General features: G+C 40.3%; 4 protein-coding genes and 1 pseudogene across 12 annotated transcripts; 3 read left to right on the top strand and 2 right to left on the bottom strand.

Moving 5' to 3' along the window:
• The first annotated feature begins 3655 nt into the window (after nt 1–3655).
• Nucleotides 3656–77032, top strand: C1QTNF7 (C1q and TNF related 7). 3 transcript variants are annotated; one of them, XM_072737760.1, is made up of 4 exons: nt 47895–48051; nt 50791–50853; nt 67550–67795; nt 73902–77032. In XM_072737760.1, the coding sequence occupies exons 3-4, from the start codon at nt 67558–67560 to the stop codon at nt 74531–74533; spliced, it is 870 nt and encodes a 289-aa protein (XP_072593861.1). In that variant the 5' UTR covers nt 47895–48051; nt 50791–50853; nt 67550–67557; the 3' UTR covers nt 74534–77032. The 3 variants fall into 3 exon arrangements, with proteins under 3 accessions (XP_025854226.1, XP_072593861.1, XP_025854235.1); XM_025998441.2 differs by lacking the exons at nt 47895–48051; nt 50791–50853 and adding an exon at nt 3656–3932; XM_025998450.2 differs by lacking the exons at nt 47895–48051; nt 50791–50853 and adding an exon at nt 58851–59447.
• A 13857-nt stretch (nt 77033–90889) lies between these two features.
• On the top strand, nt 90890–91324 carry LOC112923277 (large ribosomal subunit protein eL32-like). Its single transcript, XM_072735233.1, has one exon. It carries the CDS (start codon nt 90917–90919, stop codon nt 91322–91324), a length of 408 nt encoding a protein of 135 aa, XP_072591334.1. The 5' UTR covers nt 90890–90916.
• Nucleotides 91325–97966: 6642 nt separating this feature from the next.
• On the top strand, nt 97967–234355 carry CC2D2A (coiled-coil and C2 domain containing 2A). 6 transcript variants are annotated; one of them, XM_025998462.2, is made up of 37 exons: nt 97967–98400; nt 104591–104649; nt 106809–106892; nt 108599–108722; nt 127089–127177; nt 127508–127609; nt 136607–136708; nt 137436–137609; nt 142353–142524; nt 146185–146321; nt 146936–147067; nt 153125–153334; nt 154278–154384; nt 159514–159654; nt 162616–162772; nt 163385–163623; nt 166489–166666; nt 180744–180900; nt 183104–183251; nt 184294–184432; nt 186427–186630; nt 188570–188662; nt 189998–190089; nt 193340–193507; nt 197322–197427; nt 197857–197966; nt 199418–199514; nt 199964–200062; nt 202942–203118; nt 207843–208046; nt 213799–213888; nt 215674–215787; nt 217415–217549; nt 228902–229024; nt 230744–230802; nt 232262–232439; nt 234046–234355. In XM_025998462.2, the coding sequence occupies exons 2-37, from the start codon at nt 104611–104613 to the stop codon at nt 234232–234234; spliced, it is 4869 nt and encodes a 1622-aa protein (XP_025854247.2). In that variant the 5' UTR covers nt 97967–98400; nt 104591–104610; the 3' UTR covers nt 234235–234355. The 6 variants fall into 6 exon arrangements, with proteins under 6 accessions (XP_025854247.2, XP_025854257.2, XP_025854264.2 ...); XM_025998472.2 differs by having other exon boundaries at nt 98087–98217; XM_072737754.1 differs by having other exon boundaries at nt 98107–98293.
• LOC112919955 (V-type proton ATPase subunit E 1 pseudogene) lies at nt 194879–195560 on the bottom strand (annotated as a pseudogene).
• A 3939-nt stretch (nt 234356–238294) lies between the features above and the next one.
• Nucleotides 238295–283611, bottom strand: FBXL5 (F-box and leucine rich repeat protein 5). 2 transcript variants are annotated; one of them, XM_072737758.1, is made up of 12 exons: nt 283552–283611; nt 277325–277488; nt 274581–274796; nt 271140–271235; nt 269358–269544; nt 266775–266957; nt 264442–264567; nt 260696–260844; nt 259996–260078; nt 258213–258938; nt 245320–245468; nt 238295–239091 (listed from the first exon to the last, which is right to left on the bottom strand). In XM_072737758.1, the coding sequence occupies exons 3-12, from the start codon at nt 274713–274715 to the stop codon at nt 239015–239017; spliced, it is 1911 nt and encodes a 636-aa protein (XP_072593859.1). In that variant the 5' UTR covers nt 274716–274796; nt 277325–277488; nt 283552–283611; the 3' UTR covers nt 238295–239014. The 2 variants fall into 2 exon arrangements, with proteins under 2 accessions (XP_072593859.1, XP_072593860.1); XM_072737759.1 differs by lacking the exons at nt 277325–277488; nt 283552–283611 and adding an exon at nt 283232–283415.
• Nucleotides 283612–288358: the final 4747 nt, after the last annotated feature.

Below are 288358 nucleotides of genomic sequence, written 5' to 3'. Positions count from 1 at the left end.
TTGAAAAGGAGATTAGAAGAAGAAAAGTGGTCAAACTTTCAGTTTGCAAGTAAAGAAAATTCATAAATAATTTAATTTCCCAGCATAGTTTCTCAGTCTCTCTGCTGAGCTATCTTCATCCAAAAGAACTTGTAATAAGCAAATTTTTATAAGCTTTTTCCAACTTCTAGAACAATTTCACACAAATTCTTTCATTCGCCTACCAAATAAAGCCGAGCAACAGATAGTAATGAAAACAGAAAATAATGAAAAAGATAATACTTACCTAGAACTTACCTTATCACATTTCCTTGCAACCCACCAACAAAAGTGCATTCCTTGCAGTCCCCTATATGCAACACGTTGTCTTTCCATGTCTTTGCACATGTGGCTTCTTTAGCTGAGAATGCCTTTCCTGGTACAAATTCCTCCTGGCAAGCCCTATACCTCCTCACACCCTGTTCATCAGGGTCTTTTTTTTTTTTTTTTTATCTCTTTCCTGAAAGAGACTGAGGCTAATGGAATATGAACAGGCAGTCCCACTGTGCAGAGGGCCAAGCCATGCTACCCTTGCAGGAGTCCAGGGGTTGACCAGCAGGCCAACAAGTATGACCCAAGATCTGTTCTTCAGTTACCTCTCTTTACTCCAAGAACCTCACTCTTGATAAGCTAACTCTAGTTTCCCCGTGCAAAATATCAAGGACAAAAATTAATTTGGTAGTATACAGAGGGCTTAGTAAGAGTTTACCCTTAGACTGTGGTCTCAGGCATGTGTTTGCCAGTCATTCTATTATTGCAAATGAGTCCTGTAGCTCTTCCTTACTACTATTTGTTTTCTCTGATTCGCCGATTCCTACTCCTCCCTTCCTTCCCTGTAGGTTCTCATATTAGTGGTCTAATGGCTGGAGATACTTCAGTGAGCCAAACACCCCTGTCCGCAGTGAGCTTACACACCAGTGAGAAAGACAAACATGCAGCTATCTTAGAAATAATATAACTACTTAAACAACTACTACAGCTGTCACCTACAAAGTTTTACAAAAGGCAAAAAATTTTAAAGGGGAAGGTTAAGATAAGTCTAAGGGAGAGCTAGGGGAGGTGAGGGGCAGGTCAAAGAAATCTTTCCAGAGGTAAGAATCCCACTTGAGTTCAAACTGATGAGAGGGATCTACCCACATAGAGGAGGCTAGGGGGAAAGCATAGAGAGAACAAGAACATTCTGGGCAGAATCCCCACAGGTGTCAGTCTGAACTTGGAGTGGGGCCCCTGGGGGAAACCACAGAGCTCCCCTCCACTTCCTCCCCTCTTATGGTGTGCTAAGTAACACCACCCTGACACAAGGCAACAGAGGTCAACATTAGCAGGAAGGAAACAGAAGTCTGGCTCAGAATCCAGCAGAGAAGAGAAGGAGGTGGAGGCAGACTGTGCCATGGAAAGAACATGGTGCTGGTCATCACAGTTTACATGTGGACACTACCACTTAGTAATTTTGTAACCTTGGAAAAGTCACCACCAGCCTCTTAGAGTTGTTGTGAGGATTCAGTGAAAAAGGAAAGGAGTAGGGCCTTTGACCCAATGAGTGCTCAGCAAGATTAGCTTAATGTGTTCACTTTCTCCAGGTTTGCTCTGAACTGAGTTGTATCCCCTCATAGGTCATAAGCTGAAGTCTTGACTTACAGGGCAATGTGACTGCAGGTAGAGTCTTTGGGGGGGGGAGTAATTAAGGTTTAGTGAGGTTATAGGGATGGGACTCTGCTCCACATGGACTTATAATAAGAGGGAGAGGGAAACTTGGGTGGCTCAGTAAGTGAAGCAACTGACTCTTGGTTTTGGCTCAGGTCATAATCTGATGGGTCATGGGATGGAGCCCTGCATTGGGCTCTATGCTCAGCAGGGAGTCTGCTTGAACCTTCTCTCCCTCTATCCCTCCCCCTGCTCACTCACTTTCTCTTTCAAATAAATAAATAAATAAATCTTTAAAAAAATAGAAGAAGTAGAAGAGGGGGAGAGAGAGAGGGAGATCTTTCCCACTGTCCATCGTGTGGGGACATTGTGAGAAGTAGCTACCCACAAGCCAGGGAAAAGGCTCTCACCAGAACCCAACCATGGTGGCACCCCAGTCTCAGACTTCTAGCCTTCAGAACTGAGAAAATTAATTTCTGTTGCTTAAACCTCCAGTCCATAATAGTTTGTTATGGTGGCCCAAGCCAGCCACAGTAAAGCCCAGTCAGAAAATTCCTCTTACAGATGATGTAGTGCAAATCTTAACTGCAATGACATCCAAGAATGAATTTATGAAAAGGCAAAGGAAGGTAATGGAATAACTGATTAGGATCAGGGGCTTGAGCATTTTCATAAGTGAGGCTGATCTCGATCCATCGCTGTCTGGCTGTGACTACTCCCGAGATGCACACAGCCTCGCATGTGTCAAAACTCTATGGAGAATTTTCTGTGTGCTTGAGTAAAGTGTTTTCTCCTTGTTTTCATTGTTACTGTTGCATGAGAGATGGAAGAAAGACCAGTAATGGCCAGCACCAAGAGACAGCATGACAAAGGAAGAAAGGCAAAATACACTCCTTAACAGGAGAAGGGAAAAAAAGTCCAAAAACCCGGGATCCCTGGCACCAAGGGGTGTGAGCCAATACCACAGATGAAATGGAAAGAGGTGGTGGCACCATTCCATCAACACTGCTTTTTGCATGAAATGCTATGCTGAATGCTGGAAAATACTACCTCACAATTTCAAAGCCTGCAAAGGTTGATAAGCACTATAGCCATCAAGATTCCATTTGATCTCACCTCAGCAAAATTAGGCAAGCCCAGCAGGACAGGGCTTATGCCCCCAGAGAGGAAACTGTGGTTTGGACTGCTTCAATGGCGTTCCTTGGCTGGCAAGTGTTAGAGGCAGTAGCCAAGCCTCGATTTTCTGATTTCAGACCCAGTGTCCTTTCTGTGGCGAATGTCAAGACATGCTCTACCTTTGCATCTGATCTTGACCTGGTTTTCCTAAGCCAAAGGCTTTCTTCCTGTCCTATCTTATTCCCTGACCAACATTCTCCTCCCCCAAAACTTCACATTATGGCTTCTTCTAGAACATGAAGTAACACTGAATGGACTGTGAGAATAGAAGAAGGGAGAAGAGGAGCATGTAGATCAAGTCCTCCTTACAAAATCCAGTATGTGGTATAGTGGCTTTCCCCCTTGACAAGTCTCTCCCATAGCCATCCCCATACTGTGATGCCATGCAAGGATGACTGCTATTCTGATTCCCACTTTGCACCTGTGAGAAACAGGCTCAGAAATATCAAGGACCTTGCCCATGACATGCGTTCTAAAGATCAAGAGCCAGATGTCAAACCTTTGTGTCCACCTCCACCTCCCTATAGGGGACAGAGCTCTGACATGCTGGCCAGGAGGCTCTTGGGTGCCACTTCTTTCACTCACTTTCCATGTGCCCCTGACCGAGCCTTGGAAACCGCAGGCTTCCTTTCCTTCCACGGTAAACCAAAGGGGCCGGACTGCATGGTCTCTAAGAACGTTCTCTAAAGTGGCTGGTAAGAAAGCAATCACAAATATTGGAACAAATATTGTCCGGACTCTTTGTGCTATTTCCTAAATATGATTCAGGGAGTGAGCCAACAGATAGAGGAAGATATTTGTTTTTGCTGGTGAGGCCGACAGATCCTTCTTTCAAGCCCGATCAAACAAGAGGTCTGTGCAGGCCACAGCGTCATTGCACGTCATGGGCCTTGCGTGTTCCCTCTCTCCCTGCTACTGCTCGAAGCCTGGGAGAACGCTTTTGAAACCAATCAGGAAATTACTTATCAATCTGAAGCCCCACAGAGTTATGAATGCTCCCCGCTGCCAAAGGGAAGGGGATTTCGAGTGAAAGCTCCACATCTGTGCGCAGTAGAATTCAAAGACTCCAGCTGTTGGAAGGTCTTGCGAGCAATGTAAGTAAACAGCCCTCTCTCCCGATCGAAGTGAGCTTCTTCAGGCTTTTTTTCTCCCACAGATGAGTCTTTTGGCTCACGTCGGTGTTGAGCTGTCCTCTCTCTGTTCATCTATGAGGTTTGGGGGTGTTTACTGACTGGGGCTTACTCAGTGAACCATCTCCTCTGGGGGATGCTTCTGCTAAAGAGAGAGAAAGTGAAAGTCGTCAGAATCGGCTTTGCTTTGGAAGGGTTAGTTTTTAAAAGAGCCCTTGACTTGGCAGTTCTGCTCCTTAATGGTTATAGATCCATAGTCAAGAGGAGCATGAGGCTGACATGGACACTTGTGTAGGCTTCACCCTGAAAAGCAGAAGAGTCATCGGGTCTGGCCTACCTAATTCAAATTTAAGGTGTTCCCTTCGTTTGGATATACTGCAGGATTTTAATCGAGGAAAAAGGGAAACAGTAAAGCTAACACTGTCCGGTGAGATTTCCTTGCACAAGTATAAATCTTGTGTTCAGTTCAGTTTGGGTTGGGGTGCTATACTTTTCGTTTTATTAAACAAGTGGTCTCGACATTTTACATTGCTGTGGGGAGGATAATGCATTCATTGCAACACATGACCGTAAGCATCTAAGCTGTGTTGGTAAAACTGTGGTTGGTAAAACTTGTATTAATAGTGATTATGTGATGGGATTGCTTCGTTTCATACATAATGCATAGTACTGGAATGTATTTCTTTTAAAGATATCTTAAATCAGATTGTGGTTAAGGATTGGGAAGTAATTACAGGGATAGAGCTAATGTGAAGGAAATAGCTCTGTTTTAATCAACCTTTGTTCCCTGAGACCCGACAGCTTCAACGGGAACTTAAGTATCCTTTTCCAAGGGTCCCTTATCAAGAACCCTATGGTTGCAGGGAACTCATGTCCCAAGATCTCAGACTCTGCCCCACCGTCAGACTATGTAACCTGCACTATGGCTTGATTCCAGTTTGAATAATAAAGGCTCACTCTCATCTTGGTTCTTCTACTCCCTGGAAAGCTCCCCTGAGCACAAGAACAACTGCCCTTAACGCCGATTGATATCAGGCTTCCTTTCTTGCCTTTGAACAATCTTGATTCATGGTTTGATGCCCTGTGATGGTGAGACTGGTCTTGTTCGCAGTATGTTAGTTACTTAACTCCTCTGTGCCTTGGCGCCAGCACATGCATAAAGCACATCAGAGGGTCAGGGAAAAGGGATTTTTAGCTACTAAGAATTTATAACAGCCTGTTTCCTATGTGGACGCTGCCCTCACCCCTACCCCAGAGCAACTTTAAGTCTGAGGAGATCTCTAATTTCTCGCCTTTACTATGTGTTATATACCTAATCTGCTGAAAGCAATGAAAACAAAAGGTGAGATGATGTTCCCCTTCTAGAATTAACATGTTTGTAGTCTGTGCAGCCCAAGCCAACTTTCATTTTTGTGACAATAATTAAATAAGTCTGGGCGCTGGCTGTAGGCCATGTGGGGTGCAATAGAACATAAAATGGAGAGATACATATTTGGAATGTGAAAGGAAATTATCCAAATATGGGGACACATTTACTGAGCATTCACCACGCAGTTGTCTTTCTGCTCACCCTACCTCATGTGGTCTTAGGAGCGGGCAACTCACTGGTTAGGAGTATTGACTCTGCAACCACAGCACCTGGGGCACATCCCAGAGTGGCCCATGCATGGTCACTTAATGCCTCTGTGCCCCGGTTTCCTTACTATGAAATATGGGTAAAAACCATGGGACTGGTGTGAAGGTTGAGAGTTAGTTAATATAAGCAAAGTATTGTTTTTGTCACTCTTGTAGGAGAAACTGAGGTTAGGGATAGGTAAGGAACTCGCCCACAGACACACAGGTGATGACTGGCAGGGCTGGGATTTAGGAGTAAGAATCTGGCTGCATCATGGTGGAGAAAGGCCATGTTTTTAACTACTACCAGCTTCCCTTGTGCCAGTGTCCTTTTGTGTGCATACTTTTCCAGCTGTCACAGTGTCTTCTGGGTAAAAGTGACTGACCATTGCCCATGAAGATTTCAGACAGGGAAACAAGCTCAAGACCTAAAGCTCACACACTTAGAAATCAGCAGCACTGGGAAGTAAGTGCAGACTTTGGAATTCCCAGGCCTGTGGTCTTTTCAGGACCCCATGCTCTTGATGGGGGTCAGGCCCATACTGCCCCTTGCAGGCAAGATGACCATACTAAGCATCAGTTAGACCCTTGCCTGTGCCTGGCAGGATGTCTCATTAATTAAAGCAGGCTCGGGGCCCCTTTGTTAGTAATTCTTAGAGGATCAGATGTGCATCAAAGTTTGACAATCACTCTCCTCAGCCTGTTCTGTAATCTGGAAAACCATGAAGATTGCCATATCCACCTGAAGAAGGTAAAAAGTTCCGCCAAGTATAAGAGACAGGGCATTTTCCTCATTCAAATTTTTGGATTACCCTGTGGTCAGAATCAACCTCATTTCAGAGTTATTTACTGTATTGTTTATATCTCAGTGCTTTCTTCATCTTTCGGCACGCATCACCTTCCAAGTCCTGTGACCATCTGAGCTTTGTGTTGTCAACCCCTTTGATTGCACGAGCAGATTTCCTTCTCTTTGTCGACTTTTTATTCTAAATCAGTACAGCTCAGTAGAATTCATCACCATATTAGAATAAAGTGAGCTATATGTGTAATATGAGAAATTTACTCAATAAACTTTGCACAGAGAAACCAGAAACTTGGAGCATTTATGGTGCTGAATAAAATATAATGAGATTGATTTCTCTGCAGACTACTGCTGCACAGATAGAGGCAAGCCAAACGTGTTCTCAAAACATGTGCTGGGAACTTCAGCTGCCTCGGAAAGAGGTTACAGAGGGTGTGGGGGAACAGGAACCACTGAACGCTGGAAATAATTTCCAGTGGTGGCAAATATCAGCATTTGAAGGGATATAGCCATGGTTTTGAATTCTGGCTTGATCACTTTCTGACCACAAGACTCCAAGTGCATCACTTACCTCTCAAGTGTATGTAACAGATATAAACAACCCAGCATGGTGCCCAACCAACAGGGATTCCTTTTCTCTTTAGCTCTGGTCTGTTCAATCCACAAATATTTATTGAGCACCTATTACATGCCATGCATTATTCTAGATATAGCTATGAACAAAAGCCCAAGTCTCTCTCTTCATACCTCTAGAAGAAATAGAGAAAATAAAGTATGGTGATGAGATACAGTGACCCATGACAAATCCACAGGACTCCTTTTAGACCTGAAAATCTGTTCTGTCATCTCAGCATCATATGCTAGGAGTTATTGTATGTAAAGAAGGAGAGAAAAATCTCTGAACCAAAGTATACTACAGTTAATTCTTTCATCCCATCTCCTGGATGTTTTTCAAAATGTTCTTTCTCATCAAAGATAAATCAGTAGGCCCTAAGTGCATGAAGATTAATTAATAATTCTTAAAAAGTTCAAATCATCACAATTCCTAGGGATTACATTGTTGGAGAGGAGAAGAACCACCGCATGGCAGATTTTTAGCGATGAATTGTGCAGCTTCACAATGACTTCATGTGTGGCTTTGAGTCTGAAACTGTACATATGTTAGTGCAGCCAACACTCAAAGCTGCCAGAAGTCGACTGATCCAACACTCTATTAGCCAAGAGTCATGTGTACAGCTTTGAAAAACAATCCATGGTCTGAAATGTTTCCTTTCTTAAAATGGTACAGCAAACCTCACTTGGGTCTGAGACAACATCTCTCCATAGCGAAGGTCACAGTGCAGATAACTTGTACCAGAGGAGTCTTTGTCTTTCAATCAGCCAACTATTTGTAGCCAGGATATTATTGGCTGTAACAATACAGATGATTGTCTCATTACTCCATTATGCCTTTATCACCATAATATAAATGGCCTCATGGACCCACGACTTAGAATGAAAATGTTGTGTACACGGCAACACAAAATACACAGGTCAATGTTCTCAATTTCCAAATACAGCTCTGATATTTTTCTGTTTAATGTATAAAAACGTTGTTTCTCCAAAATGCAAACACGTTTCTCGAAATTGTTTTGAAAACAAAGCCCAAAGCTAAAATGCAAGGATGGAAAAATAAGAGCAAAGAGGATGAGATTAAGACATTGAAGTTAATTAGCTGATGACAGAGCGGGTTGTGGGTTGATTCGGTGATGCTCCTTTGGGTTCAAAGCAATCTCACTCAGAGGATGGTGGTGAGCTGCCATCCTGAGGGGAGAGAAGGGGAAGGGTGCTACTGTTGTGCATGCACTTTTATGACAGTTACTACTCTTAGCATTTTACATATATGAGGTCCTCATCATGACCCTTGTGTGGCTGTTATTTGCTTGTATACAGATGAGGAACTGAAGCTTGGTGCAGTTGAGTAACAAGGAAGTTCAGCACCAGCTAGGAAGTGGCAGGACAACCTGAATCCAGGACTGCCCTGCTGCACAACCCACTCTAGCACTATGCTGGAGAAAAATAAGGGTTTCTCCACCCCTACCCCCACCCCCCACTCACACATGCAATATACATTCTATTTAAGTAAGAGAAGAATGTTCTGTAAGTTTTTTAATGTTGAAATGGCCTCCTGAGGCAAGAGGCTGAGGAACTGTCTTTTTTGGAGGTCTATTAAACCCAGATTGGTTATCGTATATGTCTGGTACAACTTCAGTGTGGTCCTTCCCCAAGGTGAAGAGAAAGACAAAATGATTTCTCAAGGTCCTTTCTAGTTTCTCCAACCAAAGGCCAACTCTATATCCATACAGGGCAAAATGGTGGTGACATGTCAAGTCTAGTCATCCTACTCTTCCTCCCTGACTCCATGCTGAGTGCTTTGGCTGGAGTGATGGATATCCAGACTTTCTGGAAGTACCACAGCCATCCAGATCACAGGTTCTGCTGCTCTCTTCCCAACAATCAGGGAGGGAACCCAACTCTGTTCTGGTTTGTGCCCAACCAAAGGAATACCATTCCAGTGAATCTACTACCTAATTTAATGGCTATATTTCTAATGTTTCTAAACTACAAATCAGGATCAAACTGGCATAAAAATGGAACATAGTTAGAAAATAGGAATGTCTTCTAAAATTCTGGCTACCATGTGTATCAGTTAGGATTGCATTTATCTGTAAGCATCAGAAAATCTAGTTCCTTTCACATATAAGGGGTTTATTTTTCCCACACAAGAAGCCGAGAGATAGATGATCCAAGGATGATGTAACTATTTCAAGATGTCACCAGGAAACCAGGCTCCTTCCATCTTTTTGCTTCACTTGTGTTGGTTAGCATGTGGCATTCGTGCCCATGGTCGCAAAACATCTGCTGCCCCTACAGGTGTTAAGTTCGTATTCCAGGCAGGAAGGCAAAAACCTTCTTGCCAAACTTTGCTTTTTTATTTGGAAAAGGAAGCCCTTTTCCAGGACTTCCCATGTATATGGGCACCCCTCAGTACAAGGAGATCTGGACGTTTGTGTATTCTGCCTTTAATATGGAAAAAAAGCATAGGGAAGGTGGATGGGGGATAGGTTTTGAGAGAGTCAAACCTACAGTACTTGTCAAAATATTCCACAGTTTCCTATTTCTGGAAGCAATGAATTTGGAACTTGATACATAAATAAATCTTACATAAACATTTGCTAGTTGTGTCTATTTTGGTACTTAAATTTGAGGATGAAATTATTTTTAAAGTGGTAAAGGGCAGGTAGGGGCAGGATTCTACCCAAAGGACCAGAAAGCAGGGAGAAGAAATGGTTCTGAGTGTCAGATCAAGGTCTGAATTCCAGTTCATACCCTAATTAGGTGTGGGATGTCTATAGGCCTTCATTAATTTATATTTAAAACAGGGATAATTGGAGTGCCTGGGTGGCTCAGTCTGTTGAGTGTCTCAGTCTTGATTTCCACTCAGGTTATGACTCAGAGTTATGAGGTGAAGCCCTGCATAGGACTCCGTGCCCAGCAGGGAGTCTGCTTGAGATTCTTTCCCTCTACCCCTTCCCCGGCTTGCTCACTCTCTCTCTCACTCCCTCTCTCTCAAAATAAATAAGGCCAATAATTTTTTTGAAAAGTAGGGGTAGTAATAGCAACCCATTATTTTACCTGAGAGTTAAATAAGATATGTAAACTATATATCATATAAAGAGTCTGACATTAGGCATTCAAAAATGATAGTTCTCTCTTGCTTTGCACCTTTTCTTCAGCAATTGCATAAACTTCATGAGCTAACAGTTGAAAAAATCAGTTCTTTGATTGCAAGAGATTAGAACAAATCCACTGAATGGTGTGTAGCCTTGCTCTATCAATGCACGCCAAGATTCTTTCATTTTGGGCTTCATCACATTATCTTAGCAAACCAGACAAAAATGTCCAAGTGATTTTGTTTTCCAAACTGCATCATACACTTCAAAGTGCCATCTGCTTGTGACTTGTTACAAAACAGTCAACAGAGCCATTTGGTGACATTTTAAAAAGTGACCAGTGTTTGTTACCAAGGGACATAATTCCTAGAATTTGTGCAATTTGTTCTGTGTTGTTGAGATGTGAAGTAAAGCCTGCACAGAAACTCTCAGCTGTTTCAATACATTATCCTCATCTTAATCCCCGAAGCCAGGTCTTAAAATGCACTTCTTTCCATTTTAATTATCTTCCCATGTCACTCCAACCTTTCCAGTCAAAGGTGGATATTTAAGGCTTATCGCCTCATAGTCACCACTGCAAAATTAAAAAGAGAAAATGAAACAAACCAAAAAAGAGTCCACTGCTTTGCCAAGTCAAAATCCATCCATCAACCAAAATCTCATTTCTGCACTATGGTCAGGTAGAAAAAAATGATAGAATGCAACTCAAAGTCATTGGCTCTTGTTCACATATGAGTGAACCTTGTAAAGTCACCTTTAGCAAGCCATTTAACTTTATTGTCCCCAACTTAACCTGGAAAAATTAATGAACATCCCAGCCCCTCCCATATCACTTGGTTGATATAAAGACCATTGAGATAATGTGCTAGATGTGCCACTCAAAATAACACATGATATACCCAAGCTTGTTTTAGCATTTCCTGTCCATTGTAGTCAGTTTGTACTATACCGTAATGCATAATGAATTGTATGACCTTCTCAGATTCCCCTCTGATTTTTCCCCTCATTTTCACTTTTCTTGACAAGAGGCCATTGCTCTTCCATACCTCAGCCTGAATGTAGCCAATTCTTCCTGGATTCTCACTGTTCAAACTAAATATCCAGCTCACCACCTCTTTTCCTGGCCAGAATGAAGCCAAATTCATTTTATCTTCATTGAATGTATACTTATTTGTTGGATCAGAAATGATCCAAAGAGACAAAAATCCTTGCCCTCCTTGAGATTACATTTGAGTCCTCTGGCCTCACCAGTGTAGGCATACTGATGCAGACACCCCAAAGTCAACAAACCAATGTTGCACTCTCTTCTGTCGTTGAGATCCTTCCCCCAAGTGTTTCTATGCTGTACTCACATGTGCTCATGAATTCCTACACAACAGTCACCTTGTAAATCATGGTCCAAATCATAGTCCTCTATGCAAATCATAAACCATTAAGGTCCAACTTGAGAATGGTAACATTCGAATAATGGATGCAATCTCTTGTTTTCCCAAAGTTGATTGTCTTCATGCAGCCAGAGTGTTGCTAAGTTCTGGGCAGAAATGAAGAGAAATCCACTTTCCCGTGGTGAGTCACCTGGCTCCAAAGTAGTTGTGCTTGTACCCAGAGATTAAAATCTTTACTGGTAATATCTTCCTGAAAAGTTTTCCTGGAAACATTTCTTTCAACATCTGATATTAACAACCCTCTCCGTAAAGGCTTAAAACCAGTCACTGGGCAGGAAATTGAAACCATCTATAACCTCTACTATCTGTATATAGCCCCCTCCTCATTCAGATATGTGTGCATACACATCTCCACACCTCCTCACCTCTCCCTGATGGTCAATATCCAGCTTCTAGTTGTCCTTAGCCAGAACACTCTAGATACCAGTGAAATCTGGGCAATCTATTTAAACTGTTGTCCCTTCAAATTAGTAGAGTTTGGAAATAGTTATTCCCATCTACTCCTAAGCACAGATGCCTTCAGGTAGCAGTTTCTGAGGTACCCTTAGAAAAAGTTGGTTTTCTTCCTGCACCCTTTATTGGTCCTGCAAGTTGCCTTTGACCTCACTGGTCCAGTCTCCTTGGAAGAACAGAGAGGTATGGTAGTTAGAGGTGGGTCAAGGAAGCCAAGTGAAGGTTATCTCAGAGTGGAAAAGACTTCAACGTAGAAACAGACTGAAAGTAATCAGCCAAGGGTAGAAGTTGAAGATAGTAGAGAATAAGAGAAGGTATCAGAACCAGGTAACCTAAGAGAAACAAGCAGTAGGTTGAAACAACCCCCAGGGGTGGGCTTTGTTTTGAACAAGCATGGGTGCTGCCTCACATCAGTGTCAACTGATACTGGTGGGAAGCAAGTGAGAATGGATAGGAATTTAGATAAATTAGGAATGGTAGAAAAATTTAAGGGATCTTGATCATGCTCTGTTTTTCTCTAGGAGGTTGGAAATGGGATTATTGCTTGAGATAAGGACAGTGAGCTGCTTAAATGTGTACTGCAAGTACCCAGCCCAGTTCTCATCATGGAGAAAGCACTAGGAAAAAAATTATATTTACTTCGCTTTCCTTTGACAGATTGAAATCTATAGCAAATGTTTATCTCTAAAAGACATCACATAAAAATAGCCACCATGACACCAGCCATATATTTTGCATTTTAAGTGAAATACATGAGCCTTCCCAAAACTTTTATTTTAAACTCTAAACTATAACGACCTCTCTACACTCATCTCAGTTTTGAAAATAACTTGGCTCAAGTGCAGACTGTCAGAGAAGTGCAGACTCTGACCACACATATTCTCTTTCTGTGACCCACAAGCCTGGAGAATGTTCTGGAATCTTGCCAGCAAAGAGGTGTGTGGAGGAAGAAAGCTGAACTCTTAGAGCTTTTGATTTCAGTGCTGTAAAAATGATTCCAGACATGACAAATGAGAGGGAGATAATCTAAAACATGGATCGTTTCCATGTTTGCCCTTTGAAGATTTTAATAAGCATCAGCTTTCTTGGGCCAAATCAGGTTCTTAGCTTCCAAATGTTTCAGATTTAGACTGTCTTCCTTTGATTATTTGAAATCATAAGGGTCAGTTTGGGAAGGTTTCATGCTCAAACTTGAGGGCAGATGGCTGACAGACCACAGCAGGTAGTGGCCTCTGAGGGGATCAGAGGTTCTCCTTCTGCTTGCCCTACTACCCTTTGCCCACAACATGATGGGAAGAATCATGGGTGTGGATAGACCAGGTCCAGATTCAACCAGGTTCAAAGGTTCCCAAGAGGAAATTTCTCTCTTACGAACAAGGGTTAGGAGTTTGAGATTTCTTGAACAATTTTTTTTTCAATCTCTCTCTCTTGTAAGTAAGTATTGGTCTCTTTGGCTTGTCTTTTAAGAATTCTGGTCACCCATAAGATCAGTATAGTCATGGGGAGCCAGTATTAAATAGTCACAAAGTGACTGGCAGTATTCTAGGCACTCGGGACAAAGCTGATATCAAAACAGACCAACTTCCTCCTCTATATCCTACAGTCCACTTGAGGATTAGAGAGACAAAGACAACAAAAGATGTGCCTGTCAGGAGGTAAGGAAGACAATGAAGAGGGAAGTGGGTAAGAGGGAGGCAGGTGTGCTATTTTAGAAAGGTGGGTCAGGGAAGGCAGGGGCCACAGAAAGTCAACACTAGAGCAGAGACCAGTAAGGTAAAGAGGAATGAGTCACACCAGCATCTGGGCAAAGAGCATTTTGGGCTGAAGAGTAACAAGCTGGAGGGAAGGCATGACTGATGGCCCTTGGTTCATTCCAGAAGTAGGAGGATGCCAGGTGGCTGGAATAAAGTGCATGCTGGATGTGAGGTCAGAAGGGAGTGGAGATCAAGCTCATCTAAGGCCTTGCAAAGGACTTGAGCTTTATCCCAAGGGATGCAGGAAGCTATTGCAGGGTTTTAAGCATGAGAGTGACTGACATGCTCTGACTTAAATTCTAAGACCTGTCTAAGACTCTGTTTGGGAAATGGATTGTTGGGTGAATGACATCATCCCTGTTCGAGCTCTCAGCAGACTTGTCAAACTTATTATTATTTCAACAACAATAGTAGGCTCGGTTGATAAAGAATTCACAGACCAAAATGAAATGGACATGCATAAAAATTCTGAAAACAATCTACTACCTCACAGCTTATATTTTACATTCCATTGCTCTGCTTGAGGGCAGACTAACCCCATCACAGCACAGTAATAAAATGTAATTAATTTTATTAAGGACATTTCTATTTGTGGCATTTTATTTCACCAGCCAGAAAGCTGAAATACCAGACTGCTTTGTTCAAAACTAGACCTGAAAGCCAATGGAAAAGTTGTCTGTTGCATTTGTTTTCCCTGGACCTGCCTTTCCCGGTAATCAGAGTGATACCCCCAGAATGTGGGAAGGATGTTTGCATCCCAGCCCAGCTCATCAGGGTTATGGGGTCCTACTTTGGCATTTGTGACCAAAGCTCTAGCTGTAACAAGATGTTCTTTTTCCTGGCCTTGTCCCTTATGCATGGGACTCTTTGGGAACTGGGGGTGGGAGGAGAGAGGCAGGCTAATACAAAAACAAGCTAATTGAAGACTTAGATGTGAGAAATCATGGATCCCAACCAAATACTGTTTATCATCATTGGTAGCTTTTATTTATTTACTTCAACAAAAACATGTCCTTACTATGAGCCAGATGCTATTCTATACCCTCAGGACTCAGCAACCAAAAGCACAAAAAAAAAATACCTGCCCTCACAGAGCTTTCATTTCATGAGGGAAAACAGATGATACCAAAATAAATAAAAAGCATAGTATGTCATATAAAAAAACTGGTAATGGGTTAAAAAAAAAGGCAAAGAAGGGAATATGGAATGGTTGGATTTGTAATTTTGGGAAGAGTTGTCAGAGAGGCTTCATTGGGAAAGTGAAATCTGAGTATAAAGCAAGATGATGGTCAATACAGACAGTGTAGTTACAGATGTAAATATAGATACAGATGCAAATGTAGGTGTAGATATACGTGAACACATGCAGACACACATTACCTACACATATACATATAGGTAATGATGTTATAGCTATAGGTATGTATGTATGTATGTATGTATATGTATATATATATATAGGCATACATCTGAGAGAAAGCTTTCTAGGCAAGAAGAACAGTGTATGCAAATATCCTGCAGCAGGAATACTCTTGAGGAACAGCACAGAGACAATGTGGCTGGAGTAGACTATGAGGTCACATGGTAGGGAGGGGCAGCCCATCCAAGGTTTGTGACTCATTCTAAGCCTTTACTTTGTAGTCTGCATAAAAAGAGACACCATCAGACAGTGGTACAGGAGTGCTCTGCCTGCTGAATGCACTCTCCAAGCCAGGAGCAAGAAGACCAGGTAGATATGGTTGCAATAACTTAGGCAAGAACTAACATGTAAAGGGACAAGGGTGGCAGCAGTAGAGATGGTGAAGAAGAAGGGTGAGATGCTTGAGACAGTGTTTAAGGAGAGTCACAAAGAGTTGGTGCTAAGGTATGATTCATGAGAATGAGGAGCATCAAGTCCAACTCTGAGGTGTTTGGTCTGAGCATCGGAAAAAAATTGTTACCAAATACATGAGGAAGAACCTGGCAGCAGGTTAGGAGGAAGACATCAGGAGCTCAATGCCAGCTGTATTAAGTTCATGATGCCTATGAGATATACACATGTAGATGTCTAGTCAGTAAGTCTGGAGTTCACAAGGAAGGTGTAAGCTGCAAAAAGACCTTGCAAGCCATGTGATGGTTGGGAGCGAAAAGAAGAGATCTGAAGATTGAGCCTCGGCTTCCAACATTTACAGATTAGGAAGAGGATAGAGATCCTGGAAAGGAGGCAATGAAAAAGACAAAGGGGCAAGAGGAAGACCAAGACACAGTGGTTTCTCATGGATGAATGAAAGAAGGATGAGGAACAGATCAGGTACCAGAAAGACAAAGCCGTGACCACTGACTGAGACTGTTGGTTGATGGCCTTGAAAGGCTGTTTCCATTGGAGCAGTGGGATGGAAGCTGGATGGGGTAGGTTTGAGAGAGAACAAGAAGAATGAAACTGTAGAGAGTCATTAGAGACTTTATTTAAGGAGTGTACTATAAAAAGGAGGAGCAAAATGAGGCAGTGACTAGAGAGAGAAGTGTTTGGAAAAGGTAACATTTTAGTAATGTAGTACTATTATATATAGCATATGTAGTAATACATATTAGTACACACAAAATTTACTTTATATGTAGTGCTCCTATACATTATTTTATTACTATTTATATATATAACTACATATATAATTTCTATATTTACATGTATAATATGTATATATATATTTAATCCCTCTACATTATTATACTGCTATAGAGAGAGGCAGTGATGGAAAGAAATGACCTTTAGAGAGCAGGTTATGTATGCAGAACAGAGAGGAGGATTGCTGGAGTGATGGCATTGAAAAGGGAAGAGGGGGAAATAGGAGAGGGGATAGGATCCTGTATATAGATATTAGGTTGGCCTGGGATAGAGGCACAAACAGTTCATTCTAACAAGAGAATGGCAGAGCATACCCACATATCACACAAAAGGGGGTATCACTGTAGGGGTGGGAGCTTATATACCTTCTGATTACTTCTATTTTCTAAATAAAATGGGAAATAAGGTCATTCACTGAGGATGACCACGGAAGAAGAGCTGTTAGAGATTTAAAATAGAAGACAAGGTATGACATAGTTATAAAGGAGAGTGGGATGGCTAAAGAAATAAGAAAATACAGTATAATTGATGGGCAGCATTAATCAAGGACCCTTCTGAGGTAAACAATCATATTTGGAGAGGGCAGTCAGCCTGGTTGTGTGTTTTTCTCTAGAGCATCTAGCCAAAGTGGTGGTTTAGTTAAATAAGATTCAACAAAGCAAAAGAGAGGCCAGTGAGTCACTGGTATATTCCAGAAAGTCATTATCATAGAATCTAAACAGGGTAAGGAAAGAGGTGAAGACTTGAATAAGGTATAGAATGAAAATGGTAGTGTCCAAGTAAAATCGAACAGTTGTTGGATTTGGGATACTGGATGGAGTGCCAGAAAAGAAGTGGTGGTGGGAAGCAGAACCTGAGTTTATGAAGATACCATAGTTATAGGTAATAAGTTCTCTGTATGGTCATGTGAGTAAGAGACTGAGGTGGAGTGGGAGACAAGACCATTGAAAGAAAGAATGGTCAAGGGGCTGTCAGGCCAGGGTATGTGACAGGTTTTCTAAGGAGATACTGAACCACCCAGAATTATGGCAGTGATGTTAGAGAGAGTAACAGAGGTCAGGAACTGAAATCTCCAAGATATGAGGGTAGTGAAGTAAATAAGTAGATGATGTCAACAGGAGGACTGGTGGGTGTCATGGACAGATGACAGGAGTGAGACTCGACCCTGGAAGGGCAGAAGGAGGCGGGGGATGAACGGTCTAGAAATGGCAAGAAGGTCTTACTGCACATCCAGGCTCAGTGGAATGAGGACTGGGGGTTTGAAAACAGCCACCACGTGAGTGTGCTATGGGGACAGAGGTGTCCTCAGGGCACAGCCAAACTGCAGTCAGAACAAGAAGATACGATGACATTCAGAAAGGACAGTGAGGATACAGGGCATTTTGTTGATGAGTGACCTTGTATTCTAAGAGGCACCAGCAAAGAAAGGTGTGGGAGATCAGAGAAAAGGGATCAGAGTGATAAGAGCCCACAAGATGAGTGATGGCCTGGAAGTCTGGAAGGACATGAAGTGGCATAAAGGATGTGACAAGACTCCCCTGATGTCTCAAGGTAGAGAATGGAGGTGAGTCTGTAAGTGGGAGGGAGGATTGAGGTGGGGTCTACAGGAACCATGACAGGTTTATGGAGGCTTGAAGGTTGGGGAGTGAGGAGCTTTGTCTGGAGCACCCAGAAAGTTCTGGGGTGTTTTCCTTGCTCCCCATAGAAATTTTCATGAACTGTCTTATGGGGCCCAGGCACTTTGATAATCCTGGATTATAAAAAGTGAGAAAGTGAGAGGCAAGAAATGAAGCTGAGGTGGTCAGTAGGGACCGGTTATGGAGAACTGCACATCATTTTAAAGACTTGGGCCTTTATCCAGAAGATAAGGGTTCTTAGTCTTATGATGTGACAGGAGCTTTTTGGAACTCTAAAGATTGTGGTCTCACCTCCACTCTCACATGACCCCTGCATGTCCATTCTGTCTACCATTTCAGGGAGCATTTGTCATTTGTCTATGTCAGTGCTAAACTAGAGAACCAGAACCAGTAGAAGAAAATATATATTAATCGATATAAATGGAGTGATGGCATTGAAAAGGGAAGAGGGGGAGATAGGAGAGGGGATAGGATTCTGTATATAGATATTAGGTTGGCCTGGGATAGAGGCACAAACAGTTCATTCTAACAAGAGAATGGCAGAGCATACCCACATATCACACAAAAGGGGGTATCACTGTAGGGGTGGGAGCTTATAAAATAAAATATGACTTTCTCCAGTGCAAATCCATGTATGGTAAGCAATTGTACTATGTGTGAAGATTGTCTAGAAATTCCAAAATCTATAGGGCAGCCTCCAGAAAGAACATACTAGGACCTTTAGACATGAGGAAATTCTGCAGTACTTAGATGGAATTTCTTCTTTGTTAGAGAAGCCTCAGCTCTGCTCTTAAGACCTTTTAATTGACTAAATTATACCCACAAAGATAACCTAGAAAAAACTTCCCTTACTTAAAGTCAACTTGTTATAGATTTTAACCACCTCTGCAAAATTCCTTCATGCCAAAACCCAGATGAAAGTTTGATGAAAATCTGGGGACTGAACCCTAGCCAAGAGGATACATAAAACTGACCATGACATTAGTATCCTCCCTAAAATCTATATATTCATGGCAGGGGGCTCCTTTTGTGAATGAGCAGGAGTCCATGAAGGGAGAGGGGTAAGATGGTCCACCTTGCAGTCCAGGAAGATCAGATCTTCATACTTAAGTGGTAAAATTCTTAGTAAAGAATTTGAGTAAACAGTACTAAAAATAAAATATGACTTTCTCCAGTGCAAATCCATGTGAACTACAGTTGGTCTCAGTGGGAAATCAAGCAAGTTGGAAAGAACCCCAAAGAAAAGTTATTCCAAATTTCCCTGGATATCACAAGAAAGGGAGTATTCATCTAGTATGCAAGGATTTTTAAATAATAGTTCAAACTTCTCAATAACTATCCCATCTTCCACTGAATTCATGATTAATGAGTTAACAAATCTTTATGGGCACCTAATCAGTGCCCAATATTCCAGTAAAAAAGGAAAAAAATAATTAGCCACAGTGTCCCCTTACCACTTGCCAAGAAGCAATCTCTTTGGCGGGGGGGCAGGGGATCCATCAGTTCACACTCTTTCAACCGAAAGTGACAAAATACCCAACTCAAGGGACTTCAAAGCAAAAAAAAGGGGGAGGAGATTTCTTAATGCATAGAACTAAAATCTCTGGTAGATCTTCTGGCTTCAGCCTCTATTGGATCCAGTTACCCTAAGGGTATGAATTCTGTCTTTCCACATTTCTTGATTCTGCTTTTCTTTGAGTTGACTTCACTGTTGGTTAAGTCTCTCCTTGCAATGGTAGATAGGGTTACCAACAGTCACAGGCCTACATCCTTGTAGCTCAGCAATCCCAGCAGAAAATTCCCATGGTTGAGTTTCTCTGAACTCATTTAAGTCACTAACTCTCCCTTGAATGAATCATTGTGATCAGAGCAACGTAACACCCTGGAAAGGCTAGCACATGGGTAGACCTCACCTGAACCAGAAGTTCTGAAGGGAGGAGAGAAAAAAGGTCCCCAAGGGAAAATCAAGAGGCTATTCCAGAAGAGGGAATGGATGCTTGCTAAACAACAAAAGTCAAAGCCTCAGCAAGAACATCCCAACTCAAGATCCAGAAACCAGCCCAAGTCAGAAGAGAACTGAGAATCCCATGGAGCTCCCTGCCCTAAACAACGAGGCTGTTTCCGTATCTCTAAGGGCAGCTAAGAGCAATACTTACTGTATCTCATAACTGTAAGCATTATTAAAAGTCAAATGAGGTATATGCAAATATACCTTATAAATAATAAACATCATATATTTAAAAGGAGAGGATGATAGCTTTACCAACAAGGTGAGGCTGGATTTCTTCGAGGAAGTCAGAAACAAGGAAGCAGGAAGAAGTACCACTACTTGGGTGAAGTTACTGACAGGTAAAGAAATCTGTTCTGGTTTAGCATAGTTAGTCAACATAGTTAACACAGTTAGCCTTTGTAAGTTTGTATTCAGAATTCCATGTGCAAGAATAAATTAAAATAATAGGAGTTTAGTCTGTTGAGCATAAGACTCTTGGTTTCAGCTCAGGTCACAATCTTAGGGTCCTGGGATCGAGCCCCACTTCAGGCTCAGGTCACCATCTCAGGGTCCTGGGATCGAGCCCCACTGCAGGCTGGGTGCTCAGCATGAAGTCTGCTTGTCCTTTCCCCTCTGCCTTCCCCCAGCAACCCCCACTCACTTTCTCGTAAATAAATAAATAAATAAATAAATAAATAAATAAATAAATAAAATCTTTTTTTAATGAAAATAATAGTAGTGAGAGTTATAGATTTGTTCCCTGCTAGCTGTGTCACTTTTGAAAAGTTATTTTAACTTCTCACTGCCTGTTTCATCATTTGTGGCATAATAGTAGTGTTTACCTTATAGGATAATTGCAAGGATTAAATGTGTTAATGGAGGTAAAGTGCTGAGCATAGACTAAGTATTCTATGAGTATTTACTATTGCTATTGGTCCTCAAAACCCAGTGGTAGGTATTCTTATCCCCATTTTTCTACATTAAAACACTGACACATAAAAGAATCAAGTAGATAAGGTAAGATTTGAACCCAGGTCTGACTGACTGAATTTCATGCTCTCTCTGTAGCAACAAAGACTTTGTGAATACAGGCAGGCAGGCAGGCATGGGGGAGAGGGGAGGAAGGAGGGACAGAAAAGTATTCGTGAGTATCCAGATCCTTACCCTGGATTTACTTTAAGAACAGTTAACCAGAGATTCTAGAATATTCCTTCAGTGATATTAATTTAACTGGTTTTGTTAGAGAAAGTTTTGGCTGGCGCAAAAAGAAGTGAAAATTTGACCAATGTGTTGGAGACACCAAGCTGAATTTAAGTGCTCTTCTCTGGAAATTCCCAAACTCTCCGTTTTTCCAGACATGAAGAAACTCAACTTCATTCTCCTGCCAGGAGACTGAGATGGCACATCCATCCACCTCAAGGTCCACACCTGTGTCTATCTAGAAGCGCTCACCTGACATCCCTCATTCGCTCCTCATCACAGCCCCAGAGTAGAGACAGCCACCATCATAGCCCCAAGGAGAGAGTGGCAGAGCCATTTGTGAATCAAGCCTCAACCCAAGTCCCCCACTCATTCAGCTCTGTGCTCTCATCTGACTGGGAAAGCAGCCTCAGCTCCAGGGCCTGGGCCACACTGCACCCTGCAACAGCCACCTGCCACCCTGCCACAGCCCCTAAAGGACATCCACGTCCTTCCCGTAGCCTCTCCAGGGACGCCCAGTGGCAGGGGCTCAGGGTGGAGTGCTGACAGAAAGTTCCCAGGTATCTGCAGACAGAGCACAGGGTGTCAGGAAAGAGGCTTCAGAGCCAAGAACTTCTGGGAGTCCCACTTTGTTCTCTGGGGCCTGTTTCCTTTCTCCAGCACCGAACAGTAAACAATAATTAGTATATAAAAAGAGCACCAGCAGGTTTTTCAAGAGGGATTTGAATGAAATGATCAATGTGGGTGTGAGAATAACCAGGAAAATAGATGCATACCAAGACCTGGGAGTTTGTTATCCCCCCCACCCCACCCCCCACCCCATCTCCCTGACAAGGAAATAATCCTAACAATTGCTTAAAAGCCCAGAAATGGATGGTGAGCTTGCTGGGAAGGCTCAGTTCCCCCACTGAAAATCAGGAGCATCTGACACTCATCCCTCAGAGCGTTCTGCGGGACCCTCTCCTGTGGCCAGAACCCACGGAGCCTGGGCTGTTGGAGCTTCGAAGAAGGGTAGGAGCAGACGTTCTGGGCAAGCTGAAACACACAGGGTTCCAAGCCCTGGCCTTCCTCAGAATCCCCTGGGAGCAGGCAAAGAGGCAAACTCCCAGTCCTTACACCTAAAGATCTTAACTCTGAATGTGTAGTGTGGGGCCTGCACATGTAGATTTAAGAGGATCCCCTGGAAATTCTGAGTTTGAAAACCACCATTCCACTGAATGTCCTCATTGTGTGGCCTGGGACACCAGAGGTCACCTCTCTGAGCCTGTTTCCTCAACATTTAAAATGAGGCAAACCCATCTATTCCGTAGGATGGTTATGAACAACTAGACGATGTGAGAGCCCCAGCACCAAGCAGGGCTGTTCACAGTAAACACACACTTGTTGAGGGCCTGCCATGTGCCAAGCTCTGTTCTAAACATGGGGGGACACGGTAAATAAGACCTGGACCTTCCAGGTCCAGAAAAGATGAACCAATAACCATTCCCTATCTCAGAGGATGACACAGCACTCAGGAGAAAAACAGAGCTGGGAAGGGGGCACAGGGCCAAAGCAGGGGGAGTTCTATTTCATATTGGGGGCAGGATGGGCTCAGATGTGTGATGTTTGAGCAGGACCCTGAAGGAGGTGAGGACATGAGCCTGTGAAAGTCTAAAATACATGCATTTCAGGCAGAGACAAAGTCCCTGGGGTCAGAATATATTTGGAATATTTGAGGAACAGTAAGGTAAGATAGTGTGACTGAGGCAGAGGGAGACATCCAAGGACAGACTGGAGGGCCTCGCCAGCCACTGTAGCTGTACAGTGACCTCTCCAGAAATAGCAGCTGAAGTGACACAAAATTAAAGACAACCTAAACGTGCATCAAGAGAAGAAGGCCTATATAAGTCATAGTCTACTCAGACCACAGAGCTCTGGCCAGAGATGGACATTCAGCAAAGATTGTTGAGTGAAGAAACATGTTGCAGAAAAGAGATCTGTTCAGATCCCTTTTCTTGAAAGAAATGTATCTCGATATGTGTGCATATCTGTGCAGAATAAAACAAGTGTGGAAGGATGTGCATACAATATGGTTGGTTGGAGTCTTTGAGGGTTGGGACTCAAAGGAAGAGATTTATGAAGAGGGACTCACATTTAACTCTATATCCTTTCAGAGCATGTTCTTTTTTTTTTTTTTTTAAGAAATAGATTTATTTTATAGTTTTCAAAAAATACAAAATAGGTGCTGGATCCAAACAGAATTGGAATCTACCCTTCACATCCAAGGATCACAGGTGAGATCATGAGAACAGGTCGTGAGCCATAAGATTTGGCTCTGGCACTCTCTTAGCCAAGGCATTGAAAGTGTCTTAGGAAGAAATCTATACCCAAGGGGATTCTAATCACTAATAACAATCTGTGCACTTCATTTGTTTCCCAAAAGGATTTGAGCAGGACTGTCTCAAAATGTACCTGTGGGAAGTGACCGGCTGATAACCAGCTGAGCACTCACAGGTCTTTATTACTTATATTTCCTGAGAGGAGGGATGAATGTGACATCCAGGGCCATTTGGGGAAGCACATGGTTGCCTCTATAAGATAGAGGGAGAGAGGAAAAAGAAGCCAGAACCTTTGTTGTGTTTTCCACAAGAAAGGGAAGGCAGAAAAGGAAAGAAAGAAAGAGAGAAAAAAAGACAGAAAGAAAGAAAGAAAGAAAGAAAGAAAGAAAGAAAGAAAGAAAGAAAGAAAGAAGAAAGAAAGAAAGGGAAGGCAAGTCCACATGCACAGGACTGGCTAGTTTGAATAATTCCAGCAGGCTTTGGGGCATAGGGATTGTCCCCAGTTGTCAGGTCACTGGTGCTGGGGTGATTTAGGGCACGAGGAATATAGATCTGGAGAGTTTGATAAAGGATTTGTTTTGGGGGTCTGAGCTCTGGATTGGACTTTACACATAAAAGTCATGCTCCCTGGAGTACCTGCGTGACTTAGTCGGTTACGTTAAGTGGTTAAATATCTGCCTTCAGCTCAGGTCATTGATCCCAGGGTCCTGGGATGCGCCCTGCATTGAGGAGCCTGCTTCTCCCTCTTCCTTTGCCCCTGCCTCCCGCCCCTGCTTGTGCTCTCTCTCTCTCTCTCTCTTTCTCAAATAAATAAAATCTTTTAAAAAAAAGTGTCATGCTTCCAGGTGAGCCCTTTTGCCATCTCTAAAAATTGGCTAGCCTTAGGAGGAGCAGTCCCTCCCTGGTCTGTGAGGCCATAAATGCCAGAGCATCAAGAATACAAAATATAAGACAACTGGTGGATTTAATTGGCTCTGTTATGAATTAATGTCAAATAGATTTAGAATCTAAGAAAATGCAATTAGAACAATGACCCATTTAAAAGATGCCTGTGTCCTGAGTCATAACTCAGACATTCTCTGCCAGGAGGCATAACTAGCTGTGGGTTGAGGGGGGAAAGAAAAAACAGAAAATCTTAGAACCTCCTATGTGCTAAGCAAAAATGGAGCACCCTAAATATATTACCTGTAATAACCCTTTGAAACATGTATTACTATCACCATTATACAGATGAGAAAACCAAGGCTCAGAGAGACCATGTGTCTTGTGCAGCAGAGCCATCCAGCCAGTAAATGATAGAAGTGGATTTGTGGGCGGGGGGGGGGGCGGTTTAAGATTTTATTTATTTATTCATGAGGGACACAGAGACACAGGCAGAGGGAGAAGCAGGCTCCCTCAGGGAACCCAGTGTGGGACTCCATCCCAGCACCCGAGGATCAGAACCTGAGCCAAAGGCAGATGCTCAACCGTTGAGCCATGCTGGTGCCCCAGAAGTGGGGCTTAATCCTCAGTCCATATGATTCCAAATTTAAAGCCCGATTCTTCATAAATTTGGGCCTAAACCTGGGTAGATGCAGATCATTAAGCAGATTGATTCTGGTGGGTCGAGGGAGGAAGAAGCAATGATAGCTGTCAGCAACGGTGTCCCCCGGTCAGGGTGTTGCTGCAAGCCTCATCCAAGCAGAGCAGCCAAGCAAGAAATTTAGCATAACTGAGACTCTCATGAGGATCCCAGGGCAGATGTCATTCCCAGCCCAACCAAGCATCAGAAATAGGTGAGGGCGACAGCTTGAGGGCACCCGATTGTGAAGACTTGGCCACCTGTCCTGCATCCTGGGCCCCCATAGTCCAGATCCCCATGCAGCTGGCCTGAGTCAGCCTCTGGGATTTGACTAGACTGGACAGAGAGAGAAGCTGGCTGTGGATGGGAGGAGAGCACCACCGCCTCCAAATGACAGGACCAGGGAGCAGAGAGGGACTTGCACAGAGGACCATGAACAGCATGTAGCAGAACAGTGAAGGCCCCATCAGGAGGTCAAGTGAATCAACACAGGTGGACACTAACATTTCTGTGTGCTTCTAGTGATAATCATTTTCTGGGGGGATGGGGATCGATAAGTATTTATTGAGCACCAACCATGTGCATGACACAGGGGAATCATACTTTGGTTTTCCCAAAAGCGAACCCTAAGACAAAGACTTGGGAATGGATTGTTTTTGTGCACAAAGCAAAAAGTGTGCATAAAGAAAAAGAGAGGGTTGTTATTGAATGGTGAGCTCTGTGGGCAGCCGAGGCTTCATCCCTCTGTGGACTCTGAAGATCCACGGAAAACCCACTGCAGAGTGGCCTCATCAAAGATAGGGAGGCTGAGGTGTTTATCCACCAACCCATGTCCCTCACAGGTTGAGGATCACCCCTGGGTTTTCTCATCCCCAGCACTTCCCCACAGCCCACAGGCTCCAGAGAAATCACCCAGGCAGGGAGGCATGGGCCACGGGCAACTCAGGAGGCTGTTGTCATTGTGGATGGGGACTTCCTCCTGCAGATGCAAGTGGACTCTGAGGTGGGCTGAAGGCCACACAGCAGGTCAACAACATTTTCTGATCCACGGAGAGCCCTCACACAGCCTGTCCTTCCATACCGAACTATTTGCAGTCACCCACCCTCTGGCTCTGCAACAATCTGGGCCCCTGCTCAAGACTCCTCCATCTGATTGGGAACCCCCTACCCAAACTCTTGGGCTGAACTCCCTTTCTCCAAAAGGCCTTTTGTGACCATCCCTCCTTAGGCGACAGTCTGCTTCTGGCAGCTGAGTATCACAGGAGGGCCCATAGACAGTGGCTAAGCTCACACTCCAAATGACACTGGGCTTGAAGACAGTAGCAAGTCCCGGCTCTTATCAACAAGGGGCTTACAATCTGAAGCAGGAGAAGATCCCAACACCTTCTAGGCTGTGAACACTCCCACGAGCTTTGAGGCTTCACTTAGAAATGTGCTTTCTGAGAAATGAAAACAAGCAACATTCTTTGGAATTGGCTTCACACTAGATGCTAAATTAGTCATAGGACACCTAATAGCCCACCAAAGACAGCCCCACCCACAGCCAGGGAAACCCCCCACTTAGTAACTGGTAACCACCGAGTTCTACTTCCAAGAATTCCCAAATCATCCAAACTACTTTTGAAGGTGTCACGGTGTGGGGTAGCCAAACCATCCCCACCTCGCACTCCCAAGCCTGGTGCATCCTCAACCAACACAGGAGCTCTCCCACAAATCTGGTCTTTATTACTTTTTTCCCCACCTTGGCTACTGTCATTAATCTACTTATTCATTCATTTATTCACTCACTCAGCCAACAATTTCCTGAGTGCTAGTCATGGGTCAGATGCAGTATTTGATTGCAAATATGAATGAGGTATAGCCCTCATGTAAAAAGGAGCCCATAGGCCATAGGGAGGATAGCTATTTCATTCTTCCACCCCCAGCTGAAAATTTTAAGACACTTAGGGTTACCCAGAGTTTTAATGAACCTCAGCTAGAATCCATTTCCCCAAGCTAACAGCAAAGCCAGTCATATTGGACTCATGCTTACCATCCAGTACTGGTGTCTCACCAGGCGCCCGGCTTCAGGTTTCCTCTGAGTGGGCACCCCTTGCTCAAACTTCAGGGCTAAGCTCAGGCACTCTTTTCTCCAAAAGCCTTTCGTGACCATCCATCCTGAGGAACCTGTCTGCTTCCAGTGCCAATGGGTACCCCTAGAGGTGTTGGAGATGATGGTCAAACAGGTGCACTGGGGTCAGGCTGCCTGCAGTGTCTACTCCAATTCTGTTGCTTGGTCATCTGGGCCAGTTCCTTCTTACCCCTTTGCCTTAGTTTCCCTATCTTGAGAGTGGGAATAGTGACAGCAATATATGTAGAGATGATTCTACAGATTAAATGAGATGGCCCATATACAGATGTAGCCATGCCTGAGCACATCATAAGCACTCAGATGCTAGCTACTGTAATCTTAGAATATGTACAACATCTGATTTCAATTGTCACCTTAATTTCACTGTCACCTCCTTATGTATGTCTTGCACAATGGTAAGTAACTATATATATGGTAAGTACATGAATAAATGAACCAAAATTAGCAAAGTGCTTTCAACTAATATGTACGGAGTGCTCCTTTGGGACCAGGCACTGCTCCAGGGGCTTTCCCACATATTAGCTCATCAGCTCTTCCCAGTATTCCTGTGGGATTAAAAAGTCCACTGTTATTATAGCATTTTTGCAGATGAGAAAATAAGCTCAGAAAACTTACTCAATTTTTCTGGGACCATGCCATTAAAGAATGGCCAGGCAGGGATGGAAGCCTGGATGGTCTGGTTCTGGGGAAGAGATGTCACCATGGAGCTAATATGCAGGCTACAGACAGGACCAGACCTAAGACATTTTCAATTGTCTCTTGGCCAGGTGGTAATTCAAAGATGCAAGGTCTTATTTTTATGAAATATCTAGGATTGTACACACATTATTTATTTACAGAGAGAACAAATAACTTGATTAAGGAAAAGAGAAACCTTTGCAGACTATAAATTGCCAAAAGACCTGAAGGCAGCAGCACCTCTGGCTCTTTAAGGGGGACACATGATCAGTGTGACTGATCAGAAATGAACTGAGTTTGTTCAGAGGTAGTAATTGAGGCTGTCAACAGCAATACCTTTAGGGAAAAGAAGATGTAGGAAAGGATGCAGAGAGAAAAATGATCTGAAACCTTTGCAACAAGAGGCCTTAACTTTGCAAATTCTACAAAAATTTTCCCTCCAACGTACAAGGAAACCATTGAGGTTAGCCAATGTCCTGGATGGGTGATGGGTGGTCTGCTCTGATGCGTACCTTCCAGCCAGCCCTCCTTACCTCCTCAATGTCCAGGCTTCCTAATGATTGATACAGAAACCGTTGACTTTCCTTGCCTTATGTTGGTCAAAGACTATATAGGACAAATCTCAAATTTCAGTGACTTAAAACAGCAACTTTAGCCAACTTTACCATCTTCTTCATAGACCACTGTCATGACACAAGGCTTCATAGTTCAACATGGAAAGGGAAGAAATATAGTTACTTCTACTCACATTTTGCTGCCTAAGCAACTCATCTGGCCATAGCATTGAGGGGTGATGTAGGCTGTGTTTCAAAAGAGAGTAGGACCAGAAAGACTGGTGGGCGTCAATGCAGTGTACCTCACATAGGAAAAGGTGGACTATCCCTACAAAAATCTACCTTCACATTGCTGATAGCTAGGAGGAAGGGAGTGGAAAACAAATGAGGAGGAGCCACAATTATATGCCATGTTTGTTGTTTAGGAAGTGTCTGGTTGGGCGAGCCTGCCTGGTATGAAAAGGGATGAACTGGACTGGGAGGGACAACTCTGAAGTCACAACTTTACGTGCTTCCTAAGCCACTTTGACCCCCTGGAGACAAAACTCCGAGGGAGACATTTCACCAGGGCAGACTGAATAGGAGGGCAGAGACTACAAACTAATATGGTTAACCACAAACCCCCATGTCCCTTCTGCACTATTGTTGATCAACAGTTAGATGCTTCTACTCGTATTTGAGTAATACCAAGAAAGCATGGACCCCAGTAAGAGTATTGCAAGAAGGGGAAAACAGGAAAAATAAATACTGAAGACAGATTTTAAAAATACACAGCATAAACGATCTATTCCAGAGAACAAAGACATTAGTTCTCTTCAGTATTAAATCATTGACAGCATAGTTTTTCAGGGAAAAAAAAAAGTTCAGAGAGGGAATAAAAGTGATCCAAAAGAAATAAGAAGAAAACCGGTTGTAAAGTGAACTGGCAGTGCTCAGGAAATAAATGGAAGCTAAAAATAAAGCAATTACAGAGATGAAAGTCAACTTAGAAGCAAATCGAAAATAGATAAATACCATGGAAAGCACAAGCCACGCTTAAGAAATCGCACGAAATGAAAGAGAAAGGAACAATGAGATCAAAATGATTATAAACGAGACAATTCAAAGTGAAGAAAGATGCAGGCTGACATCCTCAAACTGGTATTCTGAACAGAAAAACACAGGGGAATGGGAAAACACAGAGAAAATTCAAAAAAATTTCTTGAAGTAAGGAAAGGTAGGGGTTTTTCCTCCCTTTTTCACATTTTTTTAAAGATTTTATTTATTCATTCATGAGAAACACAGACAGAGAGAGAGGCAGAGATACAGACAGAGAGAGAAGCAGGCTCCATGCAGGGAGCCCAATGTGGGATTCGAACCCAGGCCTTCAGGATCATGCCCTGAGCCGAAGGTGGCGCTAAACCACTGAGCCACCCGTGCTGCCCCCTTTTTCACATTTTTAAAAAATTCTAGTTAGTTAACATACAATGTAATACTGGCTTCAGGAGTAGATTTAGTGATTCATAACTTACATACAACACCCAATGCACATCACAGCAAGGGCCTTCCTTAACCCCTATCACCTGTTTAGCCTTTCCCCCTAGGTATCTCAAGATTTAAAGGACACACTGTGTCTCAAGAAAAATAAGCAAAATTAGAAGCATCAGGACAAATACTGTGAAGATACTGAAATTCAAAGGGATATATCCTGGGATGCCTGGGTGGCTCAATGGTTTAGCGCCTGCCTTCGGCCCAGGGCATGATCCTAGAGTCCCAGGGTTCCCTGCAGTGAGTCTGCTTCTCCCTCTGCCTGTGTCCCTGCCTCTCTCTCTGTGTCTCTCATGAATAAATAAGTAAAATCTTTAAAAAAAAAAAAAAAAAAAGAAAAGAAAAGAAAGGGACACGTCCTGAGTCACAAGAATCACATGATTCCTCTCAACCGCCACTACCAACACTCAACATGAAAACATCAACCAAGTTCTAAGGGGCAAAAGGGGTACCTGAGAGTCTTCTACTCAAAGTGTACTGCTACTATAAAAGAAACCAATGTTCTTGAACATGCAAGAATTCAAGGACTACAGTTACAATGCACTTTCTGAAAAATACGTGATGACGCAATCCAGCATTATAAGGTATGAATCAAAATTAAACACTCAGCAAAGGAGAAACCACCATAAAAGGACAACCATGAGCACCAGATCCATTTAAACACAAACCAAAGCTGGGAAACAGTAGGAATGAGTTGACGGAACAGAATATGAATGTTATACTTCCAGAAAATCTAAAAATAATAATGTAACTAACAAAAATTGGGAGGCCGGGGTAGAAAGGAAAAGAAAGTGCATAAAATCTTCATTTCACAGCATAAATACCTATCATGTACAGTTGAAACATTCCGTTTTTAAAAAGTGAAATCATGTCAAATTCTTAATACTTCTTCATAATTGTCTCTTCACCTGAGAAATATCTTTTAAGAGCTAGCATCTCTTGTTACGAACAAATATTTATGTGTATCACAACAATTCCTTCAGTTTGATTCTACTTTCTTTTTCTTCTGATAAATACAAGTAGACTTGGGTTTAAGCATGTTTCTAAAAATAGCATGGATAGTGTGAATCTATTTTTGTAAAGCTCTATCTACCAAGGTTGCTGGCTAAATACGTGCCTAGAGAGAAGTTCAGGATGATGTTCATCAGTGTTGGCAAAATGGTTTCTGAGAGGTAGAAATTCTGCTTTTTTTATATGTTCTGTTCTGAAATTCTTAGATTTTTGTAACAAACAGCTACATTTCCATGAATAGTACCAGAGTCTCAATGCAAGAAAGCGCTCTTGCACCTACCTAGCCAGTCGCTGAGCTCAGTGCTGCCCCCAAGCCTTGCACAAACCCAGCCCAGCCAAACGCTCTGCTCAGGGAGAGTATGTCCCACTTGCATAGCTCATCAGACTCATCACTCCAAACTCTGCTTCTTCTCCCCTCCTCTTCTCTTCTAAGGACACATTGGATTTTGGGCCTACCCTAATCAAGGACAATCTTATCCCCTCAAAATCCTTAACCTCATTACATCTGCAAAATCCGTCTTGCCAAGTAAGGTCACATTTGCAGGTTTGGGGTGAACCTGTCTTTTGGGAGCTAATATTCAATCCACTCTAAATGCTTTCTGAATGGTGTAAAGGCCTAAAGTCTGTGCTTACACATCTATGTGGTTCACGGAACCAGCAACCATTCCTCTAGATGGGACCCAAGGATCCCTAAAGATCACAAGTTTTAGACCCAGGTAAATATCCAAGAACGAGTTCTTTTTTTGTCCCCCTACTGAGCTGCATGAATTTGGGAAAAATGACTTAACTTTTCTCGGTCTTGATTTTCATCAGGAAAATCATATCTAGTCAGCAAATCTTGAGGAAGGGTAAGTGAGGATTAGAAATAATTTGTATAAAGTCCTGCAGAAAATGCCTAAGATAGAGCAGGTGCTTATCAGCTTGCTGTTATAAATTATATTTTTGGGGATCCCTGGGTGGCGCAGTGGTTTGGCGCCTGCCTTTGGCCCAGGGCGCGATCCTGGAGACCCGGGATCGAATCCCACGTCGGGCTCCCAGTGCATGGAGCCTGCTTCTCCCTCTGCCTGTGTCTCTGCCTCTCTCTCTCTCTCTCTCTCTCTCTCTTTCTCTGTGACTATCATAAATAAATAAAATTTTAAAAAATATATTTAAAAAAATTATATTTTCAAGGGATTGTGTCAGGGAGACCACCAGCCCTCAGTAATTTCACCGTGGGAGAGGGATTATCCCAAACTCAGAGGCATCTGCATGAATCAGTGACCAGAATCACTTAAATAGTGTGTTCTCTGACCTCAGCTGTGCCCTTGGGACTTTAAAATGGCAGAGCCAGGGCAGGCTGGCTGGAATAACGGGTGCTGTGTGATCTTCAGTGAGAACTGAGCAGGCAGAGAACAAGAAAACCAACCATCTTTGCATCAAAGCCTTTGGCATGACTCCCCTCTCAGGTAAAGGATGTCTGCACAGCACTGTAGAAAGCGTTTCTGTATCACAATAGCACATCCATAGCTTCGAGATCATGAGCCCCAATCTGCAATACACAAGCTTCCCAAGTTAGGGTCAGTAACCGTTTCAATTTTAATACACATTAAGTTATTCAGAATTTTAACGATTTGCATAATATTCTGTCAAGTTATTAATGAAGTCAGTTCTCACTTTTCCAAGGTGATAAATGTATTAGTTAGGAAGACTTCGGCTACAATCAACAAAAGTGTTGGAACAGCACCTTAAACTAAGTAGGGCTTTTATTTTGCCCTGTAACAAGGATTCGGGGGTTGCTGGCATTAATGAGGTTCAGCTGCTCATTCAAGCCATCAGAAACCCAGGCTGTTTCTCCTCCCGCCCCCCACCCCGTCATCCTTAGCATATTGTCTTTTATCTTCATGCTTGTCGTTGAATGATAGCAAGATGGCTCTGTGCTTGAGACATAACCTCTGTTCTAGTCAAAAGCAGAGGAGCCAGGTGTGTCCTTTTACGGGGAAACCAAAAGCTTTTCTAGAATTCTCCAGACAATGTTTCTTACACATGATTGGCCAGAATGGTATCACATGCTTCCCAAGGCCACTGCACTATAAAGGATGCTGGGAAGGAGGCATATATTGGCACCTGACAAAATCAGAATCCTGGTTGCACACATGCAGGGTTGGGGGGGAATGGATATCGATTTTTAAATTATGATTATTAAAGTAGAGCTGCCATGCAATCTTAAATTATTTTCAGGTGTACAACATAATGATCCCACACTTCCTGGATATCTATTTAATAACAGTATCTGCCACAGAAAGAAACCTGGAAGTCTCAGGAAACCACAACTCAGAAAATCCTGTCCCTTCCTCCTGGCCAATATCTGTTGAGGAGTTATCACTCTCCCTGCCGAGCATCTATCATCTGGATAATTTGGGTTTAGGGTAAAATCTGAGCAGAGTGATTTTTTTGAAAGATTTTATTTATTCATGAGCGACAGAGAGAGAGAGAGAGAGAGAAGCAGAGGCAGAGAGAGAAGCAGGCTCCATGCAGGGAGCCAGATGTGGGACTCCATCCCGAGTCTCCAGGATCACGCCCTGGGCTGAAGGTGGCGCTAAACCACTGAGCCACCCGGGCTGCCCCAGAGTGATCTTTTAAAAATGAAAACCAGATCATGTTTTTTTTTTTCCCCACTGTCTTCAAAAAAACTGAACTTCAAATAAAGTTTGAACTTCTCCCCATGGCCTCTGAGACCCAGCGTGGACTAGCCTCTGTCCAGCCCCAGGGGTCCGTGTCACACGCCCTTGTCCCCAGTCTCTCCTGCGGTCCTGGGAACAGCCTGATGGTTCCTTCTACAGAGTCCTTGCAGTGGCTACTCCTCTGCAAGGGACCGGTCATCCCCTCCCAGTCACTTGCCACATCTTTGCACCTCCCAAATCTCTGCCCAAAGGTCACTTCCCCAGAGAAAACTCTGAAACCCTCTCCAGGGCTCCTCATCCTCTTATCTGCTCTCTGGTCCTCCTCTACCATTTATTGTGATTTGCAATCATCCCTGCGTATGTTGCCTTGTTCCATGTCTGCCTACCACTCTACATTGCCCCTCCTCCAGGGCAAGACCCTCTCTGTCTCCTTTGCCCTATTTCTCCCAGATCCATGCTTTGCACATCAAAAGTTCTCAACAAATCTCTGTTGAATGAGTGAGGATATGGACCAGAGTTAAGAACACAAGTGTCAAGTATCCAAGTAGAACAATGGGGAAGCAAGTTCAGGATAATGGGCCCCAACAGTAGAAATGCATGGAGGGTTGCATGAAGATGAAGAGAGCAGCATGTGCTCACTGCCCTCAAAGCACACAGTCCCCCACGGAAAGTAAGAGGAAAAGAGGGTGTGGGCGCAGTATGACAGTTGCCAGCTTCAAACTTCCAAATTGGAGAATGGTGCACAGAAGATTTTGCTAGAGGGATACATATTGCAACGTTATTGGCAAAAGCGAAAATTGAAACCATCAAACCATCCAACAATAGAGAATTAGTTGAGACAATTTTAATACATCCTTATAATTTAGTTTAAAAATAACATTCCAAAAAAAAAATAACATTCCAGGATTATATTTTATTATATGGAAATATGAGTAAATACAGAGTAAATGACAATAGGATTCTGAAAAAAAGTGATGCATAAAATAGCATAATTTAAAAAAGAAGAGAGAAAGAGAATATGCATCTTTCCAGATGTAGATCCCAAAATGATAACAAGGTTATTTCTGGGTGGTCTGATGATTACAGCTGATTTCTATTTTCTTCCTTTTGTTTATCCATATAACCTAATTTTTCTATGATTAACATGTATTAATTATGTAATCTTTTTCCACTTTGGAACAGCTGAGTTAGGAATCATGTTTTAAATCCCATCTCGAGAGTATGATCAAAACATTAGATATCAGAGGGCTTTTTTCTTGGAGCAGGAGAGCAGGCTGCTGCTATATTTCACTCCAGGCAAATGACAATGTTTAAGAGGTTCAGCAGGGCATGGGGACAAGCCCCTGGATGGCTGCACCAATGATACAGGACCAGGGGCACCATATGATTCCGCAGAACAGCTATCATAGATGGAATGCCTCTTATAGTTGTACCTTGTGCCAAACTCACTCTATCTTCAAAGCATGCAAATTAGGTATTACTTTCCCATTTTTATAGATAAGAATCTTGAAGTTTAGGGAGGCTCAGTGTATCATCCAATATCCTCCAAAGTTAGATCGACTCAGCCTGGCTCCAAAGACCTTGTTTGTTCCCCTATGTCACAGCTAATCCTCATATATGATGTCAGCCTCAGCCATACAAGTAGAAGACAACTAGCCAGCAGTTAGTCCAGTGGATATCAAACATTTCTTTCTATTGTTATTCTGGAACCACTGATTTGAATAAAATCTTAATCAGAGGCAAAATCAAATAAGTTACTAAATGCAACGTGATATCCTGGTCCTGGAAAAGACAAAGAGCATTAGTGGAAAAGCTGATGCAATCTGAACAGTCTGGAGTTTATTCCTAAAAAGATGATAGATGATAGATGTTAGATAAGATGGAGTTGCTCTTGTTGAATGATGAGTTGGGAGTGGGAGGAGGGAGGTTGGCCTACTGACATAGAAACCTGCCTACTCAGTCATCAACACTTCCCTCCATCTCAGCCCCAAAGAGCACTTGAGGTTCCCCAAGAGAGCACTTTGAATACCCTTTAGCAAATTCAATCAGCTCATCTTATAGATGAGGAAACTAAATCCCAGCGATCAAAGTAACTTGACAAGAACTCTCGGCTAGACATGGCAGATTGGACTAGAAGCCCTGGGTTATGGACTAAATGTTGTGTCCCCACCAAAACCCATCTGTTGAAGCCTTTACCCACAATGTGATGGTATTTAGAGGTGGGCCTTTAGAAGGTAATTAAGTTTAGATGAGGTCACGAGAGTGGGCCCCTCATGAAGGGATTAGTGTCATTATAAGAAGAGGAAGAGAGACTGGAGCTTTCTCCCCACACCATAACCATGTGAAGTTATGACAAGAAGTGTCTGGAAAGAGGGTTCTCACCAGGAACTGAACTGGCTGCACTTTGATCTTAGACTTTCCTGCCTCCAGAGCTTGAAAAATAAATATGGGTAAAACCAAGAAAAGTTGGGACACCTGGGTTGCTCAGTGGTTGAGCATCTGCCCTTGGCTCAGGTCGTGATCCTGGGGTCCTGGGATCAAGTCCTACATCAGGCTCCACAGGGAGCCTGCTTCTCCCTCTGCCTATGCCTCTCCCTCTCTGTGCCTCTCATAAAAAATAAATACAATAAAAAAAACAAGAAAAGTCGAACCCGTTGTATCCTGAGATCACCTATCACCTATATCCTGAGAGGCTGTATGAACTGAAATATTATTGACATATACAGAGTGAATTTGTTATTTTTTTGTTGAATTGGGTATAATGGTATCATTGGAGCAGTGGGCCTCAGCCCCTGACCCACTTTCAAATATCTGGAAGGGTCTTGGGCAAACTTAGGAGATTCTAAATCATTACAACTTGAGAATGGGTCTCCAAGGCCTGTATTTATTAGTGCTCTCCATTTATAGTGGTTTTCTCAGGGAAGACAAACTGGAGAATTGAGAGATTGATCTGGAAGGAAGACTTATTTTCACCATGTATGCTTTTTATTATATGAATTTTTCAAACACTGTTGTGTACTGCCTATTCAAAACTAAATTACACGTGGGGCGCCTGGGTGGCTCAGTCAGTTAAAGTGTTTGTCTTTAGCTCAGGCCATGATCTCAGGCCATGTCTTGGCATCAAGCCCAGTGTCAGGCTCCCAGCTCAGCAGAGAGTCTACTTCTCCCTCTGTGCTCGCCTTATCTCTCTCAAATAAATAAATAAATACAATCTTTTTAAAAATAAATAAGTAAAATTAAATAAAACTAAATTATATCTAACTCCCCATACACAGCCATGGTAGAGAGCAACAAATCTAGGGAGACCCTATCAGGTCCCTGAAAACCAGAGCATTATACAGATGAAGCTGGAGGGTCTCTGGGCAGCCTCACAAGCTGGAGTCCTGGCTGAGACAATGAGCTGTGGAGTCCAACAACCCAGGCTCTGAACCTACCTCTGCCCCCACCAACTAGAATTCACCTTTCTGAGCATCTGGTCTGTCAAACCTGTATAATAGCACCTAACAGATCCATGAGGCTGACCAGAGACAGCAAACTTAAATCACTCAGTACAGGGCCTGGTACATAGCAGGCCCTCTGTGAAGAAAAAATTTTCTATTTTTCTCCTGAGCCCCTGAGCTGGAATAGAGGTTACTGATATAATCAGAACTGAATTATTTTTGGAGAGCAAAACTTTTCTTTGTTTCATGAAACCAAACCAGCTCTCTTCAAGCAAGAAAGCATGTGTTAGAATGGTCTCCACATGCCTTGGTAGGTGCTAATAGTCAAGATTTCTCACCATGGAGTTCCTGCAATCAGCACCAATCTGGAAAATTAGAACTCCTTATGCATTTTCACTTGAGCTGTAAATGTATGAGTTCATGATTTTCTCGGACATACTCCACACTATTGTGAAGCTTTGGCTTATTGTTGTATGTTTTTAACTAATTTTTTTCCTTAAATATGTAAATAACTGTATTACAAAAAATTTGGAAAATAGAGAGGAGAAAAAAATTCGCAATTCCATGATGTGAACACAATGGATATTGGTATTTTGTAATATTCTCTGCTAGGCTGTTAACATGTGAGTTATAATCATCATATGCATTATATTCACACTAAACACCATTTTGTCTTGATTTTTCTATCAGTATATTGCAAATATTTTCCTTATTATGACAGTCATTATGACCACACTTTCAACTAGCTGCATAATATTCCACCAAGTGACCATACCACAATATATTTAACAACCCCCTTATTTTCTAACGTTTCCATTTATTCCAATTTTTTTGCTATTTTTAATAATGCTGCAATGAACATTTTTGTATGTAGATATTTCTACTGAATTAAAAATTATTTCCTTAGGCTAAATTCACACAAATGGCAAGTCTTCTGTTTCTCAAATATGAAATTACATTAGAGAACAGCATTACCCTAACTAGATAAACTTAGAAAAATAACAATTTCATGTGAATGTGCTCTTTCTCTGGTTTTCAGAATTATCAAGGGAATTACTTTTTTGCATTGCAGAAACAAGCAGTATGATCTATCAGAGACAAAAAGGAATTGCAAAAAGTTCACAGGGCAACATTTTATTTGGCTGTTACACTTCAACATCAATTTTGAATTACAAGCAAAAGACAATGCAGAGCTTTGAGGAGCGTCAACGCTGGTCACCCTGTTCACATCCCATTGTCCATATGTGGGCAGAAAGGGAAAGAAATTGCCCTTGGCACCACTGAAAAAACCTCTCCATGGAAATGAACGTGTACACTAACTAAAATAATCCTTTGACACTATTCAACCTATCTTTGAGCTTCTACCAACACCTTGATGCCAACAATTTATTCATTTTCCATTATTCCAGAAAGACAGTAATTTGTTTCGGTAAGAATGTGTTTATATTAATAACAGCTTATATTTACTGAGCACTTGCCACACGCCAATGTTCTGATATATATCCTAAATGTAGGTTAGTTTTCATTCCATTTTATAGGCTCAGGCAGGATTTCCTCATTTCACCTGTATTCATTTCCTGTTGCTACAAATTACCACAAACTTGGTGGCTTAAATCAGCTTGGTTCTTAATCCAGAGTTGAGAAATCCAAAACAGATTCACAGGACTGGGTTCCTCTTGGAGGCTCTAGGGCAGAAGCTGTCCCCTTGCCTTTTCTTTCCTAGAGGCTGCCTACATTCCTTGCCTCTGAAGGTTCCTCCACCTTCAAAGCACCTCCTTCTCTGATTCTGTTTCCCTCTGCTTCCATCCTCACATTACCTTCCCTCTATAACACCAACCCTCTTGCTTCCTCTGGTAAGGACCCTTGTTTTTTTTATTAGGAAACAGATCTGGATAACCCAGGATAATCTCCCTCTCTTAAGACTCATAACTTCATCACATCTGCAAAGCTCCTTTGCCAAGTAAGGTAGCATAGTAACAGGCGCCAGGGGTTAGGATGTAGACATCTTTGGGTGGCTTGTACTCTGTTTACCACACCTGGGAAGTAAGTAAAGCTAAAAGACAATGCAGAAGGCCACAAGTATACCTGCAGAGCTATTTTCTCAGAGATGATGCAAGTAGGAAAAGCTGTCATGCTTAGAGCCCCAGCAATCCCAACACAACCAGTACTAGGGAGGGAAACAGCATCAAAAGGACATTGTGTCAACCCCTCCATTTCTGAGCAGCTAACATGGTGCACATCCTTCACCTAACTCATTTAGTGATCACAATGACCCTCACAGGGAGCATCCTTGTCCCCAAAACAGAGATGAGAGGCTCAGATTAGTGACATAACTCTCCTGCGGTCACATAGCTAGTAACACTGGTGGGTACCAGGCCCGTGATTAGGACCTAGGTGACTCTGACCCCAAAGTATAGGCGTAGTTCTCTCTGCCCAGGCCACTGATAACAAAAAATAATGAAAATGAGCCATACCAGCAGTGTGTGCACGACCCCTCCACAACCATCCCCTGCAGAGTATTTATCACCAATTTCCTTATCCATTTGTTTGTCTACATGTTTGTTACCTATCTCTCCCTGAAAATAAGGATCTTGTCTGTTGCTGACTGCTGTCACCCCAACTCTGAGAACAGGCTAGGCACATAGTAGACACCAAATAGCTGCTTGTATAACAAATAAATAACACTTCTTTGACCAAGAGATAACTAGTGTGAGCAAACTCAACCACTTACAACATGGCTGGGATGCTTAAAAGTAACAAACACCCCAAAAACTCTTCCCAACCAGCCAAAGCAAACATCTCTTAGTCCAAGTTAATGTACTATCTCTTTAGAAAACCCCTTGAGACACAACCCAGAGCCTGTGTTCTCTTTCTGGAAAGTAAATTCTAACTAATTTGTTGAGCTCTTTATCACTCTACTTCCTGCTAAAAGGGATATCCTTCAGTGACTGAAATTAAAGAGAAAGATTATCCATCTGAAACACATGATCCAAGTGAGCAAGGTAACTGTGCATGAATGTGAGAGAGTTCAGAGATGCAACAGTGAATTACAGCCTCTGTAGATGGAGACAAGAATTCAGAGAAACTGAGTCATGACATTTCTCAAATTGACAAGTTGTAAAGCCCCAACCCCAACACTTGTGTGCACCTCCCTCAGCCCCTACAGAATGGATCATCTCAGATTAAGGATCTCATCCTCCGAAACGCACGTAACTAGATAGAACAAACTGGAGCTGATATTCTTTCATGCATACAGGACCCTGTCATTATGGTCACACACAATTATTTTTAAATTTTGACTCTACACATAAATATTATACCATTGCTTTTTTAATTCACACTGTGACCTCACATATTCCTCCCTCGTGACAACTGTTCACTTCTCTGTCTCTCCCCTCAAGAGTGCTATAAACTTCTTTGTGGCAGATAAGTGGCTACATAATTTTTGTATCTCTAACCCTCGTGATTGGCACCTGCATGTATGATGGATGAATGAGTCCTTTATTATAAAAATAATGCATGATTATTATGAGTGTCAGAAAACAAAGGTAGAGAACGACAAACGTAGTTCCATGATCATGAAGATAAACAAGAAACATTTTGTTATATTTCTCTCTCTCTCTCTCTCTCTCTCTCTCTCTCTCTCCCCCTTAATGTGAGTGTTTTTTCTTTCTTTTAATTTTTCTTTTTACAAAATCCTATGCACACATTTCCATGTTGGGACTTTTTCACTGAATCTTATAATATAAGCATATCCCATGCTATCTCAAAGGTCTAAAGATTGATTAAACTATAGGATGTTCTAACACGGCTCTTGAGGGCACCATTGGGTACATTATTAACTTCACTGTGGTGTTCTCCAAGGAGAATTCTGCCTATGGCCCAGCTACTAGCAAATCAGGCTTCATTTCCTCAACTCAGCTAAAAAATCCTTTTGTTTTTCCTCTTTTACCTTTTATAATCCATGGCCTAAATGGAGCTGCCCCTATGTCTTCTCAGCTTGATAAACAGCTACAGCCATCTGAATCTATCCCTTAAACTGTCCGGCAGGAGTCTTTTGGCAAAATATGGTATAGGGCATTCTGGTTCTAGTGCTGTTCAATTGGGGTTTTTTTCTATTAAAATAAATGTTTTCATGAACTCACAAATGTGTTAGTCATAACCATCACAGAGTTCCAGTTGATGATTAAAAAACAAACTAGGTTTGGGAAAAAATTCAAGATGCCTTCCATACTCCAAATTTGTTCCCAGTCAACAGAGAACAGGGGCCAATGCCTTGAAACCAAACATATTTTTATGAAACCAAACATCATAAAACATGAGTGAGCGTACCCTTACATCACTCAGACCACTAAGATTAATAGACACGCTGAAAGCATTTGCTTCACACTTGCTCAACTGAACAAATACATCTTTTCACAAAACCAATCCAAAATCTTGGCCATTCCCAGATGTCTAAAATCCAAGACTCTTTGCTCTCAAATTCCTCAATGAGAAAGTGTAGAGGAAGAGAATTTGGGACTTTAACCAAATGTTTAAATCTGGCGCCAGGAAGAAATTGGAGCTAAATTGTACATTGAAGAAGCAAGTAAGAAAGAAAGAAAGAAAGGAAGAAGGAAGGAGGGAAGGAAAGATAGAAAAACAGGAGGAAGAGAAAATACACTGAAATGAATATCCACAGATCTCTTGTATTATCAATGTTTTATTTCTTTGAGAAAAAGGACCATCTACACATAATACTATCCATTGGATAGGTAGAGTGAGTTTGTTTTAATGTAGCATTTATTGACTTTTTACTTATTTTTTTAAAGATTTTATTTATTTATTCATGAGAGATGCACAGAGAGAGGCAGAGACACAGGGAGAGGGAGAAGCAGGCTCCTCACAGGGAGCCCAATGTGGGATTCGATCCTGGGACCAGGATCAACCGTGAGCCAAAGGCAGATGCTCAACTGCTGAGCCACCCAGGTGTCCCTTTATTGACTTTTTAAAAACCAAAAGGAATATGCTTATTGTTACTCATGGAAATTTGGAAACCAAAATGGAAATGAAAGTAAAAAATGTAAATCAGCAGTAACACCTCCATACAGCAGTAGAGCCACATTGATATTTTGATATTGAGGCTTCTCATCTTTGTGATACATTTATTATTTCTTAAAGCCAAAATGGATGCTCCAACACTAGAGACACTATTTGGCAGCCTATATTTTCCCTTCATTAATATATATAAACATTTGGCTCTGTCATTAAATGTTCTTGTAGAACATAGATTTTACTGGCTGCAAAATAGTCCTTTTGTTGATGTGCCATTGACTTAACCAATCAATAACTGCAAAAGAAATAATTTATAATAACCAAAAAAGAATATGTTAAGCTGTGATCAATATCATTGTATATATAGCATTGTCTATATTTTTAAAATTTTCTTCAAATTAAATTGTAAAAGTAGAAATGTTGAGACAGAGTTAAACAAATTTCAGACTCGTCATATATGTTTGTCAATATAAATTTTCCATTCCTAAAAGATTATACCACTTTGTAATTGCATGATCTATGGACATGTCTGCCCCCTAGCTGATTTGAATTTTGTGAATCTTTACCAAACTACTTGGCCATTAAAACTGCTTTGTTGGGATCCCTGGGTGGCGCAGCGGTTTGGCGCCTGCCTTTGGCCCAGGGCGCGATCCTGGAGACCCGGGATCCAATCCCACGTCCGGCTCCCGGTGCATGGAGCCTGCTTCTCCCTCTGCCTGTGTCTCTGCCTCTCTCTCTCTCACTGTGTGCCTATCATAAATTAAAAAAAAAAAATTTTTTTTTAAATAAAACTGCTTTTACTACCATTCATTTATTTATTAAACAAGTGCCTATCCACAAATTGAATTTAAATAAAATTTTAGAAAATAATAAGTCCCTATCCAGAAACTTCTATGTGCAGGTTCTGTTCTTAGTCTGGAGGCACTGCAACAAACACAGGCTCTGGCACAGACAGACTGGGTTGGACTCACAGCTCCGTCTTGCTCCCTCTGTGACCTTGGGCATATTCTTCACCTGAGCCTCCATTTCCTCAGCTACAACATGGAGGCAAACACAATCCACCCAAGAGGCGATTCTGGAAGTTAGCCACATTGACATGTGCACAGTGCTGGCCCTGTCAAGATCCTGGGGCCTCTCAGAAGTGTTGGTACCTGAGCTCCACTTCCCTACAAACGTGGGCAGCTACTCTGTTGAGACACCAACTCTTTCCATGACATTTGATGGAGCCTCAGTTGGGAAGACTTAACCCTCTACCTGATGTACTCTGGTGTCTCAGACAATTCCTTCTCCATCTGAGGGAAGAGAGACCAATTTATGGGAAGCCAAAATTTGTAGTTTGTTCGATCTCACATTGACATTGAATTCATTCTAAGATGGGAATTGTGGCCACACACACACACACACACACACACACAGAGCATCTGAGTCACATGACCTTAAAGTCCCTCCTTTTACATTCAAGTCAGAGGCTGTAGTGTATAGAGAATTTGACTAAAATTTGGCCAACTTTGCCTTCATGCTCAGTTCTGGAAGTCAGTTTTGCCTTAGCTCCCTTTCTCTATATGGAAGAATTTCCAGCAATAATGCCAATAATGCTAGTTTTTTATTATTATTTCAGATCTTTTACAAAGAAATTTTTTTAAAGTTTCTATATAAAAAAATTAAAAATTACCAGTTAAGCTAAGGCTCCATTTTGATTATCTTTCCTTGTTCCTGGGCTAACCACTAGCCTGGAGCTAGTGCATTTCATTCCCATGCATTACTTTTTATAGAGGTGAAACTTATGTGTTATAAAAATTTACAATCTTAAAGTAAACAATTCAGTAGCGTTTGGTGTATTACCATGTACAGCCACCAGCTCTCTCGAGCTTCAAAACATTTTCTTCATGCTGAAAGAAAGCTCCCATAACCTTTAAGCACTCACTTCTCATTTCTCACTCATATTTCCAACCCTTGGCAACTACCACCTTGCTTTCCATCTCTACAGATTTACCTATTTTGGATACCATTTCATACAAATGGACACATACTATTGTCTTTTGTGTCTGGCTTCCTTCACTTAGAATAATGTTTTCAAGATTCCTCCATGTTTGACATGTATCAGTTACTTCCTTCATTTTTCATAGCTGAACAATATTCTATTGTATGCCTACACTAAGTTGGATAGAGTTCCATGCACACCTTCTTACTGCCCACTGCATTGTGCCAGGGTTTCCTACTCAGTGATAGTCCAAGCAAGAGCTTGTTTCCCTAATGTGCAAACCTGGTGGATGGTGTAAATAGGAAGGTGGCTGGGTGTTCTTGCACATGGTGTTTGCCACCAACAAACCTGGTTTCGAGCCATTGCTCTCATACTTCATAGTTACATGGGTGTGATAAAGGTGATTGGCCCTTTATGCCTTTATTTCCTCTTCTGTAAAATGAGCATGAAATATTAACCACTTCATTTGGGGTTGCTGAGTGTCACACATAAGACAATGCACAATAACTTTGTGCAGGGATTGGCACACAGTCAAGCCCTGAGGTGATTTGACCTCATCTATTTCCCTGACTGCCTCTGTGACAGGCCTCCTTGCCCTGTAAGCCCCAACCCACTGTCCTTTCATTTGCTAGAATTCCCAAAGCCGTCTCCTGCCATGAGACCTTCGTGCAGGCTCTTCTCTCTTCCTGGAGGACTCCTTTCCTGTCTTCACCCAGCCAAGTCATCCTCAGGAATTTCCTTAAATGTCCCCTTCTTAGAGTGGTTTTCCCTGACCCCTAGAACTAAAATAGTCCCCTACTTTTTTTATTTCTGTCACCAACTCGCCTTGTTTTTCTTTGTAGCATTTACTATCTTTGGTGTGTAGTTACTTACAGAAAATAGGTAGTAAAATATAGTAGTGAAGAGTCTAAGCTTGCACGGTCTCAGGCAAGATACATAATGTCTCATGCCTCCTCGGTTTTTCCACATGTGAAGTGAAAAGAGTAATAATAGTAACTACCTTCTCTTGTTGGAAGAAGATGGAGTGGGTATGTGTGAAGCCTTGGGCACAGTGCTGAGCCCAGCACAGCACTCACTGAGGGTCCTTACAGCTGTTCAGCCCCCTAACTGCAGATTCAAAGGCCTTGTTGAGTCTGTTCAACAATAATGACCAATGCCTGGGCACATAGTTAAATGGTCAGGAAGGTTGTTTTTTTTTTAATAAGTGTGGGCTGGAACCAGATGAAGAAACAGAGAGAGAGAGAGATTGCAAGTTGAAAGAGAGCAACAACATTTAAAGTTGTAGAGCCCCACAAGAATGAATTGTAAATAAGGACTAGAACAGGCTTGTCTAACTCTACACCTCAGCGTACAGCCAGTAGCTGCTATAGGGGAATAGAATAAATCTCAGCGACGTTAATGAACGGCCTGGAGTTAGCAAACCCAGCTTTCAGCTGGATCTGGAAGAGTGGTAAATTCTAAACAGCCTGAAGGGCAAAGGAAAAGCAAATGAAGGCCAGCAATGAGCAAAGCAAAGGCCACTGGTAGGTCAAGATCAATAAGAGCCTTAAAGGGATAACCGGGAGGGCTTGTCATCTTGGGTGCAGAAGAAATAGGAATACATTCTACCTGCCTAGCCACATGACTGATTTTTGAGCAAGGGCTCCTGGAAACCTTTTTAAAAGTGGCTCATACCTCAAAGAGTCCATAGAAGAGGAACCTCCTGGGGCTGAGGGCTCCTGATGCCCTTAAGATCTGACCATACCAGAAAGCTACTCTGGTGTCCTGTCAGAGCTGTCCACCCAGGGAGACAATGAGATGACTTCAACCCAGGCCATGTGTCTCATCACCTATATCCATCTGCCAAGGTCAGCTGAGCACCCACTATGCACCCAGCATGATTTTCGTTCAGCAAAATTACACATGACCAGGGCTTAACCCCTGGCTGGGGCTGTGTAGGTAATCTGGGGTCACCCAAACCAGAGATGGTACAATTGTCAGTACTACTATGGAACAAGCTTCAGTGTCCTCTCCACAAAATATACTGCTATGATCAAGCATCGGTAGAGGTCAGCTTTGCTGACCCTTAAAGTTACTTCCAAATCAAATATTCTGTGGCTCTGTCTGTTGTTCCAGAGATTAAGGGTGCCTGACTGTTGGAAAGCTTACATTCCCCTGGATTTTGTTTTCATACAGGGACAGGGTACTGTAAATTCACACAACCTTTTGGAAAGCAGTTTCGCAGCATGTACCAAGAGAGACATAAAACATCCAAATCTTTTGACCCAGTAATTCCATTTCTGGGAATCTATCCTAAGGAAATAATCCTAAATAGGGATAAAGGCTTATGGACAAAAGTTTTCAATGTAATCTCATTTATAACAGAAAAAAATGGAAATAGCTTAATTGTCAAATCATTAGGGGGGAAGGAGATTAAATAAATTATGGTATAACTACTTGATGAATATTGTTTGGCCATTAATGTTTCCAAAGAATAATAGAGGAGAAATACTTATTATATAATAATATTAGGTTAAAGAGAAAGCAAGCAGATGACCCAGCAATCCCACTTCTGGGTACATATCCAGAGGAAAAGAAAACAGGATATAGAAGAGGTATTTGCCCTCCCATGTTTATTGTGACATTATTCACAATACCCAAGATATGGAAACCACCTAAGTGCCTATTAGCCACTGAATGGATAAAGGTGTGGTATATATAATAGAGTATTATTCATCCATGAGAAAGAAGGAAATCTTGCCATTTGTAGCAATATAGATGGACCTTAAAGTCGTTATGGTAAGAGATAAGTCAGACAAAGACAAATACTATATGATCTCACTTATATGTGGATTCTAAAAAAGCTGACTATGGCTACAATGGCAATTGTATTACAATACATATATGTTTCAAACCAACGTGTTTTTACACCTCAAATTTACACAATCTTGTGTGTCAAATATATTTCAATTATAAAAAAAAAAGAAAAAGCAAGCAGCGCAGTGATAGATGATATTACAAATGTTTGTACAGAAGATCTATATGCACACACACAGAGACATAGAACAAAAAGTAATGGGAAAAAGATAAACCAGAATAGTAACAGTGGTTATCTGAGATAGAACTATAATTTTTGTTACTTTTATTTTTCCACCTTTTCCTCTTCTACAGGCTTTCTTTTATGAGTACATATTTAAAATAAAATATGAATAATTCTATATGACAATAATACTCAGCATATAGAGCATAGACAATACATTTTAAGGTTAAAAAAGAACATGTATTTTGATGAAAATTTTGTAAACTATGAATAGGAAAACATATTAGAGGGAAATCTCACACATACACACACACACACACACACACACACACACACAGTCACACAGCCACACAAAAAAATGAACAAACCAAACCTGTCACTGGTTCCATGAGAAACATGACCAGTGGTTGGATGGTTTTCTTACCTGTCTTTACCCAAGGGTGCTATCTACCCTAGCCCTTCATTCTTGCCTTTCTCCAATCCTTCTTGGCATGGCAGTCTAAAAGACCTTTTTAAATTGTATATATGGTCCTGTCACTCCCAATCCTATTATTTACTTGCTTCTTATTACTGTTCAGATAAAGTCCAAGATCCACAATGTCCTTTCCATTCCTGCAATCAACCTCTGCCTCAGCCTCCCCCTGCATTTCTCATTGTGCTTCTCACACTATTCTGCTCCTCACCAGCTTTCTCCTAATTTCTTCAAAGTATCCTGTGCTCTCTCAGTGCCACAGTATCTCTCGAGTTCTTAGCTCTGCCTAGACAGCCTACTCTTTACCCCACCTCAAACCTATTTTCCCAGATACCTGATGTCGCCCTTCAAGTCTCAAGAAATTGCTTAGAAGTTATCCCTTCAGGGAGTTTCTCTAACCACATAGATGAGATTATTCTGAAAACACAGATCTAGAGTCCAGAAGGAGTGCCACCAAAGACATGCATTTCCTAGCACCAGCAAGAAAGTAAATTCTAAATACTGCTATTAAAAAGGGGGGGGGGGGGAATGTCTCTAACTTAGAATTGCTTCTCCTTTCACCAACAGAAACCAAAATTTCTTGAGTAGCACAAATGCCAGTTAATGAGATGCATTACTTCATTAATCTTAACAATCATACCTTGTTTGAGCAGTTTTAGATTTTTAATTTATGGAAGAGAAAAGTAAGATTTAAAGAGCTTTTGTAAATTGCCCAAGGGCGCATGGCTGGGCAATGAAGACTTTGGCCTTCAAAGCCAGTGGTCTTACTCTGCCAGCTGCCACAAAGAAATGTCAGTGGGAAGAGAGAAGATGTGGAGAGTCCTGCTAATTTAAACTGTGGTAACATTCCATTGCTTTCGTCCTTTTTTGCCAAAACCACTATACTCAGCTTGCTTCCCAAGCACACTATGAGTCACTGTTGGGTTTCCAGCTTTCTCTCCACTGGGATGGAGTCAGTGAGAACGTTGTTTTGGCTGGCAGGGGATATGTGTGCAAATGGTACCACCTGCTGCTAAATCTTTGTCTTTGTTAGGTCTATTGTCACTCTTGACTCTGAGACTGGCTCATGTCCATGGGTCTCCTCCCAGAATGCCTCAAATGTTTTCAGCACGAAGCAAAGCAGAGAACAAGAGTCTTCTATCATCCGGGTAGACATTTAGAAACGCCAGGCAGTTGGAATAGAGCTGAGATGCCCACAAAGAAGTCAGTTTAGGGATTTTCAATAAATGTAAGCTATTATTATTATCATCACCACCATCAGACTATTTTTCTGCCTAGATAATGTCACACAGACACTCTCAAAATCCTCAGGATAGAAAGGTTTCATTACTAAATGCCCATGTTACCTCTGGCCTCCCTGCAACCAAAGACAGGCCTCTGGGTGGTCTTCAGATGCAACAAAGTGGGCATAGAGAACACAGGACAGACAATTCATCAGAGAACAGGAACCAAAGCTGCAGAAGTCAGAGCAGCAAAGGCAACACCAGCAGTATTAATTCACCTAGTAGTTACTGAGTGCCTACTATACTCTAGGCAACCTGGGACTCATTCTCTGTGGATTATTTCAGTTAATCTTTACAAGAAGAGCTAAGTGGTATTCCTGTCCTCATATTAAGCTAAAGGTTCGATTTGGGGGTCAGAAAAATCTGAATTTGAATGCCAAATCCATCACTTAGTAGCTGTATGACCTTTGTAAATTCTTTCATTTTGGGATCCTGACTTTCCACATCCATAATAAGCAGATAATAATACCTTCTTCACTAAGTAATCAGGATTCACTACAGCTAGCCTATAGTAAGTACTTCATAAATGAATGCTATTATTTCCTGCCTTCAAATTAGGAGTTCCCATAAATGGTATTGATTATTAGCCCCTTGAAGGACCTCCTCTGGGCTGCCAGCTGCAATCCTTTGGATAGATCCCTTGCCCTAGCACACTGGATAATGTTCTGGGAGGCCAGATATGTGCTTCTCAGTGACCATGAGAGAAAGAGCAGTCATATGTAGCCAACTGGAAGGGAGAGCAGATGTTTTGGCTTCCAAGGTGTTCTGGGAATCCAAGAACAAGGTGAATCTCACCATTCCAACCAGTGCCACCCCACACACTAGCAAATAATTCCTCTTCCTATTGGTGTCTTCTGTGACTTTTTCCTTGCATTTGCCCTGTGGCAAAGTTCTACCTAATTAGGATATTTTGGGTCAAAAAAACGACAAAGCAGATTTAACTATTGGAATGAATTTAAATAGGAAAGTGATATTATTCATTCATTTAGCAAATATTCATTTATGAAGTGCCCATTGTTTGGGTTCATTTTAGTAGCATGCAAGAACCTGGACTTGAAGGCAGAAAACTGCAGAACCAGAGACAGCAGGTCAAAGGCTGTTGCAAGAGGTTGGGAGAGAGACAGGGAAGTATGGAGCTACTCATGAGGCTGTTGAACCATACTGGTCTGTGGTTGCCTCCAGAACCCAATCAGCATTGAAGACTAACTTTCTTGCTCTTATTCTGGTATCTAATTAGAATTAGTCATTAATCCACCAGTATATGCTGAGCATCTTTAGATCCTAGCCCTTCGGTGTATGTGGTGGTATAGGTGAATAAGACAGGGTTCTTGCCCCAAAGGAGCATACTGTAAGGAGTGCATTCTCGTACCTGAGTCTTTATCAGGTGTAACTCATGTATAGAAGCCTAGATTCTCTGTAGAGACAGCAAACCACTTAAAAGTAGGAGCTGGCTTACCCACACTTTTGGGAGCCCCAGTGAATAATACACCTCTTCCCTTCTAGAACTCTAGACAAATTGAAAGGATTGTGGGCATCCACATTATGGAAATAAGTGAAGACTAATCAGATTAGAACAAGAAAAGGCTATTTATTCTGAACTTACTATAGCAAGGGAATCAGCCACCATCACTTGGTTTTGGCAGAGACTCAAAGACAGGCAGAGAGGTGGGGAAACTTTCTAGTAGAAGAAACCAGGAGGCTGATTGGAGGCTGTTGGTCTGGGGAGGAGGAGGGCTTTGAAGTCCAGCTCTGCCTCTTACCAGCAGTGCCAATCTTCCTCTAACCCCAGCCACCTTATCCATCATGAGGAAGTCCTAGCAGCTACCTCATGGGCTCATGGTAAAGAATAAACAACAAATACATATAAAGTACTTAGGAGAGTGCCTTGCCACAATAAACACTTGATAAATGGTAACTATTTTTTTATTTTTCATCATTCAAAGATGCGGCATCTCAGAAACAGCCTTAAGTGTCCATCGATGGATGAATGGATTAGAGAAAATGTGGTATGTATATACAGTGGAATATTATTCAGCCATGAAAAAGAAGGAACTCCTGTCATTTGCCACAGCATGGATGGGCATTACGCTAAGTGAAATAAGACAGAGAAAGATAAATGCCATATGATCTCATGTGAATGTGGAATCTAAAAGCAAAACCAAAAACCAAATTCATCCAACAGAAAGCAGATTGGTAGTTTCAGAGGCTAGGGGTGGGGAGGGAGGGCAACATGGGGAAGGGAACCAAAGTGTACAAACTTCCAGTCATAAAATGAATAAGTCCTGGGAATGCCATGTACAGTATGGTGACTATAGTTAACACTGCATTGTACATCTAAAAGTTGCTAAGAGAGTAAATCTTAAAAGTACTCCTGGCAAGAAAAAAAAACAATTTGTAACTATGTGTGGTGATGGATTTAATTAGACTGTGTGACCATGTCACAATATACATATATAATCACTATGCTGTACACCTGAAATGGATATAATGTATAATTTGATCATATCTCAATGTTTAAAAAAAAACCTACACACACACATGAAGACACAGCATCTCTCACATGCCCCATATTTCTCAGGAAAGTGTGCAAATTGTAGTCAGCACAACCTGAAGGCATAGGGGTTGTGAAGTAGACACAGAGAGGTTTGCTCTGGTGGTCTGTCCACCTGGTTGTTACTGTCGAAGTTCTCCTCTTGCCTATCTTGCCTGATGGCACCATAGCCGAGATGGAAGCGGCAGGAACCAGCCTTGCAGGTTCGAGACCAACCAGCCCCATTCTGTGTCGATGGACTGTTAAACTCCCAAGGCAACTCCAATCACCTGGATAGCCCTCACATTCCAACTCCAGGATTACCTGACATTTTGAAACCACCTCTGGCTCTCCAGTGTTTCCTAAACAATCTCAGGACAGTTTGACAGGTTTTGATGGTAAAAGCCACACGGTGCTATACCGGGCATCAGCAAAGGCCCCGTCCTGGACGTGTGGTGATGTGGAAGACCAGCTCTGTGGCTCTTGCCTCCCAGAGCACATGGCCCTCAGGCTGGCTTTTACTGAACTTCTTGGAATTTCTCTAATGGGTCAGCAGAGAGCTCCCATTGCACTCTGAAAACTTCCCTGAAAAAGCTTGACAGCCTCATAAAACTACATTTCAGAACTTTTAGTGCACAATATGGCAGTCTGTGAGTAAAGTGCTTTTAAGACATTTTTGACTTATCTAAAGTATGCTCTTTTTTGGTTAAGAAGTCTCAAGGGCCAATGGAGACATAGGGTGTCAATTGCTCTGTTATTTGTTATTCAAGATGATAAAAATTCCTAGGTTTTCTGAAATAGTTACAGAATAAATGATATGGTGTGTGGAATTTGCTTCAAAACATACCAAGTGCAAGGGTTGAGGAGAAGGGAGCATAAGAACGGGGCACCAGAGAAACAATATTCTCCTTGGGTAACTTGCAGCTGGGTATCTAGGGCATCAGTATGTATCACTTTCATGTATGTTTGAAATTTTCTGCAATTTTTAAAAAAGTTTCTTATGATTTAAAATATGAGAAGTGACATTGTGGACATAAGGGCAAGGCTCAAGTATTATGGTCAGGGATAATGCTGTTTGTTAATTCTCAGTTATCCCCAATAATGGATATTTCTATAAAAAAAGAATACTGCAATGTCTTAGGAATGAAAGCTTGATGAGAGGCTATGCTTTGCAAGGAGTGACTCTTGGCAATGATACAGGGACCTGAGTTCTAATTCTAACATCATATGTAATTGTGGCCTTTGGGCAAGTCACTTCTTCTCACTGCATCTGTTTTTTAGTCTATAAAATGGGAAAATCAGGCTGATGCCCTCTGAGGGTCCTTCCTTCCCTGATGGCATGAAATTCCTACTGGAATGTGAGCTCTGTTTCACATCGAAATCCCATCTGCCTCTTCCAACTCCCATCTGCAGGGCCTGGGACAGAGCCTAGCACCCAGCGGGGTCCAATAACACTTGTTCATTCAATGAGTGAGTGAATTGCCTTATTGTTAAACATGCAAACTTTTCATACAAGAAGTCACTTCTTTCCCTACAGTGAAAGGATACTGGGTTCAGAAACCACCCTGGGTCTTTATGGCCTGTTGAATTCACCTTGAAAAGCCAGGGAAGTGGCAAATAGGCCTTCCCTCAATGTATATCATCCTCATTGTGGTAACCTATCAGAGTTGAGTCAACCTATCAGTTGACAGCCTGACTCATATAATCCTGCTCACAGTCCTTCAGGGGCTCCTACCACCCCAGGAAAAAGATCAGAACCTTCCATGGCCAGGAGAGCCATCCTCCCTCCAGGATCATCCTCTACTTTGCCCCTTTCTCAATAGCCTTTTTTCAAAATTACCCTCTTCTACCTCAGGACCTTTGCATATGGCAATCCCTCAGCCCAAAAGTGTTTTCTCACAACCTCTTACTGGTTAATGCTTGCTTCTGTTTCATATTTCAGATCAGATGCCATATCCCTAGACAGGCCCTCCCTGATCCAGAGTCTTGGTTATGTCATCCTGCTAAATACTCCCAAAAACACTATTCACCTTTCCTTCAGAATACTTTCTAGAGTTTATTGAATTATCAAATGACCTTAGCTGTTCTTGACATGATATAAGTAAGAAACAACTTTATTCTTCTCCCATCACTTCTTCTAGTCAAATTCTTTTGGATCTTTCTTCCCTGTCCTTTCATGACATCTCAAGCAAATTCCTTAACTTTCTGGTCATTTTCAGTTACATGACCCAGTTTCATTATTTAATTGTGACTCATTTCCAGATATTAAAAAGACATATCTAAATCATAACTTTCATTTCATGTCCAAAACACAGCCTGTTCCCTTTCCATGCCTTCAGCTCAGGATCTGCTAGGATTTTTCACTCTTCCCCCATCTCCTCTCCCTCCTTCCACTTTGAACATGTCTAGATCAGATCAGAGTATAAAAGAATTAGATAAGCATGATCAAAGTATTTTTGCTCAATATGTGCTATTTGTATGGTTATCTCCTGCCACATACAGGTGCTCCAAGTCTTTAAATGCCAGCTATCTCTAATTAAACATATTCCCAGGATCATTGGAAGTTTTTTGAGAGACCTCCATATATACAGTCCCCTGAATGGGTGATCTGCTCTTTGTTTGGTACTTTGCATTGGCCCACACCAGCCTGAGCTTCTGTACTCGTGATATACTCAGTGGCTTCTTACTGTCTTCCTTGATCTAAGAGGACTTTGTCCTAGTATAGAGTCCCATCTAGATGGCCCAACTCCAGCTGGATCCTTAGTACCATCTGTTTCTTAGGAAACTCATGAACCCTTGCCTCTCTAATAATGGCTACCCCTACACTGGCTCCCTTCTCTGACAGCCTTCTGCCTTTATAGAACTATAATTCTCTCATTTCTATGATTCCATAGGACATCAACCTCCAGGGGTGGGTCAAGCTCCCCTAGAACCTGTTTATCACATTTCTCTGATCCCATGAAAGCTGCAAGGCTTACAGATTTATGGTTTAGTTAAATATCTAACTGAGAATTATTAGCTTCTTTCTTGCAAGCAACTTTCACACTATCAGTGATCTCTTGGGGTCCTTGCCATTTGGCCACAGAGTGAGTATCATTCTTCCCTTACCTTCCTCACAGGAAAGGAGGGAAGAGCTCCTCAGCACTCTCTTATCAGCTAATAGGTCTCTACTCTGAAAGTTTTCTTCAGCCATGAATCATTTTGGAACTTCTAGCTTTCTCTTACATGGATGGGAAGTGGATGCTGGACAGTATCAGATCCAGCTGTTTTTAGCAAGTCTTAAATGGATGTGTGGATATTGATTGCCCATTATAATTTGTTTTGAATCCTAAATTGAAACTCCAAGATGATGGGAAGTCCAAACTAACATCTTACTAAATATAGTTCTGTGATTATTTGATGAGTGTCTGTCTTCTTCACTAGACTTTTCCCCTATAAGGGCTTTATGTTTACTCACCCTTGAATACCAATCCAAGAATTCAATAGCTACCATGTAGTAACAGCTCAATAAATATTTGATGAGGTAATGAATAGGAGAACAAGATGAAAGAGGGAGAAAACCGGATTTGTATCCCTGGAACTTTGTTGTTTGGAAGGATTAAAAAGTAGGCCATCATTTCAACAAGAGAAGATTAGATCATTCCCCAAACCTGGCTGTCCATCAGAATTACGCATAGAAATTTTGAAAAATATAAATACTTTGACCTGATCTGCTTATATGCTGAATTAATAGACCTAATTGAGAATGCATGAGCCAAGGAGCATAAGAAAGGTCCAAATAATGTGTCAGGAGGGCTCAAGGGAAGATAAGGCTGTACCTGATGGGGAGCATCAGGGAGACTTTCTGAACTATCAAGGAGACTTTCTGGACAAAGCAATGATTAAGGATTAAAAATGTGAGCAGATGAAGAAAGGGACATAGGAAAGACATGGTTAGCAGGAACTTGCAAGCCAGAGGACATAAAATAAGTAAGGCACAGGAGCAAAAAAGAGATTAGATTCCAGACAGAATCCAGTGCTCCAGGGAGGGGGAGGAGTCAGGTGTGCATTCCACCTAGCTTTCAGGCAGGAACCTGATCTTGTAAAGTTAGCCACACCTTAGGGAGGTATATGGTATGGTGGCTGGTGAGCCAACTATGAATCAGACTACTTATAGTCTTCATCTATAAAAAGGAAATGATAAAGTTACTCACCTCAAGAGGTTATAGTGAAGATTAAGGAAAGTAATGATATAATGTCCTAGCATATAATTGCTTATTGTATATCAGCTAGAACCTTTTTAAAAAAATAATTCTAGTACCCAGCAAAATGGCCAGTTCTGCACACATCTTCCCAACTTTGCATTTGGTCAAGGTCAGGTGGCTTGAAACCGGCCATGATGGGAGGTGTTTTGGTTTAGTTTTTTTTTTAATCATTCATCATCAGGGAAATGAGGGAAATGCAAATCAAAACTACAATGAGACATCACCTTACACCTATCAGAATGGCTAAAATAAAAAAGACAAGAAATAACAAATGCTGGCAAGGATGTGGAGAAAAAACCATTGTGAACTGTTGGTGAGAATAGTAAATTGGTGCAGCCACTGCAGAATACAGGATGGAGGTTCCTCAAAATATTAAAAATATCACATGATCTCATAATTTCACCACTCAGTATATACCCAAAGAAAACGAAAATATTAAATAAAAAAAAAATACATGCACCCCCATTGTGGGAATATTTACACCAAGAAAATTGGCAAAACTACAAACTTGAACCCTTTTCTTGAGAGCTGAACCAGCACATTGTTAGATGCTTTGTGGACATTGCTTGGATTGGCCTAGATTGAACTGATTTCAGTTGAAAAGTGAGTTAAGGCTACAGGAAAACAAAAGCACAAGATGAGAGAAAAAACTTCTCTGCATAGGAAAAATAGAGGAAGACCTTGGCCTTGGCATGACTGGAAGGTAAAAATAGAATCTGATTTTTTTTTTTTACTCTAAGCTAATACTGACTTCAACATATTATTTTACCCATCACTTTCACCATTGTCTCTAAAAAAAAGGCATCAAAAATGCTGAGTGAAATAGTCACTAACAAGCTTTAGCTCCATCAGAGCTCCGACTGCTCTAGGAGACAATTTCAAAGGCTAGTTCTCTTTGTGAAGAATATGTCTGAGAAGATACAGATTATAATGAGTTATCTCAGATGAAAAATTATTTTTAAAATCTAATATTGCAGAACAGAAAAAATAGTGTGATACCTTAACAATACAAGAAACTTTATCATCAAACATTAAAGGGAAATTAAGGAAGCTGCAAATGACACAAGAAAGCAGATATAAATACCCGTAAATTGTATCAATAGTTGGCCATGATAAGCCAGTAACATAAGAATACCTCTGTCTCTTTTGGAAGTCAAGAAACTATTTCTAAGTTCTTTGACAAAGATTGTGCTATTTCAAAGAGTGAATGAGAAAAAACCATTAAGAAGTCACAACTTTATATAAATTAACACATCCAAAGGCTGAAATACCTGAAATTAAGCTTATAAAGACTGGTTTTCTAGTTTAGCCAGTTCAAACCCTTCAGTATAGGGAGTGGGAAGATTCCTTTAAGACAGAGAGTCAAAGCTGTCTTACACATGACAAAGGGTTATTGTGTGATGTTCTCCTGGCACTGAACTAACTGAAGCATTTTACCCCAATGACCTGCTTTGCCTGTTGAAGTTCATTATGGTCATGCCTTTCTTTGCTTTCAATGAATTGCTAGGACCCCATTTGCTTTCATTAGCACATAGATTACCCAAGACCTAAATCCTTCCTTCCATGAACAATCTAAGAATTATAGGGGCTTGCTTGGCTCAGAGAGGCCATTCCTACTCCCAACTTAGGTAAAACATACAAAACAAAAATCTTTGATTGTCCACCCTTCCCATTGATTTAGCCACCAAATGGTGACACTGTTGAACACTAGTAATGCACATTCCAGTAGAGGCTTTTGTAGGGTATGCTCTTGTTGACCCCAGTAATTCCCCCTTACTAAGTTTCAATATAATAATCCTTTTAGTTCACCACAGTGTGTTTCACCACAGTCCCCCAAAGGATATCTGCCCCGACAGAATGACCAAAAGTAGACAAGCTTGCAATCTCACTTATATACTATACCAAAGCCACCACCCCCAAATCCTTTAGATTTTTTTGCCCAGATTCCCACTTACCTCCTGGTCAATTCCTTCTGTGAACTACCATGTCCTTTGTTGATGATAGGCTTTCAACCAGGCCAACCCTATAGTTCATGACTAATTTCTCTAAATTTGCATCATGGAAGAGAATTGGACCCCTGGTTCCTTCCTTCTAGAAGACGATGGGTGCTTTAAGCAAATAATCCCAACACCTCTCCAGCTAAAAATCCCTGAGAGGAGAAATCATTGAGCTACTACCAAGTGCCTCCTTGTATGCATGGCACTTGAGTGACTTCTCTCAATAAATATCTCCTTCAAAGTGACTTGTATCTCTATCCATATGTATAGATGTGGCATTTTTTATAAATTCCGTCTCATCACGTACAAGCACTTTGTTGGAGAACATAAAGAACTGTGAGAAAACTTAGAAATAATGGAAGATATTTCATTTTGAAGATGAGAAGACAAGCTCAGGGACTCCATCTGATTAAGATCATACTCTATAAAATGGTGGTTATCAGAGGAGGAGGGGGAGAAAACAGATGATGTTTAAGGGTACTAACTTATAACGAGTATTCAGTAAGTCTTAAAGATCTAAAGCACAATATAATGAATATAGGCAATATTATTGTACTATAATGATGTAATATAACAACAATCATATTACAATATATAAATATATCAAGTAACACACTTTACACCTTAAACTGCAACAATGCTACATGTCAAATTTACTCAATTGAAAATAAAAGATCCTACTCTAATTTAACAAAAAACTGTCTCACTCTGTGCCCAAGGTATGGTTTTCACTACCTTGTGATAGCATCATATTTTGGATAGCCAACAAGTTCAAAACACCATTTCCTCCAGATGGGAGGGTGGATGGCTAGAACAAAATGAAGTTTATCTGGGTGACAACCTCATCCACCTTCTTGGTCAAATTTATCACCAGTATCCACTTCAATAACTTTGAAAAGACTTCTTCCGATTAGCATTCTCAAAGGCTTGAGAAGAATGGTAGGGAAAGCAAGATAAAAACAAGATTTTTCAGTCACTGAATTTCCATAAATGACATCATGAATTATATATTGCTGTTGCTAAGGAGACGTGAGAAGTACGTATCAGAAGGAAACAAAGAAATTGATTGCATCGAAGATTAGTAGTCGCAGGCTTTGGAGAACCATTCTGCCTTTTGAGTTGTTATGATCAGTTCTCTACAGTAACAAAGACATGTCAGTCTTCCAAAAATACCCAATCATTTACCCATTCAACAGAGAACAAAGAAAAGATCAGTGCAGTACTCATAACCCTCTTCCATTTCACAGCACCCTCTTCCATTTCCATAGGATGACGGACTCTTTTTCCCGCCATATTTGCCAAGAATATTTACCACCTCTCCTTGTTTATTCCATGAAACCACACCCAATCTCCAGAATTTGAAGATTCTACCTTGAAAATTTTCAAATAGGAAATGACTCTTTTCTCTAAGTTAACAACTAATTTCCAGTCAGTGAGTAATTTTTTTCCTGAAACTTCCACTCAGTGGAAAACAAATGAAGAAGGAAAAATTTAAGTAAACAAATCTGCAAAAGAGGCCACGACACACAGAGATGGAAGCACCTCTAAACTTACCAAAGAAAGCGGGAGCTTAAGGTTTATCTCAAACAAAACTGTAATTCTGACCGGCCCCTGATTGAGCCTCACCCCATGAATGACTTCCAGGGCCTCTGGCTCTTTGGGACTAAAGGAGAAAATTTATTTTTAGCACAACTGTTTGGAAACCTCTGAGAACTTGGATCTCTTTTTCTGTCTGGTACCAAAGCAAGTTTTTCGCCGAAGCTCTCATGAAAGATCCTCAGTCTCTTGTGGATTTAGAATCCTGGAGCAACCCACCAACCCAGAGCAAGGTATGATGTTTACTCTTTTTATAGAACTTTGGCAAATGTAGATGCAGTGGCCCGTTTCATTACGGGAGTTTCTGAATTTATTAAACAGACAGCTCTGTTAGAAAAATCCATGAAACTGAAGGCCTGGGTTCAAATCTCTGGCCTGACACTCGCTTTGTGGCCATAGACAAGTTACCTGACTTCTTGAGACATCAGTTCCCAGTCCAACCTACCACGAAAGGGTCTTTTAGAAAAATGATATGAACTTAATGTTGCTCTGTAGACTACAAATGTTTGCCAAATGTCAGCATTTTTTTTTTTACTGTCGTGCCATCATAGCACTTTACATAAAGCAGCCAAAGCTTTAAAAATCACAAGCTGTTCTTGAAGGAAATATTGATGAATAAATATTTTCTTCATCCAACCTTTGGTGAGCCTCTACTGCAGCCTAGCCTTGGTCCTAAATGTTGGTGGTACAGAGTTTATCTTTTGGTGGAGAAAAAGCAATAGATAGTCATAACCCAGTGTGTTTGTGAGGTGCTGCACGCTGCACAGTGACAGAAAGGAAGGTATTCCATGGCCAACCGGAGAGGCAGTTCTGAGGAGGAATACTGGAGCCCAAGGACAGAGCTGAGGAACCACACAACAGAAACAGCTAGGATATGAGCACCTCAGGTCCCCACCCTGTCTTGCTTACTCCTAGTGAGAAGGACCGAGACTGCTATTATGAAATCTCTTCCTCTGCAGGCCAAGGATATGTCGTATTTAGGTCACCCCTAGTTACCTATCTTCTTCCTAATGACTTCCAGGCAAAATATATTCTCAAGTCAAATTAATAATCGAGTCCAGCCCTTTGTCATGAAGTAATATTACAGTTTCCCCTCACATGATGTTGGAGAAAATTTGAGTGTTTGGAGACAAAAAGAGCTCAGTTCAAATCCTGCCTGTGCCATCTTTATGACTATCTGGATGTGAGCCCTCAGTCTCAATTTTCTTATTTATAAAATGAAGGTAATATCATCTACTGCATAAAAGCAGTGTAAGGATGAAGTAAGCAATGTTTGAAAACACCCAGCACAGTAATAAAAATACTAGTATATTCCCTGCATCCCAGCATATCTTGCTTTTTTCACTTAGTATTTTTTTATTTTGGTAAAATATACCTAATATATACTTCACAATTTTGAAGTGTACAGTTCTGTGGCAGCAAGTATATTCACACTGTTGTACAACCATCACACCACCATGCATCTCCAGAACTTTTTCATCTTCACCAACTGAAACTCTGCATTCATTAAATGTTAGCCCCCCAACCCCTCTCCCTAGCCTTTGGCAACAACTGTTTGACTTTATGTCTCTACAACTGTGACTATTCTAGATACATCATATAGGTAAAAATCATACAATATTTGTCCTTTTGAGACTAGCTTGTTTCACTTAGCATCAAGTTTTTGAGATTCCTCCAAATTGTAAAATGGGTTGAAATTCCCTTCCTTTTAATGGTTGAATAATATTCCATTGTATATGTGTACCATATTGTGTCTATCCATTTGTCTGTTGATGGCAGCTGGGTGGTTCTCGTAAAGGTATCCACCTTTTGGTTCTCGTAAATAATGCTGCTATGAGCATGAGTGTACAAATATCTGAGTCCCTTTTTTCGCTTCTTTTAGATAAATACCCGGAAGTGGAATTATTGGATCATATGATAATTCTAGATTAAATTTTTTGAGGACTTAATTTACTGTTTTGCGCAGCAGTGCAGCATTTTACATTCTACCAACTACGTTTTTTTTTTTCCAGCTTTATTGAGCTACAAGTGACATATAACATTGTGTAAGCTTAAGGTCTACAATGTAAAGGTTTGATACCTGCATGTATTGTGAAATGATTATTAAAGTAAGATTAGTTAACACATCCATCACCTCACATAATTATCATTTTTGTGTGCAGTAAGAACATTTTTTGTGTGTAGTAATAACATGCAGTAAGATGTATTCTCTTTCAATATACAAGACAATATTAATTATAGACACCATGCTGCACATTATATCCCCAAAATTTATTCAGCTTATAAGTAGAGGTTGAATTATTTCACCAGCGTCTCTCCATTTCCCCCACCCTCCAGCCGCTGACAACCACCATTCTATTCTCTGTTTATATGAATTCAGAGTTTTAGATTCAACATGTAAGTTGAATCATACAGTATTTGTCTTTCTCTGACTTATTTCACATACTATAATGCTTTTATGGTTCATCCATCATGTCACAAATGACAGGATATCCTTCTTTCATGGCTGAATAGTAGTCCATTATATTTATACCACATTCTCTTTATCATTCATTTGTCAATGGACATTTAGGTTGCTTCCATGTCTTGGCTATTGTAAATAATGCTGCAATGAACCTGAGAGTCCAGATAGTTCTTTGATATCCTGTTTTCGTCTCCTTCAGATATATATGCAGAAGTAGGGTTGCTGGATCACATGGTAGTTGTATTTTTAATTTTTCGAGAAATCTCTATATTGTTTTCCATAGTGGCTATACCAATTTACATTCTCACCAGCAGTGCACAAGGGTTCCCTTTTCTCCATAAACTCAGCAAAATTTATTATCCCTTCTCTTTTTGATGATAGCCATTCTGACAGATGTAAGGCAATACCTCATTGTGGTTTTGACTTGCACTCTCCTAATGACTAATGATGTTAAGCATCTCTTCATGTACCTGTTAGCTGTTTGTATGTCTTTGTTGGAAAAATGTCTATTCAGATTCTTTGTCCATTTTTAAGAAGATTATTTGTTTTTTCCTGTTAAATTCTATAAATTCCTTTTATAATTTAGGTATTAACCCCTTACATGATATATGGTTTGCAATTCTCTCATTCTTTAGGTTTTTTTCATTTTTTGTAATATCTCTTGTGCTAGGCAGAAGCTTTTTAGTTGGAAGTAGCCCCACTTGTTTATTTTATGCTTTTGTTGTTTGTATTTTGGTGTCATATCCAAAAATACTGTTGCCAAGACCAATGTCAAGATCTTTTTACCTATGTTTTCTTCTAGAGGTTTTATGGTTTGGGGTCTTATATTTAAGTCTTCAATCCATTTCAGGTTGATCTTTTGAGGGGTGTTAAGTTAGGGATACAACTTCATTCTTTTGCATGTAAATAGCCAGTTTTCCCAACACCATTTATTGAAGAGACTATTCTTTCTCCACGAAGTAAGTATTCTTGGCTCCTTGTCAACTATAAGTTGGCTGTATACATATGAGTTTATCTTATTTTTTTTAAAAAAAAGAAGGAATATCAATCCATGGGTGCATTACCTAAAAGTTCAGTTTTTGCAATGATTTGTTCAGTATTTCTTCAAGTATTTTTCATGGCTAGTTTAGCAAGAACAAAGGATTCTATCACTAAAAATCTCACAAGACACTACATGCTTACATTCATGCTTTACAAATTCAAAATACACATTCACACAAAGGCTGTGAAATCTAAAGTACCACAGAGTAAATAGAAATTTAAAAAAACTAAAAATCTGTTACTTTGTAATCCCTACAGAAAAATAGAATCCATTAACATCCCAGGACAGATCTGTTCAAGATTAACAATATTTCCAGAGCTTTGATTTTCTCACTCCAAAGGAGCATGATGTTGAGAAAAAATACATTTTAGCACATATTCTACATAAATTTGCATATTCAATACAATCCATCAAAATATTTTGTATGAGGAGTGACTGCAAATGTGTCTGAGGTTTCTTGCTGTAGTTCTGAAAGTGATCTAAAATTGGATTATAGTGTACATTGAGCTGAATACTTCAAACTGATGAAATTTATAATGTCTAAATTAAATCTCAATAAATATTGCTGTAAAAAATATTGTAATGTTTATAAAACCATGACCCACATAATTTTGTCCCAGCCAAAATAACCAAGTTCACTACAAACTGGTGGGAGAGTGGGTGAAAGATGGATTATTCAATACAGGTGTTGAAAATATACAGTTGGATCTCTATCTCACACTTGTTATCAGAAATATTCTAGGATCACCTGGGTTGCAGAGTCGGTTAAGCATCCAACTCTTGGTTTCAGCCCAGGTCGTGATCCCAAGGGTCATGAGATTGAGCCCTGCGTCAGGCTCTGTGCTCAGAGTCTATTTAAGATTCTCTCTTCCTCTCCCTCTGCCCCATTCCCTATTCTCTCTTTCTCTCTTTCTCTCCTGTTCTCTCTCAAATAAATAATCTTCAACTGAAAAAAAAGAAAGAAAGAAAGAGAGAGAGAGAGAGAGAGAGAAAGAAAGAAAGAAAGAAAGAAAGAAAGAAAGAAAGAAAGAAAGAAAGAAAGAAAGAAAGAAACATTATAATGGGTCAAATATTAAATGTGAACAAGTGAAACAACAAAAGAACTGAAAATGGGAGAATTTTTTTTATTATCCTGAAGTGAGGAAGGCCTTTCAAACACAATAAATTGAACTTCAAGAATGTTGGGGTTTTCTTTTTTTTAAGATTTTATTGATTTATTTGAGAGAGAGAGAGAAAGCATGCCAGAGATAGCACGAGAGAAAGCATGAGCTGGGGAAGAGGAGCAGAGGAAGAAGGAGTGAAGAGATTGACTTGGGGCTTGATCCCAGGACTCCAGGATCATGAACTAAGCCAAAGGGAGACGCTCAACCAACTGAACCACCCACGTGCCCAAGAATGTTTTTATGGTAAAAAATATTTTTAAATGCAGGAAAAGGCAAACTGGGAACAAGCTATTTGCTGCTCAAATAATGAACTATGTACAAATAAAAGAGAGAGAGATTGATTGATTGCACTATTGCTTATACAAGAATGAAAATATCCCAAATACTCATCAGTAGGAGACTAGTTAAGTGTAATGTATCCATATGGTAGATAATCTATAGTTTTTTTTCTTTTTTTTTCCCACAAAACTCAAACCCACCTCCCCCAAAAAATCTTCCTCCTTTTCCACAACTTGATGTTTTGTGCTACAGAGTGTTCTAGATGGTTGTAGAAGTCAATGAGTAGGACAAAATCCTTGCCCCTCATGGAGATTACCTTCTATCAGATGGAGATCTTCAATATTTTTAAAGCACAATAAACATAATAATTTAGTGACTTAGAGATGATGAGTACAAAGAAAAAGAGAAAACAGTAGAGCAGAATGGGGGGGTCAGGAGGTATAAAAGATAATTGTACAGTATAATAATTGGCTTCAGGGAGAGGGCAGAAAAGAGAGTGATGAGAGAGTAAGACATGTGGATGTCTGGGGGCAGAGACTTCTAGACAGAGGGAAGAGACAGCGTGAAGGCCCTAAGGTAGAATATTCCTGGTGTCTTTGAGAAACCCAAGGAATTCAGAGTGACTGGAGCTGGAGAGCGGGAAGGAGAATAGTGGAAGAAGCAGGGAAGTAACAAGTGTAAATGCCTAATCAAATAGAGCCCTGAAGATGATGTACCATGAGGCCTTTGACTTTTCAGTAAAATGAAGGACCATGGCAAGGTGATGCCACTGTAGTTTCCATTATACCTGATACCTCTTTGTCATCCCAATAAATTGAGTCCCAAGACTCAAGTGGCCACTTACCACCATGCTGTCGTCATGCATCAGGAAGCATATCATATTGTTCCTCAATTCTGATGAGGATTATTAATGGATAATCATTTTGAGTGACTTTCAAAAATTTTAACTGGGAGGGGCACCCAGGTGGCTCAGTTAAGCGTCCAACTCTTGATTTTGGCATGGGTCATGATCCCAGGGTTGAGACTGAGCCCTACATTGTGCTCCACTCTGAGCATGGAGCCTGCTTAAGATTCTCTCTTCCTCTCCCTCTCCCCTTACCCCTACCCCCCTCCCTCTCAAAAAAAAATGATAAAATTCTAACTGAAGATGCTTCCAGCATTTAGACTACTATACAGACAATATTCTAATGCATTTGTCAATGAAAGGCAAACCATTTGTTTGATGAATGCATCGGTTTTAGTTGTGTTAGTTTTTACCTTCTTTGAGCACTTTTTAGCCTGGCTATTGGAAATGTTAATATCATTCTACCCACCATCACTCTTACTACAAACTTCTTCATAGACTGGTCCCTGAGTACTGGCGTGTTTGTGTTTTTCAGCATCTCCACTACAGTGCCTGAGATGCCACTGCCCAAAGTGCCCTCTCTCCACATAATTTCAAGTCCCACTTAGAATCAAATCCTGGCCTTAGCTACAGAAGCCCATTCCATGTCTCTTTAAACACCTTTTTATGAGTATCTTCTATGAGCATGTTCTTGTCTTTCAAATTCCTTCTTAAAACCTCCTTTAATCAGTTTTTTACAAGAAAAAGCTAGTAATTAACTCATTGTAGTTTGTTTTAACCATGTCAGAGGTATGGATAAAATGTTCTTTCATTTTCTTTCATCTGGAAGACTCTTGAAAGGGCTCGTATCTTTATCAGATCTGATGGGCTTCTCCAAAGGGCCTTAATCCCAGTTGAGCAATGGGATCACTAATTTTGAATTCATGCTACATTATAGCAGACAGTACACAGCAAAAATATTCTCCTGGATTTGGGGAAGGGGAGATTGGGGGTGAGAGACATTGGTAACATGAAGATTTGGTCAAAGATACAAAGCCTATATTTGGGTAAGTTGCTTTAGTTTTTCACTAATAAGATTTCTAGGAATCAGACATATTTTGAACCACATGTGCATACTGTGTTTTTCTGTTTGTCATTCCTATGCTCTGGCAAATTTCTAGGTCTAATTCCAAGATGTTGCAATTTTCCCATGGGTGTCATAAAACTGGTACAGTGTGCCTGGTTAATTTTCTGATGTGGCTGTCAAAAAACAAGGAAACTCCATCCGATTGCTTTTTTCACATTTTATGATTATTTCCTTTGGGCGAGCATAATGCCAGGCATATACGTCAAGCATTGTTGAGATTTCTTATTAAAGCACAGGTCCAACTATCCAAAAACTATTAATTTACACCACTCTGAAACCATGTGTATACAATCTCCCATCCAAGAAGCTGATAATCCTAAGGACCATTTAGCCTAGAAACTCAGGTGTCCCAGCCTATACGGCCCACCTCTCAGTTTAAATGTCAAATGTCATGCTAATAAATGATCTGTCATTTCAGGATCCTATTTGTGGAGAGAAAAACCAAGTCCTATTAAATCATAGCTGAAGAGACCTGTTGTCTGCTTCCCCAGGAGCACGTGGCACCATGCATGGTTTAATTTCACTCAGCTCTTTAATTGAGCCTTGGTGCTAACGGCTTAATGGTTCACCAGGGCATTATATCCTACAGATTTTAAATTAAAGTTTGAGACCCCCCTGCAGGACAATGCACAGTACTCCAATTAACAGTAATTGGTTTTACACATGATTATCAAGTGAAAAACATGGTTTTCCTGAAAATGCCACTTCTTTTCTCCTGCTTTAAAAAGCCCATAAATTCAAAGGAAACAATCATGGATACATCAAAGATTAGACATACAGATGTCTAGCATAGCATTTATACTGGCGGAAAACTGGAAGGAAATATCTATGATGGCAAATCGTGTACATTAAGGATAGTGGAGAAAAATACAACTTTTTAAAAATCTTATGAATAATTTTTGACATGAGAAGATGCTCATTATATATCACTGTTAAGTGAAAAAAGTTTAAAAAATACAAGAGTGCCATAATATCAATTTTCTCCACAGCATCGAAAGACCAGAAGGGTGTATGTATCAAAATGTAAGTTGTAATTATTTCTAGTGGTGAGAATAATGTTAATGTTTGTCTTACTCATTTGCATTTCTAATTTCCTAAAAATAATGCATTATTTTTGCAAAAAGAAAGCCTCATTTTTCAAGATCCATCATTGACCCTACAGGAAATAATGCAACAAGTGCGTTTATTTTGAAATTGTTTAAACCAAGCCTTCATCTCCACCAACCCTTGGGTGGGGCACTGAGAACTCTCTATCAGTAATGCATTCATAGTTTCCAAGGAAATTATGAGAGTAAACTGAGGCTTTCTACATGCATGGAGAGGTGAGCACTGGAGTGAGTGGTCTAATTCTCATGTTCATTTATGCCAAAACTCTCCCCCGAGAGGGTGCATTTATGTCCCTGTGTTTCTTTTCCAGAGCCAAAGATGTTTATCTTGCTCTATGTTACAAGTTTTGCCATTTGTGCCAGTGGACAGCCTCGAGGTAATCAGTTCAAAGGAGAGAGCTACTCCCCAAGATATATCTGTAGCATTCCTGGCTTACCTGGACCTCCAGGACCCCCTGGAGCAAATGGTTCCCCTGGGCCCCATGGTCGGATCGGCCTTCCAGGACGAGATGGTAGAGACGGCAGGAAAGGAGAGAAAGGTGAAAAGGGAGCTGCAGGTAATGAGTGATCAAGTTCCCTAAACTCCCCATGTCTATGCTCAGTGGGGAGTCTGCTTGGGATTCTCTCTCCCTCTCCCTCTGCCCCTCCTCCCCTTTGCTCACTCTCTCCTTATCTCTCTCCCTCTAAAATAAATAAATCTTTAAAAATAAATAAACATCCCACATTCACTCCCACCTTAAACTACTTCCTTTCTTGCCTTTTCTAATGACAATTGCTCCTGAAATCTCTTCTCTACTTCGCCTTCCTTAATCATGATTTATTGAGCCCTTACTATGCTTTAGATACTGCTCTAAATTCTTCACCTGCAACCTTATTTTACTATAATGACATCTCTTCTAGTTATCCTGTTGTACAGATGAGAACACAGAGCAATAGCATGGTTAAATTAATTACTGGAGATGGAAATTCATTGCCAGTGACCAGCAGAGCTGGATTCAAACACTGATGCCCATGACCACAGGGCTATTGCAGCTAGCAGGCAATGTCTGGATGTGCAAGGGCATGGATGGATAGCAGACAGATGGACAAGGAAGGGAAATGAACAGACGAAGCAGAGGCAGGCATCCCAAGAACCAAAAGCACACGTCACCTTGCTCTGCACTAATAACCTGAGCAAAGTTATATAAAGGACTTCTAGATTTTATTTTTCACAGATGAAATGACAATGGTACCATATAGTCCACCTTTCCTAGCTCACCTCTTTCCCACCTGTCCTGTAACAGCTAAAAATTAGATTCTTACCACTCTTCATGGTGACACGATTGCCCCCTATGACTTCAGTAATTTTTACTTTTTTCCCCACAAATAAGTGGGCCCAGGAAGATTGCCAGATTCTGCAATCCTTCAGAGTAAACCGAATTCAAATTATAAGAAGCTTTGTTAACTTTAAAAGAGGAAGTGATTTGGCATCAATCTTTGAAAACAAGTTTCTGAGCGTAAAGGCTGGGACAAAAGATAGGAAGAGAAAAGTCAATCTGTTCTAAGAAACATATCTCTATCTAGTAATTGCACCTGATTTACTGGCATTCCTTGAAACAGTAACAATATATATGCAAGTTACTGGATAATGATTCATTTCTCAATTTGTCATGCAGAAAATACTTGGGAAATCAGTAGCTACCAAATGTGTATGAATATTGTTCAATATTAGATTAAAAAAAACCTTTAGGTAAAGGTTCAATATCAGATAAAGGACCTTTAATTTGAAGCTTATGTCTTATCTATGGTAACACCTATGAATACAACTTACTGCTGTGTCATGATCATGAATAGCCTTGAAATCCTGTAATAACACAAGGAACAGAGTTACATACAGCCAACTCTTTTAGTTTACTCTGTCTGGAAGCAATAATGTAGTACTCACACAAGCAGGCATAGGAGTCCTTCGGATTTAGGCTCAAACCTTGGCTCCTTCAATTACTAATTTAGTATCCTCAGGCAAATAACTGCTTTGAGCCTCGGTTCCTTCATTTGTAAATTGGGAGTATTAAGGATGATTGTGATGTTTAAGCACAATAATACATGTACAACACTTGTTAGAACAGCTGCTGTGTGGTAAGCACTCAGGAAATGTTAGCTGTCATTACATATCACACGGTGCTCTGCGAACATGAGTCATAGCTAAGTACTTGAATATCCAAAGTCATGTAATAAACTAGAAATGAGTGATGTATTTCATGAGTATCATTGAAAAATAGGGGTGATGGGCATTAAGGAGGGCATGTAATGTGATGAGCACTGGATGTTGGCAAATTGAATTTAAATAAAAAATTAAAATTAAAAAAAAATAAAATTAAAATAAGTAAAAATAAGTATGTAGATATGCATTCAGATTACATTGAATGTTCATAATTGCTACAATTTTAATCATACAAAGCGAGCTACACCCTCATATTCATTTATCCACCCATGCATTATTCTTCAATAAGCTTCTTGTGTACCTATTGCTATCTGGTGTTATTCTGGACCAGTATTTCTCAGCTTCCACCCTAATGACATTTTGGGCCAAATAATTAGTTGCTGTGGGATGGCTATCTTCTGTATTGCAGGACATTCAACAGCATCCCACTAGATGCCAGTGTCACCCCCACCACCCATGACAACAAAAATCTCCCAGACATTGCCAACCATCCCTTGGTGGTAGTGTAAAGTTGCCCCTGGTTGATATTACTGTTCTGGACAATGAGAACACAAACATGAATAAGGCATTGCCCTTGCCTTGATAAACAATCATGGAGGTCCGGGAAGCCAATATAGAAACATATAATTACCACATTCATCATCATCATCATAGCCATTTATTAAGAACTTATTGTTTCAGAAATTTTACATTTAGTACTTAATGTCCACATAACCCTGTTAGAAATCAATACAATAAGCAATAATAATAATGATGTTACAGTGAAAACATTGAGATTCAAAAATAAAATCACTTTCCCAACCTGAGATTACTTAAATCCAATATACACAAATACACATATAAAGTGCTTAAACAGATAAGAAAGGTAGGAACACCTTTGTGATCAATGAAAAACATATCCCATTTATGAACAACAGTAACAGAGACCTGGGGCTTTGGGGATAAGCTTTTAATGCAGCTGGAACTGGACACAACACGGCTAGGAATGTTTGGTTCTTCTGTCCCCTTTAATGACACCACAAATGTCTTCTCTTCTCATTCACCTACTGTTGGTAAACATCCCCATTATATACATCCAACCAAGTGCAAGCAGAATCAAGAATTTTTTGTCCAACTTCTCTACCTTAAATTACAAGTACAGAACTTCTTATACCAAATTAGGAATTTTCTGTTAAAAATATGTGTCTTCCTTACTGGTCTATTGCAATTACTCTTGTAACATCATATCACCATTTAATTTAATCTGAATGCATCCCTATAGATATCTTCAAATAATACTAGAACCACCCCATGAAACAGATCGATCATATGGTTTTAGATATTCATGAACTTAGCTATGACCAATTTATTCAGATCATGGTATAGTTGGTAGTTACAGCTAACTTGAGAGGGGAACAGGTGTCATTCATGTCAATGTCCCACTCAGCCCCTAGTATAGTGCCTAGCAGGTAGTGAATGGTCCATCAATATTACATGGTTTAGATATATGTATGTATACACATAAATATGTGGATAATGCATGGATGGATGGATGGATGGATGGGTGGGTGGATGGATGGATGGGTGGGTGGATGGATGGATGGAAGAAAGAAATAGCACTGAGGAAGAAAGCTTTGTAAGCTCATTTCAAGGAGGACTAAAAAGAAATCCTTTCTCTCCAAACATCACTACCTAGCATAGACTAATCACTACTCCATAATTCTCTCTACCCAAGCATATGTCTAACTGAGTAGGAAGAAGGAGAGTGATGTATCCCTTCTTTCCATTATTCATTAATTGGCCCTTAGCACAGGTACAAATCCTTCATGCAAACAGGAAGAATTACTTCGAAGTTATTACAGCTAATCCTGATTATCTAATTCAATAACCATAGAAAATCCAAATACTGAGATTGTAAAGACCTTTACAATTAGCACTGTAAAATTCCATCTTAATATTTATGGTTTTGTCCCAAAGAATTTTCAGTAGGATGAGACCTTAAGCAACCTAGTCCAACACTTTCATTTCAAGGACTGAGAAAATATAGTCAGAGAGAACTTATTCAAATTCACCTGACTAACCCATGGATGAACTAAGGATTTATCCCAAGTCTGTTGAACCACTGTTTACTGCTTTTCCTGCTAGGTTTGGAGTGGACTTAAATCCGATTCTTCATATTACAAATGGAGCATTTGAACACAGACAAGAAGTGACTTGCCCAAAGTCATAGAGGCAGGAGGATTGGAGAACCTAATGAAATTTAATAGTCAAAATTGTTTCTGATGACAAAAGTTTTTTAATTAATACATCTAAGGTCACTCATGGAGACAACAAAAGTTAAGCTCCTGTTGAAAATAAAAATAACAATTTATAAATTGTGGTCCTTGATTCACAAATAAATTCAACAGTAAAATAATATTCATATTTTATTTCTACTGAAAAGAAGCAATATTGAAAGATCAGACTCTTATGGCCTCATTTCAAGACATAAATACCAGAGTATATTCTGGCTGGGACCAGTGGAATTTCAACTTCACAACAAAAGCCATCTAGAGCTTGAGGAGATGTCCTCACATCAGTTATGAGATCCCAGTCACTGATCCCAGTCACCAAAAAAGGGTTTTGTTAATAGACTCTTCTGTGCATCATAAATTGTTAAACAGCTTATTTCCAAAATTATCAAAACAAAATACTGGATGTTTTAAGGCTAAGGCATTGATTCTCCTCAAATTAACATTATCTAGAACATTTGCTAAATTTGTCAAATAACTGAAAAATAATTAAGCTCATACATTGATATATGTGTAACATTCAAATGTTACCAGAGCACTATCAAGATAAAAAAGCTTAGCTTAATAAAATTTCCAGAGAACAAATACATAGTTAAGAGTGAAACTACAGAGTAGACCAATAATATATTTCCATTGACTACAAAAGTAAATCATAGGGCAGCCCCAGTGGCCCAGCGGTTTAACATAGCCTTCGGCCAGGAGTGTGATCCTGGAGACCAGGGATTGAGTCCCACATTGGGCTCCCTGCATGGAGCCTGCTTCTCCCTCTGCCTGTGTCTCTGCCTCTTTCTCTCTCTGTGTCTCTCATGAATAAATAAATAAAATCTTTTTAAAAAATAGTACATCATAAATTACCAATAATTTGGATACTTTTTGAGGGTATATCATTATACAAGTATTATTTATGGAATGAATTTAACCATAAAAATTAAATGACATTTTTATGCAATTAGTCATTGTATGTGTGTGTGTGTATATATATATATGTATATGTATATATGTACACACACAACTATGTATATATATAATTAAATATTGCTTATCCCTTTCAACCAATGATCATAATTTCTCTGCTTTTAGCCTATGGTTGATCTGTAGTTATAAAGATTTGGACAAACAGAAAATATTTCACTGTGGTGATTTTGAATTTGTTGAAATCCTTTCACAGATATTATGTCTTTTCTATATATAAGGAGACCCAGAGAAATTAAGGGACTTGCCTAAAATGATACAACCATTTAGCTGCAGAGCCAAACAGAATTTAGGATTCTTGATTCCAGCCCCAAAGGTAAGAGGCACTTTGATGAAGGGGAAGCATCATTACACTAGGACTTGGATTCCAGTCCTAGCCTTGCTACAGAAGCGAGTTTCTTCACCATTCTGGGACTCAGTTTTCTCCTCCCAAAAAGAGCTACTGCATAGTGGTAGCCATCACTGTTGTTTGGTTATCATGGCATATTGAGCCCTCACTATGTGCCAGGTGTACTTTACAATGTACACTCTAGCTTCCCCCCCAGGGGGATGTTCAGGCTCCAGAGTCAGGTAGGCATGTGTTCAGGTCACAGCTCCATCACTTACTAGCTCTGTTACCTTGAGCAATCTAACTTATCTGTGGCTCAGTCTCCCCATCTGCAATGGAAGCAATAATAATTTCCTAATCCATAAAGTTCTTGCAAGACCTAAAGAAGACAATGCCTGTGAATAAAGTGCTATACCTGGTACACAGTAAATGTTGAATAAATATGAGCTAATCAAGTTTTCATCAATTCTTGTACTATAAATACTGATAGAAATAGGATGGGGCATGAGACAATATAGCCTCTAAGGATTGATCTGGTTCTATCTGCCCCCTTAACTCCGCTCTGGGGAATAGTATCATTATGCTCATCGAATTTATCCTGGAGTGACAAATATTGTATGTGACTGATTTCATTGCAGATGATCCATCATCAAAATAGCATTTAAATGATTTCTCACATACTCAGGAAAACTAACCTGAAATTCTGATGAAAATTTTCTATTTCCGTTTTAATGCATCAGTAATTTTTTTTAAAGATGCATTAGTATTTAGTAGTGTACTGTTGAAAATTGTTTGGAGAGACACATTTAGGGTGTACTGACACTATGTGGGACATGCTGTTTGTGACTGCATATTTGGAGGAATCATTAATTTAAACCATACTCTTTTTATAGGTTTGAGAGGTAAGACTGGACCGTTGGGCCTTGCTGGAGAGAAAGGTGACCAAGGAGAGACTGGAAAGAAAGGACCTGTGGGACCAGAGGGAGAAAAGGGGGAAGTAGGTCCAGTTGGACCTCCTGGAGCAAAGGGGGACAGAGGAGAGCAAGGAGACCCAGGGCCGCCTGGAATTTGTAGATGTGGAAGCATCATGCTCAAATCTGCCTTTTCTGTTGGCATCACAACCAGCTACCCAGAAGAAAGGCTACCAATTATATTTAACAAGGTCCTCTTTAATGAGGGAGAGCACTACAACCCTGCGACTGGGAAGTTCATCTGTGCCTTCCCAGGGATCTATTACTTTTCTTATGATATCACATTGGCGAATAAGCATCTGGCAATTGGGCTGGTACACAATGGGCAGTACCGGATAAAGACCTTTGATGCCAACACGGGGAACCATGATGTGGCTTCGGGGTCCACGGTCATCTATCTACAGCCAGAAGATGAGGTCTGGCTGGAGATCTTCTTCACTGACCAGAATGGCCTCTTCTCAGACCCAGGTTGGGCAGACAGCTTGTTCTCCGGATTTCTCTTATATGTTGACACAGATTATCTAGATTCCATATCAGAAGATGATGAGCTGTGATCGGGACTGATATCCTGAATGTTCCGAGATTCCTGTGGCAGACACTTTGATTTAATCTGGGGCCCTGGAAGGTGGAGCAAGCAGAAATGAGATCCAAAGAGACTCCCACTCAGATTCCAAAGCACTTACAGAGAATTCTAACAGAATCTATTAAAACAAGATGAACCACCAAATGGTTGAAACCACACCAAAATGAATTCTATAAAACAATAATCCCAGATAAGAATCCTCTCCAAAACAATGTTCATAAATATTTAAACAAATTAAAGACAATGTTAACAAATTTTCTATTAAACTCCCAGAGTAATAAAATCAGCTGGCAATGATATTGTCTCATTAAATCTTCATAAAATTACATTTTTGCTTGCTATTTAAGAGAATCATAACACCCTAGAAAAAGTCTCTAACAAATCTCAAAGTCAAAAACTAAAGGTAAGAGATACTGAATAATTTGAGGCAAGCTAGAGTGAAATGATAACTTACTTTGTTTTATTATTTGTTCCTTCACATTTATATATGTATTCATTCAACAACTCTTTAGTAAGCCTGTGTGACCCAGACACTGTGGTACTGGGACAGATTTAAAATGAGTTAAGACAAAATCTCTACCTCACACACGCTGGTGTGTGATGAGCATACTGTCACAATTCAGTGAGATGAACACCTGACAAACAGTCTGACTCAAAGCTGGATGCACATGGGACCTGCTCTTCCTGGAGACGAGGGCCAGAGAAGGTTCCATACACCGAAAAATGCTAAGCATGCTAAGTTGTGTTTGTGTAGGAGGGGAGGGATACAAAGAAAACATGAATTCAGTGGCTTCACTCACCCCATCTCATCCTCAAAACACCCCTGGTATTTGCCTTCGGAAAAGGGTGTTAGAAAACTCAAAGATAGAGGGGCCCGGGAGAGGTATCAGAAATGAAGAGAAACAAGTTACTGAGATCAGCCAGGAGGTTATTCTCCTAAGCCTTTAGCTTACAGTTTCCCAAGACAATTATTACTCCTCTTAGCTTGCATACAAATGACAGGACTACATTGTCAGGAGGCATTTTTTCTCATGGATTTCCAGGGTATTGAATTCAAGTAAAGTGAAGCATAGGCCTACTGATTTATAGTAAACTGATGGGAGTGAACAGGAAGAGGAGGGAGAGAGAGACCAGATGTGTGAGCAAATAATAGTCCCTTCCAAGCCTCACGGTTCCTGCAGTCCCACCGTCTCTTGGGGTGGGCATCTTGTTCCCCACAGCAACACAGTTCCTCACTGTTCCATCTCAGTCATGATTCTCTTTAATCTGCTACTCCCTAGTCATAGGATTCCCTTACTCCCTTCCTTTTAGTGGCTCCTAATCCTCCTTCCATGTGTTCTGTCTTGGCTCACTCATTTAATAGACATTTTAAATGCCTCCTATGCGTGAGTCACCACAGAGTTCTGTGAAGGTGGAGGAACACTGAGGTGAGTACGGCACAGCCCCTGCCACCAAATTTCTAAAGATATGAGAAAAGAAATGACACACATGCACATATACAAAATACCAAGAGTTCTAGAAATGAGCAGGCTAAAATATGTGAAGTGCTAAACTGAACATAGAGACAAATGCTCTGAAAGAACTGCTGAGGGAAGCAGGCTTACTCTCAAATTGAAGGGTGAGAGAGGAGGCTTGGGAAGTCTCCTCTGCCTCCTGGGCCTTCCAGGTAGGTGAGATGTAAAGTGGCTAAAGTGAGGACAGAGGTAATAATGGGGACAAAGCATGAAAGTAAGAACAAGGACCCAGAAAAGCCTCGAATGCCAGCCTGACAAATGTGGACTTCATTTACAAGGAACCATGGAGCCCCTGTGTGCTCCAGAGCTGGATCTGCCATGATCAGAGGTGACATTTATAGTGATCACACAGCAGTGTGTGAGGGCAATGCTTGCTTCTCTCATCAGCAGACCTATCTCCCATCATCTTCTGCCTGTCATGCTTTGCCCACTTGCTGCTCTCCTTCTGACTCAGGACATAAGTCTGGAAGGCCAAGAGCAATGAAAGTAGAAAAGAAGAGAAAACAAAGGTGGTTGGAGATAGTCACCTGCTTCTAGATAACAGCAGAGCCTGGAAGGCCAGGCTACAAAGTGCAACAAAGAGCCAACAGCAGAAGCTCACCTGGGGAACATGATAATATGGGCCCTTTGAAGACAATGGGATTTGCTGGAGAAACTGGAAATGGAGGAATTATTGCAGACAGTCATGACCACAAGATTATTGTGTAATTTAAATTTTTTTCTGATCATGATCCATTAATACATTCAGTTTGTGGACATTGTTTACCTATCTTTTAAATGTTTCTTTCATGACAAAGCCTATTTTGAGTAGCTTTTTTGTGCTTCTACAACTGGTTCTAGGCCCAAAGATGAATTTGTATTTTGAAATATCTGGTGGGATTGTGTTGGGTACCAGAGAGCTAAAATGGGAAAGGAAAGATTATTTTGATATTAAAAGGATAAACTCCTTAAGCAAATGTAGGTGTCTTTTGTTCCTTGAAAAAGAAATGACAGATACCATTTATCCACATTTATGAGTATTTGTGTAAAAAAAATAGAAGACTAATTTTGGTTTAAATAATTCTAAGTCTCATTCCAATCATTCTTTGTAAGGGCTTACTTGTAATGAATATGCATTAAGAGAGATTTATTAACTATATAACATCTTGTTCCAGAAGGATTTAGAGTCACTTGCAAAGACAGACAAACAGAAAGAATGCATTTGTCAGAATCAGGTGAGAATAAAAGAGCAAAGCAAATTTTTAAAAAGTGACACCAACACAAAACTGTGTAGATAAACATGTGTGTGCCTTGGAGCACACTTTTGGGACACGTGTGTTTCCTTGTACCTGTGCACTCCTGGGTCCTTCATCATTGTGAATGATGTTGTTGGCAGTGATAAAAAAGAAAGGTTTTATAAACTCCGAATATACTTCTTCTCTGCCACTATGTGAAAAAAAGATCATGGACATAAAAATATTTCAGAAATTGGCTAACATGTTGTTTGATACCTTCCTCTCTCTTGCTTTCTATAGCTCCACTTCCAGCAAAAACATCCATACCCAGCCTATCACCAAAGCCAAACCTAAGGGACATTGTAGACATTGTTCTTCACCTCCCCACTGAATAATTTTGTTCAGTATAAAATTCTTAATGGTTCTAGCTCTTACACGTACAGTTCTGAGTCATCACACCTTTCCATCCTCAGTGCCAAGATTTCGTTCCTATACTGATCGTTACTTCCCTAGACAAGTAAAATCTTTCCAAATGACTCTCTGCCTCCAGCTGCAACCCTCTAGTCCATCTTCCACAAATACAAATCTGATTTACAGCTTAAAGGCCAGCGATGGCCCCCCAAACCCTGCAGTATGAAAGAGGCCTTGAACTTTTGGGGGCTTTGCTATCTGGTATTCATTCCATATCCTTTTTCTGGTATTCATATCTAACTTTTCTTCTGAAGGACCACCCTCTTTTACATGCTAAGTCTTTGAGCTTCTAAACAGAATGGACTCTTGTACTATGTAAATCACTGGGCTGAACAATCAGAACATAGCATTCCACTCACCAAAATTATAGGTCCTGGTGACTAAAATACTGAGACTTTACTGGGACTCTATAGGAGAGAATCTCATTCTCTCCCATTAGACTTGAGCCTGTGATCCTCTACGAGCCATCTTACCATCACTGAGCATAATACCATTTGAAATGGAGCCACATACACATAGGGACAGAGATCCATGCAGTAGGGACACATACAGTGGGGACAGAGATAAAGAGAGTCACCATTCGAACACTAGATATGCCTGCACCCACTATTCCTCTGGACTTTTCAGTTATGATAGTCATTCCATGCCATTTTTATCAAGCTTTTTGGGGTGAGTTTTCAACCACTTGCAAAAGATATCCTAGGGGCATCTGGGTGGCTCAATGATTGAGCGTCTGCCTTGGCTTAGGTCATGATCACAGGGTCCTGGCATTGAGTCTGGCATTGGGCTCCCTGCAGGGAGCCTGCTTCTCTCTCTGCCTGTGTCTCTGCCTCTCTTTGTGTCTGTCATGAATAAATAAATAAAATCTTTTTTTAAAAATGATATCCTATCTCATATTAATACAGACACCCTTTAGCAAGGCACATTAGGCCCTTGGGAATCCAACCTCTGTCTACTTTTATAGTCATAGCGTATAATCCAAGCAAATGGAAGATACTTGCAGCTCTAGGATGCCTTATTTTCATGTGCCTCAGGGCCTTAACACATGCTATTTCATTTGCTCCTCATGTCATTATTTTCTTCTTTGCCTGCTTAGCTCACTTTTCAAGACCCAGCTAGAAAGCTACTTCCTTTTCTCTAATATTCCTCTTCCCCTGTGTTCAAGGGGAATCAAAAGTGACCTCACACATCTCCCTTATGATCTGGGAATGAGTACAGAGTCACAATAGCCACAGTGAACATGTGGCACTATTTTAAATGCTTTATGTGTATTAGCTCACTTGGTCCTCATGGCAATTACTCTATTTTACAGATGAGGAAACTGAGAGACAGAAAAGATAAGAAACATGTTAACAAAATAGGGCCACAAAGACCCAGGCAGTTGGGCACCAGAGTCCACTCTTAATCATCATGCAGGGTCCTTCTCCTATTACACGCTCATTCTACAGCTGTGCATCATTGCACTGCCCATATATTTCCTTTATTTTTCAGATTTTATTTATTTATTATTTATTTATTTATTTATTTATTTATTTATTTATTTATTTATTTATTTATTTATTTCAGAGAGAGAGTGAGTGTGAGCAAGTGGAGGAGCAGAAGGGGAAGGAAAAAATACCAAGCCGACTCCGTGCTGAGCACAAAGCCTGACACAGGGCTCAATCCCACGACCCTGAGATCATGACCTGAGCTTAAATCAAATATCAGACCTTAGCTGACTGAGCCACCCAGGTGCCCCTGCACTACCCATATATTTCTACATTTGGCTATCTATTCATCTTTAATACTCAACGGCTGTACGCAGTGCTGTTCTTAATATGTGCTCAATAAAAAAAAACATGGTGAATTGATCAATGCCAAGTTCTTTTTAGCCTCAATTTTTACATGTGTTTCACAGACCAATTATTGCACTGTGGGGAAAGTGCCCCGTTCCTCCATCCTCTTCCTTTAATGCTTATAAACATCATTTTCCTCCTATTTCAGCTAAGCCCATCACAATCAGGACTGGCTCCTGCATGATCAAAATATGCCGTGTGGCTTGACCAGGCAGCTCTGCAAACTCTAGGGAGACAAAGCTACACTCATCTCCCTTTCTCTGCACAAGAAACAAAGACTGGCCCTGGGACAGGTGCCGAGTCAATGGGTCTGGTTTAATTCTGCCAAGGAGAACTCAAGCAATCTTTTACATCATACCACCATGTTTATCATTATGCTGAGAAAAATTAGGCAGTCTGAACTCCTCTCCATTTTCCTCAAAAGACAGTCCCTGTACTTAGGATAGTTAGGACACACACACACACACACACACACACACACACATTCTTGTCCCGATTAACCCTGATAGAAGCCAGGAGCAAGCAGGACTACACTGTGCACAGGCCTGGTGTGTCCCTGAGTGTGGTTGGTACTCAAGCCTAAGACACCTCAAATATTTTGGGTAACTGAAGAGTCCCATGGAGAAAAAAAAATTAAAGAACACACACGCATAAAATCTTCAATGAGTAGTGTTTAAATGTTGTACCAGGGTTTCCAGAAACACACTGATGTTTCTTTTCCTTTTTTTCTACCACAGGGTTTCTCAGCCTCAGCAATATTGACATCTTGAACCAGATCATTCTTTGTTCTGTGGCTTGGGTCAATCCTGTGAGTAGTAGGATGCATAGCAGCAGCCCTGGCCTCTACCCAGTAGGTGCCAGTAGCACCCCCTCCCGTCAGAGCAATCAACCCTATCTACAGACACTACCACTACCAGATGTTCCCTGAGGGGCAAAATGGTCCACAGCAGACAACCATTTCTGTACAATCTGGTCATGGTGACAGAGTCTGCTCAGTCCCCACAATCTACCTTTTTGCCAACAGCCATTTTCCAGCTGATCTTTTCTTTTAACGGACATAAGCAACCTGGCTGGTCACCTTTCAAGGAAGATATTTTTTTCCCCTTTCAAGGGATCCCCTAGTTGAAGAGTAACCTGTCCTCAAAGGCACACGAAAAGCAGCAAGAAGCTGTGCCCTCATCCCGGTTCCTTCTTGCTGTGGCCAAAATATTTCTTTTGTGTTTTGTCTAAGATACAAAAATCACAAAGTCTCCAATTTCTGAGAATGTGTGCCAAGAAAATAATTATTAATGTGGGCAAAGGTTTAATTACAGAGAAAGCCTTGCAGCAAAGTTTGTAATATGGAACACTGGGAAATAGCCTAAGTGATAATAGAATATTGGTTAAATGAGCTGTGATACATTCATCCAGCAGAATATATGGAGTGTCATTAAAGTGGTGAGGATAGAAATGCGTAGCCCCATAAGATCTTCATGAAGTACAAACAGAACAAAGTGGATCACTGAGAAGTATTTCAATAATTATGATACTTTTAAAGTATGTTTGCATATGTGCATAGAAAAAAATGGATGAAAATGAATGATTAATGGGCATTTTTAAGTTTCCACTCTTTTGATCTTTATTTTCATTTTATAATAAACATATTTTACATAAAATGTTTTTATATAAGCTCTTGGACAGTCAGGATAGTTGCACACTATTATGCTCCCAAAGGATTGCAGAGAAAAGTCTAAGGAGAAATAGAAAAAAAAAAAAACTAAACTAAAATTGTAGGTTAAGTGTGAAACAACATCATCCTTTAAGTTTTCTGATGGCATACCCGGATGTCTATTCCAGAGGATTCTTTAAAGCAAGAGTAACCCAAAATATTCCTAGTTTATACATATTTTTTAAATAATCCCACCCTAACTTGAACAGGGAAGGAAATGAGTCTTGAATTGACATCATTTTATTGAGTTTTTATTAGTCCGGAACTATAAACCCAATGGATTAGCCACAGTATGAAGTCATTCCAAATTGATGCATCTGTCGGATGGCAAAGGCATTTATGAGCAGCAATATGAAGACCAAGTCCATGGCTTTGTTCCAGTGCCATCGTGAAGGTGGTAGAATTTATTGAAATAAAGCCTTGCCCAATACAGTCAGAATTCCAAGAAATGATCTGAAAGCACTGGCACTAGAAAAATCATAAACTCTAACGGGTTGCATAGATACTTGTACATTACAGAAGTGCTATCTTTTACCAGATTGCTCGTGAGATGCTGCTTTGGCTGAAATAAACAGCAGGAAAAGGCGAAGTCTCTGTAATCTATCCCTACCACAGCTTCAGATAACATTCTTGGCACTGCAGTGCATCCCTGTTGTTATTGAAATTATTCTAGAACAATGAGAGGGAGTTGCAAGTACTTTCTACAGAAGACACCCAGGTCTCACTATACTCACAACTAAAATTATAGTGCAGGGGCCTGAGGTGGTCCACTTGGTCAGATTACTGGCAAAAAATAATTAGATGGTTGGTAGGTGAGATTGTCAGGGTCCAGAATACATATTCATCAATATACCATGATACACACACAGAGAGACACACATGAAGTTCATACCCACTTGATGTCCCGTAGGCATAAAATTCAGATTAAATTTAGGATGTCCAATCAAATTTGAATTTTAGGTAGCACAACACCTCATTATTGAGTATAAAGATGTCCCAAATATTTCACTGGGGTTTTTTTGTTTTTCTTTTGTTTTGTTTCTGCTTAATCTGGCAACCCTACTGTCCTAGAATTCATCTGTAAAGGCATAATGTGAATCCAAATGACCTTCAGAAGGACTGTGCATGTAGTTTGTCCTATAATAAGAAGGAACTTTTCTTATAAGAAGGAATTCTTAGCTTCTCAAAAGAGCTTCAAAGAACTAAATTTAACTGAATCAGAAAAGACATAAGAAAGGCTGGTTAGAAGGTCAGAAGATATAAGATCTAGCCCCAATGGTTATGATAACCAGCCTTGTGTGACTTTTCTGACAAACCATCTAAAACCAGTAAATCTGGGGATCCCTGGGTGGCTCAGCGGTTTGGCGCTGCCTTCAGTCCAGGGTGTGATCCTGGAGTCCTGGGATCAAGTCCCCCATCGGGCTCTCTGCATGGAGCCTGCTTCTCCCTCTGCCTGTGTCTCTGCCTCTCTCTCTGTATCTCTCATGACTAAATAAATAAAATCTTTAAAAATCAATCAATCAATCCGGTAAGTCTATTTCTACTTATATCCACAGTGGAAAATACGCAGCTGACTTTCTTTCTCTGAACTCATGGCAGACATTGTTAATCGATCTTTGTATTCCTTCCCACTGTGCCCACGGGCAGCCTCAGGATTTTGTTCAACCAAATGTGCAGGCAGCCATCATTCATCAGGCACTGGCAAGAGTCTACCCTTGAGATGAAATTGTTTGCCTTCCCTGAATTAAATGAGCCTTGGGTTTCCTTTCTGGCTCTAATGGAAGTTTGGCATTCTTTGGAATTCCAATTCAACTCTGAAAAGCAAGATCATATCAAGTTTCACACCCTTGATTAAAAGCAAAACATGGCAGCTGTCTTTTTTGAAGTAGAACTTTTTCAAGAGCAGGAATAATGGACACAGGAGTCCTGCTTTGATCGGACCCTTTGGGAGCTGGATGCCTCCAACCTCAGTGGAGGACATGGCAGGTCCTGACTCTCACCTTCAGCAATGACTTTGACTCCACTTCACTTCATATTTTCACTTCTTTCTGCTCAGCAGGGTTTATCCTACTTCTCACTGGCTTCCTCTCCCTCTATACATCTTTTCTACCTCATGAATTCTGCTTTCTCACAATCCCAACTTCTCATAGCCTCTTGTAGTAACGTGCTGGTTCATTACATCATTTTGTTTCAGCTCAAATAGTACAATCTGCCTGATTCTCTCTTATTTGCCCCAGACTGAGGGTGTCAAGGCTTAGCTGACCCCTGTTTACCAAGGGGGCGGTCAGAGGTTGGCTGTTAGTTCAGTCAGCATCCATTAGTCCTGTCACCTAGAACTGTAAATATCTGGTTAAAACATGGTTGCCTGAGCAAAGCCCATCAGCAGGGGATATTGAGGGGGTAGAGGGAATCAGGGGGTTCTGTTTTTCTTCTTTTCAAAAGGATGTGATAGGTACCACGATGTCCAGTTCATAACTTCACAGGTCTTTTCAAGGACCAAATATGATCATGTATGTGAAAAGTGACTATTTTACCTGGTTTCTTCCAAAACCAGAACCTGAGGCAAAAATCTGAGTGTAAGGAGCTCATTTGAGAGGTGCAGAAAACATCAGTAGGGAGATGAGGAAACAGTAATGTGTGTTACTAAGAAACTGCCACAGTAGCTGCCTGAAGCTCATCCAAAAGGGAAGCTAGGGGAAATGGGATGAAACACACACCCAGTGTTATGTGAAGCAGTAATAAGGGAGAACAGTTAGTGGGACAAAGGACCACCAGGTAGCACCCAAACAAATGCCAACTCTTTTTGCACCACTATACTTAATTGGACAAAGCAGAAGAAACATCTTTCTCCTATGTACTCCTCAATCGTATTTTAATGACTTCTACTATTTGTGCCTATACTCGTGTTAGTTTGCTTTCAGCTGTATAAAATGATGATGAATAGAAGAGGGCTATATTTGTCTTCTTTCCCTGGTCCTATGTTCTTAAGGACAATCTTGAGCCATACACATGCTTTAATACCCACAACAACCATGTCATGAACAAGACAACAGTAATACACATTGTGAGGACACAATACAAAACTTCATCCAATGATAGAACTTGAGATAAGCTTCTGCTCAATCCCATTCCTCTGTGACAGTGCTGAACCAACGAAGAGATACTCTCAGAAGTCACAAAAGAACCAAAACACTGGTTTTCCTACAGATAGTATGAAATCACAGAATACCATTTGGTTATGAAGCTGAAACAAACTCCCCAATGGCTGTCTCTTGGTCTATCTAGACTTTGGGGACTATTTGTCCTGCATATCAGAATCTTCCCCATTCAGCCTCAGCAAGGACCAAGGTCTGCCTTGCCTCAAGTCAAGTTCATAGAACCCCAGATGGGCCACACCTGCAAGTGGCCCTTTGCACATAGCCTACTCTCAAGAATGATGCAAAGACTAGTGGATTCTAGACTCTTGCCATCTCCAGTCAGAGAAACTATCCCTCCTCCCTCCCTCCATGGGAAGGAATCATTGAAAGATACAGATAAGTCATTAGCAATTTCAAGCCACAAGTGCATAGAAGTTCCTATTTTTCAGGGTGGCAGAAACAGGGTGAGGAAAACAATGCTTTCTTACCCCACATCTAAGTGAGAAGAGCTGATCTGAAAACCTATTTCCCTTTCAATTCTCAATGACCAGATAGGAGTGAGCCATTAGACAAGCAGAGGGGCCTGCTCACAGAAGAATCATTTTCAATTACTCTTTCATCCTATCACACAGATATCAATGCATTTAGGTCTGTAGAGAAACCATAAATGCTTCAGTAACTAGTGTTCTATCTTCTTGTTCATCCCATCTCACACACTGAGATTGCTAGTAAACTCTGCAGTGAGCATTTAGCAAAAGGAGTTTAAGAATGTCAAGACCGAGGCTCCAATATGTCAAAAGGAAAACTGTTTCTTTGGGAATATTTCTTCCTTCTCAAAACAAGGTAAGAAAATAGCAATACTGCTTCTGCTTCAAGGTTTACTTTGATGGCCGAATGGAATATGGCCAGTTTGCTTGTTAAGGTACTGACCTCTAGTGGCCAGCAATGATGACTACTCTCTTGCTAGAGAACGAACATTCTAAGATTTTACAAACCCAGGTGTAAGCATGGTGAGGCTTTGAAGATCATCTTTCTCTGCCCACCTCATGTTATAGAAGAGGAATTAGAGATCCATAAAAGATGAGTAATTTGTCGGTGGTCGCTTAGATGGAACTGGAGCCAAGCTCTGTCTTTCATTGCGTTTCATCTCTTCCCATTGCCTAACGCTTCTTTCAAAGCTACTATTCCACTTGTGCTGCACTTGACAAATAGTGTGACAGAGACAATACTTCAGTTCCAGACACCCCTTCTATGAGATGGTAAACAGCTAGAAGGTAAGAATTTTTTCCTAATCGTCTTTTAATATCTAGTCCTTTTCACCAGGCCTGCCACAGGACAAGTAGGTAATGAATGTCAGATGGATGGATAGACATATTTTAACTTGAAATTGGAAATCGACAAATACCAGGAGATACTTGACTTTTTATCCTATCGGCAAATGGCAGATCCAAAATTAGAAAGCCAGCAGTTCGGTCTTAAAGGCTTAAACCTACCATCCCAACCACTTACTCCAAGGACCTCTACTACTAACAATGGTCTTCCTGAATTTCACAGAAGCAGCCTCAGTGGCTATTGAGTTAACACAGCGTATTCAAGAGAAGATTATGCTTTTTCAGATTCTCAGTCCTACTGAGTTTTATCCTCAAATAATAACCCAATGGAAACTTTCCTTCATATGTTCATTTGTTCCTTCAATCATTCAACATATATTTATTGTCTACTATGTTCCAGGAATTTCCCTAAGTAATAAGAACCCAGTGGGAAATACAAAGCAATGTGTCAACCACTATGCAAGTGGTAATAAGCTCTGGAAAGATAAAGACGGAAGACTTGTTAGTGATGGCAAATCCTTCTCCAGTCTTGGTGGAGAAGTGGGTTAGGAGATAATCCTGAAGGATCCTAGCATATATTGGTACCTCAAGGAACATGTGAGTAAACCTCAGGACCCCTTGGTAAAATAATCCAGTAGGTAGTGAAGGGACAGGATCTCCATATAGTAAGTAACAAAACTCATGTTTCCCTCTCCCAAACTATTTTACCTAAAATTTACTTGCCTTTGGAGGCTGTTAGTGATCTTCGCTGATACCTACCTTCTGGCTCCTAAAATTCTTCTTCCTCTCCCTACCCTTCTGTCCCAAATATAGATATAAATCCTTTCTATAATTTCCCACAGCACTACAAGACTATGTTGGAACAAGTAAAAGATTTTAATAAAGTCTTCCACAAACAAGAGAGGAATTATAGCAGAATTACAGAAAGCTGGCAACCAGATATGATGGCACTTGGGGCCCAGAGGCCACCCTCATGAGGTTGGCCAGGCTCCTGTTGGATTGCTTCCCTGTCCAGCCCTGTTAGGCAGCATATGGCAATGTTCATCTTTCCCTAATGCCCTGGGAAATTCCTCAAGTACATCAAAGCACCTCACAGCCCAAGCCCAAGAGAGCAGACTGGTGCATAGTGGCAAGTATTCCCTTGCCCTGTGCTCTAAATTCCATCTCTCAGATAGTGAGAACACAGGCAGCTACCAATTTACAGATGGCTCTTACTCCAGAAATCTATTTGCTAGACAGTTATTTGGAATCTGCCATGCATTTCCCAAAGCATCAACAGTGATTGAAATCAGAAACAAGTCCAAGAAAATTCTATTTATATCCTGGTCCATTTAAGAATGTTAGAAACATAGCTTCCCAATTTGACAGAAATGAGGAAGTGAGTATAGATGCTCCTGGGTACTCTCTATGTCAACAGATCATCTGTACCAAGAACCCAAATCTTCTTCCTGCCAGGTCCTCAAGAATTCTGCATTAAGGGACAAAGCACAGATGTCTGTACAGGGAGCTATGGCTGCAGACATCAAAAAAGGAAAATTCTTGACCCGGAATCATTAGAAAGGTTTTTCCTAAATTGTGTCTAGCAAACTATGTTTCCCGGGTATAATTAGCATTCGGTGCATTTGAAGAAAATACATTACAATTTTTGGCACCACAGGATATGAGAAAAATAGATGTATCAGTGCCCGATGAAGTAGAGCCTGTTTTTTTATTGAAATGTTGTCAGCAACTCCTCTGTCCAGGGAGCTCAGAAGGCCTCCCTGAATAAGATCTTGTTTTGATGAAGGGTCATCTGAGAAACTACTCTCAATTATGCAAATGTAAGACAAGGGGACATACCTACTGCCTTGGGAAATGGGAATACAATAGGATTTTCTATGACATGAATGGATGCTGCCCTTTCTAAATGCCCATCATAGTCCTTGACATCACTGAACAAATTTGCAAAGTGGCCAAGGAACCTCCTCAGGACAAAAGGGGTTTAGGCACTGGACTCCTTGTTGAATTTCAACAGCATTAAAACCTTTCTGATAGGGGTGCCTGGGTGCCTTAGCTGATGAAATGTCTGCCTTCAGCTCAGGTCATGGTCCTGGGGTCCTGGAATGGAGCCCTATGTTGGGCTTCCTGCTCAGGGGGCAGTGTGCTTCTCCTTTTCCCTCTGCCCCTCCCCTGCTTGTTCTCTCTCTCTCTCTCTCAAATAAATAAAATCTTTGAAAAATAATAAAAAATAAATAAAACCTGATAAACTTGGATGGTCCTAATTGAGCTGATCAGTCAGAAGGGGTACTTGGCACCCTGGAGGGCAATTCAACATGAAGAGAAGGGGTTCAGGGACTAGAGACTGGAGACCAGAGTTTCAAATCAGAACTCAAGTGACTGGGGGGAGAGAGGAAGGAAGTTTCAAGTGTAGTTGCTGGTTTAGGCATAGCTTATGACTGAGGTCTTAAACATCTCCAGATACTGGGAACAGTGGCAGATTATGCTTGTGTAAACCATATTGGAGAAACCAGGGTTTCTCAATCTGGGTGCTATTGACATGTTGACATGATTTTTTTATGGTGGGGATGGAGAACTGTCCTGTACACTTAACGATGGTCAGCAGCATCCCTGGCCTCTACCCACTAGATGCCACTAAGAGATTCCCTAAATTGTGACAACCAAAAATGTCCTCAAACTTTGCCAAATGTCTCCTGGAAGGACCAAATCTATACTGTTTGAAAAGTAGTGGTATAAACTAAAAAGTACAACCATGAAATCTTAAATGTGAGGAAATGTGAGGAATCTGGTATGAATATTTGGACTGTCAGACACATCAATGCATCCGAAAGCAAAAATGTTCAGCCTTCTTGGGGCCACTTACTGCAGTAATGAACTAGACTCCTCTGTTCTCTCTCCATTGGCATTTGGATACAGGACTACCTCTTAAATGGAGTAAGTCTCTCAAATTTTATGAACGATTCTAAGTGAAATTGATACTTCAAGGGGGAGACACTGGATGCCCTGCTAATAAAGGCAAATACATTTTTGAGTAACTACTTAAAAAATGAAAGTATTGTGACGATATTTATATCCTAAGCTGGTGAAACAGGTCATAGCAATGAGATGCTTTCAAGGGAAGTAGCTAGAGAGAGAGAGAGAGAGAGAGAGAGAGAGAGAATATAAAAATTAGAGGAAAATAAGCTTTTTGACAAGAAAAATGTGAGAACTCACAATTCATACTAAGAACAGCAGTTTTCTCTGATATGTAAGAGCATATCCAATTATTTCAAGTTATGACATGAAACTCTAAATAAAATGAATCTTATAGAATTTTATTCTCAATAGCTCAGACAACTTTCTTAGGAAGGGAGAATCTTTTGAAAAGAAGCAAATGAGAAGAAAGTCATTGCAATTCAAAACAAGCTGAAAATCTTTGCCCTGGAGGAAGAAAATTAAATGCTTTAATATCTATAAAATAAAAATAGGCTACACAACCAATATATCTGAATCAATAAATGTTCCACTTACTATAGAAACAAGAGGTTCAAATTTGATGGAGTTCAAGTTATATTTCAGAGGAGATCTATATAATTCAGTAAACTGGAAAATATGAATCAAATGTTGAAGAGCATGATTTTATAAAATTAATGATTCAAAGGTGATACTTTGGCTTCCAAGCTGAGCTTTATTTTAGTGATGTGTTTTCCCTTATGACATATTTTTCTTTCATGGAGAAAGTATCAGCTACAATCAAAAATATTATAAAATTATTGGGCAGCCCGGGTGGCTCAGTGGTTTAGCGCCACCTTCAGCCCAGGGCGTGATCCTGGAGACTTGGGATCAAGTCCCAGGTCAGGCTCCCTGCATGGAACCTGCTTCTCCCTCTGCCTGTGTCTCTCTTTCTCTCTCTCTTTCTGTGTGTCTCTCATGAATGAATAAATAAAATCCTTAAAAAATATATTATAAAATTCCAACAACTGCGTGTGAATGACATACTCATCCAAAGCTGTACTTGTGTTCCAACTGTTCAGGTGTGAAAAGCATATTTTAATTATTCATTGATCTAAAAAATGGGCCATGACAGCTTTCCTCCAAAGAGAATATAGCATGATAGTCTCATCTCAAGTTCCATGATTTTTCCGTGTTTATTCCAGTGTCCTAATCTCCCAAAGAGGGTTCTAACTCACCATGCTTTAGTGGCATACCTTTTAAGGCATTAAACACATTTGCCTATTTTTTTCAAGAATACAGATAAAAATTACATGCCTCAGAGTCCTATGTAAAAAAAAAAGACAATATTTCATTTGTTCATTCATTCACTTCTTCATCTATTTAAAGATGTGACTGCTACAGTCACTAATGCTGCCTAACAAATGACTCCAAAATGCAATGGCTTAAAACTTTCACTTTATTATGCACATGGATTCTGAAAGCCAGCAATTTGAATAGAGCACAGCTGATTCACTAATCTCTACTCCACAATATCTGATGCCTCCATTAACAAAAGTCAAACCCTAGAAGTGACTCAATAATTAGGGGCTGGAAATATCCAAAGACTTCTAACACACATGTCTGAGACCTTGGCCAGGATGACTCAAAGACTAGAACTGCCAAACAGAGTGTGTGCACCTGCTCTTTCCATGCTGGCTAGATCCTTCACAGTGTGGTGGCTTCAGAATAGTCAAACTTATATAGCATCTCAGGACTCTAAGCATAAAAGTTCTAGCAAACAACATAGAAACCACATCATATTTTGTGACTCAGCCTCAGAAATTAGCCAGCAAGTCAGCATCACTTGCACAATACCCAACTGTCAATGAGATTATAAGTACACTCAGATACAAGGGGAAGGAAAACAAACTCCAATTCTCAATGGGAGGAATTCAAAGAACTTGGAGGTTTTGTTTTAAAACAACCACAAAAGCATACGAACACAGAGCACAAATTTTTATTATTTGAAATAATTTTTAAAATAATATAACTACTTTATGGTAGGGCTTAAAAATAATAAAGAATATTTTGAAAATCCTTATGCTAATTAATTTCAAAACAAAGAAAAGAACAATTTCCTAAAAATATACAATACTAAAACTGAAAGAAGGAGAAATTTAGCTCTTTTCCTCGGCGCTGCCTGCGGAGGTGGCAGCCATCTATTGCTGGGCATCATGGCTACCCTCAGACCTCTGGTGAAGCCCAAGGTCATTAAAAAGAGGACCAAGAAGTTCATCCGGCACCAGTCAGACCGATATGTCAAAATTAAGCGCACCTGGCAGAAACCCAGAGGCATTGACAATAGAGTATGCAGAAGATTCAAGGGCCAGATCTTGATGCCCAACATTGGTTACGGGAGCAACAAGAAAACAAAGCACATGCTGCCCAGCGGCTTCCAGAAGTTCCTAGTCCACAACGTCAAGGAGCTTGAAGTGCTGCTGATGTGCAACAAATCTTACTGTGCAGAGATTGCTCACAATGTCTCCTCCAAGAACCACAAAGCCATTGTGGAAAGAGCAGCCCAGCTGGCCATCAGAGTCCCCAATCCCAAAGCCAGACTGTGTAGTGAAGAAAATGAATAGACAGACAGCTTATGTGCATGTCATATTTGTGTTAATAAAACCATAAAACTACCAAAAAAAGGGAGAAATTTAAAACCCAAATGGGCTTATAAGCATCAAGGAAATAGAATCATTGATCACAAATTGAGCTACAGCCACCCCTCTACCCTCCACAAATACATTATTTTCTGAAGAAGATATACAATGAGCCAATAAATTCAGTGAATTACAGAGCTCAATGGTACTACTCATAGGGAAATGCAAATTAAAACCACAGTGTGATACCGCTTCATATCTACTGGAATGACTATCAAAAAAGTGGAAAATAACAAATATTGGCAAGAATTTGCAAAAATTAGAGCCCTTGCATGTGACTGGTGGAAAATAAAATGGCTCAGCTACTATGGAAAAGAGTAGCAGTTCCTTAAAAAGGTAAACAAAGAATTACCATATAACCCAATGATCCACTCCTAGGTATGTACCTAAAGGAATTCAAAACAGGGACTCAGGGGCACCTGGGTGGTTCAGTAGGTTAAGTGCCTACCTTCAGCTCAGGTCATGATCCCAGGACCCTGGGATTGAGCCCTACATTGGGCTCCCTGCTCAGTGGGGAGCCTGCTTCTCTCTCTACCTCTCCCCACCAGCTTGTGCTCTCTCTTGTTCACTCTTTCCCCGCCCCCACTAAAATAAACAAACAAACAAACATAGGGACTCAGACAGACATTTGTATGTGACTCTTCATTGCAACATTATGCACACTGACCAGTAGTGGAAACAACCCAAGTGTCTATCAGCAGATGAATGCCTAAGTTAAATATGGTGTATCTATATAATGGACTATTATTTAGCTTTAAAAAAGAAATGACATACTGACACCTGCTACAACATGAATAAACCTTGAAAACATTACGCTAAGTGAATTAAGACAAACACAAAAGGAAAATGGTTGTGTGATTCCATTTATATGAAATAACTAGAATAAGCAAATTTATAACAACAGAGAGTGGAATTGGAGGTTGCCAAGGGCAGGATTAGGTCACCAGAGGGAGAAAAATAGAGTTATTGTTTAATGGGTACAGAGTTTCTATTCTGGGGTTATGAAAAAGTTTTGGAAAGAGATAGTGGTGATAATTGCACAATGCTGTGAATATAACTAATGCCTCCAAATCGTACACTTAAAAATAGCTAAATATATATATATATTTGAAAGTTATATATATGTATATATTTGAATGGCTATATATATATTTGAAAGTTATTAAGAGAGTAGATCTTAAAAGTTAAGTTTTCATTGCAAGAAAAAATTGTAACACTGTGAGGTGATGATTGTTAACTGGATTTATTGTGGTGATCATTTTGCAATATATAAAAATATCAAACCATTATGTTGTACACCTAAAACTAATGTAATTTTATATGTGAAGTATAACTGAATATAATAGGATAAAATGATTAAAATGATAAATTTTATGTTATATGTATTTTAACACAACAAAAAAGTCTCCAGATCCAGTTTTACAGACAAGTTTATAGAACAGATCATGTGTGTACGCGTGTGTGTGTGTGTGTGTGTGAAAGAGAAACAGATACAAAGACAAAGACAGAAAGGCAGGAGGAGAGAAAGGGAGAGGGATAGTCTGCTTTGTTTGAGATTCAAATATCCCTTACACTGGGATGCCTGGGTGGCTCAGCGATTGAGCATGTCTGCCTTCAGCTCAGGGCGTGATCCCGGAGTTCCAGGATCGAATCCCACATCAGGCTCCCTGCAAGGAGCCTGCTTCTCTCTCTGCCTATGTCCCTGCCTCTCTCTGTCTCTTTCATGAATAAATAAATAAAATCTTAAACAACAAAAAATATATATATCCCTTACACTAAAACAAAACAAGGACAATACAAGAAAGGAAAAAAATAATAGTCCAATTTCACTGATGAACACAAAGGCAAAAAATAATCAATACCAAATATTGGTAACTAAATTCAAGAATTATTTTTTTGGGCAGCCTGGGTGGCTCAGCAAGCGCCGCCTTCAGCCCAGGGTGTGATCCAGGAGACCCGGGATCGAGTCCCACGTCGGGCTCCTTACATGGAGCCTGTTTCTCCCTCTGCCTATGTCTCTGCTTCTCTCTCTGTCTCTCTCATGAACAAATAAATAAAATCTTTATTAAAAAGAGAATTATTTTTATATTATCTTGACCAAGTTTAGTGTATCCCAGAAATGCAAGAAAAGTTTGACATTAAAAAAGCCTGTTAATGTAATTCACCACATTAAAAGATGAAAGAAGAAATCATATTTGATTACCTCAAAAATGCAAGAATAAAAGCTTATGATGTGATTCAACATTTGTTCTTGATTAAAAGCTCTAGCCAGCTCAGAACACTTAACCTAAAAGAATGAGATTTTTGCATTTTGATTCAAGATAAATCTGCTAGATTCATTTATTTTGCTTGCATAAGAAATTTTGTAAAAAAAAAATGATGTTTTTGAATTATGATTTTTAATAATTTCAGAAAATTCTGACATTATAACTCTTATGATTTAGTTCAGTTAAATATTAAAATATCAGAGAAGTCATAATCAGAAAGTTAATTAGCACAAGTGTGGTGAACAGAGCCTATCTCTTGTGACAGTTGATTGCATCAAATAGATGATCTTGTACAATAAACTTATCTGCTATAGATTGAACTATATCCCACCAAAACTCACATGTAGATGCCCTAAGCCTCAATATGACTGTATTTGGAGATAGGGATTTGACGAGCTCATTATGGTTAAACGGGGTCAGATGAGTGGAGTACTAATCCAATAGGATCAGTGGCCTTGTAGGAAGAGGAAGATGGGGTGCCTGAGTAGCTCAGACAGTTAAGCATCTACCTTCAGCTCAGGTCATGATCCTGGGGTCCTGGGATTGGGCCCCATATTAGGCTCCCTGCTCAGTAGGGAGTCTGCTTCTCCCTCTCCTTCTGCCCCTCCCCACTTGTACTCTCTGTCAGCATCTCTGTCTCTCTCTCTCTCTCAAATAAATAAATAAAATCTTCACAAAAAAAAAAAAAGAAGAAGAGGAAGAGGAAGAGAGTTCTCTCTGTCTCCAACTGAATGCACCATGGAAAGACCATGTGAAGACACAACAAGAAGGCATCCATCTATAAGCCAAGAAGAGAGTCCTCACTGGAAATTAATGCATTGGCACTCTGATCTTGGGCTTCCCAGCCTACAGATTGTGAGAAAATAAATCTCTATTGTTTTAGCTACCCAGCCTATGGTATTATGTCAAAACAGTCTGAGCTAACTAAGACAACAAAATTCACATTTCTTTTTTTACACTTAATAAGATTTACAGCATTTACTGTATGCCAGGACTTGACAAATCTTAACTTAATAATTCTCATATCAACCTTCTGGAGAAGTTGCTACTGTTAACTTCATTTTATAAATGAGGAAACTGAAACCTAGGAAAGTTAAGGAAGTTGACCAAGGTCCCTCATTTGAGATCCACCACTCACCTCCATCCTCCCTACTCTCTTCTTGGGGGTCACCAGACATGACATGGGCCTCCTCAGTGCTCCTCCATGTCCCCCAACCACTCTGTTTTCCCTCTTTCATACCACACTTTAACTTTCTAAATCTCTCTTTCACATCAGTAATTCTCTTTCCAGCTGTGTCACAGGAAATTTGACTCATCTTTTGTTATGAAAAAGAAAAATCATGACTGGGGTGCCTGGGTGGCTCATTTGGTTAAGGATCTGACTCTTGGTTTCGGCTCAGGTCATGGTTTCAGGGTAGTGAGATCAAGCCCCAAGTTAGGCTCCATACTCAGTGTAGAATCTGCTGGAGATTCTTTCCCCTTCCTTCTGCCTCCCCCTCTGCTCCTCTTCCTGCTCTCTCTCTCTCTCAAATAAATAAATAAAAATCTTTTTTAAAAGTCATGACTTTATTAATCACTTCTAAAAGCTCTAGCTGATTCTTTTTCACATTTGCCTCATCTGGTAGTATCTTACTCTTCTTTCATTTTTTCAAAGCCTTCCTTTAAGTTCTTTAATGATCCTTGTTTTTTAATATTCTCCATCTGATTATTGTATTATCAGAAGTTCTTTCATATCTAATCATGCCCTATGGTTGTCTATGGACTCCTGATTATTTCCTGCTGTGTTGCCTAATTTTGGATTGTGAGCTCATCTTCAGCAAGGTTTATCCAGGGCTGTCCTGAACTAATTACTCAAAAGTATAATCCTCCAGAAAAGGTTGGTGTTTTTTTTATAAATTTATTTTTTATTGGTGTTCAATTTGCCAACATATAGAATAACATCCAGTGCTCATCGCATCAAGTGCCCCCCTCAGTGCCCATCACCCAGTCACCCCGTCCCCCGCCCACCTCCCCTTCCACCACCCCTAGTTCGTTTCCCAGAGTTAGGAGTCTCTCATGTTCTGTCTCCCTTTCCAGAAAAGTTTTATATGTGCTCTTGCCCAGCACCCTCACAGGGATTCAGTAACCTGAGACCACCTTTGAAAATGTGTCACTTAGGGAATTCCTAAACAGTACAGGTAGCATAAATAGGACAGACAACATGGTGTAAGCCGATGGTTATGAATTCTCTGGAGAATATTTTTTCCACCACAAGCAAAATACAAACTGAGACTAGTTTTGGTGTTGTATCAGCACTAGTCAATAAATAGTCTATTTTATTTTATTTTTTATTTCTTTCAGGTAGGCTCCATGCCCAATATGTGGCTTAAACTCATGACCCTGAGATAAAGACCTGAGATCAAGAGTCCTATGCTCCACCAACTGAGCCATGCAGGTACATCAATAGTCTCTTTTAATCTAAAGACTTATTCTTTCACCTCTGAGAGTTTTTCTTATATTATTTCTTTGATAAATTCTCCTTTTTCATTTTCTTGGTTCTTTCTTTCTGTAACTACACATGTGGAATTTCTTGGAGCACCTTGGTGGCTCAGCCATTTGGGTGTCCAACTCTTGGTTTCAGCTCAGGTCATGAGCTTAGAGTCATGAGATATAGCCCAACATCAAGCCCAACTGGGGTTCTGTGTTCAAGGGTGTCTGTTTCCCCTCTCTCAGTCTGCCCCTCCTCCTTTTCACACACACACACACACACACACACACACACTCTCTCTCTCTCTCTCTCTCTAAAATAAATAAATAAATCTTTAAAGAATGTGGAATTTCTTAACCCAAGTTCCTTTCATTTTCTCAATAATGCTTTTCTGTAAGGGCAATATGCTAATTTCTCATTGGAATTTCTCATCCAAAACTGTCAACATCTGTGTTCAGTTTTTTGTAACCATTCACTTTCTCCAGAAAATAAGTTTCCATGTTTCCAGTTCAGGGCTGGCAGAGGTGGGACAGGGAGAGGCAAAGGTATATATCTGGCTACTTCAGTTCTGTGAGGATAGAGCCCTTCGCACCTCTCCATTTCCTACCTGGTTTTCAGCCCTGAGGCACACCCACCCTCTTCTACACCTGGGAACTTGAGACCAAGGTGTCTCTGGCTCAACTTCCTTGGAGATGTAGCCTCCAGTCTCCTCAGGGGGTGAGGGAGAAAAAGGGAGAGTAAGGAGGATGGACATATTTCTCAGGCTGTGAGGGGCAAGGGAAGTTCCTGAGGATCTTGCCCCTCCATATACAACCTTTCATATCTTCTTGCATTTTCAGCCCCCACCTGCCTTGATATCTGACTGTATTCACTTCCTGGGGATTCCATAACAAAGGACCACATACATGGTGAGAAATGTAGTCTCACGATTGTGGAAACAAGAGGTAAGAAATCAGGTATTAAGAAATAAAGTATATTATATATAATATAATATAAAAGAAAAAAGAAATCAAGTATTGGCAGGATTAGTTCCCTCTGAGGGCTGTGAGGGAGAATCTGTTCCAGGCCTCTCTCCCAGCTGCTGGTGGCTTCAGACCTTCCTTGGCTTGTAGATGCTGTTTTCTCTGGGCCTTCACATCATCTTCCCCATGTACATGTCTGTCTCTGTCTCCAAATCTTCCCTTTTTATAAGGACACAGTCAGATTGGATTAGGCCACCCTAATGACCTCTTTATAAATTGATTGCCTCTGTAAAGACCCTTCTCTCTTCAAATAAGGTCGCATTCTGAGGTCCTGAATGGATTCCAGCATATCTTTTTTTGGAGGGGCACAATACAGCCCATCACACTACTACTGAGCCAAATCCTGGCCTTCTCTGGAATCCTGCAGAATGAATGGGCTCATTTTCAGATTCTTATGCCTCTCTGCTTCCTCCGTGCCACACAGATACACACACACACACACACACACACACACACAGCCTGGAGTGTGGGTTTCCTTGGTCTCTTCATTCCATTACTCTTCCATCTGCTTTGCTTCTTCTCCCATTACCTTTGCTTTTTTGAGCCCTACCATTTATATCCTCTTTCAGTGATTTCAGTGGGATTCAAAGAATAAGCAAGGATTAATCCTGAGCATTCAGCCTCCACATTTAACTGGAAAACACTCCTGCACCACACTCGCTTAGTGGCCAGCAGCACCACCACAGGACCTTTCTGCACATAAGCCAGACCTGTAATGGGGACCTTTCATGATTTTAAACTACCTCCCTCTGAGCGTGGCCTGCCTTTTGCCAGAAATGCCCAGTGACCCTGATGACAAGAAGGAGGGTGTGGCTCCAAAAGCTTCCCCTAATTTCTGATCAGCTGCCCCAGGCCCATTCCTTCTTGTCTTTTTCCTGCCGGCTCCACTCTGGAAGTGACCTGTCACTTTAAAAGAAAAAAAAAAGTCACTGAGTGACCTCCCTTAGGAACGTGTTGCTAAGCGGGTGTTTTTGCTCCCAGACGGCTCTGCAGCCTCCCAGGGAGCAGCCCAGGAGCCGCCCCAACATCCAGCCTTTTTGGATTCTTTTAGAAGATTCAACAGTAAGACTCTTCTCTCTCCACTTTCCTTTCGTCCCAGAAAGCGGAATCTGCAAAGTGCTTTGTAAAGTTCCTTAAGGTAATCCTGTCTTACCGGGAGCAGGGCTGCAGCAATGGTGTCCTGCCTTCAGTGACCCGGCCTTGGAGCTCAGCTCCCCTCGGCACCCTGAGCGGATTTAATGAATTGTAAGTGTAAGGGTTCCCATCACTGTGATTTAGGTTTTGCTTTCTGGAATTGACTCCCTAGAGCATTACTCGGGCTGCTCTGATTTAAGCGGCTGTCTGGTGTCTGGTTTGCAGGAAATGGAAGTCTGGCTCATCACTGCCCCTGGGTGGAATTCCTCCCAGATGGTCATTCTGCTTCCTTCCTGGGACTTTTCGTGCCATCTTGTTGCATTTCAGTCTCCGTCCCAGAAACATTTGCTGCCTGTTGCATTTCTGAGCCTTTCAGTACAAATTGGTTCAAGGGCAAAGTGCTAGCTAGCTATTGCCACCTCATTCTGCTTGGCATTAGGCAGAGAAATAGCCATTACGGACAAAGGGAAGAAGATCACCATTCCAAAAGACCACAAGAAAATCTGCTAGCTGTTTTACTTATACTACTAGTTGGCCTTCGTTGCAGAGAGGCACTATGGAAAGCTAATAAAGTCTAATGGGAAATACATGTCTGTTATTGGATTTTCATATAACCTCTTCTGCAAATAAATTCAGCTCCAGAATAAAATATCTCTCTATGCCTATGTCCTAGAGCTCATTTAAAGAGCCGTTCACGCCAACACTTATCCAGCATGAACGATGCACCAGCAATGTGCTGGAGTTCAGAGTGTACAGAAAAGCATTAGACCAGATCAGAAGCTCAGAGTTTACTCGGAAGACAGACCTATGAACAGACGCTAACAGTACAACGAGCTAAGTGCCATCAGATATTTATAAAAGAGTCGAACATGCGTGGAGCACAGCTGACTACTCCCAGGGAGGGCCTGGGAGCCCTTAGTTCATCATGTAAATGCACAGGGCATATACCACAGAGTGCAGCGCAAGTATGGCATTTATATGTACTCTTCTAGGGCAATGTGTGTTATATCAAGCTGATTAAATAATTCTATAAAGCGATATGTCACTAACTTTATACAAAGGGAAGCTGTGGCTGGATTACCTTGTAGAAGTAGATACAGAATTTAGAAGGGGGGTGTGTGGCACCTGCCAGGTTCCAGGCTCCTAGCCTAACAGGCTAGGCCAGAAAAAGCTAAGCACAGTACACAGAGAAGAAATGCCCATGGGTGTGTGGGGCCGGGGTGAGGGGTGATTCAGAAGCACCAGAGAGATGAAAACTACCCTGGACCTAGCTAGAAGAAGGGAAAGAGAGGAATTTGGGTTTGGGAGCTCAGAGGTTGAAGGTGGGGAGGGTGGGAGCCGAAGATGGTAATGGGGGATTTGAATATCACCTAGAGTCTTTCTTATGATTTCCCTTCTGTCCTCTAAGCTCTTTTTCTGTCCTCACTCCTTTCTTCTACTTCTTTCTATTAGAAATAGCACCTTGTCTTAATAATAGCACTTAACCAATATCGAGAGCACTTAACCAATAATAGCATTTAACCAAATGCTAGGCATTTTACACACACACTCTATCACCTAGCTCTTCTAGAGTAATCACTCTTAGAGGTACGAATTATCATCATAAGTTTACAGGAGAAGAAATGTATCTCAGAGAGGTGAAGGCATGGCCTCAAGACTACATAGCTGATAAATAGAACTAGAATTGGAACCCAGGTCTCGCTATTTCTATACACCCAAGTTCACACTGTTTTAGAATAGGACTCTCATAGTGTATTATTTTTTAAGCAGCCCAAGTTGAGATGCCATGCATCTCGTATCATATACCTTCATTCTTTTCCCTACATCCTGTAGAAGTTGTCACAGAGTCCTCTGGATACGACTAAGCTACTCATGACCCTCAGAGTCCATTTGTTTGGATAGAGGTATCAGTATTTCCTAGAAAAACGTCTTTGGATTTCTGCATTAAGTCAAATAAATCATTGACCTGAAGTAGCCAAAGCCTTTTCTATACATTCTTTTTTTTATTTTATTTTATTTTATTTATTTATGATAGTCACACAGAGAGAGAGAGAGAGGCAGAGACATAGGCAGAGGGAGAAGCAGGCTCCATGCACCAGGAGCCCGATGTGGGATTCGATCCCGGGTCTCTAGGATCGTGCCTTGGGCCAAAGGCAGGCGCTAAACTGCTGCGCCACCCAGGGATCCCCCAAAGCCTTTTCTCAATGGGGCAAGACTCTGTAAGTTTTCGATTTTACAAATTTCTAGGACAGTGAACTAGCATAGGTGAGTCATTGATATCATCACAAAAGCAGGAATAAACAGTGAGAAAGAGAGATAGAGCAGCCTGGGGAAGACTGAAATCACCAAGTCATGGGGTCACATTCTGAATGTGACATTTAATGACCATGACTTTGGACAAATCCTGTGACCTGCCAGAAGCCAACCTCAGAGGAAGCCTTGGTACCTCACGTGTAAACTGAGGCACGTACAACCGAGCTGGAAGTACTGTTCTATGGTCAGGGGGATCATACATCCAGAGATAGCACAAAGTAAGTCTGCAGTAAATTGTGCCTCTTATTTTGATGTTGCCAATAGGAATATATTAACAAGTGCTCAATGCATTTGGCGATGACAAGCTGCATATTAAAGTCAGGCAGTATTGATTTATCTTTTCTTAGGAACTGTGCTCACGAAAAAATAAATTTTGATGTCATTTGATTTCCTGAGAAACTCATTCAAGGTAATGATCAGGAAAGAATGAGGAGAAAAAAATCATCTCTGTTCCATTTTTCATTTTTACTTCTGTATCTTTCCTATATAACTTTTTTTTTAATTTATTGAGAAGGAATCTTTCTGTCCTAAAATACATCACAGTTCTTTTTTTCCAGCTCATAATTACCAGAGTTGATCACAAGAGAGCTTTCTCATCCTTCGGCATTTTGTTCCTATTCTCTGCTCCTCTCTCCAACTGGATGGCCTCCTCGGTCCTTTTATTTTCTGAGCTGTGGTCATCGGTTTCCTTCCAGGATTTCTGGGAGCCTCTAAGGAGGCCTGGAGACAACAGATTTTAGATGCTTTGTTTCCCTTGAATATGCTAATTCCCCACCAGGGTCAGGGTAACCTTGAACGCCTCAGATGATCTACTTAAATGACAGGGCCCAGCTGGGCTTCAGATCCCAGGATATTAGGAGGAGCTTAGGATTCATCAGCCCTGGCCTTTCTCCTCCTATTCTCCCATTTGATTTCTGAGGCAGCCCAGAGAAGATGATGAAAATTTAAAGGGGCTCCAGAATGTAGCCATGGGAAACACAGCCAATAAATTGTGATTTAGTCATTCATTTGAAACACATTTATTGAGTGTTTCTTGTGTGCCATACTCCTTTGTTCTGGTGGTAAACCATGAGCAAATGTCCCTGCCCTCTTGTAGCTTTTATTCTAATGGAAATGGGCAAACAATAACAAATAAATATACAGAGAGAGTGTGGTGATAAATACTATGGAAAAAGAAATCATTATAAAGTAGTTAGGGAGTTCCAGGAGGATGAGGGAGGCAGCTTACCATTGTTTTATGAGTGTTCTGGGAAGACTTCTCTGAAGGGTGTCTAGGGTCCTGAAGGAATTAAGGAAAGATCAGCAAAGCAAATAGCCAAGTGCAAAGGCCCTGAGGCCAGAGGCTTCAAGTGCAGATCACGTAGAGCCTTGTAGCCCCCTGAAAGGGCTTGGGATTTCACTTGGTTAAAAAAAGGAAGTCATTGGCTTTTGAGTGGAGGAAGGACATGTTCACACTGGAATTTTAAACAATTCACTCTCTTCAATGTAAAGAACAAACTGTAGGTGAGCAAGGTGGGAAGCAGAGATGTTAGGAGGGTCTTATAAGAGGCCAGGTGAAAGACAATGGTGCCTGACCAAGGTGATGACAGTGGAGGTGTTAGAGGTGGCTTGAGGTATTTAGAGGTGCTTAGAGATTGGATCCTCAATATAATTTGAAGGTAAAGCTGGCAGGATTTCCATGAATTGCATGTAATGTGTCATGTGAGAGTCAGAGAGAAATCAAGAATGACTCCAACATTTCTGGCTTAAGACAAATGAGTTATGTTTATTGCAACAAGGAAGACTGTAGGACAAGCAGATTTGGGGGTGATGACATAGAGGCTCATCTGGGGCGTCTTATGCCAAGTGAAGGTATCCATCAAGCATCCAGATGTTTGAGTCTGGAGCTTTGGGGAGGTGTATGGGCCCAGGGTGTAAGTGGGGAGTATTAGTAGACAAGTGGCATTTAAAGCAAAGAGACAGGGACGCCTGGGTGGCTCAATGGTTGAGCATCTGCCTTCAGCTCAGGTCGTGGTCCTGGGGTCCTAAGATCAAGTCCCTCAATGGGCTCCCCTCAGGGAGTCTGCTTCTCCCTCTGCCTATGTCTCTGCCTCTCTCTGTGTGTTTCTCATGAATAAATAAATAAAATCTTTAAAATAAATAAATAAAGACAAGAGCCGAGTAAGACCACCATGAGATCAATATGGGCAAAGCAGAGCCCCATGTGTGGTGATCAGGAAAATGAAAGCAGATACAGACCAGCCTAGGAGCCTGAGAGAGGGAAGGAGGAAGACCAAGAAAGAACACATCCCAGAATCCAAGTGAAGAAACTATTTCAAGAAAAAAGCAAGTGATGGGTCACTTGCATTACTAATGCCTCTAAGTGTCAAATAAGATGAGTGTTGAGAATTGATCATGAGATGTGGCAAAGCAGGATCAGTTGGAGACCCAGACAAGAGCAGTTTTGAGGTGCACTGGGCCCAGCAAACCGATTTGGAAAGAGAGGGTTTGAGAAGCTTTCCTGTAGACTGTTGACAATTTGAGCATTAGCTAGAAAGAGAAGTCCAGAGAGAGTCTTTTTATTTCTTTTTTAAATATTTATTTATTTATTTATTTATTTATTTATTTATTTATTTGGGAGAGACAGAGTGAGCACACTGAGGCAGAGGGAAAGAGAGAAGCATTGGGCAACCCTGCAAGCCACAGGTGCAGGACGAGACCCATGTGGATGGCCGGGCACCAGCAGGCACGGGGAGAGTCCTGGAGCTGCAAACGTGGTCCTCCTTCCCCTTCCCAGGTCTGGTAGGGCTGTGACCCAGTGCCCTGGGCAGGGTTGGGGGGGGAGGGGGGCAGCGGAGGAGCTCCGACCTGCAGTCGGAGGCCTGGGCTCCTAGCGCTGTGGTCCTCATACAAGTGCTGTGTCAGGTGTGTGCTGGTGCTCCTTTAACTGAATGATTTAAAAGGAAGAAAGAAGCTGAGAAGGGACCAAAACATGTATACAGTAAAGTGTTATAATTTCAAAAAAAAAAAAAAAAATTTTTAAACTGGGCCTGCTGCATCCGGGCCTTCTCCGGCTCCCTGTCCTCATCCGGGGCGGCCCTGGCCTGGGCCGGGGGGCCGGCGGGGAGCTCGGTGGGCGTGGGCGGGGGGCTGCCGGCCTCCAGCTCAGGTGCTCAGCAGGGAGTGGTGCTCAGCAGGGAGTGGGATGCAGGATTCCATCCCTTGACCCTGGGGTCATGACCTGAGCTGAAGACAGGTGCTTAACTGACTGAGCCAACCAGGAGACCCCAGAGAGAGCCCTTGGTAAGAAGGGGCCAATTACAGCACTTTGTTCACTAGGGGGAAACGAGCCAATATAGCAGAAAGAAATTATGATCGGGCGGAAAAGAGGAAATTGTCAGCTCAACGTCCCAAAGGAGAGATGTAATGAGGCCTCATGCACAGGCTGAGATCCCGACCTAGATGGGAGCAGGGACAGGCACAGTAGTGAGTGGAAGCAAATGAGGTGACCTGACTTGAAGGGGTGGGAGCAGGGCGGAAGAGGGGTGCCCCCTCTGGTGTCATCTCTCTGTTCAGTGAAATGAGAACCAAGGGCATGGGGAGTGAGTGAGGAGGTGGTAAGAAGGTGGTTTGAGGGGAAAGGAGAAACTACGTACTGGATGCCCACCACGGGCCTCTGACTCCAGGGCACAACTCTTTCTCACTCCCACCTGCTGCACAGTGGCACCAGGTTCACCGTTGGGCTCATTGCCGGGTTCATGGGGTCAGAAGGGCCTAGCATACTTCTTTTTCCTCTGGGGCTCATTTCCACCTATCTGCGTTTGCAAGCACATATTCCTTGGGAATGGAACACCTATCTACTCAGCTCCAACACTTCGCTAACCATCAAGGTCAGCTTCATATTTATTGATAGTAAGAAAGATGTTTTGATTATTTTCAAAGGCCCAACTTCTTTGCTTTTTGTGTTTTTTTGTTTTTTTTGTTTGTTTGTTTGTTCGTTCCTGTCCAGGAGCCACCATTGCAGCCAAAATGAATCCCAAGGAAGAAAAAGTAAAAATAATTACAGAGGTAAGTAGTTGCTTAGATGTTCCCCTGAAAGTATGTTTGTGTGTTCCCTGCATTCATGTAGCATGTGTTTGTGAGTGAGGATGTTAGATCAGCAACAAGCATTTATTGCACACCTACTGTACACAGAAGGTGCTATGTCAGGCATGCAGTGGCGAAGGGGGCTGGCTGATGGTATAAGAAATGCATCCCTGCAGGCTGTCCAGGGACACAACTCCATGTGGTTGCTCTCAAGCTGCTTAGTCACAACTTTATAATTCTGACACACAGCAGTTTTAAGTTACCACCTGCTGCTGAGTCAGCTCTGCTGAAGCACCATTGATTTGTAGAGAAATTCAGAGTGAAGGTAATAATCATAGATTATAACCACTAATAAAATCCTCTGGCTCATGGGGTCCTGCAATTTCCAGCCCATCATGTACAAAACATCATTAAACACTGTCTAGAATAGAGAAGGCAGATCCTTATTTAGAGACTGTAGACCTCTGAACGGAGGAGAAGCTGTTGCTCTCAACCCTAGCTTCTCTCCTAGCCCTGGGGCCCACCAACTGGAGACCGCAGAAGCAGAAATGGAGAAGATACTCTGCTTTCCATAGAGTACTTCTAAAGCCAGAAGCAACACATTACCCAGCAAAAACCATGCAGATTCAGTTTAAGCAAGGTATCAAGTACTGACAACTCACATAAATCTACATCTGCTTATTCATTCATAAAACAAACATTTATGGTGCCTTGGTCCCTGGGGATATAGGATCAAAGAAAGCCTGTGCCTTCATGGAGTTGTCATTCTATCTAATTTGCAGTCCTACTAGACAGTTTTCTGCTGATAGAGAATCAAATCATTATTAGAAAGAAAAAAACAAAACAAAACCAAAAAAACCCAAAACCCAGATTTGTCTCAAATCTACTCTCTATTCTAAGTCAATTAGAACTTAGACATGAGTTAGGGACCACATTTTCACATCTGAATCTCATCAACATCCTATAATCTAATTTGGCCAATTCCTAAGAAAAGAACACTCCCTACATGGTGGCCCTGAATTGTGACCTGAATCGTGGCCTGAATTGTGAGGTCCCGATGAGGTGGGGCTTGCACCCAGAGGATGAGTCAGGGAGATCAAGTCCCTTGGACAGAAGACAAGCCCAAGCTATGCCCATTTGCTAGTTGGGACCTCAGTTACCCAGCTCACCAAAGCTTTTGCCATCTCTAACTCTGACGACCAAGGGCAGGATGTGCAGTCAGAGACTGGCTCAGAAACCTGCATGATATTTCTTTTGAAATCTTAAATTATATCATTAAAATCCATTTTTTGTGTGTTCCAAGTTTATTTCCATATTTTAAAAAAAATCCCAGTTTTATTTTGAGCACTTTCCAATTTGGTATAACGAGGAGACAGATTCCAGGTTTACCTTGCGGCTTCTTTTATACCCAGAGATACTTGTACCCCAGTTTGTAAAACTCTAGGACCAGAGAAGTCTAAAGCTTGAATACTTCAGCTTCCAACACTTTATATAACTAAAGCTTTAGAATTTATAATGTGGAAAAAGAAAACAAAGCTTGCCCTGTGAAAGAATTTCTCTGTTTTCTAAAAGACCAGCAGACATTTTCTTTAAATTGAAAGCTCATGGTAATTTAACATGCATCTTCATTATCCTGGACCTGAGACTGAGGCTGGGGGTGCAGAGGATCCCAGCCCTTGAAACCCCAGGTATGATTCTGAGATCATGCTCTGTAGGGTTCCTCAGTCTGGGCACACTGGCTGTGCTGGCAGGTTCACTCGCTCATGCTCATGGCCTCCATTAGATCGTGAGTTTTGAGGGCAGGGAGCCTCTCTGCATCCCCAGAGCTGGAAGCACAGTGGATGTTGCGGGCACAAAGGAGGACATGGGACCATGGAGGCTCCAGCATCAACTCATCATAATGTTTCCATTTCGATACAGTTTTTCAAGACCATGTCTATTTTGAGAAGAGTAGATGCTGGTGGCTGCATAGACCATGCCAACTGTCCCCTTAGCTCACACTCAACTTTAGGGGAGTGGGCAAGATGGCCATTTTAATTTTAATACCTAAAATGCACCCCTCTTCCCCTCTTGCTGGTTTTTGTTTCACCAGCTTAAACACAGACCAAATGATGGCTCTTCCCTTTGCATTTTTTTCAAAGGAGTTCAACGAAAACAATGAGGTCGCAGAGGTGGGCAGACAGAAGAAGACTTCAAAGGTTGCAAGACAAAAAAGAAAGAAACGGGTATGCAGTGCTGGGGACCAGGTGTCTGGCTGTGCACCAGGCTGATTGACAAGACTCGCGCACCCTGCAGGGGACCACCCATCCTCCTGGGGTGCCCCCCTCACCCCGAAAGGCAGGGATGAAGGTGGAAGGTGTGGAGTGTAGGACCTGTGTGAGGCCTCACAGATGACCCTCAGAAGGAGACCGTGGTTGATACCCGGGGGGTGTCATCCCTCTGAGGTTTCCCCCATCTCCTGAGAGAAGTCCAGAAGAGAGGGAAGGAGTGTTTGTAGTGCTCCTCCATGAACCGAGGCCGGCGATAGATGGCAGTGCAGGATTACTAATCATGGGGAGCTCTCCTTTTGTCCCTTTCCCAAACCCGAATTCAGTTTCGGTCTAGACCCGAGGCCCCCACCCCCCGCCCCAGCCTCCTCCACAGGAGTGAGCCTTCCTGGCTGGGAGCATCCTCCCCCTGCACGCCCGGCCTTCTCCAGGTAAATAAACTCCCGTGGTCAGGAGCCCCTGTCCTCTGAGGAGGGGAGGCGGGGAAGCTCTGCGGACAGGCAGTTTGCTTGGAACAATCGAGATGCCAGCAGGGGAGGGAAGGGAGAGAGCGCCATTTTGAGGCAGCAGCCACGTGATGGGCTGCCGGAGAGGGGCACAGGGAGGTGGGGACGTGAGGCGCCGGGAGAAGCCCCTGTCCCGCTGCCCGCCCTCCCAGCACACTCCAGGTGGGCCACGCGGGGCTGAGGCGGGCCCCTGGGTGTCCAGCAGCCGGCATGGAGCGGCCCAGGGAGGACCAGGGCGAGGGGGGCACCGCCGGCCACTCAGGGGGACCTAGCCCCTTCCTGCAGGTCCCCCCGGAGGCTTTGCAGCTGGGGCAGGGGCACCCAGCACTTCTGGAAAGAGTGCAAGTCCTTAGCTCAAGGGCCACAGGCACAGCGCGCAGAGGTGACAGGAGGTGACAGGCTCGGGGCTGGGACCCTGGGTGGGACAGGAGACAGGAACGGGGAGGAGACCATATAGTGGGCAGTGTCTCCTGGCTCGAACCGTGCAGGAGCCCGACTGCAGACCTCGGAGCAGGAGCACTTTGGGGGGCTCCAGAGTAGCGTTTCCGAGCCCCAGCAGCACTTCAGAATGGAATTTGGGGGAATGTGTTTGTTTGTTTTTTCTAAGTCGCAGCCCCGGATCCACCCCCAGGACATTCATTTAAATCACAATGTCTGCGCTTTGCACGAGTCCTGACACAAAGGAGCACGCGACTCAGTGTCCCCCTTGCACACTCCCTTCTTTTACGGATGGAGAAGGAAGGAAGCTAGGAAGTTAAGTAACTTGCCCAGAGTCCCACGGTTCATCTGAGCTCAGAAGGCAAGTCTTTGGCCCCAAAGGCCATCGCTCAGCCTTGGCCTCCGCTGCCACCTCTGCTCACCAGCCTCCCCTCCTCGAGGAGCAGGGGAAGGAACCGGAGGCTATTCTTTGTCCTGAAGTACCCAGGGAAGACTTTGTGAAACTATTTTACGTGGGGATGCCTCAGTAATTTCGCAAGAACCCTATTAGACAAACTCAGGGTTGGCACAGTGTTTCTGGCACTGGTGACGGGACCACAGTTATCTAGATCTGAAGAGTATTGAGGCCTGTCCCCTCGCTGAGTGACGCATCCCATCCCCAGAGAGGATCTGAGTCAACCGAAGCCCAGGGAGTAACAGCCTCTGACCCTCTGCCCACAGCTGCCCACCGCTGGCCCCGAGGAGATGGTGTCTGAAAATCCCCACCTGGGCGGCCAGCAGGAGCCTGTGCAGGAAGATTCTGACACTCGCCCCCTGAGCATGATGAGCCGTCGAGGCCCACGGAGTAAGTGTCCCCCTCACTGAGTTCAACCAGTATTAATGAATTAATTGCCTACTGTGATCAGCACAGAGCCATATGCGGATTTTTAAGGGGCATTATTTCTCACTCGCGGCCACCACCCCTCCACCCACGTCACCTCAACTCTGGATGATTCTGTTAGCATCTGTCTAGGAGACAGGACACATAGCTCCGGGACATAGTTATATAACCACATAAGTTTGGAAGTGCTACCTGAAATAGAAATAGTACAGGTGATCAAATCGTAGGAATTCAAGGGAGCGTGAATGATTAAGAAGCCACGCATGTCCAAGATGTGGGGCTTGATTCAGACATTGCAAGATATGAGGGATCTTGTGAGGGTCCCAGTGGTCTTGGCCCTTGAGGACTCCTGCAATTACCCAGCACCCCCCCCACACACACACACACATGCACACTCTTCCCTCTTCCAAGAACCTCCATGACAGAGGACATCATTCATTAGCAGCTCAGCTGTTGGGAAAAGGATTATCCCTTCCTTGTTGCTTTTCATGAAAAGTGAATTAGACAAGAGGAGAAGGTGTGTGACACTTTTCAGTTAAGTAATCATGACACAATTGTAACCCTATTTCCCTGTAGCAGGGCTGGGAAATAAAGTAACTATTGGAAACCAGAGGGCTTTGGAAGCAAACTCATCTGAAGTCCAACCCTAAGAAAAATGTGGTTCCCATCTACGAGAGATGATATCATAGGACTGTTACAGATTAGGAAAACAGAACCAAACTTCATGCCATACAGTTACTTCCTTTTCAAAATGCTCAAAAATATTCATTACTGAAGATTACAACTTGTCTTAGCCCAGGCTGCCACAACAAAATACCGCAGACTGGGAGGCTCAAACAGTAGACGTTTATGTTCTCATAATTCTGGAAACGAGAAGTTCAAGATCAGAGTGCCAGGGTGGTGGGTTTCCAGCGAGGCCTCTCTCCCTGTGTGCTCACTTGGATATCCCTGCTTGTAAGGACAGGAATCCTATTTATCAGGGTCCCACTATATAACCCCATTAAATATCCATCACCTCCTCAGACAGAGGTCCTCTCTCCGAATACAGTCACATTAGGGGTTGCGGCTTCAACATATGAATTCTACAGAAGACACAATTCAATCCATAGCACAACTATTGAATATTTAATTAGTTATTTTTATTTTTTTTAAGATTTATTTATTTATTTATTGAGAGAAAGAGTGTGTGTGAGGCGGAGAGGGAGAGAATCTCCAGCAGACCCCAGGCCTAGTGCAGAGCCCAACACGGGGCTTAATCCCACAACCCTGAGATCATGACCTGAGCTGAAATTAAGAGTCAAACACTCAACCAACTGAGCCATCCAGGTGCCGCATTAAGTAGTTATTTTTATTTTTATTTTTTTAAAGATTTTATTTTATTCATGAGAGACACAATGAGAGAGAAAGGTGGAAACAGAGGTAGAAGCCGGCTCCATGCAGGGAGCCCGATGCGGTACTCGATCCCCGGATCCCAGGATCATGACCTGAGCTGAAGGCAAACACCCAACCACTGAGCCACTCAGGTGTCACAAGTAGTTATTTTTAAATCAAGGGAAAAGATGTCAGAGAGGTTTGGCCAATAATAAGACTTTTAAAAATTGGGCAGCCCAGGTGCCTCAGTGGTTTAGTGCCTTTGGCCCAGGGCCTGATCCTGGAAACCCAGGATCAAGTCCCACATCGGCCTCCCTGCATGGAGCCTGCTTCTCCCTCTGCCTGTGTCTCTGCCTCTCCCTCTCTCTGTGTGTCTCTCATGAATAAATAAATAAAATCTTAAAAAAAAAAAAAAAAAAAAAGAAAGCAGGAAGGATGATGCCAGCTTTATAATTTGAGCAACTGGGAAAACCGAGTTGCCATTTACAGAGAGGGGCAGATGGCAGAAAGAGTGGGTTTGGGGTAAAACTGGGGAAGGACTTGCAAAGTTCGAATCGCCTGCTGGATCTCAAGTGGAGATGGATGAAGGAGTCTGGGGGGGGGGGGGGCGGGGTTTTGCTGACCATCTGTCGAAAGAGCACCTTCTCACCTTCTCCCCTAGTCCTCCTGGTTCTGTTTTGCTCTAGAGCACACATCGCCCCCTGGCGCGCTCTGGTAACTGTTTGCTGACTGTCCCTGGGAGCAGGACAGCCTTCTCCGGTCATGGCCAACCCTAACCCCAGTGCCTAGAGCAATACTTGGTCCAGGGTGGGGGCCCCGTGACATTTGTTGGACAACTCTGCTGGGGCGTAACAGCCCAGAGCCTCAGCCCTGCCCACTCAGGTTTTTAGGCTTGTGGGAGAATCAGCTGATTGAGGAGGTGACAGTGAAACCACACGGGCCCAGTGATCAGAGAGCACCTTCCACTCCGTCGCACAGCCCTTGCGCTGCTAGGCTGCAGGAACATGGACTGGGGCCACACAGCTCTCCGGTGAGTTCAAGGAGGCTGACTGCTCTTTGGGGAGAGTTTTCATCACTCAGGCACATTTTCTTCTTGATCCTTTTTATTATGTTTTCCAAGCAAAACAGGAAATACAAATTTATTTCCTCTGTTCATGATTCTTTAGCCCATCTATTAAGGCTTTATGTGTCTGGTTATCAAAATAGCTTCTGATATTCTCAAAGTAAATCAGATGTCACCAAGGCAAGTGCCAAGTCCTTAAGATCCTACATGTAATACCCACCGGGGCTTCCATTTTTCAGTATGAAAATTTGAATGTGCGCAGAATTAAATAAAATCCAGTTTCAGGACATCTAGCTGGCTCAGTTGATAGAGCATGCGACTCTTGATCTCAGGGTTGTGAGTCTGAGGCCCACGTTGGGTGTAGAGCTTACTTTAAAAAAAGAAAACCCAGTAAACATCATATGCCCAGCACCAGATTCAAGGATTACAAGATTTTGCCATGTTTGTTTTAAGTATCGTTTTTCTGGGGTGTCTGGGTGGCTCGGTCAGTTAAACATCTGCCTTTGGCTCAGGTCATGATCCCAGGGTCCAGAGATCAAGCCCCATATCAAGTTTCCTGCTCAACAGGGAGTCTGCTTCCTCCCTCTGCCCATCCCCCTGCTTGTGCTTTCTCTCTCAAATAAATAAATAAATAAATAAATAAATAAATAAATAAATAAATATCTTTTTTTAAAAAACTATCCTTTTACTCTCTATTTGTCTTTGCCAGAAGATATATGGTATCTATCTATAGATAGAGGATAGATAGATACATAGATACATAGATAGAAGGGACAGAGGGAAAATTTAAGAGAAAATCTCAGGCAGGTTCCGCACTGAGCACAGAGTCTGCCCAGGGACTCAGTCTCACAACCCTGAGATTACAACCTGAGCCAAAATCAAGAGCCAGACACTTAACTGACTTAGCAACCCAAACGCCCCTATATTTTTATTTTTAATGGTAGTAAAGCACACACACACACACACACACACACACAAAGTTTGCTGTCTCAATCACTTTTAAATGTACACTGCAGTGGAGTTAACTATATTCACATATATTGTGCAACAGATCTCTGGAATTCTTTCATCTTGCAAATCACAAGCTCTCTACCCATTAAACACTAATTCTCCATTTCTCCTTCCTTCAGCCCTTGGCAATTCCATTCTCCTTTCTGTTGCAATGAATTTGACTATTTTCAGTACCTTGTGTAAGTAAAACCATACAGTATTTGTCTTTGTGATTATTTCACTCAGAATCATGTCCTCAAGGTTCGTCCACATTGTAGCATGTGACAGGAATTCATTCCTTTTTCAAGATGAATAGCATTTCATTGTATGTATATGTCATATCCTGCTGATACATTCATCCTTTGCAGATATTTGAGTTGCTACTACCTCTTGGCTATTGGGAATAACATCACTATCAACATGAATGTGCAAATATATCTTCAAGGCTCCTGTGTTCAGTTCTTTTGGATATATGGCAAGAAGTGAGACTGCTGGTTCATATGGTAGTTCTATGCTTAATTTCTTGAGAAACCGGCATACTTTTTGCATAGTGGGTGTGTCATTTTGTATTCTCACCAACATTGCACCAAGTTTCCAGTTTCTCCACATCCTTACCGATGTGGAGAAGGTTATTTTGGTTAGGAAGGTTAGGTTATTTTGTTTGTTTTGTTTCTACACTAGTCATCTTAGTGGGTGTGAGCTCATCTCTCATTGTGGTTTTGATTTGCATTTCTCTAACAACTAGTGACGTTGAGCATCTATTCGTGTGCTTGTTGACCTTTTGTGTATCATACTTGGGAGAAATATCTGTCCTTTTCCATTTTCTGATCAAGTTATTTGTTTTGGTGGTTGTTATTGAGCTACAGGCATGCTTTATGTATTCTTTATAGTAACTCTTTTCAGATACATGATTTGCAAATATCGTCTCCCATTCCACAGTTGGCATTTCTGCTCCACTGATTATGTCCTTGGATGCACAAAAGCTTTTACGTTGGAGATAGTCCCATTTTTTTCCTTTGCTTTCATTGCCTGTGCTTTTGGTGACATACCTCATAAATCATTGCCAGATTCAATGTCATGAATTATTTCCTCTATGTTTTCTACAAGGAGTTTTATAATTTTAGGTCTTGCATTTAGGTCTTTAATCCACTTTGAGTTTTATTTTATATAATGTAAGGTTAGGGTCCAAGTTCACTCTTTTGCATATGAATTGCCAGTTTCCCAACACTGTTTATTGAGGGGATGGTCCTTTCCCCCATTGCGTGCCTTGGCACCCTTTCTGAAGAAAATTTGACCATATATGCAAGGGTTTATTTCTGGGTTCTCTATCCACTCCATTGGTCTATATGTCTGTCTTTATGCCAGCACCACACTGTTTTGATTACTGTAGCTTTATAATATGTTTTGAAGTCAGGAAGCATGAGACCTCTTACTCCGTTCTTTTTCAAAATTGTTTTGGCTATTTCAGGGTCCTTTGATACTTCATATGAATTAAGGATGAATTCCTCTATTCCTGTGGGAAAAAATGCCAGTAGAATTTTGATAGGGGTTGCATTAAATCTGTAGATCACCCTGGGTAGTACTGACATTTTAACAATATTAAGTTTTCCAATTCATGAACATGAACTCTCTTTCCATTTATTTGTGTCTTTCATTTCTTTTGACAATGTTTTTTGGTTCCCAGTGTGTACAAGTGTTTTGCCTTCTTGGTGAAGCTTATTCCTAAATATTTCATTCTTTTTCATGCTATTCTAAATGGAATTGTTTTCTTAGTTTCCTTTTTAGATTTTTTGCTGTTAGGATATAGAAACACAACTTATTTTTGCATGTCAATTTTATACCTTGCAACTTAGCTGAACAGTGTTTTTGTATAAAATCTTCAGGGTTTTATATATGTAAGACCATGTCATTTGCAAACAGTTTTTCATCTTCCTTTCCAATTAGGATGCCTTTTGTAGCTTTTTTCTTGATGTTCTAGTATGTCTGGGCTGCTATAACAAATACCATAGCCTGGGTGACTTATAAAGAACAGAAATTTATTTCTTATAGTTCTGGAGTCTGGGAAGTTCAAGATCAAGGCACTGGCAGATTTGATATCTGGTAAGGAGGGCCCACTTCCTGGTTCACAGATGGCTATCCTCTTGCTGTGTCCTCACATGGTAGAAGGTGCAAGGGAGCTCTCTAGGATCTTTTTTAAAAGGGCACTAATTCCATTCATGAGAGTGGAACCTTCATGAGCTAACTACCTCCCAGAGGCCTCTATTCCAAAAAGCATTACACTGGGGATTAAGTTATAAGATTTTGGGGAGACATTTAGTCTATAGCACTTACCTAACTGCTCTGGCTAGGATTTCCAGTGCTGTGTTGAATAGAAGTGGTGAGGGGAGGCATCCTTGCCTTGCTCCTGATCTTAAAAGAGGCACTTCCAGTTGTTCACCACTGAGCATGATGTTAGTTGTGGGCTTTCAATGTGGCCTCTATTAAGTTGAGGTAGTTGCCTTCTATCCGTATTTTGTTGAATTTTTAATGATAAAAGAATGTTGAATCTTGTCAAATGCTTTTTCTGTATCAGTTGGGATGATTATGCGTTGTTTTTTTTTTTTTTTTGTCCTTTGTTCTGTTACTGAGGTATATCACACTGATTGATTTTGATATGTTGAAACAATCCTGGCAACCCCCCCAACCTAGGCTCCACTAATACTTTGTGTAAGTAGATCATGAAGCTCTCTCTCATGACCAATTTATAAATACTGTTTACATTTCCCTAGGCGAAACCTCAGCTTCAGTGGTTTCCCTGGCCCCAACGAGACAGTTTATATTGACAACACTATGGGACTTTTTAAGCTCACATAATTCCATTTTATTTTCTTCCCTAAGCATCTAGTGGTTTACTTGAGGCATCCCACGTACCACCTAGCCAAAATAGATAGATGATAGGTAGATAGAAAGATAGACGGATAGACGGGTAGATGGATAGATGGTAGAGTACATAGATGATAAAATTTGGCAATCTTGAACTCTGAGAACTTCAGAGCACATTCAGAGCCAGGTAGCAAGCTTTCTGATATGATTTCTACCAAGATTCCTCATTCTATTCCTTTGCCCACATCCCATTATGTTGTCAAGATATTAAGAGAAATAAACATTATAAGCCAGCAAATGTTCCTTGAAGCCTATAGAAACTGAAATCAGATTCACTGCTACTCATTACTAATTTCAGTCATGGGACCTTGAGCAAGAACTCCAATCTTCCCAAGCCACTGGAGTGTCATTTATAACATGGGGATCATAAAATCCTGGATGTAATGCAGCAGTTAGGACAATGAAATCAGACAATACACAGAAAGCACCTGCAGAGGGGCTAGCACATACATAGTCGTCTCCTCCAGCCAAAAGAAGAACTTGTTGCCAAAGAACTAACAAAAATAATTACCTTTCTTGAGCACTAAAGTTGCTACGTGCATTACATCATGTAATTCTCAGCACAGCATGATCATCTCATCTGCATTGTTTCATAGGCTAGGAAACTGCGTGCAGAAAGAACCACCAGCTAGAGGTGGTGGAGCCAGGATTCAAATTCCAGTCAGGGGACCTCTGTGCTCTTAATTGCCTCGCTGTGGCATCATTTGACACAAATCCCAACCCCAACTAGTCTTTAAAGCTAAGGGTTTGCAGTTGTCCATGGAAGGTGCAGTAACAATCCTGCAACCAACACTGTCCACGGTGACTCCCAGGTCCCCAGGGACTCCTCCCATGGGGCATAGAGGCTTCCCGAGATTGTCACTCTGGTTTTGCCTCATCTTTTTCTGTCACTTGGGTGGATTTCTTACCTTATTCTCCCTACCTAAACTAACCCCTTCTCTATTTGGGGGTTTTGTTTATTGGTTCAACTTAGGCTCGCTACTGACCTCCTATATACACCACCTCCTTTGGAAAGTTTCCCTTATGCCCCAGTGTGGGCTGAGTAGACCTTCTCTGTGCTTCAAGGCTCCTGCCAATGTGAGTGTCATCTTTTCTGGTAGACAGCCTCCCCTCTCTGCTGGACTAGAAATTCTTGAGGGTAGACACTGACTTTCAGGTCTGCTTAGCACAGGGCTCGTACCCAGATGGCACTCAATTATGCTTGCTGAGTGAACAGATGTCTCAAGCCAGTCTCTCCGCTTTTTATGCAAAGCCATGCCCTGGTTTAGGTATGCTCATTTACCATGCCCACCACATCCTTCCAACCAGGACTGCTCTCCTGGACATGGGTCTTTGACATTTACTTTCCAAATCTCTCATGGGTCTAGTCTCCCCTTTGGTGCTAGCACCCCAACTCCCCACCTTGAGCCTACCACCCTCTCTACACTATAGCATTCCTTCAGGTGGCCAAGGGTCATGAAAGTCAAACTGTATTCAGATACTCAGATACCAGCGCACTGATTATATGGCCTCCCCCACTGCCCCAGGGCGCATGCTCAGAGGTGCCACCTCCCTGATTAACAGCAGCATAAATCATGCAGTGAAAGCTTTGGCTCCTAATTTTCTATTCAAACATACATATAGTCATGACATTCCAAATAAAGAAAGCATTTCACTGAACAGGCACTAGTTCCAAATCAAATAAACATCTAGAAAAAAAGTACACACATTTCCCCCATGATTCCAACTTGCACCATCTCTTGAGGGAGTAACTATCAAATGTTAAGTAGTTTCTTATGAACATAAATTTCTTCATTAGTGACATCTGTTTTCCATTCATTCGTGTTAGTTTCTCTGATTAAAGCATCATTTCAGAGCCAATTTCTTAGTATTGGTGGAAAGGAAAGTTGGGAATCTAGTGAAATCTGATGCAAACGTAAGGAAATAGAGCTTCGTTTTAGGCATGCTTTTTTAAAATCATCAAGCACTGGAGAGACTGACCCAGGAAAGAAATGTCACAAAGGACAATATGGAACACAAGGAGACCTGCCCAATAAAAGCTGGGTCTTGGAAGTTACCTTGGAGTCTGGCAGCTGGAGGAGGGAAAGACATTCTAGTCAGAGCATGCTGGGGAATGTAAGGAAAGGTCAAAAAGTTCACCAGCCCTGGCCATCGCTACCTTACGCGGTACCAAGGGGACTAAATTAAAGCTTTAAAACAAGAATGAATAAAGAGTACATTGTATTCTCTCATTTTCTTTCTGCATGTTATGATATTTGACATCTTAGGGGGGGAAATAACCTTTCTGGGTTGAAGAGATTCAAGCCAATTCTTTAGAGATGGCAAAGGGCTCAGAGTGAAGTGCGCCTTTGAAATGCACGCTGACCAGTCCCAGCCCAACTCTTTCTGGCAGGTACGGCCCCAGGAAGCAATAGTTCTCTGCCTGCATCATCCCAGGGTCAGGTACCAGGCCACTAGAGCCACCGCTATAGCTTTGAGCTCCCCAGAATCATTCAAACTAGCCAGGCCTAACCAGTTGACCCTGTCCTGTCTTGCCTTTCCCTGGGAAATCTGTTTCCTCTGTCTTTTGTGTCCACACCTCACTGACTATATCATGAAAGAGCACAAGTACGAAATACACCCATCATTATGATTAGCGATCAGGAAAGGCGTTTTCCAGCAGACTGCTTTAAGCAACTTTGCTCCCGAATCATCTACCCCCGTGTTCATCTCCAGTCTTGAACCTACTCCAATCTTTTTTTTTAAGATTTTATTTATTCATGAGAGACAGAGAGAGGCAGAGACATAGGCAGAGGGAGAAGTAGGCTCCCTGCAGGGATCCTGATGCAGGACTCAATCCAAGGATCCTGGGATCACACCCTGAGCCAAAGGCAGATGTTCAGCCACTGAGCCTCCCAGGCATCCCTGAACCCACTCCAATCTAACTCCCATCCCCACTCCCTAGCGGCGCTGCTCTTGGGGAGGCAGCCAGTGAATTGCCTGTTTGCTCCATTCACTGGTCACCTGCCAGTCTCTGCCTAACTGACTTTCAGCAGCGTTTGGTGGAGCCCAGCACCACCTCCTCCCTTTACACTTGGCTTCCAGCAATCCTCTCTTCCCGTCCTCTCCCTGGCTGGCTGTCCCTCTTTCCTTGCTGGTTCTGATATGCCCCCAGCCTCCAGATGTCGGAGCGCCCAGGCTCAGGGCCCTGGCCCTCTGGTTCTTCATCAATACTCATTCTCTTGGTCATCTCAGGACTTGAAATTCTAACACATACATATCATATGTAAGACTGGCCAGTCCCAAATTGTTACCTCCAAGTCCAGAGCTCTTTCAGACTAAATGGCAGCCTTCTACTAGTATCTATGTTTGTGTGTCTAATGGGGTAACTCATATTTTTACAAGCCTTATTGCAGTATAATTTGTGTATCATAAAATTTGCCCAAAGTGAGTATACAATTTAATGTATACTTACATTTTTGCTAAATGTATAGATTTGTACAACCATCACCACAGTCCAGTTTTAAAATATTTCATCACTCCAGAAAGTTCCTCTGTGCCTATATATGGTTAATCCCGACTCCCTCCCCAGCCTCAGACAAACACTGATTTGTTTTATATCCTTACAAATATGCCTTTTCTAGACATTTCCTGTAAACATAATCATACAATATGTAGTGTTTTGTGTCCGGCTTCTTTCACTTCACTTAGCATTATGTTTTTTGGGGATTCATAGATATTGTAGCATCTATCCACATTTTGGTCCTTTTTATCCTGAATTGTATTCCATCATAAGGTTATACCACATTTTACTTTTTCATTCACCTGTTGATGGACATTTGGATTATTTCCAGCTTGGGGCTATTATGAATAATGCTGCTAAACACATTGGCAGCATGTCTTTGCATGGATATCTGTTTTCTTTTTCTTTCTTTCTTTCTTTTTTTTTTTTTTTTTGAGAAGTAGTAGGATTTCTGGGTCATATGACAAATTTGTATTTAACTCGTTAAGAAACTACCAATCTGTTTTACAAAACCAATATGTCAGTTTACTCTCCCACCGACCGTATGTGAGAACTGTCTACACTGGGTATTACCAGTATTTAATTATGGTCTTTATAAGGTGTGTAATGGTATCTTGGTGTGCTTTTAATTTGTATTTCCCTAATGATTAATGATAGTGAGTGTTTATTTCATACACTTATTAGTCATTTGTGTATCATCTTAGTAAAATATCTGCTTAAATGCTCGCTCATTATTAGCTGGGTTCTTCATCCTCAGAGTTGTAAGGGTTCTCTATATTCTGGATACAAGTACTTAATCAGATCAATAATTCATAGATCTTTTTTCTGAGTAAATGTCTTATCTTCTCATTTTCTTAATCATATCTTTTGAAGTACAAAAATCTTTCATTCTTGATGAAGTCAAGTGTATCACGTTTTTTCTATTATGGATTGTGCTTTGAGGATTATATTGAAAAAGTCTTTGCCTAACCCAAGTTCATGAAATTTTTCTCCTATATTTTCTTCTATAAGTTTTATGCTGTTCGCTTTTACATTTAGTTAGGTCTGTGTTCTATCCTGAGACAACTCAAATTTCACTCTACTGAAGCTGAACTCCTAATCTCCTCCCCCCAACCTGTTTGTCCTATAGTCTTTTCATCTCACTAAACACACGTTTCATTTCTTCTGTTGTTTGGGTCATCCCTAACTCCTGTCTTTATCTGTCCCCATTCATAAGTTCCTATAAGTCCTGTTTGCTCTATCTTCAGAATAGACCTCAAATACACCTATTTCTCACTACGTACACCCACTCTTATCCCGATCCAAGCCACCTTCGCCTCCCATCTGGAGTGTCATACAGCATCCCAGCTGATGCCCTGGTTTCTGTTCTCACCCTAGCAGCCAGAGTGGTTTTAGGAAAATAAGGTCATGTCACTCCTCTCTTCCAGTCCTCTGGTGGTTCTCACCTGACTCAGAGCTTCAGCCACATTTTGTAGGATGACTTACACTGTTTGTCTCCCCCTTATCTCTATGGCCTGATACCCTGGTATTCCATCTCCTGCCCTTTATGTTTCCCCTTTCTGCTCTGAGCCTGCATTAGGTATGGCTCTAAGAGGTCTTTGCACCAGGTATTACTATAAAATGCTCATCCCCAAGCCATCCATGTGGCTCGATCTCTCATTTCCTTCACTTGTTCCAAAGTCAGCTTGAAGCCTTTGCTTGGCCAACTCTACTTAAAACTGCAGTACACCCCGCCTCCTGGCACTCCTTATCCCGGATCCTGTTTTATTTGTTTTCATATCACCTATTACCGTCAGACATATTAAATATACTGCCTGTTTGTGCTCTTTCTATTTGTGCCAGAAAACACACTCCACAAAGATGAGGATTTGTTCATTTTTTTTCACTGTTCTATCCTTGGTGCCTTGTACACATAATAGGTGCTCAATACATATTTGTTGGTTGAATGTTTGAAAACTGGAGAAGAGATTCTCTAATCTAGCATGTCCAAAATCAGGTTTTAGAGAATGCTAGTAACCTGACAGAGATTCAGAGAAGGAGAAGCAGAGAAGGAGAACATGACCACAGAAATCCCTCCAGACCCATCAGCAAATGTGATCTATCAGCAGCGCTGAGGCCTGCAAGAATACTCCAAGTTCAGAAGCCTTACGTGTCATTTCCCCTCTTGGAAATTCACAAAGATTGTTCTGAGACTGGTCGGTTACCCTGGCATCTCTCTTGCAGTCCCTGGCCCTTGTGAATGAGGTTTACTCTTTTTTCTCCACTCTACCCAAGCAGAATTTTCATGGGAAAATATCTATGAAGCTGCCTTATAGAATCTCAGCCCTGTCTGAATCCCCCTCACCCTATCCCACCACCTGGAGTATAGGGACAGAAGGCTGGGCTGGCCAGGCCTAGTCTTGCGCAAGCTGATGATCCCTGTCCGAGTGAGCTCCAGATGCAGTAATGAAATACCATAGACGGTGGCTCGGACAGCAGATATTTCTCACAGTTCTGGAGGCTGGGGATTCCAAGATCAAAGCTCAGATTCATTCAGTTCCTGGTTCTCTTCTGGCTAGCAGGTGGCTACCTTCTCACAGTATCCTCACATGGTGGAAAGACAGAGAGCCATGGTTCTGGGCTTTCTTTTCTTCGAAGGACACTAATGCGAGATGCCTGGGTGCCTTAGCGGTTGAGCATCTACCTTCGGCTCAGAGCATGATCCTGAGGTCTGGGATCAAGTCCACATCGGGCTCCCTATGAGGAGCCTGCTTCTCCCTCTACCTATGTCTCTGCATGTCTCTCTCTCTGTGCATCTCTCATGAATAAATAAATAAAATCTTCACAAAGGTGGGGAGGCACTATTGCATCCCATCCTGGGAGCCCCACCCTCAGGATCCCATAGGCTTCATCCAGATACCATCATCATGGATGGTGTGGAGAGCTTCAACATATGAATTCTGGGGGAAACAGAAGCATTTAGCCCTAAACAATCCCCAAGCTTGTGAGGTGTGCTGACACACAGAGATGCAGGAAGGGGCAGTGCGCAGAGCCAGATCCAGGGTTCAAAGCACCCCTGGGGGAAAAGGAGACTCGCACCAAGATAAGGGTCCCATGTTTTCAGTTAATGTAAAATGTGGTATAAATGAGACCATGAAATAAAGAAACAGAGGAGAACATGACCATGGAAATCCCTCCAGACCCATCAGCAGACGTGATCCACCAGCAGCACTGAGGCTTAAAACCCAGGGCAGAGCCTACTGTTTGCAAGTTTATTTTGACTCTCATTTTATGTAGTAAGATTTTGACAAGCGATACTACTCTGCTTGATAAAAATTAGAAAATCAGGAGAAGGAAAGACAAGAAAATAATCACCCACCTCCTTACATCCTAGTGACAACCACCATCATAACCCGAAGCCCTTTCCTTGTGGCAGGTTTTCCTGCCTGACAGCCAAGGACACCCTGTGTTCCTAGAGGGCTGACAGTGGCTGACAGCACCCTCCATTTTCTTACATCCATATGAAGTTGTTCAATGTTGAGGACAGTCGAACAGATTGTCCAACTCATCATATTTTTCCTCCCAAGCCTTTCAAGTACTTGCCCTGTTCCCCTCCAGATTTCTACTAAGATTGAGCTGACTTCTGTCCCATGCTCTCCCTACCCCCCAACTCCATATTTACACTCTATCCAGGAATTTTGTAATGGGAAAGGACAGATTATCTATTTGGAGGAAAGAGGCAGGCATTAAAAACAGGTCAGGCAGTGTTCTCCCCACCCTTTCGTCCACTGTGCCTATAAGAACTATGCTCTATGTAAGTTGTCATAAAAAAATTAAATATTTTATTGATGACATAAATATACAGATATTAATAAAATATAAATATATAAAACAAATATTTATGCTTTAAAATAAAAATGTTATATCACTCTTAAAATTATCCCAAAGAATCTAAACTGCTTTGACGAGCGCTGTTATCTCCTTCAAAAATCAGAAACAAGCTCTCCCTGAACAGTTGAAAATTTGACACCGTTCCTTTTTCATCTTGAACTCCTTCATTCCACTTCCTGCTCCAAGAATTTTAAGTAACCTATTTCTACGCCAAAACCTTTTATTACTCACCATATTAACAAACTAAATTTTTATTGTTCTATGATTACAATAATATTATTGTATTGATAGAACATGAGAGACTCCTAACTCTGGGAAATGAACAAGGGGTAGTGGAAGGGGAGGTGGGCGGGGGGGATGGGGTGACTGGGTGACGGGCACAGAGGGGGGCACTGAATGGGATGAGCACTGGGTGTTATGCTATATGTTGACAAATCGAACTCCAATAAAAAAATATACAAAAAAAAAAGATCTTGACAATTATCAATAGTGCCCAATTGATGAAAACATAAAGGTGCTACAGGATTTGGTAAATATTTATTCATCATAACAAGTAAAATAAATAAAATTAAAACATCTAGAAGTATATTCTTTTTTTTTAAGATTTTATTTATTTATTTATTCATGAAAGAGAGAGAGACATAGGCAGAGGGAGAAGCAGGCTCCATGTAGGGAGCCTGATGCGGGACTCGATCCCCGGTCTCCAGGATCACGCCCTGGGATGAAGGCGGCACTAAACTGCTGAGCCACCGGGGCTGCCCTAGAAGTATATTCTTTAGCTAGACCGGGCGGGTAGAAGACAAGGTCACTACCCAATCATCATCTTGCTCACCTGTTCTACAATCCGTGTGAATCCAGATAATACCAATTCAAATCCAAACCAAAATACCCTATTTCTGATTTTATGTCAAGTCCTTGCCAAGTCCTGGTATACCCCATGATAGACAGAGAGCTCAGGTCTCAGCAGTGAGAGTCACAGAACAACACCTTGCAAGAAGGATGGGGATCTCTTGACACCAGTAAGGGGACGTGGGTAGGACCTCCGGACTGTGGAGGAAGAACTGTAGAAACTTCTCCATCAAAACAAAATCCCATCGACTTGGGGACAGATGAGAAGATTATAGCATTACTTCAAAATGCAGTGCCTATCTTCCAAGAAGGTGGTTGTGTTTCCTGAGGGTTCAGGTTTAATAGAAGTGGTTAAGAGAAAAACGGAAAGTGTCCACCGTTTCGTGAAGCCTGTAAGGACAGAGAGGTGGGGTACAGTGAACATGAGTGATAGGGTAAAGGAGACAGAGCAGAGAAGATCTGGAAGCATGCCAACCTGAGGCTGATGAAGCCTCGGGATGCATGGGTTTCCTGAGAAGCCAGAGCAGCATGGTGAGGACATCATCCTACTGCCTGAGAAAGGCCATCTTGCCAAGGAAATCCGTATTTCATACCAACTGATGTTTAACGGAATGTCTTGCAACACTCGCATTATCTGCAAGTTCTTGCATGCCTCCAAATCAAGTCTTTCATAATTTTTATAATTATTTTCATCACACTCTTTGCATTTGATGCCGCGGAAACTTTACTCATGCCAGGTTCGCTCAGCTGTGTCAAAGAGCCTCTGTAAATGTAAATGTGAGGTCACACCCTTCTTCTGGTTTGGCAAGTCCGTTCCAATCCCCAGGGCAGGAAAAATAGACGCAGTTTGGGATCGCAGAGCAGATTAGCAAGGTAGTGGAGTCACTGACAATGAATTAGGGGGAAAAATGTCTTAGGAGGGTTATTTTAGTTCTAGTCGTTTAAGGAAACACCGCTGTATTCTACTAGATAAAAAGGAAAGCACTTCATCTCTATCAGTTATTCTGTTAAAGGGAGTTAGTACACATGGTTCATCATGTTATCTTGAAAAAACTGTTGTCATCATCATCTGGTTTCACCCAAATGAGAATTACATTTTATTTTGTTTGCATGTTCTCCCTCCGTTCCCTCTTGTATGTTTTCCTTTCTCTGATTAAGTGCTACTAAGTGCCAGGTACGAAGGTCACCAACAAGGTCTTTGCTCTCCAGTGGGTCACATTCTAGCTGGGAAAGTGACCCCCCCACCAAGCTTGTGCAAATCTGATTCAGAAATCTGTATACCCTTGAAATGTCTTTCACCAGCATGGACTCTAAAACATCAAGCAAGAACTACTTTTTACCATTTCAAAATCTTTCACAGTTTTTAAAACTAATCCTAGAGAAGTCACTTCATTTTCTTCATTCAGAAGAGAGAATGTTTAATAGAATATCTTGTCTCTCTTTTAAAAACTAACATATAAAATTATTCTAGTGAGCTACATTTAGATGGCAGCTATTTTAAGTAAACTTGAAAAACTGGCTTTTTTTTTAGTAGGGGAAGTAAATAAACAAGGTGCATTTTTGTGTTTAAAGACACTTATTGTTGACTATAAACATCCTTCTTTTGGGGGCAGGAGCAAGGTGGGTGGCCAGCAGGAGAACGGGATTGGCAAGCCCCAGTCCAGAAGCCCTTTCATTATCTGATCAGGGAGTCACACACGCTTACTGACACTTGCCCTGTACCTGCCCTGTGTGGCTGGGGACCACGGAATCTGGGGAAGGGAACAGGTATTAACCAAATAATCACACAAATATGTAAGTTCAAAATGTGGCCAATGCCATACAGGAAAAGTCTTGGGACCCTAAGTATACATAATAACGGGTATGATTTACTATGTTTACATGATCTTGAAAATGGAAAGGAACGGCTTGATCATTTTTTTTAAACGAGTTTAAAAAGATGGTCAAAGGCCATTTCATTGCACTGACAGAGATTCTCTTAAAGAACTTGAACCTCAACACACACATGCAAGACCACAATCTTTACTGAAACTATTTCCTGCCTCCTTACAGGCACTGAATGAGTGCCATGTTTGGAGCCTGATGGAAGTAGAATTTTCTGTCTTTCTATCACACAACCAAAGAAACTGAGTGCCAGGGTGCAGAAATAAGCCTTGAAACCCGTGACCCTCATCTCTTCTGCATGAAGCTGGCGTTGAGGGAGCTGCAAACCTGTTGCTAGCAGAGGCCTTTGCTGGCCATCTCTCCTTCTCCTTCTTCCCACTGCTGTTCCTTCGTCCAATAGAATATCTTCTCTTGCCTTTTCTTGCACTTGCCGGCCTTTCTCCCATGTACAGTGCTGATGGCCACAGGTGTCAGAAACAGTTCTTCCTGCATGCTCTGCCTAGGAAAAAACTTTCTTGAGATGCCAACAGCCGCCAAGGCATACATGCTTCCTTAGTCTTTACCCCTACGCCTGGGCCTCGCCCAGAGCTCCTGAGCCCCTGGTGCTGGACAAGCACACGTTTTCACATCCTGCCAGCACCTCAGAGGCATCTTGTTGCCAAATAAGGCCCATGAGTGTCAATAAGTCAAAGCTCAGCCATCAGCACTTCCTCCTTCTTTCTCTAAAGCAGGGGTCCTCCCATACACACACACAGATTTCTAGGTTGCACCTCCAGCCTCTGGGTCAGTAGGTCTGGACCTGGCCTGAGGACCTATACACCTAACAAGTGCTGGGAAGATGTGCTGCTGTGAGAACCGCATGACCTCCCCCTGGTCACTGGGTCCTGTTATCCTTCCCTCCTTGTGGCCTCTGTGTGGTTGCTCCCACTGACTCACGGGGACATCCGAGCTGGGGTCTCTGGTGCCTTCTTCTCTCCACCCACCCACCTCTTACCTGCAATCTCAGGACTCCCCCACTGCTTGGAGAATATGTTCTAGGTTCCTCAGTGTAACATCAGAGGCTCCCCATAATTCGATCCCAAACTCCTCCAGCCAGTTTACATCCTACTCCACACCATTTCAGCCCTTCTGCTCCAAGCATAGTAACATTCTGTTCCCTGATACTTTGGTTTAGAGCATTAGGAATAAGAGAAACAGGAACAGTCTCGAATATTCCACATCCCAGGTATGCAATCGGAGAGCCAGTCACTTACTCCAGGGGCCTCAGAGTCTTGATCTTCAAGATCCCTGGTGGTAGTAACACCTGTGTCCTCCCTGCAGGGATACATTCAAAGCGTATATCCTAGTGCCCAGCACCTACTAGCTTCACAACAGTTCATGAGATTTACATATATATTTAATAACATGTTCAAAAATACATGCTGTGTCTATGATTTATTTAGCCTATGGCAATGGCTTGAGCCTGTAGGAAGGTTTCTCTGATTGAAGTGATCATCACTGTTGAAAGCTGAACCCTGAACTCATTAGCCACCCCTTCACCTAAAAGCCTGTTTCTCCATTCAACAAATTTGAAAGTCTCTTCCCAATGGTACTTGAATTGGAGTATCTGTGCCTTGAATAGTCGAATGTCATTCGTTTCATTCTTGGTTAAGTCATTGGGCACTCCTGGCAGGACCCAGGTTCTCCCCGTCAATTGCAAAAAAGCCAAGACATGCACTTATTACGTCAAATGGACAGTTGTCAGCATTATCTCATGTTTGCTTATGTAAAGTTCTAAATTTGCAAAACAAAATTACATTCTCATGTTATTTTTTAATCTAATCTTCCCTTTGGAAAAAAAAAAATGTTGTTTTAAAGTAACTTTCCTGTGTTTTCTTAGGCTTACCTCCAATTCCTTCAGCTTCCAGGACAGGCTTTGCAGAATTTTCCATGAGGGAACGCATGAGGGAGAAATTACAAGCTGCAAGGGTGAGGAAAAACCACATGAATATTTTGCTCAGTACTGATTGCAGCTCTTCAGATCTCGTCTAGAATGCTCTGTTTGCTCAAAACTGCATGGATTCAAATGCCATTAAATTTGTTTTTCTTGTTTTAAATGTTAATATAGTATTTAACATTGGCACAGGTGGAAAATTATGCTCGAGAAGTATTCAATGTCGTTTTTCTTAACCATTTCACTTGCTCTTCTCTAGAAGAAGTGCAGCATATAGTTTTTATTGATTATTTTCTACCAAGATGGTGAATGAGCTTTTTGTGGCATCACTGACACTACCCAGCAGTAATCCTCTGACTTTGCAGTCCAAAGCAGAAAGCACGTTGCTGCAGGAAATCCCCACCACTCGGCCCAGGCGCTTACAAAGTCCCAGCAAGAAAGAATTGGAGACTGAATTTGCCACAGAGGTAAGAAACAGGCCTTCTCTACTTTGCGATCAAAGACCATGAAGCAGAATATAACATTTCCAGCAGAACAGAGCTGTGAACAGAGGAGGCATTCAATGCTTATCAATAATCATCGTAGCTACTGGTTATAGAGTCCTGCTCAGTGCCAGGTGTTTGCCAGGCGTTTCTCCCGTGTTCTCATGTGTCATTATCCCAGTACCTCGATGGGTGGGTTCTATCATTTTCGTTCACATTTGACAGATAAACAAACTGAGGTTCAGAGCAGCCACAGGGCCATCCTCAGATCACAGGGCATGCATGCAGAGGAGTTGGGGTCTGATTCCAGCTTTTTCTCATTCCCAGTTTGTCTCATGGGTCAGTGTTGCTGGACCTATGGATCTTGCTGGGAAGCAGAGAGAGGAAAGCAGAGTGGGATGGTGGGGCCTTGAATGTCACACAAAGGGTCTCGGTGGATGGGGAGGTGGTTGGAATGTACTAGAGTGATTTTTGTTTAAATCTGAGGTGCTGGTGGGGCATCTCAATGTGCCTGTAGAAACACATACAAAGGAAGGGATCAGGCCCGGAGGAACAGGTTTAGGAAGCATTTCTACTGCAGTGAGTTTTGAAGTGTTGAGCAGCCTTTGTTTCCTGACAGAAAGAAGACTGCATGAGTGAGGTCTTGACACTTAGAGAAAAGTTGACCATTGAGGCCCACAAGGAGGACAGGAAGTGAAAGAAAGTCTTGTTAGGGGTGTAGATGAAGAACAAGCCTATAAGAGGGTAGAAGAAGGAAGAAAAGAACATCAGTGAAGTGTTTGCAAGTCTAATCCACTTATTTATTGTTGATGGTGATGGTTTGGGTTGGTTTTCACTCTTGAGACAGAGAAGTACAAATATGAAGGAATTTCTGTGGAAAGACCATTGATTGCTTAGAGGGTGCCTTCTCTTTTTCTGTGATGGGATGTTATAAAATTTTGCCTATATTCATCCCAAACAAGCCAAAGATTGCATGATTACAAGGAAAGTTACATGTGTCACGGCTGATGGTTCTTTAATAGGAACACTCCATGGGTCTGATGAAATAGCATTATGACAGTTTGTTGCTCCATTCTGCTGAGGAGACATTTATTTTTCTTTGATTCCAATTATTTTCTTCATTGTAAGAGCCAAAATTTTAAAATATTGGAAAATAAAGAAAAACTACCTAAAATCCCATCAGCCTGATACAAACATTTCAGTTATGTTGTTCAGAGTGTGAATCCCAGCATCTGGTCAGATGCGCCAAGTGATAGGATGGTTTGGTCTCTTCTATCTGAGCCTGTCTATACTTCCTGATTGATAATCATTTCACAAAATCATGGCAGCTCTCACTTGTCCATGAGCCATGAATACGAGATCCCTAATAAAGCTTCAAGTTGTAAAAGTAAAAATATATTCCCTTGGTTTACAGAGTACTTATTGCTTTTTGTGAGCAGGACTTTGACTTATATCTGTTATATTCCATATCCCCTAAGAGCCATTTTATGAATTTGAGGTGTTGGAAGAGGTCATCAAAAAGACGTGACCGCTGGTTGACCTGCGAGCTGGACCCACGTAATTGGAGGCCCCCACCCCCTCCCGTGTCCTGGAAATGTGTATTCCACTTGCCTTTCCCACTCCCAGAAGCTGCCCTAGGGATACAGCCTTGAGATAGAAATGTGGTGTTGACCATCTGCCTGGTGTACTTGGCTGAACCTAGTCAGGACCTCTGTATAAACTTCCGAGATTTGACAGGCAGGTGCGGGGATTTACTCATCTTGCAGCCACCCAAGACATGCCTCATAAGTTCCCTTGCTTATGAAAACTGTCATCTAGCAATCTTAGAATGGTTTACTTCTCTTCAGACTCTCCTTACCTTCTACTTGCATACATGGCCCATTTGCAAAACAACATGAGGCAAACATCAACTGCCTTGCCTCGCGCTTTTTTTTTTTTTCAGAAAAGCTTTTTCCCCTGAAGTATTATTAGTAAAAGTTTATTGTGCTTACACCAAAAAGACAATTTGCAAGCCATGGGCTATCAAACCAGAACATGGAAGGAAGCCCAGAGGTATACCGTTATAAATCAGCATATGTAATGTAGAGGTAGAGACGGGCTACAATATTAAATTTTCTTAAATGAAAGGGAATTAGTTAGTGGTTACTTCATATAAGTTTTGGGGTTAATTTAAGTTTCACTTACCATAGAAAAGTTATATCTTAAAATATTTTAAGAAATAAAATGAAGAACAATAAGAAACATGGAAATGATAGGAAAGGAGAACTAGAACAGAGGAGAGATAAGATGTTGTAACTTCAGACAAAACGTAGCATCAAAGTCACTTCCAGGAGTGGGACAAGGCTAAAGCTCTCAGTCTTCACTTGGCTAATCCAGGGGCTCTCAGACCTGGGCTGTAACTCACCTTCTATTCTATTGGCTTTTTAAAAACACCTCCCTTTGGTTTTTTCTCCTTGATTATCCCAAAAGCTTGTCAAAGTGAATTTTAGTGAACAATGTGGAAGGGATATGCAAAATTGCTTTCAGCACAGCCCTAGCACCATAACAATACTGGATGATTTTAGTTCTACACACACACACACACACACACACACACACACACACACACACACACAAAGTCTTGTTAAAGAAAAATCACTTCTAAGGCACATTGAATGAGATAGATATGCGTGTTTACCTTAGCCAATTGCAGGGAAGACCAAAAGGCATCAGGCTTGCAAATTTTGGCCTAGAAAATGAAACAACTTCAATATTCAATTTCATTGTATTTTATATTTCTTTAGATTCAGGTTAATCATGATAATGCCTTTTAAAGTCTGATTTGGCCTGCAGAGGCTATATAACTTATGAAGGGGAAGAGTAAAACTGAGTGGACAGGGGATGGAGCTCATGTCTTAATGACCTCCATGTATGGTGGCCCTCCCTGACAGCACAGGCTAACATGGAAGGAATGAATAGCTCCTTTTCCTGTGAAGTTGTGACAGACAGACCGGTTCCACAGTTTCTTTCTCCTTCCAGTGTTGGGTTCCAATGATACCATGGACAAGGGTTCAAAATAGCCAAGTTACATTAACAATTGACTCAGCTGCCTTTTTTTAGACCTGATCTCAAGTGTTTAACATCACATCTCACAAAGCATATTTCTTTTTTTAAAAAAACATTTTTATTTATTTAGTCATGAGAGACACATAGTGAGAGAGAGGGAGAGAGAGGCAGAGACACAGGGAGAGGGAGAAGCAGACTCCATGCAGAAAGCCCAACACAGGACTTGATCCCAGGTCTCCAGGATCATGCCCTGGGCCGAAGCCGGCGCTAAACCGCTGAGCCACCCAGGCTACCCACAAGGCATATTTCTTGATGTATATGCCTCAACCTAGAAGGAATATCGAAAAAGTAGTCCATTTATATCTTATTGAGCAAAGAATGTAGAACAAGAAAAGCCCAGATGCTGGACCCCAGCTACCCAGCATTAAATGTTGGCAACCTCACTCACCAGCTGTGTGACTTTGAACATGTTAATTTATCTCCTCCCTGGACCCCACTTCTCACCACTGTAAAAAGTGATACTGCTAGAACCTAATTCTAAATATTGTTTAAGGATTAAATAGATTCATAAATGTTACAGCATTTTCAACATGCCTAGCACATGGTAAGCTCTCTCTGTGTAAGTGTTAGCTATTGTTAGAAGCTGTAGAGTAAGAGGAAAAAGGAGAAATCAGTTGGGAATACCTTCATCAGTAATCTAACTTCCCCAACACCAACCTCTGCTTATTCTCATTTGCATTTATTTTCATTTTATACTCAGCAGACACTCCCCATGATGAAAACAAAGCAAAACACAAATCTCTAAAAACATGAAAACATCAGAGTGAAAATAACAGAACGCTTGAATATTTGACCTCTACTAAATATGACCAGAATTATTCCTCTGCTTGTGGGCCTGACCTCTACTAAATATGACCAGAATTATTCCTCTGCTTGTGGGCCTGATTCACCATCCCAGGTTCTCTAAGACCTGATCCTTTGACACATTCTGCATTTTGCCCAGCTAGCATCTGCAGCAGACTCCTTCCTGGCCAGGGTCAAATGGGCTCTCAGCACACAATGAACTATTAACAGGTAATGGCAGTACAAGGGATCTAATTCTGTGCTGGGAACCATTGGGAACCCACAAAAAAGGGCACTTAACTGCAGTCATGAGATTAGGTTATATAAAATTTGAGGTGTCTCAACTCAGGCAACGGTTTCTTAGCTACGATTTCAAAAGCACAATCAGCGAAATAATAAATAGATACACTGAACTTCATCAAAATTAAAAACTTTTGTGCTTTGAAGGAAACCATTAAGAAAGGGAAAAGACAACACACAGAATGGGAAAAATTATTTATAAATCATATATCTTGATTAATATCTTGACTAGTATCAAGAATATATAAAAATTTGAGGTGTCTGCAAAACACTCCAGATTAGAATGTCTTTTAGGGAATTAAAAATATTTTTAAGACATTCATTTTTTTTAAGACTTTTTATTTATTTATTTGAAAGAGAGAGGCAGTACACAAACAAGCAAGGGGAGTAGAAGAGAGAGAAGCAGGCTCCTGACCAAACAGGGAGACTGATGTGGGGCTCAATCCCAGGACTTTGGAATCATGACCCAAGCCAAAGGCAGACACCCAACTGACTGAGCCACCCAGGCACCCCAGAATTAAAAATATTGAATAATAGTTTAGAAGAGAAGATTCAGGCTAGAACTACTATATTTTGTATTTATGCTATAGTGAGACTCGAGAATGTTTACTCAAGTTAGAAGAGGAATATCAAGCATTCTTACAACAAATACAATAAATCCAAGGATAAGAAAGAATGCTTACCAGCTAGACCCACGGACATATGGTGACAGGCACTCAGTGTTTGCTGAATTGAATTGAATGTACCTGCTCCTGGGGCGCCCGGGTGGTTCAGTCGGTTAAGTAAGTGTCTTCCCTCGGCTCAGGTCCTGGGATCTCCGCATGGGGCTTCCTGCTCCATGGGGAGCCTGCTTCTCCCTCTCCCTGTGCCTGCTGCTCTTCCTGCTTCTGCTCTCTCTCTCCCTCTGTCAAATAAATAAATAAAATCTTTAAAAAAATGTACCTATTACTTTAAGATTGTACAAATGTGTTATAGATAATAGTTCTTTAAAATTTAATTCCACCCACTCAGTCATTTTAAGTACATTTAATGACCTTAAATGTACTAATATAATACAATCATAATATAATTGCATTTAAATTTATTTTTGGATTTAGATAAAAATTAAATAATGAACTTTTATATCAGGTTCATAAATATTGTAATTAAACCATCACTACTGCAATGAAACATGTCAATGAAATTATATTGTGTGAATGTAATATCCTTTGAGTCAGGCAAGTATAAAAAGTCACAGGAAGAAACAAAATGAATAAAACAATAAGCCATCCATATACACGTATTTGACCACCCAAAATATAACCTATACTGATTTTATTTCCTAAACTACCAGTGTTAGACTTTCTGCTGGATCTTGTGTTTGATTGTTACCATCCTCACAGATCTCTGAAAACAAAGGCTTGCCTATGCAAAGCCAAACTTCCTTCCTCTCTCATCGGTTGCCCTCTTGGCTTATTTTCCGTGTTTTCAAACCCACCAGTCTGTCCAATGGGCTGTAGGAGGTGGGAGATTTTGAGGCAGACAGGAGCAAGATGGCATTTTCAACAACATGTGCGAAACGTTTAGCCATTTCATAAGAGGATCAGACTTCGCAGAGCTTTGGGAAAGCTTCCCTGAGCAAGCACTGGAATCTGATCTTTATTCTACTCTAATATTTTAAGATAATTTATTCTTATACTAAGTAACATTATTCTTCTTTCCTCATCAAAACATTTGAAATTCTGGAATTTACCAAGACAAACAACTCCTTACTTTTCATTGCCGTGTGGAATTCATTATTTAGCACAGCTTCAAATTCTGTATGATTGAGTTGGTACATAACTATTTAACCTTACTTAATACTGCAATGGGGCACCTGGGTGGCACAGTTGATTAAGCCTCTGACTCTTGGTTTAGCTCAGATCGTGATCTCAGGGTCATAAGATCAAGCCCTGTATCAGGCTCCATGCTCAGCACAGAGTCTACTTAAGATTCTCTTTTCCTCTCCCTTTGCCATTCTTACTTGTGCCCTCTCTCTAATTTAAAAAAAAAAAAATACTATGAAATGAGGGAATGAAGGAAAAGCATTGAATTTTACATAAATGGGAACAGCATATATTCTCTTGATATTATGACAAATTACACCCAACTGATACCCTGGTTTTTCTTCTGGCCATGCTGGCCATCAGCTGCATATAGATGAAATTTCATAGCACCTTGTTTTAGTTGTTCCAAGTATCTCAAACTCTCATCACTGGCCTTTGGAAACACAGTTAGCCATTATGAGATTTACACAAAACCGGCAGAGCCAGGAGCCTGGGGCAATTCTTGCTGTGAACAGAAGGCATGAGACAAACACCCCTCTTCTGGGTCCTAGGCAGGCAATTCTGAGAAGCATTCTCCTGGGGTTACCGCAGGATCGAGTCCTGATTATCAGACTATTATTAGCCAGCTTGGTAACATTCATCAGAACTGTCTTCCCCTTCGGTTTCTCTCTCTCCAGTTCCCAACTCCTTTCAAGCCACACAAATAAAGCATGAAAAATCCTTGCTTCAGGCTCTAGTTTCTGGCAGACTAATGTAAAATATAGTTTACATACAAAGCTGGGAGATAAAAGACATGTAAGAGGAAAATTAAGAATGTGATAAGAATGTGACCCATCATGATTGAGTGGTAAAAATGGGCATATTTTAGGTTCATTGCCTTACTTGATCCTCAAAACAAGTGGTCAGTGGGACTCCTGGGTGGCTCAGTGGTTGAGTGTCTTCCTTCAGCTCAGGACATGATCCCCAGGTTCTGGGATTGAGTCCTACATCGGGCCCCTGCATGGAGTCTGCTTCTCCTCCCTCTGCCTATATCTCTGCCTCTCTCTGTGTCTCTCATAAATAAATAAAATCTTTAAAAATAGTGATCTCAGCTGTATGTGATGAATCTGGGATTCAAAGCCAGTGGTCAGGGGATCCCTGGGTGGCTCAGCGGTTTAGCCCCTGCCTTCGGCCCAGGGCATGATCCTGGAGTCCTGGGATCGAGTTCCGCATCAGGCTCCCTGCATGGAGCCTGCTTCTCTCTCTGCTTGTGTCTCTGCCTCTCTCTCTCTCTCTCTCTCTCTCTCTCTCTGTGCATGTCTCTCGTGAATAAATAAATAAAATCTTCAAAAAAAAAAAAAAAAAAAAAAAAAACCAAAGCCAGGTGGTCAGCCTTGAGAGCCTGTCATTTGATTACCAAGCTCTACAGAACAACACCTAATATACCTCAGACAATAAGATTCTAGAAAAAAGATTTCATTTTAGGATAGAGGAGTCTGGGAAAGGAAGTAGCTTTACACGATCTGGAAAAACAGGTAGGACTTGAGAAGGATATGTGAAAGGAACCGAGTGCAAATACACAACATTCCATTTGCCCTGATGAAAATTATTCCATGCTGTGACACAAGTCTCAGTCCAGATGATAATAACAAAGTTTCCATCACATGTAGAATATGTTTGTCCTTTCCTATTATGAATATCTAGATATATTATTGGAATGGCTAAGAATCAGTCAAAAGGAAGGCTTGGTATTTGGATTGTGCTGGGTAGAAAAGGAAGAGTAGCCAGGTTCTGTAAGGAGTGGATTAGAAGCAGAGATGAGGAGGGACACCTGGGTGGCTCAGTGGTTGAGCATCTGCCTTCGACTCAGGGAGTGATCCCAGGGTACTAGGATCAAGTCCTGCATCAAGCTCCCCACAGGGAGCCTGCTTCTCCCTCTGCCTATGTCTCTGCCTCTCTCTCTGTGTCTCTCATGAATAAATTAAGATCTTTAAAAAAAAGAAGAAGAAGAAGAAGCAAAGATGAGGATAAAGTGGGAACAACCCTTCGTGGATTGATCATCACAGGGTAAAGGGAATCCCCATATTAAGAATTAGCAGGGACCCCTGGGTGGCTCAATGGTTTAGCACCTGCCATAGGCCCAGGGCATGATCCTGGAGACTCAGGATCGAATCCCACATCGGGCTCCCTGCATGGAGCCTGCTTCTCCCTCTACCTTCTCCCTCTGTGTGTGTGTGTCTGTCATGAATAAATAAATAAAATCTTTAAAAAAAAAAAAAAGAATTAGCAAACTGAGGTATCATAGAACTTGGCTTCCAGGGGGACAGCAGGTCCAGGGGCTCACGAGGACAGGCCTTGTGCCCTGGAGCGTGTATGTCAGATTTATTTACATCCGGGCACTACTGATGCTTTTCTTCATAGGTTGTTTGGAAATGGTCCTCTGAACTAGATAATCTATAGATCTGTAGAAGAAATAGCATTTGTAATTTTAGGGTCTTTTGAGTATAAAATTTTATATTTGTTCAGTCTTGAGAGAGACAGAGCTGAGTGAGAAGATACTCAGCAACCTTAATCTTCAAATACATTTGACATTTGTAAGTTATTTCATTGCTTAGGAATGGTGGTCTGCATCAATGGTCACAGGGTTTCCCCTTCAAGAGTTAATGCTTGTTTTGAAATATCTTTAGTTTCTTGATTTAAATGTTCTATATATCCTGGAGCAACTGGATGGCTCAGTCCAATGAGTATCCAACTCTTGATTTTGGCTCAGATCATGATCTCAGGGTCATGAGATCAAGCCCCACATCAGGCTCCACGCTCAGTATGGTGTTGCTTGTCCCTCTCCCTCTGTTCCTCCCCTCACTGGTGCAAGCTTTCTCTCTCTCTCTCTCTCTCTCTCTCTCATAAATATAAATAAATAAATAAATAAATAAATAAATAAATAAATAAATAAATCCATTTTTAAAATAATAAATAAAGGTTCAGTCTATCCTTTTTTCCACTCATATAGCCAGGTGAAAAGGTACAAAGGACTAAACAAGAAAACGATTCCCAAAGCTACTCAAGAGTCAAGTTCCGTGATTCTGCACAAAAAATCAAGTCTAAACCCCCGGTGAGAAATCTTGTCTTTCTGAATCATGCATGCTTTAAATCATGTTTTTTGTTAGTTTGTGTTTTTCAAAAATATCCAATGAGAGATGCCTATATACATACCCTGAGTCTTATGTTGCCATGGAGCCTACAAAGGTATAAGAACTGATTTCTACCTTTAAAATGCTAGGATCCAGCAGGAGAGATTAGAATACTGCCTGACTGGGTGACAGGAACTGCATGGAAGGGCAGGAAATGTTAGCAATTAGACTGTTCAGCTCTGAAGTTGTACCAGCTTTCATTATGGGGAAAAAAGGGGGTACCAATCAAGAAGAATCAAAACCAAAAAAAGCCTTTTTTTCTTTTAAGTTAGAAGACCCCTGGATTGCTCATAATTAAATTAAACTATCTCAGCATTGGTCTATGAAATAATGAATTAGTTTCTGGTATTTTAATAATCTTTTCAAAAGCTTTTACTGCTGGAAAAAATATATTTATGTGCCTCTGAGAATGTATACTGGTTTATCAAAACATAACTCATTAAAGTTGACTTATTAGAGGAAGCCACCAATTGCCTATTGCACTTGTTAAAGTTTGTGACAAGTAATCTCATACCTTCAAAAAAAGGTAATAAGCTTAGGATGCCTAGAATGTGCCCGATGTCATTAACATCAAGCTGCTGTGAGTGAACTGTGTGGCACTCACCTCAGCTTATACAATCTGAAATTCTTTTGTTTGCTGCTTCTTAGGTTCCACCTGGCTTCCCTTCTCCCGAAGAAGCCTATAACTTCTTCACTTTCAACTATGATCCTGAACCAGAGGAATCAGAGGAAAAATCACAAGCCAGGAATAGAGATGAAACTAAACAAGAGGAGGAGGAAGGAGAGGAAGAAGAGCCAACTGTGCATGGAGAACACAAAACGGTATTTAATATTACAATGGGAATGAGATGAGGGATGATGATGACATTAATGACCATGATGGTGACAATGATGATGATGACATCTTTGCCAGAAAGAAAGCGTCTGAGGACAAACCTGCCACCACCACACAGAACAGCTCATCATGCTTTAGTTGAAAGCCATGGGAATATTACGTTCACATTACTTTCTGTAGTCTTTGATTTTACCCCACAATTTGGGTAATAAGGACCTTGATTAAATCTGTCCCTTTCATGGAAAAAGAAAAAAAAGCAGAACAAGGCAGCTTACAGATTTTTCTTGCTGGACTCCAGACAATGATTAGCATTCATTTCATATGCAAAATGTTTGCCCCTCCAAGGCAAATGAAGCCTTTCTCTCTCTCTCTCTCTCTCTCTCTCTCTCTCTCTCTCTCTCTTTCCCCACAACCTCACAGGTGATTAGCTTTTTGTGCCCCATTCCACACCCAAGCTATGACTCAGACTCTAATTGTGTGTGGCACATGTGAGACAAAATAAAATATACCATTAAAAAAATGGAGAAAGGACTTGAATAGACGTCTCAGCAAAGAAGATACACAAATGGCCAATAAGTACATGAAATAAGCTTGACATCACTAATCATTAGAGAACTGCAAATCAAAACCACAATGAGATAATTTTACACAAATTAGAATAGCTATTATTTTTCTAAAAAAAAGAAAGAAAAGAACTACTGCTGGCAAGAATGTTGAGAAACTAGACCCTTGTGCATTGCTGATGGCAATGTAAAATGGTGCAGCTGCTCTGAAAACAGTCTGGTCATTCCTCAAATATTTAAACATGGAATTACTATGTTCCAGCAACTCCATTTCTGGGTATATACCCAAAAGAATAGAAAGCAGGCACTCAGATACTTAGATACTTGTATACTTAATGCTGAGAGAAGCATTCACAATAGCCAAAAGGTAAAAGCAACGGAAGTATCCATCAGCAGATAAATGGATAAACAAAATGTGGCATATACATACAATGGAAAATTATTCAGCATTAAAAAGGAAGGAAATTCAAAGAGCCTGACTTGCTCAGTAGGTAAAACTTGCAACTCTTGATCACAGAGTCATGAATTTGAACCCCATATTGAATGTAGAGTTTACTTCAAAAAAAAAAAAAAAAGATGTGGACATGTCAATTATATCTCAATAAAACTGAAAAAAAAGAAATAAATAATATTTTTTTAATTTTTAAAAAGGAAAGAAATTCTAATAGATACAGAAAACAAATTTGACAAAATTCAATATGTATTTTTGATAAAAACTCTTAGGCATAGAAGGAACATAGTTCAACATAATAAAGGCTATCTATGACAAACCCACAGGTAACATACTCAATAATTAAAGGTTGAAAGCTTTTCCTCTAGGATCAGGAGCAAGACAATGGTGCCCACTCCCACCACTCCTATTTCAACATAATACTAGAAGTCTTAACTATAGCAATCAGGCAAGGGACCCCCGGGTGACTCAGTGGTTTAGACCCTGCCTTCGGCCCAGGGCATGATCCTGGAGTCCTGGGATCAAGTCCTAGGATATCGAGTCCCACATCGGGCTCCCTGCATGGAGCCTGCTTCTCCCTCTGCCTGTGTCTCTGCCTCTCTCTGTGTCTCTCATGAGTAAATAAATAAAATCTTTATAAAATAAAAAAGATCAGGCAAGAAAAAGAAATTAAAGATATCTGAATTGGAAAAAAAATGATCCCTATTTGCAGATGCTATGACTTTATATAGAGATAATCCTAAGGACTCAACAAAAAAATTATTATATCTAATCAATGAATTCAGTAAAGTTGTAGCATACAAAATTAACATACAAAAACCAGTAGTGTGGGGTGCCTTTGTGGTCAGTTTGTTAAGCATCTGTCTTCAGCTCAGATCATGATCCTGGGGTTCTGGAATTAAGCACCACATTGGGCTTCCTGCTCAGCAGAGAGTCTGCTTCTCCCTCATCTTCTCCTTCTCCCCTCCCATCCATGTTCTCTCTCTCTCTCAAATAAATAAGTAAAATCTTTAAAAACAAAACGAAAACTAGTAATGTTTCTTTACAGTAACAACACATTTTCTGAAAAAGAAATAAAGAAATTGATCCCACTTACAACAGTATCAAAAACAATAAAATACTTAGGAATAAATTTACCTGAGGTGGTGAAAGACCTGTACTCTGAAAAGTGTAGGATCCTGATAAAAGAAATCAGAGAAGACACAAATAAATGTAAAGTTATCCCATGTTCATGGATCAGAAGAATTAATATTAAAATGTCAATACTGTCAAAAACCATCTGTAGATTCCATGCAATCTCTATAAATGTTTTCAATGACACATTTTACAAAAGTAGAAAAAACACTCCTAAAATTTATGTGGAACCACTAAAGATCCCAAAAGCCAAAGTAATCCTGAGAAGAAGAACAAAGCAGGAGGCATCAAACTTTGATTTCAAGCTATACTATAAAGCTGGTCATCAAAACAGCAGGGTAATGGCATAAAAACCCACAAATAGGCCAATGGAGCAGAATCAAGAGCCCAGAACTAAATCCAAGCACATATGGTCAACTAATATTTGACAAGGGAGTTAAGAATACTCAATGGAGAAAAGATCGTCTCTTTAATAAATGGTGCTGGGATAATTGGATATTCACATGCAAAAGAATAAAAGTAGACCCCCACCTTACACCACTTACAAAAAATTAACTCAAAATGGATTAAAGGCTTAAATGTAAGACCTTGAAACCATGAAACTCCTAGGGAAAAGAAAAAAAAAAAAAAAACAGGAAAAAAAGCCCTTTGACATGGGTCCTGGTAATGAGTTTTTGGATATGACACCTAAGCACAAGCAACAAAGTCAAAATGTAATTTTTTACCTAGGTTTATGGAAATGTGGGAATACTTAAGCTTATTCAATAGTAATTGTTTCACAAATCAATATTCAGCTTGCTCTGACTCTGGATGTCTCGTGAGGTTGCAGACAAGGCAGCCAAGAATGCAATCATCTGAAAGCTTGACTGGGTCAGGAGGTTTTGCCTCCAAGGTGGCTTATTCCTCTGCCCAGCAAGCGCTGGGTATTAGCCGGAGACCTCGGTTCAGACCTCCCCAGGAAGCTGCTTGAGTGTCCTCATGATGTGACAGATTTCTCCTAAAGCTAGTTCTCCAAGAGAAAGCAAGGAGGAAGCCACAGTGCTCTTCCTGACAGAGTTGGAAGCTACATAACTGCACTCTTATCCTGCATCACTAAGTACAGCGCATACAGAAAGGGAGGAGAACTGGGGTCTACTTTTGGAAGGCAGGGCTATCAACAGATCTGTAGGCTTCTGAAATTGTGACACTTCTCTCCAAAAGCCTCCTCTCTTGGGCATGTGTCTCCCCTGGTAGGTCCATGTTCCTAAAACCGCCCTTTGAAATCATGCTCCCTGTGAAACCCCTCCCCCACACTCCATGCTCTTGTCTGCTCAGACCCTTTTTTCAGTATTTTTATACTCAAAGTGGATTTAGCCTTTCTGGCAGAGCTTTTAGATCATGTGTAGCTCTCCTTTTCTGTCTTCTCTGCATTTTTTCTCTGCCCATCTCTGCTCATCATAAAGCAAAAAGGGACACAAGTGAGAAAAATCACCCACTGAAATTAGGACACTTCTCTTTTTACTTTTTCAAGGTTTTTGGCATTTTGTGTACTCAAGTTGTGCTGGGAGCTTGGTTACCTTGTATATTTACTTCCCCTTCTCATTGTTTTGGTTATTTGGGAAGAAATATTAAGAAGCAGGTAGTGAGGCTACCATCTGAGCAAATCTCCATGGGATTTTAAAGGTTGTTGCTCATAAATGGGCATCAGGCTTTAAGTTTAAAAAAAAAAAATGAGTAGGAGAAGAAAGAAAGGAAGGAGAAAAGTAAGTAAGAAGGAGATGGAGAAGAGGAAGAAAAAGTTTGGAAAATACTCCAAATTAACATGCTGCAAGCTAGCATTTGTGATTACAGGCCCAGTGCTTAGAATTTTTACCTGTGTCTGTTAATTCTATCCTTACAAAACCCTAAGAGGTGAGTTCTGTTAATATCCCCATTTTACAGTTGAAAAAACCAAGAATTAGAATGGTAGGTAAGTTTCACAAAATAACGCAGGTGGTGTGGGTTGGAGCTGGGATGCTAACCAGGCAGCCTGAGCATCGTGTGGACAGTACTCACAGTGTCCTGCCCTGGGGTCCATGCCAGGGGAAGGTTAGCATATTGCATAACTTCTGAGCCCAAGTACTTTAAATAAATGTGGAAAAATGCACACCCTCAAAGGAGGTCAGAGTTGCTGAGATTTCAGTTGCTTTACCCAGCACAACTCTTCAGACCTCAGCCCATTCTGATTTTGACATTTTCCGAGTATCTGGAAAAAGCAAAAAAACAAAGAAAACCCACTTGCAAAACAGAAAGGCCATCGAGTCTTATGCTTTATTTAAAAAAATATAAAAAGGGGATTGCTTGGATGGCTCAGTGGTTGAGCATCTGCCTTTGGCTCAGGTCATGATCCCAGGGTCCCGGGATTGCGTTCCACATCAGACTCTCCGCAGAAAGCCTGCTTCTGCCTCTGCCTCTCTGTGTGTCTCTCAGGAATAAATAAATAAATAAATAAATAAATAAATAAATAAATACTATCTAATAAGATACCTTGTTAGATGAGTTTAATGTCATTATTTTTCTAAGTAAACTAGTAATCATAGCATGATGTTTTCTTACTGTTTAAGGTAATGCAGGATGAGGAAGAGCTGCTTAGTGCTAAGGATGCCGAGGATTTTCTACTGGGCTTGGACCACGCAGCCGAGGATTTTGTGGCAGTCAGACCTGCAGATTACGAAAGCGTTCACGTTAGGCTGCAGAGGGAAAAAGAACTCCTGTTCGTACCCAGTAGACTGACAGGTACTTGCTCTTTCTTGCCTTCCTGCTCAGTATGGGCAACTTTTCCTTCATGTGAACTGCGGCTACTGTCTGAGGAAGTCCAATTTCCATAGCAGATTCCAATTTCTAATCTGAGTTAGTAATCAAGAAATTTCTTCAGATTAAAAAAAAAAAGAACATGAGAAAATGCCTTTGAACAAACACTCACCGAGAGAATAGCACAAGAAACAAGGATGAGATGGGGTGACCCCTCATCAAATCAGTGACCAGCTCTCGGGGCAGAGATCAGGAGAGACTCTGAGATTCAGGCTGTGAGAAGGAAAATCTCTCTTTCATCCTCTACTTACACTCAACCCTTCTAGAACACTGCTGTGACCAGATGTTTGGGGTTTTTTTCCCCACACCAACCAATTTTCCAAGACCAGCCTGGTATCCTACAATTCAGTTCTGACACAATCTACCTGGAGTTCACACAGACCCCACAAATTAAGGACTCAGTCCCACAAAACTACCTCTACTTAGACACCAGTCACACAAGTAGCAGGTCCCAAGGTTACCCATACTTCTATTTGATTTTTCCACAAATTAGGGGTTCCATGACCCCCTCCTCAGGTTAGGTAATTTGTTCAACAGCACATAGTACTCAAAGGAACACTTATATTTACTGGTTTATCATATAATAAAGGGTATGGGAGAGCCTGATGACTCAGTTGGTTAAGCATCTGCCTTCAGCTCAGGTCATGATCCTGGGGTCCCAGGATCAAGTCTTGTGTTGGGCTCCTTGCTCAGTGAGGAGTCTGCTTCTCCCTGTGCCACTCCCCCTGTTCTCTCTCTTGCTCTCAAATTCATAAATAATTTTTTTAATTAGGGTATGAGAGAGCACACAGATGAAGAGAGTCATAGGGCAAGGCATGTGAAGGGGTATGGAGCTTCCATCCCCTTCCATCCCCCCTTCAGAGGCACCATCCTCCCAGTGCCTCTACCTGTTCATCAACCAGGAAGCTCCTCAAACCCCTTCAGTTAGGATTTGTATGGAGGCTTCTGATGTAGACATGAGAGACCAAATCATTGCCATTGTTGATTACTGAACTCTCTAGTCCCTCTCTTTCTTCCAGAGGTGGGGATGAAAGCAGCAGTGGCCAAAAGTTCCAACACTCTACTTCCATGGCTGGTTCCCCCTGGGTGCCAGCACCATCCTGAGACTATCTGGGAGCCCCCAGCCACCAGGCATCCCACTAGCGTGCAATAGGATGTGATTACTTCAGAAATTCTAAGGGAGGTGCAAAGCAGGTTGGCTGAGGTTCCTCACCTGGGGGACAAGGATTGGGGTTCTAGAGCAGGGGCCATCAGATTGACTCCTACTGGCTGCCTCTTGCTTCATTTTGGCCCTGGGTTTCCCTATACTCTTTTTTCCCCTGGAATGTTCTTTCCTCCTGAGAGTGCCTGAAGGAGCCCCCCCAGTTAGTTAGCTGGTAGTTCACACTTAAAATGGCAGGCTCGCCCTCAGCCTGGGAAGGGGTGCACTCATTTTACCTGGGAGTTGGATTTCTTTTCATTTGTCATGTTCTGAGTTCCAATTAAATGCCAAGCCAACGATAAATTATTGTTCCATTTTGATAGATCATCTTGAATCGTGTATGGTTCTAAGTATTAGAATTTGTTGGACATCTCAAGTTTCCTTCTAAAGTAGGTAGCTGGGGGGCACCTGGGTGGCTCAGTCAGTTAAGCATCTGCCTTGGGCTCAGGTCATGATCCCTGGACTCTGGGATCGAGCCCCACATCAGGCTCCCTGCCCAGTGGAGAGTCTGCTTCTTCCTCTCCCTCTGCCTCTCCCCCTGCTCATGCTCACTTTCTCCTTCTCAAATACATAAATAAAATCTTTCTAAAAATAAAAAAATATAATAGGTAGCTGGGAAAAGCACCGAAGGGTTACAACTTGGCCGTAACAATAATAGCAGATGCATTCTGTGTACTTCTTCCACCAGCTTTCTTTCTAAGCACTTGATGTGTTACCAGCTCACTTGGCCCCACACCAGGGCTGGAGAAGTGTTCATTCTCATGCCCAGTTTACAGATGAAAAAGCAGAAGCGTAAAGGGAAGGCCCTCTGGGGAGGCGACCCCTGGCCTGGCAAACAGGAGTTGGGGAACCACCCTGCCCCAGCTCCTCCTCCCTGAGGTATGACCTCTAGCGAGCTCCTCCGTTCTCAGAGTCTCATCTGAAAAGAGGAGGAAATGAAACGATCCTACGACATGACTCTGGGCGTTTCTTTTTCCTTTGAGCACTGAGAAGAATCGCAGGAGCAAAGCGCCTGTGCTGTGACCAGCACAGGGCTGGGGATCAAAAGTAATAATGCAAAAAAAAAAAAAAAAAAGTAATAATGCTTTCTGTTACTGGTGCTTTCTGTTACTCATGCTGTTCTTGTCACTGCTTGGCAAATGGTTGCCAAAGTAGAGCGTGTCCGCCCCCCTGGGATACAGGAAGCAGATGTCAAGGCTTCTACTGGCACATATTTTTAATCTCATCCTTTCCTGGTTTAATTGTGTATGCATGATAGTGTGTCCACAACCAGTAAATGTCCACAGAGTGAGCAAGTGCTCAAAAACATTTCCATGAAAACCTTAGAAGACCACTGTGTTGGTGCAGGGTTGGTGCCAGCCCTGTGAGTGGTGGGGAGCAGATGAAAAGGGAAAACAATGGTTTACACCCGCCGCCCCCGCCCCCCCCACCCCGACTCCAACGTTGGTTTTTCCAGGAATGCTGACATTAATTGTTTTTTGTGGGTGAGTTTGGAAAACTGAATGTCCAAATGGCCACATGCAGGAAAATTAGCAGATTCAGGGATTCGGCGAGGTTTAGAGTGAGATAATTATAAACAAAAGAGACTCTCCACCTTTCCTCATGAACTCCCGAATTACCTCTGGAAGCTCCCAGGTCCCCTGGCTGCTTCTTATTTCTCCTCTGGCCTACTCTACCCAAGCAAGCCCAGTGATCTTTCCAGAACTAAAGACCCACTCGGTCTCTTCCGGGGGAACCTTCAGTGGGCCACCCTCTTGACCAGAACCCATGCTGCTGGTGATCTGTAAGGCCCTCCCTCCACCCCAGCCCTGCACACCACCCCACAGTGCTTAGGGTTACCCCACAAACTGGGACCGGCCATGCCATCAGGCCCCCATCCCCAGCTCTTTCCCTCTCAGCCTTCTCGAGTAAGTGCAAATGAAGGGGGCCTACCGAGAAAAGCTTCCCTTCCTGCTCTCACTTATCCTCTTTTTTAACTTCCAAAGCATCTTCTCATACTTTATCTCATTAAATTCTTCCAAGAACCCAATGAGTACAGGTTATCACCCCTTTTGTACAGAAGGAAAGTGTTCGAAGCAGTGCCCCACCCAGGTTTGTTCTGGCAGTGAGAGGTGCAGCAGCTCCTTTGATTTCAATACCACCCTCCCTTCAGTATGCCACCCTGGTGAGTAAGATGTGGAATCATGTCATGATTCTACAGCATGATATGACAAGTGAACACATTCCTCTTTTCCTTGGTTCTGCTTCTAGAAATTAATATGGAGTGTTTGCAACTTCCAAGAAGATAAGTGAAGTTTCCAGTGGTTGTTTTAGCTCACCAAATTGCAATTTGAAATGTGTAGGTTGGTACCAATGTTGCTTGTCTTTATTTATGCATTATCTAGTGCCCACGTATAAAAAGCTTCCTGAGAATGTGCAGCCCAGATTTCTGGAAGACGAAGGCCTTTATATTGGAGCAAGACCAGAGGTGCCTCGCACCTGTCAGAACATCGTGGAGAACAGGCTGCTGACGCAGGACCCTGTAAGCATGCAGCTCCTGTGGCACCTGAAGCCCATGGATGACTCTCCCTATTGGAGACAGTCACCACACCCTCATGCTCATTTTCTCCTCTCTACAGACAGTGGTTCATTTTTTTTTTTCTTTTTTAATTTGTCTTTCAGTACGTTTGGTGATCCTCAAACCACACACCCTCTCCCCTGCTCAAAACCCATCTGCTGCTGGCAGGGCTTGGGATTCTCCTGCTGAGTCAGATGTTGGCGACTTTTTCTCAATTCACAGAAATGTTTACTTGTACACGGATAGAATGTTTTCAATTGTTTTTCCCCATCTGGTTTTTTTCTCCAATTTTTAATGAATAGGAAGTGCATTTTCTCTTAAGTACTCCTGTAAGCTTTTTGTAAAATGCTTTTTTTGGAGGGGAGTAAGGACTGTATCTTAAACTAATTGTGGGGGGTATTAGTGAAGACTCAGTTGCTAGTGGAAACAAGGCTTTTTTTAAAGATCTATCAGGACAGGGGAGGGTGCATGATATGTGTGTGTCAACCCAGAATTTTCTTGCAAATGTTGCTTATTCTGTAAACCATTTTCTATCCAGTTAAAAGAAGATGGTGTTCTTCCCTCTGCTTGATCTGCAGGGAAGAAACTGGTTTGGAGATGATGGGAGAATCCTAGCACTGCCAAATCCCACCAAGGGGTTTCCTTCAAGACCACCAATGTTGACACAGGAACAAGACATTAAGGCAGAACTTGAAACATTGTATAAAAAGGTGAGCCCACCTCCCCATTTTTTTTTTAGCAAAAAGTAGACTTTTATTCCCATTTTTAATACATGAATGTGCTTGAAAGTGCTTCGCTCTTTGAATACCTTGGGGTACTAAATTCCTAACATTCTACTTTGGTGGTCGTTGTTTGTTTTTAAAGTTTACTACCTTACACATAAAGAACACACAGCAGGTGTATTATATAAGAGCGCGTCTGCTATGCTCATCTAATCCTTTCTTAACCAAGGACCATGTTCCCGGGTAGAAAGAGCTAATCAGTGACTTTCTTTGCATATCCCAGTTAGCTGGCCTTATTTTTTTATTTCTCTGCTGTCTCATAGATGCTACAGGATTATTTCCTACTCATTGTCTCTTCATTATATAACTGGAGATTTTCTCTTTATAAACAGAGTATGTGCAGGAGCAGGGAGAAGGGCAGAGGGAAAAGGAGAGAAAGAATCTCAAGCAGGCTCCTCACTGAGCGTGGAGGCCACAAGGGCTCCATCTCGCAACCCTAAGATCATGATCTGAGCCAAAATCAAGAGTTGGCCACTTAACCAACAAAGCCAGGTGCTCCCAACCGGGGATTTTCTATCCTTGCAAGTCCTTTTTACTGTGTTTTCCTAAGGTCTGGTGGCAAACCACCTGATTTGAGTCCAGGCACTAATGCTCATTGGGCAAATTTGGCCCTTAATCTATCCTTGTTGCAATTTCTTCAACTGTAAGGGGACATCATAATAGCACCTACCTCCTAGGATAGTTGTGCAGATGGGTAGAGATAGTACATTCAAATCCTTGGAACAGACTCAGCAAGTTATGGGTAGTGGTAAACAGACAAAGCATCCTGCCTTAGTGCTTAATGATATTGCTCTTGCTTTCCTGAACTAAGCAAAGATCACCTCCTTCAGAAACCCATGTAATTTTATATTTGTAATATTTCACCACGGATAAAGTGAAAGAGAATGAGGAGATTTAACAATCATCCTATAAAGTGGGGTGACCAACAGGGAAGATGCAGGTACAAGTTGGAGCACCTGAACTGTCCTACTAATGCCTACTTTGTGACTTGGGGTGGATCCCTTTACCTCTGTGCCCATTTCCTTAATTGAAAAATAGGAACAAGAATCATCTTCTCTACCTTGGAGGATCATTGTGAGTATTAAGATGATGTAACTGTACGCCCCCTAATTTTTTAATTGTGAATTTCTCTAGAATTGTGTTGTTGTTATAGACAACTATTAATGAGTGGCTACTTTGTGTGGAAATGTGATCATGGGATTAGATGGTCACAAAACAATAAGCCCAAGTCACAGTCACTGAGAGATTTGTCATCTAGTTGTTTACATGACAGGTACTCGATATAATTGGTGATGGAGACAGTCATCACCTTGAGCACATAGCTGGTAACACACCAGTTTCCTTTCACCTTTCATCCATTTCAGCAGCAAACACTGATATATGAGGCATTAAATGAGAAAATAGAAGAGTAAATACTATGTTGAGTTGGGTATTAAGGGAGCCAATTAATCTTGTGTCTTTTCAGAAGTTGTGAGCTAGTGGAGAAATGCATGGGGGTCAGAGAGGGATGCAGATCAGTGACATTTAGGGTAAACTGGACAGAAGAATGCCACCAGACCCAAGACCAGATGGGCTTTCTGCTCCATCTCCCCTGAATTACACTCCCAGCCAGTAAGCAGCCTCTCAGGAGAGAACAAAGAAGGGACAGCAGAGAACCCGGAACGAAGAAGGGATAGCAGAGAACCCAGACCAATGGCTCTCAAGCTCCAGCTGTCTCTCCAGTCACATTCTTCCTTCTCTCCAGGGAAGGAGCCATGAAGGTGAGACATTCTCCCAATAACTGTGAGAGGGGAGATCTCCCCATCTTGTGTGCAGAAATGTGGAAGAAGAGAAGGAGAACGTCCTACTCAGAGGCGCTGGCTGTCCAGCGTCGTAGAGCAAAAGAAGTTAGAGAAGAGACTAGAGACTTTCAAGGTCATTTCTTGGAGGGTTGGGCTTTGAACATAGCAAAGTATGCAGCATATGTTAGAATGTGTGAGCAGGATACAGGTTTAAATTAGAGGAAGAAGATATTATTCCCCCTGTGTGCTCCCCCATTACACATTACCTGTTATATTCACAGAGTACTCAAATACCTCTGTCATTTTGGGAATGTGTTTGTGGAACCTTCCAGTGATTCAAAACATAATGCATCTCTTTCTGGATTAATATTTTCACAATTTTATTTATTACTAACTTTTACCTTTTCCTGTATTTATTCAGATCTGTCAGTGTCAAAACCCATGTTTTTCTACTATTCCATGTAACAGACTTGCCTTTAAGAAAAAAATGTTAAATGCATATGGCCTATATTTTTAGTCTTATGTCCAAACATACCTTCCATCTGGGAGTTTTGACCTGATGCAGGAGCACAGGAGGAGATGGATGGGCAAGATGGCTTCATTGATAGCTTATTAATGCATCTCCCCTTTCCCTCCCCACTACCCTGAAAATGACTTAAGGCAAAGATGGGGTCTTCTTCTTCTTTTAACCCTAGCACCAAGCAGAAGGTTGGCACATAGGGACACCTCAATCAAAGTACAAATTGAATGTTATTAAAATGATTCAGCTTGGCTGAATGTATCTAGAAGAGATGCCCTTATTATTCCTCTCTGTAGCTTTCTCTACTGCAGAGCAGTGGATTTCCTGGGCTCTGGTTTAACCCTGGCATCCAAGTGTTGGAAAACCAAGTCAGTGTGCTGGGTTGGGAGTTGGCAATTCCCTGGGCCATTAATGGTGAATTTATGACTCAGAGCTCTCAGGCTCAAAGCTAACCCAGCAGGAATGACCAAACCCATCCCCCATTAGTAGTGTTTAAAAGTGAAATATTCTATTTTTCCTAAATTAAGGCCTTTGTTAAGACTGTTAAAAATGGAGAAATACAAAAAAAAAGTCAATATGGCTCAAAAAACAAAGTTAAACATCAAATGAAAAAGAATGCACTTAAATACCTCTTAAGAAGGAACTATTCCAAAACTTAAAAAATAAAAATAAAAATGCCAAGGGCCTGGCACATCAGACATAAACAATATAAATGCAGTTCACCTAATCCTGATGGTAAAGTAGGGTTAGGGTTGTTGAAAACGATCCCAACAACCTCCCTCCTTCCTCCCTTCCTCCTTTCCCTCCATTCCTTCCTTCCTTGCATCTTTCCCTCATTCCTTCCTTCCTTCCTTCTTTTATTTTTATTCTTCCCATCCTTAACTGAAAGTCCACTATACTCTTAGTTGTCCTAAACTTAGAGAATATAGAGGTAGCAATATTCAAACATGGCCTTAGACTGTCCCTAGTATGGGTAGACAGAAATGTCATGTGTTACAGATTCTGTGAGGGGAACCTGGCTGGCTCAGTCAGTAGAGCATGTGACTCTTGATGTCAGGGTCATGAGTTTGAGCCCCACGTTGGGCATAGAGTTTACTCTTTTAAAAAGTTGAAGATTCTGTGATTAGAAGTTGGCATGACATTCCGGGGAGGCCAGGAATATGTGTAGGAGCCTCCCCTTTGGAAAACTGCCTACTATTTCGAGGAATTTACCATGATTCCAACCTCCTTGTTAATTACCACTCCCCCTCCACCATTCTCACCAATGTTTCATAGAGCACTGGTCACCTACTATGTTATAAGCACTGCATGTGCCAGCACTCTTTGGGTTGCAGATGACAGAATCAAGTGCAAACTAGCTTAAGGTAAAAGAGAACTTGGTGGCCCACAAAACTGAGAAAGAGCTAAAGATAAATCATAAAAATGAAGGAAGGGCTTTGGGAACCAGGACCTTAGGGGCTGGACCAGCGACTCCATGTTGCCAGTCTCTCTCTCTACCTCTCTTTTCTCTGGTTCTCCTTGAATGTTGACAGGCTTCATTTCCTCCTCTTATAGAAAAGCCAGAATTCTTCACGTGTTAGGAGGTACGACCCTTGGTAATCTAAGCTTAACAGTTCCGGGGGAAAGGATCCCATCTTTTCCTCCAAGAATCGCACTGTCAATAGGACATGTATGCCCAGAAGATGGGAATGAGAATGCTTCCCGGGGAGGACCAGAACAACAGCCACAGAATCTACTGCAGGCTCTGGACTGGATAGATTCTGAATAGAATTTTATTCTGAATCTGAATAAATTCCGTTCCTATATTTTCCCAGGGCGAATATAGAAACTTGTGTTTTAATCCCACCGATGTTTATTCATTTCTGTACATCTTTTATTTTTTATTTTATTTTTTTAAGATTTATTTATTTATTTTAGAGAGAGAGTGCATGAGCAGGGTGGGGGTTAGAGGAGAGGAAGAGAGGAGAGAGAAAAGCAGACTCCCTACTAAGCATGGAGCCCAACTTGGGGCTTGATCCCATGATCCCAAGATCATGACCTGAGACAGAAACAAAAGTCAGTTGCCCAAATGCCTGAGCCACCCAGCCATCCCTCTATAGCTTTTAAATTTCTTTCTCCATTGGCATACACCTCCACACACACTGAGAACATCAGTAGGTAATCCATTTGCATCACCTCTGATAGTTTTGGTTTTCGGTTTTCAATTGAAAAATGAAGAATCAAATCAATTTCAACATTAAAATAATATGTTCTATAAATATCATTTATTCTTAGAAGAAATTATTTCCACTATTTTCATGATAGTTCTCAGTATATAGCAAAAGACAATATATTTAACCAAAAGGAAGACAAGGAACTGAGAGTCTTTCTCCTTAATAGGAAGAGAGTTGGGGTCTTTCGAGCAGTCTAGCCCAGTGACTATTAGAGTCCTGGAAGGTTTTTTTACATGGGTGAGCTAGAGTCTAAGGCAGAGACCACCAGCAATCATTTGACCATGGGCTAATACAGATTTGGGGAAGGAGAAATGAAGTATAGGTGTCCTGGGCAACATTTCAGGTAAATTGGGCTGTGCTACCCACATTTCTTACTCATACCAAGAGTACAAGATGGAACCTGAGAGCCACACCCTGAGTGATCTCATAACTCTGGAACCCCATGGCAAGAGGAAGGGCAAAGCAAGAACCAACAGGAGGAAAGCAATTAGAGAGGGATTTTTTGTTAAGTCTGAGGAATGATATTCAGCTGTACATGTCTTTGTGAGGTGGAAATTTTTTAATTAATCTCTGTAGTCTGAGTAATCATAAGACACATAGTGACCATATGCAGATTAAAAACTTCTAACATGGGGGTGGCTGGATGGCTCAGTCAGTTGAGCGACCAACTCTTGATTTTGGCTCAGGTCATGATCTCAGGGTCATGAGATTGAGCCCTGTGTTGGGTACAGGCACTGGGCGTGGAGCCTGCTTGGGATGCTCTCCTTCTCCTTCCACCCTTCCCCTGAACCCCCCTCCAACTGCTCTTTAAAAAACAAAAAACAAACAAACAAACAAAAAAAACCCTCTAACACAAATGTCGGTTATAATTGAATACTTTTATCTGAATGGAAGAGAAGAAGAATTATGCCCTCCATTGTGGCAGTCTGAAGTGTAAGGATATTAATAATCAGAACTAGGGTTTCTATAAGACACAAAATATCAATGGGATATGATCCCAGCAGGGGTGCTCTTCCCTTCCTATAAATGCAAATGGAAGCTCAACTCAGCATATTGTGGAAGGTACAGAGATATCGTCAATTCATTCCTATTTAAGCCTCCCATTTGTAAACACATCCCGGTTTTACAAGGATATTTTTGAAGCAAAAAAATCTGTTGGTTTTCTCATCAAAGACAGACTGAATGTTATTTTATAGGAGAAAACTTGTAATTTTATTCAAATAAATGAAGATACACTGTGTTGAAGTCCTAAAGGAAATTATAAGTCCTAAGTATACATTAATAGTATATTAATCTAGGAGGGTGGGAAATATGAAATGAATTTATTTTTAGAATAAAAATAAATAAATAAACCCGTATATTCTTATTGCGGCTACTGGTGCATCTGGCTGTTGTCCCATGACACATTAGATCATCATGATCCAGTAAGTGCTTTAACTGGGGTCCCCCCATACTCTGCTCTCTTTAACAGGCCATAAAATATGTCCATAGAAGTCAGCACATGATTGGATCTGGAGACACCCCTGGAAATTTCCAACTGGACATTGATATTTCAGGGTTAATCTTCACTCATCATCCCTGTTTTAGCCGAGAGCATGTTTTGGCAGCCAAGTTGGCTCAATTATATGACCAGTACCTTGCAAGACACCAGAGAAACAAGGCAAAATTCCTTACTGATAAGGTACACTCTTCCATTCTTACTGCTAAGGGGATTGGTTCTTCTGATGAGCCCAAGCAACAAAAATACCTGCTAGCAGCAAATGTTCATGCACCTTTTTTCTTGAGCCCCGTTGGCCTAGGGTGTGTGATAGATTGTTCTACCTGCAAGCAAAAGGAAGCATATGACAATGTACATTTCACATGCACATATTCAGTGGCACACATTGGCTTAAAGAGAAAGGTTTGTGCAAACAGTGCAAGTAATCTCACCTATGAGGGGTGGGCATTTAATGGAAGATAATGTGGCTGTGTTTTGCTTGTGTGATTTCAGATGCTGAGACCATTCATGGCTTGAGAATCTCTCTGTCCTTAGAGACATTCTCATCTTTACATGTAATTTGCCATAACGTGGTACCCAAATATGAGTCATTTGTTTCCGATGATGCTCAAAGAAATGGCTTTTTGGCATTTATTTCCAATGGAATTTTCTTGAGTAATTTTGACTATGGGCAACTTTAGTCCGACACCCTGACTTTAAAATCTACTGCCCAAATAAGAGATAATTCCACATTTCCTTCTTTTGAGTCTACGGTTTTATGATCTGTTCACAAAAATATCACTGTATATCCAGGACCCAAAATGATCCACTTTTAGCCTTGAAAGAAACCTTATTTCTGAGACACACACATAAAAGCAACATTTGTCATGAGCAACGTGATTATATGGGCTGCAGAACAGGAAGGGACATACACTGTTCTTTATTACTCATTTTATTTTTTAAGAACAGAAGAAAGAGCTCTGTGAGAGTTCATTTTGGTGGAAGTGTGGGAATAGCTGGAAGCTTGAACATCCATTCACAGATTTGCTGGCATCATTTTGCCCTGGAGGAGTGGGTGGTTCAAGGAATGTAATTTGCAGTAGGTGGTAGTGTCTAACTCAAAACTTGCATCCATATTTTTTTTAAGCTCCAAGCTCTCAGAATTGCAGTTCAGACAGGACTTAATCCAGCAAAAACTCATAAGTCTCTCGATACAACCCAAAAAACCATCAATGAGTATAAGTCTGAAATTCGGTGAGTAAAATGTGTAATTATAACTTCTATTTTCGTTCTTGTTAGATGTGTACTTGTTGAAAGATTTTTTTCCAGTTTTTCCAAATGCACTGAATATATGAGAAATTAACCCAAATGAAGAAATGAGATATATCCATCCTATTAACACCAAATTTGAAGTCCAATAAGAGAATGAGCATGTAGGATATTGTAACTTACTCTGCTGGGGTAAACAAATATTGCTACAGCCACCAATTTAGAGGGCAGTCTGATCATAGGCTAGCCAAGTGGGATGTGAACATGGAGACATAATGTGTAAGAAAATGACAGTATCATGTACAAAAGTCAAGAGCTGGGAATCACCCCATACCAGAATGAAAACATCTGGTATAGTTTTAACTGAACATCTGTAGCACAGTTAAATTGAATTAGATCTGCAAGTACCAACATGCAGAAAACATTGTTGAATTAGAATATCTAGGTGTAAGTGGATACTCAATGAGTGATATGGTTCATGAACTCTAAAGAGTACCCAACACAACACTTGTCTGTCATAGATACACACATGTGTGGTACAGGTAGATGGAAAAGACACATGTGCCAGTTTCTTTCTCCAAGGAGGGAAAGGAGGGAATGCAATCCAAGAGGTCTTCAAACCTAACTATAACACTTGAGATAAAAACAGAAAGCCCTAAGTGAATGTGACAAAATGTGAACAAGTATCCTAATTATTTCTGACACATACTTCGTGCTTCTTGGAATTTCTCATAATTAACATTTAAAAATTTAAACCCTGATTGTTGCCAAACAATAAGGAAATATGTAATGTAGAAGGTATCTTCTAGAGTCCCATCCCTTGGGGAAAATCACGGTAGCAGATTTTTGCTAGCTCTTTCACATGTATATTCACAAAGTTATTTATACATATATACTCACGCATACATACACAGATGTGTTTGTGTGTATATGTTTTATCTTTTTAAGGAATCATGCTGCATTTACCATGTCACAACTTGCTTTTCTATATAAAATGCATCTTGGACCTTTTCTTATTACAATGTCTCTAGGCCTGTATCTTTATTTATTTTTAAAGATTTATTTATTTATTTTAGGGAAAGAAAGAGAGGGTGTGTGTGCAAGTGCGAAGGTGAGGAAGGGTAGGGGGAAAGGGAGAAAAAACCTTAAGCAAACTCCCCTCTGAGCATGGAGCCCAACATGGGGCTCCATGCAGGGCTCGATTCCAAGACCCTGAGATCAAGACCTGAGCTGAAATCAAGAGTCAGAGGCTTAACCAGCCAACTGAGCCACCCAGGTGCTCTTATATTATTTTTATTTGTTTATTTATTTATTTATTTATTTATGATCTTATTTATTTATGATCTTATTCATTTATTCATGAGAGACACAGAGAGAGAGGCAGAGACATAGGCAGAGGGAGAAGCAGGCTCCCTGCAGGGAACCCTATTTAGGACTCAATCCCAGGACCCTGGGATCATGCCCTCAGCCAAAGGCAGACACTCAACTGCTGAGCCACCCAGGCATCCCTTCTTGTATTATTTTTAAAGGCTGACATTATATAGATGTTAAGTTCCCAGGTGATAGGCATTTGTATTCTTCCTATTTTTTATTATAGAAACTGTACTCTAATTGACATTCCTATATGCATGAGTATTTCCACAAAATAAATTCTTAGAACAGGAATTAATAAATCAAGGACTTTAAATGTCTACTTTTCTTTTTACAACCTAGCCTCAAGTTGGAAATTCCTCCCGCAAAGTGGAAATTAGTGATGTGGAGATACTGTCATTGTAGAAGTATGAGGAGTATGTTTCAACATGAAAATGCTTACTTATGCTTTTTTTTTTTAAAGCCCACAGTGCAGTGTCCTTGTGAAAATAATTTTGCTTTTGCAAAAATTTTGTAAGGAAAGTGACCAAAGGCCATCCTGAACACAGTAGTGGTTTTATAGGGACTCGTACTTATTTTTTTTTAAGATTTTATTTATTTATTCATGAGAGGCACACACAGAGAGAGAGAGAGAGAAGCAGAGACACAGACAGAGGGAGAAGCAGGCGCCCTGCAGGGAGCCCAACGTGGGACTCTATCCCGGGTCTCCAGGAGCAGGCCCTGGGCTGAAGGCGACGCTAAACCGCTGAGCCATCCGGGCTGCCCAGGACTCATACTTCTTAATCAGTATTTGAAAATTGGCAGAGCCATGTGAGATGGACAGACGATGCGAGGCTGGTGGTTGGCAGACCCAGCACAGTCTTTCTGTCGCCCCTGGAGATGAACACCTCTGCGATCCAGCGTTCCTGGCTCACCCACTCTCTTAATGACTTACTGACTTTTCACGATTGTTAAAACAAATCTAAGCAGATGGCCTGTTCCTGGATGTCCCCTCACGTGGGTCCCTGGCTGTTGCCACCCTGCCACCCTATGAGCCCTCACTGGGCATCTATCTGCTGAGTCCGTGGCAGGTGGCGCTCACCTCAGCCAGCACCACATCGGGCCTTTCCCATCCTATTTTCTGTAAATGGCACCATGACCATATGTCTTGTCCTCCAAACTGGAGCCAGCTTTATAAGGAAGGAATCATGGGTGTTTATGCAAGATAGGGAAACACTGTTTTGAACCCTCTCTACTGGGTCTTTAGCCTTGGACCTACTCAAACTCGAACAAAGAATTCTGTGGCCCTAGATCCCCATCTGGTAACCACTTTACTTTCTCCTTGTATTTTCCTTCACAGCCAAACTTATGGAAAACACTGTACTATTCTTGCTGCTCTACTGTCTCACCTCCTGTCCACTCGAACCCATCCTCACTCGCTCCCCCACCTTTCCTCTGAGGCTGATCTTGCCACAGTCCCTGGGCATCCCTGCCTTACTAAGCCCCTCCTGCTACCTGGCCTCTTGACAGCGAGGGGCATTGTCACCAGAGGGGCCTGTGGTGGTGTATTTCTTTCCTTCCCCTCCCTACACCACCCTCTCTTGGGTGTCTGCACCCCTGTCCTTCCCACCGTCCTTTGTCTAATTATTCTCCTCTCTCCAGCTTCCAAAGATTTGAAGTTCCTCACAAGGTTTTTTGTTTTTGTTTTCTTTATTAATCTGCATTTTCTCCTGAGATTGGAATCCAGTCCTGTGGTTGGAAAGATTATCCAGATTCCAGTGGCTCCCAGAGTTTCACCTCTGGTTGAAACTCCCTTCTGCATGCCAGACCCCATCTGCACCAGGTTTCAGAAAAGGGTTACCTGACTGCCTAAGCAAAACCTCCTTTTCCTTTTCCACCGGAGCCCTGACCACAATTTGTCATTAAATATTCTCTTGTGGGGTGCCTGGGTGGCTCAGTCAGTTAAGCATCTGCCTTCAGCTCAGGTCATGATCCTGGGGTCCTGGGACTGAGCCCCAGCATTGGGCTCCCTGCTCAGCAGGGAATCTGATTCTCCCCCTCCTCTGGCCCCTCCTCCCCACTGGTGCTCACTCTCTGTCTCTCTCTCTCTCTCTGTCTCTCTCTCTCTCTCGTAAATAAATAAAACTTTTTAAATAAATAAATAAATAATAAATAAATAAATAAATAAATAAATATTCTTTTGTGATGCTTGCTTCTTTGGCAGATGTCAAATTTTTCTTGCTAAGACTTCTTTTTTGGCATTTCTGGGAAACCATTTTGTCAAGTACTAAAAAAGGAAATTGAAAATGTATCAGAAAGCCTTAAGGGTGTCATATAACTCAGCAACACAATTTTATATTGCAGTTTTTAAAAAGGAGTCAGGGAAGGTAGCATCTAAAGACATTAGAGAAGAACAGACCACTTGATACTGACAGCTACCATTTGTGCACCATTTATCAGATGTCAGGCACGGTTCTAATATTAAGTTTTACTCCCAACAACCAATTTGCTTTATAAAGCAAATTCTATTAGCGTCCCTAGTTTACAGATGAGGCATAAAGAGGTTCAGTTGTTTGGCCAAGGCCAGTCAACAAATGATAGAACTAGGATTTAAACCTACAGGGTCTGGTTCCAATATCTGTGCCCTTAACCTAACTACATGCTTCACTTCCTCTCAGGAAGAATGTTTCTTGGGGCACCCGGGTGGCTCAGTCAGTGAAGTGTCTACTTTCAGTTCTGGATTTGACTATCATTCATAAAGAAGACTTAAAGTAAGGCATTAAATAATTCCCACACACTTTAAATAGTGGGAATAAACATGAAGGCATTTCCAGCTGATCCCTCTTCAAATCAAGTTGAAATATTGTTAATCTAGTTAGCACTGAAAACTCACCAAGGCAGGCAGTGACATAACTTCATCTCCTAAATGTGATTTGTGTTAACAGAGATGGACTTTTGGGGCACCTGGGTGGCTTAATTGGTTAAGCATCTGCCTTCCACTCAGGTTGTGATCCCAGGGTCTTGGGATCAAGCCCCGAATTGGGCTCCCTGCTCAGTGGGGAGCCTGCTTCTCCCTCTCCTTCTCACTCTCACTCTCCATCACTATCTCTGTCATTATTTCTGTCTCTCTCAAATAAATGAAAAAAATTTTTTTAAGATTTTATTTATTTATTCATGAGACACACAGAGAAAAGCAGAGACACAGGAAGAGAGAGAAGCAGGCTTCTTGCGGGGAGCCTGATGCAGGATGGATCCCAGGACCCCGGGATCATGACCTGAGTTGAAGGCAGACACTCAACCACTGAGCCACTCAGGTACCCCTAAATGAAAAATTTTTTAAAAAACAGAGATGGACTTTAATATGTTTATTGTTAACTGGGACAGTAACACACTTTCGTATGTGTACAATAATTTAGTCCATTAGAACTGATTTTACTGAGCCTCTTATTTTTATAACTTCAAAAGTGGCTGTTTGCCTAAGGGTACATAGTATCAATAAGAAGTTTAGAAGGTAATTTAGTTTAATTGAAGTCAGATTTACCTAGAGAAAATAAAATCAAATAACCTCTCAAAACAGATCGGCATCCTATTGTCTTCAAATTTCCATTCACATTCTTGGACTTCTAGTACTTAAGAAGTATTGTAGATATCAAATTAAATATATAATCTCTATAGAATTATTAGTTTCATTTTTATTGCAAACCCATCTAAATAACTTTTTAATATATAACAATATAATAATAATAATGTATTTTATCTTCTAGGCAAACAAGAAAATTACGTGACACTGAACAGGAGAAAGATCGAACGTTGCTTAAAACCATCATAAAAGTTTGGAAAGAAATGAAATCCCTTCGAGAATTTCAGAGGTTTACAAATACACCCTTGAAACTTGTTTTGAGAAAGTAAGCGTTTTCGAAAGTTATTTTATTGACCTATGTAATGCATTGGGAAAACACGTAAAACATTGATACGGCTTAAAAAATAATTATGAATAAATAATTAGCAAATAATAATAACTGAGAAAACAAATAAATAATGATGTAACCATTCCCCAGGTTAAGAAATAGGATGTTGCCAGTATCTGGGCAGCCCCCATGTTCCTAACCCCAACCACTTCCCCCTCCGTCCCAGAAGTAATCGTTTTCCAGATTTTTATGATCTGCATTTCCTTGTTCTACTTACAGGTTTCCATCTTTGTGTAACTCCCAAGAAAATTTAGTTTAATATCACCTGTATTTGTTGTATCCACAAATGAAAGTAGGTTGTGTGTACTCTTTAGTGTATTCTTCAATACTGTATGAGATTCATCTACTTTATAACACGTAGCTAGCTGGAGTTTATTTTCTCTCCTTTATAATACTACATTATATGAATATAGCAAAATTTGTCCATTTCACTGTTGATGGGCATTTGAGTTGATTCTGTTTTTCAGCTTCCAGACAGCACTTTGATAGGTATTCTTGTACATGTCTTTTTAGGAACATGTGCCTAAGCTTTCCCAAAATATACCTGGAAGTAAAATTGTTGCATCTTAGGGGATATGATTCTCTGATACTCACATGCTGATTCCAAACACTTTTCCAGAGTGGTTGTGCCAATTTATACTTTGACCAGTGTTCCCGCAGGTCCCTATCACCGAAACCATCCACGTCACCTGCTGTTGTCAAATGTTACATTTTGCCAATCCAATGGCATCGTTTAATTTATGTTCGTGAATTGGCCATTTTGTTTTCCTCTTTCTGTTCAAGGCTTGTATTGATTTTTGAACTGGATTGTTGTCTTTGTACCTTTTCCATAATTGGTAGGAGTTTGGTGTATACCCTGGGCACAAGGCCTCTGTTGATGGTGTGCATTGTGGATACCCTCTTGTACTCTGTAGTTATCTCTTCACTCCTTTTGGCTGCTTTTTGATAACAGAAACTCTTCATTTTAAACAAATAAAATATGTTCATCTTTTCTTTTATGATCAGTGCTTTCTGTATGCTGCTCTAGAAATCCTTCCCCTGAGTCAAGTAGACTAAAATCTTTATAGTTTTATCTTCCTTATTCATCTATAGTCTGTTGATCTTTGTATAGTGTGGAGAAAGTGAACTTGAATAACATTTATGCTACCTAATTTGCTAGACTTTGATACATGATTAAGAGTACAGTTATCACAACAAAACCATACTCTCTATATTAATTAAAGATTATCTGTGCTGTTGGCTTTGGTCTCTTCCTGATTGTTTCTTCAGAGTAAGTGCTGTGCTGTAGATCAATGTGAAAAGTAATAAATGTGGACAATTATCTGATACTTTGCTTTGAAGGCAGCCATGTTTCAGCCAAAGATAGCTACAAATTATGATTTTTTTTTGGATGGTAATTTTTGTAAGACTCAGAAAACACCCTACAGTTCCCAGGACAAAGCACAAGATCGTGCTTTATGAGGGCAGGGACCTGGTCACACCTGGATATCTGGTCCCAGAGCACCTGCCACTTGGTACCCGCTCAGTTAATATTAGCTGATGACATGCAAATTCAAACAGTCTGCCCCACAGAAACTGTGGGTGGCTCCCAGAAATTCCAGTGTTTCAGCTTCCCAATTCCATCTCCCAGGCTACCCTTCCCACCAAGAAGCAGAATATAAATATTTCCCTGTTTTCTTTTTCCTTCCTTCCATTTAGGATAAACTAAACTTTACAGGAAATTTGCCCTGAAGGTCACTTCTAGGTGACACTTTGTGATACGTAACACCCCTTCCTCCCATAAGTAGGTGCCTTCTAAATTCCTTCATAGTGCCACTCTTCATACTCTTGATTCATCTGGCCACTTTATGATACAGCATGATTTTTTTTCTGCCAAAGTCATCAGATTTCCACTAATTTATTTATGCCTCTGAATAACAGAGAGCAGAGCAAAAGATTCTCTATATGTCAGAGATGGAACATAAATTATGAGCCAGATTTCTCCAACATTTATTACTTTCCGGTGCCACTGTGTTTCCAAAGTGATATCTTCAATAGCATCCTAGAGCCCGAAGAGTCTGTGCCTTAGGGAACTGTTAACTGCTAAAACCACCAGGCCCCACGTGTTGTAAGCAAATCTATGTCAACCTTAGGCACCTGAGTAAGTTTAAGAGACAGGAGCAGAACCTGCAGGCCAGACTGCAGTGACCACATAAGTCCAAGTAATGAGCTTCAACAATCCCAAAGTGCTGGGCTGGAGGTGTTGGATGCAGTGAGTCCACCGCCCCCTTCCAGGAGACTCACACTGCTGATTAGCATACCACATCTGTTTATCTCAGGTTGATTGGGCCACAGGACCTTTTTTGGCAGGGGATCTCACAGAACTAGTGTTTTACCAAGTACAGTGTGGGAAACACTGCTTTGGGCTGAGCAGAGCTCCTGATACAGTATCAGCAGAATTATCAAATAAAAACTCAAATTGTCAATCTAAAGTTAGGCTAGTAGTTTCAGGGGCTGAGAAACAACATAATGAAGTGGTTCCTCTTCTAATAAAATAACTACAATGACACTCTACCTCTCCCTGTTGAGAATCTACAGGCATGATGTTTGTTTGCCGTCCAGGTCACTTAGCTCAGAGTGGCATCGTTGCTTGGCAGTAAATAGCGATCTAGCTCATATTCTAGCTCTCCACTCACCAACTGTGGGGTATTGAGCAAATTACTTACTCTCTCTGTGCCTCAGTGTGTAAAACACAGATGATAGTAGTATCCGTCTCCCAGGGTTGTGCGCCAACACTTAAAAAGAGGACCTGTCACATAGGACCTGTCATGTAGCAAGCCCCATACAGGTGTCTGCCATTGTTATTATTCTGTTACTTAGTTTCAAGAAATAACTAAGGTACTGTAAATTATTTTAAAGGGAAAAAGTTGACCAGAAAGCAGACGAAGAAGCATATGAAGCAGAAATTCAAGCAGAAATAAGTGAGTTGTTGGAAGAGCACATGGAAGAGCATGAACAGAAGATGGAAGCATACAGAGCCACATACCAGCAGTGGAAAGCCTGGAAGAAAGCCCAAGTTTGTCAAGTCACTCAGCCTTGAGCAGGGCTGACCTTGGGGACAGGAGGGGTCTGGGAAGTCATCCCTTGAGGCCAGAGGAGGGAAACTGGACAGGCAGACTGGGGCCCCTGCTGGCTGCACTCTGTCTCCCACTGAATGTTGGGTATTGATGCGTCTGGGCTCCCCTTGGAAAATTATATAACTTTGTGCATGTAACCCAGCAACGTGGAATCCAAGTACAATAAGTAATAGATCAGGGGACCCACAATAGCTGTGCCCACAAGACTTACTTTACTTTCAAGATGTGTCCTTGGCCTGTAGAGCCAATATTAATGATCACAGGAATAGCTAACATTTTTAAGACCCTTCTCCATCTCAGACACTGTGATAAGTACTTTACAGGCATTACCTCAGTTCAACAGCCCTGGGAAGAATTTTCTATGATTGTCCCCATTTTGTAGATGAGAAAACAGGCACAGAGAGGTCAAGAGGCTGAGTAACCTGCCTGAGCCACACAGCTGCTCGAAGTGGAGCTGGCTTGGCATGCAGGTCTGTCTGGTTCTGAAGACTGTGGTCTTAAGTGGAATGGCAAAATTTCTGTTTGATGTAAGATTGCCTTTTACCCAACAGAGGGCCAAGAAGAAGAAAAAGAAGCAAGGAGTTGAAGAACATCCCGATGAGGAGATGGAGGAGCCGTATCCCGGGGAGGAACCTGTAAAACCGGTCCCTCCAGAACCCACCGATCGGGCCCTGATAGAGCAACAGGTGAGAGAGAGGGCAGCCCGGAGCAGAAGAAGGCCTGGGGAGCCCACGCTGGTCCCAGAGCTGAGCCTGGCGGGGAGCGTCACACCCAATGAACAGTGTCCCAGGTGAGCAGAAGCCTCCTGACTGGCACAGTATGATCAGGAGAATCATAAACTCTGTAAATAGGCATTAGATTGAACTATTTGGAATTGTAGATATTTGCCCATATTTTGGTGATTTCAACTGGCTCCCCCACCTCGGGCATCCCCACTGGCCAGTTAGGAACACACGGAGGGGAGCTCCCTGTAGCAGGGGCTCTTCACAGCCACTACCTGCATGGCTTTTGATTGGGAGCCTTCATCTACAACATCACGGTGTCTTCTGTCCACAGTTGCACATTCTCTGCTCCCTGACACAGACATGACACAGACATGTCCTTGGCCCTTGTTTTCAGCTGCCTCAGAGGCTAGCTTCTCTCTTTGAAGGCTCCAGAGAGCCTCTCAGAGGAATGGTGGACATTCCCTATAGCCTTCTGAAGCTTATTCTCCAGATTTGATAGAAACACATTTCTAGGGGTGCCTGGGTGATTCTGTTGGCTAAGTGTCTGACTCTTGATTTAGGCTCAGGTCCTGATTGTAGGGTTGTGAGATCAAGTCCCGCGTTGAGCTTCACATAGGGCTCCACACTGGGCATGGAGCCTACTTAAGATTCTCTCTCCCTCTTCCTCTTCTCCTCCCACCACCACCACCACCCCCATGCTCCTTCTCTCTCTAAAAAAGAAAAAGAAGGGATCCCTGGGTGGCGCAGTGGTTTGGCGCCTGCCTTTGGCCCAGGGCGTGATCCTGGAGTCCCGGGATCGAGTCCCACGTCGGGCTCCCGGCATGGAGCCTGCTTCTCCCTCTGCCTGTGTCTCTGCCTCTCTCTCTCTCTCTCTGTGTGTGACTGCCATAAATAAATAAAAATTTAAAAAATAAATAAATAAATAAATAAAAATAAAAAAGAAAAAGAAGAAATAAATGTCTAATCATTCATGTGATGCCTAAGAAACAGAAACTCTACTTTATATATATGTGTATATATATATATATATATATATATATATAACAAATTCAGTCCCCCTTAGTGATAATTAAGATGTGGGGATTCATAGGATGTCCATATACAACTTCCTACAACCTCCTTACTTTCAAACTTCTGTTAATATACCAATAATGTATTTTTAATTGTGTCTTTTATGTTCTGTTCTCCCAATTTCATTGCATTCAGATACTACACATAAATAAATTATTCTTCAGCACTGAATTAACTAATTTCAAGCTACATATAGCATGCCGTATTTAAAAAAAAAAAACATGAACATCCAAAATATGATTACATTTTTTTAATTAATTTTAAAGGGAAAACTTGGGCTTGATTTGGCATTCTTTTGTCATGAGTCTCATTTTGACTGAGAATATATACCTCAGTCTTAAATTGCTCAGTTTTCACTGGGATTTAGAACTATAACCTAGGTTACCCCAAACCAGTGATTATGATTAACCCTTCTCATCAGGCCATCACATAACAGAGGCCATGCAGAGGAAGGGGGCATGTTGGGTCTGTTTGTAGCAAAAGGTTACTGGGAATAAGTCATAAAACAATTCTGAGTTGAGTCACTGGGTGTCTTGAATACTTCTTAAAATTTAATGTTAAACTCCTTTACAGAAAAAAAAAAGTTTAAGTCATTTGAGCAAGTCCATATCTGGCATGGGCCTAAATTACAGAGACATAAAAAGTTAAAACTACCTCCTAATTTAATGGATACAGAATTTCTATTTGGGATGCTGAAAACATCCTGAAGAAGGATAGTGGGATGATTGTACAATATTGTGAATGTATTTAATGCCACTAAACAGTCCACTTAAAATATTTAAAATATAAGTTTAATGTTATGTGTGTTTCACTGCAATTAAAAAAAAAAAAAAAAAAAACTTTACCACCCAAAAAACCCAGAGTGTGTTTTGGATTTTATTTTATTTTTCTAAACTTACCCTGTTCTTACCAAGCTTGAGTTGCTATTGACTTAACCAAAAACTGGTTCTTTGGATGGGCATCTCTGCAAATATGCACAATAAAATTAAAGACTACCGTGCTCGCTTCAGCAGCACATATACTAAAATTAAAGACTACTCTTGGAGATTTCGATTTTTTTTAACTGCCTGGCTATAAGAAGGATATGCTTGCCAGGATGCCTTTTTTTTGGAATCCACATGGCCTTTTAAGAAAAAGAAACAATTCTTAACCCTCTGTATCCAGTGAGTACTCACTGTTAGAAGGAGTTAAGAAGGGATCCCTGGGTGGCGCAGCGGTTTGGCGCCTGCCTTTGGCCCAGGGCGCGATCCTGGAGACCCGGGATTGAATCCCACGTCAGGCTCCCGGTGCATGGAGCCTGCTTCTCCCTCTGCCTATGTCTCTGCCTCTCTCTCTCTCTCTCTCTGCATGACTACATAAATAAATAATAAAAAATAATTAAAAAAAAAAAAAGAAGGAGTTAAGAAAAAGTTTGAATACTAGAGAAGTGGATTTGACCTGTTTAGGATATGCTACTACATTTTTAGGATAAAACATCCCACCCAAATGTAAATCACTACTTATCCCTTATGGATTGAATTCACTCCATTTACAAGGACTATGTTTCTGTTTACCTAAAACTTTGGAGTGCAAACCTAACACTTCTTTGAAAACAATTCAGGATACCATAACACAGTGAATGATGCTTGGACTGCGGTTCCTCCATTCCTGGTGGACTTCTGAGTGCCTCTTTCTTAGTCCATATGGCAATTTGTTTTATGAAGCTCCTCAAGACTTGTGGCTGTTTTGGTGCAATGAGAGCTACAGTGCCTGACAGGGGCGTTGCCAGTGTATCTTGTTCTGTTCAGTGCCTGTTTGTCAGCAGCTCCAGTTTGCCTAGTAAATCACTAACCCAATCTCTGATCCGTCTCACCTTGCAGGGTGGAGGTCTTACGAAGGGAGGATGTCAAGAAGCGCTCAGTATATCTAAAAGTGATCTTCAATGACAAGGAAGTGTCCAGGACCGACAGTCGGCCACTAGGGGCAGACTTCCGAGTTCACTTTGGACAGATTTTCAATTTGCAAATATTCAACTGGCCAGAGAGTTTAACATTGCAGGTATGCATTTTAATTATACTCATTGTCCCAAGCATTTTTTGGTGATCACCGGTATGAAATGGTTTTAAAATTTATTTATTTGAGAGAAAGAGAGTGTGCGTGTGTGTGTGTGTGTGTATGCGCACGCATGTGCCCGTGCAAGTTCCCACAGGAGCAGGGAGGAGGGGCAGAGAGCGAGGGAGAGGGAGAAGCAGACTCCTCACCGAGCAGGAAGCCCAATGTGGGGCTCAGTCTCAAGACCCTGAGATCATGACCTGAGCCAAAACCAAGAGTTGGGCACTCAACTGACTGAGCTACCCAGACTCAAATATGAAATGGTTTTAAATCATCCATTGGCTAGGCTGGTGTCCTGATAGATTTTCAATGTGAACAGAAGGTCAGCCTCTTCTTAGCCACATCTGTCCTTATGGTCTTGTCAGAAGAAGATCTGTTTCCTTCACCTCCTGAAAATGCTGGCCACAGTGCTCCTGTGCGTGCCTGGAGATGGGGAAGGGGGATGAGACGTGGGGGGTTCCTGGCTCTTTCACTGGAGGAGTACTTCAATATCACTGTCTGCCTGGATCCCAGCATGATATACCTCAGAAATCAATACCACCATAATCACAGGTGGCTATGATGAGGTGGCTACAGATTACAGGATCTCCCCAAAAGAAATATCACTGCTAATCCAAATCCCATCATAAGCAATATATTATATGTCCCTGTTTTAGTTTCCTAGGCCTCCCCAATTAAGCTGTACAAACTTGGTAGCTCAAAACAATAGATACTAATTCTTTCACAGCTCTGGAGGCCCTGAGGTCTGAAATCTAGGTGTCAGTAGGGCCATGCCCCCAAAAACTCTAGAGGAGAATATTTTTTTGCGTCTTCTGCTTCTGATGGCCCTTGGGGGCCCTTGGCTTATAGTGCCACTCTAATCTGCTTCCATCTTCGTGTGGCTATCTCTCTGTCTCTAAGTGTCCTTTTTTGTATCTTACGAGGACATTCTCACTAAACTTAGGCCAACCACAATCCAGTGTGGGCTCATCTCAATGTTTAACTAGTTACATCTATAAAGACCCTATTTCCAAATAAGGTCACATTCCGTGGTTCCAGGTAGACAGCAATTTTTAGAGGATATTATTTAATCCACTACAGTGTCCAAAGCTTGCTCTTCTAATGGTGAATTCTCTCCCATGATGCTAACAGAATTCTCTTTCATGATAGTAATAGGCCTGGTAACTAGGGTCACAAATATCTGGCACAAATGCCTTTGCTTGCTATCCACCACCCACTTAGAAATCACTAGTCCTCATCCACCATTTATGCAGAATTTTTCATTCCCATCTACCACCCTTGCAAGAAATGACAACTTGGTCATGTATTTTTCCCCCACTGAGCCTGGATATAGCTTCAGAATCCTTCTCAACACTCCAGACAGCCACGACCTATTGGTTGTAATTGACATTATCTGGAGATACGATTATAGCTTTATCATTATAATAATATTTAAATACTTATGTACTGGATTCCTAAAATCCCACTCTGGCCACTAGACCTTCCTTCCAAGATCCCCTGGACCTTCCCACAATGGATCAATTAAAGGTTGTGTGAACAAGGCTATGTCTCCAGGACCTTGTTCTCCTATATGACTGACATCTTTTCTGACTGATTAGTACTTGACCATGAATGTTCTTTAACATTCTGAACATCAACCACTACCTAGATCTCAGTAGTTAAAAGCCTATTAAAACTAGTAAAGGATGGTGCCTGGGGGGCTTAGTCAGTTAAGAGTCTGACTCTTGATTTTGGCTCAGGTCATGATCTCAGAGGAATGAGATTGAGTGTGGTGTTGGGTTCAGCACTCAGAGCAGAATCTACATAAGATTCTCTCCCTCTTCCTCTGCCTCTCCCCTCCACATTTGCATCCTCTCTCTCTCTCTTTCTCTCTTTCTCTCTAAAAAATATATGAATATAAAAAATAAGAAGGATCTTTAAAAAAAAAACAGTAGAGAAAGTTTGGGACAGCTAAGATAGGTTGTCCTTTTGAAATGGGAAGGAAGCATAGTGGAAATGCTCAGAATGAGAGCAGGGTTTCCAAGCAATGGGATGGGAACCCTGAGAAGATCAGCCCTGGGCACCCAAGGTCAACCACCTCAGATGGGGATTGTCCCAGAGGTTGTGGCAATTTTATCCTGTACCTCTTCATCCATGACCTGGTGGTAGGCAAGGGCAGAGGGCGTGATCCTCACTTACATGGCACCACATATCAAGACTCAATCCAGATTCTCTGCCATTCTGATAACAGCGCTGACATCTACCCAATTAAAAAAGTATTTTTTTCAATTTTAGAGTTGACGTGGCCCAGTAATCCCTATAATTCTTTAAAACTCTAATTTTTAAGAAAATACCTATGCATTCTGGAACTTGAAAAAAATAGAACTTATTTTGCTGCTAACCTGAAAGTTCACTATGGGTGGGAGGAGAAAGTGAAGACATTTTGTTAACATAAAAAAATGGTATTTGAAAGGGGATTGAATTCGGAGGTTTGGTGAAAAACTAAGATTTCTTAAAGCCTGAAAATTCCCTTTCTGAAGATCATCGGTGGGAAAATTATCTTTAAGTTTCTACTTGCTTCCCCCTTGGTTTACAACACTGTATGGCTACAGAGGGTGAAGTGGGGCGATGCTGCCAGAAGGTAAGCCTTCAGAGGCACCCAGAGTCACCTCCTACTCTGTGCTGGGAGGTGAGCTGGAGCCACCCGCTCCCTTGGGTCTCCTCCGGGTCCCCTGCTGACCGCCTGGACCACACAGAGGGCTCCTCTTCCTCTGTTCTCTTAGCAAAGCTGTGTCTGAGGGACTCTGGGATCCAGGCCACTGGGTTTCACATCACCACTCCCTATGAGACATACCATTATTTGCATCACTTAGCTACCATGCACCATGGATCAAAAGACACACTCTCATTTCAGATATGCTGAAATGTAAAAATCTAGTACTCTCTGTCCTACTAAGACCTGATTAATTAAGAGAGGCCTTTCTGTCCAGGGATTCCTTGAGCGAGCGGGGGGGGGGGGGGGCGGGGGGGGTGCAATGCCCTTCTGTTTGGATGGCCAGGGGCTTTGGATGGTTTAAAATCTGAATGCCTTTGGGGCAAGGATTGAACTCCACTGGCTCCCACATCTTCGTCACTTCCCACATGAACTCTCCTGCCCTGGCTCTGAATACATGTGCTTAAGTGACAGTTTATTTTTTTAAGATTTTTATTGATTTATTCATGAGAGAGACAGAGACATAGGCAGAGGGAGAAGCAGGCTCCCTGCAGGGAACCTGATGCGGGACTCGATCCCACGACCTCAGGATCATGACCTGAACCTAAGGCAGACATTCAACCACTGAGCCACCCTGGTGCCCCCAAGGAGAACCAGATTAAGGGGGAGAAGCAGATAGATGGGCAGAGTGAAGTGAGGGAGAGAAGCAGATGATAACATGGGATACCGCACCCAGTGGAAAGGAGAGGCAGCCCTGGTCCTCCTCCCCAACACTCCACGGAGAAGAGCACAGAGCAGGAGAGAAGCCCCTCTCCTCCTAGCAGGTGCCCCTGAGAGCTCACATTCCTTGGCCATCTCTCAGAGCTTCTCTGCTGGGCAGTCCTACATTTTCTGAATTTCCATGGAAGGAAAGACATCCTCCACTTTCCATGAGCACCAGTATTTTATTTTGCATATATTCTGAAACAGAAGGGAAGCCTCTTAGCCTCTCTCCTGTTTGCTGTCTTAGAGATTAGCTTGCTCCGATGTTGCAATCAAAACACATTTTTTAAGTAATGTGAAAAAAGTAATTCTCTAAAATATTATGAAATTGATTTTTTTTAAATAAACAAGCAAACTGTTATCCTAGAATACCAAGAACATATTCATAGGCAATTAGCGTGGCCCTGAGAACTGAATCATGTAACCTTTTAAATATTACAAACTAAAAGACCCTTGGCTAAGTTCTTAAGCTATCTATAGAGATTTGATAATGGATCAAATCACATATCATAATGGCTCAGTGGCCTAATTTTTATGATTGAGTAGTGATTACAGATGAAATTAATTTAAGGGCTATCATATTTCAACTCTCTAGGAATAGAACTGTGCCATTTGGGAATTCGCTGCATAATTGCAAGTGTGAGATTAGGAAAGTTTCAAAATTACTGGCAGCTTTAAGAGGGTGAGAAAAATTGTCTTAAATGCATCTGTTTATGCCAGTGTTATCAAATCCCCAACTTCAGAGCCTAGCGTGCTTCAGAAAAAGTTCTGAGATTCTCAAAATGATAATGCATCAGTTGGTGACCCAACAGCCAAGCCATGAATGTCTGCTGCTTAAGAGCCAATGAGTGTCTGATCCTGAGCCAGGCATGTGGTGGAGAACTGGAAGTCCCAGGTGGGAGGAGTTCCCATAGCGCTGCCTCCAGGAGACTTAAATTCTGCTGGGAGATGAGGAGAGAGCTACGAGAGAAACAGTACTTGGCTTTGTACGGATGTCAGGGACCCTTGATGGAAACAGCATTGACTGTGCGGTTTGATTCCTTGCATGTTTTGAACCCTAAGCCTGAAGCAAGGCTTGAGAAAGGAATGCCAGGGTCATCCTAGGAAGCAGGAGATAAAGCCAGAGCTGGCACGAAAAGCCAGCAGGATAGGATGGGGCCCAGCCCTAGAAACAGGCAGAAGGAATTAATTAGAACAGCACTGCGACCTTGAAAGGAAGGACTAATTCAATCCCTTCATGAGGGCTGGACCTGTGACAGTACAAAGGAGTTGAATCACGGCGGGCTCCAAGGGGAGGGGGAGACTTCTCGGGACATGGAAGTACAAGCGGGCCCAGAGTCCCTCCAGAAAGGTCCTAAAAATCCCCACTTTTGAGGTCTTTCCAAAACAAATGCTTGGCCTTTCAGAAGAATGAAGTTTGATTTAGAAAAAAAATCATTTGGGGGCACCTGGGTTGCTCAGTGGGTGAAGTGACTGAGTCAGTGTGATCTAAGGTCATGATCTCAGGGTCATGAGATCCAGCCCTGTGTCAGGGTCCGCAAAGGGCATGGAGCTGCTTACGATTCCTTCTCTCCCTTTCCCAAAGAAAAAGAGAGAGAGAGAGAGAGAGAGAGAGGAAGAAAGAGAGAGAGAGAAAGAAAAAAAAGAAAGAAAGAAAGAAGAAAGAAAGAAAGAAAGAAAGAAAGAAAGAAAGAAAGAAAGAAAGAAAGAAAAGAGAGAAAGAAAGAGAGAGAGAGAGAAAGAGAAAGAGAGAAGAAAGAAAGAAAGAAGAAAGAAAGAAAGAAAGAAAGAAAGAAAGAAAGAAAGAAAGAAAGAGAGAAAGAGAAAAAGGGGCACCTGGGAGCTCAGTCAGTTAAGCATCTGCCTTCGGCTCAGGTCATGATCCTGGGGTCCTGAGATCAAGCCCCTCATTGTGCTCCCCTGCTTAGTGGGGGTCTGCTTCTCCCTCTCCCTTGTGCACGCTTTCTCTCTCTCTCTCTCCCTCTTTCTCTCTCTCCCTCTCTCTCAAATAAATAAAATCTTTAAAAAAAAAAAAAAGAAAAAAGAAAGAAGAAAATAGTTTTGTGATGATTACCTTTATTTCTTTATCATTCACATCTGCATCAGTCATTCGTCTTCCTGACTTCCCAAATTGACAGCAATCACATTGTACTGCTGGGTGGCACTTATATTTTGTTGCATTATTATTTTTCCTTATGAGTCAATCCTGTCAATATTTCATATTCCTAGTATGGGGACTGATAATAGGAAATCCACCTTTTGAACCTAGTTGGTGATGACTCAAGTTCATTCCTACATCCTCTCCTGATTTCTCCCTCTCATCCACAGAACTGTGTTATTGGAGTGGGAGAAACAATTGTATTTGGAGAAGTGTCTTAATTAGCCCTTGGCCAGCTCACTTTCATGACTGCTACTGGTCCTTTGTGACATTAGACAAAAACATAGTTTTTACACATATATCTTCCCTATGAACTCAGTTGCATGATGCTGAGTCAGACTGTTGAAAACTGACCCCAAAAGCCGAGGTGAGCAGATACCAGGAAGCCCAACAGAGTGAAGAGCAGAGGAGCCTAGAATAGGTAAAAGGCCAGTGGATGCAGTGGGAGGATGGGTTGCAGGGGTCCAGGTGAGGTCACCTACATGTAAGAAGATGCAGGCTTGAATGGGACAGGGGCCTGTGAAAATGGAGAAATCCCTAGGAAATAACACTTATTGCTTATCCAACCACAAGACCAAATTCTTCACATACACTGTCTGATGTTATCCTTAAAAAAACAAAAACAAAACAAACAAACAAAAAAAACGCAGATACTATTATTCTCCCAGTGACACTTCAGAGATACCGAGTAACCTTACAACACCAAGCAGGTCAAGACGCAGAGGAGAATTCAAACCCAGTCCTGCCTGACTCTAAATTTCACTCTCATTTCACCATGTTAACTGGGTATAATGATAAAGAAGAGCAAAGCCTAAAACTTGACATATCTCCACACTTTGAGAGCAATTACTATGGGAGAAGTCTTAGAACACAACTTCAGGCATCACAGCACACTGAATTGTGTAGATATTTAGTAACGTCTAGTATAACAGTTCCTGAGCAATTGCAATATGCCAGGCACCATATTTTGTGTATAAACTCATTCTATGGGGTGCCTGGGTGGCTCAGTCAGTTAAGCTCTGCCTTCAGCTCAGGTCATGATCCTGGGGTCCTGGGATTGAGCCCTACATCGGGCTTCCTGCTCAGCAGGGAGTCTGCTTTTCCCTCTCCCTCTGCCTGCTGCTCCCCCTGCTTGTGCTCTCTCTCTCTCTCTCCCTCTCTCTCTCTCTCTGCCAAATAAAATCTTTAAAAACAAAAGAAACCTCATTGCATCCTCACAGTAGTCCCATGGTAGCTGTATCATTGTCCCTGTTACACTAAAATGCTGAGAACTTAAGTACCTACCCTAACGTCACACAGCCAGAAGGTAGCAGAACCAGCCCCCAGCCCACAGAACATGCTCTTATATCCACCTCATCATGCTGCACCCACTCATAGTCTGTACCTTAGATCCAACAGGCATCTTACTGCATAAACATCATGCAAGGATGAGGGAAAACAGGAAAATGATGGAAAGACCTCATGACTGAGGTCCAGTGAGATGGTAGGAGAAAAAAGGAAGATGCCAAGAGAAGGCTCCTCTCTCAGAGGCTTGCCAGAGAAGGCAAAAAGGGAAATGGATCAGGGTTTTGTCAGGGATTGTGGTTTACTTTGGGTGTAGTTGATTTGAGCATGTTTGTTAGCTGTGAGAAAAGCAACCAGTACAGAAAAGATTGGTGACTTTGAAAATAAAAAGGAAAGCGGTGGGGAGAGGAACCAGACCCCACACTATTGGGAGGGGTGGGGTCAAGACATGACGGGTAGTTCCTCTGGGGCAGGCATGATGACACAGGGGATGGTGTAGAGGACAGGGCTGGGAGGGGGTCCACCTCAGGTGCCCTCCACCTTTTCAGCAAAGGAAGAGAATATGTGGGCACAAGACTCAGAAGGGTTTCATTCAATCCTGAGGGAAATGGGGACCATGAGATGAGAATGTCATGAGCAGCCAAGCTTAAAGAACAGCCACTTGTACTGGACCCAGCATTACCAGGTGCAAGACATGGAGTGTTCTGCTTTGTTCTCTTCTGTTTTAAAAGCAGAGAATCATGATTTAAAACGATGCAACATAAATTCTACTTCGGAGGGGAATATTGTTTTTTAGCTCTCTTAATGTCCCTACATTTCTAAGGTTCTAAATACTGCTGGAAGGTCCACCTGCCCCAGATGGTTGAGTTAAAGCAAACAATATTACAAATAGAGTAATAATAACTGCATAAATCACCCCAAGTTAGACAAATATATAAACAAAACAAAACAAAAACAGAAACAAACTCTTAAATACAGAGAACAAATTAGTGGTTGCCAGAGGGAGGAGGGTGAGGAAATAAAAAAATAGGTGGAGGGCATTAAGAGGTAAAATCTTCCAGTTATAAAAGAAGTAAGTCACAGAAATGAAAAATACAGCATAGTCAATAATACTAGAATAACGTTGCATGGTGACAGATAATGACTACACCTATTGTGGTGAGCATTGCACAATGTATAGAACTGTTGGAGCACTGTGTTGTACACCCACCTGAAACTAATATAGCATAGTATGTTAATCAAAGTTCAATAATAAATTTTTTTAGATTTATTTATTTGAGAGAGAGAGAGAGAGCATGCACAAGCAAGGAGAGGGGCAGGGGGTGAGGGAGAGAGAGAGCATCTCAAGCAGAATCCATGTCAGCGTGAAGCCCCACACAGGGTTTGATCTCAAGGCCATGAGATCATGACCTGAGCCAAAATCAAGAGTCAGATGCTTAACCGACTGAGTTACCCAGGCGCTCCAATAATAATTTTTTTTAACCAATAATCTCAAATTGGTAGCCATGGATCTAATTGCTATTCTGAATTTACTGCTGCAACAACAGAAACATTTTAGAACAGTTGAGTGTAAATCAATTATATTTCCTGTCTTGTTTCTCCACTAGCATTCCACCTTCAAACACACAGAGGAGCACCCTTTTTACTCAGAGCAGTGCTTCTCTGGATCACGCTATTACCTAAAAGAATTCTCCCTTTGTAATTTTGCAACCAGGGAATATGTGGCAGTGTCTGAAGACATTTTAATTCTAACAAATGGGGAGCTGGTAACTCTGCTAATGGGTTGAGGCCAGGGATGTGGCTAGGCATCCTACAGTGTACAGGACGGCACACCACAATGGAGAATCGTCTGACCCAAAAAGTCAAAAGTGCTGAGTTTGACAACCCCTGACTTAGAAAAGAAAACCAAAAACTAAATTTAATTATACAGAAAGCTGTTTACAAACCCCAAACAAAGATGCCCAATTTCTGATTTTTTGAAAACAGCATTGCACCCTAGCTTTAAAAAGAATTGCTGACACCTTGAAAGAGCAGGGTGAAAAGTGTGGGAAAATTCTGGATTTCTTTTTGATTTTGACAGATGGAATCCATTTTTCCATATTAAAAAAAGTTGAGAAGTATCTTTTGAGACAGTAGTCTCAATTAACAAACCCTCCACTCCCCTTGAGTCATAACTGCTTCTGTCCTACAGACTCAGCCCCAAGAGTTCCCATTTAGTTCGTCTCCTGACATTAAACAGGAATGTGTTTCCAGAGACTGGGAACGAGGACCCTTCCATTGACATCCACCAGAAATGCCCCTTCTACAATAACTGCATGTCTTATGGATCCTTACTAAGCACACCTATAGGGAATAAGAACCCAAACAGAAAAGCTTAGAAGTAGGGTGCCTGGATAGCTCAGTCAGTTAATTGTCTGTTTGGCTCAGGTCATGATCTCAGGGTCCTGTGATCAAGCCACATGTCTGGGCTCCCTGCTCAGTGGGAAGTCTGCTTCTCCCTCTCCCTTTGCCCCTTTCCCTCTGCTCATGCTCTGTCTCTCGTTTCTCTTAAATAAATAAATAAAATCTTTAAAAGAAAGAAAGAAAAGCTTAGAAGCAACTCTTATGGTCCTTTCATAATGAAGTATTTGATGAATTATGAAAGTCCAACAAAGATGTTTTTGTAAAGCCGTTGGAGCCATGTAATTTAGAAATCTTATCTTATACAGCTGAGTAAGCAAACACTAAGTTCTAATGTTATAGAAAGAGATGCAAAGTATGTGAAAAATGTTTGGATTTGTTCTTATTTTTAAATATGCTTCACACACTTATTTAATTGCATTGAGTGTTGGAGCATTTTGGAATTCTGAAGTAGTAGGAGGTAAGAGAGTCACAAGGTCAGGGACACAAGGTTTAATGAAATGTTAAATACTGCATTCATGTCACTTTCTGAAACATTTTACCCTCAAAAATTGTATTTTCTGACTATTGGTATGCTTTCTATTCCCTTCACTTGAAATGATATCAGGACTTCATTAACTCCTGATTTTTTAAAAGCATACCTTTAAGGCTTAATGTAGTTCATTTTTTTTACCTCCTTGCCTTTGGGGACTCAGAAATATAGATGATTTCATTACAAATATGGAATATGCCATAAAATTCCTATAAACCCTCAGCAACTTAACGTCTTCTTTGAAAAAAATTAGTGTCTTGAGAAAACAGATCTTACAAATTTAATTTTTAAAAAAGAGATTCTTATTTCATAAAGTTTACTAAAATCAGTTGACCAGCAATATTTAACAAGATATTTGGGAAGTGTATTTATGTTTATGAAAGAGCTTTGTGAGCCACATAGTACTATAACAATGCAGGTACTTATTGTCAAGTGTATGCCCAGAGGAAGAAGAATAAACATTTATTGAACTCATAAGGGGGGAAGACTTTTGATCCATGTCCCAAAGCTTTACCACTGCCTTCCTGCAGAGCTTTAAATAACATCTTCATTTTACAATGAAAGCAAAAATCGTGGTATGTTGTGCCCAAGGTCACATGGCTACTAAGTGTCAATGTCAGGATTCAGATCTGCTGAACACAAGACTGCCCTGTCCTGTCCGCCACACTGCCCTCTGCAGGCTTCGAGAGGAGTTATAGGTAGGGAGGAAAATAAGACAATCAGGGGCACCTGGGTGGCCCAATCTGTTAAGCATCTGCCTTTGGCTCAGGTCATGATCCCAGGGTCCTGGGATCAAGACCCACATTGGGATCCTTGCTCAATAGGGAGCTTCCTCCTCCCTCTCCCTCTACCTGCTGCTCCCCCTGTCTGTGCTGTCTCTCTGTGTCAAATAAATAAATAAAAACTCAAAAAAAAAAAAAAGAGAAAATCTGAGAGCCATACTACACCAGATCTACCAGCTGTTCAGAGAAGAAAACCATTCCATTCATTGGATTTATCATTTAATGCCTCACTTCTAGGAGTGTCTGGCTGGCTTAATCAGTCAGTGGAGCATGAGACTCTTGATCTCAGGGTCATGAGTTTGAGCCCTATGTTGGAAGTAGAGTTTACTTAGTAAAAACAAAATAATAATAATAATAATAATAATAATAGTGCCTTACTTCTATTCAGAGTTAGCATGCTCCCTTCTAAATACATTAATTCCCAGATGGCAGGTACTGGGCATTCAAAGGGAAATCAAACAAGACCCCTATCCTCAGGAATCCCCATGTCCAGTGAGACAGATGATGCATAAATAAGGAATTTTGATAGAGTGGATAAGTATTTCTTTAGGGAGAGCATGGGATATAGTGATGGCACATACATGGGTATAGGACAGGTGCCTCACTTGGTGCCCAGTACACCTGGGCACCTTACAGTGAGTTAAAGCACCTGCGCTGAAGTGAGCAGGCCACACCTGCCTTGCTGAGATAGCAACCCTCTTGAGAGTTCTGAGCAACTAAGGAGTCTGAGACAGGAATAGCTCGTAGTCTTTTGATCACAATTGCATATGCTGAGGTGATCCTTTAAGTTTTGGTTACAGACATTGGGGATTATTTCTTGCTTGTTTGTTTTTAAAGTAGGCTCCATGCCCAGCATGGAGCCCAACACAGGGCTTGAACCCATAACCCTGAGATTAAGACCTGAGCTGAGATCAAGAGTCAGATGCTTAACCAACTGAGCCACCCAGGTGCCCCTAGAGATTGTATTTATAGTATTTCCATGTTTTGTTGTTTATTTCATTCAGATTTTAAATATTCTTTCAATCCTTATTTCTCACCAGTTTGTCTAAACTAATTATATGTTCTGGATCACGCTATTACCTCAAAGAATTCTTCATTCTTTGATTGCATTTCTGATTGTCCCTGGCCCATAAGGAAGACATAGCAAAAAAAAAAAAAAAAAGTATGAGTTTCAAAATGTAATATTTGTGGATTCAAATCCCACCCCAAATGGGTGGCTGGGGGAGTTTCTCCTCTTGGATCCTCAAATCCATCATCGAGAATTTTTGGGTCTATTATCTTGCTTAGTCTTCACCAGAAACCATCCTTTATAGGAATATGTGAAAGATTAGACAAAATACCAGACCAAAGCCTGTACTGGGCTGCATATAAATGGATGTCTCAATTAAGACATAGGCAAAAAATAAAAAATTTGAAAAAGAAAAGGAACTATATCATTTTCTCAGGCTAAAACTTCATGCTAGTGAGTCCATAATGTAACAGATCAACCAAGGTCTTCGTTGCAGGACAAAATAATCTGCTCAATGTTCTTTAAGTTCTGTAAGGTTACAACCCACAGGCTCTGATGGGAGTTTGGGGCAAGCAATAAGTGGCACTCCTTTTTCCATTAGAGCTCTAACCAATAAAAATAAAGAGAAATTTAAAAATTTAAAAATTATAGAAAGGGATGGGTATTCCCTAAAAATTAACAGAGGCTTGAGTAAACTTATCAGTCAGTCTCACTGTACAGAATATATTTTGATACTGATTCAAACAAGGTTTTATAGTAATTTTTTGGACCCTGAAGGAAATTTGAAACTTACTGATATTTGACATGATGAAGGAATTACTCTGATAATAATATTATAACTGTGCTTTCTTATATCCTTATCTTTTAGAAATGCATATTGAAATATTTACAGATGAAGTGATGTCTGGGTTCCAAATATTGGTGGAGAGGGGAAAGCCTGAGAATAGAAAGGAAATCTGATTGGCCATAAGCTAATGGTATTTGAAGCCAGGTGAGGGGTTCATACTATATTATTCTTCTAGGATTATATATTTGACATTTTCCATAAAAGATAGTTTTTAATAGAGAAAAATATTACCTATTTACTGAGAAAGATGGGGAATTTGATTTATTCATGGGCTTCCCACTGAGCCCTGAATTAGGTAGACTTGGCCCCTCAGCACAGGCAGGCCCAGACAATCACAGGTCTCTCGGTGCACACAGCCTGTTAGAATAGCTCACAGTGATACTGTCTAGGGTCCTGAGTTCAGTTGTTATGTCTTTGTCTTTGCCACAGTAGCCCCACCAAGTTCAGTCAGCCATCTGTCAAATGCAAGCTGGTGGATACCAGGGAGATGATGAGGCCAGAATGGCAGCCTAGCACAAAATCATCCTCATCCTTGGAAAAGAATTCATATCATATACCCTGTAAGGGAGAATAGGGGGTGAGGAGGATCTGTAGGGTCATCTTTGTGCATTTCAGTTGTAAGTGGAAAGTATTAATCAATGGGGGGGCTCTATTGCACAAGAAGAAAAATATGAAGATTTAATTAGTAAAAATGAAAGGAGCATTTTAGAGAAATGGGTACCAGCCAGAGACCTCTTGGAGGGAAAGAATAAAACACAGGAAAGAAGCCAGCAGAACTGTGGAATATTTTATTATCTTCTTGCCACAAAAGTGAAATGAGCCAAGGATGCAAGAGAAATTTGATCCAATGAAGCAAAGACTCCTATTGAAGCTGCATTGTATATTCATAATCTGTGGTTGCCTTGGCAATGGATCCTTCATTTCATAGTGACAGCATTATAATGAGACATGCCACAGTAATTAGAGCTACAGTTAGCCTAGTTGGCTCCTTCTTAGGAGAAGGTCCGTGAAGGAACTTGTAGGGTTTCAGCAGCTGACAAATTAAATGAGCTCTTGAAGGAAAGAATTTGAAAGATTTACTAAATAGTAGATTTGAACCTGATCTGATACTCTAGAGTACTTCTAGGTATAATAGTTTTCCTCTTGACTTTGCAGTTGATGTAAATAATAAATCATCTAGTGGCATGCCCATTTTATCTCACCCATTCCACCTGATGGTATTCTTTCTGAAACAACATGAACCAGGAAAAAAGAGGAAGCCCATTCTCCAGATAACCTGTGTATTGATTTGAAATGGAAAAACTGGTGTGGTAGCCTGCTACTTTGCTTAATCTCTCTATCCCAGGAGAGTAGACAAGAAGACAGGATGTCAACAGCTTGGCCACAAATTGGGTGTAATTTAGTCTCCATGAGAACCATAATAACACAACTCAACTTTTCCACTCTGAAATGGATGCTCTGAGCTAGACAGTGATCAACATAGATAAATGGATTAAATATCCAGGAGTGAGCACACTCTTGCTATTTTTATTGACTGTTTTTCTTCCTCAATTTCAGGTATATGAAACAGTTGGACACAGTGGTACCACTTTGCTAGCAGAAGTGTTTCTGCCTATTCCTGAAACTACTGTTGTCACTGGAAGGGCTCCTATTGAAGAAGTGGAATTCAGCAGTAACCAGCATGTAACACTGGACCACGAAGGAGTTGGAAGTGGTACAGAAAGCTAATCATTATTAGTGGCTCACAATTTTACTGTCAGTTTTGAACATAGCTTTTTTTTTTTTCATTTTCAAACAACCAGGTAATTCTAAAATTGCTTTCAGAAATTCAACTTAAAATGATTTATATAATTTTTTGCAAAGTCATTTTTATATATTGTTCATGGCCAGTAAATTCATATAACTAGGCAAGTATAAAGCAGTTTGAGAATTTGAATAAAGACCTTTAAAATGCCTTGACACCTTAATTTTTCTTCTAAGAATCTTTTCTAAGAAAATAATTTGAAATGAGTACAAAGCTTTGTGCATAAAAAAATGTACATCATGATATGATTCATAGGGCTGAAAATTGTGAAAAATCTTAAATAATTATAATAGGGAGGTTATTAATTAATATTCTCTCTCTTATCCCCTATAATTGTGATTAGATATATGATGGCCCTTCTTTGTCCACCATGTTTCTTAATCTCTGTAATATACTTGCTATCTTTTTCTTTCACTACTGTATTCTATAAAACTTCGTTAAATCTGTCTTCCAAGTCATGAATTCAGTCTTTGATTGCATCTAATCATCAAAATTCATCTTTGAGGCTTTGCTTTAATTATTGTATTTTTCACCTCTAGGAATTCTATTTATTTCATTTTCAATCTGCTTGGTCAGTTCTGATAACATTTGTCCTTTCTTCCAACTCTCGATCATTTCATTTCTTTTATCCATTCATACTTCATTTATTGTTAAAAAGGCATTATGCATATTTTTAATGTTTTGTACTTGATTATTTTAATATATATCTGTTTATTGGTCCGGTTCTGTTCCCTCTTATTCATAGTGGCTTATTTCTACATGTGTCTAGTGATTTTTTTATTGTGAGCTGTATCTGGAAATGTATCTGCAAGAATTCTTTAAGGTTCAAATCCATTCACCAACTGAAAGGTCTGGAGACCTAGGCTTCAGTTCTGACTTTCACATTGATAAGCTGTAGGTTTCTAGTAATTATATAATCTATAGGACTCTAATAATTATGTAATCTATTGAATATCATCTGAATCTAAAGATTCCTTTAATTCCTTTAGTGTCTTTTAGGGTGATTTTGAAGATTAAAGCATACGTTCAGTTTGAAAGAAAGATCTTTGAAAAATAAAAAGACGTTATAACAGCCTAATAGTGGTACTGTTTTGTGCTATGGATATGAACTGGAACTCCAGGGCATGCAGTGGCTATATTTAGTGCTTGAAATCTTTTCTTCCTTTAGTTGATTAAACAAACAGTCCTGAGACTTTTTATCATTAATTTCCAACCAGTAGAGGCCAAATAAGTAAGTGAGACTTACTGTTGTCACAGTAGTTTAATAAGAGTAGCTAAGGCTTGTCAAGTAGCCACTGTCTTCCAGGCACTAAGTGCTCGGCAAGTATGACCTCACTTAGGCGTGCTTCCACCCTCAGGCACTTGGACTTGTTCCTTCTGCCAAAAATGCTTTCTCCCCACATATCTGCATGTCTCACTTCCTCATTTTCTTCAGGTCTTTATCCATGAGTCCCTTCTCATGGAGGCTCCTCTGCCACCACATCCCCCCAAAGCACGCATATTCCATCTACATTCCCTAATTTATGGTTTCTCTTTCACATTTATCACTCTCTAACGGACCACACGTTCCTCTTATTTCTCTTCCTTATTTCCTGTCTCCTTGGCTGGAACTTAAACTTGAGAACAGGGATTCTCATCAGTTTTGCTCCTTTACTGGTATCTGCAGTCTAGAATAGTGCCTGGTAGGAGGGAGGAGCTCCAACATGCATCTGTTGAATGAGTGAATCAATGAATGTCTTCATAGTAATCTTTTTGAGGAGGTACTATTATTACCCCTACTTTACACATAAAGAAATGAAGGCTTGGAGAAGTTAATCAATCTGTTTATGGTCACACAGCTGTTAAGTGGCAGAACCAGAATATGCACACAGATGGTCCCACTGCAAAGTGTCTCATTCTTTATATGGTCTACACTCTGCTGTCAGAGACAGAACTAAGAGGCCAATTCTGAGCATCATTGCCTGAAGAAGTTCAGTGATGCTAACCTGAATTATGTGTTCCATCCTGCTAGCCCTTTCCACTCTATTCCATTTGTCTACTGTCTGCCTTCTTACCAGAACTGGGCTTACTCCCTTTTTCTAAGCAACATCTGTGTAATCTGGTGTTTCTCTAGGAGTGCCCTTCTCATTTGAAGCTGACGGTAGTAATCAATTGATTCTAATGACATCGGGGAAAATCTCCAACAGTGTGGCATGGGCCATTGGAGAAAATGGGATACCTTTAATTCCTCCACTGTCACAGCAGAACATCGGATTTAGAAGGTAATGTGTGTCTATAACAATCTGATGAGTAATGTCAGCATTTGTATTAATGATATGGGAGGAAGAAGCTTGCAATATCACATTCCTTCCTTTTATTCTCATGTGCCAGTATTTCCAGGGTTTTTTTAATTTTCTTGAGGTAAGAATTAAAAATGTGAATAGCCTAATAAGTATTAGATGTTTAGCAGTGTCAGAAACAGCAAAAAGCATTTTTGCCTTATTTCATCTCTCCAGTAACTCTGTGAAGGATTCCTGTACCCACTTCATAGCCAGGGGAAGTGCACAGCACACGGTTGTGTATATGTGGTTCTCTACGTGAATGATGACAGTGGTAGAACCTTCTGGTTATTATAGGTCCCTTCTATCAGATTTGTTCCTTGATTGCTAGCCCCTTTGGTTCCTTTCCAGACCAGAAGAAAGGCACTCTGGGTCTCAGCAGGTCCCCCTAGGCGGGTCCCACCTCCTTGTGATTGGTGCGTGTCCCAGCAGCCCGCACTATGGGAGCCAGGTGCCAAGGCTCAAGTCTTGCTTTGGTCCTGCCCCAACAGATGTGTCCTGAGTTGATCTCATGTCTTTTTGATGATGGCCATCCTAGCAGGTGTCAAGTGATACATCACTGTGGTTTTGATTTGCCTTTCCCTGATGGTGAGTGATGTGGAGCACATTTTCACATCCCTGCTGGCAATCTGTATGTCTTCTTTGAAGAAATGTCTACTGTGGTCCTCTGCCCATTTTTTAATTAGATTATTTGTTTTTTTTGCTACTGAGTTGTGAGTTCCTTGTGTATTTTAAACATCAACTCTTTATCAGACATGTGGTTTGCAAGTATTTTCTTCCCCAATTCACTCTTCTCTATTATCTCTATGACATACTTAGTAGCAGTCATCAAGTAAAGGAAACTGGCAAAATTCCTTCCTTATGATCAGATTTTCTCCCATAGACAAGAAGAGCCTCTTTAAGCAATGCTGTCCCTGGGATTTTGGGGCCTGAGTCAAACTGCCCTGTGAAAGTGTGCATCTCATGGCATTAACTTTTCTTCCAGTGCTTTGAAGAGGGCAGATGCCATCTCATCTATTGGCACGTCAGGATTGACAGACTTGAAAAAATTGGCCAGATGGGCAGCAGAGTCCAAGCTCGACCCAAACGACCCCAACAATGCCCCCTTGATGCAGCTAATCTCGGTAATGTGGCAGGAGAACCATGTACACACTCCCATTTCTTGACTTGGTGCGATAATAATAGAAATGGCTCAGACCTTTACACGCATTTTCTTTCACACAGTGTTCTCCAGTGTGATAGCGTTTCAGAACATGAGTGGGCTGTTGAATGACAGGTTGACGGTCCAGTTCTGCCTCAGCCTGGCTGTGCAATCAAAGCAAGCACCTGTGCTTTTAGGTGCTGTGACACCCTCACAGTGTAGCCATGAGCACATGCATTGCTGCATTTCAACACTCAGCTGGGCACACAATCAGTATGCAATAAATAATAGTTGTTGTTGCAGTGTTGTTGTTATTCTTACCTCCAACTTCTATAAAACCATAAAGAAAGGTCTTACTTGGCCCCTCTGATGGAGAGGAGCCTGAGTGTGGACCCTCAGAGTCCCTTGCTCAAGCTCACAGTACTGGTAAGAACTCAGGTCCAGATCAGTCTGATTTCAGAACACATGCTTAGTCTATCACATTTGGAAGAGCTGGTGGGGTGTTTTAAGAAATGGTGGTTTTGTTTGCTTGTTTGATGATTAATTAGATTATCATTTAGGTTTCATTTAAGTATGTTGAGATAAATTGCTTGTGTCTATCATAACATTCAAAATTCTCTCTTCAGTGAATTCATAAATAAAATGGAACTTTAGTCAATAAATGATTGTTCTTGGTGGCAAATACAATTGTTCTTACTCCCAAGTTCATAATTCCCATAAAAACATAATAAACAAGTAGATGATCTGGAAAGTGACCATAGCAACATATTCTGTGATTATGCTACTAGTGTGAGTTCATCAGCAGGGTAACTATAACCAGGATTACATTTTCATTTCTGTCTTTGACTTTCTAAGATAAGTCTCAAAGTAAGTTCTGGCTTATTTTGACCTTTATCTTTATAAGCTCTCCTTCCAACATGATGCTTCTTAATGTCACTGAAAGAAATATTAGAAAGAATAGGCCATATTACCTAGAGTATAGTCTATTCCATGTAGAGTTTTCAAATCATGCTTCAATTACTATATTTAAATCAGTGGTAAGAAAGTACAAATGTCACCTCCATTTTTCCCTTTTTAACTATTTGTCTTCCCATAGATGGACAGAACACAGGGCTGGCCTTCCTGACTAGTCTCTTTTTCTGGATTTTCACAGCAGGATCACCTTTCCTATTGCACAGCCCCAACAAATCTCTGCTCCCTGTTTTTCTTCCTGTGAGGAGGAAGTTGCCACTGGCAAAGCACCCAGACAAAGTGCAAGCAGACCGTGGGCAGGGTGCAGCCCCACCTGCTCAGCCTCTCAGTGGTTTCAGAAAGGCTGAAACCATCCTTTCTGTGCCAGTGTAGGGGGGTGAGCACCCACATCCATCTCTGGCTCTCTCTATTCAGTGAACCAAGGCCATGAGGTGCTGTTCAAAGACAGAAGAGCATGACCCTGGAGCCAGAGAAGCCAATCAGCTGATTCTGGTCCCTTATCTACATGTGTACATAGTTGTTTTTTTTTTTTTAAATATTTTAAAATATTTTGTTACATATAGTTTTAAAGTTATATTAAGTTATACTTAAATATTTTAAGATAAGATATATCTTAAATATATTTTGAATACATATATTAGATCTTACATACACTGTGTATATAAGCAATCCTATTTCCAGTTGGCACCTAGTACTGATACTGATAGAAATCTCTAACTTTTCAGCCTGTATATTTGCATAATATGAGGGAAGCGTGCATACCAAAAGATGAACTTTACAATTTTTTTTTGCAAAAATGATTTGGGGTACTTTTTAGAGCTAGGACAGTAATATAATAGCATCTACCTTATAACTATGATATTTTAATTTATTTTTGTCCTTAAATGAATGCAGGATGTTTCAAGTCTCAGTCCCAGCTTCCGTTGCCAAAAGCTCACTGCTAGGTTCCTTCAGATGCAGTCTGCCCATGGCCACCTAAAGTTGTGCCCCTTCTGTTTTCTATAGGTTGCTACCAGCGGTGAATCCTATGTCCCTGATTTCTTTCGACTGGAACAGCTGCAACAAGAATTTAACTTTGTCTCAGATGAGGAATTAAATAGATCCAAACGATTCAGGCTTCTTTGTCTTAGAAGCCAAGAGGTACCAGAATTCCGAAATTATAAACAAATTCCAGCATATGACCGAGAAATTATGGAAAAAGTATTCCAGGTAAGAAATTGCCATGGAGGAATTAATAAGATAATTAACCAGCTCAGTCCCGTTCAGTATACTATTACCTGTGTATTTTCTTGCTGTCGTGTTCTCAGTAGTGATACTGGTTTCTCGTTTATAGTATTTACCATAACCTTTCCATTCTTTTTCTTTTCTTTTTTTTTTTTTTAAGATTTTATTTATTTATTCATCAGAGACACAGAGAGAGAGAGAGAGGCACAGGCACAGGGAGAAGCAGGCTCCATGCAGGGAGCCTGATGTGGGACTCGATCCTGGGTCTCCAGGATCAGGCCCTGGGCTGAAGGCGACTAAACCGCCGAGCTTCCTGGGCTGCCCCTCTATTCTTTTTCTTAAACCTAATGTCTAAATAATCTCTTTGCCCAATATAATGACATATCAACTAAGAAAAATTAGAACTGTAGGGTTGAAAAGTATCTTATGTGTTACTATGGGAAATGATCCTGCCACATTGCTCCTGTCAATTCAATGCCATTTTAACACATTAAGTTATTTACTGAGCATAATGCTTGGTAAGAGCTGGGGGAGACCTGCTGGGGTCTCAGCCACCTTAGGTGGGCAGGGTGCACAGGTGAGGGGGTGCCCACAGGTGGGGAGACTTTGAGGAGCTACAGATAATGGGGTGAAGGGGCAGGCCAATGAAAACGAGAAAGGCAAGTTAGTATTGATGAGGTAAGTGGAGAGCCATTAGAAATTGATACCACTGTGATTTTTTTTATGTAAAAAATGTGGAAACTATTGAAGAATATTTTTGGCTACTTGGTTCTTTTGTATTAGATTAGATTCATGATAGTAAGAGATAAAAAGCCAACTTGAACTACCTTGGGCAGCAAGGGGAGTTTATTGGATGATGAAATGACAAAATAGAGTTAAATATCTAAAGATGCATGAATGGCAGGAATTCATCTGTGCTTCAGTGAGGGCCGGCCGGATATAGAACCTGAATGCTGCCAGGACTTTTCTCTGTCCTGTCAGGGCTTCTTATTGGTCCCCCATTGGAGACAGATTCTCTACTTGGCTGCATAGTCACCAACATTATCCAAGTTCACATCTAGTTACTTCAGCCAGCAGAGAGAGATGTGTCTTCTTGTCCCAAGCTTAAAATTCTTGGGAACAGCTAGGGGCACCTGGGTGGCTCAGTCAGTTGAGCATCAGCCTCTTGATTTCAGCTCAGGTCATGAATGCATCCCCCCATTGGGATCTTCTGAGCAGGGGATTCTGCTTGAGAATTCCCTCCCTCTGTCTCTCCCCCCACACACACATGCTTGAGGGTGCTCTCTCTCTCTTTCAAATAAATAAATATTTTTTAAAAAATCTTGGGAACAGCTGGCTTGTATTGCCCAGGCTAGGTTAGAAGCCACCCTGGGCATTCAGCTGTGACTAGAGAAGGAATGAAGCAGAACATGGCAGCTTCCTGGGCCCATGAGGGATTTTATGATAGATAGAGCAAAGTCAGCAGCCTAAGAAGACAACACTAACACTCATACTCTCCTCCAAGTGGGTGACCCAAATCAGCTGCAGCCAGATGCTATTTACTATTTTTGCAATTGCTCTACTTAAAATAGAAAAGACAAAAATGTAAGCCGAGGTTTGGGCTAAGTTGCTTGGGTGAGGTAGCAGGTCTCTCTGTTACCTTCATGGCCTCTGTTTCTTCCTACATGAACAGCTTATGCTATAATTGCTCTACAGAATTATCTTCTACTTATAAGGCAGTTCAACCAACTGGTACCAAAACCTACATACTGGATCAAAGATCAATTTTGAGCCAAAAATGAAGAGGAAGGTGGAAGAAGCATTTAGAACCATAACTTATTACTTAAATCACATGTGATAAATTCATCTCAGGATAAATTCTTTAATCTCACATGGGAGAATAATAATAATTTACAATCATAAAATTAATCCTTTTTAATTTTAGGACTATGAAAAACGTTTACAAGACAGAAATGTAATTGAAACCAAGGATCACATAGATACTCATAGGGCCATAGTAGCCAAGTACCTCCAACAGGTAAGGAAAATCACTTTACAGAATCCTCATAGGGGGAAAATAGCCAGCACCCTAACATCGGGGAAAGGTGGTGTCTATCTTTCTAAGTTATCTGTGGGTTATTTAAAAGTTACTTAACCTCTGTAGACTTATTTGCTCATAATTACAGATATGGAATTAACAGCCATCTTCATCTTTTGAACATATGAAATACTAGGATGTGTCTCAGTTCATTATCAGTGGTTATCTTAAGTGGGGCATGATTGCAAGGGACACAATTTCTAAGTCATGATTTTTCTCAAATTTGTATGTTTGCATCATATCACCTTTGTAATGAAAAAATTTTATAAATCACATACTAACTACCCTAATGCACTAAAAACTTGAAGTATCCATTTGCCCTTTCTTTTTTTAATAAATGTAACTTGTAGGAAATGCTGTAGTCACTATAGTACATTTTTTTCACCCAAATGATCTACTCTGGGTTCCTTATAAAAAAAATGATTTATGACATTTAAGAGGTCCTCTATTTGATGAATAATTAGAAAGTAATTCAGTCTGAATAGAGGAAGAAGTTAAGAATCTGAAATGTGTGTGCTTCAAGACTGGTCTTATATTTTTCCAATTGTTCATTCATTCAGCAGAATTTTACTTATCATCCACTAGAAACTTTCCCAGGTCCCTTGAATAAAGCAGTGAATGGAACAGAACCCCCTCTGCCTTAGGGAGCTTACATTAGTGAGCAAAGCAGGATGATTTGTATAAGAGGTCAGTACTGGGGAGAAAAGTGCAGTTGTGCTGGGGGGCTGAACTGAGGTGACATGAGGTGAGGTCTTGAAGGAGTCTAGGCAATGAGCCCTAAAGTCTATGGACCAGGAACATTTTAAATAAAACCACCTGCCTGAGTTGAATGGATAAAGATGTGGTGTATACAGACAATGGAATACCACTCAGCATCAAAAAAACTGACATCTTGCATTTGCAACAATGTGGATGGCCCTAGAGGGTAGTATGCTAAGTGAAGTAAGTCAATCAAAGAAAGGCAATTATCATATGATTTCACTCATATGTGGAATTTAAGAAACAAAACAGAAGATCATAGGGGAAGGGAGGGATAAATAAAAAGATGAAATCAGAGAGGGAGACAAACTTCATAAGAGACTCTTAAACATAAGAAGGTCACTGGAGGGGGTGGGGTGGAGTCCACATTAAGGAGTGCACATGATGTAAAGAGCACTGGGCGTTTATATAAGACTGATGAATCACTGACCTCCACCTTGGAAACTAATAATACATTTTATGTTAATTAACCGAATTTAAATTAAAAAAAAAAAAAACACAACTATCTGTCCTCAGGTTAGAGAATCAGTAATAAATCGTTTCCTGATTGCAAAACACCATTTTCTTCTTTCGGATTTGATAGTAGAAGAAGAAGTTCCTAATATCAGGTAAAAGCAAACAAATCTTTTGTTTCTTATAAATATTATTTTTATGGTATTAAACTAAAATTGTCATGTAAATAGAAGATTTTATCCTTGTATGGGATGCTTTTGGGCCCCAGTAAGGCTAGGAACTGGTAAAACCTGATTAATGCCTCATGGTTAAATTAGTTGGGGGGCTTTGTTGAACAGGTCACACAAGATGCTCTCTATCACGCCCAATATACATCTCATCTCCCACTGTGCCCAAGTCAGCTTCACCAGCATTTGCCACTTCCCTGCTGCAATCAGACTAAGTCTGACAGCATTTCCCTCCTGCACAGGCTCCTGTGTTCCACCTCCCTCTGCTAGACTGCTCCATACTCCACCCCCGCCCCTGCCAGGCACAGGACTGAGGGGGTGGCTCAGAATAAGCACTAGGGTTCCAGGTGGTGGGGGGAGACTGAGAGCTGCTGTGTGTTTGGTGATGGGGCAGGGGCAGCAGGGAAAATGAATATTTATATAGAAGTTGGGATTCCATTGCATTTGCTTGATTATCTCTGTTACTTAGAATAATCCTCAAATTGTCTCAACTCAAGGTGGAGGCATAAAATACAAAAAAATAACTTTCTGTATTGGTGGTCTTGTGCAGTGCATTAACTTCCTGACTTGTTCTGTGATTATTAAATCTCTTGGTCTCCTAAAAAGTTAATTTCCTATGCATGTACTTTCTCTCCACCACCAAGCTAAGAAGGAGACCAAAAAAAAAAAAAAAAAAAGTCCATCCATGGCAGCCCCTTTCTTTGACTTGGCCTCTATCCGTATACCGGAGGCTGTACCCACAGACACTCATGCAAACCCTCCCTCTTTATTCCAGGCTCAGAGTCCAGTCACTGAATGTATTTTTTTTCAGTCATGAAAATTATACTTTAGAATAGATGGTGATTTTTCATGCTGTTTTTCCATTTCTTTTCTTTCTTTTTCTTTGTCTGCTTTACTTTCTGCATTAAGTTCTGAAGGCTCAGGGTATGTTCTTTCTTCTTTTAATTTTGGTTTGTTCTTAGCATTAAACTAAGATGTTTTTATATTTAATGGTCCCAACCACCAAGATGTTCCCATGCTGACTGCTAGTAGGGCAGCAAAGAGCTGCCTCTAGGGGAAGGGAGGGGAGGAATTTTGACAAAGAGAAGGGATGTGCCATGTTAGGATCCCCTGGCCAAGGTCTCTCTCTGAGGTTTCCAAATTTGGGTTAGTGGGGGTCCTGGCAGAGTGATTAATAAGATGGGCTTCATTTGCAGCAACATGAACCCTGAGGGCGTTATGCTAAGTGAGATAAATCAGACAGAGAAAGACAAATACGGTACGAGCTCACTTATATGTGGAATCTAAAAAAGCCAAACTCATAAAAACAGAGTAGAATGGTGGTTATCAGTGGCTAAGAGGTGGGAACATCGAGGAAATGTTGTCTAAAGGTAAAAGCTCACAACCAGTAGATTAAATAAGTTCTGGAGATCTCAAGCATAGCATAGTGAATATAGTCAATACTGTATTGTAAACTTCAAAGTTACTAAGTGCTTTAATCTTCATTGTTTCCCCCCTCAGCCCCCCCCCAAAAAAGTAATTATGTGAAGTTATAGTGGTGTTGGCTAACTCCACAGTGGCAATTATGTTCCAATATGTAAATGTATCAAACCAACACATTTTATGCCTTAAATTTACATGTTATATGACAATTACATGTCAATAAAATTAAATTTAAAATAATAAAATGTAGATAAGTCACATACAGAAAAGAGATTTGCAGTGTCACTCTCCTCACATTCCTCCTAGTTATTTTTCATAGCTTTCTATTATGTTAACATGTAATGGGTCTGCTCTTGTTTTAAGTGAGTTAAAAATAAAATAAGACTTTTCAAAAGAGGAGGGAACTGTCTGTTTAGTCAGAGTGACCTGAGGTGGAACCCCAGCTCCCTCTTACTTAGGAGCCTTCAGCAAATCCTGTCACCTCCCAGAGCCTCCAGTTTCTTCATATGAAAAGTGGGGTAAATGTTACCCTTGTCAGGATTAGAACTATTCTGTGTAAGGCACCCAGCACTCTGCTTGATCTGCAGAAGGTGTTGATAAATGGCAGCTACTCTGTGTCCTCGGGACAGAAGGCCCTGGGGAACAAGCGGGAGCCCATCGGGAGCTGTCACCTCCCCAGCTGGCATGTGCCCCTTGGAAAGAGGCCCCCAGACAGGCAGGCTGCTTGGCAGCTCCGTGCTCGCAGGGAGACAGGGCAGCCTGAGGCCGGCTCTGCACAGCTGGCTTTGTCCTGTGCTGTCTGGCACAGTGTCAGCTTGCAGATACAAAATCACATCTGTGCTTCTGTTCAGTCTCTGGGCTGGAATTTAATTATCCGCTTCATGGCCCTTTGTCCCACCATGATTCACTGACAGTGCTTCCATCCTCTTGGAAGTGTTTATCGGATTTCACCTCAGTGAGAAGGAGGGAGAGGAGAGGGATCCTCCTGCCTCTCCCCTTCCTCCTGCATCATCACTGCCATCATGTCACATCATCTTTAGAGCATCCACCAAGTGCTAGACCAGTGCCGGGGTGCTTTGCATACACCCCCTCCCTTTATCCTCTGCACAATCCCAAGAGGTAGGTATGATTATCCCCCATTTCACAGCTGAGGAAACAGAAACAAAGAGGTGAGATAATTTGCCCACGGTCAAAGAGTGGAGCCAGGAGTCCCATGGCTTTGTCTAATTCCAGAGGCCAAGGTACTCCAGGAAGTCCCAGGAAGGCTGTAATCACCTGCCATGTGATTGGAGCAGGCTAATGGCTAATGGGTGCTCTGGGCTCAGGAAAGGGACACTCCTTCCAGCTGACATGGCTGGGCCCTAACGTGGTACAACCGCAGCCCCGGGCAGACAAAGAGGAAGTGGGGAAGGCACCCCATGTGCAGGACTGGCCTGGTTGAGCAAAGGCCCAGAGCAGGAGAGCACCTACACATCCGAGGGACCCAGGATGAGCAAGGCAGAGCACAAGGCAGGAAGCAAGAGCGACCCAAGCATACTTTTCTTCCTCTGATCTGTAGCAGCTAAAATCAGTGTAAATGATCCACACCCAAGGATCTCCCCAGTCTCAGAATTTCTTGACGATTTCTACCCCTCCTTAAAAAGACAGTCATTCAGGGGCCTTTGAGGGACCCTGGGTGGAGAGTTTGGGAAATTGTCTCATAGCTTTCCAGACCTTTCCTTTCCTTAGAGTACTAATCCTGTTCTGTGGTCATTAGCATTCTGGGGCTAAGCCTTTTCAAGCTGGCAGAACAAAAGCGACCACTAAGGCCAAGGAGAAAAGGTCGGAAGAAGGTGATGGCCCAAAATCTGTCCGATGGAGACATAAAGGTGTTGGTGAACATTATCCGGGCTTATGACATTCCCGTAAGGAAGCCAACAACAAGGTGAGAGCCCTCCAGGTGGCCCTGGGATGGAAAGTACAGGGTCTGAGCCCTGAGGGTGGGAAACGGCTCTCAGATAAGTAGGTGTGAGCTGGGACAGATTCTCGAAGGGTTATGTCCCAGGTTCTAAACACACACGCTATGAGCATAAAAATGATCTGCTCAGAGACATGAGTGATGCCAACTATGTTTCACTACCCTGAGGCAATGGGGATCCCTCAACCAGGGTAAGGTGAGCCTGAGTTTCTTGTTCCCTTTAGAGAACAGGGATGAGCGAGAATTAAAGAAAGAGCAGGTATTAAAACTTCTACCTCCTGGTGCCTTCATCAGTGTAATGAGGAAGGCTGACCTTTCTCGTCTCTTCACCAGGTTTCCCGCACTATGCTGAGGCTCTTTCACACAGATTATTTCACTTATTTCATGTTACTATTAATATCTCCATTTTACAAAAGGGAAAACACATGGGTGGCTTGTCCAGAGTCATCCAGCACCGTCTGATTCACAGAAGAGCACCATTCTGGCCTTTGGCATCTTCTTTCCTCTCTAGGATCCTCCTTTTCAAATTTATCCCCTATCCATTATTTTAAACTTTTTTTTTTTTTTACTACCTAACTCTTCCACCCATTACATCTGATCATCACCAACTATTCCCACCATCTGATTACTGGTAAATGTCCATTTAAGCTCTTGAATCTGTGCATAGCATTGCTTCCTGGAGTATAGCCACACCCCTTCACCTCAATTGAATCAAAGCTCAACTGTGGGAAGAAAAGCTGTTTTCTAAAATAATGTATAAGTGTTTCTCTTATTTTGGTCTCTATAGAATATTTTTTTCCATGTAAATCTTTTGTTTTAATAAATAAGACATATTCATGGCTTAGATTTTAAATCACATTTACAGATGAGCGACACTCTAGACCCAAACAGGTTAACAGCGAAGCTACTATTGCTGGAAGGAATGCATGCCCCTCCCCCTAACCCCCATGCATTTTAAGCCTAAAGAACAGAATGTCAGAGAACGCCATACACATCACCCTCTAAACTCTAGAACTGAAAGCGGAAGACTAGAGGAAGAGTGGAGACTTGGTGAAGCTCCCATAACCACCATCTGATATCCTTACCTTCATGCTACAGAAGCAAATGAAAGTTGTGCTACTTTTAGATAAGCTAGGAAGGAGCTTACCTGATTGCATTAAGTGAAACTTTCATGGTTAACAATTAAGCTAAGGGCATTAGCTACAGAGAGTATCCACCGATAATACAGAATATTAGAACAGCGAAGAGGAAGCGACACAGATATCCTGTTTCTTCAAATATCAGAAACTTCCACATCACAGCAGGAGAGCAGTGGATGAACTCCACCTCTCCAAAGGTTTAGTCCAAAAACTTCCCGTTGGCATTTGCATCAAGTAAGGCTCCTTGTACTTCTGGCATCATCTGCTGGGCTACAAGATCCAGCCGGCTTTCTAGGGTATTGGAAACTTTTATTTTACGATCCCCATTATAGATCTCAACTCCACCGGCTGTTTCCTCAGGCAGGTAGGCCCCCTGATCAGTTTGGACATCAATATCTTTTTTGGTGGAAATTTTGTACGTAGGAATCACTTTTTGCACTGCAGCCTTTACCAGAGGGAAATCCTGTTTCCTGCAATGGATAAATCATCCGGGGTTCCAACAATTGGCACAAACCCTGAAGGACCAGTCCATCCAGTAGCACGTGGTACCTGGTTGTATCTTTTACCACCTTGCTGAGTCTCTGTTTTGCTTTATTTGGTAGGCCTGTGATAAGGTCATCTCTTGCTCTGAGGACTTTGAGCCTTGCTTGATTCATCAAATTAGACATCTGAATTTTCTTCTGCTGTTCGATCCACCTTTCTTTCTTCTCATAGTATTCCATCATCTTCAGTCTTTGGGTTTGCACAAGACGACCTTTCTCAATGTTGAGCTCTTCGTCTGCCTTCACATCTACTTCCTCTGCTTTCTCATTGGCTTCTTGTTCAATGAAAGCCATCATATGCTTAATCTGTTCTTGCAGGTCAGCACCATTGAGGACCATGGCAAAAGCTGTGCTGGGCCAGAAGGCCACTGGCTTGAGCTTAGGTTGGAAGTGGGTGGTGGAAGGAAGGGGAAAAGAAAATCCAGTGGAGGTTTCATCTTCCTTTGCTTTCTAATTCTGGCTTCCAGCTCCTATAGAATATTTTTTAGGTGTTAAACCATTTCATTCAAATTATAAGGAAGCTTAGTTGATCCTCTGTGTTATATATATGTGTAGGCTCATCAAGACAGCTCAGATATCAACTCTTGCATTAAGCCTGCCCAAATCTTAACCCTTTACCCTTGCATCCAACTAGATCAGATTTTTTCATCTCTCTCTCTGTACTCTTACAGCCCATGCCCATATCTATGTTCTAACATGTGTCCCACTGTATCATGATTATCTGTTCACATGTCTGCTGGCCTTTTAGTTGGAGCTGAAGTGTGTCTGATTTGTCTCTGCAGCTCCAGAGTCTAACACAGGGCCTGAAATATAGTAGGCACTTCACAGATGTTTTGTAATACTGTAATCAAGTGGTGTTCCAAAGAGAAAAAGGGTTTCTCTGGAAATTGTTGTGTTAAATACTCCACTTTTATTGTCTCCTGGTTTGTCTGATACCTTTATCCGTGAAAAGGTAAGATAATCTGGTAGAGACAGTTTATATTTTGCCCAGTAATGAATATGAAATACTTGGTAAACCATTAAGTTCAGTGCAAATACGCAGGTGTGTTGTTAGGATGACAGGAGAGGTATCTGGGAGAGACTTTCTGGAGATGATCTTCATTTCCTTTTTTTAAGAATCCCAAAAAGGATGGGGTGCCTGCGTGGCTCAGTCCATTAGCATTCAACTCTTGATTACAGCTCAGGTCATGATCTCAAGGTCATGAGATCAAGCCCCATATTGGGCTCCACACTGGACGTGGAGTCTGCTTAAGATTCTCTCTCTCCCTCTCCCTTTGCCCCCTCCCCTCTATCTCCACCCTTACTACCCCTCGTTATCACCACCCCTCTGCCCCAGCTTGCATGTGAGCTCTCTCTTAAAAATAAGAATCCCAGGGCAGCCGGGGTGGCTCAGCAGTTTGGCACTGCCTTCAGCCCAGGGCCTGATCCTGGAGACCCTGGATCAAGTCCGATGTCGGGCTCCCTGCATGGAGCCTGCTTCTCCCTCTGCCTGTGTCTCTGCCTCTCTCTCATTCTGTGTTTCTCATGAATAAATAGATAAAATCCAAAAAAAAAAAAACAAAAAAAAAAAACCCACATCGTACGGCAAATTAAATCTATTAAGAAAAAAAAAAAAGAATCCCAAAGGGAAATAGGGCAAGACCCATAGATCCTAATTCAAGCTAGGAATCCCTGGGATCCTTTTATCCCAGTGATGCCTGGTAGGCCCAGAGAAGGGTCTTACTGGAGAGTGCAGGGTCATAGAGAACACAGTGGGAGGCGTCTGGGTGGAGATAGGGCAGGCTGGCCAGGGTGCTCTCATTTGTTGGGGGGGAAAAACAGATTCCTCACTCATGCACTCTCTGTGAGCAGAGTAGTGGGAAGAGAACACTTTTCTCTGTTCCAGCCAGACATGCAGGTCTAGGGATGGAAGTTGGGGTGGCTCTATTAGTTACTAGGTCACAGAGAGGACCCACGCATATGAAAAGCTTTCTGAAGTGTCAACAAACTTAAAGAAAATGTCTGTCACCAGAGCCATACCCCTTTGGAGAAGCTATCTTGCTGAGTATCTAATTGGATTTTTCTTGTCATTAATTTCTGTCATGCATTTCTTGCCCCTAGCAAATTCCAGCAGCCTTCAAGATCTTCAAGGACTTTCAGCGAGAAGCGTGCTGCTTCCCCAACCACACACAGCCCAACCCACAGTTCTGACTACCCCCTCGGCCAGGTGAAATACCTAGATGCTGGGTGACAGCTTAGAACCTTGCCCCTTGGGTGCCTGGGTGGCTCAGTCAGTTCAGCGTCTGCGTTGGCTTGGGTTGTGATCCCAGGGTCCTGGGATGGAGCCTGCATTGAGCTCCCTGCTCTTCGGGAAACCTGCTTCTTCCTCTCCCTCCGCCTGCTACTCCCCTTAATTGTGCGCTCTCTCTCTCTCTCTCTCTCTCTCTGTCAAATAAATAAATAAAAATCTTAAAAAAAAAAAAAAGAAGAAGAAGAAGAACCTTGTCCCTTCAGAACTGCCTACAAACTTTATAGTCTCTTTTCTGCTTCATTTTCTTTGGAAACACACTAGTCAGTAAACATATTCTACCTCTGCTAAGAACAAAATAATTCAACAAACTGTTAGGGACGCTAACAACTTGCTCTTACATTTAAGGTTTTAGTACGTCCTTTTGTGGAAGTTTCTTTTCAACGAACGATTTGCCACACAACAACAGCAGAAGGACCAAATCCCAGCTGGAATGAAGAACTTGAACTTCCTTTTAGGTAAGAGTATTTTACTCTTTAGGGAACTGCAGGATATTTTGAAGAAATGTGAATAAAATGGAGCCCCAGGGGGAAATGACTACAGTGAAAGTTTCTGTAGCTCGTGATCCAGGACAATATCAAAGAGTCTGACACTGAGTCCCATGCTGCTCCTGTGGTACCACAACTGAGTCCAGTCAAGAGCAAAATGGGAAAATGTCCAACTTTTGAGACTCGGGTTCACTGTTGGGATACCCCCACACCTCTCCAGGCTCTGGCTTCTGTGGCCCAAAGCTTCTCATTCCCTTGGCCACAGGGCCCCTATACTACTTTTCTTTTATTCCTCATCTCCCCGACTCTGGAAGCTTCAAGTAAACTCCCCAGCCTGTAACTCTCTACTTTTCATAATTACACTTTCTTCCTCATCAGAAATAATACATAGGCATTTAAAACTTTAAGTGATTTTTTACATTTACAAGACTCCCTTACTTCAGATCTTGAAGCAACCTTAGAAATGACCTAGTGCAACATTCATTCTACTTCTATAGAAATTAGGGACAGCTGGGTGGCTCATTGGTTAAGCATCTGCCTTTGGCTCAGAGTGTGATTCCTGGGGTCCTAGGATTGAGTCTCATATCAATCCTAGGGAGCCTGCTTCTCCCTCTGCCTGTCTCTGCCTCTCTCTGTGTCTCTCATGAATAAATAAATAAAATCTTTTAAAAAAGAGAAAAGCAAAGAAAATCCAAAGATGGAAGGTGACTTGCTTAAGGCCACATAGCATATTAGAGACAGAGCAAGGATTAGAGCTAGTCCAGTCAGAAGACAGAGACACATATCACTGTTATGCACAGAATAAGCACAAAGAATGAGCAAACACAAAGGCAAATGCTCAACAAAATACATGCAACAGTCTTGGGCCAGGCCTGGCTGGACTCAGAGCAGGTGATATTATAGGAGATGAACCTCACCCCTGCACTGCTCTAGTTATCTATGGAGAAAGTAAGTGGAAGGCAGGGACCATTCAACCAGCCTTATAACACCAGGAGGGAATGGTCTGCTGGAGAAGCATCTTCCAGAGCCCAGTTGCTTAGGAAACCTGCCTACTGGCATGAGTGTCAGCTGATGATCTTGAATGTAGCCTGTCCACTGAGCCAGCTCAATCATGGCCAGCTGGCTCCTGGCAAAGTTCACCATGCAGGTTGGGGGGATGATGTGAGGCTTGGCCGGGCAAGCCAGCAGACAGGGGGTTTCTCTCTCTGCGTAGAGCCTCCAGTTGAATACCCCTTCCACCTGAGTATAGATATTATGTTATAATATCTCAGTGCAAAGACAAATATTTGAAATGAAAGCACTGCTTTTAATCTTCATATCTATGCTCAGATTTGAGTATTTTTCAAGTTTTGCTATTTGAGTGCCCATTGTTTCTATCTCACTCATTCTCATGGTCCCTGGTCACATGTGCCCATTTGCAGGGCTCCCAATGGGGATTACAGCACAACAAGTTTGCAGTCAGTGAAAGATGACGTGTTCATTAACATTTTCGATGAAGTGCTGTACGACGTCCTAGAGGTAAGTTCACAGTTTCAGGAAGACATGCACTCATGTTCATGCCCTCTACTCATTGTGAGTCCTTAACACATTCTCTTGGTGGTGTTTCAAATGTTTCAAACTTGACATGTATAAACAGGAAAGGGAGAAGGGAGGAAGAGGGTTAGCTTTTTTATTTTCAACTGAGTGTCTGCTAGGTTCCAGGAATTGCACTGGGTGTGTTACACATATGGTCTTGATTCTAGAATAACTTTGTGAAGTAGATTGTTAAATCTCCAATTTAGTGGGTGCAGAAGGGTTAAGTGACTTTCCCAGGGTGGCAAAATGATTAGGTGTCTGAACCAGAACAGGATTGAGGTCTGTCTAACGTTGCCCATGGGCTTTCAGCTAAACCCCACCATTTTCCTGGGGCAGATTAAATAAATGAGTGGCTGGAGTTCTTAAAGTTATCGCTTCCTACTTTCCTTCAGGATGACCGTGAAAGAGGAAGCGGAATCCACACCCGTATTGAGAGACACTGGTTGGGAAGTGTGAAAATTCCATTTAGCACGATATATTTCCAAGCCAAGGTAAGGATCGAAGTCAGAATCCCATGAAACGAGGGAATGGCTGTATCCACTTCTGTTACAGCTTTCTTTGCAGGTCTCTACCCTCTACATTGAGAGAACCTGTGTGCAAGCCGCAGTTGGAAAAATAAAAAGCCATTGATCTTGTGTCATATTTGCGTGACTTGTAAAGCATCCAATTCCTGCAGAGTTAGGAGTTAATGGAGGACTGTTCCAATCTGAGAATTTTTCTAACATTTAAATAGAAGTGAAGCAGAGGTGGGACAAAGTGGAAACTTGTCAAAATGACAAAAGTGGAGTGGATGGGTGCCTGAAAGTAATGTAAAGGGAACAATCAGGACAGTGATGGCTCATTTAATCACGTGCATTCTACTAATGTTTCTAGAGTGCTCACTATTTCAGACATGAAAAATGGTTGGTACAGGCTTGTTCAACTAAGACACCCTTCTTCAGAGTTTAATGATTTTGCTGAAGGGGACCCATTAGGTTAACAACTCTTGAATGATTTAGTAGCTCTAATCTGGGACAGTGAAAGATTCTGCAATGGCTTTAATACCCTGGTATTAAATCCATGGCAACAGGAGGCTTTGAGCCACTAATCTCCCACAGCTACAGAGGGGGCGGTTTAATTCTACATGAGATGACCACACAGAGCAAGCGTCACCCCAGCCACAGAGTCTTCAGCAAGACCGAGGCTTGGATGGGTTGGAATCTCAGGAACAATTAGAATTACAATTCTCCCCCTAGACAAAGGGATAGTCAGTCTCAAGTGAAGCTTCTGTGATATGCTGGCCAAAAAATTTACATTTCCCTCTTTGAACAGATCTTAAATGAAAAAAAAATTTTTTTAAGAGCACATGAGTTTGTAAACGAAACTGCCATTTATTTGGCATTGCCAAATTTCACATTTGGAAGGGTACTCAGAGGTAATTACTCCAAATCCATTCTTGATAAATGAATGTCCTTTACTGTATTGTGGTAATGTCCATACTCTGAGCGTCTCTACAAACAGGGAACTCATGACTTCATGAGGCAATTTGATCTCTTTGCCAGGCTGTGTTATAAATTTCTTGCCATAATCTATGTGCTTCCCTATTCGTAGGTCCTGGTTTGGAGCTACATGTAACATGCCGAATCCCAACTCACTACTAACAGTAGGAATAGCTATATTTAGACACACATTATAGAACGTTACTAGCTGATTTGTATGTCACTTCAATTAAACCTCACAACAAGCCAGTCAGCTTTATTGTTCCCATTTTACAGATGAATAAACAGAAGCCTAGAGAGGTGAAGCCACTACTCAAATCCCAAAGCTTACAGCAGAGCAGGATTCAGATTTTCCCTACTTCCCACAATGCTCTCACATTGCTTATCCCTGGGGAATAAGACTGGTAAAAGGAGATAGAACCATTCAAGTTTTGGGTTTATACATTTCAGTATTACTTTTGAGAATGATTTTATTACGTTTGTCACTTAAAAATTTTATCTGACTCCAAAGCTTGTGCATTTCCATGCACCCACAGGGGACATTTGGCAGGATCTAGAAATACCTCTGTCTGTCACAACCAGTGGGGAGAGTTATTGGCATCTTGTCAGTGCAGCCCAGGAATGCTGTGGACACCCCACAGGGTGCAGGACAGCCCCCACCACAGACAATCATCAGGCCCCAGTATCAGCTGTGCCCAGGCTGAGAAACCCTGTCTTAAATCCTTACACTTCAACTATTTGGAGATAGTTTCCCATCCTTTCTAAGTCATCTACGTATTTCCCAAATCAGATCTGCTCAGTTATTTCAGCTGCACATTTCACGGCATTATTTCTGTATCCTTTTCCCTGTACCCTCTCACCTGCCCTCCTGGTGCAGGCTCTGGGGGAAAGCACCGGTATAAGGAGGAAAATAAACAACAGCTCACTTAATACCTCCCTGGAAGGTGCAATCACTGAAAGTTTAACTTCTTTCTCTGTTTCTCCTGAGACATAAATGCCACTAAAGACTGAAAGGAAATTAGATTCTCTGTAAGTATGTGAATTTCAAATTCCAGCTCTGAATATTTGTGTGGCACCAGACAGTCTTTAATAAGTCTTTAATAAACTTATTGTTGTGTTGGCTATGCAAGAGTGGAAATCCTTGTCTTTTGGAGCCTCTACAGAAACCAGGTCACTTTATATAAGTGACTTGTAGTGCATTAAGCCTGCATATATTGAGCACCTGCTGTATATACAAAACATTGCTATACATTGGAGAAGGGTGGTCTAAATGAGAGTGATATATATATCTATTCACAGAGAAGTCAGATATCCAGAACAAAGGGATAGATATGCACACAACTATAAAGTCTGGCCGAACGTGTCACAGTAACAAACACGGACGATGCAAACCATGTGTGAGGCTGCTAGGGATAACAAAATAATTCACAAAGGAGACAACATCTGGCTCAAGTCTGAAAATAATGATGAATACTTTGCAAGGGGGGATGAAAAGCTGGGGCATTCCAGAAAAGGGGGAATGACTACTGGCCAACAATATTGTGTGCTGAGCATATGACAGGCATTTTTCGGTGTGTTAGATATCTATTCAGTCAGCACACCTAACTACCATACAAATAGGTACTTTATAAGCGCACAAGGTGAGGTACTTGGAGTGTAATCCAGGATTTGAACCCAGGTGACCTATTGTTACTGTCAATCTACAGAGCTAATACATGCTCTGCTGACCTGTACAGAGGCAGGGACATAGCCCTTCCTGTGAGAGATAGGGTGAGACTTGAAGGCCAGGCTGAACAGTCTTTATTGGACTCATCAGTGAAGAGTCGACACTTGCCTTTGAACTTCCATTGGAAAACCACTAGTATGTTTACCAAGTCATATGTTCTTCACAGATTGATGGAACATTTAAAATAGACATTCCCCCTGTTCTTCTGGGCTACAGTAAGGAGCGAAGCATGATTATGGAGCGGGGTTTTGACTCTGTACGAAGCCTGAGTGAAGGCTCCTACATCACCCTGTTCATTACCATCGAGCCTCAGCTGGTTCCCGGGGAGTTGGTTCGAGAAAAGGTAACCCCACTTCCACTTTAGAATCGCATGTCTGATGTTGATGAGACACAACAAATGCTTGCTAGGCTATGCTTCATAAATGCAGACTGCATGGCACATGCAGAAGTCTCCTTACACTGTCCATTCACTACTCTACGGTCTGAACAGAATATGAGATTGCAGATTTGTACCATTGAGCCAATAATTCGGTTGATCAACAACTTAAACTTTCAAGCAAGACAAACATAAACATGGTCCAGGTTTAGAAGAATTTTCTTAATGGAAGAAAAAATAGCAAACTCCTCTTTTATATTGATGTTTATTGGCAAGCATGCCAAAATACATCTCCATATCTAACCTCACATCCTTGGTTGTGCTGTGGGTTGAATCAATGTATAGGATCATAAGGCTAGATCTCCAGGGGTTACCTCATTTCAGTGCCTTCAGACAGAAACAAATAAATATATGCAAAAGTACCTCTAATTCTGAACCAATCTACAACTAAGAGTTTCCAGAATTTCCATTTGTTGGCAACTGTGTCCCAACCCTTATAGCCAGGAGACACTTTCTCAATGTAACATGCTTATGCAGCATTGATGTGCACTGCCTTCATTGGTTTGGGGAGAAAGTATTGATCATGACCTTTTTATTCTAAAAACTAATACAATCGGCACTACCACCACCACCATGTACTGAGTTCTTACTCAGTCCTCAGCACCGTGTCAGACATTTGACACACGTGCTCTCTTAATACTCACAGCTGTACTGTACGGTTGGTCTCCGATTGAGACAGGAGGAAAACAAGGCTCAACTCTCCAGTTCATTAATGCAGAGCTAACAATTAAAGGTCTGTCTGACTCGAAACTTTACATAGTCAAAAATATTTACTGAGCATCTTCTATGTGACAGGCATTTTTCAGGCATGGAGATACAGCAGCCTAGAAAAGCAGATAAAAATCCCACAGAGCTCACGTTCATGTTTAAACCCAGCTTGTCACCTACTAAACTCAACTGCATGGATTCTCATGCTGACTCTTTATTATTACGACTCAGATGGAGATGGGGAAAAATGAGTACATTCCTCTTTCTGTTACAGTATTACAATTTGGTTCACAGGGAAAAATACTATTGCCCTTTGCAAGGATTATTGGAAAAATAAATCTACTAAAATTCAAATTAATCTTCTATGTTAGCCTTTGTCACTGACACTGTGGCAAAAATGTTCTCTAGAAAACATGGCAAAATATATGCATTTCAGAATATTTCTAGGAAGTGAAATATGTATTCTGAATGTTTTTTCTTTACATATAAATTCAAGAGAAAGCCAACAAGCATGTTGACATAGAAAAATGCTCTCAGACAAAAGATGATTTTGCTATTTCTATGTATTCCTAATGAAGAAAAAGCACTCCATCTGGAGGTGAGCTTACAAAACATTTGAAAGCAGTCTGTGACCTTGGCTGAAAGCCTGAAAACCAGAGCCGCCTTAGCACCTGGCGCAATTCCTGGCATTGACCCCCTTTGGGCTCTGAAATGGCCCTCAGGTCCTGCAACCTTCCCTGCTTACAGCCAGGTAACTAGGCTGTCCTTTGGTGGCATTTCACTGCCCCACTGTGGCTGCATGGAGCATTTCTCTTAGGCCTCTGAAACAAGGGCTTAAAAAACCCTTTGGAGGACACAGGTTCTTTGCTGCTATTTGATGAGGAAGGCATGTGGACTGAGGCACTCAGATGTCCTAAACACAGTGGCAGAAAACACTACTCGGTGGTTCCCCTGCAGATGATTCAGGAGAGACAAGGTCTCACCCTAAGATAATAGAGGCCACAACCTGGAACTGTTTTTCCACTTAATCAGCAACTTCCAGGATTAGCAGATCAGAGTCTTCCCTCCACGATCATCCCATGGGGACCCATTCCCTATGACTTTTTAAATGGATTTACTCATGGAATTTTCGTAAGAATCGGTAGCAACTCCTGAAACTCCTACTGTAACTACATTGTCTTGATAAAAGTAAATTTTTAAAAATAGATTATTTCTGTTAATAAAGTCTTCCTCTCATTTCTTTTTTTCCTTCTTGCCTCTGATAGATGAATGACATGCTTAAAAAGGTATACCAAATATTCTGTTTTACATTCGTTGGTTAGTAGTTATTAGGCTTTCACTTAGCTGCTTTTTGTCCCTTGCCACTTTATGGAAGCTGCTAGGTCCTAGTATATGTGTGATCCCTTGACAATGAATCACAGACATCTAAACTTCCTTAAAGAATGCCCAGCTTTGTCTTTTGGCCCATTTTTAGCTTTGAATGTAGGAAGTTATAGGTGTGGATGTAACCTGCATCCTGGGCACTATCTCTACTGTGTCCAAGCCTATAAAATCCATGAGCTGCTTCCTACAGAGACAGTGCAGCTGTGACAATGATTTCTGATGGGTGGAGCTGTCATAGTGTAGCTACCCAAAAGGAGGTTTTAAACCCATTCGATTTTCTCTGACACTAACCTAGAGCTAAAAAATTGACCCAGTTAAGAAATCTTCCAAACTTCATGTTGAATCAAACTGAGAATTTGTCAGTTAGCCCTTAATTTGTTTTGTAATAACCCAACTTCTTTTAGTATTTAGCTTTCCTTTGGCACTTCTTGGATTACCAATACGGCATACTCCTTTGAATCACTGCATCGCTCCATTAAATGGCATCCTGATGACCTAAGCAAGTATTAATGGCCATTAATAATACTTACTTAAATGCTTACCTGTGTATGCTCAGTGCAGAGAGGACCACAAGATGATTCAAGCATAGGCCCTGCTCTCATGAAGCACTAGATATGTACTCAAAAAACACAACAGCACATCCAGGCCCAAGAGGTAGGAAAAGTTTTAGACACCGTTTCTTCAATCTGTAAGTCCAATGGTCAGGACTGATTCAAGGTTTTTGTTGCTGTCTCTGGACAATGCCTATTTCTGCCTCTTAAGTGCTTCCTTAGCACCCCATGTTTATCTCCATAGAATCTCTGGTCAAGTATTTCAAATTGACTTGAAATTATTATTAATGCTTTCCTCTAGACTAGAAGTTACTTGAGGGTACTGTTTCATACTCATTTATTCACAGTGCCTGGAACCTTTTAGACTCTCAGCAAACAATTGGATGTGTAAGTAAATGAATGAGTTTAAGGGAAATGGATGAATTCACTAGGTGCTTTGTTTCATACCACCCTTGTTTCATAATTACCCATCTTTATAATAAAGTTATATTATTTCTGGGGTGACAGTTATATCCCAGGAGTCGGTGACACACCCATACCAAGTAAGTCTTAGGAGCTCACCTTTTCATTTATTTATATGTCCATCATAATGTCTGCTGGGCAGCTACCATGTGTTGGCACTATGCTGAGCAGTAGGTGGTTATGACGATGATGATATTCAAATTCAGATGTCAGGGACATCCCATGAGAATATATGGGAGGCTTCTGGAGGTGCTTCCTACTTAATCCCCGCAACCGCCACCCCAATCCTTCAGGATGTAGCAATCAAATTAGAAACAAAAGCCACAGTCCAGCCCCAATGTAACAGTAATCAAGAACAGCAGGGTAGCCTAGATTCAATGTGAAGTCATCAAAAAGTAAGGGGATGTTTTCTATGCACTTGCTCATTCACTGAACAGTATTTGTGAAACAATTACGACATGTACTGTGTGCCAGGTGGTACTAGTACTGCAGATAAAAAACAAGATCAGGGGTGCCTGGGTGGTTCTGTGGGTTAAGCATCTGCCTTCAACTCAGGTCATGAACCCAGGGTCCTAGGATAGAGCTCCACATTAGGCTCCCTGCTCAGCAGAGACCTTGCTTCTCCTTCTGCTTCTGTCGCTCCCCCTACTCATTCTCTCTCTCTCTATCTCTCTCTCTCTCATGAATAAATAAAATCTTTTTTAAAAAGTCCAAATTTAAAAAATAAATAAATAAAAAGTTAAAAAATTGTATTTGAGTTTGTCTTGAAACCCTTTGAAATGTAAGCAACCATATGTATACTTTTACACTAAGCAACAAAAATCTTGTAAAAACATTTAAATATCTGCTCTATTCAAACTTTTTTTTTAGCAATAATTTTAAGGGAAAAAGTCACAACATGTGTCTAAAGGCAAATGAAAATTGTTCTGTTTCATCTGCTTTGAGTTACTACCAGAAGTCTGGGAACTGGTAGCTCATCTTGGATCAGAGAAATGCTTAAAATAAACATAATACATTTGTTCTTTTTAGTTGTTTCCATTTTCCCTGTGACCCATTACTATTATGTATTACATTGATTATGGATTCAAAACTTAACATACCAATATATCTGTCAATTTGTTATGCATTTAACACGAGTTGCTCAAGCTTTGCATTTGATATGTTAGATTTCTGAAGCCCTCTCCGCTCTAAAACCAATGTCAAAATACACATAAAACTATTGGTTGGTTACATCAATCAAAATGAGTACATCATAGTTCATTTTTAGAGGTGTTTAAAGTTTCCATAGGACTGCTTGCCTATTGACTACTTTTTTTCAATTCTGTTCAATATATTTTAAGTATTTAATTAATCCACCTAATTTTTAGATTATAAATATAATTAAATAAAAGCATGACAATATTGTAAGGAGTCACTTAATCATAGTTCCTAAAAGCACACATGTAGTTCAGGTTGACTGTGGGTTTTCAACAAGTTCTGCTGTGTCTCCAGTAATCGTATGTGACTCCATAATCTTTGTTTTTAAAGTTTGATTCTCAGGAAGATGAGAAATTGCTTCAAGCAACAGAGAAGTTTCAAACTGAATGTGCCTTAAAGTTTCCACATCGCCAGTGCCTCACAACAGTGACTGACATAAGTGGAAAAACTGTCTTTGTCACTCGTTACCTGAAGCCTTTAAACCCTCCACAGGAGCTCCTGGATGCCTGTCCCAACAATCCTCAGGCAACGGCAGTAAGTATTTCATAGCCAATCAGGGCTGCTGCTAAAAATGTGTTAAAATTTTAATATATTGCCCTCTTAATTACTCTATTTCATAGTACTTAAGTAGTCCCTATATTGAGATCATTAGTGGTGAAAGAAATGACTAACACTTTTTTATTACCCTGAGGCTCACTTTCTGTAGAAAAGTCTGAAGGTACCAGAGAGGGTAGTAATCCTTAGTTCATTCTTTCAGTGAATAATTATGCAGAGCTTCCTGTGTCCCTGGCACTATATTGGGTTCTGGAAATTAACATTTGGAAGATGCTTTACACTTTTGCAGTGTCTTACATAAACATGTCTCCATTATGTGTCTTCCATCAGTTTTTGGGATTTGATCCTAGGCCTCTCACTTCAGAAATCATGCACATTCTACTATAGCAAGATAACAATTCAATATTATACTTAATATTATAGGCATCATTGAATTCAAATTAAGCAAATTATTTCCAAGATTTGAGGATGCACAACATGTAAGCCATCATCACCACAGAATATAATCATACTGGGCCATTAAATATACATGCACATTCTCTGGCTGCAAAGCACCCTACCCATCACAACCACACACGAACAGAAGTCATATGTTAAGCAGGCTATTTTTAAGTGAATACTGTAACCCATAACTATTTTAGTGAGTGGGTAGTATAGGGAGTAGTTGCTGCTAATAAGTCATTAACATAATAATTTAGGAACACAGTGAAGATATATCTATTTGCAGATAAAGATATATCAAAAGAAAAACCTGTGTTCCACATTTCATTTGCTTTATTAATCAATTTTTATTAAAAACCATAATAGGGACTTCCCTCTATTCTTCCTAGCATAGTAAATAATGCAGAAAACTTCTCCCAGGAGAGAACGCTTAGGAATGATGAATAAAATCTTTAAACCATCTTTAAAATCATGGCTGACATAGAAATAAGGTGAAGGGGGCAACTTGAGAGATAGGAAACCACGAAGCAGATTTCATAAGAGTGAGAGCCTGAAATAGCATTTGCTCTGAGGTCATCTGATAATTCCTAATGCCTCAAATTGGGCTTCAAGATGGCCACAAGGCTATAGGGGAAGGAGTTAATACGTGGTGCCAGCGTAGGCAGAAGGGTTGAATTAGAGACTCAGGTACAGTTAGGACCATTGACAGGTAATGTCAACAGTGGCTAAGTCAGGAACTACCCTGCAAGGAATTTTGCCTGTCTTAGTCTTGACTCTGGATGGAAGAGAAATGTGAAAAGTCTCTCCACGGAATTCCCAATCACTAAGTTGTATTTATTCACATTTGGGACGGAATTTACACTGCCGGTAGGACCCCCCAAAAAAACTTCAACTGAAAATATAATTGAAATTTAAATTAAATTTCCTCAGCCTTAAAAACAAACAGAAAAGGGATGCCTGGGTGGCTCAGCAGTTGAGTGTCTGCCTTTGGCTCAAGGTGTGATCCTGGAGACCCGGGATCGAGTCCCGCATCGGGCTCCCTGCATGGAGTCTGCTTCTCCCTCTGCCTATGTCTCTGTCTCTCTCTCTGCGTGTCTCTCATGAATAAATAAATACAATTTTTAAAAACAAACAGAAAAGGTTCCAAAGTTCCAAGCAACACAACCATATAAAAGATCATCAATGAAGAAATATGTCACCATGAAGATGGTGAGAGTTAGTACACATAACACACCGCAGAATCCGGCCACAAAGACTGCAGATACTAGAATTATCAGACTAAGAATATAAAATAGATATGTTTACTAATTTTAAGAAATCCAGGGAATTGAAAATGTGACAGAAGAACAGTAGACTATCAGAACTGACAGGCAGATTGTTAAAAATATTGCATGGTATTTATAGAAATATAGAATAGTTAAAATTAGAAAATGAGCTAGCTCAAGCAAAACATTAAATACAGTAAAATACAGAGTTAAGTTACATACAGGTAACTACAGAGAGAACTGGTTAACTGGAATATGCATGCAAATAATTTACTTGGAATATAGCACAATGATAGCAAAAAAAATAGAAGATTAAAAGGAAAGGTTAAGAGACATGGAGGATAGAGGGAGGAGGACCAAACCTGTATGAAAGGAGAAAGGCAATGTTCAAAGAGATTAACTGAGAATTTATAAAATTTGATGTAGACAACAATCCTCTCTGATGCAGGAAGCTCAATATATCCAACACAAGATAAATAAAATGAAATTAAAATCTAGGCATACCATAGGGAACTACAAAGACAAAGATGATCTTAAAAGCAGCTGAGGAGAAAACAGATTTTCTACAAAAAATCAATGATGCATCCAATAGACTTTTCAGCTGCACAAATGAAAGTCAGAGAAGGCTTTCAAAAGGCTGAAAGAAAATGGCCATCAAACTATTTATTTATATCCAGTGAAACCATCTTTCACACAAACATTGGGAGAATTTACAACCAGAAGATTCTCACTTAAGAAATTTCTAAAAAATATACTTCAAAGAGAAGGAAAACTCTGAGAAAATCCTAGACTCTACACATAATGGTATGGGAAATTTGTGAGTAAATCTAAACAGGCATTATCTTCAAATCAATAATAATAGTAATGAGGATGAAAACCAGTGATAAAACAAAAATCCTGGGGTAAAATGCATATATGTCAGGATAGGACTGATAATATTAATACCCTTGCATTTTTCCAAGAGGAGAGCAAAGATATTTATTAACTTTTAGAGTTTAAGCTAAATATTCACGTTGAAATTTCTTTTTTTTTTTTAAGATTTTATTTACTTATTTTAGAGAGAGACCATGCACAAGCAGGTGAAGGGCAGACGGGGAAGGAGAGGGACAAGCAGGTTCTGTGCTAAGTGTGGAGCTCAACATGGCTCAATCACATGACCCTGAGATCATGAGCTGAGCCAAAATCAAGAGTTGGGGGCTCAACTGACTAAGCCACCAAGATGCCCCCAAGTTGAAGTTTCTAGATTAATCACTTAAAAAAAAATTTAAGTGCATGTAACTTTCAAAGTGGCAGGAGATAAAATAATAAAATGGGGAATGCCTGGGTGGCTCAATGGTTGAGCATCTGCCTTTGGCTCAGGTTATGATCCCGGGGTCCTGAGATGGAGTCCCGCGTCAGGCTCCATGCAACGAGCCTGCATCTCCCTCTGCCTATGTCTCTGCCTTTCTCTGTGTCTCTCGTGAATAAATAAATGAAATCTGAAAGAAAGAAAGAAAGAAAGAAAGAAAGAAAGAAAGAAAGAAAGAAAGAAAGAAAGAAAGAAAAGAAAGGAAGGAAGGAAGAAAGAAAGAAAGAAAGAAAGAAAGAAAGAAAGAAAGAAAGAAATGATGAAGATGAGGATGAAGAGAGTGGGGAGAACAAAAAGAAATGTAGAAAAAAATGTGAAAAATAAGCACAGAATAAGGTAGTAGAAATGGTCTAAATGCTTACCAGTAATCACAAAGCAAACAGATTAAACTTTACAGTTAAAAGACAAAGCCTGTCAGACTAGATTTTTTTTTTAAGATTTTATTTATTTATTTGTGAGAGACACAGAGAGAGAGGCAGAGACACAAGTAGAGGGAGAAGCAGGTCCCATGCACGTAGCCTGATGTGACACTCGATCCCAGGTCTCCAGGATCACACCCTGGGCTAAAGGCAGTGCTAAACCGCTGAGCCACTCGGGCTGCCCCCAGACTAGATTTTTAAACTGTTTATAGTGGCCCTTGACAAGCTGATTCTAATATTTATACGATGGTGCAAAGAGCCAAAATAGCCAAGATATCTTGAGGAATAAGAAGAACTCAGTGGGAAGATTTGCCATGCCATATATCCAGACTATTTATGAGACCATGGTAATGAAAGCAAATGGTATTGGCACACAGATAACAAAGGGAAAAATGGAAAAAAATTAAAAGTCCACTCAAATATGACCCACTCAAACCTGACACATGACAAAGCTGGCATTGGAAATTAGTAAGGAAAAGATTGACTATTACACAAAGTTTACTGATTTTTACATATGGAAAAAATAAAAAATAGACTCCTACTTCATATCACTCAAGTGCAGACAGATTGAGGACTTACATGTGAAGGCATTTTCATCTTTATGACTTGAAATAGAAAGTATTTCTTAAACAAGATAGAAAAAAGCACAAGCTATAAAAAAGAATGATACATTTGGCCATATTAAGAGTGAGAACTTGGGTTTTATCAAAGACACCACAAAGAATGAAAAACCACAAATATGATGTTGACAACATATATAATAGACAAATGAACACCAACTAGAATATATTTTAAAAATACCTGCAAATCAATAAGAAAATGTACAAAATACTGAAACAGAAATTCATAGTGGGACTGATCCTGCCAGCCACGGGGCAACTTTTCTCTAAATAGCCAGTTGGGCTGGTGATGAGACAGGGTAGGAATGTCTTTTAGTCTTTGAGTTCTGATAAAATACAAAAGGTTTTTAGATAATGCCTGAAGAGTAGGGCTAAACATCGTGTCTACCATCAGAGCTGTCTTCCAAGGAAACACATCCAAGGCCTGGCTACCTCCCAGCCCATGCAGTAGACTGTTATCCAAGTGTATGCTTAGATCACGTAAGCCACCGTTGCAAGCAAGCAAGGCCTTCTCCCAAAGCCTAGGGCTGTGTGTGGTGCCTGCTGGTCCAACTCCTCTTACAGTCACTTCTATATCCTCCCTTATCCATGCACACCAGAGGGTGAAACAGAGACCTCAGGGGTTTGTAGGTTTTCCAAAGGAATAGAAAGTGGAGTTCCTAACAAGACAAATTCTCACCAATGGCAGTACTTCTAAGGAAGTAGCTTGTTAGATTTGAAATAGCCTGAGAAGGAAAATAGTAGAGCAGCCCTTTTGGAGAAAGCCATTTTCCCAGGGCCAGCCCTGCATCTCTTGAGCTTTGCAGTGTTGCTCACCCTCTCTATTTTGTCCTTGACATGATTCCTTTTTAAATAGAAGTTTTATTATTTTGTGCACCTCAACTGATCATGTGAATGAAAGAGTAACCATTGGAAGAGCTGTATACTTGCTTCACAGACGGTCTCTCTCCTTACAACAATACTAGGTGATAGTAACCTGACTGGCCTACCAACCTAATTCAGTGAAACTCATTTGGGAGAAACCAGCTTAAACTGTTTAAAAATCACTACTTCACTCTGTTAATTTAACAAGGATAGGAATGACTGTGCCAAAAAGTTTTCTCCTTAAAAAAAAAAAAAAAAATTCACAGAAGTATAAACTTGAAAGGCCAATAAGCATAAGAAAAGATGTTCAATCTCCTTAGAGACTGCAGAAATATGAGTTAAAACTACAATGATTCCCTGATCTTGATTTCTAATTACTATTGCTCTCTAAAATCTCCTTGGAGAAATGGCTGCTTTCTGGACTGGGCTAGAGAAAATACAAGATTATTGTGAAAAGTCTTCCTATATGGGAAAGTAAGGAAGTACAGGGGGAAAAAAGAGGACATTTCAAAGAGATCTATGAGCCAGTGTCTTCATCTGTAAAAGATGGATATTAACAGTGACTTCCTTCATAGGATGTGTGCAGAGGATGAAATGACATAATGTTAACACAACATTCAGTAAACACTTGGTGAGCATTCACTTCATTTTGTACACATAAATGTTTGTGATATTATGAAATTTTCTTGCAAGAAAAGAGTATTCAGCTTTCTATTTTGTCAGAAATTATTTTTTTTAAAACAGGAACTGTTCAATTATTTTCTGCTTAAACAGGAACTGGTGGCTCGATATGTGTCATTGATTCCTTTCTTACCTGACACTGTTTCATTTGCTGGCATCTGTGACCTGTGGAGCACATCTGATGTAAGTAGTTCTTTCTCACAGATTTACTAGTTTGAGCTGACTTCATTGAACATTGGCCAAAGGCTTGTATAATTTTAAATTGCAACATTCATTAGTCCTTATAAAATCCATTTGGTCATCTGTTTAGCAGACTGAGCTAAATTCTGCAATTTGGTTCAGTTTGCCCAAGTTTAGAAATTAAGAAAAAACTATTCGCACCAAAAATAAAAAACATTTCAGAAGTCTTAATACTGATTTACCCTCCCAGTATGACCTTAACAATATCCCAGATTTATTTATTAAAAAAAAAACTTACATTCTCTATTACATTTGGAACTTGCATATTCCATCGTTTATGGGCTTCTTAAGGCACACCATGTCATTACTGATTCTGCATGTACTTCCTGGTCCACTATTATATATCAGACATTGTACTAAGTTTGGGCTATGAACAAAATAAACATTGCCTATGCCCTCATAGAATTTTCAATCTATGTATGTTACATAACATGCAAATGGATCTTATATGAAGTGAACACATTATCACAGGTATTCATTCTTCTTCTGGATTTCATGTGGTACTGTGTTTGCATAAAATTAAACAATATCCTATGACGCCCTTTGAAAGATATCTTTAAACCAAAGAAATTTAAGTACACTTTAAATTTTTTCATTCCTCAGTATATTTTGATAACATAATGTTGACAGTATTAGAGGTAGCATTTCTACAACCTCAAGACATCTAAAGAAAATACACAAAGAACAGAATAATTCATGTGCTCCAGACTCAGACAAACTTTACCACTCCCTAGGGATCCCTCACCGCTCCCTGTTTGCACTTTCTCATCTATAAAATGGGAAGATGAGTACCTCCCTCAAAAGTTTATTCTAGGATTATTCTAGGGGGAGTTAAGGCATGCAATGTGCTTAAAACTATTTGGGAGCAAGGCAGGGGGAGATACAAATAGGCAGAGCACAAATGATTTTTAGGGCAGTGAAATCATTCTGTGATACTCTGATGATGGGTGCATGTCATTACACATTTCTCACAACCCAGAGGAGGTACAACACCAAGAGGGAGCCCTACCATAAGCTGTGGACTCTGGGTGATTATGAAGTGTCAGATGTTGGTCTATCAGTTCTAACAATCATACCACTCTGTGGATAGATATTAATACTGTGTGGGGGCAACAGTAGATGGGAAATCTCTTCCTCCCAAGTATGCTATGAAATGAAAACTGTGCTGTAAAAATAGTCTTTAAAAAATTATTCGACACATGGTGGGCTATCATAAATTCAAAATGAAAAGTGAAACTTTGAAATTTGTCTCCCCCACCCAAAGTGTTGATTCTAGAAATCCTTGTAATCAGTGTCAGAGAAAATACCAATGTTTGTTTGTTCATTTCAATGAATTAGTGAAAGGGACCATAAGGGAAAGGAGGGAAACTGAGTGGGGAAAAATTAGAGAGGAAGACAAACCATGAGAGACTCCTAACTCTGGGAAATAAACAAAGGGTTGCAGCACGGGAGGTGGGTGGGAGGATGAGGTAACTGGGTGATGGGCGCTAAGGAGAGCACATGATGTGATGAACACCGGGTGTTATACTATATGTTGGCAAACTGAGTTTAAATTTTAAAAAACAAAAACAAAAAACATAGTGCCAAAATCTGGAAAACAGATTTTTAAAATAGATCTTCTACTTTAAGGCACTAATTTTTAACAGTGAATTTTTTTAAATCCTGTATGGCCAATCCAAAATGAAGCAGTCAGTCAATACAACATACTTTTTCTTTTCTTTCTGTCAGCAATTTCTGGATCTCCTAGCAGGAGATGAAGAAGAGCATGCAGTATTACTATGTAATTATTTTCTCTTTCTGGGAAAGAAGGCCTGGCTCATGATGGGCAATGCTATTCCTGAGGTAAGACCACTCAGGCTGGCTCCAACAAAAGAGAATAGTTGTCTAACATGCTTGTGTTATGTTCCAGATTATGAACTAATTTGCATAACGATCCTTTGAGTTCCAAGGGAAGTGGCCCAGAGATTCCACCAAGGTCAGAGAAAAGCAGTGATGAGACATGAAATGGTTTTTAGTGGTACTCAGACTCTGATCACTGCTTCAGTTGGGGGAGCTTTTTTTGGCAAATCTGAACTCTTTGCCACTCAAAGGCCCCACCTACTCACGTTCCTAAGAATTTTGATTCTCTTGGTGATCGAGTGTTACTCATGCTAAGGAGTGATGGGGATCTGAAGAAATGTGACAAGGTTAGAGATCTCTCCTGTCATGAACTGCTTCCTCCGGCCTCTGCTACTAACCAGCAGGCAAAAGGAAACACAGCAGATAACCCCAGAAGCAAAGAAAATAATGTTAGCAGCTATATTTTCATACTATTGTTACTTTTATTAGACTGGAGATCGCAACTATTAGAATGTTTCCCCAGCCCATGCAAATGTCCCTAAATTTGGGGAGAATTAGGATCACTTGGGGTGCGAGTTTACAAAATTCATGAGTTGAAGCAGCTTATTCAAAGACTGTATCAAAAAGAGGACACAAGTTTCCAGGAATCCTGCGGAATTAGGTAGTACAAGTTGCCACTGGGCAGGTAGTATCACGTCCAAAAACTAATTCATTCTCCACTGTTATCTTCCAGGGAGCCGAGTACCAGGAAAAGAATACTAGGCTAGGAAGTCACAAGGCCTGAGTTCAAAGGTCTGCCCATTCCTCATGAGCTGTGGGGCTCAAAGCAAGTCAATTCACAACTCTGGGCTTTATAAGGAAATGAGGATAATAAATTTTGTCCTGCCTTCCCCGGAAGGCTATTGTGAGCATCAAAGGAAATCCATACATGAGCAATAAATGAATACATGCTCACTATAAAAAAGTAATAATAATAATCCAATAATATAGAAGTATTCAGAATAAAAAGTTAAGGTCCCTCTTCAGGCTCCAACTCTCAAATCTACACACCACCCTGCCCCAGGTGTATTCACTAACAGTTTGGTGTGTATCTTTTCAAAACATCTTCTACACATTTACATTATTATATCTAAACTACTAATTACTGTATTAGAAACAAATAGTATTCAGAGATAATCAGCCTTCTATATACTTTTAAAAAATATTTTATTTATTTATTCATGAGAGACACACACACACACAGAGTGGAAGAGACATAGGCAGAGAGAGAAGCAGGCTCCATGTAGGGGCCTGGATGTGGGACTGGACCCCAGGACTCCAGGATCATGCCCTGGGCCAAAGGCAGACGCTTAACTGCCAAACCACCCAGGCGTCCCAGCCTTCTATGTACTTAACCAACTATCCCTATTTGGTCTACTATACTGTACTAATAAATGCAAACATTTTGCAAAAAGGAACATTTGATTTTAGTTTTAAAATCCAGTGCAACCTAGAACTTCAAGCTAATTTTCATCATTAGTCATAAATTTTAGAAATGAGGGGTCTGACTAAAATAATGAATTGTGTGTACAAACTGATCTTGACCTCAATTGCATGATTGGAAACTGTTTTAATGACTATTTTCCTTCAGGGTCCAACTGCCTATGTGCTAACTCGGGAGCAAAGTCACTATTTAATATGGAATCCCTGCAGTGGACATTTTTATGGTCAATTTGATACATTCTGTCCCTTAAAAAGTGTGGGCTGTTTAATTGGTCCTGATAATGTAAGTATTACCTTTGGATGACTGTTGCTTTCGTTTGTTTTTTTTTTTTAATAGACCTACTGATTTAATAATATTTTATGTATCAAAAAATGTATATAAACATACACATAGAACAGTTATAGAAATATAATGTCAAGCACAGTGGCAAGACTGTCTGTCCTAAACTTTCAGTTGAATTAGTCACCGGATTCTGCAGAGAAGCACAATGACGTTAAAGAATATAGAACTCAGATTCAGAGGACCTGAGCTTATGTCCTGGCTCTCTCCTCACTTGTCTCTTCCAAAATAGAGTTTATAAGTACCTAACTCAGGGCTTTCTGAGAAGTAAGTGAGGCAAATTTATCACTTGAGAAGACTGGGTCCCTCCATCTTCTTCCTCTCTCCCTTCTCCCTTCCTTCCATCTTTCCTTCCTTCCTTTTTTCTTTTCCTTTTCCCCTCCCTTCCCTTTTTATTTTATTTTTAAAGATTTTATTTATTTATTTATTTATTTATTTATTTGACAGAGAGAGCACAAACAAGAGGACTAGCAGAGGGAGAGGGAGAAGCAGGCTCCCCACAGAGCAGGGAGCCTGACGTGGGGCTTGATCCCAGGACCCCAAGATCATGACCTGAGCCAAAGGCAGACACTCAACTGACTGAGACCCCCGGGTGCCCCTTCCCTTCCCTATTTATTACTTGTTTAATTTTTAAAAAGATTTAATTTATTTGAGAGAGAGAGCATGAGTCAGAGGGAGAAGCAGGCTCCTTGCTGAAGAGGGAGACCTGATGTGGGACTCGATCCCGGGACTCAGGGATCATGACTTGAGCCGAAGGCAGACACTGAACCAATTGAGCCACCCAGGCGCCCCCCCCCTCTTTATTAAAGAGAGACTCCCAGTACCCACCAGGTAATTGAGGGCAAACTTAATTATGAAGTGTACCATATAGGACAGTAGTTAAAAACATGAGTTATGGGGGCAGACTACTTGAGTTTAAACTTCATCATTTAAGAGTTGAATGAGCTTGGGAAAGTTTCTTATGTCATTTAGCCTCAGCTTCTCATTGGTAAATGGAAGGTAATGGGTGCAATGACGTCGAAGAGTGTTGTGAGCCATGAAGCAGATGATCAGTGTAAAGCAGCTAACACACAGGGAAAACTCTATACTGTTATGATTGTTTTTATCGTCATGACCTGTCTTAATGGTCTGAACTTTAATGCATCTGCTAGAAAAATCATTTCAGCATGTATCCCCAATGTGTTTTTTTTTTTTAATTGAAGTACAATGAACACAGAGGGTTATATTAGTTTCAGGTGTGCAACTTGGATGATTGAACAATTCTACACAGTACTCAGTGCTCATCTCAATAAGTGTGCTCTTGATCCCCTTTATGTGTTTCACCCATCCCTCCACCTACCTCCCCTCCAGCAACCCCCAGTTCTCTGTATTTAGGGGTCTGTTTTTTTGTCTTTGTTTTGTTTCTTAAATTCTACATATGTGTGAAGTCATATGGTATTTGTCTTTTTCTGACTTATTTCACTTAGTGTTACATCCTTTAGGTCCATCCATGTTGTCACAAATGGCAAGATCTCATTCTTTTCTATGGCTCAGTAATATTCCATTGTGTGTGTGTGTGTGTGTGTGTGTGTGTGTGTGTGTAATTGCTTTCATTTTCTTTGAGTAAGTACGCAGTAATGGAATCACAGGATCATATGATAATTCCGTTTTTTAATTTTTTGAGAAAAAACTATTTTCCACCGTGGTTGCACGAGTTTGCATTCCCACCAACAGTGCACAAGGGTTTTTTTTCTCCACATCTTCACTAACACTTGTTGTTTCTCGTGTTTTCTATTTTAGTGATTCTGACAGGTGCGAGGTGAGATGTCATTGGAGTTTTGATTTGCACTTCTCTGATGACTAGTGATACTAGAAATCTTTTCATGTCTGTTGGCCATATGTATGGCCAAAGAAATTTCTGCTCATGTCTTCTGTCCATTTTTTAGTTGGAGTAGTTGCTGGCTTTGTTGTTGTTGTTTTGGTTGCATTGTTCTTTATATATTTGGGATGCTAACCCTTTATCGGATATATTGTTTGCAAATATCTTCTGCCATTCCGTAGGTTGTCCTTTATTTTGTTGTGTCCTATGCTGTGTAGACACTTTTTATTTTCATGTAGTCCATGTGGTTTATTTTGCTTTTGTTTCCCTCGCCTCTTCTAGACATATCTAGAAGAATGTGAATATAGCCAATGTCAGAGTAATTACTGCCAGTACTCTCATCCAGGATTTTTATGGTTTCGGGTCTCATATTTAAGTCTTTAATCCATCTTGAATTTTTGTGTACAGTGTAAGAAAGGAGGCCAGCTTCATTCTTTTGCATATTTTCCCACCACCCTTTGTTAGAGACCATCTTTTTCCCATTGCACATTCTTGCCTCCTTTTTGAAGATTAATTGACCAAATAAGCATGGGTTTATTTCTGGGCTCTCTATTCTGTTCTGTTGATCTATTTGTCCATTTTTATGCCAGTACTATACTGCTTTGATTACTACAGATTTGTAGTATATCTTGATATCTGGAATTGTGATACTTTCAGTTTTGTTCTTTTTCAAGATTGCTTTGGCTATTTGGGGTCTTTTGTGGTTACACACAAATTTTATAAGTTTGTATTCTAGTTCTATGAAAAAATGCTATTGGTATTTTGATAGGGATTGCACTAATTCTGTAGATTGCTTTGGGCAGTATGGACATTTTAACAATATTTGTTCTTCTAATCCATGAGCATGGGATATCTTTCCATTTGTTTGTGTCATCTTTAATTTCTTTCATCAGTGTTTAATAGTTCTCAGAGTACAGGTCTTTCACCTCCTTGGTTAAGTTTATTCCTAGCTATTTTATTATTTTTGGCACAACTGTACACAAGATTGTTTTTTTAATTTCTCTTTCTGCTACTTCATTATTAGTGTATAGGATTGTAACAGATTTCCGTATATTAATTTTGTATCCTGCAACTGAATTATCAGTTCTTGGAGTATTTTGCTGGAATCTTTAGGGTTTTCTTTATATAGTATCATGTCATCTGCAAATAGTGAACGTTTTACTTCTTCCTTACCAATTTGAATGCCTTTTCTTTTTCTTCTGATTGCTGTAGCTAGGACTTCCAGTACCATGTTGAATAAAGGTGATGAGAGTGAACATTCCTGTCTTGTTCCTGATCTTAGAGGAAAAGTTCTGTGTTTCCCCCACTGAGTTTGATGTTAGCTGTGGGTTTATCATCACACATGGCTTTTATTATGTTGAAGTACGTTCCCTCTAAAGCTACTTTGTTGAGAGTTTTATCGTGAATGGATGTTGTACTTTACCAAATGCTTTTTCTTCATCTGTTGAGGTAATCATATGGTTATCTTTTTTCTTATTAATATGATGTATGACATTGATTAACTTGGAAATATTGAACCACCCTGTATCCCTGGAGTAAATGCCATTCAATCATGAATGATTTTTTAAAATATTTATTTATTAATTCATGAGAGAGAGAGAAAGGCAGAGACACAGGCAGAGGGAGAAGCAGGCTCCCCACATGGAGCCCAATGCAGGACTTGATCTCGGATCCCGGGATCACACCCTGAGCCAAAGGCAGAAGCTCAACCGCTGAGCCACCCAGGCATCCCTCATGAATAATTTTTAAAAATATATTGTTGATTTGGTTTGCTAAGATTTTGTGGAGGATTTTTGCATCTATGTTCATCAGATATTGGCCTATAGTTTTCTTTTTTGTAGGGTCTTTGGTTTTGGTGTCAGGGTACTGCTAACCTCATATAATGAATTTGGAAGCTTTCATCCCAAATCTATCATTTGGAATAGTTTAAAAAGAATAGTTATTAACTCTTCTTTAAATGTTTGGTAGAATTCACCTGTGAAGTCCTGAAATTTTGTTAGTTTTTTTTAATTACTGATTCAGTTTCATTGCTAGTAATTTGTTCAAATTTTCTATTTCTTCCTGATTCAGTTTTAAGTTACATGTTTTTAGGAATTTATCCATTTCTTCTAGGTTGTCCAGTTTGTTGTTATATATAATTTTTCATAATATTCTCTTAAAATCAGGGATGCCCGGGTGGCTCAGTGGTTGAGCATCTGCCTTCAGCCCAGGGCGTGATCCTGGAGACCTGGGATCAAGTCCCACATTGGGCTTCCTGCATGGAGCCTGCTTCTCCCTCTGTTTGTCTCTGCCTCTCTGTCTCTCATGAATAAATAAAATAAAATAAAATATTTTCTTAAAATCATTTGTATATCTGTGGTCAGTTGTTATTTCTCCTCCATTTGTGATTTTTAGTCTTCCCCCCCCCCCCCCCGCCCTGCCCCTTTAAGGGTCTGGCTAAAGGTTTATAAATTTTTTATCTTTTCAAAGAACCAGTTCCTGGTTACATTGATCTTTTCTACTTTTTTGTCTTAGTTCATTTTTTTCTGCTCTAATCTTTATTATTTCCTTCCTTCTACTGGCTTTGGGTTTTGTTGTTGTTCTTCTTCTCTTTCGAGCTCCTTTAGGAGTAGGTTAGGTTGTTTATTAGAGATTTTTCTTGTTTCTTGAGGTAGGCCTGTAAATTGCTATAAATTTCTCTCTCAGAATAGTTCTTACTACATCCCAAAGATTTTGTTTTTCATTAGTCTCCATGTATTTTTTTTTAATTCACTCTGATGTCTTGGTTCAACCAATCACTTGTTTAATAGCATGTTATTTAGCCTCCATGTATTTGTGTTCTTTCCAGATTTTTTCTTGTGATTGATTTCTAATTTCATGTTTAATAGCATGTTATTTAGCCTCCATGTATTTGTGTTCTTTCCAGATTTTTTCTTGTGATTGATTTCTAATTTCATAACTATTATGGTCTTTTTTATTTTATTAAGACTAGTTTTGTGGCCTAATATATGTTCTATCCTGGAGAAAGTTCCATATGCACCTAAGAAGAATGTATATCCTGCTGTTTTTGGATTAAATGTTCTATATATATCTGTTAGGTCCATCTGGTCTAACATGTCATTCAAAGCCACTGTTTCCTTGTTGATTTTCTGTCTGGATCATCTATCCATTGATATAAATGTTGTGTTAAAGTCCCCTACTAGGGATGCCTGGGTGGCTCAGAGGTTGAGCATCTGCGTTCAGCTCAGGGTGTGGGCACGATCCCGGGTCTGGGGATTGAGTCCCACATCCAGCTTCCTGTGGGGAACCTGCCTCTCTGTCTCTCATGAATAAGTAAAAAAAATCTTTTTTTTTTAAAAAAAAGTCCCCTACTATTATTATATTACTGTCATTTTTTTCCCTTTATGTCTGTTACTAGTTGCTTTATGTTTTAAGGTACTCCTATCTTGGGTGCATAGATATTTACAATTTTTGATCATCTTCTTGGATATCCCCCTTTTTGTTATGTAGTATTCTTCTGTGTCTCGTTACAGTCTTTGCTTTAAATTCTATTTTCTCCAATATCAGTTTTTTTTTTTTAAGATTTTATTTATTTATTCATGAGAGACACAGAGAGAAACAGAGAGGCAGAGACACAGGCAGAGGGAGAAGCAGGCTCCATGCAGGGAGCCTGATGTGGGACTCGATTCTGGAACTCCAGGATCACACCCTGGGCTGAAGGCAGTGCTAAACCGCTGAGCCACCCAGGCTGCCCCAATATAAGTATATTTTTTAGATGTTATTTATTCATGAGGGACACAGAGAGAGAGAGGCAGAGACTTAGGCAGAGGGAGAAGCAGGCTCCCTGTAGGGATCCTGATGTGGGACTCGATCCCTGGTCACTGGGATTATGACATGAACCAAAGGCAGATGTTCAACAACTGAGCCACCCAGGTGCCCCTCCAATATAAGTATTGCTACCCCAGTTTTGTCTTGCTTCTACTTGTATGGTGTTTTCCATACTTTCACTTTTAATCTTCATTGATCTGTCAGAAAGCAAATCACTTGACCATGCATCCCCAATATATGTATTTCTGTTTATAAATTATATATTTTTATTGTGCATCAACATATTATTACATTATACACAGAAAAAAAGCTCTTAAAAATAAAAAAGAATTAGGAAATCTAATACTTTCTCCTCTGGTGTGTGCACCCTACTGTAAAGATCATTAGTCTAGGGGTTCTTAGGTCTCAGTCAGTTTAGCACCTAGCTCTTACTTTCAGTTCAGGTCATGGTCTTGGAGTCATGAGATCAAGCCCCATATCAGGGTCCAAACCCAGTGTGCAGTCTGATTCTCTCTCTCTCCCTCTGCCCCTCCCCATTTGTGTGAAATACATACATACATACATACATACATACATATCACTAATCTACTCTTTTAGGTTACTGCTAAAATTAGAGATAATATATGCTAAGCACCTGGTTTTCATAGGTGTTCAGCAAATGGCAACTATTATTTATTACAAGTGTGAAGAGCACTGTGGAGTACCATTCTTAAATTAAAAGCATTATCATAATCGTGAATAAGCTGCTAGCTCCTCCTGTTTGGAGAACCATGTGAAGGCCATTTGGAATCAAACAGAGTCAACAGGCATTGAAAAAGACCTCAAATAATTCCATTCTCTCTCTAAATTATTATTAGTTCTCAAAACAATTACTGTGTGATTGACTAATTACATAAAGCCCAGGTTTTGTGAGGAAGAAAGACCCCTCCTCCTTACTAACAAGAAGCATAACAGTTCACGATGTTGGGCATTCTTCATGGCACCTGTTCCGAACCTGCTCTAAGCCTTAACCTCTCTTGGTAGAGGACCTCACACTTGCCTAGTTGGCCTGATACCGACTGTAGAATCTCCACTGCCTTCTGCTCCACAAACACAACGTCTCTGGATTGTCAGCCTTTCTTCTCCTATAGTCCCTTGCCAGGAAAGAAGTGTCTCCCCTTTCTACCCATGTTTGTGTCTTCACTCTTATTCCAAGACGTGCCTCTACTCATTATTCCAACTTGTCCCTACATTTTTTCTCTCTATATTGATATGCTTGGAAGTGCAACAGTACCAAAATACAGGCATACCTCAATTTGTTATGCTTCATATTCACAGACACTGTGTTTTTTTTTTACAAAATGAACATTTTATGGCAACTATGTGCCAGGCAAATCAGTCAGTACCCTTTTCCAACAGCATTTGCTCGCTTCACGTCTCTGTGTCATGTTTTGGTAATTCTTGCAATACTTCAAACTTTTTCATTATATTTGTTATGATGAGCTGTGATGATAATTCGCTGAAAGCCCAGATGATGATTAGCATTTTTAGCCATATACTTTTAATTAAGCTATGTATGGGATGCCTGGGTGGCTCAGTGGTTGAGCATCTGCCTTTGGATCAGGGCATGATGCCAGGAGTCCTGTGTCAGGTTTCCTGCATGGAGTCTGCTTCTCCTTCTGCCTGTGTGTCTGCTTCTCTGTGTCTCTCATGAATAAATAAAATCTTTAAAAAAAAATTAAGGTATATATATTGTTTCTTTAGGCATAATGCTATTGCACACTAAATAGGCTACAGTATATTATAAATATACTTTTATACACACTGGGAAACCAAAATATTCATTTGACTTCCTTTATTGCAATATTCACTTTATTGCAGTGGTCTGTAACCAAACCATAATATCTCAGAGGTGTGCTTGTATGCTTCTACCAACCTTGAATTACCATCTCCTCTCTTTCCTTTGCTTCCAAAGTTCTTCAATTACTAATTATATCCCCTGCTTCTATGTTCTCAGTAAACTCAGATTTTAACCCTTTTAAAAATCTAGCTCCTCTTCCCTGACCATCCTATAGAAATTCAACTCTGAGAGGTACCTGAGAGGTACCATTGTTTTACTAATAGATAAAAAACTCCAAAGGTTTACTCTCATCTTCCCTCTCTTCTCCTTTCCTATGGCGCATAACATGACTAATAACCTCTTTATGAAAAAAAAAAAAAAAACTTTCCCAATTGGTTTACAGATAAAGGAATGTTTGGTTTACATTTTCTCTGCAAGAGTTTCTTAGGTTTCTTTCACTCGCTCTTCTTCGACCCCTTAAAAGTCAATATTCCTCAAGATTCTATATTTAGATTTCTTGCAGGACCACACCCATTATTATTAATTGTAACTCTATCTAGGCTATCCTGGCAGAGAAGTTATAATCCTTTCACTAGCCCCAGAATCTTTCTTTGGATCCTGAATTTTCAACTGTCTGTGAGACACCTAAGTGCTTTATCAAAATCTCAAACTTGAGGGCACCTGGATGTCTAGTTAGCAGGGTGGCTGACTCTTAGTTTCAGCTCAGGCCTTGATCTCAGGGTCCTTGGATAGAACCCTGCATTGGGCTCTGTGATCCGTGAGGAGTCTGCTTAAGGATTCTCTCTCTCCCTCTCCCTTTTCCACTGCTTATGTGCATGCTCTTTCTGTATATGTATAAAATAAATAAATCTTTTTACAAAAATTTCAAACTTGGCACATCCAAAATTCAGATCATTTCCCCCTTGCCTCCAAAACAAGCTCCTCCTCCTGGTTTCTGTTTCTACGGATGTCAGTTACCCAGATTCACACCTCAGAATCCTTGATTTTCTCTCTCCCTTACTGTAACCTCCTACTTCAATGCTATTAACAGATACCAAATCATACAGATTCTACCTGTTGTGTTTTCTAGGCCATGCCATTATTGCTTTATCCTGCATTACTGTAAGTAACCAACTAAATAGTCTCTCCAATTCAATCCATTATTTGGTGTACTGATACCTGATTAAGTTTATGAACATTGGGCTTCATCATTCTACGGCTCAAAAAGTATTGGAGGGACCGCACTACATACAGATTTAAGAACAAACTTCTTGCCTTAGATTTCAAAGTCCTATATAATCTGACCTCAACTTTTTCCAGCACTATTTTCCACAATTTTTCTGCATATTCCCTACCCTATATCCAAATTGTAGTTCTTAAAGACCTTGTCTTCTTTAAACAATTTCATGATTTGAATTACAAGTATCAAAGCCTCCCTAACCTGGCTATCACTCCTCTGTATCCTTTGCTGCTTTTTTTGTTATTTCTCCAAATTCAAAAAATCAGAACTTCAAAGTTCAAATTCATCAAACATCTTTTCTATCTACACTTCCTCCCTAGAAACATAAATGCTGATGATCCCCAAATGTGTATCTCTAGCTCACCTAGCTCCCAGAACTTCAGACTCAAATATCCAACTATGTACCCATCATCTTCATATAGATATCAGACATGTATCTCAAACTCAACGTGCCCACACTTGAGCTCCCAATTACCTTTGCAGTCTTTCTTACCTCAATAAAGGGCAATTCCATCAGTCCAGTTGCTTAGGCCAAAATCCTTGGAGTCACCTTTGATTCCTCTTTCTCCCACATCCTATTCACCAGCAAATTCTATTGGTTTCATAGTATATCCAGAATCTGACCATAGCTGACCAATTTCACTACTGTTTTGGTCCACACTGCTGTACCTCTTACCTGGATTATTTGAAAATAGCCCCCTAACTGGAGACTTCACTATTTGCCCTTACCTTCTTCGGTCTAGTCTCAAAGCAGACTATAATATTCTTTATATTAGTGTTAAAATGAAAGGCAGACTATGTCACTCCTCCACCTAAAGTACTCTAATTGCTTCCTAGCTCACTCTAAAATCAAAGCCTAAATCTTTAAAATACTTCACAAGGCCTTTTATAACCTGACAGCCATCCTGCTCCCTCCACCGCCCGCATCCTCCACTGATGTCATCTCTTACTTGCTCTAACTTGCTCACTCCTCTAAAGCTACCATTTTCCTCAACACATCAAGCAAGTTTTGCATTTGCTCTTTCCCCTTCATAGATGACCTTTCCCCTTACTGGATATCTTCATAATTTCTCCCTCACTTCTTGCATTTCTGATCAAACGTCATTGTTCCAGCAAGAATTTCCCTACTGATCCTGAAATTTCATTTCTTCCCATGTTTTCTCCACAGCTCTTGTATAAGTTAGCTGTTGTCACAATAAAGATAGTAAAAACCCATCCTCAAACTAAATGGCCTAAAACAATTATTCTCATGATTCTCTGGGTCAGCTGGAACAGCTCTGCTTCATGTATGTTTATTCTGGGACTCAGCAGTGACAATAGCAGAAGCACAAGAAGGCAAGCAGGGAAACACAAAGCCTCTTAGGCTTAGATCAGAAGTTACACACTAACACTTCCATTCCATTCTATTGGCCAAACATTAAGGAGCAGGGAAATACATTTCAACCCTTTTAGTGGGAGGAACTCTAAAGTAACATGGCAAAAAGTGTAGGTATAGGAAGGCAGGAAGAACTCAGGTCAGTGATACAATCTACTGTATCATTTAACATCATCTGAAATCCCATATATTTATTTATTTGTTCACATTATCTTCTCACTAGCTACTGCATAAGGGTAGGAATTCTGTTTCGTTATTTTATCTCTAGGGACTGAAACTGAGCCCAAACATAGTAAATACTAGATAAATATGTTGAATGGACAAATTTATCACTGATGCACGCATTCAATATGCCTACTATGTGCCAGAAGCTATGCTAAATGCTAAAAATAGGTGAACAAGGCACAGGGCAAATGTCAAGACAACAATGTAATATTTAGTGAGGATGGCAGATGGATGGACAGGCAATTATTAACAATGATAAACACAATAGTAATAAATTAGCTAACAATTATTGGGAAACCTACTATGTTCTAGGCATTGTTCCAAGGGGTATAGATGAATTAACTAATCTGCTCAACAACCTTGAGGTGGGTACTATTATCCCAGTTTCATAGAGGAGGAAAATGAAGTACAAAGAAGTTAAATAAATCATCCAAGATCATATGGTTAATAAATATAGGAGCCAGAATTCAAATAAAAATGGCCTGACTCCAGAACCAATTTACTACATTCCTCAACAGGGAGGGTGCTATTCAGAGATTACAGATTCCTGTAATCTATTACAGAGATTCCTCTTTGCTGTGGAAGCAAAGAGGTAGACATATAACTCAATTGGGAGGTTAGGAAGTACAGTTAGGAAAGCCAGACTGAGAAAGGAATAGCTTTGTCTATCTTCTAAAAATTTTTAATCTTATCAGGAACTATCTTATTTCATCAACCTATTATCAGTGGTAAGGTGCACCTCAACTTCAGATATGAAAAATTTGAAAAAATGACCAATGACAATTTTATGATGCCTCAGATTATAAAATGCAGGTTTTACAAATTAAAATGTGAAAAAGGCAACCTGTGTGTCCTCTTGCTTTCTGCTTCCTCTATACATACATGCACGCATGCGCGTGCACACAGACACACACACACAAACACACAAACATCTGCTGCCATATATGCTAATGTAGTCTTGTCTTTTTTAGATTTGGTTTAATACTCAACGATACGACTCCCCACTACGGATAAATTTTGATGTCACCAAACCCAAGCTATGGAAATCTTTCTTTTCAAGAAGCCTTCCATATCCTGGCCTTTCCAGTATTCAGGTATATAATTCTTTTATTAACATATAGACAAAGGGGTGCCTGAGTGGCTCAGTCAATTAAGCGTCCAACTCTTGATTTTGGCTCAGGTCATGATCTCAGGGTTGTGAGATGGAGCCCCAGGTAGGCTGCCTCGCTGGGTAAGGAGCCTGCTTAGGATTCTCTCTCTTCCCTCTCCCTCTGCCCCTCTCTCCCTCTCTTAAAAGAAATATATATATATATATATATATGGAATTTGAAATCATTATACTGGATAGCCAGCCAGATATGTTTTTTACCCTGAATTCTACTAGATATTCAGTCAAAAATAATATTTTTCAAACTTAGTTGAGCCCAACTCACAGTAAGAAATTACCACCATATCATGAACCAGTATATATATGTGTGGGGGACAAAATGAACCTCATGACTTAAAAAGTACATTAGAATATATTCTTAAATGCTAGTCTCAATTCACTAAATGACTAAATTTCATGACTATTAAAACATGAAATCAAACCGCAGGGCATGATCCAGTAGAGGCTCATAAAATTAATTTAGAAGGTCCTGACCAGTGTTAAGATTTTAATAAGTGTGAAAATTGTTTAGTAAGGGTTCTATTAAATTTGTTAGCTATAAATGTATCTGTGTATGTGTACAGTAAGTGTATAATATGAGGTATACTTTTTACTGTGATCCAGACCTTTCCAAAAAGAGGTTTAAAAAAAACAGTGCCCTAGAGAAATTCTTCCATGTGTCAAGGTGACATATATAAGATTTTTCATAGAAACATTGTTTATAACAGCCTAAGAACTGGAATTACAGAAGGGACAAATTATGTAGAGTACATACTGGAATATTTTATAGTAGCTACACAAGTGAAACATTAATAAATCTTTAGCACTCTAAAAATGTGGATGTTATTATCTCTATTAAGGAAGAAAGGCAATCTGCATATTCACAGGATAAAATTACATAAACAGACTTGTCAAATCACTACATTGTACACCTGAAACCAATGTAACATTGTGTGTCAACTATACTTGGAAAAAAAGGCGGGGGGGGGGGGTGCGGGGGAGGGGGGCGCCTGGGTGGCTCAGTGAGCATCTGCCTTTGGCTCAGTCGGGATCCCAGGTCCTGGGATTGAGTCTTGCATCACACTCCCTGCATGGAGTCTGCTTCTCCCTCTGCCTGTCTCTGCCTCTCTCTCTGTCTCTCATGAATAAATAGAATCTTAAAAAAAAAAAAAAGAAAGAAAAAGAAAGAAAAGAAAAGAAAAAAGAAAGACATAAAGTTTACAAAACACCCAAACCAAAATAATACATTGTTTGGGGATACATAGATATGTAATAAAATCATAAATACATTTTATTAACTTGCTAATCTCCACAAACTATGATGTACACATCAGGAGGCAGTGATTTTATTCATGGCCACATCTCTATCACCTATAAAAAATGCCTGGCACATTGTAGATATATGTTGAATAAAAGTGCTAAAAAATAAATTCAAGTCGTAGCTACTTCTATGGTGAGAGAGGTAGGAAATTACACAGCACTTTAATTTCTTTGTGATATTGTACTTAAGGTGGCTCATGGGTACACTGGTATCCATTATACTATGCTCTGTATCTGAATGAATGTCTGAGATTTCACAATTTTTAAAAAGATTTAGAAAAGAATTAGAAAGTTATTCAAATTAAGTGTGATTCTTAACATTTCTTAACTATTTTCTCTTTCATAGCCAGAAGAACTAATTTACCAGCGCACAGACAAAGCGGCTGCAGCTGAGCTACAAGACAGGTCATATGATACCCTTAAATCCACATGCAATCTGTCACTAGAAGTGTAATACCAAAACTGAACAGTTCTTGGCCTGGATTAATAATTTGAGCAATTAAAACTTTAATTCATGTTTAGAGAGATACCAAATACAGATCTGATCTCTAAATCCTGCAGCTCAAAGGGAGACCTTTGCATCAGTACGGTGTGGAACAAACAGAAGTGACCTTCAGCAATGATAGGTAGTTCTCCCAAACTTCACCTCAGGTTAGAGCTCAGCATCATGTTATTATAGGCCTTATTCAGACTTACCATAATCCTCAGCTTAATATGCCTCTTTTGTCCAATTAGTGGCTTACTGAACACTTCAGCTAGTTTATAAACCTAACACAAGGAGAAGGCTGGGAAGAGTTCCCATGATCCTTATAATCATGTAAAACAAAACTTTACTTTTCCAGTTTTGCAAATGTGGAAACCAAGGTTCAAAGAGGTCAACTTACTTGTTAAGTGTTAGAGGGGGCTTCTGAGCCGAGTCAGATCTGATTTTAAAGTCTGCCCTTTCTACTATATCAAGCTGTGTAAAGAGCAGCATGTCAAATATTCAAGGATAAATGTGACCCTTTCTAAGATATTACTAGAAAACTCCAAATTATTCTCAATTTCAAACTTTAAATAAAGCCCTACTAGAGGTACAGACCTAGAACTACTAATTCTCGGAAAAGTCTTTATTTCTTCAGATAGTTTCAGGATACTATTACTTAGACCCACATTATTTATCTACCCAACATTGATGAAGTGCACGGCAATTCAATCATACTCTTGCTCAGACTGTCTTGAAACCCAGGACAAACGTGTAATGTGCCAAATGAGACGGAGATCCTGCAGCTATTAAGCAGTGAGAAGCTGGATGGATCTCTAAATCTGTGCATTTGGTTAGGGATGCACAAGAGGCCTTAGAATTGGCAGGGTTTCAACTCAAACCTCACATCCCCTCCATTGTTAAGTCATTTATCCTACCTCAAGCTATCCCCACATAAGTAAAATTGGGACAAGATCCCCTCGGGAGTCACAGTTAAGATTAAATAAAAATGAACAGAAAGGATTTTCACACAGTACCTGGTAAATAAAGGCTCAACAAATGCTATTTTCCTTTTTTCTGTGTTTGCCACTTAATTTTTGATATCCTGCTTTGTACCTAATGATAGGTACTGGATCTACGGGACATAAAGCTTAGTGATGATGGATATTCTAAGAACAGTCTTAAGGAAATTGAGAAAAAGAATCCTCATTAACAGAAGTCACAGCACAGGGTTAAGAATCAATATGCAGCAATAAAAGCCCTACAAATATTTAAGGCTTTCAACATAAACTACGTGTAGTGAATGACAACTCCACCCAAATCCCCACTGCATACAAACCATATCATTGTTTATAAGAGAAAAGTCAAACCAGCAAAAAATAGAGTTTCTTTTATAAACAGGATTGAAAAAATACTGAAAGAAAAAATCATGGACTGGAGGCCACGTCATCTGACTAGATGGAACAGGTACTGTACCTCCGCGCTACGACACTTCTTACCTGTGTTAGAAAGAAGTCGAGGAGAAGATGTAGAAGATGACCATAGAGCAGAGCTGCTCAAACAGCTGGGAGACTACCGGGTAAGTACAAATGGCTCTAAACTGAACCTGTGGATTTCATTTCAAATTGGAAATTGCCTGGTAATGCACTTTAGAATCAAAATACTTACTTGGCTGTCCAAATACATAGATGAAGCAGCACAGAATAAAAGATGTAATTAAAAGTTCAAATCTCAGTGATTAAGCTATTATTAAACAGCAAAATGCCTCCATAAACTGAAAATGCTCTAAGACTAGGCAACAAAAAATATCTTTAATAAAATGCATTGCAAGAGTGTTAAATACAATTAAAACATCTGGCTAAATCATATTAGAGTCAACTGTACATAAAGGTGAAACCAACCATTCTTGGTCAGTTTTAAGGATATGATTTATAATAACTGCTTCTAAAAGCTAAGAAAAACTCTCATTAGGTATGTCCTCTCCACTGCCTGTTGGTAGTGCTGTGTTCACATCATATAGCTAGATAATAAAACCTAGAATAGAGTCTCAAAACAGTAAACTTTGTTGGCTAAACAGTGTTACGTCAAGTTGGACATTTAATTTTTTTTAAAAGATTTCATTTACTTATTCATGAGAGATACAGAGAGACCGAGACATAGGCAGAGGGAGAACCAGGCTCCCTGCAGAGAGACTGGGATCACGGCTTGAGCCAAAGGCAAACGCTCAACCACTGAGCCACCCAGGTGTTCCTGGACATTTAATTCTATTCAGTGACTAAACTAGGTTTTCAAGGGTGCCTGTGTGGCTCAGATGGCTGAGTCTAATTCTTGGTTTCAGCTCAGGTCTTAATCTTAGGGTCCTGGGATGAAGCCCTGCCTTGCTCTGCGTTCAGTGTGTAGTCTGCTAGGGGATTCTCTCCTTCTGCCCCTCCCCACTCGCTGTCTTTAAAACAAATGAATAAATCTTAAAAAAAAAAAATGAGTTTTTCAGCTAGGATGTCATCAAGTAACAAAAAATGTATTCAAACAGGCTTGAGCTTCAAATGAAAAGAATTTATTGGCTTATTTCAGTAAAAATTAGAGGTAAGTAGCTATCAGAGCTGTACCACTCTTCTGTAAGTCTTCCCAACTTGCCCTCCTCCGTGTGATGGCACCGTCCTCAGGCTCATTTTCATGGAATAAAATGGCTGGAACAGCTCCAGGCAGGACTCACATCTGCACACATGTTGTCCAAAGCAGGAGAGCACATCTGTGTGCCATCATTCCTAGCAGGTTTCCTGGGACTCACTTTTATCACAAGCCCATAGATCAGTCACTGTGGCCATGGGATAGAATGCGTTGATTAGCATTAATCCAGATCCCTGAAATCAAGTGAGTTACTATGCAAACTAGAGACTATCAGGCAGAGGGAAGGGAACAGTGGAGGGCGGCTGGGTGCTAACAGCTGTCTTATACACCAAGTCAATACACTAGCAATTGAACAAAAAAGACATTTGGCCTCCCTCCATTTTCTGTATTGCTACTACATAGCTGAATAGGAAAGCAGAACTAAATAAATGATTTCAAGGTGCAGAAGAAAGACAAGAATATTAAGAATTGCATGTGAGGAAAAAAATACAATGAAATCTTCAAGCTTCACTAATGACTACAAGTCTTGTTTTTTTTGTTTTGTTTTTTTCCTTCAGTTCTCTGGATTTCCCCTTCACATGCCCTATTCTGAACTGAAGCCTTTAATTGAAGCAGTGTATAGCACCGGAGTACATAATATTGATGTTCCTAATGTTGAATTTGCTTTAGCTGTATATATCCACCCATACCCCAAAAATGTTTTGTCTGTCTGGATTTATGTTGCCTCCCTTATACGCAACAGGTAATTTTTTCATTGTATACTTTTTTTATCATGTAAATACTGTAAGGTATGAGGATATTTTTAAGTGATACTGATCACATAAATTATTTGTAAATAATGAAATAAAACTATCATTATTTTCAAAATAAGTTTGTATTTAGTAGTCTGTCTTGTCTCTTGCCACTCTGACCCCACATTCCATTGAGGCTTCCCAGAGTTCCCCCTCACAGGTACCTCTGGGGGTCTTTATATGCTTCCCATCCCCCTCCTTTCCAAGTCCTGAGTGGAGGGGGTGGGGATGGCTGCTCTTGTCCATAGGCTCCGGGTCTCCAGGGAGGTTAGGAGCTGCCCAGAGCCCATCTCCTGGCCAGACCCAGCTGGTGGGATGAGGGGTTGGCCCCTATTCTGATGCAGGTTTACAAGCTCTATAAAGGTACAGTGCCTACCACTGGCCCCCCTTCCAATCCCCCGGATAAAAAGCACAAGATGGGGTCAGGCTGCCTCCAGAGTTGGGTGGGGACCTGGTGTTGGGATGAATGCTACTGTAAAAATACAGTAGAGAGCTTGACATCAGGCAGCCTGGGAGGGAAATGTAAAGGCGAAAATAAAAGATTTATCAAGTTATGACTGATTGTGTCATAAAAAAAAAAAAAAAAACGTGGGCACCCCACATCTATGCCTTTGTACTTACCTTCTACTTGGAATGCCCTCCTTCTTTGCCTGTCCAACAGAATACCCATCATACTTTTAAGACCAAGCAAAATAACACAACTTCTCTGGGGGAAGCAGGAACAATTTTGCATTATAGAATTAACACCAAACATCTCGTAAGACCTTATCCTTTAGAAATACTGAACAAACATGCACATGTACACAAATGTGCCCATATATATCTCACATAATCCTATTAAAACAATATAGTATTGGGAGGGGGGTATGTTTAAACATCCCCCAAAGGAAAGTCATTTAAAAAACTAAGACATTGCTATGGACTAAATGTTTGTGTCTCCCACAAAATTCCTACCTTGAAACCCAAATCCCTTATGTAATGGTATTTGGAGATGGGTCCTTTGGGAGGCAATTAGGTATGAGAGTGGAGGCCTGGTGTTGGGATGAATGCTACTGTAAAAATACAGTAGAGAGCTTGCTTACTTTCTTCAGGCCATGTGTGGATACAATGAGAAGATGGCCCTCTGCAAATCAGAAAGCAAGCCCTCACCAGAAACCAGATCTGCCAGCACCTTACCCCTGACTTCTCAGCCTCCAGATATAGCAGAAGTCAATGTTTGTTGTTTAAGCTACCCAGTGTATAGTATTCTGTTATAGCAGCCCAAACAGATTAAGACAAACACAGGTACTACCACACTAAGTCACTAAAGGTATTAAATCTATGTGCTGACATGGAAAAATGTACACAAAATAGAAATACATAAAGCAGGGTTTCTTAACACTACTGACATTCTGGGCCAAGTAATTTTTTGCTATGGAGGGCTGACCTGTTCATTAGAGGATGTTTAGCAGCATCCTTGACCTCTACCCACTACATGTCATTTGCATCCTTTCCCTCTGCCAAACTGTGACAACCAAAAATGTTTCCATACATTATCTATTTCAAATACACTTTATACATTTATCCTCTAGGGATAAACTGACTCCAGCTGAGAACATAGCTGGAATACGATCTCACTTAAAAAAACAAACAAAAAAACCCATAAAGCCAGAGGGACCAAATTAGGCAAAAACTTTCACCTTTTACTTTATTCCCCTAAGCCACTCTCTATCAGATTATATTATAATTAGGGGTTGGCATGCCTCTGATACCTCAATTAGGGACTCTTCAAGAGAGAGAGCTCAAGGACTGACCTGTAAGAGTCATTACCAGGCAATACCTCGTCATTACAGAGTACCATGCATGGACAAGTTACTTAACCTTTCTGCTATTTATTTTCCCCATATACAGAATCAAAATGATCACACTCCTAGCTTCCTCTCACAGTTTAATCAAGTCAGTATATGTAAGTATAAGATACTTAGAACACTGTCCAGCACTGAGCACCTGATGTCTGTCAGGCACCCCAAGGCAGTTCACGTAACTTGTGTTTTATTCTAAGAATGAATAATTCCAATAACTCACTAAATCAATCACAAATCCCACGGTTCTCTTCATGGAGCCTGCTTCTCCCTCTGCCTGTGTCTCTACCTTTCTCTCTCTCTCTCTCGTCTCTCATGAATAAATAAAATCTTTAAAAATAAATAAAATAAACCAAGTATTTGTAGTGTTTCATTAAAGACTAACTATACCCTGAAGTTAGTGTATCAAAATTAAGTATAAATTATGTTGTCTGTCTCCCCATGCAACTAGAAGGAGAGGAAGAGTAGAGAGTAAGGATAATGAGTCTCCACATGATGATGTGCAGTCAGTGTAGTCCAAGACTGCCAGGTCTTATTTAATGGTTTGCTAATATCAAGTAGCACAGGACAAAGCAAAAAGGAGGCACCTCAATCACCTGGTACCCCTGAGGAAATTAGCTGCTCAAATTAATTAATTTAAAAGAGTAACATTTAAGTCAACTCCTGAAACACTACTGAGTCATTATAAGAATTTCTCGCCCCAATATATTCTAGTGTTTTGTGACTACAGGGAGGATAAACTTGAGTCCTCCCTCACCTGATAACTCAGGGCCAGGAGTATAGATGAGTAATTTTACTTACAATTCATGTAAATACAGATAAGATGAAGTATGGGGCTGGGTGGACTCACTCAGAAAAATTCTTGTAGCTTGTTTTCTTGAAATAGTCCCTGATACGAATTTTTTCAAATACACTTTATTAAACACTTAAGGAAACAAACACAGTAACTACAGGACAATCAACCTTACAAAATGAAACTTCGGACCGTAAGTGCTCCCTAAGCTTATATTTCCTTTCAAGTTCTGTAAGGGAATCAAGAAATCATTTCCTCACATCAGGTTCCCTGCATGGAGTCTGCTTCTCCCTCCGCCCATGTCTCTGCCTCTCTCCCTGTGTGTCTCTCGTGAATAAATAAAATCTTAAAAAAAAAAAAAAAAAGGATAAAGAAAAAATCATTTCTTACTTTGTGCTTAGGCCAGACTTTTGAAGGAGAAGGCTAGGTGCCACAGTCTCACAAAAGGCAAGACTATTTACACCTAAGAGGTACAAGTTCTGAAGGTAAGATAGTCTGCTCACACAGCTACCTTGTCCCACACCCAAGAAACATTTTCCAAGTGTCAATTATGACAGGAGGTACAACTTCAGGAGGGCCATCCGAGAGCAGCCTCCACCCAACTCCATCTCCCCTGGAGTGTTTAATTAAAATATTAGTTGAGACTTAAAACGGGGTGGAGTCTCCTTGTTCATATTCTCATCAGATGATTATTTTTTCACCTTTATTATTATTATTTTTTAATTTATGAGAGACACAGAGAGAGAGGCAGAGACACAGGCAGAGGAAGAAGCAGGCTCCATGCAGGGAGCCCGACGTGGGACTCGATCCTCGGTCTCCAGGATCAGGCCCCGGGCTGAAGGCAGCACTAAACTACAGAGCCACCCAGGCTGCCCCTCTTTGTTCATCTTCAGACAGCTCTGTCTAAAACAAAGTCTTCTGCCTGAACTGAAACTTGTCTATCATATGTACCTTTCCTACTCTTCCTATCCCTCAATGAAACAAACAGAAGAATACCTGGGACCACAAGTAACAAGACTGCAAGATTAACTCCTCTTCCACAGCCTTGCATGCATTTCCAAAAGTAGATGGCATACTGCTCTTTTCTTCAGGACATAAAATTATATATAGCATTATGTAAAACTGACTCAAAATGTGCCTTTCTGAATGATACGTCCCCACTCCCACTGTCTTTTTACACAGCAATGAAGAAAGGCATACACATTCAAACTCTGACTATTGCATAATTAATTTCAAAAAAGGCAATTCAACTCAACAAAATTAGGTATCTAAAATTGCCAGTATCATGATTTCATGGGAGCTCAAAAGAAAATATTTAGTTCTATTTTACACTAATATAATCCTGAATTGAGGTTTCTAATGAAATCAAAACACCAAAAAATTTATTTGGTAAAGTCCTCAAAGTAGGTTTTATTGATACATTTCTTCAAATGATTGTGGAATTTTTAAAAATCCCTCCCAAATTTGACAATTTAGGGACAGTGGCAGGAACCAAGAGTATTTGAAGAAAGCAAAAACAAATACATTGGTACTTTGCCAGCTCACTGAGCTAACACCAAGAAGCCAATTTATTCTATTTTCTTAAAGAACCTTATATGTGGGTATGTTTGAATTGGCCCTCTGATAATTGTTCAAATAAAGGAAACATTATGGAAAAAAGACTGGTTTTCAAATGTGCAATCTCTGAAAATAAAACTTCAAAAATGTATGTTTGAAAAGATCTGCAAAGCTTGGTACAGTGTTTATATATAAAGAGAACCAATAATCCCCATTGACTTTAAAACTCAATCTAAAAAATACTTTAAATGGCATGGCATTAGTGACATTCTTTTCAAAGCATTCCATTTAAAAGAAAACTGATAAAACTGTTCTCACCCTCATGAAAAGATCTAATCCCTTTCTAAAACAAAAATATGATTTGCAAGAGAAACAACACTGTACAATTGACTGGTAAATTAAGATTTCTGAGACTGTAAGAAATGGGGCCAAAACAAGTCACACTCAAAAAGGGATGGTTAACACAAGAAATGTGCTATAAGTAAAGTGCATGAAAGGAAGCCTGCTCAGCTAAATGAAGTAGACAAAGGTCAGGAGTCAAGGGTCATTCGCCAGAGCGGCAGCAGGCTCGAAAACCACACTGCAAATTCTGGCATCCGCTGGCGGTATCAGCATGAGGACCTGTATAAAAACAGAAAAGTGTGAAAGGAGGAAATTTCTTAGAGATCACATGAAAGAGCTAAGACATTTGACTTTTTTTTTTTTACTAGCAATACATTTGTAACACAGAAGTAAAATGTCCCAATGAGTGTATAAAAATTAGACACAAATATAGCCAACAGCAGCTCTACTGGTCCAAAAGCTAAATGAAAGAAGAGAAAGAAACGATTTTTTGGCAACAATCTTACAAAACAAAAACCTAAGACAAAAAGAAACTCACAGAAACAAGACTGCCAGGCTTACAAACAGATTTCTTATACTCCGAACATCTTTACTAAAAATATACTTAAGACAAAAACAGCTCCCTCCATAGATCAGCTAAAGAATCCAGTATTGAGAGCAATTACAAAAACATTACAGTCAAAACTTGAAAAAAATTATATAGACATAGAGTGAATATGTTTTCCATATTTTTATTTATAACATTTGCAGCTGAAATAAATGGCTAGGGTTAAGTGAAATTATCTTCTAGCATTAAGTATACAATGAATGATTAGCTAAATAAACAAACCTAAGACATAATAAAAATTGTGATTCAATAATAAAAGAAGAATGCAACTCTATGGAATAACTGACATTTTATCCCATTCACATTATGCTGCCCAGACACTAGATAAAAGATCCATTAGGGAACACAGCTGAGAATTAGGAAATATCAAAGAAGAGATATTGCACATAAGCAAATGTTAAGTTCTCTGAATAAATCACAGTTTTCATAAAGGCAGGCAAATGTGCAAAAGGATGTTTTAACCATACCAAAGCCTGTCAGTATGTATGCACCATGAACAAATTAAGAGCAGCTGATTCCTTTTCTACTCATCAATTAGAAACAAAATCCTTGCATTTGTGATATGTACGAATCATACAAAAAGTACATGAAGTATAATTTTATAGGCTATGTCAAATGAATTATAACTGAAAAATCAGAGTTTAACTCAGAAGCTATTTTAAATGAGCTTTGTTTTTTAAAAGTAGCAGTCCACTGGAAAAGAAGGCATCTGTGTTAATACCATCCTAACAAAATGGCTATTTGCAATGAAATGCACAAAACACTTATTTCCCAGAATTGTTCCCTGTATTCCTGAAGTGGCACACACAAAATACTAAGGGCAGGCTTCTTAGGGTATATAATCATTGAAATATAATGTTCATGTATTTCAATAAAGAAATGATAATATATCTTTAAGTAAAAAAAGAAACTAATGAACTTTACAAGCATATGTAGGACTGTAATAGGTTAGGACTTCATTTAATTTCAAAAACGTATGTTTAATTTTATTCTTTTGTTGTTGTTGTTGTTTTTTTTTTCGTATGTTTAATTTTAAAATAGATGTGATGCCTGGGATATGGGGAGCAGGTATGGGAGTGGGCAATGGAAGAAAACTGGCCACACTTTTTATAACTGCCAAACCAAATATTACGTGAGGCTTCATTAAATTCTATGTTTATACGTTTAAAATTTTCCATAACAAAAAGCTTAAAATTTCAAATATAAAGCCGAATTACCACAAGCCCATTTTTATTTAATCAAAATTAAAATCTATTTTTAAAATGAAAAGTTGAATGTGTCAAATATTTAAAATTCACAAAGTAGTATTTGTCATTAGGTTTCCTTAAAATAAAACTCAAGGTTAGTCATCTTAACCAAAATCAAAGTAGAATGTCCTAGTACATATCATATTTATTAGAAATGTCCTCATAAGGAACCCTGTAGTTTGAAACTACTCCCCTACTGTCAACCTCTGGACCAGGTTTTCCTTTCTAAGCATATTTTCAGCTTTTTCCCTACACACTACTCAACCCTCCATGCCAACTCTTCTTAGCTTGCCTTTCTGCACTGCTTAAACTGGTTCCTGCTCTGACAATCACCTAGTGTCCTTCTTCAAGACCAAATACCCTGCCTGACACTCACTCAGTCCCTGGATGAAATGCTTGAACTGGTGGATTTGGCAAAAATGTATTTCTCAGTATGGAATTCTACTCCAAATTTTTAAAAAGGGAGAAGAGGAAAGAGACATGGAGATTTTTAGACAATTTTCTAACTAAAACTCCCTAAAATACTTTAAAATTTCTATATTCCTATTTTTTAAAAGGACAGAGAGATAAGGAAGAAACTTTTACACTGAATTCAACTATGACCTGGGAAAAATCCTAAGCGATGGCTGAAAGCAATTCAAGTGAAGTATGCTACTAGTTTTAAGGCAGGAAATACAAGGGAGCCTCAAAGGAGCCAACAGGACCAAGGAAGCTATTCTAGAGATTCCTATTTTTCCAAATATTCACACAGCTAGTCACCATCCTCCCCAAAAGATAGGCTCAGCAACCTCAGAGCCACCCTGGCCACTTCATCACTCTTTGGTCTCAAAGTCTAAAGGATGGTAATAGGGGTAACAGGAGAACAAAAATGTACGAATAAAATCAGGTGTCCCATATTAGGTTGAAAGTAACCTAATCCTGCTCATCTATCAACATCTTATTAATATCACAAAACAAATTCCTCACTCACAATGATATAAAATATGACCCCTCCTTCAGATATGCACAAGAATATCTGAGTTTTTAAGTATAGAGTGAAGAGAGGGAATTAATACATCAGTATTTTCAAATCTGACAGTAGGATCTATCTAGAGAAGTCTATGAGGATTTAAACAGTAACTATGCTACTAACTCAAAACTACAATTCCACCTGAAGGTCGATTACAGACCAGGTGCGTCTGATCCTAAGAGTCAGAAACAGTGAGGGAGATTTTACTCTATTAAAGGACTGGGGCAAAGCAAAAGTGAAGACAACCACTGTTTTTAATGTAGGTTAGTCTCATATTGCAGAGAACAGCAATTTCCAAAGCACAAAAATTGTAAGCCATGTTAACAGTGAGACTTCGGTGTCACAGAAGGACTGCTGAGAACAGGGATTAAGTGGACAACAGAAAGGGAGGAGGCATTGGACAGGAACAGGGCTACACTCTCTCATAGGTTATCTGCCCAGGATCTCCAGCACACAGCTGCGCTTCCAGACACTGACAACTCAAAAGGTCATTCCCTTTCAATATCTGACTCATCACCTGCAAATGTCTACCTCAGAGAATAGAAAATTCAAGTGGTTCTAATACTTGAGGGCTAAATTACATTAAAGAATAAGAAAGAAAATAGGAAAACAAAATTAGCATAATCATTAAATGTTTAAAGGCACGGTAAAAATAAATTTGTAAGAAAGCATTTTTTAAATATTACATAAAAAGAGCTATAATGTTAACTATAAGTTATTTTCCCAAATTTTTATTATTGATTTGTTTTTCCTGAATTTTAAGTATATTATTTATGCTGTATATCTGCACTTACCTTCACTTACCTTTAATTCCTCTTTAACTTAAATTAGAAACATAAGAGAGCAAATCATCTGAGACTGTGTCACCTCCAGAACTATGAACTAATCTATCTTAATTCATAAATTATACAGACATTGAAATGCAAATCAGTACAAAAAGTTTATTTGCTATCATTGTTCAAGTGTTCTTCAGAGCTCCAAAACTGTGTGACTCCATTTAACACTTCTTAAATGACAAAGAAGTTTTCAATCTTATGGCTAAGAAGCCTTTCCATGTTTAAATCTTAACTTTATCAATCAAATAACAAATTTAAATGTAATGAGGAATCATAAAGAATAAAACTGGCATTTTTTAATCAGTGCTTAGTACAGTATTTTGCTCACAGTAGATATTATTTGAATATCTGATACTAACTCCTCTCCTCTAAAATCTCTGCTAGCACTTAGGAAACAGGTCATTCTGCTTTACTTATCTATCATTCATTATTTACTTAATGAATATTGTTTACCAGTATTTACTTCTTTTAGTTAGAAATCTAGGAGCTAAGTATACTAAGCTTTTTTTGACAAATATATTCTTAGTTAAGTATGACTCAAATATTTAAAATATCGTTTGTCCCTAAATATGCTCCCTATTATTCTAAGACTATGTATAAAACATTTTAACTACTTTCAGAAAAAAATAAAAATAATAAGAAGAAGGGGGCCCCTTAAGCAGTCATTAAGTATTTATTATACAAATGGAGCTGTAGTAAAAGATACTGGGATCAATTGAGTCATCTTGAAAACTGGATACAATGCCACTTTATTCTAATACTTCTTAGGTTGTCCATATGTCCTTTTAAGGAAAAAACTCTATCAGAGTATTGCTTTAAGAGCAAATGGCTGGAACTCTAGAACACAAGTTAATATGACAAGTCGCCTAAACTTTAAAGGATTTCCATTTCCCCAAAATCATGTTTTAAAAAGCTGTAAAAGGAGACTTAATATTGAGTTATACAAGCCCTGCCAATTTTCTTTCAAATCTTTCAAAGTCAAATATCTTCATTAAAATCCACTTTTTGAAAATTATCACTCATTTATCAAAAAAAAATGGCATTCAACAAAAGGAATGTAGCAGCTCCTTTGGAACAGTTTAATATTTATATATTCAAAACCAGTTAAGATGAAATGAATTCTAATATCCTAACAAAATGCAAAAGGTTTTAAGCATTTAACTTATCCCATCACCTAAATTATTTCAGGAAGTTTTCAAAATTACACAAGCAAAACAAGTAGATCATAAAAATGAACTGAAATCCAATCTCTCCCATCCTGTAACATCTATATACCCAAAAGAGAATCTAATCAATTTGGTCACGACATTTATTCCCACAAGCATAACCTATGCTGAAATCAATTACAGATCATTCAAGTGCAACATACAAATAAGAGGTTTTTCTTATAAAAATAACTGCTTACCAGTTACTTTTCATAATATGTCCTATAAGCCTTAAGAAGTATAATACTGTCCTACAATGACATGACTGTACATTACAAAAAAAAAAAAAAAAAACCCTCCCACCCAAATGCACTGTATCTACAAAAGCAGCAAATGGCTCATGGAAGCAAACTTTATTTTTGTATGCTTAGCAGGTTGCAACTAAAATTATGCTCATCTTCATCATTCCTGGATCATAATACACTGAAAGCCAGAGAGAGTAAAGAGATGCTCCTATTTAGTGTGCTACTTCCAGAACAAGGGAGGTCATCTCCTGCATCACCTATGTGACGACAGAAATAAAAGGGCTGCAATCTCCTGTCCCTTTATACGTATTTAATGAAACCCTAATCTCCAGAAATAGGAATTTGCTAACTTCTCTGCCTACAAATGTGTCATTAAAGAGACCATTCCTCTAGTCTTCCTGATTCCTGCCAATTGTTTTCCCTGAGAGAAACTCAGGTGATCTTGTCATCTTAAGATGACTCAGGCTTTCAAAGAAAACAGTATACGGTGTAAAAAGACAGATACATAAGAGAATCTGAACGATGTAAATGTTTTTCCAATTATAATACAGGGGGTTGATTTGCTTACTAATAACTGAGGAGCAGCTTTTTATGTTTCTAGAAACTTCAGTTTCTATCACTATCAAAATCCCAAAAGGGCACTGTATATACCTTGAAAAAACATGCAGCATGCCCACTACCGGGTAGGGGTAAGTTTAAGAAATAAAACAATCAAAAAATATTTACCTGATGATTGTTATAACATGTTCAGGAATCAATCTCCAAAATACTGTAGGAATTTTAGTCCTGTCTAAAACATCTCAGCTTCTTCCCCAACACCACACACACACACACACACACACACACACACCCCACCTCAATCTTCCATGAGATTGATTTGAAACCACACCCAGGATCCCCAACAAGTTCGCATTACCAAAGTCTTCTCTTCTCAATTACATTTTTTCAAAGTTGTGCTACAAAAAAACTGAGTCATCATATCCCTAAGAAACTGGTATATCTAGAACAATACCTCTAAATTGCTGAGTGCTATATCTCTCTAAAATAATTTCCCAAAATTTTATAAAAATTTAGTATTTCTACAACTTGCCATTTTAGGATTTATTATGATATATCCCAAAAATCTGGCAGAATATATATGTGAAATACCTATCTGCAAGAAAAACTTACCTTCATAGAAGCTAATTAATGAAAACATGTGATTTTTAAATTTTATCAAGTGTAAAGAAATACCTCTGAAAGCAAAACGATTTGGTAATCAGAAATCTAGAAAATTAAACAGAAACCCTAAGAATCATCAGAACTGCCAAAAATTTTTGAATCCATTCCTTCAAAATTATCTCATTAAGAGACATTACCGTTAATGTTGTCACAGTAGTAAAAGTATTCATCATTTAGAGAAGGACATGCCGAAACCAAATCCTGCAGGCCTGCACCAGTTACAGTAAGACAACCGGAGAGATTAAGGTGCTCCAAATAAGGCAGCCCTCCTCCCAGAGTCAAAACCCTGTAAGAAAAGCAATCCAACAATGAGAATGTATTAATCTATGAAAATTTATGTTTTCCTATGGCCTACTGGACCACTATTCATATATCTTTCAATTTGGTAATGAGGAAATTCAAGAATTTCTATAAAACATGGTCAGCTAACCTCATCCTAAGGCAGCAATACAATTAACTAAGGAAAACTTCCTGTATTTTTCCTAATGACATTCCATAAACAATGAAATTTCTCTTCATAAGAACATTACACCAACTCAACTCTTAGAAGTTCTGAATCTTTTGGAACTGTAATCTTCATTTTCCTACAGGCTGTCTAAGTGAAAATCATCAAGAAAATTCCTGACGAGTTTTGGCAGTTCCTCAGAGTTAAGAGAGTTAGCATATGACCCAAAACTTCCTCTCCGGGTATACACCCAAGAGAACTGAGACATATGTTCACATGATAACTTGCAAACAAATGTTCATAGGAGCAGCATTCATAATAGCCAAAAAAGTGGAAACAATTCAAATTTCAATTGATTAAAATGAATGGATAAACATTATATAGCCATAAACTTACTGATACATGTTTCCACATGGAGGAACTTGAAAGCATTTTCAATAAGTGAAAAGGGCCAGACACAAAAGGCTACATATTGCATGACTCTATTTATATGAAATATCCAAAACAGAATAGAGACAGAAAGATTGGCAGTTGCCAGGGCCTGGGGCAAAGAGGAATGAGGACTAACCACTAAAGAGCAGAGGGTTTCCTTATGGTATGATGAAAATGGTTCTGAATTAGTGGATGATGCCAGCCAACCTTGTAAATCTACTAAAACCACTGATCTGTATACTTCGAAAGGATGAATTTAATGGTAGTGAATTACATGTTGGTAAAAATGAAAACCTAATGGCATATCCTAGAAGAATAAAAACATTAATATAAATAGATTATAATGAGAAGTTAGCTAAAATGACAAAGGCAGAGCTGAAAATATCAACAATAAAATTGGGAATATCAGTTTTCTGTAAAATATTTAAAGCAATAATACTACAGCAAAAATGTGAAAACTGGAACAGCCTATCTTAAGAGGGATGCCAAGAGACTAACAATACAATAAATTTTGTTTAAAAATTTAACATGATTGTGCAGGTACACGAAAATTAGGAAGTAGGGACGCCTGGGTAGCTCAGCAGTTGGGCCTCTGCCTTCAGCTCAGGGCATGATCCTGGGGTCCCAGGATGGAGTCCCACATTGGCTCCCTGTATGGAGCCTGCCTTTTCTCCCTCTGCCTGTGTCTCTCACGAATAAATAAATAAAATCTTGGAGAAAAAAAAAAAAAAGGAAAATTAGGAAGTAAAGTTAATAAGCAAAAATATATAAATTATTGAGATATTTTAAACTATGGAAATATTTATATATTCAGTGAAGGACTGTTGACTAGCAAAGACTAGGAGGGAAGATTTTAAAATTTTGTAACTGCATGCTTAAAAAATGCAATTTATCTACTGAAAACAACTTATCAGGGAACCTGAGTGGCTCTGTCGGTTGAGTGTCTGACTCTTGATTTCAACTAAGGTCATGATCCCAGGGTTGTGGGATCAAGCCTGTGTCAGTCTCCACACTCAGTAGGAAGTCTGCTTGGGATTCTCTATCTCCCTCGCCTTCTGCCCCTCCCCCACTCTCACATGTACACACTCACTCTAATAAATAAATAAATCTTAAAAAAAAATAAACACAATTTATCAAAACCCCAAGCCCCAAGAGATTTAAATGCATACTCCCCTTACATTTTGACTGAAAAAAAAAATTAATTTAAATTGATTTTTCTTTTAAATCATAAGTTTCCTTGATCCATGCCTTCAAATTTCAAATTAACACCAGTAACAGTTCAGAACTTCAGTGGCTTGACTGGGCCACAGCAGCTAAAGACAGTGGTCTTGAAAGGAAGACAATACAATGTTTAAAGATAATTCTTTTTTTTCTATGAAGTTGAATAGCTCATAATAAGAAATAAAACAGCTTTTAAAAAGAAGCCTGGGGACACCTGGGTGCCTCAATCAGTGAAACCTTCCACTCTTGATCTCAGCTCAGGTCTTGATCTTAGGGTTGTGAGTTCAAGTCCCATGCTGGGCTCCATACCTTGGGCATGGAGCCTACTTTAAAAAAATAAAAAAGTGGTTTCAGGGCATCTGGGTGGCTCAGTCAGTTGAGTGTACTCTTGGTTTCAGCTGAGATTATGATCTCAGGATCTTCTCTCTCTTTCCCTCTTCCTACCCCTCCCCCTGCTCACAAGCATCAACTCACTCACTCTGGATAAATAAAACATACATACATATAATCTTTTTTTAAAAAGATTTATCTATTCACTTTGAGAGAGAGTGCATGAGTCGGTGGGGGGCAGAAAGAGAGACTCTCAAGCAGACTGCCTGCTGAGTGTGGAGTCCAATCTCATGACTCTGAGATCATGACCTGAGCCAAAATCAAGATGCTCAAATGAATGAGCCACCCACGGGCCCCTAAATTAATAAAATATTTTTTTAAAAAGTGGTCTGAAAGATCTCAGAAGGTATCTCAATGCAGAGACTGCTCCATTTCTTAAAATTTAAGAATTTTCAGCACACAGAAGACAGACTGCATGGAATAGAAAACTTCATATCACAAGTATACTTGAAGAAACCACTTGTGCAGTCACTGCCCTCACTAACCTTAATGGGAAATCAAAGTCAAAAATAAATATGCAAAATTATACAGAAGGGTGCTGATGGGGGGGAGGAGGAAAGTCCAAAAAGGCTTCCTATAAAAAGGGACATTTATTCTTTTTTTAAAAAGATTTTATTTATTTATTCATAAGAAACACAGAGGCAGAAACATAGGCCGAGGGAGAAGCAAGCTCCCCCCAGGGAACCTGATGTGGGACTTGATCCCCAAACTGGGATCATGCCCTGAGCCAAAGGCAGACACCCAACTGCTGAGCCACTCTGGCATCCCAAGAAGGGACATTTAAACTGTGATAGAAACGAACAGACATTAGCCAATAATGTATATTACAGACAGAGCAAATACAAATGTCTAAAGATGAGACCTATAGTGCCTTGGAGAAAGAGAATAATTGAGTATGGCTAGAGAAAGGATGGCTCTGTGTGTGTGTGTGTGTGTGTGTGTGTGTGACATTTACCTGTTTGTTGTCTTTTTGTGGCAGGGGTGACGATGTGACCAAATAAAAATTTATAGAGATTTAAGGGACATAACAAGATATAAACTACAAAGGTAAGCAAAGGCCAAAAATTTGGACTTAACCAAAGTGCAACAAAACTCACTAAAAAGTTTAAGTAGAAGAGTAATAATAAGTAATAAGAAATGCATTCTAAGAAGATCACTCTCATCTTTTGTCATCAATGCCCAAGTATGTCAGGCACATGCCTAAACAGTAAAATACAGAACAAATATAGGTTCTGCCCTCAACAAGGGAAAGAAACATTAAAAAAATTATTGACAATATATGCAGTAAGATGGTGTTACAGAAATTATACAAGTTATAGAAAAATATTACAGACCAGGGAATGATTCACAAGTAGTAATCTTTAAAAAATAGAAAAAAATCCAGAACCCAATAATATATGATTGTATAATTCACACTATGTGGTATTAACTGGAAAAACTACTAGACAAAGAATCAAGAAAAAAAAAATCAATCAATAGAAACAGACCAATAAATGATAATGGTGGAATTAGTAGACAATGACTTTAAAACAGCTTTTATATTTTGAATATGCTCAAGGATTTAAAAAAAATTTTTTTAATTTAAAAAAATATGCTCAAGGATTTAAAAAATATAAACATAGGAATAAAAATATTTATATTTTTTAATATTTTTGTATACTTATATATATTACAAATTCATATGTATATGTATATATATATAGTGGGGTAGGGGGAAGAAGCACATCAAATGACATTTCTAGAGATGAAAAATACAATTTCTGAAATAAAAATACACTGAATGAGATTAGGAGTGATTAGACATTGTAGAAATGATGAATGTACTTTAAGACACAACCAGATTAGCCAAAATAAAGCACCACTACCACCACCAAAAAAAAGGTAAAAAAAAAAAAAAAAAAAAAACCTTAGTATTATGGATTAAATTATTGTCACCTCCTTCCACACCAAAATATGCTGAGATCCTAAGCCCTGGTATCTACAAATATAACTTCAGTTGGAAATAAGGTCTTTGCAGATTTAATCAAGTTAAGATTAGATGGGGGGGGGGGGGGGGGGCGCGGGGAAGTGCCCACACTTGACACCTTAATCCAGTATGATGAGTTTCCTTTTAAGAAGAGGGAAATTTGGACAGAAACAGAAACTGCCCTGGGAAGATATAGGCAGAAACTGGAGTTCTGTTGCCACAAGCCAATCAACACATAGGTCTACCAGAAGCTGGAAGAGTTAAGAAAGGATCCTCCAGGATCACTAGAAACAGAAACACTGTATAACTATCAAGCAATAACTCCTTGTTTTTCCATCCCTCCCAGCCTCTGGTAACTTCTGTCTTACTTTCTATTTGCATCATTTCTATATCACAGATACATCATATAAATAGAATCACTTAACGCCTGTCCTTTTGTGTCTGGCTTATTTCACTTAGCATGATTTTTCAAGGTTTATCCATGTTGTAGCATGTGTCAGAACTTCATTCTTTTTATAGCTGAATAATATACCACTGTACTTATACATCATATTTCATTTATCCATTGATGTCATCATTGGTGGATGCTTGGACTGTTTCTACCTTTTAGCTGTTGTGAATAATGCCGTTAAGAAAATGGCATACAGGTATTTGTTTGAGTCTTTGTTTTTGTTCTCTAATTTCTTTCAGGAATGTTTTATGGTTTTCAGTGAATAAGTCTTTTGCCTTTTTGGTTAAATTCATAGGTACTTTAGTCTTTTTGATGCTATCGTAAGGTAGCATTATTTTCTGTTTTTAGTGACAAAAAAGTTTTCGAACTAGGTAGTGGTGAAGGACACAACACTGAATGTTCTTAATGTCACTGAACTGTACACTCAAAAATGGCTAAAATGCTCATCTCTATGGTATGTATATTTTACCAAAATCTTTTTTAAAAAATGTATACAAACTCTGAAGCAAACACTAAATACATGAGGTACTAGGCAATTGGAGAAATAAGATACTAAAAAGTACTTAATAAATCCAAAAAAAAGACAAAACAAGAAGAAAAAAAAAAGAGGAAAACAAACAGCAATGTGATAGGAATAAAAATAACCATATCAGGGATCCCTGGGTGGCGCAGTGGTTTAGCGCCTGCCTTTGGCCCAGGGCGCGATCCTGGAGACCCGGGATCAAATCCCACGTCGGGCTCCCGGTGCGTGGAGCCTGCTTCTCCCTCTGCCTATGTCTCTGCCTCTCTCTCTCTCTCTCTCTCTCTGTGTGACTATCATAAATAAAAAAATTTTTTTTAAATAACCATATCAATAATTATACTAAATGTAAATGGCCTACATAGATCAATTAAATAACAGAGAATATGTGACTGAGTTTTTTAAAGACCTAAAAATATATGCTGTCTGCAAAAGATTAAAAAAGCAGTTGCCTTGGACTCAAGGAGAGAAGTAGTGTGTAACAAAACAATAATGGCAATGTGAGGGGGCCAAAGGTTGAGAATTTAAATAAAAGGCTATTTTTAATAGCCTGAAAACCTGAAAATCTTGCATTAAGACTACACACTCAATACCATCTCTGTTCCCTATGGCTTCAATCTACTTTAAAATCTTTATTTTCAGGGGACCTGGGTGACTGAGCAGGTTAAACATCTATCTGCCTTCAGTTCAGTTCATGATCCCCCAGGGTCCTGGGAAGGAGCCCTAAGTTAGGCTAACTGATCCATGGAGAGTCAGCTTCTCCTTCTCCCTCTACCCCTCCCCTGCACCACTATGTTATTTCTCTCGCCCTTCCTCTCAAATAAATAAAAAGCTTCTAAAACAAAATCTTGATTTTCAATCTACATTTTTATAATCAATGATCTTATAACAAGTCCCATATAACCAATGTGCCAAAACTCATGCTACCCCAACCCTAAATAGGACATAATGACTAATGCAGGATGAAAAGCTCCCAACTAGCACTTCTGTTCCCATTAAGTTGTATGTACATGTGAGGTATATTTGTTCTCAAACGTACTGACACCAGTTGTACTTAATATTGTAATTAAGTAACTGAAATAATTCTTATTATTTTTTTAAGTAGGCTCCACACTGGGTGTGGAGCCCAATGTGGGGCTTGAACTCACAACTGTGAGATCAAGAACCTGAGCTGAGATCAAGAATCAGACACCTAACCAATTGAGCCACCAAGGTGTCCCAAATTGAAATAATTTTTAAGCCCACATAATGAATAAAAAAACAATTGTTTAAAAATTAAATTTGCATTTATTTCCTTAGCCTTTCTCAAAACCAAGAAATGTACATAAAATGCACTAACTTTATGTCAATCTCTACTCAAAAAAAGGCTTCTTTTCAAAGCCTTTCCTGTCCATCAAATATAAAGGAACATTCTCTGTATTCTCTATTCCATAAACTAATTTTACTTTTCTTCACTACATTCAGTCTGATGTTATGTGTTTATTGTCCACTATTACCACTAGATTATAAACTATGAAAACAGAGAATTTGTCTTGTTTACCCTGAATCTCTAGCAATTAGGACAGAGAGTGGGTGCTCAATAAATATCAGAAAGACTCCCTCAAGAACCTGACTAAAAAGAGGTCATTTGCATTCAAACTAGAGACTTTTACAGTGAACTATCACTATCAGTCCAAATGGTGCCAGGTAAATTAGTTCCTGTGTGGTTCCCAGTCATCAAAATTAATTCCTCCTTAAATTCAAACTCAGTCAAGGTTATTTGGGTGGTGCAGTTGGTTAAGCATCGGACTCTTGGTTTCAACTCAGATCATGATTTTAGGGTCTGAGATCAAGACCTGTGTCAGGCTCAGTGCTCAGGGAGTGCAGTCTGCTTAAGACTCTCTCCCTCTGCCCCTCCCACTACTCATGCTCTCTCAAAAAAATCTTAAAAAAAAAAAAAAAAAGTGTTATTTCAAGGATATCTCATATACAAACTCATCACTACTTGTAAAAACCATAAGGCAAAATGTAACTTATTCCCAATCCCAAAAGCAGTAAACTTTCTATTTAGTTATTTCTAAAGTTAATAATATCAACATTTAATAATAAGGCCCAAAATCATACTGTGAAGTAACAGCTAAAATCATTTTCATGCTTTTCTTCAAATTTCATTTAGGAATTCACTTCCTGCCTTGGAGGAAAATGGGGATGGAAATTCTTTTGCATTCAAATGAAGCCCTATAATTCTGCTTTTAGGTGAAATATGCCCGCACTCTTCTAGCATTTTCCAAAACTTACCAAGAAATTTCTAAATCCTTCTTCCAGTGAAGGCAAATACAAAATTCCTCTTAATTATATTGATCAAAATTCTGACTCCCTTTGAAAATGATTTTTAAATATACAGAATTTTTAATAAATTCTGGCTTATTTTAAATTAGCCCAACAAGAATATAAATAATAGTGAAAGGCAATAGAAGGGAAGGGAGAAGAAATGGATAGGAAATATCAGAAAGGGAGACAGAACATAAAGACTCCTAACTCTGGGAAACGAACTAGGGGTGGTGGAAGGGGAGGAGGGCGGGGGTGGGGGTGAATAGGTGACGGGCACTGAGGGGGGCACTTGATGGGATGAGCACTGGGTGTTATTCTGTATGTTGGCAAATTGAACGCCAATAAAAAATAAATTTATTATTAAAAAATAATAAAAAATTTTAAAAATAAATAAATAAGCCCAACAAAACTAAGAAAATATAGGAAAACTGCCATTTAATCAGATATCACTACAGCTCTGGAATATCACAAAAGATTGTTATGTGTTGGGATCCCTGGGTGGCGCAGCGGTTTGGCGCCTGCCTTTGGCCCAGGGCGCGATCCTGGAGACCCAGGATCGAATCCCACGTCAGGGTCCCGGTGCATGGAGCCTGCTTCTCCCTCTGCCTATGTCTCTGCCTCTCTCTCTCTCACTATGTGCCTATCATAAATAAATAAAAATTTTTTTAAAAAGTCTTTTAAAAAAATATAAATAAATAAATTTTTAAAAATTTTAAAAAAAAGATTGTTATGTGTTATTTCATTCTTTGAATAAAATTGGTCATGTTGAAAATGCAACTGGGGGCATGTAGTTAGCTTGGCTGAGTGTCTGACTCTTAATTTCAGCTTGTTCTTGATCTCAGAATCATGAGTTCAAACCCCATGGGGTACTCTGCAATGGAGCCTACTTAAAAGTGGCAGCAGCTCTTTCTGTCTACAGGTTCTATCCCCATACTTTAATAAAATCACCTTTTTGTATCACCCCCAAAATAAAACAATGATAATAAAAGTTTTTAAAAAATTCTTTTAATTTGAAATTTTTAAAAAAAGAAAACACAACAAAGGAGCACTATGGCTAGCTCAGTCAGAAGACCACACAACTCTTGATCTTAGGATTGAGTTCAAGCCTCACATTGGGTGTAGAAATCACTTAAAATAAAACTAAAAAAAGAAAAGAAAGAAAAAGAAAACACAACTGAATAGAGCCACAACTAAGTTTTAATAAGGTATAGTGGTAATGAAAAAGATAGTGATATTGGAAAATGGATTATTAGGTTTTAAACTGAAATCAAAAATTCCTTTTACTTTAAAACCAAATTATATTCAAAAACTAAAACCCAGGGACGCCTGGGTGGCTCATCAGTTGAGTGTCTGCCTTCAGCTCAGGACATGATCCTGGAGTTCCGGGATCAAGTTCTGCATAAGGCTCCTAACATAGAGCCTGCTCTCCTCCCTCTGCCTATGTCTCTGCCTCTCTCTGTATCTCTCATGAATAAATAAAATCTTAAAAAAAAAAAAAAAACTAAAACTAAAACCTTATCAGGTATACATATATGAAAAACATAATAAAAAGTTTAAAAAGGAATGAGAATATGGTTGTCTTTTGCTTTTTATTGCTTTAATTACAATCCATGCACTTGAGTTTGAATAAAAAGAAAATTAATGGAATGATGCACAGCAACCAAACCAGAGTAACAACAGTTACCTCAGGGGAGAACATTCTTGGTATATGACTTCTGAAAGATTTTTTAATAATCTCATATTTAGTATCTTTTATAATGGCAGGGAAATATTAGGTTTTGTGCTGGGTGATTTCTTCATTATAACATATTTGACATCCAGTTATTGAGGTCTGGTAATATTCAAGTCTATAGTTTATCCCTGAATGATACAGCGGTAAGCACATCAATAATCCTCATTTCATGGATCCCTGGGTGGCGCAGCGGTTTAGCGCCTGCCTTTGGCCCAGGGCGCGATCCTGGAGACCCGGGATCGAATTCCACGTCGGGCTTCGGTGCATGGAGCCTGCTTCTCCCTCTGCCTATGTCTCTGCCTCTCTCTCTTTCTCTCTGTGACTATCATGTGCGTGCGTGTGTGCGCGTGCGTGCGTCTCATGACTACCTAAATAAAATCTTCAATCAATCAAAAAAAAATAATAATAATCCTCATTTCATGCAACAGAAAATCTAAGTGTAACTTTTGACCCCCAAACATTTAACTACTTACTAGTAGCCTACTGCTGACTGGAAGCCTTACCCATAACATAAACAGTGACTTAACACAGATTTTATAGATGTATTCTATACTGTATTCTTACAATAAAGCTAGAAAAAAGAAAAAATATAAAGAAAATCATAAGGAAGGGAAATAATATTATTTACAGAAATGTACTCTATTTATCAAAAAAGAAAAAAAAAATTCTGTCTTTAAGTGGACCTGCAGAGTTCAAATCCATATTGTTCAAAGGTCAACTGCATTACAGGGCAAAAGAGAAAACATGTAATCAATTTCCAAAGGCTCGTATCAAAAATAACTAATCATGCATAGCTACTACTACTTATTGAAAACCTACTATGTGTCACCTATTCATTTTATATAAGCCTCAGGGTTAAGTATGCCAGTCATGCAGAAAAAAAAACAACCCAGGATTAATCTATACCAAGTCTATCTAGCCCCAAAGTCAGTGAATCACAGTATTTTCTCTAACATTTTGCATAAGAATACTTAAAACCTAACAGAGCTCCAAGTGGGTCCTATAAAACATATGACAGACTCTAGCTGCTGAGAACTACCTCTCTGCACTAATGAATGTTTCACCTTCATCCTTCTTTGCTCTAGGAAAACAGATCAATTTCATCTGCTAAAGACTGCAATGACCAAAAAAAAAAAAAAAAAGTAAAATATAGAACTTCTCCCACATAGTCGCTCTGTAACTTAAAAAGGCAGTACAAGGGATCCCTGGGTGGCTCAGTGGTTTAGTGCCTGCCTTTGGCCCAGAGCGTGATCCTGGAGTCCCGGGATCGAGTCCCGCATTGGGCTTCCTGCATGGAGCCGGCTTCTCTCTCTGCCTGTGTCTCTGTCTCTCTCTCTATCTGTGATTCTCATGAATAAATATTTTTAAAAAATTAAAAATTAAAAGGCAGTACAAGTAGATCATTCTCAAAAACCAAAAACTCTAAACTCTGGCTACTCAATTCCAATACAATTCAACAGTGCTTTGCTTAAGACTTAAAGGCTATATAATGGCACTAAATTACTTCTACAGACATTCTACATTTTCCAAAATCCCCAAAATAAAACTCTAGTTTTAAGTTTAAAAAGAGAAAAGAAAATCCTAAATGATGAAGGAATAATAAATGTAAGTCTGCACCCCTTAACAACTTTTTTTCTTTTAAAGAATTTATTCATGAGAGATAGAGAAAGAAGCAGAGACACAGGCAGAGAGAGAAGCAGAGACACAGGCAAAGAGAGAAGCAGGCCCCCTGTGGGGAGACCCATGCAGGACTCAATCCCAGGAACCCAGGATCACTACCTGAACCAAAAGCAGATGCTCAACCACTGAGACACCCAAGAGCCCCGCAAGGGCACTCCTGTCTCAGATGTCCACTGTCATCTCCAGGGCCAAACCCCACTGCTAATATTTTCTAATGGGGCCACCAACAGCTTGGGACCACACTGCTTCCCTGAGCTCTTGAGCAATTTACTCATTTCGAGGATGTTCTTTCTTTAAGAACCAACCTCTACGTGTTTATTTTATAAGCCAATGAAAAGAAGAATATTATCCAAATGCTTTCCTTAATTACTTTTAGGGGGCACCCTAAAATCTTTTTAACAAAAAGATTTTTAGTAGAAAAAAAGGATTTTTAGTAGGCCAAATTCTAGTATAAATGCCAATCAATTAGTATATAATTATTTTCTTTCCAAAAACCTTTACAAAGATCTTTCTACCTTTCAGATTTAAAACAGGATTTTAACCAAAAAAAAAAAAATAAAACAGGATTTTATAGATTTAAAACAGGATTTTATCTATAAAAGTTTTAGCTACAAACAGCATTTCTGTAAATTAAACCATGTGGGGTACACCTAAAATATAAATGCCTTTAAGGATCTAGCTTCTTAAAGAAAGAATACAGAAGGCTACTCTAAAAATACTATTTTTCTGCTTTTCTTAACCTTCCACTTATATATCATCAATCTACTTTTATACACTCACATCCTACTATTGCCCAGTACTTATCCTTTACTATGATCAAACCAGAATACCAAGTCTCTAAACATTCCCTATTGAGTCCAACTTAATCTGCTAAAAATCGTACTTATGAGAAAAGAGACTTTATGTTGGATGAATTCTCATTATCATGCCTAGCACCCCATTATTAAAGAACCCTAATAAAATTCAAGTCTATTACAGAGTAAAAGAGAAAACACATAAATAATTTTGAAAAGTTCCTATCAAAGAAAATGAAGTAATTATTGCACGTAATTAATGCTGAGAACAGCTGTAACCATAAAATAACCTAACAACAACTACAACAGTTACTACTGTGTATCCTATGTGCTCAAGTAATCCCCACTGCTTGGAATGAATGATGTCCTATCCCACTACCACCTATCAAAATCCTTCATTTTTCTTCAAGTTCAATTCAGTGTCATCTCTTACATTGTTTTTTTCTTTTAAAGTAGGTGCTCCCTCCATGCCCAACATGGGGGCCTGAACTCAAAACTTGAGATCAAGAGTCAGATGCTCTGGTGACTGAGCCAGCTAGGTATCCTGCCTCATTAAATTTTCTGATTATTTACTACAACTGAATGATAGGTCTCTCTCTCTCTCTCTTTGATCTCCAGAGAACCTTTATTCAACATCCCCTAAAGTATGAATAAATAAATCTTTTTAAAAAATAAAATAAAAAATAAATTCTTAACGTTCTTCCATATATCACAAAGAATTTTTTTTATGAAGATTTTATTTATTTATTCATGAGAGACAAAAAGAGAAAGAGTCAGAGACACAGGCAGAGGGAGAAGCAGGCTCTCCCCGCAGGAGCCTGATGTAAGACTCGATCCCGGACCCCAGGATCACGCCGAGTCAAATGCAGACAGTCAATCACTGAGCCACCGAGGCGTTCCTATCACAAGACTGAGATGAAAAACTCTGAGCTCAAGTTTATATTGTTCTAATGCTTTGAAGTAGGAGAGATTCTGGTTAACTCTTGGTTAAACAAATCAGCTGAAAGGAATGACTTAGATCAAATTGTTATATTCCATTTGAGAATGTGAACATACCCATTTCCTAATATTCTGCAACTGATTACTTACCTGAGACCATGGTCTGTAATCTGATAACATCCAGACAGACTGAGAAACAGAAGTACACGTCCAGTCTCTTGATCAGATTTTTCACTCCCAGAGTAAATTAAGTCTTTTCCTCTAAGCAATCTAGTCCTTGATGCTTTTTTACATAATGCAGAAGACTCTGGGAGTGCTGACATAGTTCTTAGAGCTGTTCCTGTACAACAAAATGAATGACCACAATACGCAAAGGCCGGAGAAGCACAATGCTGCTGCCAACAGACACTAGTCCTTAGTCCAACAATATCTTTACTGTAACAACCGGAGGAGGAACAACTAAAGTTGGATGCTGTTTCCATTACACAAAGACTTTCAACATTTCTATGTCTCCATTCTACAGCATCTTCAATATCAGCCAAATCTTCAGCATCTAACATCCACACATATGGAGAAGTGAAACTTTCAGAAGAAACAGGCTTAGTCCAGGGGTGTTCATTATCCATTTCTTCTCCAATACCTTTGTTAGTTAAATCGTGCAAACAAGCATATTGCTTGGTGGACTGCATGGTAATGTCTTTATTCTTCCATGAAGTCGAAGTAATTTTGCTCGTAGAAGTTTTCAGAAGGCCACTCTGATAAGATGTCAGAATTCCAAGGGCTCTAGAAATCTTCTCTAGAGCCACATCTGTGATTTTTTCACAACCAGACAGATCAAGATGCCGAAGACTCTGGCAGCAACCAAGCCAAGACCAACTATAATTAAGAAATAAGACTATTAGTGGATATTGTTAAAATCTTCAAAACCATTTGACTGCACTGAGTGGATGGGAACTAGAAGACTTAAAATCTAATATAATCAAATATTTACTGAATACCTACTGTCAGGCATCATTTTAGATACTAGGGATAGGAAAAGACAATAAGAGTAACTGGGGTCTAAGTACTGTTAGCCTAGCAGAAGGGTAGGAGAGGAGAAAGGTATTGAAGGGAGAGACCTCAATTTATTATTCGAAAAAGGAACCAGTGAAGGAAAGGCTGCACACACACCAACAAAAGAGAATAACTAATAATTAAAAGAGGAAGATCCAAAAGAAGCTCTAGGAACTCGGAGTTAGCCAGAGCCAGAGAAGGGTACACCTCTCCTTCTGAAACAGGAAGAAGATGCTAATATAAATGCGAGGGTGGGAAAGAGAAAGGTGAGGTAAAATAAGAAGGAAAGTGGCATCTAAGGAAATAAAACTTATAAAGATTGTAGCCTGAGGAAAATGTTACAGTTCCAGAATATGAAGAATGTAAGAGGAAGCTTTGCCAATTGGCATTTGGAGCCCAACTGAAACTGGAAACTTCTTAAAAACATTTAGTGCCGGGACGCCTGGGTGGCTCAGCGGTTAAGCATCTGCCTTTGGCTCAGGCGTGATCCTGGAGTCCCGGGATCGGGATCGAGTCCCACTGGGAGTCTGCTTCTCCCTCTGCCTATATCTCTGTCTCTCTCATGAATAAACAAATAAAATCTTTAAAAAATTAGTGCCAATCCTACACTGACTGCACAGCAAGGTTCAAAGGTCTAGACATAGTATAGGATTATAAAGATGACAGGATGATGCAAATTGAAGTTTTGGATCAGCTGGACTCTATGGACAAGAAGCAAAGTCCTGGACAGTACTATCAAGTTACAGCCCTACATGACTGAGATGTGATAGTAAAAAATAGCAGTACAATTAAACTTCAATTATGCAAACAAGAAATTACAGAAAATTCTACTAACTCAGAGGTAGAAAACATTACACTGAAATATTCAAAAATAACTAACCTGTCAAATGCGGAATCTGAAATGTCAGTCTGGGTCAGATCCAGATGCTCCAAGTTAGGACAAAGTTCTAAAATCTGCCTAACCTAAGGGGGAAAAAATCATCATGAAGATCTGCAGACTTTTAGGTAGATTAAGAAAGACATAACTTTTAGTAAATAACATAAGCCAGTGGTTCTCAGGCTTCTGTGCATGTAAAAAATCATTTCAATTCTGCATTACAAATATATATTCTTGACTAAAACTCTGGAGAATCTGTTTTAGTAACCATGAGATTAGACCCAGGAAATGCATATTTCTAAGGAATACTCAAGGAGATTCTGATGTAGGACATTACAAGATGGACTTATAAAACAGTGATTTAATCTCACTTGCCCATTTTACCATGCCCTACATAAAAGCATTTTATAAAACTGGGCTTCATCACTTAACTTAGTATCTGTGAAACTAAATAGTTTAACCTCTCCTAGTCTGTTTCCTTTTCTATAATATGTACACAGTATCTATATACCAAGATTACTATGAAAACTGAAGTGAAATAACATGAGAAGGTAGCAGTGTAAGCCTGCCCATGGCGGGGGGCACTCTCATGGGTAAATAGCTGGGGTTTTTTTTTCCTTTATTAAATTCAGAAATGGGTAAACCAAATTTAGATCACTGCTACTTTTTCTTAATACCCGAAGTAGTGCCAATTTATACATACCATTTTGCTGGAAACTGCAGAGCTGTATGCTAATACTATAGTTTTTACTGAAGTGCCAACATAGGGTAGAATGTTATGAATTAAGCCATGAAGTAAACGTTTTTCCATTTGTGCAATGCTGATAGCAATCGACTCCTCTGCAGACTCTTCTGTAAAATGAATTCAAAAATCTAAGAATTGGATACTACTAATTATAATTAGGCTACTCAAGGAATCACCAAGTCACTAAATACGAACTACTCTTTGCTATTCTTTCGGGGTTTTTTTAAGTAGGCTCCACGTCTAATGTGAAGCCCAACATAGGGCTTAAATTCCCACTCCTGAGATCAAGATCTGAGCTGCAATAAAGAGTTGGTCACCTAACCCAACTGAGCCACCCAGATGCCCCCTTTTCTCTTTTTAATACTTTATGCTATTCTTCAATTCCCTTATGTATGTAAAGTCAACTTCAATGAACAAGGTCTCAGTAGAATTCAGTATGTAACAGGTCAACTAAAAAGAGACAAAAGAAAAAAAAACTTTACAATGAGAATGAAGGGAAGATTTTTTTCCACTTGCTTCAAGGATGAAGGTAATTTTCATATCAAGGTAGGTATAGCAGAGAGAGAAAAAATAACCCTAGATTCAGGAACTTGAAAAAAAAAGTTTTGGAAAAACCCTGAATGTTTAAAAGAATAGTAGAAGCTCTTCAAGAAAATATAGGATATCAAAAGAAAAATGACTCATAATAAAAAGTATTGTTATTTTAGTAAAATAAAAGGGACATAGAGCTAGAAGAGATTTAAAACAATTGGGCAAGCTCATCATCATGAATCAAGCAAAAGTAAAAGTACCTCAGAATTTTTAAGAAGCATGGCTTTTGGGTTTTGCTTAATAATTTCTATAGAGCTAGGATGTTTACAATAAGATGCAGCACTGTAACAACCAACACAACAAAAACACTACAAACTCCCAATTTGATATAAATGGGGAAAAAAAAACACACCAACTACACTAAAAAGAATAAATTAATAATTGTATCATCTTTCTCAGTATTATTATGCTTATCTGAATACCTAAATGAATGTCTCTAAACATAAAACAGTTTAACAGAATAAATTAAAGTCTCATTTTTAAGAAAGTCTCATTTAAAACAAAACTGAGTACAGCTAACAAATGAAATATAAAAAGAAAAAATTCCAAATTTGTGACTAATGGTTCTTCTATGTTTACAGATTCACCCTAAATACCCTTAGTCAGACATCTATGTAAGACGTAGAGATAAAAATGACTTTTAGCAAGCCATATTTATTCTACTATAATTTTATTCCCAAATAATTTTTTCTGTGATCCTATCTAAATCTGTATTATTTACTCTGAAATCCTTAAAAAACAAAAATCACCCATCCTATGAAGAAGAGTATCTTCCTGCAAGACTAGTAAATAGTAAAGATAACTGAACTGAAAAGGTGCTAACATAAATCACAGCTGGTAGATCCAAAGTTTAGTCTTAGGTACACCAAACAGCTAAAGAGATCTATTACTTTATCAAGGCTCAATCATTACAGCTTTAACCTTTCCATCTCAAAATGAATGCTTATTGATAAGCATTCTTTGGTTATCTTCAAATATTGAGACAAATACACTAAGTTTGGTAAAGACTTTAAAACTCACATGGGTTTTGCTCAAAGTTCTCAGAGGATCTTAACCAATCACCCTATTTAAAATTTTAACTTTCCTCTCTTCCTGGCACTTTTTATTTTTTTCCACAGTACTTGACATTATCCAACATAGCAAATATTTTGCCTGAGTTTATTATATCCCCTCTCCAAATTTGTTTTTGTATTTTATTTATTTGAGAGAGAGAGGGAGCATGAGCAGGGGGAGGGGCAGAGGGAGAAGCAGACTCCCAAATGAGCAAGGGGTCCAATGTGGGGCTCGACCCCAGGACCCTGAAATCATGACCTAAGCCAAAGGCAGACTTTTTTTTTTTTTAAGATTTTATTTATTTATTCATGAGAGACATAGAAAGAGAGGCAGAGACATAGGCAGAGGGAGAAGCAGGCTTCCAGTGGGAAGCCCAATGTGGGGCTCAATCCTGGGTCTCCAGGATCATGCCCTGAGCTGAAGACAGACGCTCAACTGCTGAGCCACCCAGATGTCCCCAAAGGCAAACTTGACTCTTAATCGACTGAGCCACCCAGGTACCCCTTTGCTCTCCAAATTTTAAGGCCTAGCATGTTTTTCCCCCGATACTGTTCACTACTAACCTTATGCCCAAAAAGTTCTTGCCACAGGGTAAGCGCATCACCAAATCTAGCTGGAACAGACTTCTCCCTTATGTAGGACCCTCTAAATGTTCAAAACTAAAACATGATGTAATGATTCAACTCACAGAAGTAACCTTGCTACTGGAATATAAGGGAAGGGAAAAGAAATGTGTGGGAAATATCGGAAAGGGAGACAGAACATAAAGACTCCTAACTCTGGGAAATGAACTAGGGGTGGTGGAAGGGGAGGAGAGTGGGGGGTAGGGGTGAATGGGTGACGGGCACTGAGGGGGGCACTTGACGGGATGAGCACTGGGTGTTATTCTGTATGTTGGTAAATTGAACACCAATAAAAAATAAATGTATTATAAAAAATAAATAAATAATAAATTTATTATAAAAAAATAAAACTCCTGAAACTGTAAGTTTAAAAAAATAATAATAATCTTTATATTTATAGTCTTCCCTTTCCACATCTTTAGTTCTTTTCCCAAACCAGCTTACTATATTTTTAAAAGATAGATTAGATGATTTATTTATTCATTCATTCATTCATTCATTCATGGGGGCGCAGGAGGAAAGGGAGAGAGAGAGAAACTCAGGCCAACTCTCTGCTGAGCACAGAACCCAAGTAGGCTCGATCCCACCACCCTGAGATCACAACCTGAGCCAAAACCAAGAGTCAGATGCTTAGCCGACTACACCACTCAGGCACCCCCAGTTTGATCATTTTTAAGTGGGCATCTTATAAATGAAAATTCCCTACAGTTTCGGTTTTACCAAGTATTAGAATGTCTTGCCTATTGATTTTTTTTTTTTTTTTTTACTATTTCACTGATTTTTACTAATTTCCTAGAATAGTCTCTAAAACACTTTTGTATCTTCCTTCTCCATACTCCCAAATAGCAAATGGAATCTTTCAGCACCTCTATGGCTTTATTATATATTGTGAATTAATAATTACATATTCTGAATTCTTTTCCATATGAGTTCTTTAAAGGTAAGGATAAAGGAACACCTGGGTGGCTCAGCAGTTGAGTGTCTGCCTTCGGCTCAGGGCGTGATCCTGGAGTTCCAGGATCGAGTCCCACCTCAGGTTTCCTGCATGGAGCCTGCTTCTCCTTCTCCCTATGTCTCTGCCTGTGTTTCTCATGAATAAATAAAATCTTTAAAAAAAACACACACACACATACAGTAAACTGCACTGCAAAGTGCTGTAATGAATGCACATTACTTCAGTAAGAGCTACCATTATTTTCTAAGTATTTAAATATAAAAATAGATGGGAAATAATCTTATATACAATTAAATCAAACAATAAATTTTAAATTATTCTTTCAAATTTTACAAAGTACTAGGCTTATTTATAAACACCAATTTTTTTAGAAGACACAAAGTATGTGAATCTTAACACCTAATAATTTATAAGCACTTAACTATTAAATATATTACTTGCTAAAGCACCACGTACTAATTTTAATTCTAAATCTAGCTTACCAGATTCATCTATATCAGCATCTTCATCCCACTCCTGAAAAGCACGACTTTCATCTTTTCTGTTTTTCACCCATTCCTCATCAGGTTCAGTGTCAAGTTCAGTTGCTGGACCACTATACCAGTCACCTACTCAACAAATAAATAAGAGGGACAAAATAAGATTAGACTGGCTACCATTAGCTGAATAAGATTAGCTGGCTACCAGCTATTTTTTTTTTTAACTTTTTATTTTATTTATTTATGATAGGCACACTGTGAGAGAGAGAGAGAGAGAGAGAGAGAGAGAGGCAGAGACACAGGCAGAGGGAGAAGCAGGCTCCATGCACCGGGAGCCCGACGTGGGATTCGATCCCGGGTCTCCAGGATCGCGCCCTGGGCCAAAGGCAGGCGCCAAACCACTGCGCCACCCAGGGATCCCAACCAGCTATTATTAGAAATGTAGAATTATGGTTTAAAAATTACACTTAAATAATATGCAAAGGAATTTCAGACATACTAAAAATAATTATGGAAAATAATTATCAATAGTCTTACATGCAATTTTAGAAATCACTGAAAAGAACTTAACCTTTTCCCCTACTATGGCTTCACACTGGCACCAGCAATACCCTCCAAATGATGATGGCTAATAAAAGTAAGCAAAGACTTTCTGCTCAGTAGTGAATAGCTGGCAATTTAGCAAAAGGTAGGAACATAGTCAAAGGGGAAAGATTAAGGTAAAGCTAAACCATAAATTTAAAGATCCTGGAGAATATATTGTAATTAAATTATACAACTGTGAAGTGAGAGACAATGCAGAATTAATTTATTGAACTCTTAACATTACACCTAAATTATGATTTTTCAATCTTAACACTACTGACATTCTGGGCTGGGTAATTCTTTGCTATAGGGAGCTGTCCTGTGCATTACAGTACAGTGTTCAGCAGCAACCCTGGCCTCTACTCACTGGAGGCTAGTATAATCCTCCCAAATGGGACAAACAAAAATGTCTCCACAAATATTTCAAAATGTCCCCTGGAGGGTGGTAAAATAAATTCTGATTAAGAGTCACTGGAAATAAACACCATAAATTAGAAAAAAAAAAAGAACAAAAATAAAAACTGTTTTTATTGAAATTTTTTGTCTCAACATATAAGACAAAAAAAGAAGCATACTTAAGATGTGACTAACACAGAAGTCTTGTACAGCATTTTTACATTTGATCTGTACATCAAATAGCACTTAAATATTAATTCCTACTAATTAGTTATTAACAGTTAAAAAATATAACTAAACAATAAAGTATTAAATATATCCACATTAGCCTTGACCTTTCACTTAATATTTCATTTTCCTATAACAGGAAAAATTATTCTACATAAAAAAAAAATTCCAATCATTTAATAAATCTACTCAATACTTCAAACAACTTTGCTCAAAAAATAAATATTTAACAACAGCGATTTTAAAAGTGCTATATAATAAAAATAAATAAATAAATAAATAAAAGTGCTATATAATATTAAAATTTTTTAACTTTAATTTTTTTAATTTATAATTATATGAGAAATATATATTTCTACATCAAAGTGACAAATTATAGAAAACAAAAAAATTTAATGTAAATGTGAAGTTAAAAGTCACTTAAAAGAAACAGTTTTAATTCAGTTTCATACAAAATAGTGTAAGCCATATTACTTGTATTTACTCCATGACTGCACTTTATTGCTCATAAAAAGGAAATTCTCTTTAACTATTTACATGAAAAAGTAACTTATCACAATGAAATAAATATGAAATTGTGATTTGTAGAGTAAGGCATTACCAATCACAAAAAAATATGCTACAGACAAAAACATTATTTTGAGCTACTAGCAAGGCAGCCATAATGTCTCATCTTTAAATGTTTTAGAATTTATTCTGTATTTTTAAAATATTCAATCTAATTATTTAAAGCTGTTCTGACAACCTATCAATTTCAATTTAGCTCCAAACACAGTCAGAAATAGGGGGAAGTAGAATTTTAAAAGTAGCATAATGAATATCCATGACCTCATCATCTATCTTCAATAATTATCAACATTTTGCCAATTATTTTGCATTTTCTCTACTGTTTTTTACCAATTATTTTAAAAAGAAACTGCACACATCACAAAAATCACCAATGAACACCTCAACATTGCTAGTTTTTCAAAGTATATACAAAAAACACAGCATCTAAGAAATCTACTTTTTGGTCAACCTCTCAGAATTTCCCTCCCTGACCCTGCTTATTAATGTCTACAGTAATCATTTTTAAAAAATAGATTGATGTTATTTTTTAAAACAAACTAGAAGTCTCATTTACCTACCTCTAGCCCAATGAACAGGGTAAAGATGTTTCCAAAGCGATCCAGTTTTTGCGAGCTGAGACCATTTAGTGCTTACTTGACTGCATCGACATAATTCTTGAGGATTAAGATAACTGAAAATTGACAGCATTACCTCAGGAGGAAGATGGGTTATACCTGTGGACTGTTCTGACACTTCCGCTTCTGAAATAAGAAAGAAAAACTTCAAAATTAAAGGTTGTAAGAGCAAATACAGTAAAAAATTATAATCACATTTCAATAAATAAAATCCAGTGCCTAAAGTCCACTTCTTCCTGCTTCCAAGATGCGAAAAGGAAATAACATGGATTAGTGGTAACATGGGGATGTTTAACTTGTGAAGAACCCGTGGGGTTAAACTATCATGGCCCAAATCGTACTTCATCAGCCGGCTACAATAATGAACACAAAAGTGACTTCCTCTTACAAAGGTGTCACAGAAAAAACAATACTCACTTTGTAGCATAAGAAGCATCATTTGAAAAAGGAACTCAGCAGGTTATACAGCTTCAAGTATGGAGTCAGACAGATTATGAGATCTCCAGGGCATTTTTAATGACACACACAAATTTCACAACACGTTCCATTCATGTGACTGTCAATATTTTCCTTGTGCTCCCTCTTTGATTTTCACATTTGATATAAGAGATCTGTGAAATCTAACTTCTATAACCACAGGTGGCCTAACCTACTTCTATTTGTGAGCCAGTTGAGACAATGTAATGTAAACATTTCTAATGCTGGTGTACATTATCAGCAATCTTTTGTCAGCAACTATTTTAAAAAGTAGTCATTGAATATCCAATTTCCTATAATGAAATACTTCAGTAGCAATTTTCAAAAAAACGCATATAAGATGCTACAATAAAGAAGATAAACTACAGGAGATTCATCAATAAAGATTTGAAGAATTTGAGGTACCTTGTATCTCTGAGTTGCCCCCACAAAACAACTTAAATACGGAAATGCCATGATCAAATTACTTTAACCTAACCCTTTTCAAAAGGCAAACATTTAATCATAATATAGCTATAATTTGCTTTGAAGGAGTGGGAAAACTAAATGTATAAGTGTGATGCTTTTAAATCCCATGTTATAATTACAATTAAACTAGACACAACAGGTCTTGGCTTGGTATCTAAGGCACAAGCTATATTTCAGAGTGAAGCACACAAGCTTTATGGCTTTAATTACAGGTTCACTTACAAAAACATTTTTGTTTTAACATGCATCTCACCTACTTTGTTAATAAAGAGAAAAAGGATCAATTTCAAAGAATTTTAAGCTATGTTAACAGGAATGTCATTGCTATTGCCCATCTAGAAGCAGAAAAGAAATTTTTACTAGCCTGAGGATGCTATTCTCTTTAATGATGGTTTAAAAGGCAAAGCTATCAAAGATCAGTAAGAATAAGCATGTAGCCTATGAATAAAAAAGCCAAGCACATTTTATTTACATTTATTTGTTTTCTCAAAGTAACTGTACACAGGAAAATGATGCCTCTCATACCCAATCCCCTGTGTATTACTGGATATAGCTAAGAGAATGATACATGGAGAAGGACGGAAATATGGGGTGCCTGGGTGGCTCAGTTAAGCATTTGATTTGGCTCAGGTCATGATCTCGGGGTCTTGGGATCAAGCCCTGCATCAGGCTCCCTGCTCAGTGGGGAGTTGGCTTCTTCTTCTCCCTCTGCCCCTCCCCCTTGCTCATGCTCTTACACTCTCTTAAATTAATAAAATCTTTTTTAAAAAAAGGATAAAAATAAAGCTATAAGCATAACTGATTTTAAAACCTGATGGAGGGATCCCTGGGTGGCGCAGCGGTTTGGCGCCTGCCTTTGGCCCAGGGCACGATCCTGGAGACCCGGGATCGAATCCCACATCGGGTTCCCGGTGCATGGAGCCTGCTTCTCCCTCTGCCTGTGTCTCTGCCTCTCTCCCTCTCTCTCTGTGTGACTATCATAAATAAAGAAAAATTTAAAATAAAATAAAATAAAATAAAATAAATAAAATAAAACCTGATGGAAAAAACAAGGAAAGATAAAATCAGTCACTATGGCCAATGGAGCTCAGAAAAGTGGATGATGGGGAGAGAAAAAAAAACAAAGTTGGATGATACTTCAAAAGTGCTGTATATGATAGCTTTCAGTAATTCTGATTGACTAAAATAATAATTATTATTATTACTACATAAGTTCCTTAAGAAACACTATAATGCATATGAGACGTTAAATTATCATAAACAAAGCCAAATTCTTAGAAATTACTGTCTTCAATTAAATGTACACTTAAAATAAATGGTTTAAATTATTCCTCAAACAAAATCTAAAGTTCATATCAACAAGATGCAAGTGGCCTCGGAACTTACTCACTATTTAAATGTATGAATCTCACTTTTTTTTTTTTTTTTTTTTTTTAAGATTTTATTTATTTATTCATGAGAGATGCAGAGACACAGGCAGAGAACCCGATGCGGGACTCAATCCCAGGACTCCAGGATCACGCCCTGGACCGAAGGCAGGCTCTAAACCGCTGAGCCACCCAGGGATCCCCTAAATCTCACCTTTATCTGACTTTTCATCCACAGAATATTTAAAAAACTTCTGTCGCTCCTCAGCTTGATTCCACAGGCTAAGACCTCTAAGGAGTTCCGCAGTGTCCTTCTGAGAGCAGTGTTGTGCAATCACTTTTTTCTTAATATCCTTAAGCTCTTCATAGGTAAAATATTCCATTAACATTGGCTGAAAAACCTAAATGAAACAAAATATTCATAAGAAAAGATGCTTAACTACTTTTCTTTACACTTTTTATTAATGGCTCAGTTGTAGTATTATGACACCATACTTTAAAGAGCTAAAAGTTTTAGCTGTTGTAACCAAGTTAGTTAAAAGAGAGTGTAGGGAAGAATATCACCAAAAAGACCCTTCTTTCTATGGCTTCTCTGGCTAATAAATCCCAAGTAATTAAAAAGCATCAGAAGTTTTTCCTGTGCAGAGCTATCAAATACACTTACTCAGTCTCAGATAGGTAGACATTTCGGTCAGTTAACTGCCTTCTGCTGCTACTACAGTAACTGAACTCTACCTCAACAGGACCTCTAAATCCTATGAGAAAGGTACCCAGTGTACTAAGAACCATAAAACTCAGAGCTCTACTGAGACCCTCAACTATCTATATGTCTTCTTTGAAACAGACGCTTGGTCTCAACCTCCAACTTATAGAATTAGAGTCTTTAAGAATTGAAGCCACAGTTTTGTGTGTTTTTTGTTTTTTGTTTTTTTTTTTTTTTTTTGGTTCCACAGATCATTTTGATGTGCATCACAGGTTAAGAAACACTACTCTAGTAACTCAGTGACTTCAATGCTAGTTTCATATTACAATGACTTGGGGACCCTTAAAATACATCCAGGCCAGTATCTCTCACCTAATTTAATTAGTCTGGAAAGAGCTGAAAAGTAGGTTTATTTGTTTGTTTTTTAATACAGATCTGATTATAAGGTGAAGCCATAGGTGATAATCACCATAGTAACTGATTAACAACTGAATAAGAATCCAGTTCCTCATAAAATAATTTTTCTATTCCTTACCCTAGTCCTAATATTCACCCCACTTTTAGAGAAAGAGAATGAGAAAATGTTTTGCTCATCTGCTCAGTGATATCCTAATACATGTGTAAATAGGAATAAAATTGTTAAGTTTAACACTGCCATTAGATTACCAAAATCCACTACAAAAAAAAAAAAAAAAAAAAAAAAGGGAATACTAGGGGTGCCTGGGTGGCTCAGTTGGTTAAATGTCCGACTCTTGGTTTCAGGTCAGGTCATGATCTCAGGGTCCTGAGATGGAGCTCTGCATTAGTTTCCATGCTCAGCAAGGAGTCCTCGGCTTGAGATTCTCTGCCCCTCCCACCCCCACCCCCACCCCCCCCACCCCCCCACCCCCGCCATGCTCTCTTTCTTTCAAATAAATATGTAAAAAAAAAAAAAAAAACACTAAAAATGCTTTAAACTTAGCATGAAAACACAACATTAAAAAGTTTTAAGAATCCTCTAAAGGTTCTAAGATGACATTAAGGTAACATAAAAAGTTATTAACATTCAATACAGTGATATCTACATAATAGGAAAATAAATATTAGTTGGGTAAACGAATTAAACCTTGATTCAGTGAAAAGCAACAACCTCTCTGAGAGAACAAAATTAATGCTTTTTTCGCTCTGGATTTTCTTCCTTTCCTAAAATGAACCAGAGGCTTATCTTCCTATGCATTATTCTGAAGAATGAAAGGCAAAACATCTTTAAAATTTTATAAATCAAAATCACAAGGCAAAAAAAATTATGCTTACCTCCTCTTCCTCTTTCATGTGAGGAAGAAAATCTCTTGTAAAAGCCTCCAATCTCTCTTTCAACTGTTTTGCATAATTTAACTGCTCACATTCATTCTAGAAACAAAAAAAAATATATCCTATAAAAGTTTTGCTTCATTATTTTATATTGTACTGATCTTAGGAAATCAGTTTATTTATTTATTTTTTTAAAGATTTTATTTATTCATAGAGACAGAGAGAGAGAGACAGAGAGACAGAGACACAGGCAGAGGGAGAAGCAGGCTCCATGCAGGAAGCCTGACATGGGACTCCATCCAGGGTCTCCAGGATCAAGCCCAGGGCTACGGGTGGCCGCTGCGCCACGGGGGCTGCCCAGGAAATCAGTTTAAAATGAAACATAAAACCTCAGCAAAAATAGACAGACAAATAAATAGAAAGTGGTCTCTGTGCTTTTTGAAAAATAAAAGATGTCCTTAAAATATCTTGCAAAGGAACCTGTATTCTTTTAGTAGTGTGACTTTATACTTCTTTAAAATGTCATTAAAAGTCTAAAAATAGGGATTCCCAGGTGGCTCAGCAGTTTAGCACCTGCCTTTGGCCCAGGGTGTGATCCTGGAGTCCTGGGATCGAGTCCCACATTGGGCTCCCTGCATGGAGCCTGCTTCTCCCTCTGCCTCTGTCTCTCTCTCTCTCTCTCTCTCTCTCTGTGTGTCTCTCATGAATAAATAAATAAAATCTACGTCTCATGAATAAATAGGTGAAATCTTTAAAAAAAAAAAAGTCCTGGGATCGAGTCCCACATTGGGCTCCCTGCATGGAGCCTGCTTCTCCCTCTGCCTCTGCCTCTGCCTCTCTCTCTCTGTGTGTGTGTCTCTCATGAATAAATAAATAAAATCTACCTCTCATGAATAAATAGGTGAAATCATTAAAAAAAAAAGTCTAAAAATAGCAAATATTTGCTCAAAACTTCTATTGATTTCTAATGTATCCACTTATATAATCTCTGTTTCAGTTTTCCTAATCTACGTCTGAGCAGTCCCCAAGTGCTCAGTGGACTGTATCACCACAGAGTCCCCTCGGAATCACTACACAATCCACAACTGTTATACTATGCTGACGGAAACCGATGTCTATTTCAAAAGGCCAGGTATCAACATACTTCTAAAAGTAAGGGGCTCAGACCAGCTTAAAGTAAAACATTCTAATCCTGGACAGTAACTACAAAGTTCTTTCTCAAATGAACTAAGATCGCATTTCCTCCCTATAACATCTATCACTTCTACATCAGCCCTCTCAACTTAAAACATGTGGTATTTAACAAAACAAGGAAACTTTTTAAATATAGGAATATTTTATCCAGGGACGCCTGGGTGGCTCAGCGGTTTAGCACCTGCCTTTGGCCCAGAGTGTGATCCTGGAGTCCTGGGATCAAGTCCTGTATCAGGCTCCCTGCATGGAGCCTGCTTCTCCCTCTGCCTGTGTCTCTGCCTCTCTTTCTCTCTCTCTCTCTCTGTCTCTCATGAATAAATAAATAAAATCTTTAAAAAAATACATATATTTCTCAATATTCCATTCAATATCCTTTTCTCTGAAGATTCTACACATTTTCCCTAAGCATGCCCAAGTGGCTTCCATTTCCACTTCAAATGCTAATAATAAACCAAATTTGCTTTTCCAAATCAAATTATTCTTCTGACCTTGAAATCCATCTATGCCTCCTATTAATAAATGCCTACCATTTATTAAGCATAAGCAGTTCAAATCCAATGTGTCCAAAAGGGATCTTTTTATTCCCCAAGGCTTTTCTTCTACATTCCCTAAAAATTTAGGCTCAGTTCTCATTTCCTCTCTCCTTCTCTGTTCCTTTTCCCTTTTTATGCAAGCACTACGTGCTATCAGTTTTGTCCTATGTAAATCTCAAGTCTGTCCCCTTCCCTCTACTTTAGTTCAGATCTTAATAATTTTATTGAATAGGTAATACAGGAACATAATATAAAACTGAAAATAGTACAAAGGAGTATTCAAAAAAAGTAAACCTCCTTTCCATCAATATACAGTACCCTATCCTCACCTAATCGCCTACCTCCCTACCAAGGAGTTACTGTATCTTCTTCCAGACACTATTACAATACATTTGAGAATCATCTTCCTACTTTAGTCTTTTCTATCCCTTTAGCCCATCTTCTTCTCTGCTGCAGAACAGGTTTTCTAGAACACAAATCTGTAAGTGAAAGGTGTGTGGCAGTTTGAGACAGTTGCAACCTAAGTCTATGCTTCACTAAGCCACAAGGGAAACTATAAACGAAGATCAAATTTTGAATTTCTATAATATGTAAATATAATTAAAAGGAAAATCTTTCTACATCATTATCCTAAACTACACTCAAATATGGCTAATTTTATGTTATACAATTAAAAACTGTCCTGTTTAGGGGCACCTGGCTGGCTCTGTCAATTAGGCATCTGCCTTTAGCTCAGATTATGGCCCCAGAGTTCTAGGATCAGGCCCCGCATCGGGCTCTGTGCTCAGCAGTGAGCCTGCTTCTCCCTCTGCCTACCTCTCCCCTTGCTTGTGCTGTCAAATGAATAAATAAAATCTTTAAAAAAAAAAATTGTCCTGTTTAACAATCCCTGCATCCTAAAATATGGAATAAGGAAATATAGTGAACATTATAAGTAACATTCATTTTTTAAATAAATTTTATAAAATAAAAGTATTCACTCTTGCAACAATCTCACCTTTAGTCATCAGTAACATTTATTATTTATTAGGCATTTATTATAGCTTTAAGAGTTGAGCAAATGTTACCAAAAAGTAAAAATGTTTCGGTGATTAAAATTTCCATTTACAAAACCAACTTTTTTTTTTTTTTTTTAAACCAACTTTTAGAGTTAGGGAGTAACATCCACTATAAAATTTTATATATAGTAATGAAAAGGTAACTGACAAAGATTATCATCAACCCAGGACAGGCTCCTCTAAGCCTTCTTCTCAACTAGGTCCCAATTTTGAGCTCTGTCCTTGGCCTACTGAAGTCCAGTTTTAGCAAAAGTTCTGAGTTTAGCAGAAATCCCTCTACCCTTGGCATCTGATCATTCTCAGTATCATCTATCCACCCTCAATATCTTACCACCCTGATCTGCCTTCAGCAAAAACCTTCTTGAGTCAGTCTAGCAAGATCCTCCCTAGCCTGGATGTTTCCTCTTAGTAATCTTCCTGACCCCCACTCTGTTCCTTGGCTACAAATCCCCAGCTATCCTTGATAAATGCAGAATTCAGTCCCATCTCTCTCCTCTCCTGCAAAACCTCAATGCAGTAATCCCTTGAATAAAGTCTTTAACCAATGTAAGAATATTTTTTCTATAACATAACATCATTTACTATAAAACTCTAACAGTTTTTGCTGACATACAAGCAAATGACACAAGTTGTGATAAATGCCCATTTTTGCAACTCACCTTAACATTCTTCAGTCCCTTTTCAAAGAGGCTAAGCATCTCAGAGAGTTTATTGTCAGAATGTACATTATAAATGGTCTGGCTGCGTTGTTGAAGCAAACCAATAATGTATTCATTTTCGATCTGCTCATGCATTTTGAACTCCTTAAAAGTAGCATACAGAGACTGCAGAAGAGCACGGAAATCATTGTTGTTGGAAAAGTTCGTTTTAGAAAGCTGAATAAAAATTTGAAAAGAAAAGCATAATAAATATATGTAAATAAGCACCAAGAAAAATATTCAAATGCATTCTATTTAGTTTTATACATAGCAGAATACATCCTTTATGCTTGGTTCAAGTACAAATAAGGGAAATTTATAAATTAACAAATGATAATAGTATAATAAAAAGTACGCTAGGTCAAAAAGATATTGGCTTGCGCTCTGAAGGGCTTGATGATACAGTTAAATGATGCATGCACCAACCAACACATCACATAATTTCTTTAAATGAAAAGGATTAGACCGAACTCCCTCCAAACCTAAAATTCCATTACTCTATATACATACTAAATAGATACTCTATAAAGTTATATAAAAATTTTAAATAATTGTGCTAGGATAATGTTACAAGTGCTTTTGTCTTTGTTCAAATGTTCTTTATGCTATTATAATACTTTTACAATGTAAAAATTTAAAAATGCCCTATTATAGTTTGTTTAAACTTTAATATCAAGAGGAGTCTGATCTGTTCCAGAAATAATTATAAAGTATTGAGCTATTAGAATATAGATGATTTGAGGGGAACTAGTTTTTTCTTTCCCCCTTAAAAATGGGATAAAGAGCAGCTTATATAAGAAAGCATATACTTTTCTGAAGTAGTACAACATGGAAACCTAGTACATCAGGGCATGAGAAAGTAAAAGCACTTGAAGAAAGCTACAAATAATAAAAATACAAAGAAATATATACACTGTCATCTTCTTTAATTCTACGGTTCAACAAAAGAAAATTACTATTTGGATGTAATTTTAATTTTTTACATCTAATGACAAATTAAATCATCAAGTTTACATGCAAAGATCTAGACACTTGATTCAAATTAAAGATCAAAATAATATTCAAATCCTCCATTACTTCCATTGTCATATTAAATTTACTATTGTTATCAATTCAACTTCAGTTTCAAAATTCATTTTAAGGGGGAAAATCTGATTACATTAAAAACACCATAAGTAGAGGGGAAGAAGCTACTAACAACACACTTTCTAGACTTGGTTTGTCAAGTCTCATCCTGTTTTCCTAAAATGGAGTAGACTCTTAGCTGTCTTAATTGCCTGTTCTCAGCAGGAGTAGCAGGCTCATGACAAAGCATGAGAAAAAATGGTAAACTCCTAAAGCAAAACTATTCTACTATACATAGCAGAATTAGCTAAGTATCTTATGGAAAAGGCATTATGGATTAGGTATTAAGTCATTTATGGGAATCCAGATCAGAGTCTCTAGGACCAGATCCAGTTCTACCATTTACTTAGCTGTGTAACCCTGGGTAAGTTACTTTTTTCCTTCAATGTCTGTTTCTTCTTGGTGAGAAATGAGAATAACATCTGTACTTTACATGGTTGTTGTAAAATTAAAATGAACTGGTACTTAATAAATGTTAAGTCTCACTATTTTGAAAATTAATCATTCATTTTTATAAATTCTTGCATTGTTTACTGTATTCAAATATTTAATGAGCAGTTATTATGAGCTGGGCATTGCTTCTGGTACTTGGGATAGATACATCAGTCAGCAAAACAAACATCTCTGCTCTACTGAGCTGATATTCTAGTGAAGGGAGGTAACACAAAGAACAGCAGCCACAATAAGTAAGTAAGTTATCTAAAACAGGGGTTGGCAACTCTTTCTGTAAAAGGCCAGACAGTAAATATTTTAAGTTCTACAGGGCACACTGTCTGTAGCAACTATTTAATTTACCTGCTGTAACATAGAAGCAGTCCATGAATGAGTGTGGCTATGTTGCAATAAAACTTTATTTATGGACAGAGAAATGTGAATTTTGTATAATTTTCAAATGTCACAAAATATTATTCCTTTGATTTTCTCCAACCATTTAAAAATGTAAAAACCATTCTTAGCTCCTGAGCCATATAAAAACAACAGGCAGGACAGATTTGGTTAAACTAATGTTGTAGATCTTATCATAAGAAATCCTACACAAGCCCTGGGTGGCTCAGTGGTTTAGCACCTGCCTTTGGCCCCAAGTGTGATCCTGGAGTCCTGGGATCAAGTCCTGTATCAGGCTCCCTGCATGGAGCCTGCTTCTCCCTCTGCCTGTGTCTCTGCCCCCCAACCTCTGTGTGTGTGTGTGTGTGTGTGTGTGTGTCTTATGAATAAATAAAATCTTTAAAAAGAAAAGAAATGCTACACAAGAGCACAAAAAAAATTTACTAGTGGCTAATCTCAGCAAATACTATCATGGGTCATTTTATTTAAATTAAATAAAATTAAATTTTAATTAAAATTTTAATTAAAAATAAGTCTTAGAAGTAAGAAATAAATCTTTAAAAAAACATGGTATTAGCTACACCAAGTTTTAAAAAAACAAAAACCAAAAGCATAGCAAAAAAATAAGTAACACCCTCCCATGACTTAAGGAAAATAACGTTTTAAACGACATGCAGGAAATTCTGCATACATTCTCATGGTAGTAAAAAATCTTTCAGATTTAATAACAAGCTAAGATAAGACCAGGTTCATACCACAGATTGAGAACCCAATAAGATGCATCAAAGGATTCTACATTATTCATAGAGTCAATCCAGTTTAGCGGCTAAACTGCTGACTCTGGAGCCAGACTGCTTAGGCATGAATCCATCTCTGCCAGCAAGTCACTACAATGCTCTGTACACCTCAGTTTCTTAATCTGTAAAATAAAGTTAATATTAATTACCTCATAGGGTTCTTGTAATAATTCCATAATATATCTAAAGAAAACAACATATAACGTAGATAAGCTCTACTTGGGTTTTTCTGTTATTTTTATACTTAGCCCAAATAAAACTATCACTAGAAGTCCTTATACTCCCAAATCACTTTATCTCCACTTGAAATGAGCAACTGTTTCAACGTGGTACCTAAAAATCAGTAAATTTAGCAGCTAAAAAGATAACCAGAGCACATACAATTTAACTCTTTAAAAATCTGTTTATATGAATTTTTAAAATTTTCTTTGCCTTTACAAAGCTATTCAAACATACAAACTAGATTGAGACAAAAATAGACCTAGACACTAATGATATGAGACACATTGAGATCCATGATGCACTTATGTACTATAAAAGCACTTTTAGATAAAGTAGGTATTATACTTCCCATTTTATAGATGAAATACCTGAGGCTCAGAAAAAATAACTTGCCCAAAACCATACAACTAGTAGGACTATTCTTTCCACAAGATACAGTATTAGTCCCAATCATAAGGTTATCTTTCCACATCCAACAGAGTAAACTGTCCGAAGAATGCTTGCTCTAAAGCAACAGTTCTCACCAAGGGTCAATTCTGCCCCCCAGGAACTAATGGGTGAGGTCATTTTTGGTTGTTACCACTGCAGAAGTGCTACTGACATCTAGTGGGTAAAAGCCAGGGATCCAGCTAAACATCCTACACTGAACAAGACAGCAGCCACAAGAAAAAATCATCTAGCCCAAAATGTCAATAGTGCTGTGGTTGAGAAATGCTACTCTAAAGAAGTGTTTTTCAAATGCGTTTAACCATGACCTGTTAGTCTGAAATACAATGCAACCTAGACACACACACACATCACAAACACTTCAAACAAATTTCAGGAAACAGTATTTCCCTCTCTACCCTGTGATGTACTCTAATATTTACTCTTCCATTTCATTTTTTAAATGCTGTTTCTGACCCACAAAATTGATTTCATGACCCACTAATGGATTATAGGACACACCATGAAAAACACTGTGCTATACAGTAGGATATAAAAGTTCCTAAATGACCTATAAACTTGCATAGTCTGCTGCCTGGCAAATTCAATGATGAACCTATATAGAACAGGATACACATAATCAACAAATAATAACAACCAGTGACATGGCGTATTTTAAAAAGATTCATAACTGACTTTCTGTCTCAGACACTCTACAACCTAAAATCTTACAGCCTGGCTTCAAATTGACTTGAAAAGTTGTATCACTAGATTAAGCTCAAAAATACACATGAAAAATAATACAACAAAAACCCAAACGCTATTACCACAAATACATTTTTACTTTTTATCCACTCAGTCACACAATGCTTTGGTTCAACCAAAGGATATTTATTCTCAATAAAGAAACCTCAATTAACTATCTAGTCAAACCAACTATATGGACAGAAGAAAACTATGGCCTGCAGGTGAAATGTTTTGCACAAAATCATGTAACAAGTAATAAGTAGCAGAACCAGTAAGGTAATACAAAAAAACATGGGCTTTGGAAGAGGGAAAAAAGCCTGTAATTAAAATTCAGGCTCTCCTAATTACTAGTTGATTGAGTTGGGTTAAGTTACTTAACTAAGTCTGTTTCCTCATCTTTAAATGACAGATAATACTTGTTTCATGGGACTCTTGTGAGGATTAAAAGAAATAACATAAGCATATAGTAAGAACTCATTACCTTTTCCTTCCTCCCCTAGTTCTCAATTCAATATCCTAATAAACCAATCTTCCCAATGCTAATCAACAACAGTTTTTACAGATATGCAGAGGAGAAAAAAAAAACTAAATTCTTCATAATATTCATTCAATTTTTTAAATAATCTCTTCCAATTATTATAAGCTTATTTCTCTATAAGGACTTCTGTCATAAAATGTCCTTTGTTTATAAAATGATAAGCAAATGGCACTTATTAATATCCTTACCTGAAAAATTTAGGCACTCTATAAAAGCCTCCACCACTTCAAACTTTTACAACTGGCTGATGTGTAAGTCTAGGAATCTCCGTATTATACACATCATTAGAACCACCACCTACTTTGTTCCCAGAACTCAATTCAAAGACACTGTAACACCACTCCTGACACTTCAATGTCCAGCTAACTGTATGCTTCCCTCCACTCCCATTATACTGCATTTGGATTTCCACCTTAGCACAAATTTAAGATAGTAAAATCCACATCGCACATCACCAGTGCAAGATACTGACACAACACAGGGCCAACGGACAGTAGAGACTCCACATTTACTGGCAGAATTAATGTCGTTATATTTTGAGGATTAGAGGAAAGACCAAAGAACTGGAGTAAACTGGAAAAAGGATGTCATCCGGTGAAATGTTCACTAAAATTATAACAATTTGGAAGGTCAGTGAATTAGCAAAAAGATTTCGTAACAGACTGTTACCAAAAAAATTTTTCAGAAACTACTCTGGTTTCATACAAAGAAAATTAACTAGGAATCAAGATCATGACTTGGGTTTCCATCTGGATCTATAACTAACTGCTTACATAAACTAAGGCTATCTAACCTAGGCCTACAAGTCCCCAGCTGTAAAAGAGAAATGCCCCTTCCTTTACCTACATCAAAGGAATGTTGTCCAGATTAACGGTGAAAAACCTTTCCATAAAACTTAAAGTTTTAAATGTAAGAGGAAATCCAAGAGCAAAGGATTAAATTAGGTATTACACAGCAGTATTTAAAATGGCCTACAAGAATAAGTAAATCTAAGTAAACTAGTCTAAGCATATAAATGTATAAAGCATATAAACTATTTGATGCTAGTAAATACATGAATGCTTCTAAAATATATTGTATTTGGAAAGTTTGACACTGAAAATAAAACTGACCGTTTTACAATTACTGGGCATTCAGAGTCAACACTTAGAATACAGGGAAATAACACACCTTGTATCTTTTCAGTTTGAGTACAAAAACTAGTTCCCATATTGTAAAGTTCTACTATAGGCTGTAAGGGTTGAATATCCCTGGTCTTTACAACGGAAAGATGAAGGCAAAACTTGAGACAACAAATGAATTAAAAAAAAAAAAAAATAGTCCTTTTAAGATTACTCAGCCATCATTAAACAATTATTTCTCCACCTTAGCTCCCAAAGGGCATCCTTTTTTTTTTTTTTTTTTTAATTTTTATTTATTTATGATAGTCACAGAGAGAGAGAGAGAGGCAGAGACACAGGCAGAGGGAGAAGCAGGCTCCATGCACTGGGAGCCTGATGTGGGATTCGATCCCGGGTCTCCAGGATCGCGCCCTGGGCCAAAGGCAGGCGCCAAACCACTGCGCCACCCAGGGATCCCTCCAAAGGGCATCCTAGGAGAGATTTCCACTAGCCATTAGTATCAAGAAATCTGGATGTAGAATTCCCATACACTTTTTTCCTCCCTAAATCACCTTGGTCTCTGATCTATGGTTTGGAAAACTGCATTTTTCTTTTCCTTGATGAATATATACAACAATCTCATTAACTACATCTGATTAAGAATTAGTGGTAATTGAGATCCCTGGGTGGCGCAGCGGTTTGGCGCCTGCCTTTGGCCCAGGGCGCGATCCTGGAGACCCGGGATCGAATCCCACGTCAGGCTCCCGGTGCATGGAGCCTGCTTCTCCCTCCGCCTGTGTCTCTGCCTCTCTCTCTCTCTGTGACTATCATAAATAAATAAAAAATTAAAAAAAAAAAAAAGAATTAGTGGTAATTTTAACTTATGCTATGTCAAATTGAAAATGCTTTCTTAATTACTGCGAGAGGAAACATTTAACTACTGAAAAGAATCTCATTTGACTCACTATTGTTTTTTTTAAAATGGCACTGTATGAGGCTGGTTATTCTATCATGTAACTAAGTAAAATTGTGACTCTTAACTATTATGGAGAGAATCATAATCAGTTAATGAAAGCCGCAAAGTCCCTTGGGAAGTGTACACATGCACAAAATTTTCCATAACAAATTCAGGTGATCTCCAGGCTAAACTAAAGAGACGACTGGGTCTAGCCGTCCTCACTAGCTTTCCCTTTTCGATTTTAAGAAAGTAAAAAAAAAAACCTCCCATTTTAAAAATTTCCTGCAATTAGTGAATAGTGTCAGACTAAGTTCAAAAGCCAAAGGAAGTAAAGACATTACAGCAATCTAACTCAAAAAATTCAGGGCTACACAGCTTAACATACGGCTTACCCACATTCCTTACGCTTCTCCTGGATAAATGGTTCTCACCCTTGGCTGCACACTGGACTCACCTGGGGAGCTTTAAATTATCCTTGAGAAGAGGCTGATTCTCAGTGGTTTGGACATTGGGATTTTTAACAGTCTTTAGGATGATTCTAATCAGCAACCAAGATTTGAGAATCACTGTCCTGGACTGTCCTGTTTAAAACTGCATCTGAATCAGGTATTTTTTAATTTTCAAAATGGAGGGAGGAAAAGGATGGTTGTGAGTGCGTTTTAAATCGTGGGTTTTGAATGTGGCCTAGCACTGAATACGGGGCACTGGGTTATAAGAACCCCTCTTTTCTCTCAACAGTGGTTTTGCTCAATGCTATGTAATTTCTGAAAATTCATCAAAGTTGGTTTCTATGCTTAAACAATAGTTGTTTAAATGCTTTTTATCTGGTTCATTTCTACACGAGACAGGACTGCCTGAAGTTTTTGGGATATATGTGCATATATGTGGACTTCCCCCGACACAAAAATGGTAAAAATGTGGACACTTAATACTGTTTTAAAATCATTAAAAAGGCCCTGCATCATCTCCAGAAAGTGCTTTTCTTTTTCCCCCCAGTTAATGTTGCACCAATTAAGAGTCCAAAAAGGTTCTCACAGTTAAACCAACTTTTTCCGAGGTCCCTTATATTCGAGCCCACGTTAAGAATTCCCAGAGAGAATAGCGGTCTTACAACAGAATCTACAGCGAGTCAATGCTCCAGGACAATAAAAGTTGCAAGGAAAAATTAAAAAAAAAAAAAAAAAAAAAAAGATAACCGTAAATGAAAAGTGAAGCTTCTCCAGTCCCTAGACCAAGAAATCTGGGTTTTCTCCCCCAAGTCAAGCCAGCTGAAAAGCTGGGGCGTAGAAGGAGCAGGGGGTGGTTGGGAGAAGCTGCCCGCTGAGCCAGGAAGCAGCAAGCTAGAGGTTCTCCAGGATGGGTGGGCGTTTGCACGGGGACTCGGGAGCCCCCAGACGGGCCGGAGCAGGGTAAGGGGCGGTGGTGCTGGGGAGGCGGGGGGGCAGCTGCAGGAACGGCGCGCCCGCGCAGGCGGCCGGCCCGGGGTCCCCGAAGGCCGGCGGGGCGCCCGGGAGCCTGTCTCCCTAAGGGGGCGCGGGCGGGGGCGCGGGCGGGGCGCGGACGGGGCGCGGGCGGGGCGCGGGCGGGGGGCCCAGCGCAGCCGCAGCGAGCGCGGCCCTCGGCCGGGGGCACGAGCGGGGCAGGAGCGGCGCCGCGGGCCCCGAGGGCACGTCCGAGGCCGCCGGGCGGGCGGCGGCGCGGGCTCTCCGGGGAAGGTGCGGGAGGCGAGCTCGGCGCTGACAGCTGCGTAGGCGGACATCGGCGCGGGCGGCCCCGGGGGCTGCGGGCGCGGCGCAGGCCAGGCCGCCCGGGGACCGGCCCGCGCCGCCGCCCGGCCCGCGCCGCCCGGAGCAAGAGACCTCGCACACCGTTACCTTGTCGCAGTAGAGCCCCACCAGCTGCTTCATCCGCCAGTGCGGGGCGGTGAAGACGTCCACTTCTTCGGGGAAGGGCGCCATCGCCGCTGCCTCAGCCTCCGCCTCAGCAGCCGCGGCCGCCGCCTCTCCATAGACACCCTCGCCGCGGGGCAGAGGCGGCGCGCCCCCCTGCGCATGCGCCCGCCCCGTCGGCGCGCGCGCCCGGCCCACTCCGCCAGCCGGGACGCGGGGGCGCGCGGGCCGCCGCCATGCGGTCGCCGAGGCCCACGTGACCGGGCGCGCGGCGGCGGCCTCGGCGGCGGCCCGCTCGCACCTACCTCCTCCGCTGCTTTCGTTCCTTGCCCTCTTCGCCCGCCGAGGAGAGAAACCACGTCTTTTTACCCTGTTTGTTTCACAACATAAAACGCGTTATCCGCAGCGGCGGGCTGTCGCTGTGGGGCGCTGCCGGCGCTGCCGCTACGCCCACCGGGCCTTGAGGCCGGGCGCCGAGCACAATGGCCGCGCCGAGGCCGGGAGCAGCGGCCGGCGCCGCGGGCCGGGACGCCCGTTTGCTGGGGTGGCTGCTCCGCGCGCCCGCGGGCCCTCCCAGGCCGCACTTTGCCCCCCTGCCGTTCCCAGGTGGTCCCCAGGTGGTTCCCAGGTGGCAGGCCCGACCTCCCGGCCCGCAGCCCAAAGGCCCCTGCAGCGGGCGCCGGGACCGAGGCTCGGAGGCCTGCGGCGCCGCGTGAGCGGACTGGACACTGGCCGCCCCTGGGGTGGGCGCGCGCCGAGCCGCCGAGCCGCGGGCTGGGGGCGGGGGCAGGGCAGGGCAGCGTGGAATGCTGGAGCCTCCGAGGAAGCAGGGGGAAATGTGCCCTGGGCGTCGAGGAGGCAGGAATGTACCCGAGGCACAGGAACTCCAGGTCACGGAGGTCAGGCCTTGGGCGCTGAGGGCAAAGGGCCAATCAATAATCCCCGAAGGTTCGCGCCCGAAAGAACCTCAGCACGAATCCCTCCATTTTAAGCAGAGGCTGAGGGAGTAAGGGGACAAGCGAGGTCAAGCAAAAGGCCAGTCTGTTCCCAGAGGTCACTCCCCTCCCCCCCGCCCCGCCCGCCCCAGCCGTCCCGGAGGCCTAGGGAGACTCTGTTACGGGCTCTGCTAATCACGATCAACTCTCCACTGGTTGGCTGGAGAACTAACTAATGGAGTCATAGAGAAATGGGAGGAAATAGAGAATGCTAAGAACCTAGAAGTGTTTGATTATTTGCTTAGTGACTATAACCTGCAGGAGGGCAAGAACCAGATATGTTCCGTTCGCTCCTTTGTCCCTATTATCTGCCATAGTTCCATGACAACGTGGACAGGTTTGATGAATACTCAAGAATTGATGGAGTAGAAGGCAAGAAAGAACCTTGCAGTAGAGGGCATCTGTTTGTCTCTAACGCACGGATTGGAAATAAAATTAGATTCCTGGTTTTGCCAGATACCGTTTGTATGACTTTGAATAAGCTACATGAGGTCTTTCAGCCTCAGTTTCCTCATACAGAAAATGGAGACAAAACTACTATGGACTAAATGCATGTGTCTTCAAATTCACTTGTTGAACCCCCTTCCTCACCATGTGATGGCATAAGGAGCTAGGCCTTTGGAAGGTAGTTGGATTAGATGAAGTCATGAAGACAAAGCCCTCAAGGTGGGCAGCCGCAGTGGCCCAGCGGTTTAGCACCGCCTTCAGCCCACAGCCTGATCCTGGAGACCAGGGATGAGTCCCGCATCAGGCTCCCTGCATGGAGCCTGCTTCTCCCTCTGCATGTGTGTGTCGTTCTGTGTCTGTCATGAATAAACAAATAAAATCTTTAGAAAAAAAAAAAAAGTCCTCATGATGGATTGTTGCCCTTCTGAGAGTCACTAGAGAGCTTGCTTCCTTCCCCTTATAAGGCAGTTTGCAAACCTGAAGTGGGCACTCACCATATTGGCACCCTGATCTTGGACTTCCAACCTCTAGAACCATGAGAAATAAATGTCAGTTGTTTGTAAGCCATCCAGGCTATGATATCTTCATTACAGCAGTCTGAGCTAAAACAAATACCTTCTTATGGCACTGCTATGAGAATTAAGAGAGTTCACATATTTGAAATGTTTATATTGGCACCTGGCACATAGTAAGTACTGTCTATAAGCTGTTATTATTAAATAAAACAACTTGTGAAGTAGTCCTGTAGGAAATTAAGTCTTGAAGACATTTTGGTAATTGCCTAGCATCCCATAAATCAGTAAACGAATAATCTGGACATACGAATCTTGGTCCAGTGACACCTTCTCAGACACTGTATTAGTTGTGTGGGATACGAGATGAGGTTTATGCACAGTCTATCCTAAAGACACAGGAATAACACTTAAGTAATAGAATAAGATTTCTTAATAGCTCGGTTATCCTCTTCCCCTTTCTCCTCCTTTCTTTTAAACTCTGCTCTTTCACTAGGGCTTTGCTTCTACTTTTTTGTTATCCCCCAGAAGACATTTTCTTATTTCCGCTCTATTTCTTTACTTCATTCTGATCTTTCACTCCAGCTGTCTTAAAATGTACAGACTTCAAGTGAACCAGTTACATGGAGAAATGAGTTCCATGAGAACATGCACTTCGTTTCATGCTCAGTACTTAAAACAATGCCTGTCATACAATTAGTACTCAATAATCTGTTGAATAAAAAAAGGAATGGGGTACCTGGCTGGCTCAGTCGGTGGAGCATGCAACTTTTGATCTTGGAGTTGTAGGTTTGAGCCCCATGTTGAGTGTGGAGATTACCTAAAAATAAAAATCTTAAGGGATGCCTGGGTGGCTCAGTGGTTGAGCGGCTGCCTTTGGCTCAGGGCATGACCCCAAGGTCCCCGCATTGAGTCCTACATTGGGCTCCCTGTGTGGAGCCTGCTTCTCCCTCTGCCTGTATCTCTGACTCTCTCTCTCTCTCTCTCTCTCTCTCTCTCTCTGTGTGTGTGTGGGGGGGGGTGTCTCTCATCAATAAATAAACAAAATCTTTAAAATAAGTAAATAAAAATCTTAAAAAAAAAAAAAAAAAGAAAGAGGGATGCTTAGATGGCTCAGTGGTTGAGCGTCTGCCTTTGGCTCAGGGTGTAATCCTGGGGTCCTGGGATGAAGTCCCATATCACGCTCCTCGCAGGGAGCCTGCTTCTCCCTCTGCTAAGCCTCTACCTCTCTCTGTGTCTCTCATGAATAAATAAGTGAAATATTTTTTAAAAAGGAAGGATTGAGAGAAGTTCCTGACATTCTATAATTTCCTCATTTTCACTGACTTTTAATACACCATGTTCTATTTCCCAATCCTTGTTTGTGTCCGTGTTGTTCACCTGTGCACCTCCTGAAGCAAGCAAATTAAATAAGTATTTCACAACAAGGAAAAAATCCATCCAGACACAATTTTGCTGTAACCTGGAATTTAAAGCTGTGTGGTCAGCTCAACAGCAATAACAGCCCCTCTGGATTCTGGTCATTTCAGGGAATTTGTTTAAGATGACAAAATGAAAGAAATACAATGATACAAAAAATAAGTTCTGTGGTCATTCTTCCCTTTGAAGGAAGCTGTTAACATTAGCTCCATGTGCTGAATAATGTAGCAATTAATCACTGGCTATATCTAGAATAAATGATTGATTTACATTAAACTTTAGCCCCAGAAAGAAGGCATTGTTACTGAGGCCAAGGTTGTCAATTTAATCACCTCTCTATGATTTTTTTTTCATATATGACAGAAAAATTCTAACTGACCATCTAGCTATCAGCTACCACAAGGAGACTGGATAGGCACATGAACAGAGCCATGAACATACACATCGTATGGTGCCTGATGTATCGATGGTTCCTTCTTTCCTGCTCTCATTCTCTATGAAAAACTACATGCCACAGGGGAAAGATAAAAAAAAAAAAAAAAAAAAAAAAAAGATGCCAAATCATTCCGTGGTGACCTAAAAATATGATGGTAAGCCTCCTCTCTAGTATTTTCCAACCCTAGTTTTGAGAGCTCTGGAAAGGATTAGTGGTCAAGGAAAGTCAATTCTAAGGCATTTAACTCTGTTTATCTGAGTGACACAGCACTTTCCCCAACAAGGGGTGAGTTGTGAAAACAAGCAGTGAAAGAATGTTGCTCTTGCAAAAACAGTTGGAATCCCACTCCTAACTCAGTACCAGAATTCATCCTCACTGTCAGTCAGAACAGCCAATCAACATTTTGCTGCAGCAGGCTAGGCTGATTTAGGAGTACAGGTTGTAGTAGGGATGATGGTGATAGCATTGTTTAAAAAAAAGAAAAAAGAAAAAAGATAAGCAGACTTGAAATGCAATGTCAGAGGTTACTTTTTCTTTCTTTTTTTTCATCTTTCTTTAGGACATTTGTATGCAAATCGCCCTCAGAAAATGAAATATATATAGGCCTGCAGTTTTCCCCAAATCCTTACTTTTTTTTTAAGATTTTATTTATTTATTCATAAGAGACACAGAAAGAGAGAGGCAGAGACACAGGAAGAGGGAGAAGCAGACTCCCCGAAAGGAGCCCGATGTGGGACTTGATCCCGGATCCTGGGATCACATCCTGAGGCAAAGGGCAGATGCTCAACCACTGAGCCACCCAGGTGCCCCTCTAAATCCTTACTTTCTAAAATTTATCTTAGGGATGCCTGGGTGGCTCAGCGGTTGAGCGTCTGCCTTTGGCTCAGGGCATGATCCCGGAGTTCTGGGATGAGTCCCACATCAGGCTTCCTGCATGGAGCCTGCTTATCCCTCTGCCTTTGTCTATGCCTCTCTCTCTGTGTCTCTCATGAATAAATAAATAAAATATTTAATAAATTTTATTTTAAATGGTGAATGATATTTCCCTTTTAGTGTCACTATGTAATTATAGATGAGTTGCTGTGTGTATGAGCTTGCTAGGGCTGCCATAACAAAATACCACAGACTGGGCAGTTTACACAACAGATATGTATTTTCTCACTGTTCTGAAAGTCCAATATTGAGGTGTCAGCACATTTGATTCCTTCTGAAGCTTCCCTTGCTGGCTTGCATACAGCTACCTTCTCACAGTGCCCTCACAGACCTTTCCTCTGTGCCTATGTGTCTGCTGTCTCTATATTCT

The sequence above is a fragment of the Vulpes vulpes genome, chromosome 14, assembly GCF_048418805.1.
Source record: "Vulpes vulpes isolate BD-2025 chromosome 14, VulVul3, whole genome shotgun sequence".
Classification (NCBI taxonomy): domain Eukaryota; kingdom Metazoa; phylum Chordata; class Mammalia; order Carnivora; family Canidae; genus Vulpes; species Vulpes vulpes.
This window is presented reverse-complemented; position numbering and strand designations above follow the sequence as displayed.

Coding starts and splice junctions, on each gene's coding strand:
- C1QTNF7 (XM_025998441.2), top strand. CDS start 67,558: ATGTTTATCTTGCTCTATGTTACAAGTTTTGCCATTTGTGCCAGTGGA. Junction 67,796..73,901: donor AGGTGAAAAGGGAGCTGCAG/GTAATGAGTGAT, acceptor CTCTTTTTATAG/GTTTGAGAGGTAAGACTGGA.
- LOC112923277 (XM_072735233.1), top strand. CDS start 90,917: ATGGCTACCCTCAGACCTCTGGTGAAGCCCAAGGTCATTAAAAAGAGG.
- CC2D2A (XM_025998462.2), top strand. CDS start 104,611: ATGAATCCCAAGGAAGAAAAAGTAAAAATAATTACAGAG. Junction 137,610..142,352: donor TGCATGGAGAACACAAAACG/GTATTTAATATT, acceptor TTACTGTTTAAG/GTAATGCAGGATGAGGAAGA. Junction 147,068..153,124: donor TTGAAACATTGTATAAAAAG/GTGAGCCCACCT, acceptor TCTCTTTAACAG/GCCATAAAATATGTCCATAG.
- FBXL5 (XM_072737759.1), bottom strand. CDS start 283,315: ATGGCGCCCTTCCCCGAAGAAGTGGACGTCTTCACCGCCCCGCACTGG. Junction 271,236..274,580: donor AGGGACTGAAGAATGTTAAG/GTGAGTTGCAAA, acceptor TTTTGTTTCTAG/AATGAATGTGAGCAGTTAAA. Junction 260,845..264,441: donor TGCTGATATAGATGAATCTG/GTAAGCTAGATT, acceptor TTCATTTTACAG/AAGAGTCTGCAGAGGAGTCG.